This window comes from Polyodon spathula, chromosome 11 (assembly GCF_017654505.1).
Source record: "Polyodon spathula isolate WHYD16114869_AA chromosome 11, ASM1765450v1, whole genome shotgun sequence".
Classification (NCBI taxonomy): Eukaryota; Metazoa; Chordata; class Actinopteri; order Acipenseriformes; family Polyodontidae; genus Polyodon; species Polyodon spathula.
Genome location: NC_054544.1, coordinates 6723676 through 6968220, shown reverse-complemented (window position 1 = coordinate 6968220; position 244545 = coordinate 6723676). Strand labels below are relative to the sequence as shown.

Here is a 244545-nt window from a genome sequence, read left to right as displayed (position 1 = left end):
TGCTTCAGTGAGAGGCTAGTTATCTTCTGTCTGGCTTATTTTAATGTTTCTGTTACGTGACGGGATGAAGTGTTGAGCTGTTGTAAATGTTATATTACACGATAAAATTAAGATGATATTCAGTAGTAGTGCTGCTTCAAGTTTTTTTTTTTTAAATCTATATTAATGATATCAAATCTTATATGTGTTTGTTAATAAGCTTTACATAACTCATTTGTAAACTTTGTTTTATTAGCTGTAGTACATTACATACCATCGCCAGACTGGAAAATGCACCCTTCTGACAAGGAGGATGTCTCCTGTACAAACCAACAAGATAACCAGCTGTTGTTGGTTCCAGAAAAGCTACGTCAAAGACTGATGTCTTTCCAAAAAGAGGGTGTCAAGTTTGCCATCTCCAGAAACGGCAGGTAGGAAATTGTCAAGCATCTCAAAAATGTGTTTTTGTAGTTGTGGCACATCTTTCTTTTTTTTTTTTCATACACAAATCCATCAGTTTTGTTTTTTGTCAAATGGCAATTCATCATATTTATGCCTTTTCTAAAGTAACCCTTTTTACAAAAGAAACATATTTCATCGTAGAAAAGCAAATGGAACAATATAAAAATAGAACAATTCTGAATGCAAAATGCCAGCTAAATAGAAATTATTTTGTGCAACTTCTTATCAGGTTTAAAAGAGTGCCTTTCAACAATATGTCGAGTAAATAACACATTGACTGTTTTAGACCACAGTTTATGGTTATTGCTGTTCAATATTTTTTTTAAAGATTGTATTGTGGTCTATAAACTAAGGATTGAAGGAATGAGTGATTCAGCAGTGTTATATTATCCAGTAGCATGTGATGTTGGGTTTTACTTATTTGATTCAGTGTAAAGTAAACTGCCAGTTCGGACCATGTGGTTTTATAATGAGCTGAGGCAGATGCTCAGGACTGAGTTTTGTGTCAGACTGTGTTCTGAACTCTTGAGGCTGTCAAGAATCATGCAGTTTCTAATTTACTGTGTACAATCAGTATATGTAAGTGTGAAAAACTAATTAGTGCGCCAATACCGACAACCACAGTCGCTTGTTAACACAGTGGCTTAAAAAAATAATACAAATTATATATATATATATATATATATATATATATATATATATATATATATATATATATATATATATATCTTACGAAATACAGAAATACTGTTTTGTGTTATGCATACTAAATATGATTAACTATAGTATTAATTATGGAGACATGCGATACATGTGTCACACTTCAGAGTTTTCCATATAATGCATCTTGATCACTGCTTGTCCAACAGGGATGAAACTTGCTAAGAGCCTTCTTTAGCTGTTAAGTATTAATTGTATCATAATCAGGGCTTGGCTGTCTGACTGACCATCTGCCTGTGTGTCGCATTTACATTTTTATGTGTAGTTAATGTATACAGTACAATTTCATTTTATCTTTTGGGGCTTAAAATTACAACAACCTTTTTGTAAAATTGCCTTCCGTTTTCCTGACATGATAGTGCTACTATGATTCGTTTACCTGATGTGATCTTGAGTCAGGAACATCAGATTTCTGTGTGGGTTGCCAGCATCATGGTTTATCTTAAGCGTCTAATATTGGTTAGGAGGATGCACAAATTTAAAATTCCATATTCATCCTCTAAAAATAGCTTCTCTTAAAACTACAATAATATTACACAAAGTTTTTGCCTAACAGGATTAATATTTATGTAAATACCTTTAAAATATATAGTGACGTAAAACTGCTTGAAGAGTTACTTATTGTTACAATATTGAGAACCTTTGAACAGATGTAGCACAGCATTCTTTTGGGAGTGTTACATCACCAGTTAAATGTGCTCTTGTGGCAGACAGATTGCTCTATGAAAAGAGTCATGTTTGTGACTTGATTCTAATTCAAAGCTAATTCCAAAGCTTCTGTTTCTGTATTGTGGTACCATATTATGTTTGGACCATAGAAGTAAAAAGTAAATGGTAACACAAAATGCTTTAATTGATGGCAAACAAATCCACTGTTCACGTTAAGGGAAGATTATCGTTCTTTATTTACTGAAATATTACTTTTAAGAAAATGTTAGAAGGTGTGGCTCACAGTTATACAATTTCCTCGGTGGATAGTAATTCTTTGGTCAAAAATAAATCACAGAGGCTGAATATCTTGCCAGTTTAAATCGCATTACTGTTCTATATCTAGCAGCTGGGAACATTTTATATTTTATCTTTGTTTATTTTTTTTTAACAAACTTAGTTTCTGTGTTTATTTATTTTTTCTAAAAGTCACTTACTCCTGACACTTAGAACAGTTCCTTTAGAAAAACAAATTTACTATTCAAGTCATGCCAACTAGTTTATTGGACCAGTAAAGTTGTCTGTTAAAAAAAAAAAAAAAAAAAAAAAACAGAATCCCTGTACAGCACCAAGCCCTTGTTTCAGATAACAATAATTCATGGCTCGATTTGAATGTGAATAATTACATTTTACTTCCCACTCATCTGATGCAGTCTGTGCTGATTCTGTAATCTTTAGAACATTTTCTTTTGTACGTAGGTGGGGAAAAAAAATGCTGTCCCACTGACAAGTGGATGAGAATCTAGAGACTATCTAGACACACTCACATTTGTACCTGGATCATCATGGGAACTGCTCAACAGACTGGAGGAGAGGTTATTTTCAGATTTATTAGCTATTGTCACCCTGTGAGTTATATATATTTGTTTATGTTTAAGTGATTTAAGTAGATAGCAATATGATGTCTATATAATAGATGGCAGGGAATGTATTACAAGATTCCATTGAGGCAATCTGATCGAGATTACAGCATCAAACACTTCCTGTGATTCTCATAATAGCCTATATATAGTTTTCTTTTTGAGTTTTTGATTCTATGTACAGTATTTCAAAAGCACATTGTTACATGGTAGATAGAGCATCATCTGCACCATACATAATCGAGTACTGTCAATGTGTAATATGTAGTAGAGAAAAATAAAAGAAAATGCTGCTTTAATAAAGTGATAAAGCTTTGATGTATATTGTAATGTATTATCATTACATTACAATAGGACATCAGTACTTGTATTCATCTTATAAGACTAAACACAAACTGCACCTATCACTTACCAATGGCACCCAACTACAGTGTTATAAAAGGCGAGCACTGTACAAATTTGTATTTTGGGTTTCAAGCCTGATATCCACCTGCACTCCTTCCTGAAGGCAGTAGCATAACGTACAGCTCCGGTGACACATTTCAAATGGTATCAACTTTACAGCGGATAATAGCATAGTGCATAATTTTAGTATAATATGCATATATTATACCTGGTACCCCTTGGTTTGTAAAGATAACAGTTACAATCTGTGCGTGCTGTTGTTAAGCAACAAATGACAGAGCATCTGCCTAGAAACAAGCTGACTTGTGTGCTCTCTTATATAAAAAGGGATGATTAATGTGCAGAAGAAACAGCGTTCTAAAACGAGGCTATAGTTGCTGATGTCTGGAGTCAAGTCGGATGAATGAGTATACAAGCAATTAAAAAAAACGAAAGTAGCAAGGGGGACATTAATCATTGCCTTCAGTTGGCGTGAAAAGTGGAGCTGTTAATGAGGATGGCTTCTTTATGGGCCAGCTAAATAGCACAGTATTTTTGGTTTTTGGTTGTACTCAAAGAATATAAGAAGATGGGCAGAGAGAGAACAGTACCCTACTTTCTAATCCAGTTGAAGAGAATGAACAGCAAAATAAGTAGGGAATCAAATACCTAGACATAGACATCTCGAAACAACACATAAAAGGAATGTTTTGCATTAATTAAGCATGCAGCTTCTCAATGGAGAATTTATAATCTTGTGTTTTGAAAAATGTAGCATCCTGTGGGCCATATGTTACCTTCAGCTGTATCGGAAAATTGCATAATAAATAAGTAAACAAATACAGCAGTAAGTAACAGTTGTGGCTTAAAATTTATTCTGCTTACAACTATTTAAGTTTTTAAATAGTTCACTATCGGCTTTTTTCCTAATTGTATTAAGTAACAAATAACACAGAATCTACCAAGCAGAGACATGATTGTTATACAGTAAACATACAGTTAGTTTAATTTGAAGTATTTTAAAATAGGGTTTAAATCCATTATGGCTGTTCCAGTCTTTTCCAGTTCAGGACTTGCTCCAAGAGAGGCCTGGAATAAGGTCTGCTGCACCAAAGTATGGCTATGATGGCGACATGAACTTTAATTTAATGCAGGCCCAAGTATTTCATAGTTTAATTAACCAATTCAGTAATGAAGGACTGAAAGAGCCACTATCTAGCTGACTTGCAATATTATTTTCACATAACATTGATTATTGTCTTTGTTCAATTTTCAGGTGTGTGATAGCAGATGAGGTATGCATTACCCAGCATGCATCTCATATCTCTGTCTGTACCTGTGAGTGTGTCAGGATATGTTAGCTTCCTAAAGAAGGAATCATCAACGTTCCTTCTTTTAAAAGCTTAACCCTGATATTATATGACTTGGTTTGAAAAATGTAAACTATCAATTTATGAAATCATCCTAGGTATAATATTAATAATGTAAACTGAAAGAATTTAATGACACATGGAAATACCTAATAATTACATACATGCTTTTTGTTTTATTCAGTGCGGGTTGTATATCCTTGTGATATTTCTTGTTAAATGATAGACTAAAATGTTTAGAATTATTAGTTTTGCTCACATTACAAATCAAAGTTTGTCTACCTTGGAAAACTACCTTATAAAACATATTTAAACACATTTTAATTCACCTCAGCCTAATAAGGAGGGGAAATTTTCACCCTGAAAAGTGTGAATCTCAATTAAAAGATATATTCCAGGTAATGGTAATTAAGGAATTATTACCTGCTCTACATAAAATCCAAGATATTGATGTTTAGCATGTTTTATTTTAATTACCTAATTACCTTTAGTGCCTAATCAAGAAAACATATACTTTTTATAGTATACAGCAGCTGTTAAAAGATTGCCTTTCATTTTTAACCTCTTGTAGGATGTAGTACACTGTAAGGAGCAATAAAATAAATCATGTGACTTTTTGTTTTTCGGATGATGAAGGCTTAATGGTTCGAGATATTAGATTAATACTCGGTACACATGTGTTTTCATTGATTCCTTAGTCCAATTTATCATGGGGCGTCATGCAAGGAAAACCCATCACAGTGTCAAAGCCAGTGAACGTGACCTCTTTCAGTGCCACTTTGTTTTTAACCTCGGAATATATCAATTACCTTTTTTCACATTTACATTTTAGTTAAAGTTACAAATAATTTGATCCGATACGGTTTACCACAGACTATGCTACCAGGGATCAGGGTTTTTATTCCAATTCCTTTTTAAAATCAATTCCCAGGTCCTTTGAAGGAATTGGAATTCATATTTTAGAGACGTAGTCATTGTTATGAACAAATTTAAAGCCAATTTAATTGACTAACAGTGACTTCAATACAAGCTCATTTTAACATAATACTGCTAATTGCAATTTTGATCAATGAGGTGTTGGACTTGATTAAAAGAAAATTGGAAATTGATTTGGATTTGGAAATCAAATGGGATTTTAGCCCAACGTTGCCAGGAGTGCTCTGTTTGTGTTCACAAAAATTCCCGTTTCTAGTTTTTATTTTAAATAAATGTCATTTTGAATATAATCATAGACTTTGATAAATGGCCTCCTTTAGACCGTTTAGATTGCGTTTGCTTATAAGCCAATAAACTGTTGATTTTGTATAAATGTATGTTTCCATTTGTAATAGTGAGATTCTAAGGACCCCCTGTAAGTGTGTGACCTGATCTGAAATATGTTTATAAGGATACGTGTTAGATGGTGTAAACCTTTTCATTATCAGCATTTTCCCTTTTCACTGCTCTTTGTTTTCCCCGTTAAAAAAAAAAAAAAAAAAAAATGCGCTTGAGAGACCATTGTGGTGTAATGGGTTAATAAAATGTTACAGCTAGTTATGATCTTGCTAAGGAAGAAAATACTGTTTAAAATATTGTAGCAAATGCCACTTCTAAGTTTATTCTTGATAGACAAAATACAAATTATTGATAGTCCATTTATTCTTGGGTGTAGTTACCACTTCATTGGTAATTCCACACTTCCTGTTGTTTTTGAAGTACTTAATTTTAGCCCCTAGCAGCAGTCTTGTTCATGCCAAAATATGCAGCTGTAGTCTCTACGTGTAAGATGAGGGAAGATTAATTCCCACAGAAGGTAAATGCTTTGTAGTTTATGCTTTAACCCATTAAGTGCCAGGATAGGCTACTTTGCATTTTAGCATTTAACTGGCATCTACCTGTAATTTACGTTTTGTCTTTAACTATATTATTATGATAACTCACAAAGTATGGTCATGCAATTGCCCACTTAGTGCAAATGATTTAATTATCTGGAGCATTTGTTATGTACCGTATGATTGTTGCTGCACATTTCTTCTGAAGAATTGGATTAAATCAAATACAGTCTTGAAAACTTGAGATTTTGAAACTGTCATTACATTACATATTAAGCAGTTTCCAGATTTAAAATTCCCTATGGGCAAATATTTAATCCAGAAATCTTTGAAACCTGAAGCTGTTGTCAAAAGGTAACATTTATTAAGGTATGAAACTTCGTTTTTAACCATTTGAATTGGACCCACCCTTAGACAGAGCATGCTGTTGTTTGTTTGTTTGATACCATGTACAGCAGTGTGCAAATGTATTAGAACCATTGCTTCTGGTGTTTTAATTTGTTGTGCATATGAAATCAAACCACTAACTGAAAATAGTAAAAATAGGCAAATTAGTACTTATCTAGTTTAATAGATGCCTTTAATAAGCTACACATGCATTTAATTTAAAATAGTAAGAGAAAAGGAACACATAGCCGCAAATGGTAAAATGTACGAGACATTTTTAGAAGTTGTTTAAGATGCCCAATTAAAGCATAACGTTTTTCACATATCAGCATATATACTTTCTATTTCACTGATTACTGTCCATAAATTAAAATTCTCATACCCAGAAGTTTGCATGCATATAAAGGGTATACATGAGACATGTTAGGGTGTTCTAATACATGTGACACCTTCCAGATGGGCCTTGGCAAAACCACCCAAGCCATTCCTGTGGCATACTTCCACAAACAAAAATGGCCTCTGCTGCTAGTGGTTCCATCATCACTGAAATACTCCTGGATTGAATAAATGGAGGTCCTCTTCATCTCCTTTCTCATGTAAAGTATCACTGATGTGTTGCTCAAGTTGTTTGGCACTGTCTTTTGCTTAATACAATGTGTAAAAATACACGGCAGCATTTGTATCACTTCTTCGCATCATTCTTTCATGGTGTCAGTCATTATGCTGTCTTCTCCAGGTGCCCTTCCTGTCTTCCTATGTTTGATAGCATGTTTCACTTCTTCCGGTGCTCTTATCATCTTTTTATAATTTTCTGTAAAAGTCTTCGACTCTCTTCAAAATCAATTTTCGGTTCTTGATGACAGTCCCGTCCTCTTGTTATATAAGTTACATTGATTGTCTTTTCCTCTCTCTCTAAAGGTGTTAACACCACTGAAGGCATAAGCAAAACATTTATTGTTATCATTTGTAATTGTATCTAAATGTTTTTACATATATATACTGTATATCAAGAACCGCAAACTGATTTTGAAGAGAGTAGAAGACTTCTACAGAAAAATATATCAAGATAAAATGAGCAACATAGCATTATATATATATATATATATATATATATATATATATATATATATATATATATATATATATATATATATATATATATATCAAGGTTGGCTCTTGCTTGCTCTGATTTCAAGGTTGGCTCTTGCTTGCTCTGATTTCAAGGTCGGCTCTTGCTTGCTCTGATTTTAAGGTCGACTCTTGCTTGCTCTGATTTCAAGGTCTCTTGCTCTTGCTTCTTGCTCTGATTTTAAGGTCGACTCTTGCTTGCTCTGATTTCAAGGTCGGCTCTTGCTTGCTCTGATTTCAAGGTTGGCTCTTGCTTGCTCTGATTTCAAGGTCGGCTCTTGCTTGCTCTGATTTCAAGGTCGGCTCTTGCTTGCTCTGATTTCAAGGTCGGCTCTTGCTTGCTCTGATTTCAAGGTCGGCTGTTGCTTGCTCTGATTTCAAGGTCGGCTGTTGCTTGCTCTGATTTCAAGGTCGGCTGTTGCTTGCTCTGATTTCAAGGTCGACTTTTGCTTGCTATGATTTCAAGGTCGACTCTTGCTTGCTCTGATTTCAAGGTCTAGTCTTGCTTCCTCTGATTTCAAGGTCGACTCTTGCTTCCTCTGGTTTGGGAATGTAAGCATTGGGTTAACAGTCTAAAGTTGGAATACAACAATTTGTTTCATTATGTCAACACAGAGCTGTCTAATGAAAATAACATTCCCTTAGGGTTCGGTTTTACTGTATATTGACTTTTCTATAGGCTACTGTGGTTATATTGATTGTCTTTTTCTCTGTCTCTCTCAAGGTGTTAACACCACTGAAGGCATTAGCTGAAACATTTTTCTACTTGAGTTATTGATATCATTTTACCATATGACTACCTTATAATTTGTATGATTTAAGTTTTTGGGTCATAAAGTACTTAATTACTTGACAACAGAATATGCATTGTAGGCATGGTTTGCAAAATTGAGAATTGAGTAGATTTTTGATACAGACTTTCAGATTTGCTTTACATCTGTAGGTTACTAGATGGGGCATTGGGTTACAAAAAAAACCCCACAATGCCTAGCTTATGATTATGTATACCATATAAATGTTGAAGGAGTCTATGCAAAGACTTTGGTGTATTCCCTTCACAAACAGAAGTTCCAAGTTATTGTAGTAGATGAGTCCCACTACCTGAAATCAAGGACCGCTGCACGTTGCAAGACCCTAGTCCTGATTGTGCAGAAGGCAGCCCGGGCCATCTTCTAACAGGAACACCTGCTCTTGGACACTTGGAGGAGGTAAAAAAGGAAGGGTGGAAGATATCTTGCAGTGTAATTTTATGGCAAGGGCTAAACACAAAGCTTGGTAACTTGAGTAAAATATCTGTTAATAAAGTTGGAGAATGTAAAAAAGCATCTCTTGTTTGTGCATATTTATTTAAAAAAAAAAAAATCCTGAGCACCCATGATATCCATACTTTTTGTTAAAAATCCAGTGCTCACAAATACAGTGCTGGTTAATTTTCTATTAACAATCTGTAAAAAATTGATTTAGTTATGATACCAGCTTTTTATGTTTTGAGTTATATTTTGTTCGTTTATTTGTATCTGAATTTGGATATTACAGTTTTGACCTTTTTGATTATAATCTGATTATCTTTGAAAATGAAGTCTTGATGTTTGTGCTCCTAATTTTGAGACACTAATGAAAGTGTAATTGTAATTTTGTGTTAAATGGGTTTTTAAAAGACAAAGATAACAGACAGATAAACAGACAGACAGTTTTTTAGGCTATTTGTAATAATAATAATAAACATAATTAAAACATAATTACTTTACATTGGTATATCCAAGATAGGCAATACTTTTGAGTCGGCTTACAGTACTCTTTTGTAGTCAGCCAAGCATGTCATTATTAGATATTTATAGAGCAGAATTCATCAAAGCATGTGAATTTGCAAAGCTCAGTGACAAATACCTTTCCACTCACTGTCTAAAAGAAATGTGCATGTTTGTGATATTCTCAGATAATATGATGGTTTCTGGCAACCCCAAATGTGATTATCTTTTAAAAAAAATCTTCTTTCTATTATTTTAATGCTAGCATTTTACTATGCTATAGTTAAATTACCATCTTTATAAGATTACATAGAGTCTGATTAATGTTAATACCAGATATGTAATATTGTGTAAATGTCTTTGCAGCTTTTTATGCAGATTGATGCCCTGTATCCTAAGAGATCTGGAACTTGGGTTGATTATGCTAAAAAAAACATTGCAATGCCCATGTCAGTTACAATCATCCCTTCCTGTTTTCTTCAGATTTTTTCAGCTGGTTCCTTTGCTTGTCAATCAATCAATCAATCATGTTTTATTTTATGTAGCACCTTTCATAGTGGACCACCATCACAAAGTGCTTTACAAGATGTGGTAACAACAACAAAATCCATAATACTTTAAATACAGAGAAATGCATAATACATGATATACAGTAAAAAAAAAAGAAAAATAGTAGCATAATACATGAACTAGTAGCAACAACACAGCAGCTAATAGCAGATATGAGGCTTAAAGAGCATGGTGGGTCTTGAGAGTTGATTTAAAGCGAGCGACAGTGGGAGCATCACACACCAAAGCTGGGAGAAAGTTCCAAAGAGTCAGAGCCATGAACCAATGAGCATTCTCCATGTGTGGTGCACTTTTCCTTGGGGATAACAAGCAGGCTAGAGTCGGAGGACCTAAGCTTGTGGGCAGTGACATAGCGGGTCAGCAAGTTTAGGTACTCGCGACCTGTGTGATGAACGGCATTGTAGGTGAGCAGAAGAGTTTTGAAAGTAATCCTGAACTTTACAGGTAGCCAGTGCAGCTGGGCAAGATCTGGTAAGGATCCTGGCAATGTCATTCTGAACTAGCTGCAGTCGGTTTATGGTGTGTGCCGTAAGACCACCATATAGAGAGTTGCAGTAGTCGAGTCAAAAGGAGACAAAGTATCTCCACATCCAGAAGGGAAAGGTAGGGACGGACTTTGGAGATGTTTCAAAGATGGTAGAAGAAAGATTTGACCACAGAGGAGATGTGGGCATCAATGGAGAGGTTATTGTCAAGAAGTACACTAAGGCTTCACACTGCGGAAGAAGGCAGCAGCAGACAGTTTCCGAGGTTCAGGGCAGCTATATTGAGATTCTTAAGTTGAGTTTTAGATCCTACTAGAAGGAGCTCAGATTTGCTAGTGTTCAGCTAAAGAAAATTGGCAGACATCCAGGCCTCGATGTATTGAATGCAAGCCGAGAGCCGGACCATGGCAGAGGGGCTTCCAAGTAGCTGGGTGTCGTCAGCATAGGAGTGAAACATGAGGCTGTGTTGGCGGATGAGGTGACCCAAGGGAAGCATGTACATATTTAAGAGAAGGGGCCCAAGAACAGATCCTTGGGGGACACCACAAGTGACTGGGTTTGTGACACTACTGCATCCAGCATAGAAAACAGACTGCATGTGTCCGGATAGGTAAGAGGACATCCAGGTGAGACAGTTTCCAGAGATCCCAGCATTCTTCTGAAGTCGGTCAAGAAGAATGCCATGATCTATGGTGTTAAAAGTGGCTGTTAGGGCAAGGAGGACAAGCACAGAGGGAGCACCAGCATCAGCATTAAGCAGGAGATCATGAACAATGTGTGTGTGTGTGTGTGTGTGTGTGTGTGTGTGTGTGTGTGGATAGATAGATAGATAGATAGATAGATAGATAGATAGATAGATAGATAGATAGATACTTTTTTACTTTTATACTTTATTTGATCAAATTTAAAACACAAACAGAACAGAAAGAAAAAATCTTAATACATTAAACATTCATTAATTTAATTAAAACATTTCAATATTTTGTTAAAATCATAGAAACAAATTTAGTTTTTCCTCATCATCTATTCTACACACCACCTCTCCTACACACCAAATGTATCTAAAACTCTTTATGTCATCCATCATGGAATAACAGTTATACTTGAGTTGAACTCGGGCTCAAACCAGCGCTCTAAAGACACCACAATGGTCAGAGGACCTGTTCCCTTCCAACCTGTGCTTTTGTCTTTTTGCAATCGATATTTTAGCTTGTCCAAGTAAAAAATGTATTATCTGGCACAGGTATTTCTTATTCTTAGTGTATTGTACACTAAAAATCTAAACAACTTCTGAAAAGTCCATTCCAAAATCTTTAAACATTGACTGTAACAGAGCAAACAATGGAAACAGCCTCTGACAGGACATATATGTGTGGAACACTGTTTCCCTCTCTCTGCAAAAGGGGCATCTATCCTTAATTAAGGGTCAATTATGCAGAGATAGGAATTTACTGCTAAAATAGTGTGTAACTATTTGTAACTCTGACAGATCTGCCCCCCACACACACACACTTTGTAGGGGCAGATCTGTCCGAGTTTTTGTACAAAGCAATCCCCCCTCTGTCTCACTATTTAAGAGGCCAGCTGTAGAAACAAGTAGAGCTGGAAACGGGGTCTCGCAGGGAGGTGGAGCTCGCTCAATGAAACTTTGATTTAAAATGTCCTGAATTGGTTTAGAAGTGCATTTTTGTGCTGTGACAGTAACAGGCCAGCCACCCTCACAGACCTTAGAGTCAGTGCATCCGTTAAACTTTCCAGGCTTCTCCAGGTATAATTTATTATATCTACAATATGTCCCAGTTTTATTAGTCCTCCTTTAATCAGTGTGTTTTTAAAAGTAGGAGATTGACACAGTTGTATTTTGAAAACAGAATTAAAACAAAAGACTCTTCAAGCACCCAATACAAATGCATTGCTCTTTTTTCTTTCTCCACACACAGGTTCAACCATGCTCTCAGTACCCCCCTGTAGTACTCAGGCAATCCAGAACAGTTCATTGTGCTGGTATCTTTTAGAACCAAGTGTCTGTCTAAACCTGATTCTCCTATATGTGAAAAAACACCAGAGCCAACTCTCTCCAGGGGGTTTCTCAGTAGAGTACAATAGATTTTGCAGGGCCTGCAAGCGAAAAGCAGCAAAGTGACCGGCAATGTGGATGAGACCCTGCCTGTCCTCCTCCAGGGGAAGGTAAAGCATGCTCTGTCTTTTTTCTGTCAGAAAAATACCAAGATTTTGAATTTGTTGTAACAAGTTACTGCTATGGCTCCACACAAATTAACGTATGCTATAGCATTGAAGCGACCAGACTGTTTACAATTAAAACCCGCCCCTTATAAGACAGCTAAGGTAAAATCTATCGCCACCTCAGACACTTTCTCCAGCACCACTCCCAATTCTTTTGTACAAGTTTTTCATCTCCTAAAAACACTCCCAAATACTTACCCCCCCCCCCCCTTACTCCACTGTAACCCCTTTGGCAGGTGTAGAGGACTAAAACCATCTCCATCCCCTATTATTAATTCACTACTCTTTTCCCAATTAATCCTTGCTGATGATAATTTCTCAAAGCAAGCCTGGCTATGACAAAGTTCTTTAAGATCTTTCTCATTTTTAATTAAAACAACAATGTCATCGGCATAAACAGACACTTTAATTGGGGGTCCATTACAGTATGGTATTGTGATTCCTGTTAGAACCTGTCTCAGTTTACACATTAATAGTTCTAATGACAGGGATAACAATACACCTGAGAGGGGTCATCCTTCTCTGAAAACAATACACCTGAGAGGGGGCATCCTTCTCTGAAAACAATACACCTTAGAGGGGGCATCCTTCTCTGAAAACAATACACCTGAGAGGGGGCATCCTTCTCTGATGCCTCCATACACGTGGAAAGGTTTGAATATTGACATAGAGGACCTGAAGCTGAGCCAAATCCAAACCTGGGCCAAATCCAAATGACCTCAGCACCTGCCACAAGTACCAGCGATCAACTCAGTCAAAGGCCTTCTCCTGATCCAAAGAAATCAGACCAGCAAAACCCAAACAGCTTGGAAGCAGACAGAATATCTCTAATTACAAAGAAGTTATCAAAAATTGATTCTTTAGGGATGCAATAGCTTTGGTCGGGGTGGACAATGCTCCCCATCACAGGATTAAGTGAGTTGGCCAAGGCTTTAAACAGTATTTTATAATCTGTGCAGAGTAAAGACACAGGGTGCCAGTTCGTTATCTCACATGGATCCCCTTTCTTTGGTAAAAGCTGATAATTGCACGCCTGCAGCTTAGAAGCAATTCTCCTCTCTCCAGGCTCTCACTGTAAACAGCCAACAGATCTTCCTTTAATCATTTACTGTCCATTTATTCAGTGCTCATTAGGTGCATCAGGTCCAATTTATTTTCACACAAGCTGTTTATTTTACACGCGCTGTTTAAAATATTTTTCAGAGTAAAACAGGTTCAAAAGGCATTGAGCGCATAGAAACATTCAGTAATGTATCTACAGACCCCTTGTTTGCTGTATTTTTCAAATACCTCTTTATAGACGTGCATACTGATAAATCCTCTCATGATCACTCGTTTTATCACCAAACTCCTAAATAATGCAATCCAAGTCATTATTTTATTACTATAACATCTCAAAAAACTCTGCAAATGTCTATGATATTCTTTGAGCACTGAATGCAGAAGCAGCTACCTCCTTTGTTATGTCCGTGTTATCTCTGTAATCCATGGGGCTATGAGATACACTGTTCTTTTGGTTTCATTCTGTTCCTGTCGGTCACACTCGGCCATTGAAAGGTTTTCTCGGCTTTTTCCAGAGAAAAAACAACTAGAGACCTGTGCTTTACGTCTTTTTGATGATGTCAGACAGGGTCCAACATTAGACTGGAAAGGGAGAATTGTAATGTCGGACCTGGTCCGACATAGGATTGCAAAGGGTTAATAGTGACCAGAATCCTTGAAAGAATTCCACTGGTAAACCATCAATCCCTGGAGCCTTGCCCCCTGTCAACCATTGAAGTGCATCAGATAACTCCTGCACAGAAAGTTTCATTTCCAGCCCTGCACTTCTTTCAATTGGGAGTTTCGGCAGATCTTCCAGAAAGTATTGGATTTCCTCCGGGTCCCCCACAGCCTCCGTTGTGAAAAGGTCTGTATAGAAGCACACAGCAAAGTTCAAAATATCCTCAGGCCCCCTCAGCTCCATTCCTGCTGGGGTCTTCAAACAACAGATTTTTTTTCTCCGCACATTTCTGCTCCAGGCCAAAACAAAACTGCGTAGATGCATCAATTTTCATAAGATGCTGAACCCTAGATCTAACCAGCGCCCCCTGTACTTTTCTTCTCATCCCCCCCGAATTTTCCTCTCATCCTGGGCGCTGACATTTCTGACTGCTGTACCGAGGACATAAACTAACTTTCAATGAAAATATGTTGCAATACTAGCAAATGCAACTCATTTGGAATACAATCCCACAATCCACTACAGAGGTGATGCATTTCTGAGGAAACTAGGGGTGGGGGGGGAATTATTTCATCTCAAAATGCTAAAAGAAAGGTAAGACAAATAATTGCTTATATATAAATGATTTTTAGTTGATCACAACAGGTTTTTATTGCATTTAATTAAACTTACATCTTCCGATTTATCAAAGGTAATTACTACAGATTTTGTTAAAGGCAATTTCAGCCCACCCTTGTGTATCACTATAAATTAGATATACAAATGTAATGTTTCCTTTATTCTATATTGGCCTTTTATTATTTGCCTTTGCGGGTATACAGCCAGGTCTGACTGAAACTGTCTTTATAAATCCAGTTTAAAGTATATGGAGGTGAAAGTTACTTGATATTGTTCTACTATTGCCAAAATATATTTGTGTGTATTTCGAAAAAGATTTTTCGACAAACACTTTTTGTCACCACTAATTTTAACGGACTGTCAAAAATTAAACAAAATATATACAAATTCTTCACTTTTGGGGATTGTTGTTAAATTAATTTATTGTTCCCAATTAAGGAATTATTTCTTTGAGCATAGAAGAGTGCCTTCTATGGGTTTAGAAAACACTGTGTATCAGAATACAGAAAAATTCATGCATTGAAATTAATACAAAGGTATAGCAAAAGGTTGACACTTGGATTTTTTTTTTCTCTCTTGGCTATTGTTTAGTGTACAGAGAAGAGTTAGAACCTACAGAGAGGTCAAATTATTTGACAGGATGAAAAATGCGGGGACTGCAAGCCTGTGAATTGCACACTTCAGAAAGGCAGTCCATATCCTGTTCACACTTGCTCACAGAGCACAGAAAATAAATAATTAAACAAAAATAATCACAAACACAAATAATAACTGTTAAGGTCCGGCTGGGCAGTAGCCTTCACGGATCCTTTAAGCGTTTTCAGTTTCATTTTTCTCTTCTCTCGCCACTCTTGTTCCGCCTCTCGAACACCCCACCCGGAGTGCAGGCAGCTGCAGGTATTTATACAGGTGATCATTTCCCGATTAGCAACAAATTAATCACTTAATTAATTCGGGAGATGGCCACCTTCTGCACGGGTTTTTAATGTGGATGGGACCCATCCACGCTGCAAAACAATAACAAAACACATGGCGCTTCGCCGTCATACAATAAATATATACACAAATACAATACAATAAAGATTTTTAGATTTTGTTTAAAAAGTGCTACATTTAAACTTCTCTTCAGCATTCCTTCCCAGCAGCCGGTCTGCTCAAGACAGCTACTTGAGTATCCGGGTCAATATGAAACTGACAGACAAGGTGGATCCTTTCAGATGATCACTTCTGTCTATATGAATGTACTGAACTAGATAAGGCAGTTAAAAAAAAAAATGTAGTTCTGTATCTTTAATTTTAAATACAGCAATATTGTAAAGCCATTTCATATTTCAAAGAAATATTGTCTGTTCTCCCTTTATGCGTATCACAAAAGCTGTAAAATGTAAAAAAAAGAAAAAAAAACAGTAAAACAAAAACAAGGAAAATGGATAGCTAATTTCCTCTCCTTCTGTTTTAAAAGCTGTACCTTACGAATGCCTTCTTACGCAAGAGCTGAGAGTCATTTTGTTTGTTGGGAATCAGTTTGTCAAATGAAATGGGCGTTACATTAAAACTAGTGAATAATACTTATACCACAATATACAATACCACAGCAAAATAATTAAACTTGGATGCGTGGATAGCAGTATGATGAACATTTCCAAAAAGTGCAAAGGAATAGATTTAATTTATAGCCTGATCTTCTGCGATGGGAATATTCAGTTGTTGAGATCGTGACTTTAATGAGATTGAGACATCTGTGCCTGACTACTTAAATGTGCAGGGTGTTCTATTTCTAGCGTTTTAGTGTTAATAGGAAATTCGAAATCTGATAGTCTGGTAATTCTCACACCAGAATGTGTGTTAATGTAAATTTCATCATTTGCCATTTTGTTCACACACTCCTGCTGTACTGTTAAAATGGGCTGTGAGGCATACTTCGCCATGGCAGTACATCTGAACATTAAAAAATAAAATGAATAATTTCCTGAAATTCACCATATTTACTTTCAGAAGTACTTTTTTTTAAAGTCCAGATCTAGAACATTAAGAGAGATATAGCTATTGCAGTGACAATGGTGGTGTCTCAAACTCGGCTTCATCCACCTTCTCTGGACTAAATAAGAATAATGAGTATTGAAATTTCAATGATTCTGAATAATGCTAAATTTGGAAGCTTTGCCTGTTTAATTTGTATAAGGAACCTTCAATTATGTTAACAGTGGATAGGTTAGGTATAGATTTTACCTTAGCTTCTATGACAGCTTCTCTGCAAGCCTGAAGCATTGTCAGATGATGAGCAAATACCCAGAACTTGAGCGTTTTATTTTTCAGCATCACTGTGATGTAGTCCTTTAGAGCACCTGTCCAAAAAAAACCCAGATTTTAATAACTTCCGACGTTCACTCATTTGAAGCCTCATATGGTAAGCCACCTTGCTTGTGGCTATCCATTTATTCTATGGGTCTGTAATTCAATATAATAAACCTCTCTTGAAGGTGTTCTCAACAATGGTTAGGTATAATTTAGTGTTAGTCATGAGTCGCACCAAATCACAATACAAAGAAATTCCAAATGCGTAAGTTAGGCAGCATTTGTTAAACTATATGACACCTAGAAGGAAACACTTAAGGGGCATAAGATTTTTTTAAGATTTGTTTATAAATCTATTTTTACATTTAGCCCTCAAGAAATTTTGCTTTGTAATTCAAGTTGTAGACATGTGAATGTAGACAATATGTGTCGTTGTGGAAAACAAAACTGAACTAAATCACTCAAAGAAAAAGAAAAACCTTTACATACAGTATTGCTCCTTCACTCACCACTCCATGGCTATTAGGTGGCATGGCTATGAATCTTATTTCCTCAACCATGTAATCTATATTTATACAGTTTAGAATTTTTTTTAGGTGAGTAACTCCTTGAATCATCTGCTCCATCATTTTCAGTGATGCCTGCTGAGAGCTTCATCCTAGCCAGTGTCTATCAATATCAACTCCTAGGACAGCTGCAAACAGCCTGCTTAACAATGTGTATATGGCAGTTTTCACAGCTGGTATTTCTAAAGGTTTTGCACCTTTAATTAAAGCACAACATTTAAATGACTTTTAAAAGGCAGCATCTGATCAAGTTCTTTTCTAGCTGGGCGTTCAGTGTTCTTATTACTGCAGTCGGGTTACACTTTTTAATTGGTTCCTAAAGCCTACAATCTGTTCTCCCTCCAAAATAACTTTGTCTAAAAAAAAGTGCATGAAAGTCTTCAACCCTGGACATCATCTGCCAGATGTCTGTGGATAAAAATAAAACCAGGCTTGTTTCCCAATCCTGTAACATGGCATTTTTGCATTAGAAAACAATGCAGGTAAGAAATGCAGAGCACATGCACCTTCAGTTTCTCCAGCAGAGCTTTCCAAGTGAAGAAACCTGAATATCCATGTCTTTCTGATCAGTTGTCATTGCATACGCACTGGGAAACAACAGAACAGGCACATCCAAACAGATCCTCTCCCCGTCTCTATTAGTCGGATAATTATTAATATATTATATATATAGATATATATATATATATATATATATATATATATATATATATATATATATAATATAATATAGTTAACAAATAAATTTACTTTTAAGATAAGGAAAGGTTCTTAGTGTATATACTGGATTTACTCAGTTTTAGAGCTGGGTTGAGCAAAATGTGCAGAAACAAAGTTGCCCAAAGATCCACAGTATTCATTTTGCATAAAAATACAATAGGAATACAAAATACTAAATAAATGCTAAAATAAAAAACTCACTCTAAAAAAAAAAAAAAGCTTCAAAATTCTCATTTATAGGTTTTACAGAATAGAGCTACAATCCAATTACATTTTTACTGTCACTAAATTGATCAAAAATGTGTGTGTGGCTGGGGGGATCTGGCTTCCATAAATGGGTCCTTACATCACTGTGAATGCAGCAATGACCAGTCCCTATGTCAACTCTAATTTGCATGTTTCATTTCTTCAGATATATGACTAAGATTTTCCAAGGGGCAGCTAAATCACATCTTGCCTCAGATGAACCTCCCTTAAATGTGAGAAATTGGCCAGTAAATATTCATCTGCTTCAGTCACAGCACAGTGTGCTTAATTTGTCAATTTAACTAGCCATCATGAAACTGTTAAGGTCAATTACACTCTCCTTTATAATTGGTAAAAGATCTACTGTAAGCAGAGCTTGTCTTTATGTTTTATAAGTGTACTTAATGTTAACTGTCCAAACTTTCGTTCACATAGATTTTTTAAACTACTTATGGATTAACTGCTCATTTGTAGAAGTCCCTCTTTAGGTTTCTCTGATTTCTAATTAACAATGCTGCAGACATGCGAGGGATAATACATTATGTGTGGATTTATGCCAAGTTTTAATCAAACAGTGAGAAGAAGCAGAAGACTTGAAGTGAAGCTCTTAAGTATCCCGTGTCCTTTAGACAATGGCAAAGTGATTGGACAAAAAAAAAAAAAACACTGCATCCTTCAATTTTTAAGACTATGAAGAAAGGACAAACTAAAGTTAATAATCTTATAATAAACACAAACATAGGGCAAGTTTGATGATTTTTATACAGGTTATTTGACTGCAAAATTTTAATTAACCAAACACATTATACATGTTTAGGCTGCCTGAAGATTTGATACAACATAAAACCCATTAAATGGTGTGCATACAGAACAGACAATCCCAGTACTTCATGTCTGGAACTATTTTGCTTACAATAGAAACGCAACCATTATGTCTTTCCTCCAGTTTGTTAAAACACCTCGCCTAGTCCTTCACAAACAAGAGTAACATTTCCATTGCGGTCAACAGACCACACAAAGATGTTCGTTTGAAACTGACGCTTACATGTCTTTGATATTTACACCAGAAATACCTAGGACTTACAATTAGCAAGTTCATAAAATTGCCAAGAAGTGCAATGTGGTGCCAAACAAGGAGTGCAAGTGAAAGTGACACGTTTTACCTATAAATAGGTTATATCTGCACCTTGGCAATTGCCCTCTGTTTACATACGCATAACAAGCCCCATGGCTTCCACAAAGGGGTTATCAGTCCCTGCAAAACCCGAATCCAGTGCCCTCATTAATTTCTCCCATTCCTCGAAGCTGGCACTCGCTTCCTACGTGGGAGGAAATAACAGGGTTTTTTTTTTTTTTTCTTTTAGCTATAAAGGGCAAGACAATTAATAGAACTGAATAATGCCCTACTTTTCTTCATATAGAAAAAATAGGTAGCAAAAAAAGGAGAAAATTCCCAGAGATACCAGTCTGTTCCTACTATAAAAAGTCAAAGCAGGGTAGGTCAGTCACATGGTACTACCAATTATAAAAGCTTGTGACAACCAGGGGGCGAAGATGGAAACTCTCTTAGCCAACATAATAAATCAAAGACAGATAGTTTGCTCTCAAGGTGAAACACAAGTAGTATTTAGGAAGTTAGAAAGTCAGGAATCACGTGAAAGGATTGCCAATTGAGGACAAACCCCATTCTAAATTAAAAAGTGAGTACAAATATCTTCTTATACATAATATTCCATTAGGTGCCTTTTCAATTCTGAAGCCCTGTTTTGCAAAATATTTAGGTGGCAATGCAATTGGTGCTCATAGATACTGTGTACATTTGGGTATGCATACATTATTACACAATACAACAATGGAATCCATTTTAACCAATGACATAATAATAATAATATAGCTTTAAACATAACAAGAACCTATTATTGTCAGGCTGTAACACTGTTGTTATCAGTAAGATGTTATTTAACTAACAATTTACTATGCATTGCTACAACATCCGCTTAAAACTTTTACATGAGGGGCTCCACATGGAGTGCAGGATGCGCCCTATAGCCTGGAGATCGACCATGACCGGGGGTTCCTAGGGGGCGGCGCACAATTGGCCGAGCACCACCTGGGTACGGAGAGCTTAGGTTGGCAGTGGAATGCACAGTTCACAGCGCACCAGTGGTTCTGCAGTGGAGCCGAAAGATCTGTGTTGTCCTCTGGCACTGTAGGTCTAGTGGCCTCGCTGTGAATCTGCAGTGTGAAAAATGACGGATGCAAAATCTAAAAGTGTCTATTTATCTGAAGATAAATGGGGCAAAATGTGTTCTCCAGATAAATTGATTATTCACATAGATGATATATTATATTTTTAGTTTGCATCTTTTGTAAATTGGGGAATAAGTATACGGTGTACAAAATAATGATTTCGAGAGTTCGGTTAATTTGACTTATCTGAATAGTATTGAGCACTTGACAGCAATGTCTTCCACCTCAACAATATTTGCTGTAGGTTAGTGTGGCAGAGCAAAGCTCTGCCCTTTAAATTGGCAGGGATGGGGTTAACTTCCCCTACCTGCCTGGGTTTATTATGTTCAGGTGGCTGGGATTGATTAGTTGATTAGGTTGATTAACGATCAATCAGCGCCCAGCCACCTGATATAAAAGGAGGCCTCTGCTTCTCATTTGGAGAGAGGGAGCTGAGGAAGCAGGTTGGTGTTTGTTTTGTGGTTTTTGAATTTTCTAAATCCAGTGAAGGCATTGCCCAGCCTGGAAACTTTATTTTTGTGAGTTTTGTTTTTGCTTTATTTGTGTTTGAGTATCTGTTATTTTGCCCTTGTGCACTTTATTTTTGTTTATTTATAATAAAATAGTTATTTTTTTGAACTGCAGTCTGTCTCTGGGCCTCTATCCACTCGCCAGCCTGCCACATTTGGTGTCAGAAGTGGGATATCGCCACCTAGAGGCTCAGAGCAGTATTTTTTTTTTGTTTTGTGGAATTTTTGGGATAATTTTTTTTTTTTTTTTTTTCAAAAAAAAAAAAAAAAAAAATGGGAAAGAAGAGCAGACAGCGGCAAAGGCAGGAAAAGCAGCAGCTGAAGAAATGTAAGCTGCTGCAGCCACCGCTGGAGGACCCGGCCAGCCTCTTCCCCTGGTGTTCCTGGTGTGGGAAGGAGGACCATCGTTGGCGGTCCTGCCCAGACGTGCCACCGGCAAACTGGTGTGGCCGGTGTGAGGAGGACGGCCACAACTGGGCAGGATGCCCCTACAACCAGGCCCAGGAAGAGGTGCCGTGTTCACCCCGGGCATCAGGGGCCACCCCACTACCTCCAGCACCACCACCTTCACCACCGTCCCAGGAGATCTGGGACTGGTTGATGCACCCTGAGGCAGACCTCGTCCACGATCTCCCCATAGTTATCAACACGCTGTGGCGTCGAGATGGGGAGAGGTGGGAACAGTGGGAGGAACAGCACCACCCGGCCTCCTTCCCAGAGGTTGCCCTCATGGTGGTTAATTACCTGGCGGTAGACATGGGAGATGCCCCGGTCACTCCAATAAAGAGGGGTGAGCCGTCGTCCCCAGAGCCAGAGAGGGGTGAGGAGCTGCCGTCGCTCCCAGAGCCAGAGAGGGGTGAGGAGCTGCCGTCGCTCCCAGAGCCAGAGAGGGGTGAGGAGCTGCCGTCGCTCCCAGAGCCAGAGAGGGGTGAGGAGCTGCCGTCGCTCCCAGAGCCAGAGAGGGGTGAGGAGCTGCCGTCGTCCCCAGAGCCAGAGAGGGAGGAGGATCTGCCGTCGCTCCCAGAGCCAGAGAGGGAGGAGGATCTGCCGTCGCTCCCAGAGCCAGAGAGGGAGGAGGATCTGCCGTCGCTCCCAGAGCCAGAGAGGGAGGAGGAGCCTCCGTCGCTCCCAGAGCCAGAGAGGGGTGAGGAGCCGCCGTCGCTCCCAGAGCCAGAGAGGAGTGAGGAGCCGCCGTCGCTCCCAGAGCCAGAGAGGGGTGAGGAGCCTCCGTCGCTCCCAGAGCCAGAGAGGGAGGAGGATCTGCCGTCGCTCCCAGAGCCAGAGAGGGAGGAGGATCTGCCGTCGCTCCCAGAGCCAGAGAGGGAGGAGGATCTGCCGTCGCTCCCAGAGCCAGAGAGGGAGGAGGATCTGCCGTCGTCCCCAGAGCCAGAGAGGGAGGAGGATCTGCCGTCGCTCCCAGAGCCAGAGAGGGAGGAGGATCTGCCGTCGCTCCCAGAGCCAGAGAGGGAGGAGGATCTGCCGTCGCTCCCAGAGCCAGAGAGGGGTGAGGATCTGCCGTCGCTCCCAGAGCCAGAGAGGGGTGAGGATCTGCCGTCGCTCCCAGAGCCAGAGAGGGAGGAGGATCTGCCGTCGCTCCCAGAGCCAGAGAGGGAGGAGGATCTGCCGTCGCTCCCAGAGCCAGAGAGGGGTGAGGAGCCTCCGTCGCTCCCAGAGCCAGAGAGGGGTGAGGAGCCTCCGTCGCTCCCAGAGCCAGAGAGGGAGGAGGATCTGCCGTCGCTCCCAGAGCCAGAGAGGGAGGAGGATCTGCCGTCGCTCCCAGAGCCAGAGAGGGAGGAGGATCTGCCGTCGCTCCCAGAGCCAGAGAGGGAGGAGGATCTGCCGTCGCTCTCAGAGCCCGAGAGGGAGGAGCCGCCGCCTCCGCCACCAGAGGGAGCCGGGCCGCCGCCGCCGCCTCCGCCGCCACCAGAGGGAGCCGGGCCGCCGCCGCCGCCTCCGCCACCAGAGGGAGCCGGGCCGCCGCCTCCGCCACCAGAGGGAGCCGGGCCGCCGTCGCCGCCTCCGCCACCAGAGGGAGCCGGGCCGCCGTCGCCGCCTCCGCCACCAGAGGGAGCCGGGCCGCCGTCGCCGCCTCCGCCACCAGAGGGAGCCGGGCCGCCGTCGCCGCCTCCGCCACCAGAGGGAGCCGGGCCGCCGTCGCCGTGCTACCTTGGAGATTCGGGGCCCCCTCAACCAAAGAAGGCTTGGGGGCTCCGACATCAACCCCGCCCACCACCACCCACCATAACAGCCCACCCAAGGGACATAATTGGACTCTTGGGGGGAGGGGGGTGGGGGGGTGGGGGGGAAGGGGGGAGTTGGCCGATTGCGGCCGGTGTACGTTGTACATGGGGGGAGGTGTGTGGCAGAGCAAAGCTCTGCCCTTTAAATTGGCAGGGATGGGGTTAACTTCCCCTACCTGCCTGGGTTTATTATGTTCAGGTGGCTGGGGTTGATTAGTTGATTAGGTTGATTAACGATCAATCAGCGCCCAGCCACCTGATATAAAAGGAGGCCTCTGCTTCTCATTTGGAGAGGAGGGAGCTGAGGAAGCAGGTTGGTGTTTGTTTTGTGGTTTTTGAATTTTCTAAATCCAGTGAAGGCATTGCCCAGCCTGGAAACTTTATTTTTGTGAGTTTTGTTTTTGCTTTATTTGTGTTTGAGTATCTGTTATTTTGCCCTTGTGCACTTTATTTTTGTTTATTTATAATAAAATAGTTATTTTTTTGAACTGCAGTCTGTCTCTGGGCCTCTATCCACTCGCCAGCCTGCCACAGTTAGACTACCTCAGGTAATCCTATGGTAATGCAATGGATAGTCATAGAGGTCTGCATACAATTTAGAATTTAAACAATTACAATTTAGAACATGTTAATTATTATTTTTGTTTTTTTATACAACAACACTCAAGGAAAAAAAAAAAAAAAAACATACAGTACACCAAAGTGAAGATAAGTATTGAAGCACCTTTCTACAAAGTAGCAGTCTACCTAATCTGGTAGGCTATTATTTCCTCTAGTTGACTTTAATACTTCACAGTGCTTGGTTTCAACCCTCTCTCAGCAAATGGATTCATTTAGTTCTCAGCAAGATATAAGAATGCTGATCAACATTAGTTTTGCCTGCTTCAGTGGGATTGAATGACAAACACATCTGTTTAATTTACTAAAAGAAGAGTGGGAATTATGCATACATTTTCATACAATCGTTTATGATTGATAAAAACTAAAGTTTGAATTTTTTTTAGAATTGTTTGCTATATATATGATATATATAGTATATATATATATATAGTATATATATATATATTATATATATATATATATATATCTATCAATCAAATCAATATTTGGTGTGACCACCCTTTGCCTTCAAAACAGCATCAATACTTCTAGGTACACTTGCACACAGTTTTTGAAGGAACTAGGTAGGTAGGTTGGCCCAAACATCTTGGAGAACTAACCACAGCTCTTCTGTGGATTTAGGCAGCCTCAGTTGCTTCTCTCTCTTCATGTAATCCCAGACAGACTCGATGATGTTGAGATCAGGGCTCTGTGGGGGCCATACCATCACTTCCAGGACTCCTTGTTCTTCTTTACGCTGAAGATAGTTCTTAATGACTTTCGCTGTATGTTTGGGGTCGTTGTCATGCTGCAGAATAAATTTGGGGCCAATCAGATGCCTCTCTGATGGTATTGCATGATGGATAAGTATCTGCCTGTACTTCTCAGCATTGAGGAGACCATTAATTCTGACCAAATTCCCAACTCCATTTGCAGAAATGCAGCCCCAAACTTGCACAGAACCTCCACCATGCTTCACTGTTGCCTGCAGACACTCATTTGTGTACTGCTCTTCAGCCCTTCAGCAAACAAACTGCCTTCTGCTACAGCCATATCTTTCAAATTTTGACTCATCAGTCCAGAGCACCTGCTGCCATTTTTCTGCAACCCAGTTCCTGTGTTTTCATGCATAGTTTAGTCGCTTGGCCTTGTTTCCACTTTGGAGGTATGGCTTTTTGGCCTCAAGTCTTCCATGAAGGCCACTTCTGACCAGACTTCTCCAGACAGTAGATGGGTGTACCAGGGTCCCACTGTTTTCTGCCAATTCTGAGCTGATGGCACTGCTGGACATCTTCCGATTGCGAAGGGAAGTAAGCTGCATTAAGTTTCCTTGGCTGACCACTGCGTCTACGGTCCTCAACGTTGCCCGTTTCTTTGTGCTTCTTCAAAAGAGCTTGGACAGCACATCTGGAAACCCCGGTCTGTCTGCCTGGGAGAGACCTTGCTGATGCAGTATAACTACCTTGTGTTTTGTTGCTGTGCTCAGTCTTGTCATGGTGTATGACTTTTGACAGTAAAATGTCTTCAGCAACCTCACCTTGTTAGCTGAGTTTGGCTGTTCCTCACCCAGTGTTATTCCCCCTACACAGCTGTTTCTGTTTCAGTTAATGATTGTGTTTCAACTTACATATTGAATTCATGATCATTAGCACCTGTTTGCTATAATTGTTTATTCATACACCTGACTGTATGCCTACAAAATCCCTGACTTTGTGCAAGTGTACCTAGAAGAATTGATGCTGTTTTGAAGGCAAAGGGTGGTCACACCAAATATGGATTTGATTTAGATTTTTCTTCTGTTCACTCACTTTGCATTTAGTTAATTGCTAAATATAATCTATTAACATGTCTATTTTTGAAAGCATTCTTACTTTACAGCATTTTTTCACACCTGCCTAAAACTTTTGCACAGTACTGTGTGTGTGTGTGTGTGTGTGTGTGTGTGTGTGTGTGTGTGTGTGTGTGTGTGTGTGTGTGTGTATGTGTATATATATATATATATATATATATATATATATATATATATATATATATATATATATATATATATATATATATATAAACAGAGTAAACAGAGAGTTTTAGTGTTTAATGTGAAAATGAGAACATCCTTAAGGATCATTCGACATAGTCATGTGGGGGATATTAAATCGCAAGGTAGGAATCCTGTGCGAGTGAGTATGAATAGGCTTTAAAAGATTTCAAAAAACAAAAAGGCCTGTAAACATGATTACTATCCCTGAAGATGTGAGGATTAAGTCAGGATTAAGACCAGCATTATTATTCCCCTCCTATGTTAGAGGAACCACTTGTCCGTGTTTAATGAAACTATGCACGCCAATGTATTGTATTATTGGTTTATATGCTGTGATCATGATTCTCTTTTACTGTTTTTAATTTAAATGGTTTTGGGGTAAGGGACACCATATAGAGACCCATATATTTTGCTTCTAATATATCTTGTCATTAAGTTTTGTAAGCAGTCAATGCCATGTACCAGTAGCCTTTATTTTATTGTGACATTTTTTTTAAAAGTTCTATTTCAGAATAAATGTTGTGATGTTTTCCCATTCCCAAGGTCTAAGACTAAAATCTTGACAATTACATTTCTGACATTCTCCTTCAAGGTTTTTTTTACATTTATGTGCACATAAACATCATAGTCAGTACACCACTGATGGAATACCAAAATCCACAATCAGAGCAATAATCAAGAAGTACCACAGAACAAATTTAACTGAAACGTTTCAAAGAAGTGGGTGTCCAAAGAAAATTTTCGGGTACAGCATGTAGTGGAATTGTCCAAGCAGCTAAAAAAATAAATAAATAAAATCCAAGATTAACAGCCAAGGGCTTAAAAAAAGATTTAGAAGCCCTGGCCCTGAAAGAACTGTATAGATGGACCTGAACACAGAAGAGTTGTATGCACATAGACCTCGTTGCAAACCACTTGCAAAGAAAATGCATAGAACAAATTGACAAAAATTTGCCAAGAAATATCAGCAGGAATCTGAAGCATTCTTTAACACATTTCTGTTGTCCAATGAGACTAAAATATAACTTTTCCCCAAAAATGGACCACAGTATGTTTTGAGAAAAAAGTGAAAGCCTTCAATGAAAAAAACCTTATACCTACAGTTAAACATGGAAATGATTCGACCATAATATGGGAGGTTTTAGAAGTCCAGGAACTGGAGACATTTTGTGTGTTTTGAAGTTCTAATAATGCAGCCATGTATCAAAACACTCTACAAAGTACAAGGGTACCATCTGCTCGACCACAACAACGACCCAAGGCATATCTCTGGAATTCTTGAAGAAAACAGAGATAAATGTTCTGGGATGGCCTCAGCAATCACTAGATCTCAACCCAATAGAAATACTTTGAACTGATATGAAAAAAGCTGTAGCCAAGCATTGTGCATCCAATCTGGCTGATCTAAAGAAAATATGCAAGACAGAATGGGTCCAGTTTTCACCAACAAGATGTGACATACTGGTTAAGAATTATCGTAAATGTCTGAAAGCTGTAATAAAAGTAACACGTGAGATACTAAAGCAAAGGTGCCAATACTTTTGTAATGAACGAATGCTTTAAATTAAATGAGTTTCTTTTTTGATAAAGATTATTTGTTAAATTATTAGAAATGTTGTGTGTTGCTTTTTGTTTTACAGCAATAGAAAGTGATTAAAGTTTATTAAATGCTTGTCCTTAATCTGTTACCTTGAATTATGGTATGATAAGCTCAGGGTGCCAATACTTTAGACTGCAACTGTATTTCACATTATGTAATCCATTTTTAATAGGCTTCTGACAGATGCTGAATTTAAAGTTATTAAATAAATCATCTGAAACACAATTATCAAAGAATAAATGTCTGGTAAACCATTGCTACAAAAAGTAATTTCTAGGATCAGTTTTTTATTTCCCATTTGTAATGGTGCAGTGACAATAATGTTATAAAAATGCAGATGCTGACATTTTATAATCTCTACAACACCGGAATTAAATAAGCAGACATTAATATGCTGCTGCCTTACTTAATGAAGAGAGCTCGGCTGGAACCTACATTACCTTATTCTAGAAGCTTCATAGCAAGATTCCAGCATCTTCACAAAATTATACCTTTTAAAAAGATAATTTCATAAAAATACCCTTTAAACGACTGAACCTACATTAATGTTAAGATAATATAGTGCTTGTGTGGCTCATTTGTTTTCATTTTATGAGTGGGTCTGTGCTTCTTTTTTATTAACTTGCCTATGGAAAAATACAACCTGACATTTGGTTGCCTAGCTTGTAATGAAATAATTATCTGCCATAATCTATCATAACTTCCTCTGCTTTAAGTCTCTACAAACATGGAAAGCCTAAGAAAGTAATTACAATAGATAGATGATCAAGTTGAATTCCTAATTATTTCATATTTACTGATGATTAAATCATTGAGCATTGTTGATATTTTTCTAAGATGTTGCATGCTGTTTATGAAGTGGGATTTTGATTAAGATAAATGTGTAGGTGGGAACTAACGTTTTCTATTTTAGAATGCAAGTCAAACAGAAATGGCTTTTTTTTCACCTTTTTTATGCCTATATGATACAATAGTTAATATCACTCACTGGCATTTTTATCTTATTTTCTAACTTCACAAAATTCTACATTTGACTTCCCCTGCCAACGTGACTAATAGTATTTGGTGGTAATGTGATCTATTACCACCTATACACAGCTAATGCCTGATACATGTAAAACCAGAACATGCTAATTTCTCCTAATATTAGACATTTTCACGCTTTATCAATTGGAGTGCAACGACTGGAGGAAGTACGTCAGTGCCAGACAGTACTGTGCATTAAAAATTTTCAAATTCCAAGCACAAATTCGAGAATCATCACCTTACTGAGACAAAAATACACTCCTAATCTTCTGTAATAGTGTTGCAAGTTGAAAGAAATGCATGTTGCAAAACGTCAAAACTAATAATGCAAGATCTAATGAAATTCAACATAAAAATTATAAAACAAAATTACCCCAACCAGGCAAAGCGCAAGAACATTCTCAGGCATTTCACAAAATCTCAAAACATTTGAATCTGTTTTACCTGTACATTTATTTATCAATAAAAATTCCAAGTATGTTTTTTTTTTTTTTTTTTTATAGAAATCTTAGCAGCAAGATGGACTCTGTGAAGCTCAATCATTAAAACGTTTTCTTACTCTTTCTAAGATCACAGAATCAAACCCCACTGTTGTAAAGTATTTTAATACAGAAGTACTTGGGTTGGAGTTAAAACAGTTCACCTTTTACCAGACACATTTTGTTTTAAATTGAAGGTCAGATTACAGTGAAGCTATTGATAATAGTAGTTGCATTGCTTAGTGAGGCAGAAAACAAAATACATAATAATAATAATAATAATAATAATAATAATAATAATAATAATAATACATAGTTACAAAAATAAACTTTGATTGAATTGTAGTACAATGAGGAAATAAGGGAAAGTTTTACAAATAATTACATTTAACCATCCTCTGAGATTATTACTTTTAAATTCATAGTATAGTTCTTATGATAGATGACATTTGAAATATTAGCATTAGTCCTCTATAATTATCATAAAATGACACCCACTGGCACATTACTTGGAACAGGGTAAAGTGGATGATAGCGTTACTATTATAGCATGCTACCTCGATTTTTGTTGTAAATGGTTTTGTCAAATAATTATACATCTGATTTAGAATCCCTACACACTCTAACCTTTTGAGTGTTTTTACATTTATAGATGAACTATATAAGGGTACATTTTCTTAGTGAATATAAAACTGTGCTTTAAAATACACCCTATCCAGACTCTACACCACCAGGCTTGCAATAACTGAAAACATTTGCATTTTTATACTTGATCTATAGATATATTTAAATGAGGAATATGTAACCCTATTTATCACATTGTTTCAAGTATAAAATTATAGAGTAACCCGTAGCATGTCTAATTGTATGCTTGAAAGTGGGTTGCTTTACATTTTTAAAATAGCAAAAACACATTTTAAGAAATTGTATTTAAAAAAAAAAAACCTTAGTTATTTTAAAATAAAAATAGATTCCATGTTTTATGTGAGAACAGCAAGTTCTTGTACTTTTATTATATTAAGATTTTTTTTTCTCATGTTACTAAGCCCAGACATACATGTGAATATCTTATCTTTCAGTATCAAAGTTTTTTTCTTTTTTTTTTAATTAAATGTTTGGAAGTTACTTAGCACAGCATGCACTTATAAGAACACATACATATAAATATATATACACACACACACACACACACACATATATATATATATATATATATATATATATATATATATATATATATATATATATATATATATATATATATATAGTACTGTGCAAAAGTTTTAGGCAGGTGTGAAAAAATGCTGTAAAGTAAGAATGCTTTCAAAAATAGACATGTTAATAGTTTATATTTATCAATTAACAAAATGCAAAGTGAGTGAACAGAAGAAAAATCTAAATCAAATCCATATTTGGTGTGACCACCCTTTGCCTTCAAAACAGCATCAATTCTTCTAGGTACACTTGCACAAAGTCAGGGATTTTGTAGGCATATAGTCAGGTGTATGATTAAACAATTATACCAAACAGGTGCTAATGATCATCAATTCAATATGTAGGTTGAAACACAATCATTAACTGAAACAGAAACAGCTGTGTAGGAGGAATAAAACTGGGTGAGGAACAGCCAAACTCAGCTAACAAGGTGAGGTTGCTGAAGACAGTTTACTGTCAAAAGTCATACACCATGGCAAGACTGAGCACAGCAACAAGACACAAGGTAGTTATACTGCATCAGCAAGGTCTCTCCCAGGCAGACAGGGGTTTCCAGATGTGCTGTCCAAGCTCTTTTGAAGAAGCACAAAGAAACGGGCAACGTTGAGGACCGTAGACGCAGTGGTCGGCCAAGGAAACTTACTGCAGCAGATGAAAGACACATCATGCTTACTTCCTTTCACAATCGGAAGATGTCCAGCAATGACATCAGCTCAGAATTGGCAGAAACCAGTGGGAGCCTGGTACACCCATCTACGTTCCGGAGAAGTCTGGTCAGAAGTGGCCTTCATGGAAGACTTGCGGCCAAAAAGCCATACCTCCGACGTGGAAACAAGGCCAAGCGACTCAACTATGCACAAAAACACAGGAACTAGGGTGCAGAAAAATGGCAGCAGGTGCTCTGGACTGATGAGTCAAAATTTGAAATATATGGCTGTACCAGAAGGCAGTTTGTTTGCCGAAGGGCTGGTGAGTGGTACACAAATGAGTGTCTGCAGGCAACAGTGAAGCATGGTTGTGGTTCCTTGCAAGTTTGGGGCTGCATTTCTGCACATGGAGTTGGGGATTTGGTCAGAATTAATGGTCTCAGTGCTGAGACATACAGGCAGATACTTATCCATCATGCAATACCATCAAGGAGGCATCTGATTGGCCCCAAATTTATTCTGCATCATGACAACAACCCCAAACATACAGCGAAAGTCATTAAGAACTATCTTCAGCGTAAAGAAGAACAAGGAGTCCTGGAAGTGATGGTATGGCCCCCCAGAGCCCTGATCTTAACATCATCAAGTCTGTCTGGGATTACATGAAGAGAGAAAAGCAACTGAGGTTGCCTAAATCCACAGAAGAGCTGTGGTTAGTTCTCCAAGATGTTTGGGCCAACCTATCTGCCGAGTTCCTTCAAAAACTGTGTGCAAGTGTATCTAGAAGAATTGATGCTGTTTTGAAGGCAAAGGGTGGTCACACCAAATATTGATTGATATAGATTTTTCTTCTGTTCACTCACTTTGCATTTTGTTAATTGATAAATATAAACTATTAACATGTCTTTTTTTGAAAGCATTCTTACTTTACAGCATTTTTTCACACCTGCCTAAAACTTTTGCACAGTACTATATATATATATATATATATATATATATATATATATATATATATATATATAATATATATATATATATATATATATATAGCTACTTTAACACTGTACATCAGCTGGTGCCTTTGTGACTTTGACTTTTGACTTTGAGATGTTCCACTCAAACGTGTACTATATGTATGTTACATTTATTTTGTTAAAAATCCTGTTTAATTACAGCATAGTTAATTGTGTGACAATTTTCTCTTTCCTAGTTTGAGAAAAAAAAAAAACAGCACGACATTAGCACCTTTTTTGTCACCAAGGGCAGGCAAAGAAAATAAGAGGAAAAGACCCACAGAGTCCTCTGTTGGCACACCAAATGATGAAGTCAAGGCAGAGATGACGGTCCTTCACCAGTCAGTCGAGGAAGGGACTATGACTACGGGAGGATCCCAGGAAATGGCTGACGAGGAGATACTCGAGGTTGCTACTGAGCCCCAGAGCAAAAGGATGGGCAGGCCCATGATCAGAAGAGAAAGTCTTGGGCTGGGAAAGCTAATTCTCCCTTCGCACTTCAGAGATCCCAAAGGGTTTCAGAAGGTGCATCACTGCTTTGCAAAAAGCTACAGGCTGTGAAAAGGGAGTGGAACTGTACCCGGTGCACTTGCACTAACATCTCTTTATTGCCTTACTGCGAGGTGTGTGAGACCAGCAGCCACAGCAGCAGCAGCAGTAGTAGTAAGTTAAGTTGCACATCCCTTTACAATAGCAGTACTTATATTAGAACGAGCACAGAGGGAATATTACTTTTTCACCTTTTTTACAAAATCAAGCTCCTGCTTCGCAGTAGGTTCTACCACCTTTTCAAAATACTGTAAAGTTTATTTTGGTTTCAGAAGGGCACAGGAACGAGCTATGTATACTATGTAACACAATTTTTGTTCCTGGGTAGTAAGTGTTATTTCCTAATTGCTTATGCCTCAAAAGTATAGAAAATGGCTAATATTCCCCACAAACTTTGCTTTTGTGACTAGGACAGTGATATTTCAAAATATCACTATTTCCAATGGGAAAACGGGCAAATGTGTGTCTTTTCGTTCACATAAAGTCAGAAAAAAACAACATATGAATCCAAATTAACATGTATTTATACTAAAGTAATACAAAAATGACTACAAAAGATTTAGAAGTGAGTAGTTTTTCGAGATTTACGATTATGCTGTAAATCACTTTCACGAATCAGCCCCCAAATGTAGTCTCCCATCATGTTCTCATTATATTGTCCTTGGTAGCGGCATTCAAAATCCAGTATATCCTGGTGGAAGCGCTCGCCTTGCTCCTCTGAGTACGCTCCCATGTTCTCCTTGAATTTATCAAGATGAACATCAAGGATATGGACTTTGAGGGACTTCCTACAGCCCATTGTGTCGTAGTTCTTCACCAGAGTCTCAACCAGCTCCACATAGTTTTCGGCCTTGTGATTGCCCAGGAAGCCCCGAACCACTGCGACAAAGCTGTTCCAAGCCGTCTTCTCCTTACTAGTGAGCTTCTTGGGGAATTCATTGCACTCCAGGATCTTCTTTATCTGTGGTCCGACGAAGACACCGGCTTTGACCTTTGCCTCAGACAGCTTAGGGAAGAAGTCTTGAAGGTACTTGAAGGCTGCCGACTCCTTATCTAGAGCTCTGACAAATTGTTTCATAAGGCCCAGTTTGATGTGCAGTGGTGGCATCAGCACCTTCCGGGGGTCCACCAGTGGCTCCCACTTGACGTTGTTCCTCCCCACAGAGAACTCGGTCCGCTGTGGCCAGTCCCGCCTGTGGTAGTGCGCCTTGGTGTCCCTGCTGTCCAAAAGGCAAAGATAGCAGGGAAACTTGGTAAAACCGCCTCTTGATGCCATCTCAGAAAAATGCAGATATGTATCCACTTAGGCAGCTGGAACTAAACTGAACTGGTGGGCTTAAGACCCCTGTATTTATACTTCTATTTATATTACTGGAAAGTTCTAGAAAGTTACTCCAAGTTTACTCAGCACTGAATCTATCTGGAATGTTCTGGAAAATAGGCAAATTTCAAAATATCACTGTCCTAGTCACAAAAGCAAAGTTTGTGGGGAATAATAGCCATTTTCTATACTTTTGAGGCATAAGCAATTAGGAAATAACACTTACTACCCAGGAACCAAAAAAAATTTAAAAATAGTTACACAGTGTTATACAAGAGGTCAATTCAGCAGGCTAGCATTGAGCCTTCGTGTGTGTGTGTGTGGTGTTTCTCATTGACTTCAGTCGTACACAAGTGCTACACTAACACCACAATAAAGGAACCCCCATGAGGGGAGGTTATACCTTCACAGTGCTTTTTCATGTGCTTACATCCATTTTCAATGTTATGGAAACTCCTCTGGGAACTATTCTTCACTTTGACCTATGACCTCAGACTGCTGGCGTATTGTATTTTGGGTTAACTTTAGTTAAAATGTGTTTGATACCATTTATTTGAGCATACACATTTTTTTATTTCAAATTTAATTTTATGTGAATCAGGAAGAACTTAGCCATCAAAGAGGTATTTGGGGAGGAAAAAAGCAATTTGCAAAGTTTCTGATGTTTGCCAAAAAAAAAAAAAATAGTTTACCAATGTTTAAGTAAGATGCTAAAGCCTGCAAGTGATTATTCGGGTCACTGATACTAATGAAAGTACTTTGGTAAACAATGGTTTCATCAGCATAAAGATTTATTGAACTCTTCTTTGTTGCCTAGGGTCATGACATATGTTGGTTTTAGATTTTGTACCCAATTTGCTTGAAGTCCACATCTAGGTAAACAAACTTTTTAGTTATTCAACAAAACACCAAACTTGCGAATGATCTTTTAGAAGAAGGTTATTACAAACACCAGAAACTCACCATATCTCTCTTGTGTATTGTCAGGCCCCAGCAATGAAGGAAGACAGCAAAGTAACAAAGCTACCTCAGAGAAGGAGCAGCTGCTAGAAGGCCTGTCCCACACTGACTGCCTTGTTATTTCTGACACCGACAGCGAGAGTGACAGCAACATGCTTACAGATCCTGAGCAGACTAATGAGATGGAAATGGAAAAACAGAAACCTGAAAAATCTCAATGCAATAAATCTCCATCTGAAAATATTGAAGACGGTAATTACAAAACAAGATAATATTGTCTGATATATTTTCATTCCATTGCATGTTTTGTAATCTATATTATCTAGAATTTTACACCTTCTGATTTTGTGCTGTCACGGTTTCTTGAAACCCAGAGGACGTACTGTCATCCTGTGGATCATTTTAAAAAAGGAAATCATATTTGAAGACAATTGATATGCCAGCTATTGTGGGGGAGATGCTCAGCTGCTGTTGAAGATATTGTCAGCCCTTACCCATCTGTGCAGAAATACATATTTGTAGTAAAAATAAATTAATAATTACAACCGTTATTTCTTGTCTGACCCTTTCTCCCACAGAAAAGGTTGTGTAAAAATGAGACCTCGTTCCAAAACACCAATGCATTTAAAGGCATAGTAGATGGTAGTGGTTTCTATTTTCATGCAGCTTTACTCTTCGAAGCGATGCATGAAAGGGCTTCGAATGTCTAGTCAACAAGTTGCAGATTCATTAAATACAGCACTTCATTAAAAACATGTGTTTTAGCAGTTTTCAGATAGAAGAGGAGCAGCAGCAGATGTGGAAAACCTAGGAAATATATTAAACAGCTGAATGCCTTTACCTTCTAATTCCTTAACTTAATTTGACAACTGCATGTATCCCTATTATTATATGACATGGTTTTATAATATATTACATTGTGGTATGTGGGTGTGTGAAAAGGACAAGATGGGTGCAGTAACTGCTACAAAATCACTGGAACTATTCAAGATTACAAACATATACGACAAAAAATACAAAAGGGCAGAGTTGTCTTAGTTTTTTTAATTGCTGTACATTTACCAGTAAACACTTTACTGTTACATAAGGTTTATTTAATAAGTATATTCATATAAATAAAATATGTAGTGTAATAATTAAGTAGTGTGTGTAATTTTGTGTTATATTAATTCCATACTTACTATTGTAGGGTACTTCATCTCTATTGAGCTTGCTATTAAATGCTCAAAAGTAGCATAAGTATTGTATTCACAAAGATAAATAAAGTGGTCATATTTAGTTTTTCACATTTTAGTTCTTGAGGTATTAAGACTAAATATATTTGTATCTGATTTTGAGTAGGGGTGGAGGATTTTGTGTCTCTTATTGTCAATAATAAAGTGTGAGGAAATCAACATTTTAGGTGATATTTAAGCAGTGCTTTATTGTGATTTTATTGCACATTTTCTTTAGTAGAGACAGTGTGCAGGTCTGACAATATCAGTGTTCCAGTCTACAAAAGCCAATTTTGATTATTTAAATTAAAATTTGCAGTTCACAAAGCCTTTTCCCAACTATTTTAAAAAAGGTTGAAAGTTTATTCTCCCAGTTTAAATTTAGAGGACATTCCTTAAAATCAGGGGTTGAAATAAGACTCATATTGCATAGCAGTTTCACCCACTCCATGTTGTAATATGTGCTTGATTAGCCCCAGTGTATATATATAACAAGCTCAGGTGTGACTTTTTAAACTCATAGTAAAATGAGGGATGAATCAAAATGCTGTGCAATGGAAGTCATGTTTCTATCCCTGCTTAAAACAGTTCTTAAATAGTTGTGAGCTGGGTCTGTATTTCTAGGTTACACTTGTTTTCTTCTCAGTAGTCTATTACTTAAAAAAACATGTATGGGCCAAAATGGTAACCCTTTCATGCCGCCCAGACTTGTTCAAAAGGATTGTATATTACATATTTGTGAATTGCTCGTATTTTACTGTACTGCACTCCAGTATAATAACAGATTGGCTGTTGAGAGTGTATTTGATCAGTGACACTACTGATGAAAACCTCCTGGGTGGGGGGTGGAGGGGTGGATGGGTGTACAGAATGTCCGAAAGCCATTACAAAACAGAATTGGATTCTTTGCTACTTAAAATTTGAAAGAGACAGAAATGAATTATTGACTTGTTTTAAAAGCTAATTCGATGTAATTATATTGATTTCTGCCAATCTAGACGATCAAGGTGATCATACTCTGCAAAGTGTATACTCTGCACAGTTTATCTTATTCTTTACAAATGGGACCTACTGCAGTCAGTAGCAGTAAGGAACACTGTTTAAATGGGTCTATTGGCATCTACTAATCCATGGGAATGGTGTTCAAGCTTCTCTGCAGGTTTATGCTTTGTTGAAAGAGTTCACTTTACATCTTTAACAAGATTAGCGCAGATGAACCAGTAATAAGCCTACAAAGAACGAATATGAGCACAGAGGGGTTTGAATGCTTGGGATTGATGCAGCAGTCTATAAGATTGCGTAGCTTGCAATAGAAACTGGTACCGAAGGTGCGAAAGGAATTTACTTGATATAAGTGACTTTTTTTTTTTTTTTTCCAGTGTTCAGTGTTACTATGTACAGATGTATAGTTGTAATGTGGTTAAACATGCAAAGAAGTGTTTGTATATAATGTTTTATTCACTTTGCATTCCAGTTTTGGTGCAAAGAGACATAGCTGCACAAGAAGGCCAGTGGATTTTTCTTATTTTACAGAACTCCCCCAGGCTCGGAAGAGTTATATTTAGCTCAGGTAGCTCTGTGCTTGTTAAGCAGATGAAACAGCACACTGCTGAACAGACTTTGCTTGAGAGACTTTTTCTTTTTTTCTTTTCTTTTTTTTTACCCTAGTTTGAAATTAAAAAGTGCAACCACTAGGTCTCGTTTATGCAGATTCCTTACATCCTGGGAGTAGCCCCGCAGATCATAAACAGCAGATTTCCAGAATTCAACTGTGCTAGCTCCAAACTCTCAACAGGAGCTAGAGACGAAACTGCAAAAAAAAAAAATCTAAATTAAACGGTGAAAGTCTAATATTTGAAAATCATTCCTATAGTCCCTCGAGAGGGTCGCACAAAGTTGCATGCAGAAAGGTTTTGGATATTTTTCAGAATCAATTTGTACATTAGCCATGAGCTCAGCCTTTATCGCTCTGCATGAGGCATATTATCAGTTTGCTTTTCTGTACCCTGTTTGAAGGAAAGCTTGCTTTTTTCTGTTAATGTGTAACCATGGTGTAGGTCTTCAAGGCATCACCTCTTTGATTCTGGTACATTGGTTTTTCAGATACCCTACCAAAAAGGATGTGGCACAAGCTTCACTCTGTAAAGCACAGAAAGACGGCAGAACCATGCAAGTTGTTTGCAAAGAAAAGCAGAATGAAGGTGATTCAACAAACCAATGAAATCCCTGATCAGTATGTTTTAATTGTACAATACAATACGATTGCAGTCAAACCCAGAATTTCTGACACCTGGTAAATTGTATATTAGTTAATGATTGGATTGGAGGGTTATGAGTTCCTTGTTGCATTGAGGTCTAATTCTCAATGTAATTTTAATTTTAAGCTCCCACAACCCAGAAAAACTGGTGCCTGGCAACTTGGGGTGTCTTAAGGAGTAGGTGTGTCTGACATTTCAGTCATTCTTATGTTCTGTAAACTGAGAGATCTTTAGACATATTTAGATAGGAAGACTAGTTTAACCCACAGTCTGATAAAGTACAATCTCATTGGTTGGTAAAAGTTACCATGGGAACAAGAGTTTGCTTGCTGGGTTCCTCACGCAGAACATATGGAAAGGAGCTGCAAGCTGTGTAAAAGCCCATTGAAACTCAGCATGTTAATCGCTGCTAAGTAGTATTGAAATTCCATCAATTCAATAAACTTTGTTTAACCATTGTAGAATAAAAGAGAAGCAGACTCATAGAAGTGTTCTTTCGTGAGCAGCAGCTGCAAATGCTTGATGGGGGGTGTTGACAATGTGTTGAAAATGAAAAACAGGTGGTGATTTTTTTTTTAATACAGATTGCTTCCTCATCATTCCCTGTTGAAGAGTAAGTAGCGGAGTTCCAAAAAATTACACGTCCCCACGTGTTGCTACAACCGTTAAATAATGTACTGTACCTGTAATTTCTCTTTTCATTGTTAACATCTTGACAAGTTTTTACACGTAGAACTTTAAAGTCTGTTTCAAAGCTCTTTTCAAAATGGCCGCTCTAGTGCACTGGGGTTTAAGATCTGTTCTCTAAATCACTGCAGGAAGAGCGATTTATAAAAGCAAAACATAAGTGTTCTGGCTTTTCTGTTCCATACCACATCATGGATTGTTATTGCTGTGTTACCTATTTGACAATGTGGGCAATAATCCTTACACTCTCAGTGCACTAGAGCGGACATTTTTAAAAGGGCTTTGAAACAGACTTAAACTAGAAGTGTAAAAAGTTGTCACGATGTTAACACTGAAAAGAAAAATTACAGGTAGGCTATTTAAACAGTTGTAGCAACACATGGGGACGTGTAAGGTTATATTTTTCAGAACCCTGCTACTTACTCTTTAATGGGATGCCAATAGCAATGAGTTTGCCAATGTTTCCTGAGAGAATTTATTAGTTTCAACTAAATTCCAATTAATTAACCTTCTATATTCAAAGCTTGTATGACTTTATAAAATGCCTTTTATCAATCCACAAATGAAAACATATTTGGAGTTTCACTTGGTTACCTGCCTTAGGTAGTAGTACAGCACTGTACTAAGTTTGTCATCCTCTTACTGAAACACAATTTAGAAGCATTCTAAAAAGCTTTGGGTCCATTATTTCTTTAATACCTCTTTATGTGAAATCCCTTGTCTTCAGGATCAAGGATTTAAGAGTGTGCAATTACATAACGTCCATGATCTACATGTAAACTATTTTTACCTTTTTGTTCACCTGTACTTGTTAAACACTGTGTTGTTGTTGTTTCAGGTATTTTGTTTGAGGTTGCTATATTTATGTTTTAGTAAAATTGTGATTTCACAATGCAGGGCTGAAGGATAATCTGTAAATGGAACCACTGAAAGTGTAGCCTGCAGCTCAGCCATGCCCTCACAGGCAGCGGCTGACTCTCAGGAGAAGGGCTACCTGCAGGCGCTGGATGCAGAAGGGAACCCGCTGTGCCTCTGTTGCCAGCTGACCAGCCACCAGGTGAACACTGCCCTGGACACCCGCTTCTGTTCCCAGAGGTGCCAGGAGGAGTTCTTGGTGGCCTCCAACCAGTCCTACATGAGAGCCAAGGTCTTCCAGACGGAGCACGGAGTCTGTCAGCAGAGCAGTCTTCACACCCAGGAACTCTACCAGTGCATCAGAGACGCTCCCAGAGCCAGCAGGAAGGAGATTCTGGAGAACACCTTGATGTCACAGCTGTCTCTCAATCAGGTAACATTCCGCTGCATCGTCCTTTTTATTTCAAATCGGACACAAATCTCTCACTTTTTCTCAATTGCCAAAACAAAAAACACTACAACAGGGCAAATGCTTATGTAACAAAACAGAGTCTCACTGTTGGGAAGTGATGGATGGTTAAAACGTTTAAAAACATACTTGAAGGCTGCTTTGCAGTGCTCTCAGAAGCCTTAGTCGTAGTTTGATTAGTTGGTTGTCAAGAGTTGTAATGCTGCTTTGCTTTATCAAAATGATTTGAATAAGCAGGGGACGGACCATTGAACACACTCAAAATATAAAGATGATGTTTGTCATATATACTGTAGTCCTTATTTTGATATTGTATTTCTACTATTAAATTGAATGATTCTTAAAATAATCCCTGAACTCTCCCTTTCAAAAAGAAAAAAAAGTATACTGCAAGTTTCAATTTAATATTGACCAGCGGACAAATGCTTTATTTTCTATTATCAATGTCTTGAGCATACTAGCCTTACAATACTGCAATTAAGTCTTGGGGGGGTGGGGGGATCTATTTCTTCTAAAAAGACAGGAGAGACTTCTCAAAAGAGATTTAAAAAAAAAAAACATAATGACGATTTCTTCACAAGGCCTCCTGGATTTGTGCTTGTAAATGATAAATGCTGTTCATGTGGATGCCTCTGAGCTGCTTAACAGTGTGTCAACAAAGGGAAAAGAATACAGGCCCACAGGTGGCTAAATTGATTTTTATATACCACAGCTGAAGCAGCGGGTTATATGATAGTTTGCCATTTCTGAAAAGCAGAAGCAACATCGCACAAATCAATGAACTGTGCCAGTTAGATTTGGGATAATAACTTTCCCAATAGGGGAAATGGCCAATGCAATGGATCGTAAACACTAGTGGCATGAGGAATTAGAGCTATCCAGTTAGTTTAGTGTATCAGAAGGTTACAGTCCCCTTGGGCTTACTGTAGAGACTTAGCGATTATTGATCAGGTCACCATTCAATTTAGCAGTTGTACAGGGTATTCACTGAGGGTGCTTTACAATAGCACCACAAGTTTTTACAACTGTGCCTCAGAACTTTACTAATTATGGTAAAGGGCTTTACTCATGAATAGGGATTGATTTTCGTTGCTGGTACATCTCTTGGGTGTAATGGTTTAAAATGGCAAGAATCCCCAAACTGTTTTCTTCAAATTGAAAATGCCAGCGTTATGTCTAAAATGGCTTTAGTTGTTTTTCCGTCCTTTTGTGATGTAGTGTGTCTGTCTAATTGTATTCTCTCCATATCTTTATTGCACAAATACATGATTGCTTAACATTTCTGATGCAAGTAAGATACTCTGTACCATAGAATATTACTAAATGTATTTCATTATTAAAATGAAATCACATTTAAATTATTAAATACTAAGCATTGGTTTTAATTGTGAACATATCTCATTATTAAGCAATTATTAACAGGGTAGTGCAGGGTTATAATGCAAATCCAATATTTAAATACACTACAGCTTACTGTAAGAGCAATTTATACGACTAAAATACAATATGAAATAACATTGAACAAGTTAGGATGTCATTCATTGCAAATAAATACACTGTATAACAAACAATGACATGTTCTATTTAACCAATTGTCTCATAAAGAAGGGAAAGCCAAGAAATGATCAGGAACCCAACCGAAGGTCTGTTCTGGCAGCTAGACCATATCAGACCAGTGAGTGGTGGTCAGTAGCTAAGATTGCTGTATAGCCTACTTTTACGTTACTTTTCAGTTGTCATTGGAGAAACTACTTCTGCACAATTAAAGTAAAAGCCTGTAATAGATGTTTTGTAATTATTATTGTTATTATTATTTATTTTTAATAGAGAACTGCAAAAGAAAGAAGCCAAATGAAGAAAACTACAGCTGCATCTAAATTAGCCTCAGATATAAGCAGGTTGTTAATAAATGAAAGTTAATGGAATTATAGAAAAACTACTAAATGACCTGATTATGTTTACCATTTGTAATGCATGTTTCTTACAAAGGGTGTTATTTTTTAATAATTATACATAATGTAATATTCTCAATGTTAATTATGTGATAATTATTAAGCAAGTCATTGGTTTGGTTCCTTTTTAATTTGTAGGTGGCATTATGTTTGATTTACCACCTCTAAAATTACTATTCATAGGCTGAGCATGTGAAGGTTCAAAATAAACCCTCATGATAAGCTTTGCAATATAAAAAGATAAGACAGACAGCCTTGTTAAACCTCTGTAGGCAATACCTTTGCTGAGAGGGATTTGAAACCAATTCAACTGAAGCCTAATAATAAAATGCTTTAGTCTTTCATGGTAAAAGACCACATCTTTTTTCATGACTTAAAGCTAATATTGTCAAAACAATAATTTAGAATGTTAATTTGAATATGCTAATGTTAAATAAATTGATGTGTGTTTTACATCAGGAGCAATGAGTGCTTTTGCACATCATTCGTCCGACTGGGGCCAATCTGTTTCCCTGGTTTACGAATGGAGCTAATTGCAAGGTAAGGTGATTGTTTTACTGACTGAGCTCCTATCCACATATACCCTTGTCATTACAATTCTGTTGTCAACATTTCCAGTAATTAGCGTTGTGAAAGTGTTTTATAATATCATTGTATGATCTGGTAGCCAAGTAATGTATAAAAAATGTCCTTATTGTTCTAAATATCCGATGAATCTCTGAATCTGAGCGACTGTGGTTTAATGTTCAAGATGAACAGTCAACACAAAATAAAAAGACTGCATTGGTCTAAAAGGGCTCATTGTTTTGCGATCAAAGAAGTGCATGGATGAGAGTTGCTATGGAGACAGATTCACTGTGTACCTTAAAATAACTTGTCAAATTTTCTGTTTATACTACCACTGCAGTGAATTTAAAATAAGAAGTGATGCTTTTGCAATTGAAATACATTAGACTCCAATGCTAACCTAGATCAAATTACTGTACAATATAAATGTTTATTTAGTGCCCTTCATGTAAGTAATTCTTCACCTTTCAAAATATATTTTAATTACCTCAGTAACTATGCGCACAGTGCCACCTGGTGGGAAAATATTACATTTAATGTAATGATGGTTGGTTCACTATAAAAAATAATAGTCATACCATTAAAATATACAAACACAATGCATAAAGCTCAAACAATTTAAAAGACAAAGCCACAGTAATTGGCTGACAATAACAGGAAGAGTCCAGATATGGAGCACAGGAATGCTGGGACATCTTGGTGCAGTAGTCTAGCCAGAGCTGACTTCAAGTATTAGCAGAAGTATTGTATGGGTAAGACAGCATGGGTGTTAGCCTTGATAAATTTCAACTCTCCTCATGGTGTATTTGAAGAATTCTAAACAGATTTATGTGGAGACCTAATTTACACTATTGAATTAGAGCAGAGAAACATCCTGTTATTGACAAGATTAATGTTAACTTAGGAGTATCCTGCATGACCAACATGTGTGTCAGTAACAGGCATCCCCTGCCATGAAGGTAAATTCAAATTCGAGATCAATATGATGAAATGCCTGTACCAACAGAATAGCATAGAATAAGATTTAACAATGAAATGTTTAACCACAATTTTAGTAATTCTCCATTTATTTGCAAAAATGTAAGTGTTACACCTTCATATATCCCGAGGATCTGAAACTTGAATAACATATGCTAAATATGTTAATACGAGTTTCATAATAAGCAGTTTTCCAGATGTATGCAAAAATATAATATTTCATTCACAGCAGGGAGAATTAAGATGTTGCTGAAGGTCCCCTCCCTCTTTTACCAATCTGCCTTATTCAGACAATTGCAGAAACATTCCATCACAATTTCATTACAGAAAAATGTACTTGTACTCAGTAGGGAGAAGGAATGCTTTTATTTTCTGGCTAAAAGTATCATTAAAATACCCAAATATCAATACTAAACACATTTGTCAAACATTTAACTAGCAAAACAGTTTTTGTTGATAGTTACAAATTTGGCAAAAAAAAAAAACTAAAAACCCTGTAGTGACATGTCCACACTGTTATTAAACAGAATACTGTACTGATATCATGCCACTTGCTCTACAGTACATCTTAATATAGAGGGATATACGTATATAATATATAATCTGTTTGAGTTCATTGAACTTTCACCCATTTGTAGTTATAATGAAAATAACTGCCTTAATTTCAATATGCATGCATTTGTGATGAAAAAATAATAGTACTACTGGCACTTGTATACACCAAAAAACTGAAATATCTGGCCTCCAAACATTATGCATTGAAACCAAACTTCAATTTTATAAACTCTGACTCAAACTTCTGCTACTGTACGTTATGAAATATGCCTTACTAATTTAGTACTCGCATAACGCATGGGTTCTACGTAAACACAACCCTTTTCACAGCTGACAGTGAAAGGTTTTTGTTAACCCTTAAGCTGAGAGTTGCACCACAAAGAATTGGAAGTGAAGGGGGGGGAGTGGTAACGTTTTAGATGGTTTGGGAGAATCACCATCAATACTCAATGCCAAGAGGGGGGGGAGAAAAAAAAAAAATCAGAAAAATGAAGTATCGGATGAAAATGCCCCAGCCAGTCTGAAATCTTCTTTTATTAGCACACAGTACATGCGCTGAGGGAGTGGTTTAGAGTACGGAGCAGGTCGAGGCACTACAGTCCGCAGAATTATTTCACGGCCAGCTGGAGGAGGAAAATCCGAAACGGCTCCTAGATTCTGCTTCCGTTCCTCCTGAGAGCCAGACTTCACAGACTCCTCATCCATGAAGGTCATCAAGGCAGCCTTTAAAAACAATTCAACACTAGTGACTAAACAGGAGAGCTGCCCCTGTGAAAATGCTTACACAAGAATGCCACACAAGTTATTGCTTGAAATTAGTTTAGTTCTCTCTCAACCAGCAAAACAACACATTTAGTAAAAGAAGTGATTCCAGAGTAAATGACGATGAGAGTTAACAGCCAGAACATGTGGATGCTTAAAGGTTCAGTGTGTCAAACAAACACAAGAGATATATCAATACAGTAATTAAACAATAATTCCACCCAAAAATAATTGGCAAATTACAACTTTTAGATATTTTTTGTTACATTTTTGGCAAAATATACCATAAACAAGGTTGTTAGTTTTGCAAATTTCTTATGACTGAATATTTATTTTCTCTATTCACGATTTCACTTTTATCTTTACAAATATATTTGCATACTCTATATGTGCTCTTACAAGTTTTAGTGTCCTTTTAATCCGTCTACTGTTTTTTTTTTCTTTTACTGTGGACCAAAGTGTCAGCTAAATTTACATTCCTTCTAAGATCCACTACCAGCACAGTATTTAAAAAAACAAACAAACAAAAAAGTATACATCTTTATAATTATTAGGACGGAAAACTGGAACAGAAAACCTAGCTCGTGATTCAATAATTTTTCAAATCCTTTTAAAAAAAGGTCCTAATAAAAATAATTAAATGAATCTTTAAAAAAAAAAAAAAAAAGTGTATACATTATAGAAGAGCAAAATGCCAATTCTACCACAGTGAACCTTTGGACACCAGTGGTCGATCACCTGAAGCTGAAGTCGAAAAATATGTTTAGAGAATTCAATACCCTTAACTCCCAAATGCCAACTAGACCCTAGCGTGCCCCACATTGCAATTCACCTTCACTCAACAGTTTCTAATTGTCCTTGTCCTTGTTTCAAACTCCCTGCCCTACACTGTACCCAGCAGCATGTACATGCGACACACTAGGATGTGAACGTGAGCAGTGAGGAGGGACAAAGGCTGGCTGTTACCTCATCAGCAGATTCAGCCAGCTTGAAAAGGGTGAGAGATAAGCAGCGTCAGGACAGAAAGAAGACGATGAAAGAAAGAACCAAAAAATAAATAAAAAGTCGGAGATGACTATAAAAGGTAGGACAGAGGTTTAAAAATATATATATATAACATTTGTTTCCAAATACATGACCTTGTGTATTTTTCCAAACAGAGAAAAAATGTCAATCAAATACCACCTTAAAATGTATATGTATTTAACTTTATATACTTTATTATTGTATCATTACACATCTCCAGACATGTTGGCCAGTTAGATGTAGTCTGTAAATCTTGCAGACATTTCAGGTGTTTTTTTCTTCATTATAAAATCAAGTATGTGCTCCCACAACTGTGGCCGCTATCGTTAAAACCCCTTTCTTAATCTAATAATGTTCACATGGCAATTAAATGAATTAGGAGATTACCCTAACAAAAAGTGAAACAACAAAAATAGGGCAAAGCAATCCAACTGCATGTTTTCATATGTACTTTTCCAAGACATCCATTAAATTCAAAAAAACTTTTATATGATTAAAAAAAAAATATATATATATATATATATATATATATATATATATTATATATATATATATATAGACACACACACACACATACATACACACTAAAAGAACGAAGGTACTGTTTTTACATCACATCATACTGATAAGTCACTATTACTGGACAGGCTGCTTCACTGTGGGAGCAGGAGAAAGGAATGTTTTAAAGGCACGCTGCAGAGAGAACACGTAGCAAGGAGATAACTTTGCAGCCAGTAGGGAAAAGCGCACACACACAAATAAAAAAAAAGTTAAGTTAAAAATGTTTTTACCCTCTGAGCAGTGACAAATAAATTGTGAATAATTCTTCCAGCTGGGCCTCTTCCTGCTCCAACCACTGATACCTCTGTTTCCTCCAGCAAAGAATTCACAAACCTAGCAATAAAGAGACAGAGAGTCAGATCTCAATGGCATCTGACAGGAACTTCAGCACCAGGTCTTTTTATTGCAATCCATCCAGACTCACTGCTTGGCCCTTGGTCTCAGTAAAACAAGAACATAATGAATTAGGACTGACAGCATTATTAACTGAAGTGACATTGAGAATGAATTCGGACTCCCAGCTCTATCACCTTTAAAGCATATGATGGGAAGACATTATTATTACTATTATTATTGCTATTATTATTATTATTACAGACGTGCCACATTATCACAGGAAGAGTATTTATGTACTGTTGATATGGCTGTGTGGTTTTTAAACAAAATTCATTTACGTTTTTCTATATTGGTTTCATTGAAAAAAATGATTTTTTTTCTTCTGTATGAATATGATATTCACAGTGAATTATCTTTTAATACGCTCAATCAGCTATAAACAAACCATGAATTATCTATTACATGAATTATCTGTTACATAGTCTTGAACTGTTAATTTAATCAACATGCATTAATAGAAATAACAAATGGGATCTAAACCACTTTGGATTAACAATTTAACAACAAATGGAAAAAATATCTTTGTAATGGATTATTAATAAGTGATTATTATTGTGTACACAAAATAATGAACATATTAAAATGCAGCTTCTTATATTCCTTGTTTGTCCCTGTCTGGATTCTACCAGTTCACAGTCTGCCTCCACTGTTTGATTTCGAGCTGTTGTAACTCCAGTCTGAATCTACTTACATTCATTTAAAACAAAAGACAGAAACCAAAACACTTTTTAAAAATGTTGGCAAATTAGTGAGATTGAGGGAGCAGTTGCAGAAGAACAGTACATAAGAGTCCCTGCTGAGATCAAGGACGGACATATATAATTAATAAATTAATCTGCTTTTTTTTTTTTTTTTTCAGATTCATCACTTTGACCCCAGAAAAGTATCTTAAACGAATAGATATCACTCAGACAAGTATCCTTACCTTTCCAGATCCTCCCTTTCGACAATGTTTTCGCATTTACTGATCCCAAACTTTGCTTTTAGGGACCGAGCCCTGGCAATAATGGTTTCCACAGCCATTATCTGGTTAATAATTTCCTATATGATAAACAAACACAATAAAGTGAAAAAACTTTTTAGTAAGGTTCTGAGAAAATTATTTCTTATATATGTATGTGTATATATAAATTCATAAACTCTCACCTCCAGCTTCTTATAATCTGGGTTGGGATGATGTAAAAACTTGCTGGCATTAGAGATTATCTGCGAAATGACTTTTCTTACAGAAGTAATATCTTCTGTTGATTCTGTCGAAATAATGATGGTATATAGTTTTGTAAAAAAATAATGAATAAAAATGCAGTTTTACACAAATGTTTATATTCAGTGCAGTACTTGCCTTCCTCTTTCTCTTTGAGAATGGCAGCATGGATAATGCAGGGCAATAAATGTCTTGTGAGGTCAGCAGGTTTCTGAACAGCTAAATAATGCAGAACCTTGATGAAAAAGTAAGGGTGATTAACACTTATGTTAACAGATTATCTGCAGACTGGACATTAAGTACATCCCTTATGCTATCATCTACCAGGAAAAAAATAGATAACAATTCAATCAAAAGGTGTTACAAAAAACAAGAAAAAAAAACATCAAGCTTAACAGTCAAGTAAATGTATCCCTCCACTTTGATTCCCCAAACAAATGACATCTTTCAGCTACCTTTAAATGCATCATCAAATTAATCTGCTGCCTTCCCATCCTATTTTACAGGTTATATGATACCATACTGTCACTCACTGCTAAACATATCGAAACAATTCTACAGCACCCCATTAATGAACTCAAAATAACAATACAAAAATAATGAAAGTGTAATAATTCACTTAAAAGAACATTGGTATCTCAAAGATACAAATACATTATTAGGACCTATTAACTGATTTTCACACACAATTCAGTTAAGTCATGATCCTAAAACAAAATATATAAAAGGAATACAAGGCTTTTGCTTAACATTTTAAGACAGCTTTCCAGCACTGTGTTAACATTTATTTCTCAAGGAAGCCTGTGTGCAATAAAGAGTGGATCTATTTATAGGTTGTTGATGCCATGGCAACTATTTTAATAATCTCAAATGATCTACAGTGTGTAGTGTACATATGTACTTTGAATACATTTACATTTCTTCAGGCATATTGTATTTTGTTTCATTCTTCTTAATTGTATTTTTTTTGTTGTTGTTTTTTTTTAGCGCAACATATAACTTTGTAAAATGATACAGGTCAAATAATTTGTCACCATATCATTGCCTTAATCTGCATGTGCCTAAATGACTTTTCAATTATATAAAGGATCGCTCAGGGTGTGTTGTTATAACTAAATAGAAGAGAGAGAGACCATAACTGGCTCAATCCAGCAAAGACACATCCTACTAAAAATGGGAAAACATCTTAAATCCCACAGCTGTAACAGTCCTACCTCTCTAAGCAAGGGTCACTACTTGAAAATAGCATCAGAGGGCTCCTAAGGTGCGGAATAGAAGGAAGTCTATTTGGAAATGCAATGGAGTTTTACAGTTTTCTTTATCCAACATTACTACTAGTGCAGTGCAGCGGCGTACCTTTTCCGCCTCCCTGGTGTCATCGAAAAGCCTCCTTTGCCTGCGTGCTGGGGCTGGCTTGGCTGTCTCCCAGGCCTCTGCCCACATGTTCCCAGGTATCTTCATCCTGGCGCTCAGCTCCCCTTTGATGATTGTATTGCCTTTCTCATCAAGCACCTCCTCCTCAACATAATCCCGGGGAGAGTACCACCTCACAAAGTCTTCCAAACAGCAACCAGGGTTAGCTGCCTAATGTGACAAAAGCATAAGAGAATTAAACATTGAATGTGATAAAAGAGCTATATATATATAGAATATAAATATGATATCATATTATATATATATATATATATATTTATATATATTTATATATATATATATTATATATATTATATTTTTTTTTTTTTTTTTACCATGCTATCTGAAGGTGACGGAAGCTGAAACATTGTAGTTGATTATTACAATAGTGAGTTTTTAATTTATTTACTTCATTTTCTATTAAGTGCAGTCGTCGTTTGAATTGAAAGTTAGTCACAGAACTCTATTATAGAACAAAACACTTAAAGTGAAGGACTTATGAATGTGAAGTTAATTTTTTTAAAAACTTTGACAGTTCATTGGATAGAATGACAGTTACTTGTATCTGTTAGTTTCAGTAAGTATCACAGAATGCATCTAATCTGCTGCAAACACGTTTTCACTTCTCAAAATACACTTTCTAACAGTTACAGGCAGCAACAACAGAACAACAAATGAAACCTGTCCGTTTTTTTTTTTTGTTTTGTTTTGTTTTTTTTCAGGATCTCTGCAAGCCTGTGCATCAAGCTACATCATGTCAGTACGATACAGGGTGTCCCGCTTGAAAATAGCCCGTAAGTATTTCAGTTAGATGTTAGCATTCAGTCCATGTTCACATTGGGAATGACATATAAACTGAGTTTAATAACTATGATTCCTGTACATGTCTGTGTTGCTCCATCATGCGATTATTCATTTATTATTTATTTGTACATTGTAATACTTGTACTTCTTATAGGAGGCTACTTTCAGTGGGAAACTGATAAGAAAATATACAGTTTAATTTGAAATGCAGTGAGGCAAGTAATAAACTGACTCAAATTTAACAGCAAATGCCATAAAGAGGAGCCACCTAAACGAATCCAGAAATAAGAAAACAGGGTTTTTATGATGCACTGTTTTTTGGATGATGTTAATAATAATAATAATAATAATAATAATAATAATAATAATAATAATAATAATAAAACAAATTAATGTGATGAATGCAGTAACTGTATCAATTAAATATGTAACTGAAACCAAGATTAACAGATTAAAATTTTAATCGTGAAATTAATCTCTTGACAGCCCTAATATATTACATTTGCACTCTATGTATTTTTTTTATTTTGGAGGGGAAAAAATTTAAAGCCTGGCTAACAAATCCTGGCATTCAACTTTACTTTAGTTGGTTCAGGGTGATTCTCTTTGTTAAAGAGCAGTTAGACTTTGTATACAAATATAATAATACTTTACAGTGTTGTGTAGCTGCTGTTTGCACAAGTATTTATAGAGACGCTGCTGTGAGAAAGTGGATCTGTCATGTTTTTAAGTCACACAATTTATCACATTAAAGGCTCTGCAAGCATCCCCTAGGAAGCTGATAATTAAAAACCAAATGCCAGATTATGCTTCAGTAAGCACAACTATGTGGAGCTGGATACATTTAGTAATTACATTAGGGCTGGGGGGGGGGGGGGGGGGGGGGGGGGGGTATTAATACCTGCCTACATAACTTTCACTTCTAGATTGGCACACATTGAAAATGTCACCAAAAATGTGCTTCCATATTTCAGTACCTAGTGCAGACAGAACCAATATATTCTTACATATTAATTATATGGTTGAACAAATCAATGATTTAGATAATAAAAGACTATCACCTCTCATTCAATGGTATCAAGGGGTCATAAAAGGTCAGAAAAGAGTAGGATACAAATGAGAAAACATGTTTTTACACTAAAATGAGCCAGGTGGTGCCTTGATGTCATAGAATTTTCCACATCATGGTTACTGATCTACATGCAGTGCTATACCTTGAAGGACTCCATGTCTGAAAGTAGACAGGCGCTCTGCATTCGAGCCCGCAGATGCGCTCCTTCAGCTGATGTCCCTAATTTAGCCAACACCTCTGACTGTTCTTCTAGCAAATCCTCTGTCATTGGAGCCGGCTCCTGCGTAGACAAAAAGGTCACTCACTGCCTGTAATTAAGCTGCCTGCACCGGATTGGATGGGCTCTCTCTTTCAGGAACATGTCAAAACAGAATGAAAAGGGATGACATCTTAAGCTGGCCTCTTCGATCTCCCAACTTCATAATTTTTAATGAAATCCCAAGGAAACGTCGCCTGTCCAGCATCCCTTTTATTTGCTTTAGTACCTGTACTGACAGCTGTTGTGCTTTATTACACTGCTCAAGAGCCAACACAAAATCTCAATAACCTTCAGTCCCTTACTGACCCAAGAACACTCTCCCTGGACAGTGAGAAAAAGACTCCAAGTGTATAAACATTAGCTTAGCTTCGAAATATTTAACTAAAACAAACAAAAAAAAAACAGTGTTTTACTAAAATGAACAATTTAAATTGCAGACGTTATAAAATAATAATAATTTAGGGCTTGAAAGCTGTTTTACAGAACAGTAAATTATATAAATTGAATAATCTCATCAATTAATCACAAAATGTTACTTTACACAGCAAAACAAATCTTATTTTTAATTATTTGGTATCTCTGTCACTACCTCAATTGGCCATCTTATTGATTTAGTGCAACAGTGTTTTAAAAAAGTGTCTTAAATCAATCTCACATTGATGTGTTTGTGTAATGCTGTCAATCTAACAGCAGTCTGAGGCATTGACTTTTGCTTTTTGGCAGACAGGATTTCAGTATTGCTGACATTGATTGGATCAACAGTGCTTAAATGTATTGTATTTAAAAGAGAAAAAAATAACTAACAGTTTGAAAATAATATCCTGAACAAGAAGCTACATCATCATCATCTGAGCTCTTGAAAGATTATAAATAGTCCTGCGAGGTACTCGGTGCAGCATGTTAGCATTATACTAATTAACATTGTCAGCAGTGAGAATCGGAGTGACTCATTATTATTATTATTCAGTGGATTTGAACTGCTTACTTTTCAATAAAAACTAGAAAAATGGGGGTGTTTTAAAACTTTTGACCGGTAGTGTGTGTGTGTGTGTGTGTGTGTGTGTGTGTGTATATATATATATGTGAGAGAGATTTACCTTAAACAGGATTCATACACAAATATCCTAGTTTTAAAGTGTTACTGTTTCTCCTGGTGAATTGTAAATTGACATCAAACCTACTTGTGTTACTGGGATATACAGGGGCTCTTGAATGTAGTGCAGCAGGGTCAGTTTCCCATGCGGATGCAGACGGCCTTCAGCTCTCAGCCTTGGTGCGTCTTTGTTTTCTTTTGGAGGTCCCTCCTCCTTTTCATTATCCTTTGTGTTTTCTTTCAGCTCCTCCGTGTCACTGAGGCACTCGAAGAACTCTTCCTCACTGTCACTCCAGGATTCCCAGGACTTCCACTGGTTGGCCTCTCCTCTCTCTCTCCGGTCCTCAGTCCCCGAGGAATTCTGTGTGGCCTTCCCATTGTCACTGCCGGACACCTTCCTCTCCCCCTCACTGCCAGCAGAACTGTCCGAGGGGCTCTGCCTCTTCCCATTGTCATTGCCAGACACCTTCCTCTCCCCCGCACTGCCAGCAGAACTGTCCGAGGGGCACGGCCTCTTCCCATTGTCACAGCCAGACACCTTCCTCTCCCCCGCACTGCCAGCAGAACTGTCCGAGGGGCACGGCCTCTTCCCATTGTCACAGCCAGACATCTTCCTCTCCCCCGCACTGCCACCAGAACTGTCCGAGGGGCACGGCCTCTTCTCATTGTCTCTGGCTTTCTTCCTCTCAATGCAACAGTTTAACATCTGGAAACAAAGAGATTGGAGATATTTTGCATGGGTAAACTGGCATATGGTCTCGAAAGAGAATCCCAATTGCTTGAAAAGCCACTGGTGTCTATGCATTACTAGTGTTTGTGCCCTGCATTACATAAAAGCACATTTTAAGCAAGATTATACATTTATACACTGCTATACAGTGGCCTTCAGATATAAATTTTGCCACTTGCCTAATCAGAGCTGTCTGCTAGAACTGAGATTGATATTAATATAACATTCCCTAATGATATTTAGTATCTTTGATGTTAAAGGATGCAGAAACAATTTTTTTCTCTCTCAAATTTACCTTATGGACTACAGAAAATAAGTACTCATCTATCAGCCAGAATTAAACTACACAACTTCCTACTGGCAAACAATACTTCAGCAAATGCATAAAGTTATTATGTGTTTAATAATAACTTAGGATTTCTTAGGATTTCTGTCTCATCTGTTACAGCAAACATACAATACAATTATTGGTTAATCTTGTTTTTTTTTTACTGAATAGATTTTCATTGTATTCAGTAAATCACAAGAGAAACATATTGGCCATAACCTAATTTAACAAGTCATATCATAGTTCAGTACTTTCATAGACCACGAACACATGACAAAATCACCTGCAGCTTCTGGTGCAATAAGCAACATCTTAGATCAGGGGGTCCACTGGCTAACCTGCAAAGGGAGAAATTAGTTGATAATTAGGGCGAGTGAGACTCAAACAAAAACAAAAGAAGATAGAGATTGCCTGATTTAGTTTGTTCATATAGACTAGCCCCTGTGTCCTGTTTAAAACAACTGGGTTGCAGGAACACAAGAAAACGACTGCACAATAAATCAGAAACTGTGAAACAGGTGCCCGAGTTTCAGAAAGGTAATTTGTCACTCCTTTAAAGGTAATAATATATCTTCTTACTTTCATGTAAAAGGGGATTCCAGAATGCTGAGAAGGCTAAGGACATTCTTCAGTAAGAAGATCTAAATTCTCATATGCCTAGGGACCACTGACATACATCCTGTAGAGTATATGAACAGCTGCTTAACAACCATCCATCAATGGTCAATTCCTACTGGTTGATATCCAACTATCACGACATATGTAAAACATCCAACTATTTTTTTTTTATGAAGGGATTTTATAAATACTGACAAGTTACACTTAAAAGGATTGAAAAATATCAGGCCAAATTTGAATTGCCTATGGATAACAATGCCCAGTCGCCCTGACCCAGGCCTTACAAAAGATGAACTGTAAACTACCACCTTTCAAAAGCACTGCGAATCCTTACCCCGGCACGAGATAATTGTTTTCCCATCTGTAACGCATTTCCAACACAAACTCCTGCCAGAGCTGTACCACCCCCTTAACTCCTCCGTGATAGAAGTTGACCATGCAGAGACAGAGGGACAGTTTGTAGGTAAGACTGTCAGCAGGAGAGGACTTGAACTGATTGTACAGATTCTAAAGGAAAACAAAATAAAATGAATACACATGTCAGGACTGGATCAAGTGGACTGCAGTTACCCTTTACCACGCCAAGCATTGGCTAAGCCCACTGAATACCAGTAATTATATAGTAACTTTATTACAAGAAAAAAAAGGTGTTCCAGGGAAAAAAAAAAATGTAAATCAGTAAATCAGAACTTGATGATCAAATACAAGACATAATTTCATTTCTGGTCATTGTTTTCAAGACATTACTAATTCTGCCATACTCAACGTACATAGCTCTCAGGCTCTTTTTCAGGTGGGCTGTTAGCATTAGATGCGCCAGGTTTTGCTTCAGATCCATTGGATGGTTTCTCTGCTGCATCTGGGAAAAGGTACTAAATAAAAGACAAACATAAAACCATTTACAAACTATGTCCTTTTTGTCTTTAATATTGTATTAAATCAGAAATACTTTTCCAGTCTACCTCTGAAAGGGTTTGATAAAACAATAATATGTGAAAAGGAAATAAATGACTTAACGAAAGGGGCAGCACTGGAACCAGTAAAAACACTTAAAAGTGTTTACTACCAATAACAAATAAATCAAACAAATCGAGCTTTTGGGTACTAAGATGAAGAATATACATACCAATAAAACTGAATTAAGGACCTCGTTACTGAGTGGTGACTCCTCCACACGTCGATGTCTGTGCATCCTTTTCCGTGCACTGTGAACCATGTTGGACACAGACAGTTTATGAATGGGAACAGTAGTTGGCTCAGTCAGTTTGGATAAGGCTTGACTAATATCTGCATTCTCTGTAAAAAAAAATAAATAAAAATAAACAATAATCTTTTATTCACTCAACAAAAAAAAAAACTAAAATATCAATCGTTTCATGTTTCGTTTTAATAACTGACTGTAGGTCTTTCCACTTTCAAAATGCACTATGTTAAACAGTAATTTTAGCTTACCTTTTCCCTCTTCCTCCAAAGGTGACCTTCCTAGAATTTCCTCAGTAGACTCCTTCCGACAACAGAGTTTAAAGAATTCGCTAAGGAGATCACCTAAAAGACAAAAAAACACAGAAATATATAAAAAGCCTCCCAATTAATCATTATTTTATGACACTGAAAATGAATAACAGATCATTTTTTATTTTATTTTTATTATTAATTAAAATGTACTACGCATCCACAACAGGGGATAATCAATTGGAGAAAGAGGCATTTTAAATGAATGAAGGTGAAGATGAACACACTTCTTTTCATACCATCAACTTTAAATGTAGTATCTTTGTGGCAGGGCACGAGCCCTGCACATGAAGAGGGTTTTTTGTGTAAAATGTAAAAGGTCCCATTCTTTCACCTCAGGGCTGCTGCAAACCCAAAGCCAACGGGCTGAACATCGTCCATGCTACCCGGACAAAGAGACTTAAAACCCTTGCTGTAATCCTCTGCTCGCCGTAACAGTGACCTGGATCAGAACGTAAAGAAGCTGAAATTCACCGACGGCTGTGTGTGTGAACCAGGGTTGGATCCCGAACAGTAAGCAAGTCGAAACCGCCGATCACTGTGTGTTTAACCAGGGTTATTTACTAATTTATTTAGTAATCAGGGATTACTTCAGGGATTGCATATCCCACCGAAGTATAGAGAGCAAGGTGAAAAAGCAGGACCTTGGCACCTTTTACTTTATAGTTTTTTGTTTTCGTACACTCTGTTGTATGTACTCTGTGCATTACCATTGCTGGTAGTGTCACATGAGCAGTGTGCTGTTTATATGTAAATAAAACCTGTTTGCCTGCAGGGCATATCAAACTCCAAACTCCGTCTCGATCTCCTGCCTGTCAGCAAGCAGCGAGTACGCACCCACGTGGCTACCCTGTCACAATCTTATTAACAAAAAACAAAACAAAACACATTTCTTACCCAACAGGCATTGAGGGTTATCTGCTTTTCTTACTCTCACCGACCAATGAGGAGCCTGAATAGGATCTAAATCGCTAAAGAATAACACAAAAATCAAGCCTGTTGATACATCAGTATTTTATATAGAGTTATATACAGTTTATAGATTTCAAAAACTAAAGAATACTGATACCACACATGTACACATACAGTACCGAATATACTTAAACAATACAACACCAAATTGAAATGCTATTTCATTAAGACAAGACAGACTGCATCCAACACAGAACAATGTTCTGTGTACATTGGGACATTTGCACTGTTACTTACGAATAAACATCATTATCAACAACAATGCCTTCTGTCAGGTGGGGCCAAGTTGTGGCTAAGTGAAGTTCACTAAAAGAAAAAAGGAGCAAAAATAATGTACAGTGCTTTATACCGTATGATTCAATTGTCAGATAAACATATTAACATATTTCAAATTGCTACTACAGAAGTTAGTGGATAAGTTACATCATGTTTATTTTTCCTAGTATTTATTTTACACCACTGCTGTAAAAGTACTCTGGGGTACATGCACCAATAAGAGTTTACTGCATTGAATTGGTTGGTAGGATTAAAAAAAAAAAAAAAATGTTTTTAACATCTTCCTCCCACAACCACTATGTCCTACCTAATAGGATCCTCACAGGTTCCAAATGGCAACTTCCCAAATTCCACTCCTCCAACTTCCCCTCCCAGAAGTGCATCAAAGTCTACAAAATAATCATCATTGATATTTATTCACTTATCTGTATATAATGGACATATATCACATTTCAAACTTGCATTCTATGAGAATATTTCACACATTATATATATATATATATATATATATATATATATATATATATATATATATAGACACACACACACACACACACACAACTGACTTACTAATCAATTAAATAGAAAGCAGGGAACAATAAAGTTCCTTGATAGAAAGCCATACCTGGAGGTTGCTGGGGCCAGGAATATTGCTGCCAGTCCTGAAGGATGTATGTGAACCTGATTGCTATATTGACGGGGGGTATGGGAGTCAAAGGGCAACCCTGAAAAAACAATTGAAACTCAAACCTTCATCAGGGCACAAGAGTCCCGCTAGCCTAATTTGGGGGAGGTCACTTTTGGGTCCAATGTAAAGGGTACAGCAGGTTCCTATTTTTAAAACCATCAAGTTTAGCGGCACTATATATTATCATAGGTTCACTAAACTGGTGCTCAAATCCTCTTTCACGGTACAGAAATCCTGGATATTTTTAGGTAATTAGGTAATTTTACATTGAACTGTAATTTCTCTCAGTCAAGTTTCACTAAAGTAATAAACCTGTGCTGTCTTCACTAAATTATTTCTTTATTCTGTAGTTTAATCAAAAAGTTTCTCCCCAAACTGTATCTGTAATACAATGCGTACATCTAAAGGTTACATCTGTCTTAAATATGTAAAAAAAAAAAAAAAAAACTAAAAGACACTTGACCCTGCCCACCTGAATTACATATAATTAGATGTGCTTGCCGAGTGAATACTTACTATCTTTGACTTGAAGATATCCAGCAGGCCCGACAGGTGACTGTACTGGTTTGGCACTTTGCGAAGGTGGACCATTTCAAAGTCAGTGCGGACCCCAGGACCCTGACATTCACCAGCATACATCCGTCGCCACTTCTGCTGGATTTGTACAAACAGTGGTACCTGGCTGATGAAGACATTTATCAATTTTATTGTATCTATAAATATAAATCGTGCTTTTCTTTTTTTTTTTTTTAAACAGTTTACAATAAAACTGCTTCTCCTAAAATTAGTGTATAATTATGTTTTGTGAGCCTGAAAAACAACTGAACATCTCCATCTAGTGGGCACAATGTTTCAAGACTCCTCAACACTTTCACTGATTGAATTATTTGTCTGGTTTTAAATAACTAACCATTACTGCATATAAAGCCGGTTAAAAATGTATGTAGAGATTATTATTAATGCTTTTTCCAAATTAATTAAAAAATATTGTTAAGTTGCTGAAAAGTTTTTAAAGCAAAGAATAAAAAGCTTTTTTTTTTTTTTTTTTTTTTTTTTTTTTTTTTTTAACTCTAGTGCTACATTACAACAAATATTATCCACAGAGGTACAGCACTAATTAACAAGCTATTTGGTAATGTGTACTCTTTATTCTACAAAATGTATTATATTGAGAGGAAGAAACTTCGGTATGCTCCCCTAGCTGCTGAAGCAGAACAGCGAGGATGGAGAGTCCGGGTTTACCCAGTGGAGGTGGGTTGTCCAGGATTTGTGGCACACTGCAACCCGGTTTCTCAGAGACGTCGGAGTCAGTGGACAAAAGCTGCGCCTGGTTGCGCTGCACAGTGAAGAACTTAAGAAGAAAGCAGAAGCAGAAGAAAGGAGCAGCAACTGGCTGTGGCTGAGACAGAAAGATAGAGGATTTCAAGCACAATGGAAAGAAAGCAATGTTGATGCACAGGTAAGTCAGCTGGGCTGAACTGAGTGGGGGACAGAGGGGGGTAATTCTGGGACGCCAGAGTCACCATCGAGCCCTCTTGAGGTGACGTGGGCTACTCGATGAAACATGAAGGATGGAAGGTGCCTACTTCAAGACCCCAGAGATGTACACTACTCAGCTCAATCCAGAAGGGTGTCATGCTGAGTAGCTGGAGACACTGCACTGTGGTTGATCCCTGGAGCCAGCATCGCAGCCGTTGTATGTGCTGATGTGCCAGGGAGGCAAAATAAGCTGATTCTTGAAGCCAGCATTACACTTTAGCCATCAACACCAGACAGAAGGAATCTACATCACCAGATGGAAGGAAACACAAATGGATGGAAACGCAGGTGGATCACATTAGTTTACTGTAAAGCTACGTCTTAGCTGGTGCTTATCTTGGCAAGAGCAGAGTCTAAAATCAGCATGAAGTTTTAACAAGAAAAAGATTCTACAAGCATCAGTCAGTTTCGCCCTATTTCCCTGTTAAATGTGGAAGAGAAGATTTTCTTCAGCATTATTGCTCAGAAATTGTCAACTTACCTATTAAAGAACTGCTTCACTGACACTTCAGTACAAAAAGGACTGCATTCCAAGTTTCCCGGGATGCTTAGAACACGTCAGTGTGATCTGGCAACAAATTCAATCGGCTAAAAATAAGAGGAAGGAGCTCCATGTCACATTCCTGGATTTGGCTAATGCATACGGTTCAGTGCCACGTGAACTACTTTTATTTTTTCAGTGCACCGATGACAATAACAACTTACTCCTACTTTGGAGATTTGCAATTCTGTTTTTCAAATTCAGAATTCAGCACTACATGGCAATGCCTAGATGTTGGAATAATGGCAGGATGTACCATTTCTCCACTGGCTTTTACCATGGCAATGGAAGTAATTATTAGGGCATCAAAATTGGTAGTGGGAGGACAGCGCTTGGCTTCTGGAATACAACTACCACCAATTCGAGCATACATGGATGACATGACAACCATGACTACGACAGTAGCCTGCACTAATCGGTTATTGGGCAAATTAACCAATAACATTGAATAGGCACAAATGCAATTCAAGCCTGCTAAATCAAGGAGCATCTCTACAGTTAAAGGTAAAGTAGTGGATAAAAGGTTCTACATTAATGGTGAGGCAATACCAACAGTAGAAGCCAGTGAAAAGTCTTGGAAGATGGTATGATGGGGACCTAAAGGACACAGTTCATGACGGAGAAGTGAGACAACAAGCAGTACAAGGGTTGAAGAGCATAGACAGCAGCGCTTTACCGGGCAAACTGAAACTCTGGTGCTTTCATTTTGGTCTACCGCCAAGGTTGCTGTGGCCACTGACTGTGTATGAGTTTTCCTTGACAACAGTAGAGAAGCTGGAAGCTTTAATCAGTTCATACGTCAGGAAATGGTTGGGAGTTCCATGCTGCCTCAGCAGAGTGGGACTTTATGGTAAAAGAATACTGCAGCTACCAGTCTCCACTCTAACAGAGGAGTTTAAGTGTGCCAAGGTCCGACTGGAAATGTTATTAGTAGAGTCACAAGACAAATGCATAAGGGAGGCAGCACTTGTGTTGAAAACTGGAAGGAAGTGGGAAGCAAAGGCTGCCCTTCGAATCGGTGATATCATGGGGTAAGTTCAGCATGGAAGAGGAGGTCTTGGTCTCATGGCACAAGACAGCCCCAGCTCAACAGATGAAGCTGGTAGTCAACGAGGTAGAAAAGCAGGAGAGAGGATGAGGTGCGTAAAGGCAGTTTCCCAGGACAAGCAGGGAGAATGGATGAGATGTACGAGTGTGGAACAACGCAAGATTGGCTGGTGAGACCTTTGGATAATGGAACACAGCAGGATCAGTTTACTCATCAGGTCAATATATGATGTTCTCCCATCACCACCTCTAGGTACGAGAGAATCCATCATGTCCTTTTTGTTCATCATCAGCAACATTAAGGCACATTTTGACAGGATGTAAGGTGGGTTTTAGCCAATGACAGTTTACTTGGCGTCATGACCAGGTGCTGCGCTGTTTGGCCTTAGGATTGGAAGACAAACATAACAAGGCCAATAAGTTGCCACCAGTTCCATCAAAACATTAAACAAAGGACAACATTCCTCCCTCCAGGGGAGCAACCACCAAGAAAAGGTATTAAAACCAAGCCTCGCCTAGGACAACTGGAAGCTGCTAGAGACTGGAAAATGCTGGCAGATGTTGGTCAACGGCTTATTTTTCCACCTGAGATTGCCACCACTAACTTTCGACCAGATATTGTCTTGTGGTATGGATAAGCACGCCTCGTTCACCTGGTAGCGTTAATAGTGCCATGGGAGGATGCTGTCGATGAGGCGTATGACAGGAAGAAACTTCAGTATGCTCAGCTAGCTGATGTACCCTACTCAGCTCAACCCAGACAGCTGTCATGCTGAGGCGCTGGAGAGACTGCACTGTGGCTGATTCTATTTAATGTGCCAGGGATGCAAAATAAGCTGATCCCTGGAGCCAGCATTACACTTCAGCCATCAACACCATACAGAAGGATATCTACATCATCAGATGGCAGGAAACACAAATGGATGGAAACGCAGGTGGATCACATTAGTTTACTGTAAAGCTACGTCTTAGTTGATGCTTATCTTGGCGAGAACAGAGTCTAAAATCAGCATGAAGTTTTAATATCTATCTCATGTAATGGAAATAATTTTGCTTTTCACAAAGCACATACAGTGATGCATACTGCCACCTACCTGCCTGTGTTCCCCAAGGCAATTGATACAGAACTTAACAGCAGATTACACTTTGATTCACTGATGATTGCATCATTGTTGGCTCCTGGAGAAATTACAACAAACTCACGCACCCCATACCTGTAAAACACACACAAATAAATATATTTTCAAGGTGGGGTATTTTTGTTTTGAAGTAGAAATGGTGGAAGCAATGTAACCACAACCTCAAGGGGAACAGAAAAAACAGTGTATTGATACCTTAAAATTGTGCAAACCCCATTTATCAATGGCATTAGGGCACAGTGTAACATTGTAACAGCCCAATCTCCACACTACTTGTAATGCAACAGCAACAATAAACATCTAGACAAAGAACTGAAAGCACTATGTTTCCTGAATGTCATGTAAATACACACACAACTCCTTAGTAAGGGTCACATTCCACCTTTCAATAAAACAAGAAAGCTTTACAGTATGTTATCATTCCTCAAATGTAACAAAGGTCAATATGAAATACACACCATCTGACTAAACAGTGAGCTCTGGGTGGAAAATCATTGTTCATGCACAGCAAATCTTGCATAGCTGTAGGGAATGCATCTGTAAGTGAAAAAGGGCAGACAACTAAGCAGTTTTACAGAACATAAGGGAATGAATTACTGGTATGTACTTAAAAAACATCTACCCAAAAAAGAATGCAAGAACTAAGTGTTTAAACTAATCATAACATCAAGCAAACAATTTACAGCACACTGTGTGTTTAAATTCTGTAGTTCATCCTCATCATAATATTTGTATAGCAATACACAGAGCGCTGTTCAAAAAGCTGCATACCTTCCTCTGGTTCCTCTTTTTCTTCCCCATTGGGTGACTCTTTTTTTAAATAGTGATGCGTTACTGTGAATTTGTAGTCTGCAAAGGAAATTTCTTCTGTCTTTTCTTTCCAGGTGCCACTGTTATATTCGCCCTAAACATAAAAACACACACACACAAAAGAAACTCTGTAAATAAAACAAGCTCTAAAAATCTTCCTAAATTGCAACATAATTAAGATGGTTGTGTGCAATAAACTTATGCCCTGTTATAATTTAAAAAAAAAAAAAAAAAAAAAAAAAACTAACCAGCCATCTATCTCTGGTATTTACTGTGGTGTACGTTATGGGTGGTCCTACGCATTTATTGGACCATTACTGCTTTATGAATATGGCCATACCAATCAAAAGATACTGCGTTGCTCTATTGTACAAAACATTTCTTGATTAGGAATGTCATATTAAGGCACAATACATGCAAAAAATAAATAAAAATAATAATCTATACAATTTTCATAAGATTTCCAAGGCACTATGCTGTTAAATTGAACAGCACGTTTCCCACACTTAATTACCATACCTTCTCCAGAGGTTTGTGCACACTACTTCCAATCAGTTTCCAGTCATTCAGCACTTCCTCTACCTTTGAAGCAAACCTAAAACCACAAAGGAATAAAAATAACATACCAACTGCATTGTCAAGTTACATTGCTGTAGACAGATTTCAATGGAAAAATGGCTAAAGGGAATCGGTCACATGACTAATGCAATTTTTTTTAGAGGCTTTAAACATAAGATAGATCTGCCCCATTCAAGCAACTATTTTACTGGAACTGAAAGGATTGATTTGTGGATTGATAGACGATTGCATACATTACAATGATATTTATGACAATTAAAGCGACATTATTTGGACCAATACAAAAACATATACTGTAGTATGTATGTGCTAAAATGAAACAAAAAGTATAATCGTAAATCTCGAAAAACTACTCACTTCTAAATCTTTTGTAGTCATTTTTGTATTACTTTAGTATAAATACATGTTAATTTGGATTCATATGTTGTTTTTTCTGACTTTATGTGAATGAAAAGACACACATTTGCCCGTTTTCCCATTGGAAATAGTGATATTTTGAAATATCACTGTCCTGGTCACAAAAGCAAAGTTTGTGGGGAATAATAGCCATTTTCTATACTTTTGAGGCATTAGCAATTAGGAAATAACACTTACTACCCAGGAACAAAAAATAATTAATAATTGTTACACAGTGTAATGTATCTAAAATAATCACGTTTTGCAATAAGTTGGTATTTTGTAAGGGGTGTTAAGCAAACTGTCACATCAAGGTCACCAAGTATCATATTATAAATGTATTAAAGTCCTGAATTTATAGAAAATACATGGGGAGGGGTATAATTATATTTTTTTTAAATTATTTTAATGCAATATGGGTACTGACACACAGTACGCATTGCTTTTTGTGACTACTTTGTGTTTAGTTTAAGGTCTAAATAAGACACTAACATTGTGCAGGGAAATGTACTTTTCATTTGAAGTTGCTGCTTTGAATGGTTTGTGCATAGAGACTCCATTGCTCGGGTTTCGAGTTCTTTGGATTATGACTACAAACGAAAGCGCAATGCTCGACAGGCAGGTGTTACAATAATAATGAGTTGTTTTTCAAACGCACTATATTTCTATCTGGTTTAGTAAAAGTTAATAATAAATGACAGCCGCTGACTTTCTACGAACTGCACCCTGGCTGATGTAGAATCGTCTAAAAGTAACAGCCGGAAGAACATATCGCTACCTTTCCCATTCCGAGGCGGTGGTGAAGTCTGTGATTTCAAACACTTCCGACTCGGGCTGTAAACAATGCAAAGCGTCATTATGTAACAGTATTGCACGTTATATACTGTATAGCAGAATGTCAACATAATAACAACAATAATAATGTTGCTATAACTGTAGTTACTGTAAACGGATACTCACGTCACTATCAGCCGCCATCTTTAACCTCTATTTGTTTGCCTGCATTGAATTATGGGAAAAATTTCCTGCTACATATGTGGGACATCTCGAAATGTATTATTATTAATTATTATTATTTTTTACAGAAGTAGCGACTCTACTGTAAAAAAAAAAAGAAAAAAACACTGTTCAAAGCAGTGGAAACGAAAAGCTAAATTTGCTCAGAAAACAGTTATCTTCTGTATGTTGCCTTGCCTTAAGCAGGTAAAGTACAGCTTATGTAAAAGGTAAATGTTGAAAGTGCCCAACATGCAAGCAGAAAAAATAACTGAAATAAAATGTGCCAATCCTAATAAAATTAACCACCGGTACTGCTGTACATAAGTGCTCCGTTTATTCGTTGTATTAACTCCCAGCTGCGCTTTCTCAGTTCAAATTATGTTGCAGTCTGTAGGTGTAAGAAAAGAGATCCACATTAAAGGCGTTACACAAAGTATTCTCAAACGATTTTTATAGCAAACCAGCTGCACAATACAAGATATTTGTAGAAACTTGGTAAGTGCATTTGTGTATTTTTTAAATATCTTAGAATTTCAATGATAAGTACTTTGTATGCCAGTGGTTCTGTAGATCGGAGTTTTTACTTTGAGTGCAGATACGTTGATATAATATTTAAACTAAAATGAAATACGGAGATGAAAAACGTCATTTTCTAGTCAGTGCTGTACCGTAACAAGTAACACAGTGTCAGTGCAGTAATGTTAAGACGTTTCGCGTTACACAAATATCTGCAAGGTAAAAATGAGTATAGTGTACATAATCTAACAGTACAAATACGAATTATATATGTAATTGAGATAATGTATCAGATTTTCTTCTTTTGGATGTCTCACCCCACACCCCACTCTGCCCTTGCTGTACTCTTCTGCTTATCCTGTAACCACAGATCAGTCTTGCCTTGTCATCACAAACAGACCCATCATGAGCAGGATCAAAGGCAGCAACGTAACAGAATAATCTTAAAGTGGGTCTAAGGCTTATAATGGGAATTGTACTGTGCTGCTGCAGGTACTACATTGTACTCTTGAAAGGTAAGTACAACTGCATTTAATATAACAAAGATTTCATGATTTTCATTTTTAATAGTATTCCAGTTCAGTTGGAGGATGATGTTTTTTACATTACTGTGCCATTATATTACTGTTATGGCAAATTACATGTAATATATCTGTTTACAGTTAATTGCTTATATTCAATGGTGCCTGACCTGTGATTAGATAAAACACACGAAGGGCTTTTAATCTAATTGTGCATAGTATGTGCCAAATTTTAAACTAAATTAAAATGGATTAAATCTAGGAAACAGGCACTTGTGCTCTAACAAAATAATTTACAATAGTTACTTGCATTCTCTCATTTTCAGTTCCCTGGCTACTTTTCCATGTTCCTGTAGTATTATGTCAGTACTTTGTTGTACCCCTCTTTCAAATCGGGGCTTTTCTCCTGATTTCCAGACTGCAGTAAAGACCCTGCAAGACATGAGCCAAGCTTATGAAGAGCTAGCAGAAATGAGCAGGTTAGTGGTATTGTTCCACTCCCCTACACTCTCTATTGACTGCATTTAGCAAGCCGACAAGACTCTTGAGCAGCTGCAGTTTCAGCGCCGCCCAGAGTAGCAGTCAACAAGTCTCCCTTTCTATGACATTGCATTGTCATCTGTTGAAAAGGGGCTGGTACTTACATTGAAAGCATTGTTTTTAAATAAATGATCCTTATTTATAATAATGTAAATTTAAAACTACAATTAAGCAATTCTAAAATACCATAGTTATACAATGCTGTGAAGAGTGTAAAATAAATATTTAAAAATGAGTGTTCTATCATTCTTACAGCCAGGGAATTCCTTTACCAAGCCTGTGGCAAGCCTCTTCCCCGTATCTACAGAAGTGCTCACTAGGTCAAGAAACAAGGAGCTTCTTCAACTCCAAGAGCAAAGTCTGCCGCAGACATCTTACAACTCAACTATGACGACATGTTCAAAGAAATCAACTCAAACGAGGAAGGACCTGGAATCTATGATATGTTTGGTACACCAGTTTATTCCAACATAAGGGTATCCACAGAATCTGGAAGCAGATCTTCCAGGGAGGTGCATTCTGCTCCACCAGGAAAGAGTTCTGCACGCAAACCTTCAAAATCTAGCAATTCTAGGACTTCTGTGAGTAACAGAGTGGTTACCAGAGGTTTCTGGAATCTGCGAGCAATGATTTGACAGACAAGTTATTACGTCGCTTAGCGGAGGAGCTGTTATCACTGGATGAAAAGGATGCTGGGAAGTCTCTTGAGAGAAACTACCCAAGTCCAGAAGAGAGTAATAATGTACCCGAAGAAGCCATCTCTCGATCACAGGAAAGAAGCAAATGCAGACATAAAAGTTAAAAACTATCAACCATCACTGGTAAGAGGAAATCCCATTAATACAACTTATATATCATACTAATGCATCAGACCACCCACAATTTACCAGTTAACCTATGGCAGTAGTCATAAAGGATTACAGTATAATTTCAGTCCTATGCATTTAAAAGGCGTGCTAAATGAATTAAAATGTACTAAATGTCTATCTCTAAAAGATAAATGCATTATATTATGTTGGTTTGGAAATATGCTACATAAAGCAATTTTTGACTGGCTTATACCAAAGGGTCCTTGTGCAAGGGCTATAATTCGAACAAATACACATTTTTGTTCTAATGCTAACCATGACATGTGCTTTGCCCCCGGACAGGATCAAACGTCTGATAAGTTGTCAAAAACTCCTAGCAGACCTCTGATAGTCATAACACTAAGGATGCCATTACTTGAACTGAAGGTGACTGTGGTAGAGCAAAGCTCTGCCCTTTTTAAATTGGTAGGGATGGGGTTAATTTCCCCTACCTGCCTGGGTTTATTATGTTCAGGTGGCTGGGGTTGATTAGTTGATTAAATGATTAACTTAATTAACGATCAATCAGCGCCCAGCCACCTGACATAAAAGGAGGCCTCTGCGTCCTCATTTAGGAGGAGGGAGCTGAGGAAGCAGGTTTGTGGTTTTGAAATTTTGAATCCAGTGAAGGCATTGCCCAGCCTGGAAACCTTATTTTTGTAAGTTTTGTTTTCTTTGTTTAGGTATTTGTGTTTAAACATCTTTGTTTTGCCCTTGTGCCTTTTTATTTTTGTGTATTTATAATAAAATAATTATTTTTTTGAACTATAGACTTTCTTTGGGCCTCTATCCACTCGCCAGCCTGCCACAGTGAAATTCTTGGCAGAGGTGCATATGGAATGTTTAGTAACATTATAGCATATATTTCAGCTTCTAGGTTCTTAAGTAAGTGTTGGTTTTAATGCACTACACGTTATTACCAGCCATATCTATTCCACTGTTGTCTTTCAGGTGTATTGCGGTCTCACAAGTCAAGGCCAGCTGATAGCAGTGAAGCAGGTTGCCTTGGATTCTTCAAATCAAGACACTGCAGAGGAGTACCAGAGGCTCCAGGAAGTGGACTTGCTAAAAACTCTCAATCACAGCAACATTGTAGGTTTTTTGGGAACCTGTCTTGAAGTAAACATTGTGAACATCTTTATGGAGTTTGTTCCAGGTGGATCTGTTTCCAGCATCATCAACCGCTTTGGACCTCTTCTCGAAAAGGTGTCTGCCATTTATACAAAACAGATCCTGGAAGGGGTTGATTATCTGCACAATAGCTGGGTGAGCCACAGATACCTCAAAGGGAACGTTGTGCTTATGCCCACTGGTATTATAAAACTCATAGATTTTGGCTGTGCCAAACGTTGGCTTGTTTGAACATGACAGGCAGCAACAGTGAAATGCTCAAGTCTATGCATGGCACTGCATGTTGGATGGTGCTGGAAGTTATCAATGAGATTAGGCACAGCAGGAAATCAGATATCTGGAGTATTGGATGCACTGTATTTGAAATGGCAATGGGTAAACCTCCACTTGCTCATATGGACAGGATGGCAGCCTTGTTTTACATTGGTGCACGGAAGGGACTTATGCTGTCCTTACCAGACCACTTCTCAGAAAGTGCCAGGAACTTTGTCCATGCATGTTTTACAAGGTGAGAAGAATTTTATTTGAATTCATGAAAAATAAAACTGTTTAAAGGAAAGGCTTTAAAACCTTAGAAACATCCATTTTAAAATACAAGATATTTCTCCAAAACAAAAAAAAAATCATTAGCCATATATTCATGGTCTTAATTGATAATATAGAAATTAGGATTACTTGACAAACATTTTGTTTTATACTATCCCAATTTTAACTGTTAAGGATAAGATTCAGTATTAAATAAAACCCTAACATTTTCAGATCTTAACTTCAGGTATGAAATTATAATATCTTTTGGTATCTGCTTTAAACATTAAGGGTTTTAAATCTCTGAAGGAGTGAAAAGGACTCTAAAGCCAGTATGTTGTCTCTATTGAACATAACCTACTGCACCAGGCAGATGCTAAATTATGCAACATAAAATCAAGGACACACAGTACCACAAAAGAGGCACACTGAATGTTATAACAATGTCGCAACACATTTTAGTGCTCCCAGTCCAATGCGTTTTCCTGAAATGACTTTAGAACTTCGCTGTAGAATGAGAACTGAGAACTGTTAAGTTAAAAAAAAAAAAAAAATTAAAAAAAGCCAACTATCACTTTAAATAGGATGAAACAGAACAGAAATGCATCTATTAGCAGTGAAACTGTACAGGAAGGATCTGGGCCAGATCATTGTTGTTTATAGAAAAGGACACGTTATACGTCCCTTCATACATTTGTAAATCAAACGACACCAAATTTATTAAAGAAATTCTGCTTTTAGATATATTTCAGCACCACCTAGTGGCACTTTGAAGGTGAAACTAGACATTACTCAAATATAAAGTCTCTATTGTTTATAACAAATTGCTAACCTTTCAATCTCTACAAAAACAATAGTAATTAATTGCCCTATCAAGAAGTCATTACAGCACTATAAAAAGTGGATGATCATGACAAACACAGCGTCACCACCAAGTCACTGTGCAATAACCTCATGGAAGAATCATCCATGGAAAATGTAATCAAAATTCAAGTGGTTTAAAAGATACAGCCTTAACCTAGATTTAGATGGCTCCAAGAACTTGTGAAAAGGAATACCCCGATTAGACATTCTGCATTGTATTTAACTTGTTTCAGTATATTTCATTTAGTTTGCATATACTTTATGCTAATCACAATCAACTAAAAACAAATTAAACTAGATTGAAATAGCCTTTTCTCTTCTTCCATAAAATACAGCGATCAACAAGAAAGACCCTCTGCTAAACAATTACTGGAGCATCCTTTCATCAATTAGAAAAATAATGAAATCATCAGCCATTAAGCCCAAGATGTGAAATGCAGCAAGGCAGAACACATTTCAAAACCTCTAGAAGTAACAAGACATGAGAATTTCAGAAATGTTAATGCTCACATAATCAACTTGGAGAAGAAACAAGATACTTTATTTGTTACACTATGCACTGTTTACAAGCAAAAGTGGTCAGACAGGTAATCAAGGGTTAAAGATGTTGACAGAACAAGTCAGATCCTCATTGGACCTATTCTGATTTCTCATTCTCATTTGTTTTGTGCATAAGTTAGTTTACCAAAATGAACTTTATATTGTATTTATAAAAAGAATTGTAATAAATACTTATACAAAATAAACTCTGGATTGCATATTGTACAATCCACACCAGGTGCAATATTAAAAAACACACTTGGGTAGAAAAATAGTCCCCTTTCAGTCCCAGTTATTGTACATAACAAAAGTTCCTCCAATACAGCAAAATCAAACAATTGAACAGATCACAAGTTTAATTTATTTATTTATTTTGAAGATTAGGACATGAAAAAGCTTTTTCTATAAACTGTCTAGCATTACTGTAAATGGTTTTCTATTTTACCAAATCACCTGTTCTACCTCCCTCTCTCCATGGCAATTACAGTGCTGTGAAAAAGTATTTGCCCTGTTTGATTTTCTGCATTTTTGCATATTTAACACATTGAATTTGTTCAGATCTTTTTGTGAGTTGTAGTAGTATTTAGAGGGAGCCTGAGAGAAAAGGTTGTCAGCACACAGGTTCTAGAGGCACATCATGCCACTATCAAAAGAAATTCCTGAAGACCTCCTGAAAAAAGTTGTTGATGCCTATAAGTCTAGGAAAGGGTTCCAAAGCCATTTCTAAGGCTCTGGGGCTCCACCAAACCAGCCAGAGCCATATTGTCCAAATGAAGAAAGTTTGGGACAGTAGTGAATCTTCCTAAGAGTGGCCGTCCTCCCAAAATCTCTCCAAGAGCAAGGCATAAAATCTTCCAGGAAGTCATAAAGAACTCTAGAACAACATCCAGGGATCTGCCAGCCTCTCTCGCCTTGGCTAAGGTCAGTGTTCATGACTCCACCATCAGAAAAACACTGGGCAAAAATGGGATTCATAGTAGAGTAGCAAGGCAGAAACCACTGCTCACTGAGAACATGAATGCTCGTCTCAAGTATGCCAAATAGCACCTGGATGATCCTCAAGAGTTCTGGAACAATGTTCTATGAACAGAGGAGTCAAAAGTGGAACTTTTTGGCTAACATGGGCCCTGTTATGTCTGATGAAAACCAAACACCATTCCACAGTAAGAACCTCATACCAACAGTCAGACATGGTGGTGGTAGTGTCATGACTTGGGGATGCTTTGCTGCATCAACCTGGACGACTTGCCATCATTGAAGGAACCATGAATTCTGCTCTGTATCAGAGAATTCTACAGGAGAATGTCAGGCTATCCGTCCGTGAGCTGAAGCTGAAGCACAACACGCACCAAGATTGCAACAAAGGGCAATTTATACCCAAACTACAGGTTAAAATGGACAGTACTAGTGGTAGATTAAACTTCAATTTTTTTTTCAGCAGTTCAGAATTGAAACTGGTTGTGGAATCTAGCCAACGCAATGAATGCATGCATAGCCCACCAAATAAAGCCAATTGCCTTTAGTCCACATTGACTAGAAAGCTACTCTAAAACTCAATACTTAGCTTGGGTCTGCATAATGGTAAAAACTTTCTGCCAAAGTAGGTCCATTATCAAAGGAAATAAAACCACCCTTATTTATCTGTATAATGAAAGCGATAGAACATCTACCACACATTTATGAGATCCAAATATTTAAATCAGTTCCGCACTGAAACCTTGGTTTATTTCCAGCAAAATCAAAATCAAAACTCTGGTATACATGGCTAAGAATACATAATTATTTTTCAACTTTTAAATTCATATTGATTTTTTTCTTGCCATACCTTTAAAAGCACGTGAAGAACATTTCTTCCTCCCACCACATGAAAATTTGAATGAAGATGGAAAATATACGACAAAAGACTGCAAGTTAAGGTAGTGGTAACCTTAAGATTTATTTATAGAATTTAAATGAAAAACTGGATGTCAAGACTTGCGCTGGTTTCTTAACCACTGTAAGCCTGCGTTTAAGAGTAAAATCACGGTGTTGATACTGGAAACGTACATTCATGGCTTAATTCTGAAATCAGGACTACTCAATTGAAAACAATTATTGCCGTTGGAAATGAACAACAACGTATTATGGAACTAACCTGAAAAATACAACACAAAACTCAACTTTACTGTTGACTTTAAATTTTGCCCAAATTAATTGTTTTTAACAAAACACATTAATAATTCTAAATTACCATAATCAAGTAACAGCTCTGCATCTAGGCTACTGCATCAAGCCAAGAAACATTTTAAATGCACTTCACAGCAAGGATTATGTAAACGTTTTATTTATATTCTATAATTGTCCTTTTTTTTTTTTTTTTTTTTTTTTTTAATTAGAGGCACAACCTTTGGCATCCAGCTTCAATCAAACAGGTCAAGAGAGTAAAAAGACAACTTTTTTTTTTTTCATGTGACCTCTGAATAATCTTGAAAATTTACCAATAACTGGTGCTGGATTCCCAGTATGACAGGAAATGCCCCTCTTGGCAGCCATGCAGCTTACAGGGTCTAAGTAGCTGGAATGCTGCCATCTGAACCACTGTTGGACTCTTACACAAGATACAAGTGTTTTACATATATTTGTTATACTTACAAGCAGCTCCAAACCTGAGTATTTATGGTATAGCTAAACATACAAAAATGTATGTACATTTATCTCCACTTTCTGTAAACAGTTGTCAGTATAATCTGTTTTATCCCTTTATCATTGAAACATGCAAATCATACATACAGTATAAAGATTTAAAAAAGAAAACAATGACACTCATTCAAAAGCTAAGCAACTAAAACCCCACTTTCTTGGCTGCAGTGTTAAATCATGCCTTCACTGTTCAGGGAATCTGTGTCTTTTGGAAGCAGCCACTTATTTGCCTTTGTGAAGTTTACAGTTGTGGAAATATTGTTAAATAAAATATAAAATAAAAAATGCACCTTTCATGCTAGTACAGTATTTATAATACTATTCTTATGTGGAGAACTGGAGATACTTATGTTTACGCTATTTTTCTTTTTCCACAGTGGAGGACAAAGCAGCAGTACATTGAACAAGTGGCAGCATCATGTTATGCAGCCTAAAGATTAGGAAGCATTTCTTTGTTTTTATATTAAAAGATTTTTTTTTTTTTTTTTTTCAAAACACAAGACCTAAGGTTTTTTTTTTCCTCCTATTACATGTTCATTCCTTGGGCACTTAACAGCGAATCAAGCATGTCAAATGTGTCTTTGTAGTCCATATGCTGGCTGTTTGCACTGAATTCGTGGTTAGCATCAGGGCCGTTGATCTCCACTGGTTTCTTGTCCAGTTTCACTAGGGTGCTGAGATGTCCGTAGCCCACCTGGTATGTGACAGGGGGAGGAGGGGGGAAGGGTAGGTTAAGAACAGAGTTGTGAGAGGATACATACTGCTTTACAGAGGAAGAATTAGAGGAACTACCTGAACTTTTGGAACTTTTGCTCATTTTGGAGTGGTGGTTGTGACTGATGTCAGGGTGCGTCCTCTTCCGTGAAGAGCTGGAACTGGAGGGACCACCCTCACTGCTAAGAACTACTGGGCTCCTCAAAGCCGCTGTTACAGTCCCGTCGGCATGCAGTTTGCTGCCGCTACTGTTCCCACTGTGCATATGGGAGTGCAAATGGGAATGTTTATGGCTACCACCCTGGTGGCGATGAGAGGAATGGTCCCGGTGTTTTTCCTTATGCTCTTTGATGTGCGGGCTGGAATGTTTGCTCTTTCCGCTACCCTCGTCGGAGGAGCTGTGCCTCTCTGAAGATGAGACTTTGATTTTCATTTTTAGCTCCTCCTTGTTCAAAGGCTTTTCTGTGGGAGGGATAGGAATCCGCAATTTCAGGGAGCCACTTTTGTCTCTCTTTTCAGAATTTGAAAAGGGAATTTTCATTTTGATAGGTGACGCCACAGCACTACCACCAGGTACTTGTAACTGTTGAGCATGCTTTCTATGGTGTGGCTGATTCTCTACCATCAGCTGGGTAGCAGGAGCATATTGACTTTGGATATCTGTATCTCCAAGACCCTCCAACTTACGCTTTTCTGCAGCATGTTTCTCTCTGTATTTGTCCAATGTCATTTTCTGTGGGGGAGGAACCGGTGGAGGAGCAAGCAGTGCATGTTTGCTGCTGCTGCTGCTTGACTTATGTTCGTGTTTACTGGAAGAATATTCAGTATTCTTTTCTGGTCTGTGATGGAGGGTAGCAGTATGAAGCTGCCCAGAGGCTCCTTGCTGAGGGTTCAATGTCTCCTGCTTGAGAGAATACACATCCGATCTGCTCTGATCCTGGTGCTGGGGCCAGTCGTTTGGCGCTGTGAAGTTATACGAGGTATTCTGCAAGCTTGTTGTCACTGCAGCAATGGAGTCAAGGGAGTGGCCGCCTTGCATTGTAGCTCCTGCCGAGTTTGAAGGCAAGGTTACAGGGAACGATGCAGAGCTGCATGCTTTTGGGAAATTTGCATTTGCTGACACAACAGTGATGCTGTCGACCAAAGATGGATTTTGGATCATGGAAGGACCAGGAAATGAGTTATCAGCAAGTTGGCCGTCACCCTTGGGCTTCTTAGCAGCTTGATTGGCCTAAAATGAAAATAACACAAAATAAATAGCATAGCTGATTTAATAATTTGTTGAGAATTTTTTTTTTATTTATTCTTTTTAAATACATGTTTATAGTAAACAACTAAATGACGTGCTTTCAGCTCACACATTTCTCATTAATAGGGTTAACATTTACAGTATAAAAAATGGTTTTAAAACCATCACTTCCACTGTCAGTAAATAGTTAAGATTTGTTAACCAGCATTTCCTAACGCAAAAGAAACATGACACTTACTTTCTGGTTAAGAATATTTTCACATTACTTCAACAATTGCCATCTTGCTAACCAACAGTAGGGCAGTAAATGTTCTGCCAGTCTTACCCTCCAGTTTCGAATTCTTTTCAATCTGCTGGGTGTTTTCTCCAGTATCTGTAGAAACTCATGTGTTAACTCTATATAAAAGAAGAAAAAAAAAAAACTTTAGCACAGGATCTGGTTCCTTAATGTAAAGATAACCACAAATTTCAAGCCATCACTGACAGAAATCTGAACTACTGCATAAACAACCTTTTACCAGATTCTCAGATATTAAAATTAGTACAGGCTGATGAAAATAGCCAGCGTTTTAAAACATGTGCTTTGTAGCACAAGCTTGCCTTTTTTATAGATCCATGGCTTTTACATGGTCTCCCTGCCTATATATCATAGTTCAGAGAATAAAAGTGAATAAAATCCACACGAGCGTACCATCAAGTAGTTCCAGAGTAACAGATGGATCTACATATTCCCACCAATGCTTTGCATCTGTAGATACAGGAATCTCCCAATTGGACCATTTGCAAGCCAAATGAATGCACACACATGCTATCACTGTGGGCTTGTACTGAAGACAGAATGTAGTGAGGTGCAGACTGTAGTAGAAAAGCAGAGAAGGACAAGAGAACAAATGACAGAAACCATTAACAAATGAAGAAAACATACCAGTAATTAGCATACAACAGCAAGGTTAACTATTATAAAACCAGTGCAACTATAATAATGACTGCACTGAAAAGATGACATTCACTTTCAAATTATATAATATATATCAGAGTTCTCCCCTGGCCTTTTTAGCCTGGCTGAAAAAACCTGATCCGCCCGCCTTGCAGATGCTACTGTGCCTTTAACAATAAGGAGTGATTCTGTGCCTAGCATACTGTTGCTGCATGAAAAATAAAAACCGTGGAACCACATGACAGCTGTGTTACATCTTGACACAACATTGAAACAATCAGAGAGTTGAAGGGGCAGGTTTTCTGTGTTAAGGCTAAAATGTTAAATATGACTGCTAGGGCTCCCGAGTGGCGCATCCAGTAAAGGCGCTCCACATGGAGTGCAGGATGTGCCAGGATGTCCAGGCTATGTCACAGCCGACCGTGACCGGGAGTTCCTAGGGGGTGGTGCACAACTGGCCGAGCACTGCCCGGGTAGGGAGGGCTTAGGTCGGCAGGGGAATCCACAGCTCACCACACATCAGCCGACCCTGTGGCCGATAGGGTGCCTGTGGTTCTGCAGTGGAGCCACCAGATCTGTGTTGTCCTCCGGCACTATAGGTCTGGTGGCCTCGCTGTGGATCCGCAGTGTGTAAAATGAGGGATTGGCAGGAGCACGTTTCGGAGGACGCGTGCTCCAGCCTCCATTTCCCGAGTCGGGGAGTCGGGGGGGGGGGGGGGGGGGTTGCGAGCGGTGAGCCGAGGATTCAGATAATAATTGGGCACACTAAATTGGGGAGAAAACTGGGTAAACATTTGCAGACGACTAAATTAAAAAAAAACAAAAAAAAAAAAAAAAAAACAATTATTTTCAAAGCAAAAATAGTGCCAATGAATACAGGGGGTCAAAATAAGCAGACGATTGGTGCAAACCACTGCCTAATACTATATTGGTGAAGGCTACTTTATTAAAAAAAAAAAAAATAAGATTATTTTCAGGTATTATCATTCAGTCCACTTTGTGTTGTATGATTGTACTTTAAAGGTAATATATAGTACATAATAGCTATAAATGTGAACCAAAAAAAAAAAAAATTCAATTTGATGTAGTATTCGTTTGATGTGGTATCGTATTCTGCCGCCTGGCTGGTACAAAATTCTTGGGGAGAACCCTGAAATATCTTGGGAAGAACCCTGGGATATATATATATATATTATTATATATATATATATAAGATATTATATATCAATATATATATATATATATATATATATATATATACACACACACACAGCTCTGGAAAAAATTAAGAGACCACTGCAAAATTATCAGTTTCTCTGGTTTTACTATTTATAGGTATGTGTTTGGGTAAAATGAACATTTTTGTTTTATTCTATAAACTACTGACAACATTTCTCCCAAATTCCAAATAAAAATATTGTCATTTAAATCATTTATTTGCAGAAAATGACAACTGGTCAAAATAACAAAAAAGATGCAGTGTTGTCAGACCTCGAATAATGCAAAGAAAATAAGTTCAGATCCATTTTTAAACAACACAATACTAATGTTTTCACTTAGGAAGAGTTCAGAAATCAATATTTGGTGGAATAACCCTGATTTTCAAACACAGCTTTCATGCGTCTTGGCATGCTCTCCACCAGTCTTTCACATTGATGTTGGGTGACTTTATGCCACTCCTGGCGCAAAAATTCAAGCAGCTCGGCTTTGTTTGATGGCTTGTGACCATCCATCTTCCTCTTGATCACATTCCAGAGGTTTTCAATGGGGTTCAGGTCTGGAGATTGGGCTGGCCATGACAGGGTCTTGGGTCTTTTTTGTTATTTTGACCAGTTGTCATGTTCTGCAAATAAATGCTCTAAATGACAATATTTTTATTTGGAATTTGGGAGAAATGTTGTCAGTAGTTTATAGAATAAAACAAAAATGTTCATTTTACCCAAACACGTACCTATAAACAGTAAAACCAGAGAAACTGATAATTTTGCAGTGGTCTCTTAATTTTTTCCAGAGCTGTATATAGACACACACACACACACAAGCAACTGATCCAGGACCTCTGATAACCATCCATGTTTATTGAGGCTGCAGTAGAATCCAAAATTCTGGAGGATGCATTTTTCCAGGGCATCTAATAAAGCATTTGGATGGTAACCATGTGTCCTAAATTAGAACTCCAGGTGGGTATACACTGGACATTGAGTAACACTGCATTTTAATTTCTGCATTTAGTCAAAGGTTATCAGTGGATGACACCCTAACAGGCCTCTCATTTAGTAAGTCCAGTACCGTGGTTTCTGGTTAAACATGCCATTTCAAATAACTTGTTCAAAACATCAACCATCATTTTTTCTAGACATTTTGTTCACCAACAAGGTCAGACCCTGTGAGTTCTGTCACTGTACCATTAGAACCTCCTAACCAAGCTACTTAACAGTGATGCTAATATAAGCCTTTCCAAAAATAAACTGGTGTGTAATTCAATGTCCACTGTTTTGTTTTTTTTGTTTGTTTGTTTTTTTTTTTTTTTTTTTTTACAACAAAGTTACATTTTTTTTTAAAAAGATCCACGTTTAAGAGAATACATAAAAAACCCTGATAAGGCCAGACCTAACAAATAGATAAATAGTTCATCAGAATTCCTTCTCCCAAAACATAACTTGTCACTTTTTTTTTTTAAATTATGAAAGCGGAAAATGACCGCAGTCCAAAAGCTTTTCATCTGTGTTGACTCCAGTTTACACAGCATTGTCACAAACCTCACTGACACTACATTGCGTTCCCCTTTCTTTGTGAAGCGGCACAGCATGTTGATAGTGACGGTTGCTACAGGGTTTTAAACAAGAACCTATACTTCTCCCTTGCGGTACAGTAATCGGTAGCAAAGTTTTGGACCATGTAGTATATTCATTTCACATTTCTTAATCAAGGACAGCAACTTATACATTACAAGTATATGGGATTGTGGCTATCTATTGGCTGAATTGCTCCAGAACTCTATAGTACAATATCAGCACACAGAGGCATTTGGCTTTACGATCTGTTTCATTTCAAAAGATGTTTCATTTCAAAAAACTGTTTAAGAAACGTCTCTATCGTTTCTGTTCTATACAAACCATTGCAGTGAACCTAATTTGTAGCATATGCAACAACAGGTGCACTAATGAAGGCCAAATTTTCTACATTTTCTTAAGTGAAAAAGTTGTGCCAAGTATTTTGTTATGATTCTGTAATACAAGTACTCTGGCAGTACCTTCAAGTTTGAAATTTACTTTTTTTTTTATATATTACAAAAGGCAGTTTGTATTTCACCATCTTGATAAATTACTACTTTCTAGAAAACAATTTAGCAACAATAAATATAAAAATAGATTTAAGGGGCCCAAGACTTTCACATTGGTTCTTTTGTACACTTGTGGACTCCTATTATTCCAGTTTTGGTTAGCTTTTAATATATGAACCCTACATATGTGATTAATATGGTGTACTGCTGGGATCTACATGTTGTGTTCTGGGTGAAAAGGCATGCACAAAAACAGGTTTGGCAGGAGAAGTTTACCAAAAAATAATTTTAAAAAATTGCTTGAAAACTTGGCTCCAAAAGTCCAAGGAACAATATATTTTTTAGGTCTGGCCTAAACTAGTTGCTGTTTCTGAAATTAGGTCAATTTAACCCTTTAAGGACCATGATACTGTTTAGAGTATTTGCAGAGGTCAATAAATGTAAAAATTACATAATCTTCATTTTTTAATGTTTGAAAAGCACAATTAACAGGTAGGCTCTTTACAAACAGACAATAACATTCCTTAATTTTGCTATTGGCTCCTCATATTTTACCACTATATTATAATATCAACTGTGTATCTGACATGATTGATACTTTCTAATACATCAGCACTTCATGTAAATACTGCAAAAAGCAGGGGCAGGAAATTTGCAGTATTTACATGAAGATTTGGGTAATATTTCCCAAGGATAGTGAAATGTGCAAACACTTCTATACTCCTGTCATCACCCATACATCACACATTAAACTGATCTTGTATCACTATAGATTAAAAAAAAAAAAAAAAAAAAAAAACATGCAACTGAAAAAGGGTAATAATTTAAGCTATATTCAATAGAAGATAAGAATGTACTACTCAAAGATAAACATACAGGGCTGGCATAAAGCAGCTTTAAGTATGTATATATCCATGCATTCTGTGGCTTATCGTTTTAGTGCTTTTTAATTTTTTTTTTTTTTTTTTTTTTTTGCTACTGACAAAGAACAAGCCATGGAGAATACAAAGATGCAATAAAAACAATTGTTTAAGCCCATATCATATGATTAACTATGAACGTGAACATCTCAGGGATGCTGAATGAAATGAAAACACAAATCTTTATGTATTCATCAGGTGCCTTTTCTATTGCATCAATGTGTCCCATGTTGATTGTTCTGTATCAGTACCAAAATGTAACACTCTAGGTCAGCTAGATAAGCCACTTCATGCAAACTGACTTGATGCCATCCATGTATATAAAACTAACACTTCTGTCATGAAACACTATACAGTGCTCCCACATTACTTCACGGTCTGACTTGCATATCAAGACATTGATATTAAAAACACCGAAATAGTGGAGTAATGTATTGTACATAATATAGTACAATGTACTGTCAACATGGCCTAACTGAATTAACCATTTGTAAATGATCAAATCCTGTAATGACAAGGGGGCACTGCATTTAATCTAGATGTCCCCCAAAGCTTTAACATGACAGAATCTGACTCCTAAAGTAATAATCTTACACATACACTCTTATCATCCATTGACTGAGGAATAATAAAGAAGTCATAAACAACTGGTCCTTAAGGGATTAACACATGGACTCACTTGAACATCATATACCATGCTGCTGTGAAATCCATTATATTCAATTTACTTTTGAAAGTATATATTAAAACTGTTACTTTAGTTTATGAAAATAAAAAAAAAACAGTTAAGTTCAATAAAAAACAAACAAAAAAATCAGTAAAAGGTGTATAAACTAAAAAAAGGTCTTTGTACTTACCAGGATGACTGAGATTTCTAGGTTAAGTTTACATCTTTGTAATCTTTAGCTGCTATTCAGGCTACCAATGTTTAGACATATGCACTCTGAACATAGTAAACCTGAGTTGAAAGCATCACTACACTTCTCATTGTGCATTTAACCCCTCAGTGCCCAGAATGACCCTTGTACAATACACCGCACTGCAAACAGGGAGGTATCACCACAGACGGTGACCCAGTCCCCTGTCGCAAGAAGGGCAGTAGGCACAGGTAGGGGACCCTGCAGTATAGGAAGCTATAGTGTGCTATTACAGTGCAACAAAGAGGTTCAGGATAACAACCTGTTGGTAGCCATGAAATAGGAAGTCTGTGCCAAATCCTTGCTCGCTGCAATAAAAAAAAAAAAAAAACAGAAAAACAGTTAGATAGGCACGCACTGGAATATTCTTTAAAAAAGCAAAAAAATTATGTTCAAATCACTGAGACTTGCACATGTTTTTAATTAAATGTTTATGAAGCAGTGTACGTTATTTTCATTAAGTTACATGCTGCATTGACATTAAAATTACACTAAATACATTTTTGAAAGTTTCAGAAGGCATGAACCTCCTTAATGTAAATGCTATTTAATTACAATAATATCAAAGCCATCTAATGTGTTAGAATGTCATGTTTTGCAGAATTGTTCAAGCCAAAAAAGCCATTTAAACATGATTTCACTACATATCATAGCACAAGGACTCACCTTGATGAACAACATAAAATATTTCAAAAAGGTACTAGGTCTGAAATCTGGTTTACACAGCAAAAACTTGAGTTTTACACCACTGCTCCAGTTCCAGTAAAATTCAGCATTCTGCCATATCTATCGTACGAGGCTTGCAAACAAAGACTACCAACAATACAGTATATGTGGAAAAAAAACAAAAAAGTTCATTATGATATAGGTTTTACAAAACAGACTGAGGGAGAGGAGGGACGTTTCTCGGTTGTTAAAACTAGAAAGTAAGCAGAGCTACAGTAAACATGGACTTTATGTACAGAGATTTGTTAAAAATAATGAGATGTGTTTCAAAATAGTTTGGGTCCAACAAACATTAGAAAAAAAGCTCCCTTTGACAAGTTATTTAACAGACACAATGAGCTGTGTAGTTTGAATAGTCTAATGGAAAACTGGAAAGCTAAAATATTTCAATTCCCGTATAGCACAAGACCAGGCCCTAATGTCCTGCATACAAATACATTTACATTAATTTTATAGATTAAAAAGAATAATCCCCTTACTAGACAGTCACCTATCCCCCTGGAGAAAATGAATTACTATAAATCATTTAATTTGAAGTATAACAAAATAAACTATAAAAATAAAGTACTGGTACATAACGATTTAATTCTTAGTTTATAAAAATGATATAAAGATTATAAACTAGGTTCAAGTCATTCTAAAATATATTTTATATATATATATATATATATATATATATATATATATATATATATATATATATATATTATATATATATATATATATATATTATATATATATATATATATATATATATATATATATATATATATATATATATATTCTTTACAATAAACACAATTTGTTAATCAAGCAGTTACCTCTCACTAGCTGGGAACATTTCACAACATCTGTATGTGGATGCTCAATTGTTATTTCAAAACCTGCAAAACAAATAAATGCAACAGTTAAACCAAATGGGGAAACCTAACATTTTCTTGACTTCAAAGTGTAGCATACTCAGTCTTAAAGCGGTACAGTTTATTACAGCACTTAAATACTGTCGAATCGAAGATAATGAAAATATGACTAATGTGGACACATTTTTTTGTACAAACCAATGAGTAAATACTGTGTTAAAAAGGAACAAAATCTCAAAGCAGCTTGAGGCACTGGCATTTAGTCCAGAAATATACAGTAGGTCTAAGAACATGTTATAATGTGTGATTTCACTTAACTGAAGTAGCTTAAAGAAAGGTAAAATACAACTTATTATGGTTTTGTGGTGTCAGTCAACTAATTATTCCAATTCCCAGACACTTGTCTACATTTTCTATTGAAATAAAAAATAAATACAATGACCAAATACAAAACAAGTTTTCCTTAATGGATTGTAAGAACATTCTGAACAAAACACACATGGATCTGGTATCAGATGAGTTTAACCACACAAAAACATAACACTAAAATAAAATCAATGTCCATGTACACACATCATTACTTTAAAATCCGAACATGTGCTTTAACTGTAAATGAACAAATACAGCTTTCAAACTGCTGCTGTGAGGAAAACGTTATCGTATCTGCCAGTTTCAATGGATAGCCTTTACTTACCTAATGTCTGAAGCACTATGGTTTCAAGTATCACCAGCTCTTGAGCCTGCTGGAGGTATGCCTAGACAATTAAGTTTAACAGACAAATCATTACTAACCTAGTTATAACGGGTCTCCACATTCCTCTATCACCCTGAAAAAGTACATTTTGTTGACATTTGTATAGTCTCTTTTTTGGTGTGACCGACTCCATTTACAGCTACCAGCATATGACATGGTTTATTTAGATTTCCAGAAAGCTTTTGACAAAGTCCTGCACCAAAGATTAATTCTCAAACTGAACGCAGTAGGGATTCAAGGAAACACATGTACATGGATTAGGGAGTGGTTAACATGTAGAAAACAGAAAGTACTGATTAGAGGAAAAACCTCAGAATGGAGTGTGGTAACCAGTGGTGTACCACAGGGATCAGTATTAGGTCCTCTGCTATTCCTAATCTACATTAATGATTTAGACTCTGGTATAGTAAGCAAACTTGTTAAATTTACAGACGACAAAAATAGGAGTGGCAAACACTGTTGCAGCAGCAAAGGTCATTCAAAATGATCTAGACAAGATTCAGAACTGGGCAGACACATGGTAAATGACATTTAATAGAGAAAAGTGTAAGGTACTGCACGCAGGAAATAAAAATGTACATTATAAATATCATATGGGAGATACTGAAATTGGAGAAGGAATCTATGAAGACGACCTAGGAGTTTTTGTTGACTCAGAAATGTCTTCATCTAGACAATGTGGGGAAGCTATAAAAAAGGCTAACAAGATGCTCGGATACATTGTGAAAAGTGTTGAATTTAAATCAAGGGAAGTAATATTAAAACTGTACAATGCACTAGTAAGACCTCATCTTGAATATTGTGCGCAGTTCTGGTCACCTCGCTATAAAAAAGATACTGCTGCTCTAGAAAGTGTGCAAAGAAGAGCGACCAGAATTATTCTGGGCGTAAAAGGCATGTCATATGCATACAGGCTAAAAGAATTGAATCTGTTCAGTCTTGAACAAAGAAGACTATGCGGCGACCTAATTCAAGCATTCAAAATTCAAAAAGGTATTGACAATGTCGACCCAAGGGACTTTTTCGACCTGAAAAAAGAAACAAGGACCAGGGGTCACAAATGGAGATTAGACAAAGGGGCATTCAGAACAGAAAATAGGAGGCACTTTTTAGCACAGAGAATCGTGAGGGTCTGGAATCAACTCCCCAGTAATGCTGTTGAAGCTGACACCCTGGGATCCTTCAAGAAGCTGCTTGATGAGATTCTGGGATCAATAAGCCACTAATAACCAAACGAGCAAGGTGGGCCGAATGGCCTCCTCTCGTTTGTAATCTTCCTTATGTTCTTATGTCCAAGTCTTTTCCACCAGAGCAAATGAGACTGCACAAAAATCAAAACCTTAATTTCATTCCATTAATATTCCTTTGATCCTTCTTGTTTTAGAAGCGAGCACATGACAAGCACAAAGGTAACAACCAACAAAATGGTTGAAAAAAAATCCCTGAAACTTACATTACTCTTTGTATCTAGCTGTGGCTCTTGAGGATTTAGGCAGGCATGCGCTACTTTGATGACATGTTCAAGTTTCCGCGGCTGCTCCTCTACCTTTGCAGCCAAGAATAATGTAGTTGGAGAAATAATCTGCAATAAAAAAAAAATGCAAAGCACCTTAACAGATTTGATTTTCTTCTAGTTACCCATTAAAATTGACAATGTGCGATTACAATTGTACTTCAAACTAAAGCAGAAAGGTAAACAAAAATATGAAACCATTCTTTCATGTCTAGCAATTTAACATTTACAACTATTTTTCAAGTTCTGAGATATTACAGTTCTTACACAAACACCCACCTTGAACCAAGGGGAAGCTTTTGCAAATCACAAGAGCAGCTTAAGCCTTTTTTTTAGGTGAACTCAAGAGAAATTTGAATAATCTGCCTTTCTACTATAAAATGAATAATGTTACTAATGAATAGACTGACTTTAGTAATATGCTCATATTATAAGCAGTAAGCAGGTACTTTCTGGGGGTATACTATCAGAAAATGACATCTAGTAGAGGATAAACAATAATTATCTTCTACTGCATAAATAAAGACCAAAGCAACAACAGTATTCATAAATATTCACATATTCTTAAATTGATCACAAATGTACATTACAATATTTAGTAACTTCCATACAAATTGAACTACCCCTGGCTTATTTATTAAATATATTATGTAAATTCTAACAATTAACGTTAATCTGGAAAATGTGTATGGTAAAGTATTGTTGTTTTTTGTTCATTTGTTTTTTTGTGGAATGGAATACTCTTCCTTATTCAACCACCCAACTACATACACAAACCCAGTCCAGTAGGGCACAAAATTACAATAACTTATATACTTACATTTCTGTGAAACTTGGTGAACGAATGGTACATATAAAACCTGTGCATGTAAACAATCGCAGTGTTTATTGTTAATTGAGATCTGAAAATAATGGTTAAGGGAAATATCATTAATGTCAACTTACAGACTAAAACAGGCCCTGTTGATTTTGTTGTTGATAATTTATGTTGTCAAACATTTGGCCAGCAAAAAGGTCACAGCAACGACTATTGACATATTTTGGTTTTGATTGACCTGGGTCGTAGCAAATCCACTAAAAACGTCACGAAGACAAACACACCCCCGCGAGGGTGGTTATTATGATTTTTATTTTGAGCACGACTTATGTCTTTTTGCAACCAAACACGCAACCCCGCTGTTAGGATAACGGTACAACCGTATTACAGTCAGTACTATAAAATGAAACCTGCTGAAAACATACAGCACAGCACCCCCACCCACAGGAGAGATCAGCCCGAGCGGTGGTATTTTTCACAAAGCCGCCTGCGACAACGTAAGCCTGGTATTTCCGACCCCCAAAAAATCAACCTATTTTATGATTTCGAAAACATAGACAGCTGTTTTGACCAAAACGTATCACGAAAAAAGGCCACCAGCGTTTATACTGCAAAGCTTAGGCCTGTTCAGATTTCCAGGCAATATCACCCCGCCGCCCCAATACACTGCGTTTCAAATTGGTATTATGCAACACGTTTACGTCAATGATGGATCAAGTAAAAAAAAAAAACAGCTTAACTTTAACAGGCCAAAAAATAAGCATATGTGTCCGTTTTGGAATAAATAAATTAAACACCTTTAAAATTCCCCACCCTGCCCCCACCCAATAAACAAACAAAAAAAAAGAATGAGGGGCCTACTGAGGCGTCAAGCCAGCCATAGCAATAGCAGGCCATTCTTTCTTCTACGGCTCCGACACATTCTCAGCTTGTAAGCAAGGATACACGTTGAGTCTCTGGCCCATATCTTGGATTAGGTTAGCGGCTTGTTGCCGGTACGAAAGCTCTTTGTCCGGCTCGACTCCACTGCGACGGGACGGCGTGGTTTCGAGCTGCTCCCGGGTAAAGAACCATCTCGATGAGGATCCCCGGCACGCCGCCATCGCTCTCCAGCACTCAACAGGGATCGAGGAACGGGCACGCAAGTACGCAGACCCCTACGCTAGAGAACACGGAGCTCTTGCGTCACAGCCTCCAAAGTCTGCCAACTGAGTGAGCATTAGCACCCTGGGATGTGTAGTCTTCTTACTCCAAACACAGTCTTACCTGGTCGCTTGCGCACAGTATAACGTCGTTCTGATGAACTAGTGCACTTAGTTTTTCTTCCTATTTGAAAATGTTACAGATTCTAATATATTACATTCTCAGTGTACAGAGGACCTATGAACACTGTTGTAAAACAAAGAAGTAGGCTTGTAACTAACGAATTTGCATTAACTTGTACAGGAATTGGAAACAAACACACGACCGACCGTGGTATAGCCTATAATATATTTTAACCTACCGGTGATATAATTACCATTGTATTAAATACTTGCTTTAAGTGTTATAAAAAATAAATTAAAAAAATACTTACCAACTTTGAATTGAAGTATCGACACAAGTCCATTTAGGAAGTTGGGTTTTAATTAAATAATGAATACAGTAATGTAAAGTGGATGTTTTGTGATTATGTTTTGAATTTGTGGCTAAAACGCTGCATTACTCTGTATTTGTGTGTGTGTTGATGCGTCTGTCATAATATATGGAAGTTTAGCCTACCTATGAAGACTTTCCATGTAACAAAAGTTATTTTTTATTGAAGGCCCTTACTTACCTTTAACATCTGAGTGACACCAATGTGACACTCAACAATAACCAAGTCTTTTGGGAGATAATTCTACATGGCAGCTGACTCTTTTGTGGTATTGACTTTCCCAGTTTTCTTTTAATATGTCTGTAAGTACATTACATTAGAGTCCGTACAATCACAATATTGTTCTTACTTGAATGGGCTCTAATCATTCGTTTGGAGTTCAAGATTGGAGGACAGAATCTTTTATTTCATTTGGTAAAGGAGTCTATGTCATCCTAAGTAACCCACCCAGAATCACCTGTTAATGAGTGCTAGTGAAAAAGCGTTACGCTGAAGTCTGGCGAGCCACTAGCTGTAATCAAAGGTGTGAACAGCTAGATGAGATGTTCTTATACTGTCTGTTTAGCATTTACTGCAGTCATTCCTTTGTCACATATTCATGTATGAGGTCAACTGGATGTTGCAAAGCTTTGTTTTTATCAAATCATTTTCTTAATCCCAGGTAGCAGCATCACTGCTGCAGGGCTCATATGACAACAGGGCATTCACACTCTGTAGTTTCTTTTCAGGGTTGTGAATTCACACATTTGGTGCCAGTATAAAATTCAGTAACACTTACAAATGTATCAGTCTGTCTTTGGGAGTGTGATATGTTTAGATAGGATTTGTCTCTAGACATGCACAGCAGGCAATCAGTACTTCTGCATGGACCAACTTTGTCTCAAGAATTGGATTTTTGTTTTATATTCAAGTCTTGTGCTGAATTTGTTATCACTGAAATTCTCATGACTATAATCCTACAAATAAATTCTGGGGTTATAGTCAGTCAAACACTGAGTTTATCATCATGTAGTTCTATTTAAACCAACAGATCAGGTTTCTTCAGTCATTCAAACTGATTTCTGTTCAGTCCCAAAAAATCCAGAGCATTGCTGGCTAAAATCTTATTCTGTAAAACAATAAAACGACCATCACCATGGAAACAAAAAAAACAGTTCGAGTGGGCTCAACAAACATGCATTTAATCCCAGAGCGCTGGATTCCCCCCCTTGATTTGTTATTAGAAATTGTGGAAATGATTATGATAATAGCAATCAAGTAAGTCATTACAACACAGAACAATTACTTATTTCAACCAGAATCCTGCACAAAAACTGCACTGTGGCGAAATATTTATCATAGAGCCTTCTTGAAATGGTGAGATGAAATAAACGTTTAAACTAGTTTTAAAATGTTGACTTTTGCAACGAGGATAGGCATCTTTTCAACATCCTGTCGTGTGTGGTAGAGAATCATTAGCATGATAGTAACATCTTATTTATTTTTGTACGATCTTGAATATGTTTTTGATATGGGGTACCTTAAGAGGACTGTCAAATTCTTTCATCGAGTCTATCAGTGAGCCTGGCTCCTGGTCACCGAGTGGAAATGGGTAGTCCGACCCCAACAGCACATTACCCTAAAGCCACAGAACAAAAGGATCATTATTTTAGACAGTGTCTTAACATATTAAAGCCATTATACCAGTATATTGTTTTTGATGTGTGCATGTGTTGTCTTAGTATTATTAGGATTAATGTATGGACATTTTATGTTCCCATAAATTGGGCATTTTAGTTATTCTTTGCAACAAATGTAACATCTTGCCTCCCCTATCGCATCCACAAGGAGCATCAAAGCGTGTGGATCATGTACAAGGGAGTCAGTGTAAAAAGAGCCAAGTTATTTCTGGGGGCTAGTCTTATTATCCACAGCACACAAATCTGGACGGACTTGAAATCTGAAAAAGAAAAAAACTCTTATCTCTTCTAGGGATCGCAGGGTATCCCGATCACACTCCCTACTGCAACAATGCTGGTTTTCTGTACCCACAATACCCACGTGTATACTGTGTTATGGACAATGCAGGCTACGGTAAAGGTAAAGTCTTTTTCACATGTTGTCCTCTAACTGCTGACGAATGCACACGGCAGCATCATGTTCAAAGAAGATGATACCAGTGGACTTCCGTATGTGAAAATGTTTTCAGAGGGGTGTTGTTTGTATTTGAGATGTACATGTATATATTATATATTTGTATACAACCTCGTTCTAGAAGTATCCTACCTCCATGTGCAAAACACACTTTAAGCTTGGGAAATTTTTCCAACACTGCCCCGGAGATCATTGAGCACATGGCTGTTGTGGTTTCTGCAGACATTCCTAAATGAGAGAAAATAAGACAAAGACTGTTGTCATAGATACTTTAACTGAACAGCATCATAAAATATAACAGTGGGTACTTGTTTTTCTTTTATCAACCTGCTGCTTGACATTGATAATGATGTAACCATTTATTCAGCATATCCAATATTTTGCTAAAAGTAGGAACTAAGCAAATCTCTTAGAGAGCATCACAAGGGAACAACATTGCATTGTTTTTGTTTTTACTTAATAACAAAAGAAAAGCCTGTATGTGTACAGGTTCATTCAGACTGCCTTTTAAATCTGACTATATAAATGTCCCATTGGAATATTGTGTGGTCCTTAGACAGTTGGTGCCGTGAAGCAATCGGATACTAAATTTCATATTCATTACAAGTACAGTTTTACTACCCTACCAGCCAGGGCAGCCAGTATTTGGACATTCTTTCATCAGTCAGCTTTTAAACAGCTGGAGATTTCAAGTTAATTATACAATTTTATAAGAAACTTGAAATCTGCAACTTTCTAGGCGCTAATTAAGCACATTTTTAGTGCAATTAAGTGATTGAGAACACAGTTGGAATTAAGTGTACTACACCCAGACCCAGACGGATCTAGAACTCTTCCAGTTGGGTTTGATGAAAGCCAGGTGCCCTTCATTGTTCGCAGGGACCTCATTTGAAATATTCTAGACACTCAGGCAGTTTCCCTGTACCTGATCTGTCCATGTCTCGAATGTGCACCTCTGGATCCCAGCAGGTATCTTACGGAAAACCTTGTCATCCTTCATCATGATGGCTTCACCCTCAACAAAAACAAACACAAGCTCTTAGTGAAGAATGACACAAATGATGTGCCTACGAGATGCAGCTGTGCAAACTGAACAGGATATCTACTGGGCACTATGCAGCTCTTGCTCTGGTAAGGTTGGGATATAGTTTGGATGTGTCAGTAGTGGTGAATGTAATACTTCCACAGTTACATAAGGTAGCTGCTCCAGAAGGATTGTGAGGCACACCACCCCTGACACCTTTGCTAAAGATAAAAGGCAATGAGGCTGGAAACAAATCACGAGTCTAACCCATTTCTCAGAAGAGATCTGAGCACTAAAGAACCTGACAGTAGTAGCTACCCAAACAGCATTACACCAGGAAAATATAATAATATAATACTAAACATATATTTCATATTATCTACTTACTTTGCAGTTGTGGTGTAGTTGGACCCTTCCTTAATAGCCATATCTCTGCGGAATAATAGTAATAATAATAATAATAATAATAATAATAATAATAATAATAATAATAATAATAATAATAACTAGAGTTGCTAGCAATTATAAAGGCTTCCAAGAAAACATGGTTCATTCATCGCAAATAATTGCTAATACAGCTCGCTACGTTTCCTATAATTAGTTAATGGGCTATTTAAGTTATATCGTGTACAGAGCGTAATCTTACACTGACGTTTAAGTGCACTGATCTGTGTTAGATACCGTTAAGGAGCTATAGGCCAATTTGTGGGTTTTGAACCTTAGCAGAGGTCAAAGGTCATGGGTAATTACTTTTTTTTTAATAGAGCACGTATGACTTCCTATATGTGTTCCATATGAACCATCACTGAAGTGCGAGGAACCAGTTTTTAGCTTGATCTTTTGGAGAAGTGAAATTGGTTTTGAGAAGAAACCGTTGTGGGCTTTGATTCTTTACAAGTCTGGACCATTACAGCAGTCATGGTCAATAGAAAGGTGGCTTTATGCACTGTATTTGTAACAGGTAAATCCTGAACGTTGTGAGGGGGGGGGGGGGCATTGTTTCTCATTATAACAGTTTTATATGAACCATGTAAAATATTTTAATATGTTATACAGTGAAAGAGCCCAAAAAATGGTTTTATTCTGTATTATCTTATTATTGTGCTCACCCTATCACTACCTAGGGCTGGGAATACCTTTCCATATTTGTATTGTTTATTTATTGGTGGAATGATTCATGTCTTTCTGTCTGTGTTTGTATACCATTGAACCATGTTATGTAATAGGTCATTATATGTTTTTTGACATTATAGTCCAATGAGTAAATTAGTAATCCCATCAGATGGTAGTCATTTGGTACTATGAGGATATTGCATCCCAGGGTACTGTTCGATTTGCCACTGACTGTACCATGGGATTTGTTATGGTAATTGGATGGTAATTTTTTGTTAGGAGTTGGTGTTCTCTGTTTCTAAATGCGTGTGTTTAAATTATATCTGAATGTACACATTTAAAAAAATATTCATTTATTTTCACAACATTTATAAATCTGGGGGAAAAATGCAAGATTTAAGTTAAATCTGGGAAATAATACAAGATTTAAGTTAAATCTGGGGAAAAAAAAAAAAAAAGCAGCTTTTTTTACACATGACACCCCATATGATAAGGACCAGGACATGACAACAATGTGGCCTCAGATCCTGGATATAAACACAGTTCACACTATTCACAAAAACAGGCACTGTACTTAAAACATTGCATTATTAAGATTATTTAAGTGCTAGGCAACAGCTAACTCATCTATGGCAAGCCCAGGGCAACAGTCCCCAGAGTAAACAGGGGAGACCGCAGAGGCTTCTCCTACAGACTCTATGTTGCTTGTAAATAACTGCTGTTTCACACAATCACAACCATCAGTTCTCTTTTACATTATTGTTTTTAAAGTTGACAATACATGCACTTTATGTTATTGACAATATGAACGATTCAATACTGAATGGCCCTAATGTTCAAGTGCAGTGTTACTGTGTAGTGGTATTACGTTTCCATTGTGCTAGAACTTCCTGCAAAGAGTAAGACTCATGCGCCCTCTAGTGGCTTAACTCAAGATACCTTGTTTATTGCTTCGTTGGACTCGAGATTGGGAGGCAGGATGCAGGTGTGAGTACCCAAACACAAGGTTTACGCCTCAACAGTATTCGAGAAATGGCATTAAATAGTAACAATTGAAAGCATGTAAGTTATAAATTAAAAGATTACTACAACTGGTGACAAAACTTGTAAATTTGTGTAGGTCTACAGTACCTTAGCAGAACTGTGAAAACTGGAATTTTGTGTTCAAGGTTTTTTTGTTTGTTTGTTTTGATGAATACCTAATTCAAACTGTCTCTCCGTGATGGAGCAGTACACATTGAAATGTTATTTATATTTTATATAAATATTAAAATAAACGAAAAAATAAATAATCGAGCAAATGCATTTCTTTCGAAGACACAGTCGGCTGTCTTTCTTTAAAAAGCCCGGCATGGCAGTGCTGCAGATGTAAAGACTAAATTACAGCAAAGGAACTGGAAATAGAAATAAGGTGCGAGCTCCAGTAACAGGAGTAGGTGAAGTGTGAAAATCACACTTCTTTGCTACAGCTCTTCTGGGGAGGGGTGTAACCGCCTTGGTTAATATTATGAACATAAGGCATGATATTTTTAGACAGCGTTTCTTTAGCCCATGGGTGAAACGTGTCAGTATTTGTCGTTTTTGCACTTTGACTTAAAACTGCTGGGTTTAACGCACTATAGACCATCGTCTATGGAGTCAAAAGTACTTCTTCTGACTGGTTAATTTGTGTATAAGAAATACGGTTTAAAGCAATAGCAAACTCCAAACCTGTTGACTGGTGAATATGCTGTTATTTATGTGATAGTAACGTTTAAAGTAGTTGCTCTGACTGATTATTTAGTTTTATGTGTTTACTTCCTGGACAGTGAAGGCACATCTAAATAGCTGACATTCATCTTTATTAAATTTTTTGCATTTGTAATGCTGGTAAAAGTTAGCATCATTGATCGTATTCTTTGTATTGCTCTGTTAATTGAAATAATAGACTGTATTCATAAAACAGCAGAGACCTGGCGTCATGTGTGTTGGTTTAGTTTTAATGCTTTATGAATACATTCTTCCCAGTAATAATAATAATAATAATAACGTGACACTACATGTTCAACGATGATGCACGATCCTGGAAAGGTGTGTTTTATGCTGTAAAATTGTGTTATAGGTTTACTTTAGACGTACGATTGGATTAATTGCATATAGGTTAGTGGGGAGGTTCAATCTTATATCATTACAAGCACTTTTACAATCACACTTTGATGTTATCATTTTCATAACGAGGACTGTAAAAAAAATCATAACAACAACAGTTCAAAGCAGCACCCTTTTTAATAGCAATTATAACGACAAATATATTGACCTTTTTTTTTTACAATGCAGGCAATGTATGCGATATAGGAATTATGTTTTCACCAATTCTTTATAAAAATTGTATGTTTTATGGTCCAACGTTAAAGCCTGCATTCTTACATTCTACATTACATTGTAGTAAATCTTCAAAAATAGAAAAAACATAGGATACATGACGCTGTTTCTACAATTCATCCAGTGGCCCATGTAGCTAACCAGACACTTAAATTAGAGGTCACGCCCTTCATGACCCCCAGCTGAACCGCCACCTTTATTCTTTACAGAGAAAACGTCCAGAATAAATGGCCTGTATATATATATATATATATATATATATAGGGTTCCTTAGACAATTATTTCATTAGAACAGTTATTCTCTTGAAGAATCATAATTGAAAAACAGAAGGTTGCATTTGGGGTTTCAGTAGCTAGGGATTCTAAAACCAACAGGCGCCCCATAATTAAAAGGACTCCAAATAATGTTGTTCATAGCCTGTACGAATTGTGCTTTTTAGAAACGAAATAAAATATGTGTTCCAGAAAGCCCCCCCAAAAAATCACATAATCATAGAACGCACAGGAACCATCGCGTAAAATGAGAATTTGAGCGGCAGTGACAACTAAAATAGGCTATATATGCAATAAACACGCTTGCAAAACGAACAGTATATCAATTATATATCGGTATCACAAGACCCACAGCAGCTAAATAAAGCAAAGGCTAGGTAGATCAAAGATGATTTAAACAGAATGCAAATAGATACGTATAACGAGTCTCTTAAAACAATGGAAACATAACAAGAAATCGCTTTATTTAAGTCATGCACATTGTATTAGTTAGTGCATGACGTGGACCGGTATGTCTTGTGAAATGGTGTATTAATATACATTATTTATGAACGTGACTATAAGTCGTCCACATGCTAGCTGCCTTGTAAACCTTGTCTTGCACTGGTGCGTCGCACTCACTTAGGATCGGAGCTGCCACAGTGATTCCAGCCGAAGTCTAAGTATCAATGACTTGCTAGCTGGATTTTGTCCACAAATTCGGGCAGCACCGATGCAGAGGTCTTCTTAGGAAACCTGTTTTTTTTTTTTTTTTTTTTTTTTAAATTAGAGCCTGCCTGCTGCAGTTGCAGTGCTTCGTTTCTAGTTAGCAAGTGTATGTTGGAGACGACGGTCTGATGCTGATGCAGTGAAGATTGCTTTGATCGCTCTCTTTGCTTGTTTACTCTGCGGTGTGTGTTCATTCTCTCTGTCTAGCTCCACCACGAGCTGGATGATTACTCTTCTCGCTTTGCTGCTACATTTTTTGGAGTTATTTTATTTGAACTTAAACTCATCATAATGGCTGATTCATCAGCTGCCGATCTCTCCACGGCTCCGAATTCTACTGTCGTGGACCCCGCAGCGCAAAACGGCCAGTGTGCACCCACAGACCAGCACCCACCCAAAAGAGAGAGCCGGGGGGACCCTTTCACCATGGACCGGGACCAAGCGATGAAAATCAGCGAAAGCGTCCAATTCAGCGATGAAGTTGAAAACAGAGGTATGTTACTTAAAACAGAGTAAATACACATTTTAAATAGAAAATATATCATTTAAATAACTATAAAGTTAGCGTAAATGGCAGTGATTGAGATTTAAATTGGTAGCAATGTTTGACATGCTATTTAGGCGCCCGAAAAGTGGCTTACATTATTTATTATTAGGACCAAGTGGAATATATTATTTAAGGCTTGTAGACATACTAGGCTGGTTTAATCGAACTGTTTTCCAATGATATCACTTATCAGCTTATGCATTTGAAATATCCCTTGTTGATAAGGAGCACTACAGTATGGTGAGATGCAGCTCTGTGAAAAGAAGACTAATTCACAATCTGTTTTCTTTATTTTCACTACAAATACAATAGAACATTATAATAAGTACCATTTGTTTGGTAGCCTATATAAATTAATTGTAATATGTAATGTAAATAGTAATCTTATTAACCATATTAAGGGTATGTTTTAGCAATAATAATAATAATAATAATAATAATAATAATAATAATAATAAGTAACGACATAAGTGCTGAATTCAAGTTCTTATAACACCTAACTATTGTGGATTGAAGGTACTGTATTCTGTACATACAGGGTAACAGGGTAGCTTTAAAAAAAAAAAAAAAAAAAAAAAAAAACCACCAAATTGGCTTTGCATGGAAACCATCATACACAGAGGTCTACAGTTTTGTTCAAAGCTTTCAGCACCAAAAATTGTTCCAGTGCAATTGATGAGCATGTGTGTGTGTGTCACATATATATATATATATATATATATTATATATATATTAGATATATATTATATCTATATATATATATATATATATATATATATATACTGTGTCTGTGTGTATGTGTATATATATATATATATATATATACACACACACACACACACACACACACACACACACACATACACACACACACACACACATACACTGCTGTGCAAAAGTCTTAGACATGTTGCATTTTTCTACTCTGATACATTATGAGCTGTCAGAAGGCACAGGTGTCATTGTCCATCCATCAACAGTCCAAAGCACCTCTGACATTGTTCCATAGTCCAATTTCAGTGTTCTTGTGCATATTTGAGCCTTTTTAGTGTTTTTCCCCTTTGTTAACAGAGGCGTTTTTACTGCAACACAATCTTTAAGTCCTGATTTCAAGAGTGACCTTCGTACTATTGAATTGATGGACAATGTCACCTGTGCCTTCTGACAGGTTTGTTGTCAATTCAACGCTTGTCTTCATTCTGTTCCTTAAGGATATTATCTTCAAGTATTGCTCGTCCTTGTTAGACAGGTTATTGGGTCTGCCAGTCCTGGGAATGTCAATTACAGATGATGTTTCTCTGTACGTGTTGATTGTACTTCGGATACCACACCTTGAATATCGAGTGATGCGAGCTATTTCACTCAATGTCGTTTCTTCTTTATGCAAGTCAGGGTTGTTATAATAGTAGAAAACACTAGTGGAGGCTTTGAGTACATTTTTGATGCTCATAATCCATCAGAGGAGACAAATGCAACATGTTTATAAGAGGCTTAAAGTACATGCAGTATATTGAATGAACCATGATAATTCATGTAATTATTTCTGGAATATGCCTTTAAAAAGTGTTAACAAAGTCGTTTGTGCTTTTATCTGTTGTCTTTTTTCTGCAGTTTTATATTTAATATATTTTTAAGTTTTAACCCTGTTTTTCATTTTAAATATATGTCCCTGAATCTGAACAGTCTCAGAAAACTTTGGCACCAGTACGGTGAAAACAATGCTAACATGTTAAAGGCTAAGAACAATTGAATTGAGAAGCACTTAACAAGGTACACGAGAGGAAGATATATCAAGGACAGATCCTTCCTGTAATGGGAGCTTTCTATAGCCAGTTCCACTTCCCATCAAAGGCAGGGCAAGGTGCTCAACCTGTCTGCAGAATAAATGGAATATTCAAGTGAATTTTGAACGTGAATGTGAGGGATATGAAGAGGCATCTCTTTGATGGCGTATATTGTTACATCAAAATTTCTGACATCCATCTGTTTGCAGATCTGGTTGCTAAAAATGTGTTTGCTGAATATTAGCAGTGTTTCATGAGAAACCTAAAATTCACAGGGACCCATTTTTGTTCTTTGAGGAGAAAAAACAATATTAAAATATATGAATGTGATGTAAACTGTTGCTACCCACACCGAGCTGTTTATATCTAGTTCTATAATACTGTTTTCCTCACATTTTTGTTTTAATCTAATGGGATTGTAAACTAAAGTAAACCATCTTAAATTTGTACAAAACTTTATGGATCAACCTGAGGATGGGCAAACCACATATGACTCGTACTTGGCTCCTACCATAACTATCATAGAGCTCCACCAGATGCCAGGATGCTCCGTAGAAAGGAAGGGAGCGGGAGGGATGTCAGGATCACTTCTTCACAATGGGATTACCTTCACTTTGTGTAGTCTCAGTACAGTTGGAAACATTGGGACCACTATAACTGTTTTTATGTTGGGTTCTCTAGTAATGCAGAAATGAAAGGCATACTGCACACCTGCATTATTACCTAGTTATTCATTGCTGAGAGATACACATAGACAAGTCTTCAGGGACTTGATGGGCTTGCATGTGCATATATATCTTTGTTAACAAGCCTTGTCAAGACAAACTAGTAAGTAAGGCTTCACTAATGTTGTATATCCAAATAAGGATGCATTTTCCTTCTACAGGAGATGAATCTACGCTGGCATCATCTGTACATTCATGCCTGCTATTTATTATTCGACAAAGTCAAAGGCAATCTGAGGATATTTCCTTACTTCCCTTGAATTAAAATCCTGCTGTTTTGCTGTATTAAGCCCCACATTTAGCACAGTTAGAGCCATTATAATTCACCTTTATGCCATTCTTATAAGAATTTATGAAAAGAATGATAATCAAGGCTTTACAATAAATTCAAATTATTTATAGTTTTATTTTTATAATTTCTAATAAGGCTATCATTTTATTACAGTATATTTCACCATGGGATATTGGAAGATTTGTTTAGTTCTTAAGAAAGTCCTGAAAGAGGTAAAATAATCAAACAGTTTGAAAGAAACAAAAATAATCAAAAGTGCTTGTTTTTGATTGAAATTAGCTTTCATTTATTTATGATAATTAATCGCGATAAGCTTGTGAAATGAATTCTATTGATCCATAATTTCTAAAACACTAAAGACCATTAAGTTATTCCTCGAAGGTTACTTGGAAAAGGAAATATACTCAACACAAGCAAATCCGTCCAATCGCACCAACGTATAGCAGCAAATGATAAACATTCTACAACTGTGTGTCATTCCCCTGCCATTATGAAGGTGTATACTAATTTTCATTCAAACAAACATTAAACATCCATATTATATGTGTGTGTTTGTGTGTGTGCGAGCGCTGCAAGCTTGTGCATATAATAAGCCATTTGATAGACATGTAGACATGTTTATGAATGTAAAGTATCTATTACCATATATTACTATGAGAAGCAATTATTAAATAGGAAACAAGAAAGGGCATTGTTGTCTTGATTTCAGTTTATTATTTGGAAGCAAATTTAAAACTTCATGAGATACTGCCGAATGGCTACAGCCAACCATTGTAGTTAATGTTAACGTTGCTTTACTGAGAGGGGGAAGCTAATCGGCTATGTTACATTCTAGTTATGCACACTGTGGAGTGATGGGCTGCAGTAATTACTTTCAGGTTTATTGCTCTGGGCAGGTTTGCTTGAAAGCAGCACGCGGCTGAAGCCACATGAAGCCCAGAGCTACCGGAAGAAGGCATTGTGGGTATCCTGGGCCTCCATCCTTGTCACAATAGCCCTGGCCGTGGCTGCCTTCAGTGAGTATATTGTTTTTAAAAGGGTACATCGTTTTCTAATACGACATTCAATCCAAAAAATGTATGGTAGTAGAACTATTGACCCAAGATCAAAAAGGCAACCCCTGACAGTTTTAAAAGCTTCTTGATATTATTACAGTTTTTAAAATTGTGTTAAATCTGAGAAACTTAAAAATGGTGTACTTTGGTTGGAGATGCTACAGGTGATGATTATGAAGATTGCTTTGTGCTGCACTGGAGACTGAAGCCAAGCAGTAGCAATGAGAGCTTCCTCTCCTTGATCCAAGGATCCAAGGATGACCCTTTTATGTCTGTTTCCATGTAAGCACGCAATACTGCTGTCATTTTACCTGCAGGCATGCCACTAAGCCCTCGGGCACAGGGGTGTATATATATATATATATATATATATATATATATATATATATATATATATATATATATATATATATATATTCGTAGAATCCATTCTACACTTATTCTCTTAAAGATTTGCAATGTTCTAGAGAATCGTTCTTATTTTCTAATCCTAGTTGCTTTTTAGTTTAACCGTTCATCTGAGATGCTCCCTCCTTAGAGAGGAGTGTTTTCTTTATCTTGTAATGATTTTTTTACGCTGCCTCAAGAGGCATGGGGCTCGACTGTTTCATGAATTAGTGAAACAGAACAATTACTGTCAGCGAAGACCTGAAGGTCAGGACAGGGAATATGAGACTGGTGCAGTATAGAAGCCTGCTGGAGCTGCTACTCTGGCAACAGAAGAGGGGTTTAAGAAACATTGCTCAAGAATACCACAGAACCCCCTCATGACAGGGATAAGGAAAGCACAAGAGATATCCTATGATCTCCATGTGTTCTCTTCAAATCCACAGACCTTTTTAATTGGGATCTGGAAAGACCCCTGTAACCATGGCTCACTGCACTAAAGCCTGGCTGTCAGAATGAGCACATAGACCTCACCATGTGTAGAACTATTAAAGCTGTATTCAAGGTTTTTATGTAAAGGGAGCAATTTAAAGATGGAGAGAAATCTTGAGCTGATATTAAAGAAAACCCTCGCTTAAATGTTTAGCCTAAATGAGGCATTGGTTAACTTGTTACAAATGCTTGCAACATGAAACTTAACCCTTTGAGGACTTTGAGCAAACTTTAACATGCAAATATCAAATAGGCTTTAGCATTCCCCTTACACGGGATGGCATTTATCAGCTGTGTGGTTTACCAGTAGTGGCTGGCAGTGCAGTAAAAAACGGGCTAGCCCTTTCACTGCAGTATTCTTCCCCTGCATACACAGGTCACACAAGGATACGCAGTGTATATTTGTATGGCTTGAATAACCTGTAACATATGCACCGTATATGATACATACAGTGCTTTTGATGCATATATTAGGAATGTGCCTTTGCAATGTTTTCTATTTTGCACATGTGTGTCAATTCCAGCATGGATGTGAGATGAGAGGTTCAGAGTAAGTAGCCTCAAATTACACATTTTAACAGTCTACATTTTATAGGGGGTTCTAAATGAAAATTAAAGTCTGGAAAACAAAAAAGCTGACTTATTAGACTAATGAGAATAATGAAAGCTCCACCTTACAGCAACTTCTGTTTAATGATATATGTCTTATAGTTTTGCAGACACATCATATATTTTGGGATAGTTCTGAGAATGCACATTAAGCCTTTTGTTAAAAGAGTGGAAGAACTGGCCCTCACAGTAAATCAATAACTAATAATAATAAGAGTGGCTTATTTCTACACTATAACAGTGTTTGCTGAGTGCTCTTTTTTAAAAGCCTTACCTGACAGTAATGGAAGTGGTTCTCCCCCAGGGGATCCACACAGATTGCCCAAGGGGTCGCCAGGAAATTCAAGAGACATAAATATTTATTAAACTAAGAAAAGTCCTGTCAGTATTGTAACAAGCCTTGTGATACTTCCAAAACTTTTATTGCAGTTCAGTTTTTCTTGTTTGTCAATGGCATTGTCCTCACTTTTCAGCTAGGGGACCGATTCAAAATTATTTTTAAGACAAGGTTCCCCATGATGGTTAAACAGTGAGGTACTGGTTGTACAATATATAAATCACAATTTGGTTATCCCTCATTCTCAACTGTTGACAGGCCAGTTTTAAGCAGTTCCTGAAGAACTATTTTTGGGAAACGTCAGTGAACTAGGCAACATGGTTTGGTCCTGGTGAATTACAGTAAAACCGATCTTTTGCTGGTGTTGCTGCCTTGCCATGTTGTCTTTGTAAATGGGAATGCTCTCAAATAATTTGCTGACATTGAATACCAGATTGTACTTTATAAGTGGGTACTGTAGTGTTCTACAGGTATGCATATTATAGTAGTAATCAGTTAAATATTTATAAGTGGTTGTAGCCTTATTGTACATACTACATTTTCTGAGGTTGTAAACCAATAACAATGAATCGTATTTGACTTTGAATTGATGAAATGATTGTATGATCCCTTAAAGTTTATAATAGAAAACTTGCACAGTTTTTCTTTTGGTTTTCACGGTGTACTATGTATTTACCTCACTTTACCATGCTATTTAATATGCTTTACCACACATGTCTGGGCTTTACTATGCTTTTTTACCCTTTGCACTGCTTTTACAATGGGACATTTTTATAAGAGACACTGCAGCTTTATGAAGTTTTGTTCAGACATCTGTCCAAATGACCTTTCATTGGAATCACAGGATCCGAATGCTGTAAGTGTTCTTTATAAGACCATATGGAACGCAGGTCCTGCCAGTACTATAGGATGTGCTGCAGTGAGGAGGGATTTTGGCTGCTTTCCTTTGCAGACTTCTTTCCCAGCCAGGCTGTAATTCAATAATGTCTTTGTTGGGATGATATCCTTCTTTAAGTATTACTGCATTATTTATTAATAATTGTGGTTTTGATAATAACCACTCCACCTACTTTATGATGAGTTCTAAACCTTGACTGAGTTGACAGAAATGTTGCATTTGGAATCTTCCCTTTCAAGAAATACCCTTTACTTTGATCCTTAGCCCTGCCAAAAGGACACTGTTTGTTTATTGATTTATATTTATTATTATTATAACAACTACATAGGATAAACATATGTTCACCTATTTGTTTTGTTAACCTGAAGTTTATTAACTAATCTGAAAGAGAATACACTATGTTTCTATTATTGTTTTTATTAGAAAAAACTGAATAAACTGTTTGAATTACCATTTTAAGTATTTGTTTTATTGGAGGGCAGGTGTTTATTAAACAGCAGGAGTCCTGACATAATAACACGGCTCATTTTTCGATGTTCAGAAACGGCTGTTGGGTTTAAATAACATGTGAAACAACCCACAACCATTATAAGACCCACCAGAGAAAAAATAATGAGATCTGCTGTTATTTGTGGTACCTTTTATGTGCCTCATACCCAAGGGGCCTACTGCTGTCATTTTCCAGGATACATTGTTCATTATAGGAGACTTCTGAAGACCAGTCGCTCTGATTCTACTGGAGATCTTATACCGTGCAACTCTGGCCAAAATGAGCACTTTTTCAACAAATCGTCGAGCTAGCTAATGACTTTAAAACTGGGTAACATGATTTAATTTGTAGCACCAATTAAGACAAGGCAACTGGCCTCACGTTGTTTTACTGCATGTTTCTTAGCAGTACAGGCTCTCTAGAGAGCTGGGGCTGCAGCAGGGCACAGCCATCTCGAGACTCAAACACAGTTTCCAGTTTTTAATTATTCTCCAGACTGGCTTTGCCTCAAGCACTTAGTATGATTATTACATTTTTATAAATAGAACTCTTGGAGTCTGGAATTTGCCCATATTGCCCATTTGAAATCCTCTCTGTGTAAAACAAAAACATTTTTATGGCTCGTGTTGAACATTAAGTGTACCGTTGCCACTGTGAATGCATGGAAGTGTGTATTATAATCTTCCTGGTAGATCCATAACATGAGTGGTTACAAAATGTGCACTCATTTTAAAAGGCACTTATTCTTTGACAAAAGAGACTTTCGGCTATTTGTGTGGTGGGGTGCCGCACCCACGTGCGTATTTGGTGTTTTATGTTGTATTTTGTATGTTTATATGTATGTGGTATTGCACAAAGTGTGGGTTATGTAGCACAGGTGATTTAAAATGTGTATTTGTTTTTAGGCACGGGGATTGCACAATCACTCCACGTGCAGACTAAAGTGGGTGTTAGGATGGGAGCACAAGGAACACAGTTAGTTCACATGCAGACTGTGAATTGAATGATTGATTAGCAATCTAGTCTCAGTACAGCTGCATAAAAGAGCGAGTACTTCACACACACGAGGTTGGGTGTTCAGTGTGAAGAACGGGAGTGTGAGGAGATAGAAATATAAAATAAACAATTGCTATATGTGCTGATTCTACACCAGCCCGTTACTTGTTATAGGTCAGTGTTTGTTTGTTTCTTTTGGCCATTGTGCCTTTTGTTTTGTTTGTTTAAATCTTTGATTTATAATAAACCTGCGAAGGAGTGCATTCCCTTCCATTTATTTATTTATTCACTCCCATTTATTGTTATCTGTCTCCTTCCTGGCCTGACGTTACTACCAGCCAGCCTGTTCACAGTTTGTCAAAGAAGTTTGTTTTTCAGTGTTACTACAAATTCTAACATTAGTGTTTTATAGCTACTGTGTCCATGGTTAGCACATTTTAAATACATTTCTTTTGTATCCAATTTAAATTGAATTCTAAGGTATAGCTTCAGATGCAGAGATGCCAAAGTCAGCGCATGGGAATGAGTGAGAGTTGAAATAAAGCAGAGTGAGATTTGTGAATATTCCAATAAGATGCACTGCAATTCCCATTGTTTTGAGAGTGAGGCTACTGAAATTGTTGCTGTAAAACAAGTGGTCTGCAGTGGTGAAATTTTTGTGATAAAGGCAAAAACTCTTGATTTAATTTCTTAGATGTTTTTCATGGGTTTGCTAACCTGAAGTATATTAGTTGTGTGTATTCATTTAAATAAAAGCCTCTGCCTTTGTTTAAAATGTATTAAATTGCAAACAGGTTGTTATTATTTGACATTCTATAAGCAAAAGATGACTACTCATTTACTGACATGCTAATGTTTTGTGAATACAGCTCTGTGAATTTTTTCCATTTTGTGGCACAGAACTGGAAAATATGGGTTCTTCCAAAGCAACTAGATTCATGTCTTGCCCCAAGGCTTCAGCATTAGCCAATATCATTAGAGGACTAGTAGACTTATGACTGAATCATTCAGGGCATGGGAGGAATACCAATGCACCACCAGGGACATTAATGGAAACTGTGACTTCGAATGGCAGGCATGCTGGAAGAAATCAATAGAGAGAATACATGTGTGACAATGCATTAAGTTCAGTACAGCGACTCCCATATTAATAATCTGTTTGCCTTTTTATGAAAGGACCTGGCAAAATCTTTAACAAGCAGTTTTGTTTAAGATGTCCTTACAACAGAACCTCAGTGGGAAAATAACAGTGCACATATATTCAGAGGGCCTTTGTAATGTCAGGCTACATTATTTTATAGGTTCAAACATCATCAGATTATAGGGTTATAAAAATAAAATGCAATCCAAAAGACATGCAGACAGACGTGATCAGTACGAGGACCCTGAACAGATAGTAAACAGCAAGTCGTTCCGTTCCTATCATTCCTGAATTAGGTACAGTGAGCATAACAGAAGATAATAATTCAATTTTTCATTCTCCCTGCATTTCTCGTGTCCCACTGAAAGCAGTAACGTGAAAGAAGAAGTCATCACAGCTCTGATGTAGCCGACAAATCCAGCTCTTGTACTGGATGGATTGTGATGGCATTTTAAATTGGAACGCCCCCACCATCATTATATGAAATATACCAATTAGGGTCTATTTGACGCTTGCTAAACAAAACAATGAGCCAAGCTTCCATTTTTTCTAACACCAGTGTGAAGTTTGTTTTTCATTTATTCTGCAAGTGGTTATAAATCTATCTAGTGGTTATAAAGAAACTGCAAATGTAACTGCTCCCAACAGCATCTAAGTTGCTTCTTGTGGGTAGTGCATGCAAGGAAGGCTGCAGTTTAAGCGCACTTTAAGTAAACTTAAGAACACAAAGTACAAACAAAATGGCACAAGGGTCAAAATAAAGGTAAACCAAAAAGGCTGTATGCACCGAAGCAAATTTCACTCTCCAACTAAACCCTTTCTGGCTGCTTTTAGGCAGTGGCCACTCCCCAATTAGCACCAAACTGCACTAACTTGCGATTGGCCACACCTGTGGTTGCTGGCAGAGACATTAACCCTGTTCCTGCCACACAGAATGGCAAAATTTCAAAGGCAGACTGTTGAAAATGTTCTTATAGTAAAAGCATAGCAGAGTTCAGTAACATACAGTAAAAGCATGGTAAAGCACAGGTAAACACTGCAAAGCCCAGAAGGGTAAATAACAGGTTGTAAATGCATAGGATAAGATTAGAAAAGGATGAGACAAGTAATGTTCTGTGAGGTGAGTGAAACATACAGACATAGCACTTTAGCTTAGCACCAGGAAAACATACATTCCTGAGGCAGTCTCAGCAGCAGGTCCCTCTCTGGGATACATTGCTTGCTCTGGCTCAGAAGGATTCAGTCTCTGGTTTGCTTGCCTCTCATCTAGCAGATGATTAATAGGACAATGCAGGTATCCCTAGTGTCCAGGGCAGTTTGTCTAACTAAACTGAACACATTGCATTTCAAGCAGATGCAGAGGCCTAACATCACCATTTGGTACAGTCACCTTAGTACTTGTTGTTTTATTTATTAGTTTCTGAGCAGTTTGGTAATTGACCATTTGTCTGGGAAGCAATACTTATTTAATGCATCCAACATATCCCCATGACCTGCGTTTTCTTTGTCATGTGATTTTCTCATCAGCTCGTTCATAATCGGAACAGAGTAAGGTGAATGTAGTTGTTTGTTCTCTTAATAACAGATCATTTTTCACACTTTTAAACTCATTTATGATTCGCTGATAACATTTATTTTCATTATGATGATATTATAAAACTGTGGTTTACATTTTAGTTCTGGTGTAAATAAATCACTCTGGATACAGTCCTGGTCATGTTTTTTGTGAGAACAGCAAAGCACAGGCTTGGATGAGCACTGGCCGTGCTCTACAAAATGGTGCCATCTTCTGTGGTGTGTTTACCATAGTGGTTGTATTAACCCCTAAGGTCCTAAAATAAGGTTGGTGTGCTTTACAAATATGTACCTCGGAAGATAGTACTACTTGGCTGCTTTAAACTTTCTATAAAAAGTTGTTTTAAGTGGCGGTTCAGTTTTCATTTTGTGTCACCTGTCTGCCCTGAAAGAAGATGTTTTATCTAAATGAAGGATTGTTTCTTCTAGTCCTGAAACAGTTTGAACAAATCTCCCGCTATTACAGTAAGCGAATAGGCCAGTTACTGACTTGCTTTCAGTAACATTCTTTCTTTTCACTCAGAAATGTGAGCTGGGGGTCTATCGTTAGTTTTAGCATGTACCGTACTGTTTTTGGCTTGAGGGAAAATTGTAACAGTGGCAATTTCGATTGAATTATGGCTATTTTTACATGTCATTTAGTCCCCTGTTATGAGTGGGCCATATAAGAAGCTTTACTCGTGGTGTGATAGACATTTATTGGGAATTTGGTCTGGGGGTAAAAACGTAATCCTAGTTTAAAATTTTAATGGCGATAAAACAATATTGCCACAATCCGTCTTTGTCTGTAGCCTGTCATAGACCCGTCATTCCATTGGCAGGTTGGTTTGGGTACTGTAAAGGGGGAAGAAGACATATATTTTTAATCTGTTCCTAAGATAGAAATCTTTGCCAGACATCAGTATCTGTCATTGGAAGACTTCTTAACTTAATTTTTACTGCAGTCAAGAGACCAATTCAAACATAATGAATAGTGCATTTTAAATTATACTCTGGGGTGCAGATCATTTTGCACATCGCGATTGTCACTTCTTAGACTTTGTCATTAGAAATATTAGCACTTCTGAGACACCTTTCTGGTAATATATGCATTCTCAAAGTTAAAGTTTTCCCTACAAGAGTCACATTGGCCAACCAATCACAAACTTGGAACAGTCTTACCACAGGATAGGGGCACCATAATAGATATGTATTCCCAGGAGAGTTGTCAAATTCAAAGAAATACACACCTGGTTTATTACAATTAGTGATTCACTAAAAATTGAAACAACACACAAAACTATACTGTAGCTGCCACTACATTTGTTGAGGATTTTATTTGTTTGCTCTGTTGACATTTGTTTTTGTACATTCTGCATTGCCTTCTAAATGGAGAGCCCAACTTTACAAATGCACAATTATTTAGTCTGTAGAATAAGATGAGAATTAGCAATACCTTCAGAAGTGGTGAGGATAGCGGCACATATCTTGGCATGATTCTACTAAATATAAATTCTTAAGATACCAACATCTACACAAGAACCAATTAACACCTGCACAGTGTCAGCTTGTCTGGTCCAAAACTGCAAATAAATCTGCATTCATTTGAAGTTCAATGCGTAGTATGTCAGCCCTAGATACTGCTTAATTCACTTTTTAGGAACAGCGTGGAATTGTGTCCAATTAAAATGACACCTACTTGTGTGCAAGTTGTTGCTGAGGAATAGGGTTTATGCATTTATTTCAGATTTATTGAAATTCACCTGTGCAGAATAAATAGGATTAAAGGCAATTTTGCATTGATGAGTTCAAACCAGGAATGAACTGATCAAAAAGAGAAATTAAACAATAAAATGAATAATTCAATCAAAATGCTCAAAGCTATATGACGAAGGGCATCAAGATTACAAAGATAATTTGTTGAAGTTCCTTTTTTGTACTGCTACGATTGTTTTTGATTGAGTGTTTAGCTCTTTTAGGAATTATAAATTAGGAGAAGATCAAGGGGTCCATTGCCGAGAAAAGCCAAACACTGTATTGTGCTCATAATAATGCACCTATGATTATGGTTTGAGATTAACATAGGCATGTTATTCCCCTATTCTGTCGTATAGGGGTGGAGGAGTATTTAGAGAAAGCTTCTTAAGGATCTGGAATCAAATCTCTGGATCCTCTGTGCTCATCTTCTATCTTTATTGTTCATTTGGGAACGTCAGCATTTTAATAATAACATTTGGACTGAGAAACGTTAGAATTTGCTGTTTCCCGTGTGAGACTGTATTTTTTTAAATATATTTTTCCATTACAGTTCCAGCATCAATTAATCTCGCCAGTATTTCTTTAAACAAAATAATAACTTCTTCTCAAAACATGAATCGCACAGCCGATTCTTTAATTTCTAGTGCAGATTATGATAGCAATGAAATTAGAAAGTGTATTCAGTTCTCTACAAAGCTTAAAAAATAAAGCATTCAAAAAAACAAACAAAAACAAAACCCCAATTTGATCATTTTAAAATGTTCTTTAAGGGGGAACTCATGACTAGCTTGCTGTGTGCTTTACTGCTTTTACCACTGCTTTACTTGTGCTTCAACAGTTCGATAAACAAAAAAAGAATTTGAACTCAAAACAATAACTTAACTACTGTGCTCTTACGAGCAATTTAGTTTTTTCTTGCTGGGTTTTTATCACCTAAGTGTAGCGGAATGGATTATTATTGTGAAGTGTCGATATTCAATTGCGTTGCTATTAATAAGAGACACACCATAGTAGCTTGCAGCGGTCTTTTTAACACCATGAAAGCCTCTTTTAAGCTTTAAGGCAAGATTTCATGAAGCTATTTGGAATGGCATCACAAACTATAACTGTACTAAATACTTCATGGCTTAGTGTGGACAGCTCTCGAGAAAGTGCACAGAAAGTGACGTACTTCTTGTGTAACTCTCTGGAACTAAGCTTACGCATGACCGTAACCCATTTATAACAAGCAGACTAATCCGTTAGTCCCTCTCACCCAAGTTACAGTTTATGTTATTTTGCACTCTGAATACTTGAAGTGAAAGTTATTTACAGACATTTGGAACTAAAAACACGGCATGGTAATAATAACTATAATATTGTGAAATAATCTCTTTTTCACAGCCCAGTTATTGTTTAGAATTGTATTTGCATTTTCTCATACTATCCGTTCAATATATTTAAAAACAATGTCAAGCCCAAAATGACTAATACGTTTTGGGGAAAATGGGACATTAGTGCTGAAAAGATGTGGTATTTAAAACTTTACAGATAAAAATGCTGGACCTGACTTGTATGTGAGTCATTGGCCATAAATTTGAGCCCTTGAGTGTGTTAAAATGAAATGGTCAAATATTTAAAGGTAGTGCCAGGAACAAACAGTCCAAGCCCATACTTTACAGCTATGTGTGCTTTACATATCTTAGTATCTTAACTGTTGATTATCAATGGTTTATGGAAGTACTTTGTCAGGGATCTGCACATTTTCTGAGACTGTTGCTTGGGTTTATATCTCCTCAATAAACAAGTCTCTTTTTATGTTGTTCATTGTTATATTTTTAAATACCAATGTGTATGAAAATGGACTTGTGTTACATTCTTATTAATACCTAAGTAGATGCAAATGCACTTTTTTAAAACCTTAGCTACAGGTCTGAGTACAGTAAACCCCAAACTTAATGCTAGTTCAATGTAATATAAAATCACTCTGTAAATTGTATTGTACCAATCCACCTGTCACTGTCACTTCAATTAATTTAAAGGTACTTTTGTGAGCCACTGTTACCATTGTGTGATACAGCTTGAAGACATGTACCGTATTACCCAGGAGAAAAATAACTGTAACCTTAGTCCACGATTAACAAAACAAACACTAGGGTGCCTTAGGAAAATGTAATTCTACTTTTAGTATATATAACTTCAGGGAACAAGACTATAGTTAGGGTTATTTAATGTCATAAAAATGGGGCTTTAGGATGACGGGTTCAGTGTGAGTCACATTCACAAACAGTTCCTAGTGCTGATATGTAGCTGCAACATTCCCTTCCTGTGCCTCTGCAATCTTTGTTGATAAGACTCTGTGGACGGATTTGTTTTCAGTGGTGTCTGTAGAACAGTGGTGAGATTCTAATTGAGGATAGGCCTTTGGATGCCTTGTGGCTGTCTGACCTGCATTGCCGCAATGGCGATAATGGAACCCAGTGGGCAGCCGTTGCTAGGAGATTACTAACACCTTGTAGCATGCCTGACAGCACAGCTGAAATAGCATTAGAAGATTTTTCCTCAGTTTGTAAGTTTAATTTAGAAAAGATTTGTGACAGACATACAGTACAGGAGCTCATAGCTATATACAATTCTCTGGATTAGACAGCTGGAAAAGTTAAACTATAACAATTTGAAGGAAGAAGCTTAAGATGAAAGGACTTATAAAGAAATCAGAGGGTGTCATGTTGCGAAGAACAGGGGTTGATTAGGCAGCCCTAACCCTAGCATTACATTTGAATTATGTGCTATATGTTTAATTACAGAAATACAAAAACTGTAATTAGTATTACATAATATTATTATTGCTAGCAGCAAATCAAAAAATGCCCCCCAAAAAACATTTGTTTTATTTATCACAGTTGGTTTGTTTTGTTATTCTGTCTTTTTTAAAAGCCACCATAAGGGTAGGGACTCCACAATTGAGAAAAACTAAAACAGTAAGCAGCACAGATCTGCCATGTTAGCTTATTGTTGCTTTGACATCATGTTCACAACTGTGCATACTCTGTAACTCAGGGATCAGAAATCAATGTGATGGATTCAATTTACTGGCAATTCATTCTGACCTTTACAAGCAGGATGATACTAATTGATTATGAAGCTCAACAAGAGACATGGCTACATTAACTGAGCTTGCAGTTGTCTGTCATTTATTAAAAAAAATATGGTATTTATGTCTGTTTCCCTTTTTCTATTTGCATTTTCTTCAAAGCATGTCACTGGTCAATTACAGTAACTGGGTTGTTTGCAAATAGAGAATTGAAGATGTGTTTGAAAACATGCTCACTGTTACAAGTGAAGAAGTCTCTAAACATGCTGGTTGTTCAATTACTTGTTTTGTTGCCTTTGCCATGCTGTGGAGTTTATCTGAGTTTTGGCAGATCCCAGGGGCCTGTACAGCCAGAGAAAGTGAGGTGTGATTGAGTGCCAGCAGACAGCAGTTGAGCTAGTGTTACTTGATTTGCCAGCCAGAGCACATAATAAACACCTTCTCTATGGACACGCCAACGGGAGAGAGAGAGGGAGCACTGAGATTCAATTGTCAAACACTTCTCCAGGACTGCTGGCCCTCGATAGAGGAGTCTGTCTGCTCAATGTTGGACAGATTCTGAAAACAGAGAAACAATGTACTGCTGGGTACTTAAAGGTAGAGTAAAAACACCTACAAAGTTACACAAAAACTATGTAATGCCTTGTCACAAAGACGGCCAGAGTGGGTGACGTCAGACCAGAAACAGGAAATAAACAACAAAGAGAGGTGGAGTTTGGTGGAGCTGAGCGAATGGTTTCACTCAGCATTTAATAAATAAACAGAACATAAAATAAAAAGGTTGTAACAAAAACAGCACACGGCACGTGAAGCCAAATTAAACAGACAAACAAAATGGACTAACACTTACACAAACAGTGGACTAACAGACAAACAAGGTGAGTGAAAACAATGGTCATATAAATTACTTTGTTTCATTTTCTCATTCTTAATTTTCTCCTCTCCAATCCCGTTCTCCACTCACCGAACACACAACCCCGAGTGGGTGAAAACATGCTGCTTTTAAGCAGCTGTACCGAGACTCGACTGCTAATCAATCATTCAATTGGAGTCGCGGCACAACTGCACGTGAATTAATAAAGTGCAATTCCCCGTGCTCACATATTACATTTTACTTGCACGTGAAGTGCTGTGCAATCCTTGTGCCTAAATACAAATATACATTTTAAATACCTGTGTTACACAGACCCGTTTATATCCTGTGTACCAATGACTATACACCAACATTAACACACAACACAAAATACACACAGGGGCGGGCACTATGCCACATGCCTACACCATAAAATGGCAATTATTACTAAACTCATGAGAAACAGCAGGGAATTAAAGAAATGTTGTGGAAACCATGTGTCATGATATTTAAAGAGTGACAATGGCAGGCCAGCATGGTGTCAGTGTCGTGAGAACACGGTATTAGTAGAAAAACATTTCAGATCGTACCTTCATCTGTCCACCTTATCATTTCTGAAGTTATGGATGAATGACTACAGTAGATATGCATTTCTTTGGTCTGGATGTTGACTGTTGAGCAGTGTACCAGTGAGGTCACGCTGTAGAATGTTAAATGCAGCATCACAGCGAAAAAGTGATACAGAAAGTCTAGTGCCGAGGGCGATCTTGCATGCTTGGATACAAAGAAATCACCAAAACTAGTTCATAACATTACATGCCTAGACCTTTTGGTGTTGAGTGGATCTCGCAATGCTGTAGGGCTGATTATATCATCCATTGAAGCACGCAAACCATAAAACATGACCAACACAGCTGAAAGTATTAGATGAATATGTTTCGACTTTTACCTCAGTTATGATCCCGTATTTAAAAATGTAACTTTAAAAGGAGAATGATGAAAACTGGAGAGAGAGTAATATTTTTTTTTAAATGGAATGCAAGGATAAAGGGTGACTGCAGCTGTGAGACTTCAACCCACAGCTCTAAATTTTATATTGTCTATATAATAAATTTAAAAAAGCGCCTGATGTTGCCAGATTGCTTTGCAAAGAAAATGTATCTCTGCCCCTCAGAATGGGAAAATGGAGTCTTGTGAGGCTTTAACAAAATCAAGGCGGTAAGAGTTGTACTTGCTGTTTTTATGATCTCAATAAATCATCTTGTATTAGTGGGTATTAGGTAACTGAAGCTCCAGACTCTGAAATAGCATTTCCATGGAGCCAGTTGAACAAGCTAAGTTCTTAATACTGTACATACTTGGACAGTGAAACGAAACATATATCGGTGTACAGAACATCCTTTTTACAGCATTTTCTTTCTTCAGTGCTTAAGGTTTAGAGGGCTATTAAAATTATCTCAAAGAAACTTTAAATAAACACTATTTTAATGTGCTTATTAATCTAGGGTAATGAATTTAAACATACAGCATTAGAACAAGTATACTTGCCGCAGGATTAGAGAAGTATTTTTTCAGGAAACTTTAAAGGCCTTAAAGTAATGCGTGATCATTGCCTAATATGAGGTATTTCTTCTGATTGAGGAACTTGATTTTTCTGCAGTAAATGGTTGTTTCACTATCATAGCCAATGAATTACTAGATATGCGTTTTACAGCATACTTTCTTAAGGGATTTGAGTTACAGATTGAAAAACAGAAATTCCTTGCCGAATGTACTGTACCATTCCAGGATCTTGCAGTGAAAGCCTGTCCTTAAAAAAAAAAAAAAGAAAAAAAAGGTTGATTTACAACAGATAATATAATGTATACCAGCATTTTGAAATCATTGTTTAGTCTGTTTATAGCTTGGAGTGCTGCAAAATATTAAAACATTTATTCTGCAAATAAGCACTTTTATTAAATGTGCTTCGATTATTAAACATAACAGATTGCTGCTTAACAGCTAGGGAGTGATGTCAGAATTGTGCAGGTCTCAGTTCAAATGCAAAAATGTAAAAAAAGGTTCTTGATGCCCCTGTTATTAAACACTGGAAGAATTAGTTGTAATTTGAGAAGCACAGACTCTGAATTCAGAAATCATCTGTGACAGATGTGATTCTTATAAACAGAGTGCACTGTAATATATATATATATATATATATATATATATATATATATATATATATATATATATATTTTTTTTTTTTTTTTTTTAATGACCTGAAAGTAAAAAATGTTAATTAAAAAAAAACCTATTGTGGCATTGAAAGTCTTTCTAGTGCTTATGCCATTAAGGAGGCTGTGTGGTCTTGTAACCAGGGGGTCCCCGGTTCAAATCCCAGCTCAGCCACTGACTCACTGTGTGACCCTGAGCAAGTCACTTAACCTCCTTGTGCTCTGTCTTTTGGGTGGGACGTTGTTGTAAGTGACTCTGCAGCTGATGCATAGTTCACACACCAGTCTTGTATCTTGTATAGCGCTTTGTGATGGTGGTCCACTATTAAAGATTATTATTATTGCTAACTCCAGTATTTTTCTCTTGTTTTCAGAAACACAAACACTTAGCTCTGACAAACTATTATGCCCTAATAACCACCACAGAAGCACCGCTACATTGTTATCTTTCCAGACAGAGTGGCTGTCAGCACAGTAATTTAGTGTAATTTTTTTTAGCAAACACATTATCATCAACTTTATAGAAGTTTAAAAGGAATATGTCATCAGCATTGCTGCAGTTATATTCCCTGTATTGTATTTTTAGGCATTTCATACATTAACTGATCTATGTTGCTCATTTACAGCAGTGTTTACATTTGTTTGTTTCATGGCCTTGTGCACCTCTGGGGTCAGTTTAATCTTGGTAACAAAATCATAAACTCTCTGCTCAGGAATGGAAATCTCACAGTAAGTCCTTCCTTAAGAAGACTCATTAAGTTGGAGAAAATCTTATTAAAATCATGCAGAAATGAAAAATAGAATACTCATGTTACGGCTGAGATGTAATCTGTTTATTAAAACATGCTTATTTCATTTTTCAATTGTGAAGATGGCATCTAATACGGTGGTGTGCACTGCAATAACCTAGATAGCCATGGCAAGTATTAACAGCTTGTTGAGTCGTTACCAGTTTTGTCTTCACTTTTTTGTTGCATGATTGATACCATATTATGCGTGTTTTATGTAATTTTATATTGTGGCTTTTTCTTAGATAGTTATTTATCAGGCTTACTGAAAATACTCCTAGGGCAATTTTTCAAATCACCTCATTTCCAAAATTTACAATAGCTTTCAGGCATTTTTTCAATAGCAGAAAAATAACCTTTTTTTCTGGAATAGTTAATAAGCGTAGTAAACAAGCAGGAACCACAATAACGAATGAGAACACATAGAGAATAATAGGGTAACAAACAGCAAAGGAACACAATATTATGAACATGTTGATGACAGGACGTCACTCTTTAAGTGGCTGAGCTGGGTTTAATCTCTGCTCTTAGTCGTTTGCTCTTAAACATTTAAGCTAATGCAACATCAGTGCCCTGAGTTACACTAACCCAAATTGACAGAAGCAGATCTTATTGCAGATAGCTAGCTAGATGCAGTATCAGCAGTTGGACTGAGCCTGGGGCTGCTGGTTTGGCCAGAGTATCAGATTGTATAATCACTGGTGAGATGTCAGACTGCAGGCTAGGATGACAGCTAATGACAAATAAGCTTTACCCGCAAAGCAGATTTTCACCTGGAATCCAATTCTCTTCAGATCTGTTAATGGCAACTTTTGAAAAAGTGTTTCCCGTAACATTTTTCCATTTATTTTCTTTGAAAGGTTGTCAAGCTTATTTGACATAAACAATGATGTGTAGTTTGGTACAACTGGGAGCTGGGAGCCAGGATGTGGGTAAAGCTTCCTAAAATCCCTGTAAACATCCCAGCCAAAGCTTCATAAACATTGCTTGTGAAATTAAAGGACATGTTCGGAACTTTAATGGTGTTGAAGGGAATCCACCGGATGTAAAATAACGTTATATATACTGTATTGGCAAGCACAAGAGTAGCTGGCACAGAGCACAACTCCAGTGGTCTGTGTTACGTAGAATGGGATGTTGCGAGTTGGGGGAAAAACATACATTAGGAATTAAAAAATGCTAGGTGAGTAGACCACTGCCTTACAATCTTGTGTTTACTAAGTATATATATATTTGTTAGGATATCTTAAGAATTGTCAAACAGAAAAGCAGAGTTACTGATGCTGAATTAATGTTGTTGAGAGACAATTTAAGCAAGTCTTGAAAATGATTACCCCTTGATTCAATTGAAAGGCTCAGTGGAAAACTTCTAGCAGGTAATAATTGTATGCTGGAGGCATAAGGCTGGCTGTGCTGCCTGTAATTGTAGAATTCTACAAGAACCCATTTGGAGTAACAAGATGCTTTTTATCAGGCTGCTGAGCAGAATCTTGGCACATTTCTGATCTGCCAGTTTTCCTGCCTTACAAAGGAAACAGAGCACAGTGTGTGATTGACCAGTGTAGACTTCCTTCCTGCTGTTTTTAACTTCTAAAGCATTCTGAAATCACTGTGGGAAAGAAACAAACAAGCAAACAATTAGAAAGGCAAGCTAGCTTGTTTCATTAAGTGACTGTACAGTTTCCTTTAATTAAATTATCAGGAATTATTCTTGTCAATCATTTACATTCCTTAAATTGGTCTTGTAATTTTTTTTTCCATTATGTATTTTTCCTTTACACTTTTGTTCTTCTTAAAAAGTAATCTTAAAATTCAATTACAATTTTAAATAGTAGTGTTAAAAGTCACTGTCACAAAAGTTTGCATTTTGCTATTTCATTACCGATACATGTAAAGCTGGAAATCTAGCAGATATCTTTTTCTTTGCATTAATATTTGATGATATATATATATATATATATATATATATATATATATATATATATATAATATATATATATATATATATATATATTAAAACAGTGTAAGAGGAGTTGGTACAAGACTAACCCCTGCAGCATAAATTAGGAAATGCACACAGGGAAATATACCAGTTTTATAACAGATCTTGCAAAAGAGCAGAAATCAGTTGATTGTGTTCACAGTCTAACAGTTTACAATGTGTTTCATTACCATGAGTAACCATGTTTATTATAATGATTGCTCATACTCCTCTGTGATGATAAACCATGCTCAGAGTTTCTCTATATTCTAAGACATATTAACTTTGCCTAATGTGAACCATAATTAATAACATAATTAGTGAGAAGATATAATTAGCCATTATGTGGGGAAAATATACATAAACTTTGTCTCTTTAATATCTCAGTTTCTGTATTTGTTCACATAAACTATGAGTTTTTTCCCAAAATGCACTAGGGATTATTTGCATTAGCAGTGAGTCTTAGCAGCCCCTTGGTTTAAACACACGTACTGTACATCACTAGCAGCGAGTCTTAGCAGCCCCTTGGTTTAAACACACATACTGTACATCACTAGCAGTGAGTCTTAGCAGCCCCTTGGTTTAAACACAGATACTGTATAAAACACAGTAGAAGAATTTGTATTTTATTATATTTAATTATTTATATTTGATGTTATACTTATTTTGTCTATCATTCATCTATCATTCAGTACCCAAGGATTCATCTTGGTTCTTCAGCCCAGATAACAGATGATAAGTTATAGCAATGTTACAGTACATCACATGCTGGGAAAAAGCTTTTAAAACAAAGCACCATTCTCCTAATTGGTCTCCTGTATGACTTTTTCTCATTTTAATGAGGCTACAAAGCAAAGCATGTGTTGCATTATCCAGGAGACTAATTAGACTGCACAGTTGCTCTACGATTTCCTGGAATCAAGTGTACATTTTACAGTAAACTCATTCGTTTGTAACATTACCAGTTGTTGGGTCTGTAATCCACTTAAACAAGGTCCCATCGCATTTCACCGACATGTGTTTTGTTTTTAAAACTTCACATTTTCCGGAACTTTCCAATACAAGCCCCTACCACTGTATGGTGGTTGTAAGGGACAGGTTGCATTTAGACAAAGGTACAGGAATTGTAACGTGCAAGAAATGTTGTGCTTATTGATCTGTCGTTTCTTCTACTAGTGTACTTGGAACAACAAATCATTGAGCATGTATATGCCTATGTCAGTAGCAGTAGCAGTAAAGGGTCCTAGGGATTCCACATGTTCTTATTCATAAGCATGTGTTTAGCCTAAACTATAATTATTACATGGATTCAATGTGATTAAGGCAGAAGAAATGTCTCCCTTGTCCAAGGTCTTGGTAATTATCTGCTCGTAAAGGTCCTCACACATTCAGCCAGTCCTAAAGTTATTGATCCATCATACCAACTGAAATATTGAAGCCAGGGTTTAAAGAAAAGAACAGTTCATTATGGCCTTGTGGATTGTGTTTCAGTGTTTCAGTAAAAGGGCTAACATTGTTTCAGATGCTTGGTTTGTCAGATTTATCAGATGTCATTCTGAGCTTGAATTTAGAGGTGTAAAGAAATGCACAAGTGGTGAGACTTCTAGTCTAGCTGGTGAGACTTTTTGATAATTAAGTGAGCTGATATCCTGAGCATGGAGTATTCTGCTGCTATATTAAGGATAAAGTTATACAAAAAAATATACAAATAAAATAAAATAAATGTGGAGCATTTGTTGAACTGGAGTAACAAATAGAAACAAAAATCTAATTGGTCTATAATGGTAAGCAAAGTAAAGCAAAAGCAAAGGAAAAAAGGTAAATCACTTGTAATCTAAAAATAATTTATTCTCAATGGTTATTCTGAAATTTCAAAAAATCTTTCTCATCTGCCCATCTTCCTTCTTTTAGCTATTTTCCACACATTATGAAGATCAGGATTAGATTTGTTTAGAGCAAATGAATATTCAACATAATAATGTTTAGAGAACTATGATTAATATTACACGCACATCCTTTTTACTCTTCAGCACTTGTCAAATGTGAGCATACATATTGACTCGAGATAAAAAACAAACAAACAAAAAAAGTTTAGAAATAACCTTGTCTGCTCAAAAAAATGTCCCTCACTCTGTATAAATCCCTATGGCCCTGTCCACACTATACATTTTAATACTGATTTAAAACCCTTTAAATTGTCTTACTACAGTTGCATCTACACTACAGTGTCTTTAGAATTGTACTTGAGAACGAAACTTGAAAACATCTCTGGAGGAAGTCTCTAACGTGGTTATCAATCATCAATGCTGTAATACCTACAAACAGTCCAGAATTCTATGACATTCACTTTTTATATATATATATATATATATATATATATATATATATTATATATATATATATATATATATATTCCATGCAGTTGTATGCAAATGAACGTATACAGTCGTGTTGTACTGAAGGTTGAATCACTGTCAGTTGTACCTGAACTATTCATGTAAAGGAATCTTTAAGCCAGGCTAAACTAAAACAGTACTATCTCTAATCTAGGGGCATAAAACTCCTTCATTATTTTTCCAGGGACACTGTGTGTAACTGCGTTGAAATATTATAGTGTGTATCTTCTCCTTTAGAAATAAATACATAATGTTTATCCAGAGCATCCTGTCTACCTCGCTACTACTGCAGTTAAAGCAGCTTTCACAAGCCACAACAGCCTCCCTGACATTGGATTGCTTTTTAATGGAATACATTATTGTAATCACTTGACTTTCAAAGTGCTTCTGTATCCTTTCATCAAAAATAAATTGTATTCTGTTTCCTAGATGTACAGGAGTATATTCCAATAAGACCATTTTATGATACGATGTTCTGAATATTCAGCATTCACAGTTCAATTAGGTTCAGGCTTGGTTTTGGTATCGTCCCTTCACTTCTTTTCAATTGCAGTTAATAAAACATAGGCATGGAGGAAACACTTTCAAAATGTGGCCTACTTGTGTAGTATTAACATTCTCTTGACCTTTCATTTTTGACAGCATAAAATTGTAATTAGCCTGGGAGGCACAGCTGGCTACTGGTACATTAGGTCTTATACTTGAATTGCTTAAGACAGCAAAGAAGGTGGTGGTCTTCTGACGCAGTTCTTGGTTGAATGTACTCTAACAGGTAGTGTTGTGTGATGCACTGTTGGGGCTGTGTGATTGACTTTGGAGAAGCGTAGATGCATTGCTGTATTAATGTAACAACTGTGGACAGTGCCAAGACAGTAATACATCTGGAGAAAAAAGAAATAGTCTGTCTTCACAGTTATATGCACTCACAATTCCACACTATTCCTTGGCAAAAAGTGGAATAAAACAATAATGTAGACATACTGTATTCTGCATCCTTTTTTTTCATGATTCTCTCTGAAAAAAATGCAATACTGAAAACAGCAATCTATACTGGCAATGAGTCAGAGCTTCAATAAAGTTGGTTTACCGGGTGTTGTGTGCTTGTATATGCTTGTATAGTGCATGTTGATGGGTGATAATAGTTAACTGAGTCAGCCATTCTGTAATTTAATTCATTCATTTTCTCTGTTCCTGCTGCAACTCTTGAGATATTATTAATTGACTGTTTGAGTGGCACTCTGAAGTATACTCTGTCTGAGAGCTGTTCAGATGGCTTTGTATAATACTGAATTCATGCTGTATAAGCATATCTTTCTCTCTGTTTTTTTCCCAGCTGTTTCCATTATGAGGCACAGTGCTTCTGCATTTGGGTTTGCTGTAAGTAGACCTCAATTAGCTTTCTAAGCTTTTGCCTTTAGTCTTTAATTACAAAAAATAGCACATGATGTATTTTCATGTTTTGTAGGCACATTTATTCTAAATATAAATGTTATATATTTATATAAATGTAAATAGATAAAGGTGTTTTGGGACTATTTCTAATTCAGTGATATAGTCAGGAGGTATCCTTGTATTTCTGGAAGTTTGATTCAATAACCCATAAAATCTGATTGAATGTGTCAATTTATAGCTAAATAGCACAGGTCATTTCTAATAGTTTTTGATTGAATTGGCTTCGGTTTTCCACGTTTCAAGCTGCTAACTACTCATTTTCTGTGTCCCGTTTCAGTTTGACGCCATGCTTGATGTTCTGTCCTCAATCATTGTGTTGTGGCGTTACAGCAATGCGGCCGCTGTGCACTCAGCACACCGGGAGTACATGTGAGTACACGTTCCTCTTTCCAACAGCAAGCGTTGTTTCTAGTAGCCTACCATTACCAAGATAGCAATTTCCAGAAACATCAGCAGGATTCCTCTGCAGACTAAATTCCTACTGGACTGCTAGTTAACTGTTAGCTATTTTGCTACACAATTTTAAAAGCTGAAGTCCAACATTGTAAATATACAGTATAGGCAGATCTGACATTCTACTGAGGTCAAACTTAGGTTTCAGGCTATAGATGGCAGTATTTATATGACTGCTTGGTATTTACTATTCAACCTCCAAATTTATGGCAAACCAACAGAGACAATGAAGGAGTCTTTTGTACTTTACCAGAATTTTTACATGAGCGTCAGCATTGATGAAGTAAAAAACAACCGAGGACATGACCCCGGTGTCCTCATAGCTAGTTACAGTACACCATTAACAGTTGGGAAACTGGTTTTATCTGAATTAAGTTGCTGTTTTCAAGGTCAATAATGTCATTATTTATCACTATCGGAGTGTTGGGACAGAATTGTGGTAAATCAGTCAGGCAGGAGTGATTTCCAGTCAAAGCTAGTTGTTATACGTCAGGTTGTGTGTATTTTAGGCTCATCATTCTAGTTTCCATTGGTTAAGGCTGGCTACCAAAGCCCCTTTACAAGGAGATGGGTAAAATAGCCTTTGATCCTGAAAAATCTGACGACTTTTATACTGTATTAAAATATTGCTGTATTGTTTCAGAGACGAAAGCAGTGCAGCTGGCAGCGAGCGCTCAAGTTTTCTTTAGTGAAAGAGTGACTCCTGGGATTGGGTGGCTTTTGTGTAATGACACAGTGGAGATCAGTGCAAGCCACACACAGGTAGAGAAAGAATACAAAAGACTGGATTAGAGATCTGATCTGCCTTGTCCCTCAGAGACTTGTGGCCGTCTCCTGCTTTCAGTGACCCTGTTGTCTGCTGTTCAAAAGCAAGACGCATCTGCCAAACCAGATACAGCCTCTGTCACAGCTTGTACTGTACTGTACTGTTAGACTTAATTGGAAAGAAACACACTTTTATAGTTCATTCCTGTCTTAGTATTACAATAACATTTCTTAAAAGGAAGAAACATTAAAACAGCTCTCTTTATATACCAACAATTTAAAGATATCAAAGGAGTAGAAGGGTTGTAGACCAGAAGCAGTGACAGTCTTTCCTGTCTCTTGAGTCACACACAGACTGACCTAAAAAAAACAATTTCCACAGTAATTTTGCAGTTGCAAATGGAGAATGGAAATTGGTCCCAGTCTATGATTCAAAAAGCCTCCCTAAACTCTTAGTGCGCAGATGTACAGCTTGACTAATACCGGCCATTGTGCAATTGGAACCCATCCCAAAGCCTTTATTAATTACTGTAATAGAGACATTTAAATAATGTTTAATTAATGACAGCACCTAACAAAGAAACAATGTGAATTCTAACCTTGTTACAGTGCAGCTTGTGAGTCCTGCAGTTCTCATGCACAAGCAACCCTTTTTGAGCTGATAGTGGTCTTATTCGGGCTGCTTCTGTAACAGCATTCTGAGAATAGGTGATAACTGAAACAATTAGCAAATCTAAGGACTCTGAATTGATGCAAAGAACCTCTTGTCACAATATGACAGCGCTAGTTTTAATGGTAGTTCTGTTTGTGTATTATTATATGTTATTAATCACATATTGCACTGCAAACATATACTGAATCATATTGTCTATATAGAGAGTCCATAACTTTTTTTAAAACATTCAATAGAGGCCATGAATATGAAGACTAGAACTGGAATAACTAGCAATTCTCACTCTTTTTGACTGCATATAAACTGGTGTGTTCTTGTGAATTTGGAACTGTTGGGAACCTATGTCATGTGTATAAATAGTTTTTTTTTTAATTCAGACAAAAATAAATTTAAAAAATCACTGACTCCATGCAGTAGTTAATGTTCCAGATATTTTGCCTTAATATTACAGAGAATGTTACAGGGAATTCAAATAGGATATTTAAGTGGTGCTAACGTTATTTGCTTGTATTGCATGTGGAAGTGGAGTCACACATATGGGCTATTCACGCTGGTGTTTAAGTGAAATCACAGTCTGGCAGCAGTGGAGTTTTGTTGTAGATATGAAGGACTTTTAAGGAACTCCTGTCTATAGCTGAACAGAATGGAGGAAGGGCAGAAAGGCATCCATTCTAGATCTAATGAAAGCAGTTTGAAAATGACAGTGTTTGACAAAGCAACAAAGCTAATTGCACAGGAAACAGTCAGTTCACGCTAATGTGCCTCGCAGTAAAAACAGGCTTTGTAGGATGCAAACCTATCAGCACCTTCTCCCAGCCTGTGCTTTTCTTCTTCATGCTGTGCTGTGTCAGCAAGCTGCACACAGGCTGTTAATTTAAGCGTATTAGTAAATAACTACGCTCCACTGAATATTGCAGCTGTACTACACTGTTACTTGTTTGGCATGAAAAAGAAACTATAAGCATTTTGTTGATAACACTAATGATTTTTCTTTGCCTAATCCAGCTTTCACTCGTTCTACCAGCTTACTGGACAAATTGAAATGTCACAATATCTACACATGCTTGCCAGGACTGTATATGTCCCTTTATCAGGTAGTGATAATGAGATAAGAAGTGTATATTTTATAAAATTCTGTATTTGCCTGCTGGACTGGGCAAGGTGTTATTAGTGGTAATCTGATTGGGTGCTCTCAATTTGTCAGTGGTTCAGCTCAGTTATCTGACTGCAGCTCCATGATAAATGATACCACAGCTTATTTTGAATAATCTTGAGTTTAGTGGGATTGCAGTGTCAAGTGTCTTTTCCCTGAGGGGATGTGTTGGAAATAGGACATAGCCAATTTAATTACTTTAAATACAGTGCCTGGTGAGATTTACTGCACGATAATTGGAAGAGAAGATATTAAGTCTCAATTATGTTACAAGTGATGGGTCATGAATACAAGGAGCACATATTGTTTACATCCTCATACCACGGATTACAAAAAGCAAGGCTTTGTTTTAATTTTGGCTTATCTTACATTGCCAGATAATAACATCTTTTGAAGGCTCATTTAATTCTGGGATCAGGTACTAGGATTAAAGTAGGATTCTGTTGGTCAGAATTGCATCTTCATGGCCTGAAGCTGAAATTGAGATCAAGCACAGGGATAACACATGAACATAACAAACTACAGCTTCACAATACAACACCTGCAATGCTACAAATAGCAATAAAACTACAATCTTTGTTGACTATATAGCAATAATGCCCTCTACATAGTACCAGAATTATGGACTGTTGCGTCATAATAGGCCACATTGCTAACCAGATGCTGGGTATTATTATAAAACAATTTGTTTTATCATGTGTCTCTTAAATTCCCCAGTTGGTTTATTCTGCTAAGAATAATATTTCCAGGCTCACCTATTCTGAACATTTCATCCTTAGTAGCAGGAGTATTTTTTTTCACATCAAAATAAAACCCAGCTCTAGTCAGCCCCTCTCCCTTGTTTAAGGTGATTGGTTGGCTACAATTTTAACATGTGTGCATGTGTATGTATGTGTGTGTGTGTGTGTGTGTGTGTGTATATATATATATATATATATATATATATATATATATATATATATATATATATATATATATATATATATATATTATATATATATATATATATACATATAACTTGTGCGTTTTACTGTCTCAGAATCTCTGTTTCTGTGATAGAAACTGTGGGCTCTGTTGTGGGGAAAATTCTAGAACAAAACCTTCTAAAGATAGTTTCATGAATATAAAAGTATTTTAATAATGCAAACAGACTTTGTCTCTCACGAGTTTGTGAATAGGGACTTATATATTATAGATATGACAGTGTATTCTGTATTACAGTAGCTCTGTACTGAGAGTCGAGTCCAGGAGTTACACTGGATGACCAGTGTGCACTGTGCCTGCCGTTTGTGTCTTCGTGTGTTCTTATTGAGATGTGAAGTGATGTCAAGTCCCTTGAGTCTGATAGCACTTGCTCCTTACTCCATAGTGGCAGTGTTATTATTTGGTCATATTTCTGTTCCTGTTCTGTGGGAATTGTGCAATTTGTATGTTGTGCAATTTAGCATATCCAGGTTTTGTTAAGTAATCTTTGTTATTTGTCAAAACCTCAGCCATTTCTCTTGATGGGACATGTAGTCGAATTTTGCATATACAATGTATGTATATGTTTTTAGTTCAGTAACAGATATGTTAAACTGCTTTCATTTTTTTCACAGAGCCTGTGTTGTACTGGGAGTGGTTTTTATCCTGTCGTCCATGTGCATTGTGGGTAAAGCCATCCATGACCTTGCCACCAAACTACTCCCTGAAGTGGTAAGATTCATCCTCTTGTAATGATTCACACTCTGTATTTTAATCTTCCAAGAGAAGTAGTAATTATGTGAGTACCGTTTAGATGTCTTTGCCATGTTGCAGCATTGCTTAAAGCTCAAGTATCGTTGTGATCGTTGTTATTGAAAAGCTCTTTCCTGACGTCTCTCAAGAGCAATACATTATTGGTTGTTCATAGGGTGTCAGGAAAACTACATTTAGCGTACAGTATGAGTGGTAGAAAAGAAGTGCTTCTTGCTAACATTACTGCTTCCAGTAATTGATTTAAAACAGAATTCATTTGAAACTGCATTCATTTTCTTGCCCTTTGAGATATGGGAAAAGTAAGGCGTTATGAAGTTTGTATTTACTACTACTACTACTCTACTACTACTACTACTGCTACTACTACTAGGTTCCCTTTCTTACCACAAACACTATTATAGCCTACAACCTACCAACCTCTATGAAGCTAAGGCGCGATTGCTTAGACTAACACTGAATATCACAGAGAAGATGCTATTTAAGGATTTGTAGTCTTTTATGTGGAGGCATTACTTTAAGCTTTAAGGCTACTGAAAAATTCACTACTGAAAAAGTGCTAAACACATGACCTTCAAGGAGAAAAGTGAGATTTGAGATGGGTAAGTTTGCTTCTTTCATCTATTAAACCTTGTTAGACTTCAACAAGGAAACAATAGTCCTGATTCTCTATGAATGTATTGTGAAGCAGGCTGTGACATGCTCTGGATAACTATGCCAGTCAGGGACTGACACACTGGTTGAGTGATATAAACCTTTGAGAATAAAAGCCCCTTGCAAGCTTTGAGACACAAGCCTGTGACTCTCTTAATCAAAGCAGCGATGCTCAGCTCTTGAGAATTACTTGTCGAGCGATATTTTATTAAAAAATCTGGCGCATACAAACTGCCAAAAATAAGCACATCTGAATTGTAGTGCACATTGGAGTGCTGTTCTACTTTTTTGTTGCTAAAATATTACTAAAGCTAGAACTCTTTCCTGGCAAGTTGTTTTTGTTTATCATGATTTTTATACAGCCCATTTCTTTAACTGCTGGACAACACAGCCTCCTATACAGTATTGGAGCTTCTGTAACGCTACCGTGCAACAGCACCTTTCAGTGTCTGCCCTTGAGGTTTGAGGGATTCAAACTAGACTGTACTATGCCTGAACAGGCTGTACAGTTTTAACAGAACTTTTTTTTTTCTACTCCAGCAATGAGCATTCCTACTGTAATGAAGGAAGGAAAGATTTTGGACAGCAGTTGTTTTAAAACATTTTGTTTAACTTGGCAAAGACTGTCTTAACCTGAATAAAAGACAAAATTGAAATGGTAGAAATGACAAATGACTGCTTCCTAACGCAATTTGTCAAGGCACTGACTAGAGGGGAGGCATGCCTTGATTTAGTCTTTTCAAATAACAAAGACAGAATAAATAAAACCGAGGTCAGAGAACCATTGGCAAACTCAGATCACAACATTTGAAGTGCTTTTTAAAACCCCAAAAGTAATGACTAAAGCTAAGGTTTACAAAAGGGAAACCATGAAGTAATGAAACAGAGACTAACAGAAATAGATTGGAGTAAAATAGAGAAAACATCCACAGAAAAAGGATGGCTATTTTTTCAAAAAACAGAAAGTACTGATTAGAGGTGAAACGTCAAAATAGAGCGAGGTAACCAGTGGAGTACCACAGGGATCAGTATTAGGTCTTCTGCTTCTTCCTAATCTACATTAATGACTTAGATTCATGTATAATAAGCAAACTTGTTAAATTTGGAGACAACACAAACATAAAGTGGCAAACACTGTTGCAGCAGCAAAGGGCCGAATGGCCTCCTCTCGTTTGTAACCTTTCTTATGTTCTTATATTCGGTCAGATAAAAAAATAATAATAATAATACCTTTGTCGTTATTGGTTGTTAGTTTTTTATTAGGAACAGCCTATACAAGTTTAATGCATACAACATTGTATTTAGTTGTGCAAAACATTTATTAAGTAACAATTGCACATACTCAGTAGTTCATCCTGTGAAACAAGCAAGTGCCCTCTCCATTATCACACAAAGAGATAACCAGCAGCAGTCCCATGTTGTGGGATTTTAAAACCCTACTGCAGTCTGACCATGAGCTTGCCCTCTCTTACTGGGATCTGACCTTGGAGCATGAGAACACAGAGAGCTGATCCACGGGGCCAGGCTCTGCATATTAATGCAGGAGAACATCTACCCTTTTCTCTGGATTTACTCGAATCACCACTGTTCAGGAATTAGTATGATGTTCGATTTACATCATTTTTTGTATAATTTCATTACTGCCATGTTGTGATGGGGAATGCAATGCTATATTTTAATTAGGCATCATATAGTATTTTGGCAGTGTGTTATGTTTTTTTATTGAAACTTAACAGGATTTGCATAGTTGCTTCAAAGAGCCAAAATAGAGCCCTCATTTGAATCTAGCCATTTTGAACAGTGCTGTCTCAGCTTGTTTAACCCCTGTTGCTATGCCATTTTCAGTGCTCTGCACCCCTGAACTCCAATTCGCTCAGAAACACTGCAGTAGCTTTTAACTGTTCTCCCCCAGATAGTTCCTGACAACACTAAAGCAGAACTCTCTCAGCTCTTATAATCTGATTAAAAGTTCAAAGACCCCCAGCGAAAAACAGCAGATTCTATTTGCATGCGATATTTTCACTTGACATTTTCACAGTGCTCCTATGCCATGTGTTTGTGTTGGGATCATGCAGGAGATTCCAGAGCAGCTTGCTGTGCTGTTCCAAACTGTCAGTGAGCTCACTATCCTCACGTGTGCTTTGTGGTGATAAAGTAGATCAGAGATACCAATAACCCCAAATAAATGTAAAACTTTGATTTGCTTGCATGTATTTTTAAACCAGGCATTCGCTTTCTAAACCCACCTGATTTTACATTTTTGTAAGCCTTGAACTTGGATGCACGTTTCGTTTGCTTCGAGTTAAATACGCCAGTTTCTGTATTATAGCAGACACTCTAGTAGTGTTTGAGAGTGTGATTAGTTATTCAAGAAAGTAATCATGAATAGCTTGGTGGATTGGACACAAGTTAGCCTCCATTGTTAATACTGATAGAGAACCCCCTGCAGTTCGTCCTTCCTCTCACAGGGATAGTTAGGCTGGCTTCATTATTAAGCCATGTTTTTAAAGGTCTGTTCATGGTGTTAAGAGCAAAGTGTTACCACCCTCTGTTTATTTGCAAAATATCACAGCAACTGTTCATTTGCAGATACCCTTTTCTTTCAAACAGTAGCGTGTGTAAGGTAGGTAATGTAAAAACTTGAATATAGCCAGGATTTAGTATATTTATAGAATAAAAAGTAAGGGAAATAAATTAGCTTGTTAAACTGAAGCAGCAGATAATATCCACAGTAAGTGGATGCTCTGTTGTTGTTCACCCAGACACTGCATACCCCGGGTTTCTATTGCAGTGTGTGCCATGGTAACGCAATGGCACATTTCTCCTCATTAGTATGACAAGCAAGCTGGATTGTTGTAGACGTGCAGCTCTGAACAGGCCAAGCGGCACTGTCTGCCGACTCCTATTACTATTCATAACAATGGAGCATAGCTATGTGGTTCTGGAGAACAACACAAATGGCTTTTCTGCAGATAGTTTATTTACGTCATTCCTGAGTGCCCTTCGAGTACCCCGAGCTTCCTTCTGAATAACAGTGTGGAAAAATGTAATTAAGTTTGCAGCTTGAAGAAGGTTAGATGCTTATTTTCAGAATACTGTTAAACCTACTGTATTATAATGTTCATAAACATCCATCTTCAAAAGAACAATCCTGATAATTGTTGGAGAGTCTAAGCAATCTTTACTCTGATTAGATCCTTTTTTGCTTTTCTCAAACATGAAGTAACTGAGGGAAAGTTACTCAGTCGCAAACCTTGGGCCTTTTTATTTTTACACACTGTACAAGTAAAACCACAGCTGTGTTTGTATCATTAAGACTAAATCTAATAATGTGCAGTAACACTAACAAACTTCTCCTGTCTCTTCTCTAGGGTGATTTTCTCTTTAGTGTTTCCATTTTAAGCGGGATCCTCTGCATCATTCTGGCTGTGGTGAAGTTTATGCTGGGGAGGGTCTTGACCAGTAGAGCTCTGATAACAGATGGTAGGTATCTCCAAAAGGAAGCATCTGTCTCTCGCTGCACCTAACGGAGACAATGTTCATTAATTTTAATAGTACTGCAAGTGTCCTGTAGTTTCAAGTATTTCAGGCATGAATGGAAATAAAAGGTTAACCAACTCAAAATAATACCAAGGAGTTGGCTCCCTCAAAGAGATTTTTTAATCCAAGCAGTGGTGTTTACTTTCTTAGCAAAATACTATAATGTGCAGAGATAGTAACTAAACTACACAACATTTAGCAACACATTTAAGCCGTGTTGTACAATACCGGACATGGCAAGTGTGAGAACTGGTCTGTTTCTAGTAACCACTTGTATGCAGTTGATTTTAATAGGAAAAGGTGAATGTGATAAACACTTAATTCACCCAATTGTGCTGTCCTCTTTACACAAAGAGTAAGAATCAAATAATCAATTGTTTCATTTTCAGCATTCGGCTGCAATCTTATTTCCCCATGGATTTATTACATGACTCCCTGGTAATGAATAATGGCTTCAGCAGGGCAGGTCTAATTTGGAGTGCATTACCCTGCCTATCGACCTCTGTGTGTTCACTAGAGTTAAAGTTACCCCTGGTGTAATCTGGCTGGTTTTCAGAATGTTCTGAAGCTGTGGGCAATGTTGTGTGTAGGTGTGAGTAGGCTGAGAGGTATTGAGACATAAAGGCATTAAATTGTGCAGTCAAACAGTTAGATTAAAACCACTTCTTGTTGTGTGTTGTGCATTTTAATACTTGTCCAAAACTCCAGGGACAACGACAAGAGTGGATTCAGTAATATTATTATTGATGCTTGGCACAAAGGAGTAATGCAGTTTTGATGACTGACCTTTGGATATCAGAGAACACAAGCTGATGAATGCCTTGGCTGATGCCTCAGGGTTTGTTGATCAGTCCTGTTGCCATGGAAACACATGTACCTTAGCTAACACAGGGCCCTGATGTCCCCAGGCCTGTTTTGCTGCTGTAGACTGATGCGGGGGTGGTACAGCAGTCAGGACCTGGCACAGATTGGCGAGGAAGGGGGGGTTACTTTGTCTTTTGTAAACACAATTAGGTAAAAACAAATAAGGAATCACTTCATCTCGAAATAACAACATGAATGATCTGAACGTATGAAGGGAATGACTGTGTGGGGACTAGAGAATAGAAATCAGCACAGATGCTGTCTGCAATAAAACTATATTACCACATTGATGATAACAATTATAGGGACATTAACAAAATTCCAAATTCATCATTATCAAACCCTAATTGTGGGAGTTTGTTTATAGAGGCCTTATAAACAGCTTGCATTGTATATTGATAATGACTTCAGAGAATGCCAGTCCACTTTTATTACTTTTATCTTCATCACGTTATGTTTTACAGAATCTTGAGTGCTACCAATCTGTTATCCCCCTAATGTTCTTGGGGAAAATAAATCTCAACAGGAAGAGGCAGGATAATCTACTGAGTCCCATTTAGAAGTAATTGATTTAGACAAATTACACAGTATGCAATGTATACTGGACATTTTTTGTATTATTATTTAATATTATGGTGGTACTTAACACTGGGCAGTTTTTGAAGATATAGATGGCAGCATCACGCAGATGGAGTCATAACAGTAAGGTAAAAATTGCTTTCAATGCAATATGATTATCCAGCTGCCAGTACTTTCTAACACTGGCTTCAAAGTGCACACAAGATTTGAATGCCAGTCACTCTAGTAAATGAGTTCTGACGGGGCAGCAAATCTGTTTTGCACAGGCTGTGCTGAAGAGACAAAGGTCTCAATTAATTTCACTTTATAGGTCAGAGGAGAAAGTAGTTATACCTTCCTTTTTTAAATTAGATTTTGATGAAAACATTTTTTTTTTCATGATGTTGAATATAGTTTTAAGAGAGTGTTTAAAGCTAAAATTTAGATTGCATTTGGCCCAGAATTCAACATTGTAAGCTTTGAAAATAATATACGTGAAACCTAATGTAAATGGAAATAATCCTATGCTGCATAATAACAGGCCCTGTTACACAGTAGTAAGCAAAATGAATCCTAGTTCTGATCAGTAACACCAAAACACAATGATAAGGAATGCTTGCTTGTTGGGTCAGCGCGCACGCACACACACACACACACACAAAAAAAAAAAAAAAAAAAAAACATTGTTTAGGGCCAGTAATTATCTTCCCAGGTCGTGAATTCTCGTGGAATCTTTAAATTACATGAAAAATCTTTAAATGAATGAAGGAAAAGACCATCTGGACATTGGTGTTGAACTAGTTAGGTTGTTGTTAACACAGTTCCTTGCTCTATGTGGTTGTTATTGTGACAATAAGATACTTCGGGTGAGAGTGTATCCACACACGGAGCCCCTCCTCATAACCCTTTTTACTTTTCTCCAGCTTTTAACTCTCTTGTTGGAGGGATCATGGGCTTCTCCATACTAATCAGCGCTGAGGTCTTCAAGCACAACCCTAACGTGTGGTACCTGGATGGCATGACAGGAGTTCTCATTGGACTCATTATTTTGGCTTATGGAGTAAAGTAAGTCTGAATCCATAACTTCAAACAAATGTTCAATCATAACTTCATTTAAATAAACAGGGGCAGAAGAATGACCTGAGAACCTTGGCTCTTGTGTTAAATAGAGGTCTTTTTAGTTTATAAGAAGCTGTGGGCAGGATGTGGATTCCAAAGTGGGCAGAAATGGGTGTGGTCACCTGGACGATGGGTGGGGCCTAAATGGTTCAATGTGCTGTTGGTTAAAAACACGTTACACAAACTCAAGGGACAATAAGTAGGGATTTGATTCAGGTTAACTGATAATGCATCCTGTGGTAATACATATTTCAATTGACTGACACTAGTTTTTCTATCATATACAGTTTAAATACCCCAATGGAAATGTATAATTTCTAGATTTCTAAATTTCTTGAAAACAAAGAATTTTATGAAAAGTCTTTTGTAGCAAAAGTTTTGATTTTGTGCAAGAAATAGATGTCTACAAGTATTTATTTCAGCAGTTATTTTATTTCAGAAAAAAAAAGGTAATTCAAAAGTATTCATACCCTTAAAAGGGTTAAGCATAAGATGATTGCTGTCATTACCAATAAGTTAATATGGGAAAATGCAAAGAGCTATCTGAAGACCTAAGGCAGAATATTATTTATTGTCATAAAGCTGGAGAAGGATACAAGAAGATTTCCAAGCTGGAAAAATCTACTTCCGAATGGTTAAAGAAGAATAATATCATGATTCTGGAATCTCCTGGTCAAAGTCCCAATCTAAATCCGATTGAGAATCTTTGGTATGAGTTGAAGAAGGCTGTGCACAAGAGACGTCCTCGGAATTTGAATGAATTGGAACAATTTTGTGTTGAAGAATGGTCAAAAATCACTAAAGAATCATGCCAAAAGCTCATTGACCAATATCCTAATCATTTAAAAGAGGTTATTATTGCTCAAGCTGCCTCAGCTAGCTATTAATTTCATTTTCCTTGTCAGGGTATGAACACTTTTGAAATAGTATTTTTGCAAAAGATTTTTCCAATAATTATTTGTTTGAAAAAGGTCTAGAAATTATAAATTTCCATTGGAGTATGTAAACCTTTGACTACTACATGATGAAATATAATTGTGTAACCTGAAACCTTCACCTTGTATTGCAGGTTGCTTATTGATATGGTCCCTCGGGTGAGACAAACACACAATTACGAAACCTTTGAATGATTCACCTTGGGAACAATGCCAGCAAGCGTGCCCTCCAGCCCTGTATATTACTAAAGACTTGGAAATCAGAAGAACATTGACCAGTGTTATTTATTTCATTTATCATGCAGCTTGTCATTGCTGCAGTATTTTTCATTCTTCGAACCCAGCATGTAAATAAGTCATCACAAAGAAAAGCAAGCAGGAAAGGAGAAGGCAAAATCACCACAGCTTCCCTTCGAGTGGTTTCAGGTGTGGAGTTAATGGGGATCTGGCAGATTGTATATTGGACACAGAACGTGCAATTCTTTATTTGTGAAAAGGCTGAATGTTGTCTTCAGTAGAATTATTTTAAATCTCTTTAGAAAAAAATTAACGGCGTTAAAAGGAATATATTTTATTGGATATGATTCTTCAAGAAGCACACCAAAAGGATATAGGAGACCACACTGGACACAGTTATCTATTTAAGTTAAAGACTAGCTCTCATGAGGTTAAATTAATTTTTTAAAAAATCTTAACTAAAGGATCCCTATCTCTTTTCATTATTTTCATCATGTACAACAGCACATAAAAACAAGCAAGGGGTTTTAACAACAGGGAGCATGATTAAAACAGCCTTTAGACAGAACTGCAGGAAAGGAAATCCATATCCACCAATTTGCTGCCCTCAGTGTCTAAAGGGTGAAGCAAACTTTCAATAAATCATTGATAAAAAGAAAAGCACATTGGATTGTCTTAAATTGTAGCTGACAGCAGCTACACTCTTTAATCATTATTTCATACAAGAGCGAGCTGAGCTGCTTATTTGATGATATTAGCTTTATCCCATTATCAGAAGTTTTGAAGAAAATTGCTTACAACTTTTGTAATGCTGTTTTACCCTGAATCTCTATAAAAGTTGATCCCGTCAGTCAACCAGTAAGTAGCTGCAGGATTGAGTAACAGGATGATATGGGTTTTGTGCCACAGTTAAAGTTTCAAAGTCATAGTGCTTGCATACTGTACACTTGAATCTGCAGAGGTTAACACTGCTAAGAGAAACAGATCAGTTTTGACAACCTGTCTGGACGTTCTTAAGATTTCTTTTGAAAGTCTATGCTCTGAATTCATATGTAATTTTTTTGGAGTTTCCTGAAATTTTACAAACAAACCAAAACAGGTCTCTTTATTTTGGCAGTCCTGCTGTTCTTTGTTGAAATCACACTCTAAGAGTTCAGTGCTATTGTAGAACTTTTTTTGACTGGTGTTAGAGTTTACAAAAAGGGGAATTTATAATTATTTGTGAATGACAAACGTATGTGCTGATGTTCTTGTGCGATTAATGTATGATAGGAATCAATAATCCCAGTGGTGTGTATGCATCTGTACTTACACAATTCCCAAGGTGTGCTGAAAACATAATGCTCTCACTCTTCCTGATTCATCATCATGCCATTGTGTCTGTTTTTAGCAGTACAGTTCTTGCCAGACCTGGGCTCAATTACAACTGTAATTGTGCAATGAATTGCAATTACAATGTAATTTCAATTGTAGTTGAACCTTGATCGATTGCAGTTCAATTAAGCATTTATTTGTCATTTAATCATGATTGTATTTTCAACCACTTTTGATGACCCCATTTGTTTGAAAAAAAGGCCAAGTAGTATGTTTCTGTATTTGTGCCTGTGATTATTGCTATGTTGTTTAGAATAAACACAGTAAACATGTTAATGTTTAGTTGTAATTATAGCAGCGTAATTGAACAAAATAGCATTGGAATTGCAATTGAAATTCCAGCAAACAATTCTGCTGCAATTGTAATTATAATTTATCCCAGGTCTAGTTCTTGCCTTTTTGAATTCTGCATTTTCTGAAAATGTTATCAAATATATTATACCGGTTTATGGGTTTCAAGTGCAATGCACACGGAATGATACTTTGAGGTGTACTTGGGCATATCATGGCCATTCTTTCCGTTTGGTTATATCCTGTAAAAAATGAGAACATGCATTTGGAACGTTTACTTCATCAGTGTCAAATTAGATATATAAAAGATTTCAGGGGTTGCTGTATTCAGGCAGTGAAATCTAGTAATCTGTTGGCGATTTGGGTACAAGGTCTACAAGAACTTCTAATAGCCAAGCGAACTTTATAAAAAGACACAGACACACCAGTATTTCAGTTTGCACCTGCCAAACTATATCTGTTTACATTTGTCTGTTATACATATATACAGAATATGTACGGAGCACAGCTTGACCTGCTTAAAACCTGTAGTACTGTAAGAGCACAGCATTAAGAGTATTGTATTAAATGTATAGTTGTAGATACTACATCAGCACTAATGACATTGTATATTTATAAAGAATACACAAAAAGAAAAAACAGCAGCAGTGCGGAAATTCTGTGTCACAGAAAAGGTTTATTGAAAAATAAAGTTTTATCCTGCATTATACATCAAAAACGTTTCTTTCTTTCTCTTTTAAACCACTTGAGTTTATACACAAGCAACCAGTCTGAACCCATCAGTTCATAAACAGTACTGTACAGAGTATACAATCTACGTCCGAGACAGACTGCCGGAGTGTAGAAACGGACAACACTTGCACATTCCGAGTGTGTCAAACTGCTGTGCCTCTCTGTCTGGAATAATAGGGGTGACATTAGGCCAATTCAATGCATTCAAATTTTAGGAGTGCATTTTCTTTAAAACAAGCTAAAAACATTAAAAAGGAATACTGTAAAGCCATAAATATTTGTGACCAAAATATCTGGCGAATCACACCCATAAAACCTATTTTTCTCCAGAAATGTTGTCGAGCTGTTGCAATATGCAAAGTATGTATTGTGAATGGAATTTGATATTCGCGCCAAAAATGCAAAACACATAATAAAAGGCTTGCAAATATTTATGGCTTTACAGCAATTGTGACAAAATGGATTCTAAATCTGAAACAGCTGGAGGACACAATCGGAAAGGAGTTGAGGGAGGCAGCTCACACAAGCAATACATTTACTGCAAGTTTTGTCAATTAGCAGAGACTCCATTCTGTATTTCCCTGCAGGTATGCTTTCTCTATATTTACAAGAATTGTCTTCAACAGGGAAACTTGCATGATAGAAAAATCCACCACTACAATAACGAGCAGATGCATCCACTGGTGCTTGAAAAAACATTACACCTCACAAAGCAATTGACACATCAGAAAAACAGCACTGACAACCTGCTTCGCTTAAGCCTTACCATTTTTTAATTATTTTTTCATTAAAGGTAATCCGACTATTTTGATGGTATCACACTATTCAATTTATTCTACTCAGTAGACAGTAGTAGTTTCTCTAGCTCTATCTGTGGACAAAACAATAGCAAATCTACTACCCATCAAAGGCACATTATGAACTTTAAAACAGTACATTGGTTGCAGGTAATTGTCTCTATTTACAAAGATTTAAGCAACAATAATAATGACAAAGAAAATAAGACTTAACTATGCAGAATCTATTTACAAATGTAATTGCGTACAATATAAAAGGAGGTTATTACTGGCATTTAGAACATATAGGGCAGATTTCTTATAGTGTCCTTCTCCCACTAAACTCCCACATTTGTTTCAATAGAACATGCAGCAATTACTGTGTAATTGAGTTCCCACTGGCCGTCATACAAGGATGATTTTGGAGAAATAACAAGCATATAAATACCTTCATTTAAAAATTAAAATAAATTAAGCATGCTTTTTTAAATCAAGTTGGGTGATATTAAATAAGATTAAAAACTGGTTTTAATTTTCATTGCAAGTCATTATAACCCAGTAAGTCCCCTGCCATCAAATAGTCCTGCCTATGCCTTTTCTTGTTCAGTCTTCCTGTGCTCTTAACCCTATCTAACAAAGACAGGCACATGTATTTTAGTTTTATTTTGTTTAAGTTAAGCTTGTTTAAGTTAAAAAGGTTTTTTTTTTTTTTAAATGACTTACGATAAGTCAATGTGGATACCAAAAATATGGATATACCATAAGAGATGAACTATACATATTCCCTTATGCACAACAGCACCTCAGAAAAGTGAATTAAAGAACTGCCACTTGTATATATTTTTTTTTTTTTTTTTACTCTTAAAGTTAATTAAATTATTTGTTAAATAAAGTATCTTAAAAAAATGGATTCTGTGTCTCAAATAAACTGCAAAATAAGTAAATTACAATTTTTAGCAGACACTTAAAGTAATTCGGTAATCAAAATAAATAATAAAAGATTTACAAAACTCCATTTCAACAATATACAGTGTAATTATACCTTCAGTATTGTTTTAGCAACTATATTCCTCAAGATAGTGCCTTTTTTTTTTTTTTTTTTTTTTAACAATGTTTGATTTTTCTGTTTATTTCTTTGCTATAACCCTGTTACCTATAGGAATCAAATGAAAAACAAGAAACATTTTGCATCAGGGAGAGCCTAAGCAACCTTGTTCACAGACTCCCCTCTACCTACCAGAGGATCACTGCCAGCTACTTTCTGTAATTAGTCTAGTTTTGGACTATTATTTGTTACCAAACACTGCCACCTAAAAACAGTACCTTGCACCTGCACCTTACTAAGAGTGAATATGATGCAGACAGTTCAGGCTGTCACAAAAAATGTCTTTATGATCTTTAACCATCTGATTCCCAACGTAGTTATCGCACAGAAGTAATTCGCTGTGCCCTTGGGTTAATTTAGGTAGGTAAAAGAGATGACTGGAATCATGCAGCCATCATAACTGGAGAAATGTGACTACCAAGTAAAACATAAAGGTGCACAGATATGACACTTTTGCACGACACATGTGGATGCAACCACACAATGATTTTATACATATTGCATATTGTCACTTAGTAAGCAGACAATGCCTTGCTTATTAACAGCTTACTGATAAATTCTACTGCTATATTCCCTACACACCCTCTTCTATGTAACTGGCTATAGAAGGCTGTACATTTACATAACATGAGACTGGCACACCTACAAATACAGTTAACATTCTTTTCTAGATTGTTAGTTTTTTCTATTGCCTTAGGACAAACTAGTGCAAACCTAGGCGCTAAACGATTGCTGTGGATGTCACCTGTTGAAAACCTAGACGAAAGGTTTTATTTATATAAATATATTTTTTTATTTTCTTTATCATCTCTTGGTAATATAGGCTGGACATTCAAATGATCCACTTTCTTATGCGGTGCCTTGTTTACTGATCCCCCATTGCAATTTGGAGATGGAAATTAATTCTCAAATAGGCAAATGTTCAAAAAGGCAGTAGACAGTTCTTTATGTGAACATTTCAGCCCCCCCACACTGTCATTTTATTTAAGTTTGATTAATTTGAGTTTGTGTAACTTCTAGTGCCTGGGCCATTGCAATGTGCACAGCAGTACAATCACCGGACCTCAATTGTGTATTGAGTGGCCACTTCTTTTGTCATCAGTCTCCATTTTCTCCAGATATTCTTCCATTTTGTGTACATATCAAAGTTGTGTACACGTTAATTATGATTTTACTCTCTTTTCTAACATCAAACATTTCTTTTTGAAAAATGATGCAAAGAGAAGATACAGATTGTTTTCCTTTTAACTAGGCAAGTGTGTTTCTTCTCTGCCCAGTAGAGTGGGTCCCTGTTACTGGGCTGTGGGCATGTGTGGATCTCTCATGTCATTGCTTCATGGCGCTTGGCAGCTGCTAGAGACACCCCTGGCAGAGTGCAACCTGTCCTTTCATGTAGTCCCGACAAGGACAGATGCGTTTAAGGTTTGGATGAGCTCCAGCACAGCTGAAGAGCAGCAGGTCACCCTGAAAAACACAGTGCTTCCTCCCTTCATCATAGGCCGGCACCACGTTGTCATTTGTAGACTCCACGGTCCGGCACTCTATTCCGTACCTGAAAAACAGTAACGGCATCATCACTCAGCCACGGCTTTTTATTTTTAAATGGATCTTTTTATATTGTCACTGAGGCCTCGCTTACTGTACAAAGCAGCAAGACATTGTGAGCCACAATCTGAAAATAAGATGAGGAAGGATAACTAGGACATCTGGTGGCTGGAATCTGGAATTACAGGCAGGGGTTAAAAAACTGAAGAGTTAACCTTTTGCATGTACATATCAGAAGATAATTCCTGTTCTGTAATTTAGGGCTATTTGTTGATTAGTCATTTAGCTGATGGTTTTAGCCAAAGCGACTTAGAGACTAGGGGATGAACTAAGCTTTATCGACAACTGCTGCTGCAGAGTCACTTAGAATAGAACTTTTTATATCTCGTCCGAAGGGCAATGATGTGAGCTGTGGGTGTGGGCAACAGTAAAGTAAAAAGCACAGCAAGTTTAAACAATACTCTCTCTGGTCTTTTAAATGCATATATAAATTAAATATATTTGTTTACTACATGAAGAATCTCCCATTTTCCTGAACAACTAAAACATGAAAGCTGCAGTGTGCTGGTATCACACACAATCTGCACTGTCTGTTTACTACATAAGTATTTAGTTAATATTTTTCAGTTTGCTCACATTCCCCAACAGTAAATTCAGCATTACTGACACCTTGAAACCTGCTTTCCCTATGTCAGGCTGGAATGATTATTCTACTAGAGTTATTTCAGGCTTTGCTGTAGCCCAGAAAACAAATATAAATAAAACAAGGGATCACCTTTCTTTCCCCAAATACTATTTTCTTTTATAATTAAATCTTCCATGAGCTTTTATCTGAGGCTTTAAAATAAGAATCTTTCTTTAAAAAAAATATTCAAAACTACTTTTAAAAATCCACTTGGAGCACTCATGCTGCATTATGGTTTCTGCAGTTCCCAGTATCCTTTTAATGTTCATGTCTATGCCTTGACAGGTTTATCTGTAGACCCCTCTGAACAGCTCCCTCTAAACAGCTGTCTAGTAGTTAGGTCCTGCCTGGCAGCTAAAGGCAAAACACCTGTAAAAATGCAGTCCTTTTTTTCTCCTAGAAACTTTGAGTGATGATGAGTAAGGAATAAAAAAAAAAAGCCTATCTACAGAAAGCAGATACATAGTCTGCGTTGCTTGCATTGTGCAGTAGTTAATTCAAACTAAAAGAGGTGAATTTCATCGTGACCCCTCAATTTCCCAATTTCCATGAAATTGCGATTTAGGTAGACCCCTACCCACCGACATTACTGGTTGTATCTGATGCGGCCATCTGTAGGGCATTTTTCACAGCATCATCCAACAGCTAATAAAAAGCTACTGAGAAGGGCTGTGAACAGGTGGTTTGCCAGAGGCTACAGGTATTTCGTTATCCTCTGTAGTAACTTTGTACTTGTTTTTCACTACTGTGGCCAGGGTTTGGGTCAAATCTGTTTTTTTCACTCCCAATTACTTTTTTAATTAAATTCCCAATTCCAATTCTCATTACTTCTTAAATCAATCCCAACACATCACTGATCCAAAAAACATTCTGTTAAAATGAGCTTCTCACAACGGCAAACAAATTACTTAAAATGAAGTCACTGTCTGTTAGTAAATTAAACTGACTTCAAATGAAAGCAGTTGAACAATTCTTGTTTCTAAAATATATATTCCAACTGGAGGTCTTTCAAAGGCATTGGCAATTGATTTTAAAAAAGAAATGGAATTAGAATTGATAACGGACTGTGGCTAGAAAATCAACAGGCACTTTTACTGTTTAAGTCACACATTGATGCTGGTAACAACTGGACAACCCTAGCTCTGATTCACTTCAGTAAGAAATGTTAAATAACCCTATAGTGCCTCATGTATTTGTATGAGGTGCTCACCTGAGCAGGTCTTTGTCCATGTTGAGGTGCTGGAAGAAGGAGGGCTCACAGATTAGCTGCTTCTCCTGACAGGCTTGTTTGCAGGACTTCCCCGGTTCAGTGACCTTCACCTGGAGTGCACTCAGGGGTGGCCAGATCACTTGACCGTGGCAGAAATCCTGCAAATGCAAGACAGGGATTTTTTAAAATGTATTTTATTTATTTATTTTATTTATTTATTTATTTTTAACACCTGGAGAATTCTGAATGCACTTTGTGTGCCAGACAAGAGTTCAAAACAAAACAAAATAAAATACATGAACATATTTATTCCTGCCAATGCATTTCATCCCCTGATGAAAACCTATTCCAGTTCAATCCAGAACATGGAGAGTTAAACATTGGGATTGAAGATTCTACTGACCAAGCAGACAGATTGTTTATTGGAATCCTTTATGGGAACTGAATATTTCATCATGGAAGAACAGAACAATAGGAAACTTAAAAGGGACAATTCTGAACAGCAGGCTGTTTGTCCAGGCATTCAGGATTGTTAAGTATAGCCTTTGATCTGCACTTTTACACATAAAACCTAATTACTTTCACTGTAGCTATGTTAAAACTAATTGAATAACTAGTAAAAGGGCACATAAGGACATTTTATTTTATTGTGTTACATGTTCTTCATGTGGTGCTACAACTGTTTATGTAAGGTGTGTGTGAAAGGCGTGTGTTTTGTTAAGTTTTTTACATTTTGACCACTTTTTTAAACTTAAATTCCCTGCCTCAAGATGGCTTCCCATATACCTACATGGATCTTTCAGAAATACATTTCCCATCACCCCCCCTGCTCACTGGTAAATCCATCTCAGTCACACATGAGTGCAGCAGTACCTTTAGACTGTGATGTTTAAGCCTGATAATCAACAAATTTGATCGATACTTCATATTTTATACTTATTTCTAACTTTATATGACTCTTCTTTTATTTCTGTATTCAATAAACTGCTGCTATTCATTAAACCCGCTTGTTGCTTGATTGTACTGTTCATTATAATTCCTTGATCTAAACGAACTTATTCAATTGGAGCTAATGACATGCAAATTTGCATACAACTATAAGTTATTGTTCCTACAAGAGGATTCAGGAAGGTGCCATGGCCTTTTTTAGTGTACTGTATTCTATTTCATGATGTGATCATATATAAATGTGGCTAATTCATGGATAGGATGTGTAGACAGTACATGCACCTTAGTAGCGCACTGTAAATGGGTTCTTTATAAATGTAGTATTTCACAATTTAACAACACTGTACCTATAAACACAATTAAAAGACGACTGTTCTGTGGGAATTCCTTTGCAATGCTTTCTGAGACAGCTGCTGAAGTCTACATGTTATGTACAGTTTCTATATAGATCACCCCAAGACAGTACATGACACCACGATCATTTACACTCTAGCCAGCCTCTCCATTGAGGCCACATGATGTCTTAAACTATTTATCGAGGGACCTTTTAACAGGAGCCCGAAACATTGGAAGACATTATCCCCTCAAAGTGAAACCCATCAACATGCTGCAGAGTTGTTGACAGGAGAAGCAATTTTAGTTTAATATGATAACCTTGAAGCCACACGTGCTGGTGATTATAAATAGCACTGTGAATGTAGCCTAGAGTGTTCTTGAAGGCAAGGTGGTGGTGTCAGAGAGGAGCTGCAGTGCCTTTGAAGCACTGAAACTTGGGTTCGAATACATCTTAGCAGTGACAAGGGAAATTCATTTGGCAGGCCAGCAAGAGGAGAAACGTGGCCAAACATGCCAGAGCAATGGATGCCGTAATTGAAAGAATGTCGTTTATTTTATCCCGGCGCTGTTGTGGTGTTCGACTGATTCCATGTTTGCCAAAGCCACTTTGGCTATTTTCTCAAACAAGCGTATATTCCACACAGCGCCTATTATTTCTGGATTTCCCAGTCGCATATTGTTGAAAGAATACTAGTTTCTTTGTTCCGCCACATCTTTTTTTGGCCAAACGCAGTGGAAACACCCATATTTAGGGCTGGAGCAAAAGCTATAAACATGGTAATAGCAGAGGTCTAAGCAGAAGATGGAGGTACTTTCTACATGTAAACATGTACCAATAAACACCATTACAAAACCAAAACAAGAGGCGATACAGATAAAGCAAACATGTATATTCAATAATGTACCTGCTACCTAAAGGAAAGTGATACAGTTTCTCTCCTGGAACAATTTTTTCCATTAAAATAACTACCTGTCAGCGCATCAAGGAGACTTGAAAACAACATCTTTTGAAGCATCGTGTAGCTGAAGATGAATGGCACCAGTGTTTGTGAAGCGTTTTCCCACATCACAGGAGCTGCCGTCTAAAATATATATACATTCCAACCTGCTTAATTATGCCATTCCTCAGCTCATCCAAATCAAGATAGATTACCCTTGAAGCCTTCAACTCTTAAGTACTCTTGTGAGTGGCAGGGTGTGCAAAGAAAAACGTTGTAAACAAACAGCGTTGAAATTGCTGCTTGTGCCTTGTGTGTGTGATGAATACTAGACAGCATCGCACTGCAGTATCCAGGAAGATTGATCCTTCTCGATTCATTGTGGAAGAGCAGCGTGGCTGGGACCCGGAATAGGAAAAACGTCTTGACATATATATATATATATATATATATATATATATATATATATATATATATATATATATATATATATATATATATATATATATATAGTTCAAAGAGCCAGCTGCCCAATGTTTCGATATGTTGTACATATCTTTCTCAAGGGAGGTATTTATAGGTGTTTGATGGCATGACAACTACTTGTTATTGTTTATATTCAAATCCATGATTTATTCCTGCATGATGTAATGGTGGTCTATATGTGACATCACTTTTACTTATATCTTTAAATCTATATTAATTCTAATTAACATTATTTTATATAAACTTATATTTATATTATCATGCAATGCTGGCTCTGAGGATCAGCCTTGATATGGTCTCCCCAGCGCATCAGCATGCACAACTTTTGAATTAATTTTGTTTATTTAATTATTTTTAACTTTTATATATTTATTGGAATTAATTAGTTCATTCTTTTCTGTTGAGTCCCGCTGGCATAATTGTGTTCAGTCTATTTATCCATTTACTTTCTTTTATTCTTCTATATGTCGCATTATCTAATTTTACTTGTTCTAATACTACAAACTTTACATCATTTATGTCATGTCCTTGACTGGTGAAGTGCTGTACTATTGGTTCATTCATTTTTTTATTTCTAATTAATGAAAGGTGGTTCTGAATTATTTTATATAAAGTTGTTCCAGTCTCTCCAACATATTTTATTTCATTTTTCACAGGCTATTCCATAAACAACATTGCTATTTTTACAGTAGGTATTAGTTTTTAGTGGATATGTGGTGTTCTTATGTTTAATTATATTTTTACTTTTGTCCATGTATTTACACACTTTACATGTACTAGTGCAAGTATTTGTAGAACCTATTCTGTCAATTATTCTTTTATGTTTACTGTGAACTAGAATATCACCTAAATTAGCTTCTCTTTTGAATGCTACAACTGGGGCCTTAAGAAACACTTTTTTCAATTTTTCTGAATTATGTAGAATACGCAAGTGTTTCCAAACTATCTTAGAATATTGGGCAAAAGTTTAGAGTACGTCATTACTAATGGGACTCTCTTGACCTTTTTATCTCTATTTTTATAATCTAGTAGATCATCTCTTTTTAGTTTATCCACTTTTCTTAACTCTGTCTCTATAATTCTTTGTATCCTCTTTTTTTAAGATTTGTTTTTAATACATGTCTTTGTTTTACATAGTCACTTTCTTTAGAGCATATTCTTCGTATTCTTATTCCTAGCCCCTTTGGGATTGCCCTTTTAGTGTGTATTGGATGTGCAGAGGACATGTGTAAATACTGGTGCATGTCAGTAGGTTTATAGAAGAGTCTCAGTTGAACCTTCTTCAAGTTTTACTACGGTATCTAAAAATTCTATTTCTTTTCTTGTCCATCGAAGGTCCACTTTAATATTATAGTGTATTTAATTTGCCATTTTATGAAACTGGAAAAGAGATTCTTCTCCATGTGTCCAAACCCCAAAAATATCATCTACAAACCGAATGTATTCTAAAGGTTCTTTTCTAAGTAATTGTTCTTCCCATTTCCCCATGTATGTACTGGCAAAATGCATTCCTAATTTAGATCCTATTGCAGTACCATCGTTTTGTTTGTAATTTTTATCAACAAATGTAAAATAACTGTTTTCTAAAACTACATTGATCATGTTCAGCACCTCTGCTGTGGGTATTGATTTATCTAGTCTATTATCTAGTGCTTTTTGACAAGCTTCGAAAGTTTCTTTACGAGGGACACTTGGGTACAAGGATTTTACATCCATGCAAAATAAAATTGTATTCTCTGGAAGGTTGTGCTTTAGTGATTCAAGTCTTTTTAAAAATTGTGTTGTATCCTTAACATAGCTTGGTAATTTCTCAACATGTGACCTAAGTTGTTTTTCTGCTATTTCAGCTATTATGTGTGTTGGATTATCAATTGTGCTGACTATCATTCGCATAGGGTGATTTTCTTTGTGCATTTTAGGATTTCCTCTTGCTAGGCCTATTCTTGCATTATGTGGCTGCATGTATTTTTTTAATTCTTTTGATATAATGCCTTTATTGTATAGTATATGGCTCTTTGCTATAAAAACGGAAGCCAATTAAGAAAGATTAAGAAAGATTGCCAAGATCCTGGTGTACCAATACGTAATTTGTGCTTGTGCTTCATTAAGTTTTATAAGCACTGACACAACTGTTGCCAAGTTTATTAAATTATACTGTTGTTGTATATGTAAGTTCCTTATGTCCTCTAGCTGTCTGTGAGCTTTTCTAGTTGATATGACAACATAGATACACCTCATTCAGTCACTACATACCCCATGGGTTGAACTTATTATCTCATTTAATTGTAATAAGCACTGAATTGTAAGAAGAGGTTTAAGAACCATAAATTGCTTCTATTCCTCCTCCAAAACTTTTTTTTTAAAACTTCCTCTATTTCTACATAGTCTTACATATAGATTTAATTTTAACAGTTTAATCTAATTTGGTGGGGTGGGGTGGAGATAGAGTGCAAGTGGAGACAAAATGTATCATATTAGTAAGGGTTTATTTATACAAGTAAGAAATATAAAAAGAATGACCTGGTTTTCGATGAAAGCGTTGACTCTTTGCAGCATACCTTCACAGGTGAACTCATATGGCAGATATGGCTCAATCTATTAGATAAAAGGAAGACAGATCGGTAATTTGGGGGGTTTTAAGGGTCCCACCATGTCACTGGATAGATATGAATGGGAAACACATACTTCAGTTCATGCAGCTTTAAGGGTAAAGGTTGCAACACAATTATGAAGAAAACAGAAACATACTAAAAGATAATAATTCTAACAAAAGGAGCCTCTCTCCGCATACTGTATATTTATCTATTTGCTCATCTAAACTACAGTGCTTCTTGCTTATCAGATCAGATTGGAATAAGCCAATTAAAAAGTGCCCTTACAACCAGCAGGATGGGAATTCCCATGGTTGTAAATAGATATCCTCTTAATGGCAGCACTGTCACACACATCAAGATCAAAGTCAAGCTCAGACAGTATATCTTTAACCTCCAGACTTGCAATTTATCTTGCCAAGGTCAGCCATCAGAGCAGACTACCATTTTCTGGCTTGGGAAGCATGTACTAATGCCAATCTGGTGAACGCGGTTGTTTCAGGGGTGCTTTTCTATTATTAACTACCTCAATTTCTGGACATCTGGCCTTGCGCAACAGAACTTAAGAAAATAAAACTGCACCTATCCAAAAAGAAGGTCTTCTGTACAGGAACTAAAAAAGGGCCTATTGTATTTTTTTAGATGCCAAATCTCATAGACAAGTGTACAGATCTGGATATCTGGCAGGCTAATCCAGCATCCCATTTCTGAAGCAGTAACTCAAGAGCAGGCCCCTGTCCATTAACATCCTGGCACTCAGCATCTTGAACTTGCAGATGCCCTTGCACATGAAACAACCCACTATTCATTTGGTAAGGTTCTGCCCATGAAACATGCCAATGTTCCTACTCTTGAAACCATGCTGTCCAAGGGGAGAGGCACCAGGCACACATTTGTCACCACTTTAGAAAAGTTTTGTTTTTGATATACAGGTAGTGGACAAACAAATGGAAACACCAATGTAAAGTGTTTTTACATTAAGTGTTTTAATAGGGCGTTAGGCCACCATGTGCAGCCAGTACGGCCTGTATGCACTGTGGCATTGAGTCCACCAGCCTCTGGAATTCTGCAGGAGGGATGTGGCACCATTCTTCCACGAGAAAGTCAATCAACTCACGCCGGCAGGAAAGAAATGCTGCAACATGGGGTGAAGATGATCACTCAGTACCATTAAGCAGCGATTAGCATTGTCCTTGCCTTCTAAGGGAATGAGTGCTCCCAAACCATGCCAGGAAAATGCGCCCCACAACATTACGGAACCACCAGAACCCTTCACTGTTGGAACCAAGCACTCAGGGCTGTCAAGCTCTTTAGGTTGGCGCCACATGTACACTTATCCATTTGTCGAGAACATGGTGAAGGATGATTCATCTGACCATATCACATTTCTCCACTGCTTGGTAGTCCATTGCCTGTGCTCTTTGCACCACTGGACTTGGAAACGTGCATTGCCAGGTGTGATGAGTGGTTTGTAGTTTGTAGTCTGCAGTTGCTCATCTGTTTTGCCTTGCACTTCGAATTAATGCACGGATATCACGATCCTGGAGTATGAGCTTCCGCCCACTGTTGCTCTTTGCTGATGACGGCTTTCCCTCAGAGTTCCAGGCCGACATCACCTTAGACACCGTTGCTCGTGAAACATCAGCAAGTTGAGCTGTCTTGGTCACTGAAGCTCCTGTCAAATGCGCCCCAACAATCACTCCTCTTTCAAAGTCACTGAGGTCTCCTCCTGCAGCCATACTAGCCATAATTACAGGCAACGAGGCCTGTCCAGCATTTTTATACATGACCCGAAGCATGCTGGGATGTTATTTGCTTAATTAACGCATGAGCCACACCTATCTGGAATCCCTTGCTTTCAATATGCTTGGTGTCCCACATTTACCCAGGTCTTTCCATTTTTTGTCCACTATCTGTAGCTATACAATGTCACCAGACACTGAAAATGTTAAAGCAAATTAAATTGTGTAGCTTTTTTCGTTTTTATTTAATTGTCAAATAGAAATACCTATAGTTTAGCAGTTACTTCTATCACCATAAAGCTCAGCAGGCAACACAAACTAGTGCAGCCACAAAGTGATGGGCATGAAGTCAGCCTATTCCTTTACTGTACCTTCTGGCTTAGAATAGCTTTGACTGCTTTCTCCACTTCAACAGGGTCCTCGATGTTCACTGTCCAGACATGAGGTTTCCCGATATACACTTCTGCGTAGGGGTGCTGAGATGTTAACTAAAAACCGAATAAGCAAGCTTTAACACTCCTTGAATACTGTTTCAAATAGTTTCAAAGCCTGATCCTCCACTTTAAAACAACATGAATCACTTTCACATGTGGTTAAAAACAGTGTCTCAACTTTACACTCACCAGCTCAGCTTGGAATTGGCTGATCTAGTGATATAATTGGGTCTACCATTTGATGTGGGTGCATGCAATGTGCAACTAACTCCATTCAAACTGGCTGTGAAGAACTAATAAGCACAACATCTTGACAACAGACTTCCACAGAAACAGGGCTCCAAACTACCAAACACTTTGGATTCACACCCAGTTCCCACCATATGTTGAAAACAGTACAGGAGGAGTCACAGCTCCAAGTCCCTTTCCAACAGTGATTGTATTACTGTGATCCTGCTCCATTTTTCCAATGTGACAGCTACAACGGATTTACAGTTTGATCTTGATTGTCGCATTAACTTAATGCCGTTGCTTGTTTTAAAAGCCGGAATCTATTAAATCCACTCCTTTCCTGTTTTGCTTTGTAGCTGGCTGCCTCTAATCTCCTAATTTCAGGACAGCTTTATCCAGACTATAGCCCAACATACTGTATAGTCCTGCAGGCTGAATTATTTTCTTATTTACAAAGCAGCGTTAAGATAATCCACATTGGCTCTACTACAAACAGAAAGAATATACTGCACTGGTGAATTAATTCCCTGGACAAGGCATTTATCTACTTCCTGTATCCTGTTCTGTACTTTAAATAAATATCTGCAGGTCTAAAAGATTACACTTAGGTATCTGCAGGTCTAAAAGATTACACTTAACCCACTGGTGCCCACCTTGAAGTGTTTTTTATTCTATAAATGGGTATAATCAGACATGGTATATCTTCTTGTTCATTACCTCTCTCAGAGTTGGCTTGCCTTTGAAGAAGTCAGTGTTCTTGCTGCTTTTCGGGGGGTTAAACTTTGGATTCAGGAAAGCGCAGCCATTAGCAATAGCTTCCAATGGAGCTGGCCCTTCATAGGGGAAGGAAAGGCCAACAAACAGCTGCAAGACAAAGGGACAAGAAGAGCAATCACATGGAAAGCTGTTTCTAATGGTCTGGTATCATTTGAAGGTGTTGCTTCCTAGGTTCATTACAAGCAAGTAGATTGCTGCACTGGTTACATTCTGTTTTACTATTAATTGTCCTAATTCAACCCTAACCCTGTGAAATAACTCTACATTCAGTTCACCATATAAAGAAGAGGTTTTCAGCCAAACGAATACACTATTTTACAGAATCAGCAAAACAACATGATGTAGGCTAATCCAATCTGACCAAAGTAACTCTCCTAAAAGCATTTCAGGAACATCACAATTATCAGTTTGTTTTAGCTGACAGAAAGGGCACATTAGCCCAATGCAAGAATCAAAAGGGGCTAGACTGTGAAAAATTGGCCACAACAGCTCTTCTATGGAACGCTGGAGACATGGCTGTGGAGTAACCATCCAGAACAAACAGAAGGTCACTTCACAAAGACACCGCCAACAACAACCCCTTTCACTCTGGTTCTAGAAAGTCAGAAGTGTGATTACAGTTCAGCTGAAATGCCACAGGTCTTCTGGTGAAGCAGAATATATAGTGAATTCTCAGCTGGTTGCATAAGGGTTTAAATATGCTGCTCAAACTCTTTGTAGCCGTTATTTGGCTGAAGCTGCTGTTTTGGACATCTGTATTTTGTATCTGTAGTCCCAGCTTAACAACAACAGGTGGCAGCAAAGATTAATAATAAAGATAACTGCCACTGTTCTCAATTTTACATTGCTTCTGCCACCTGGAACAATAACCTTTATTAATCATATTGTATTAGCATTGCTTAAATCGAGAGGAAACAAACAAACAAACAAACTAACAGAGAGACAAATGCACTGCAAAACTTCAATATTATTGATGACATATTAAGGACAAAGTTACACAAACAAAAAAAGACATGCTTATCAGAAAAGCAAAAAATTGTATTTGGCTAAGCTTTTCTTTTTTTTTCTCACATCAACCAGTACTCACTGACTTTATCCAAGATGCCTGCAGCAACAGGCAGGTATTCAATCTCATAAGTTTAAGCTTTCTAATACCAGACTGCCATAAACACCAAATGAAAGGAACGATTCAAACCCCAGGCTTTCCAGTGCCTTGCTTATTCCAAAGAGCTGCACTTACTTTACACTTAATAGAAGGGCAGCAACTCTCTGCTGTGATGGAAACAATAATTCTATTTGATACAGGGCAAGGAGCCTTAAGCATTTACTATCAACATATACACTGCAGCAGTGAACAAGTGAAACAAGACACCCCCTCTGCCCGTGGAAGACTTTGCGTTAAAACATTCTTGTGTTTTTAATTTGCATGTTTATTCCAATGTTAATTCTACACCCTACGGTCGTAGATTTTCAGGCAGAAAGCAGATGTGCTCAGTGACTCTTTCAATGTACCTTAATTGTTGAGGGGAAATTTTTATATATATGTATATATATATAATATATATATATATATGTGTGTGCAATGGATATCTAAGCAATCACATTAAAGTACTGGCTGCTCACTAATTGGAGTGTTTCACAACATTCCAACCTATTTATTATACAGTCACAGCTTAATATTAGCCAGTGGGGTTTGAATATCTGCTCTCTATAATTAGCTTTTTACTCCCCTGCTCTGCCGGCAATGTGTACAGCCACAGAACATATTTTAAGGAGGGGGATCAAGGGCTTTTTCAACTCAATTTACAAACCTAGGGTTACATCTCATACTGTGGATGTGGCTTTAATGACAGAAAAGAGAGGGCAGCCACATCTTGGCTGTTATCAAACTAAGGCCTAAACAAAACCAAACCTGATAAAGGAAAAGCAATCATTCAGGAAAGTACAGTATGCAAACCTGAATAACGCTCAGCAAAGTGTCCTTATCAAGCATTAGAATGGCTGCAATTCCTGTACCAACTCTACAGGTATTTCAGAGTATATATTATGTCCTGTAATGGCTGGTCTGAGTGAAAGACATAGCTCAGGTCACACAGGAGCAATAAGCAATGTGGTCTGATGAGAGGGAAACGTCACTGTGGCAAACAATCCTTTAACGAAGGACTGCTTTATTTGTTACACTGCTGCCCTGACTAATAGGTGGGAGGTGCAGCCCAGTGTTCTGATGTGTTGTCACCACACTGCAGAAACATCATGGAACATTGCAGGCAGATGATGAGATACGTTTTGAACATTATGGAGTCACTCCGTACCACAGAGCACTGCTCAAATATCCTGGCGCAATCTCTACTAGATTATAAAAATAGAGATAAAAAGGTCAAGAGAGTCCCACTAGTAATGACGTACTCTAAACTTTTGCCCAATATTCTAAGATAGTTTGGAAACACTTGCATATTCTACATAATTCAGAAAAATTTTAAAAAGTGTTTCTTAAGGCCCTAGTTGTAGCATTCAAAAGAGAAGCTAATTTAGGTGATATTCTAGTTCACAGTAAACATAAAAGAATTGACAGAATAGGTTCTACAGATACTTGCACTAGTACATGTAAAGTGTGTAAATACATAGACAAAAGTAGAAATATAATTAAACATAAGAATACCACATATCCACTAAAAACTAACACCTACTGTAAAAACAGCAATGTTGTTTATGAAATAGCCTGTGAAAAATGTGATGAAATAAAATATGTTGGAGAGACTGGAACAACTTTATATAAAATAATTCAGAACCACCTTTCATTAATTAGAAATAAGAAAATGAATGAACCAATAGTACAGCACTTCACCAGTCAAGGACATGACATAAATGATATAAAGTTTGTAGTATTAGAACAGCTAAAATTAGATAATGTGACATGTAGAAGAATAAAAGAAAGTAAATGGATAGACTGAACACAATTATGCCAGCGGGACTCAACAGAAAAGAATTAACCAATTAATTCCAATAAATATATATATAAAAGTTAAAAATAATTAAATATTAAATTAATTCATATATATATATATATATATATATATATATATATATATATATATATATATATATATATATGAATGCTAATTGTGGTGTACTATATACTACTAAATAGCAGTTTTTGTTCATGGTTTAAATATGTGGTTCACAGACACACACTCACACACATATTTTTGATTTATGATCGTTTCGTAATAACAAGTACCAAATTTTATACACCAAGTGTCTGACACACACACACACACACACACACACACACACACACACACACACACACACACACACACACACACACACACACACACACACACACACACACACACTACACACACACTCACACACACACACACACACACACACACTCACACACACACACTCACACACACTCACGCACACTCACACTCACATATATGTTTGTGAACCACATATTTAAACCATGAACAAAAACTGTATAACTGCTGTATTGAGTAGTATACAGTACACCACAATTAGCATTCATTTGAGATGGAGGGTAATGGATCATTCAAAGTAAGGGTTTGATGGGGGGGATTTACAGTAATTTACCAAGGAAACAGGATGAGATAACATTTTAAACACATACGGAAACATGCACAAGAGAAATCCTGTGGGGGAAAAGAGAGATACAAATAAACATTCAAAGGCTTACAAAAACTACAGTGCTTCATTATTTTTAACCATGTAAAGTTACAAAATATTTTGCACTTAAGGGGGTTACAGACACCTGCAGTAACTAAAAGCTATAAATGAGTTTTGAATTGTCACAGTTTTCACACGGTCAGCAACATTTTCATTCTGCATCAAACAGCTTCAGTACCATAAGGTGCTATACTGCATAACGCTGAGGTGGCACTTTTATAAAGCACCTTCAGCTAATGGATATTCAAAAAACCCTTTCAAATGCCTGTTGTTTTTTTTTTTGGAATTTTAGCCACTTTTCCTCTTATTCACCAGGGTGTTTTACGACAGCTTTGACGATACTGTACGTCTGCCTTCCAGTCCTGAGAGTGCAATTAGGAATTCAATCTGGAAGCAGATATGATGCTTTAAATTGATTCAATAAATGATGATGCTTTAAAATGATTCAATAAAACTGTATATGTAATTTGAACAGAGAAGGGCTTGATGTCCTGATAATTGGTCCAGTTGTATACGACTCCATTACTAGTCTCTGTGGCACATCTGAATCACACAACAAGGTATTAATCATCCTGTTGTGTCTCACTTCACCTATTCACATTTCAAATTATTTTCTGCTTTTAGGTTCTACTTTCACTATCCGCTTTATGATACTTCCCCAAAATACATACAATGTCACATTTGTTTAGATTTGTTTGTAAATGACTTGGTGTTTTATATGTTGCGTGGCTCAAACACAGCGCGATCCATTTAAGCTTCTTCTTAAGTGTTGTGTGACTGAAAGGTTAAGTGAATAACACACACTTCTTCAAACTTCCTACAGTCTAAGGGACTTGTGCACAAAGGAACAGCCTGACAATCTCTTGTCATTTACCTTGGTCTCTCTCAGTAGGAACTGCAGGTCCCGGCCACTGAGAATGCCATGGTTTATCACGTAGCTGGGCAGGTGTTCTGTGCTTGTTCCGTGAACCGTGCCGTGGACCTCTGTGTAGGTTTGAATAATGTCCAAATATTTCTTCTTGTCCTGCAAAATTCAAAACATCGCATGAGTAAAAATAATTCTCTGTATGGTGCTTGAGATGAAGCCCACCCCACTATGTATGTATGTGTGTACATACACCGGTATATATTTTAGGATGAACAGATTGGTATTGCAGGGAAATGTATTCCAGAGGGTAGGTATTTGAAAAGTTTTTTGGCTGCGTACATGATTAGGAACAAGGTTATATATAGCAGGTTACAGTCGCTACACTGACAGGCCTGCTACTGAAGCCAAAACATATGTACAGTAGTCACACCTACCCGCTGCACCCCCCCCCCCCCCCTGTCTTGTTTAAGTGGAAAAGGGATTGTCTTGTTCATTGCTAAAGGTTTCCGTGATTTGGGCCACCGTACACGCCTTTTACTCGTCATAACTTGCTGCACATGTCTGCAAGCTCGACCTGTCAAGACACGCATTACCATTCCAGAACTGGGAGGCTGAACTAATGGACATGTTGAGGAATGGGAATGTAGAAGTACCACTTTCCTCACTGAAATCCAGAAAGCAAAAGTGCAGCCCTCAATTTAGATAAGCTGGGGTGAGTTCAGTTCCTAGCAGTGCCAGTGGATACTCAAGAGCAGGGATGAAATTCTGCCAGTACTGGCTACCAGGATTTATTTAATCTGCTTTTACTCCAACGTGGGTGCATTCCATCCACTCACACAGTCCACTAGCGCAGTGTTGAGTAATTATCATTATTATGAAGTAATAATTATTTTCTTTAGTGTGGCGGAGAGACTATATGCAATATTTGAAAAGAACATTGCTGTACATGAATTTAAAGGCAAAAATCCACATCAGTGTTCACCATAAAATTACATATTTGATAAATATTAGAAATAATTATCATAACGCGTTTTGCCTTGCACCGATTTACCACGTCAGAATTTGAGCAAAATCTAAAATGGCAAGTGATATGTGGAACAGTAGGGATTAACAATAGCATAATAAAAACAGGATCAAAGTGCTGCTTCAGATTTGGTAAGCGAGTTAGAATCGGGATACAGATGGAGGTGTGCTTCACGCTTTCAAACACTTGCCCAATTTGCAAGGTACATGTTAAGCAGAGTGATCAAAGTTTTGTTTGTGATCCTAGCATTTTCTGTTAGAGGACTAAAATAGTGGTGTTTTTCCTTTGTACAATGCCCCCTTTTCTAAAACATTTTGAAGGCTTTATTTACGTTAAATGTGACTTTTCACTGTCGTGCAAATCTGTAAGAAAAGGCAGATGTAAACCATAGTTACAATATTACTTTATGAAAATGTGTTTTTTGACACTTTGTTTCTTGTGCAGAAACCACTATACCAGGGATTAAACCCCCCCCCCCCCCAAAAAAAAAACAAACAAACAAAAAAAAAACTACTTTTATACTGTTTCTGCCTGAAAAAATATTTTTCTGGAATAGATCATGGTAATTAATCCACACAAACACAACAGAGAAGCACACAGAACATATTACTGTAAGATAAATAATATGTACAAAATACATAAAAGAAACAGGCATGTATGTTCTAATCCAAGGCTATTATTGTGGCATGGTCAGGTCCTGTTGTAGGTGGGTACCCAGGGTCTGGAAAGTATGGGGATGATTTCAGAGAACACTATGGAGATTAAAATGGCCAAGTACATCATTAGTAGTAGAACCAGTTTTTTTTTTTTTTTTAATTTATAACATCACCCCTTTTTAAGGATATCTTGAAACAAAACTCCCTCTCTAAAGCAGTTACTGCATAGTGTAATATTTCTTAATGCTTGTCATTTAAGGGTTAACTTAAGTCTTATATTACAGTACATGACAGTGATACAAGCAGATGGTTTACGCTTTCAGTATTTTCAGATTATTTGTTATGGTGAGTTGGTTATAACTGAGCAGTTATTTTTGTAAGTATTATTTTGTATTTATAAATGTATTGTGTACCAATATGTATACATTTTTAAAGTATTTATTCACTGGCACTCAAAGTGTATCCATTTTTTTTAATGTTTACACCTGGCTATGCATGAGTCCATGTACTTTTTTGTTGAGAACTTCATCCCTGCTCAAGAGAATCCATACATCTTTGCATAACGTATTGCATGGCCAGTCTAATTTCCATGACGTATAATTGCATTTATTGTAAAACTAGACATGCCAACAATATGCTTCTCTGCCAACTATCCACTCTTTTGCATTCAGTATACAGTAGATTTCAGACATATTTAAGCCAGGAGAGAAACATCTGATGGAAAATATTGTAATTGTTTAATTTTAAATGAGTTTCACACACCTTAAACACACATAATTAATGATGGTTTATTCTGCTGATAAAACACAACAGGTTAAACCTGAAAAAATGTTTGTCTGTAATAACCAAATCGAATTTGAGAATTACAGTAGGCTTGCCAAATGAGCACTAAAGTAATCACTTTCTCTTTTCTCCTTTTCTTTGGGATAATGCGTTACAATATGTACCTAATGTGAACCGATAGCCCCATTATCTGCACAATTCCATGGGTACTTTTAAGTTTAATTAAGTGTACAGATCACTCGCAGTTTGAAGTTATCTTAGCTGTACTTAAAGTTACAGGCAGAAACTGGGTTGCAGAATGTGTTAGCACTGCATTCTTTTTTTCTAAACAATATAATAAAGTCTAAATGCATTGGTGGCAGATGCACACAATGGCTTTTGTCTCTGTGGTGAAGGAGTGGAGAATCTGTTCACTGAAATAATCTACTGTAGCCCCAATTTAGCCACAATAAAATGTGATAAAAGACACTTTGAGAAAGCTATTAGGACGGACTGCTGCATCTTCGATAAGATTGTTTTGAAAAACTGAAGTTTATTTATTTATTTTATTTCAGCATTTTCCAATGCTCCCTATTATTATTATTATTATTATTATTATTATTATTATTATTATTATATATTATTATTATTATTATTACTATTATTATTTTATTATATGTATTACCAGCTATTTGCAAAACACTTTTTCTTCGTAGACTTGTCTGTCAGTCGGTAACTTGCCTTTCTCATTCTGTATGAATCTGAAAATCTGACTTACATTAAGCACAGTGGACTTTAAAGGCTTTAAAAAGTAATTTCTTATTTTTAAAAAATCCATGAGTGCCGTTTGCTAAAGATGTTTTTAATGTACAATGTTAGCAGTTATTTTATTTTATTATTTCAAATACACTTTTCATGTGAAAAACTATTGAGTTTAACTTCAAGGCATTTTATTTAGTCTTTCTAAATAACCAAATCAGACAAAAATTTCATGATAATTTTTATGGCTCATTTTTCTAAACAGAAAATATTTTCTCAACCATTTAACAACCTACTTCAAAAATATTTTGACCCCTCAAAATAAAATTTAAAAAAAATATTCATCATGTTTTAAGATAATCTTCATTTTTACATCTAGATGCTTCCATAACGCTACATCATTCTAGCTGACATTTGGTTGAGGGGAGGGGGGAGAATAAAACACGTAATATGAGCTGTACTGCAAATGATTGTTTGGCTTCGCTTTAGTCACCATAAGCTTCTTCCACATCCCATCCAGCAGACATAATGAGTATAGAGAATTCAGATGTGATCAGATACTGAAAGCATTACAGCAGTATTAACAGCTTTTTAATGACTTTCCAGTGATGAAAATATGGAAAGCAGCAGATTATACACAAAATATTTACTTTACCAGTGCAGACTGGTTAAATACGTGTATTTGCATCTGTAAATGTGTGATAGACCCCAGGAATCAATCACTTGTTTTTAAGGCTATGAAAATGGCAGTCACATGTGTGAGAGAACAGTTTGTACAGTACCAGAATGAGCTGCTGGTCAAGACCTCTGAACAGGATCCATGTAAAATACAAGCAAATCAGACTTTTGTATTTCTGAGTTAATCAAATGTTTTAAACAATGCACAATAAGACCAGTTGCCCTCCCTCCACCAGCGTGAAGTTCATTTGGTAAAATAAATAAAAAATTAGCAAGCACGTTGAAAAGCGAAAATGATGACATGATTAATAATCAGATGCAGTAATTTCCTTACGATAAAGCTCATTATTGAAAAAAGTTGCTGCAGTCCTTCCCGTCCGCGGCAAGCACAATAGCATTCTATGCCGAGCCCGACCTTGTTTAAAAGCCCAGCGGATGTGTTAACTAGAGTAATATTGCATATTCTCTAGTAAGTTTTATAAGGCGATATTTAGTTTAATAAGTAAATCATGCCGCTGCTGCATATACACTATACTACATGATGAGTGAGACTTGCGTGGTGATTTCTCAGATGACTTTTGAATAGTGTTACTGCCACTGCCTGCCTCTGGGTTTTCTTTGTTCTGTTCTCTGACTAAATAAATACCAAAGCGTAATTGCCAATTTTTCTGTAATTTTTAGTGACATACATGGAAAAAACAGATTGTTGAGTGATTTAAATACTATTTCAGTTGTATGTTGACCTGCAGAAACACTGTTTAAGAACATAAGAACATAAGAACATAAGAAAGTTTACAAACGAGAGGAGGCCATTCGGCCCATCTTGCTCGTTTGGTTGTTAGTAGCTTATTGATCCCAAAATCTCATCAAGCAGCTTCTTGAAGGATCCCAGGGTGTCAGCTTCAACAACATTACTGGGGAGTTGATTCCAGACCCTCACAATTCTCTATGTAAAAAAGTGCCTCCTATTTTCTGTTCCGAATGCCCCTTTGTCTAATCTCCATTTGTGACCCCTGGTCCTTGTTTCTTTTTTCAGGCTGAAAGAGTCCCTTGGGTCGACACTGTTAATACCTTTTAGAATTTTGAATGCTTGAATTAGGTCGCCACATAGTCTTCTTTGTTCAAGACTGAACAGATTCAATTATTTTAGCCTGTCTGCATATGACATGCCTTTTAAGCCCGGAATAATTCTGGTCGCTCTTCTTTGCACTCTTTCTAGAGCAGCAATATCTTTTTTATAGCGAGGTGACCAGAACTGCACACAATATTCAAGATGAGGTCTTACTAGTGCATTGTACAGTTTTAACATTACTTCCCTTGATTTAAATTCAACACTTTTCACAATGTATCCGAGCATCTTGTTAGCCTTTTTTATAGCTTCCCCACATTGTCTAGATGAAGACATTTCTGAGTCAACAAAAACTCCTAGGTCTTTTTCATAGATTCCTTCTCCAATTTCAGTATCTCCCATATGATATTTATAATGTACATTTTTATTTCCTATGTGCCTTACACTTTTCGTTATTAAATGTCATTTGCCATGTGTCTGCCCAGTTCTGAATCTCATCTAGATCATTTTGAATGACCTTTGCTGCTGCAACAGTGTTTGCCACTCCTCCTACTTTTGTGTCGTCTGCAAATTTAACAAGTTTGCTTACTATACCAGAGTCTAAATCATTAATGTAGATTAGGAATAGCAGAGGACCTAATACTGATCCCTGTGGTACACCGCTGGTTACCACACTCCATTCTGAGGTTTTTCCTCTAATAAGTACTTCCTGTTTTCTACATGTTAACCACTCCCTAATCCATGTACATGTGTTTCCTTGAATCCCAACTGCGTTCAGTTTGAGAATTAATCTTTTGTGCGGGACTTTGTCAAAAGCTTTCTGGAAATCTAAATAAACCATGTCATATGCTTTGCAATTATCCATTATCGATGTTGCATCCTCAAAAAAATCAAGCAAGTTAGTTAGTCACGATCTCCTTTTCCTAAAACCATGTTGACTGTCTCCCAGGACCCTGTTACCATACAGGTAATTTTCCATAAGTGTTAGATAAGTGTTACTATTAAGGCGTAGTAATATTAATAGATCAGGTAAGTAAGTTGGTCTATGATGTCATAGCCATGCAGTAAGACAATTATTACTGCAGTCATGTGATCTTTTTCAGCCAATCACAGCACTTCATTTATCCATGCCATTTTATAAAGAGAAGCTGTTCTCATGTGAGAATTTAAACTAGGATAGATCTGCTAATAGATGCTTATTTTTTTAATAGTATTTTCAGTATAGTTATTACTGGTACTGTTAAACAGAACATTTCAAGTTTGTTATATATATATATATATATATATATATATATATATATATATATATATATATATATATATAGATAGAGAGAGAGAGAGAGAGAGAGAGAGAGAGAGAGAGAGAGAGAGAGAGAGAGAGAGAGAGAGAGAGAGAGAGAGAGAGAGAGAGAGATTTTGTTACAGTTTCACAGCATATTGGTTAGCATTGCTCAAGGGAGGAGACAAACATGAATGCAAGGCTTGTCAATAATGTATGTGATCAATATACTGTGCTGGGTAACTAAGATCACATCCCTTTGTAAAGTTCCACACCATATAAAAATAACCTGAGACTTACAAACACTTTGATTCTTTCGGTCAGCTCTATAAAAAGGCAGGCCAATTTTTCTGCCTGAAGAGAACATGAACAGCACTGTTAGAGGGATAAAATAACCAGGATGCTACTCAAGCCCTTCCAAGTACTGTTTCCATGGAGATAATGTTGCAACCAAACTGAGCTGACCCGACTCTCATGAAAACAGGCTGCTTATCCAAGAAATCTCCTGCTCTAAACAGAACAGGGCTGCGCTTTCAAACAGAGATGCAACTTGGAACCTTTAAACACCCACTCACCCCCAGTGACTTTTAAAATGTAGCCTCTAATCTTGGAAAGCTCTTGAACATTTTCACTAACACTGTTTTTCGATGTACAAGCCTCTGTAGCTACATTAAAAATAAAAAAAAAAATAAAAAAAAAAACATTAGGAGGGGCCTGCAGGTAAAAAATACATTTTAAGTTGTCTCGGTATCTCTGGATCTTCAAATAAAAAAGGTAAGTTAACCCTGCGGTCCAGAGACCTACTGTCATATCCACCTGACAAGGCTTACTTTAACTAAAGAGACTCCTTTGTCTGTTCTTCTAAATTGTAGAACAGCTAATCAAAAAATGCTTTTTAAAGCCCAAGGTGGTTATATTTTGTAAGGAACAGTCAGATATTCTTGACTTTTTAACTGCATATTCAAATCTAATGAATTTTTCCCTTTAGCTGTTTGCACATGACATCACAGCTCTGATCATCATTTTCAGTCCTAAACACTGCCTTACTCTGTTGCTCTACATTATTGATACTACTTGTGTCATGATATCATTGTGCCTTATCTACAGTTCCATAAGAACCCCAGGGAATATCCTAGATAAAACCACTGTTTTTAGAGGAACAATGAGAAAAAACGTATGCCTGTAGTTCTGGAAAAGAGATGAGTCACCAGTTTTTAAAAGCTAATATGTATAAATAATGTATGAAGTAACTTTATAATAAACATGACACATGAAAATTTAAACACAAAATTACATTTTTACAGCAGTCTTAATTACAGCCCAATATTTACAGTTGTGCCTGACGAGCTGTGTTATCAGACACAGAGCTGCCCTACTTATTTCACACTATTTGATTCAGCCTCTCTTTTTGCAAGGTCACCTGCTTGTTTGCCATTCCTACCTTCATTTATGTGAAAATGCTTTATTTTAGTAAATGTGTCCGAAGTAGATAATTATACACTGCTTTCATTTTCACTGAAGCAGAACAGAGTAGCAAGCGATAACATGTCATAGAAACCAATAGATACTAATTTTACAATTTGTTACAGTCAAACCTAACTTATCATTAAAAACCTCTAAGCTCAGTATTGTCTGATTTAGCCTACCCTAAGCGTGACAAAAAAAACAACAACAAAAAAAAAAACACATTGTCTCTAACATAACATCTAAATTCTGTGAGAGTGACCAGCATTGATATTTTGAACCAAAAAAAGAAAACTATTGAGGAAATAACAGGTGTTACTATGGCACATTACTCCTCAGTGGTGCACCTAGAACGCAAGTACTGTACTTCCACCAACTGCCACTTTCAAACTGTGCAATGAATTAAAATAATCTATAGAACATAAACACTTCTTAATATGTATTCCAGACAACCATGTATTAAAGATCAAATGTACAGAAATAACACTTGTTTACAGCGACCAAACCATGCTGTAGAACAAATGTATGTTTTCCATAGCACATTGCTTACACACAAGCAACCAAGAAATTATTTTGATTTAACTGTGTGTGGATTTGTTTAGAAAGACTATGAACTAGTGTAATTGAAGCTGAGATTATGTAAACAAAATTATCAAAATAAAGCAAAGCATTATTAGTAGTATTATTAAAACTGTAAATACAGCAAGATCTTCGATCACTTGATAACCTGGTTACAAATCCGTTAAATTATAACCAGATTAACTCAGCAACGGCTGGATTAGCAAACTGTAAATATGCAATGACCGGGTGTTACAACGATGAAGGAACAAGGAAGGAAGCAAACAGGATTCTATGGTCTGGTTTTAGAACAAACTAATTATTTAATCTAAATGAATACAAGGATCTAAAGTATATTGGAACAAAAAAAAAGTCTCCTTTGGTTTCAACTTCATATAAACAAGGAAACCAAAAGGAAAGGCGTGACTCTAGGGAATGCAGTGCCACTATTAAAAATATGATTAAGAAAAAATAAAAAATAAATACATTTTAAACAGCTATTGAAATAGCTTGTTCTGAAGCATTTTTGCACTCCGCTTAAAGGAATATAATTATTTGAATTCATTTTACATGCAGGCTTCCCGAGGCCTGAACATGATCTGCCAAAGGGCTTTAATCTTCACATGGATTGCAAAACAGAGCTAGCAGGGCTCAGAGAAAATTCTTCATGGAAATGTCAAACCTCTTTCCACCTGAACACCAGCCTGCTGCTTAATACACAGCTCGGAATCTTCCTGAACACTCGGCTAGCTGGATCTTACTCCCACAACAATCTGAGAAAGCATTTAACAAAAATCATCTTAACATTGATTAACTCTCGGGCGCTGCACAATATGTTTCTTCTGGCTAAACCAGTTACTGGCATGGAGCTCAGACAATGAATCAATAGAGGAACAGAGCCCTTTTTATCCATTTGATTATTTGTATTTGTGATTTGCATGCAGGCACCTTAAGGCAATGAAGAGCACTGTGCCATTATTCTGCTCATTTACCAAGAGGCACCTTGTGATGCGTTTCAATCCGTTTCATCCCAGAAGGGTTAACAACACTGCACAGCGGAAGGGAAAATGTGTTTTTAAACACGAAGCAGCAATAAAACCAGGAAACTACCAGCAGATTAACATGTTAAGATTTGAAATGCTATCTATTTCTCTCTCTCTCTCTCTCTCTCTCTCTCTCTCTCTCTCTCTCTCTCTCTCTCTCAAAGCATTACCAACTTCTAAGAGCCTTTTGCAAACTGTACCACAAGCACATATATTTAGTTCCAGGACATGTTGATCATTACAATTGAGGTCTGTTTTACTGCAGATGATCCCTAGCTTTAGATTAGTAGGATTTTGCTGCTTCATTGACAGCGTCTTTTCAACTGCGCTTCTCGGTAGATGCTTGTTTGTTTTGTCATCCAAGTGCAGAGGGATCGCTATACACTGCTTGGTAAACATGAGGTACTAGTTAAGCTTGTATTGTTGTCGCTACCAGAACCCTGCATCGATTTATTATGAGGTCAATAACAAGGCTGACCCGCTGACGTGGCATAGATGAGGATAGGAATAGACTGCTTAAGAGGATTACAGTTATAATAGCTTCAGCCAACAGCTGTGTGGAGGACTCATGGCACAGGTAAAGTGGGGGATATACGGGCACTTCTGGTGCACATAAAATTGATGCTACAAACCAGCAATGTTGTTTTCATCTTGGGCACTGCGCATGCAATGTAGCCTCAATGTTTTTCTTCTAAAAATATGACAATTGTATCACAACCACAATTTTGTAGTCCCCTTGTCATAACCAAAGCTTGTAATAGCCCTGAATGAATAACTTTAGACAGAGATGTGTCTCCGATGCTTAGTTTCCACTGCTTTTTGCCAGGTATAGCTGAGCTGGGCGGTCTGGGAGAGGTGTAGCTGGAGGGTGTTTCCTTAGATAGTACAGTTTCATACCTCATAACCAATGGGGCCAAACTGCTGCACAAAAATAGGTCATCGAAAGGTGTGTGCTAAAGAGAGAGTGGGGGCTGTTTTCCACTGCTTTTTAATAATAATAATAATAATAATAATAATAATAATAATAATTAAAAAAAAAAAAACAGCCACAAATCTTTGCTCAACCTTGTCCATCTTTGCTTATTTGCACATATTCACTCAATCCCACAATCCAACATGACCTTTTACTGCTTTCTCAGTCAGCTATACCTGAGAAAATTACACTGGAACGCAGACAGCCATCTACACCTCGCACAGACCATCCCGCTCTGCTACACCTGGGGAAAGGCAGTGGAAATGAGGCACTAATCTCTATTTTTCAAAAAATAAATAAATAAATAAACCGAGTTCCACTTACCTTCCAGAAGTTAGCCACTTTTCCATACACAAGGGATTGATTTTGCCTTTTGATGTCATCAATATGCTTTCTGTCACTGGCATTAAGGTGCTGCTCCACCACAAATCCAAGAAAGCTGTTATCTGGTGTGTGCGCTGCAGGCAGAAGATGAATGACACACCATATTCAAAACCATATCTTTTAATAGTTACTGAATATGCTGACTGCTTTCTGTACTGTAAATTACAATATAAATACACAGAAAATTCCTTCTTTTTGTGATCTAGTAACAACTTGCCTGAATTGCGATTCCATACATTAAAACCTTTGAAAGCACGGACAACGGTTCATCTGAATTTATAACCACCCATTTCTATATGGCACAACGCAGCCTGCCCACTGTGGTGGTGTTGTTATTAAATTCTTCATGATATCAAAATGAATATTAGTCACCTGGATTAAAATGGCTTTGAGGTCCAGAGTTTATTTTCTAAAACCTAACCGGTAGCTTAGTAATACTATAAAAGAAAATTTATCTTCAACACAAATCAAATCTAAAACCATCGCTCATTTAAATCAATGGAAGATGCTGGACACAAAAAACACTCTGTCGATGAACATATGTGCACAGGACGGTGAAATCTCCAAGTCTTCAGAAAAAATAGAGAAAAAAATTGCACTGCAAAACGTAATCTGTACTGCAGTGAAAGGGGGTATTTTTTATCCTTTATTTAACTAGGTAGTCACACTGAGATTAAAACCTCTTTTACAAGTGAGACCTAGCCAAGCAGGTAGCAGCAAGTCAATCGGATAACAAGAACAAATACACAATAAAATACAATTAAGACACAGGCAAATCACATTTAAAACAATATCAAAATACACAAATGTAGTCAACTACTTAAAACAATTACAACTCTCAGTCACGAAATCATCCAGTTTACTCTTAAATTTCAATAAAGATATCTGGGTCTGCAGCTTTAGTTTGGGCTGCAACTCATTCCAGGATCATGGAGTATAATAAGCAAAGGATCCTTTACCAGCCTCAGTACACACATTTGGAATTTTAAAATGCAAAAAAGAATGAGATCTGAGGCTACGGTTATTATGGGAAGCTATAAGGTATTCATTTAAATAAGAGGGTAATCTACATTGAATAGCCTTATATACCAGAATATACCAGTGCTTCAACCTGCGTAGAGCCAAAAAAGTCCAGCCTACCAAATCGTATTATATACAATGATGAGTATTAAATCTTGTATTTGTATTGTACCTCAGTGCTGCATGATATAACGAGTCCAGTTTACCTAAAGTTGATGGTGATGCAAACCTATATACTGCATCACCATAGTCGATTGAACATTGAATAATGACAGGGGCATTGATAGGCACATTGTTTACTTGCGCCTGTCACCCAGGTCAACCCTGCTTTATCAAAAGCAATGTGAAATCGCCTACCGGACTCGCATAACACCGGGTCTTGACCGGGTAGGTTCTGACCCAGGGAGATCATGCCAGTGTGAAAGTGGATTTTGATGTACTAACATCTACAAAACCACAGGTCATTTATTTCTGTAATTTATAATAAATATTAGTGCTCAACCCTAGGATCTCCTGGCTCTTGAACAAAACAAATGTCTATGAGGTTAACCTCTCTGTGGCTGTCGGGAGAGGGATTGATAAACAGCTCTGTTTCAAGACCATATCACATCTTCTATTTGGCATAGTGACACTCATTGTTAGCTGTCTGGAAAGTGCCAAGACACTTTTTCCACAGCGTCTCTGTTCTCGCCAAATGTCTCTGGGGTCTAGAAGCTTGTGGTAATTTCTTCTGAAGGGCTGTCCTTATTTTTACACTGTCCTGTTCTGCTCATGGTAGATCTGTTTCAAAAGGAGAACATCCACATATTATATTATCTGTCATACAGTGTATCCAAGCACCCTTTCTGTGAGCTTCGAATCAGAGTTCTGCCAGTAAAGAGGTTTCCGTTCACTCTTCTCGAAAGAAGCTGCTGCTCTGTACCGGCACGACTCCCTGTGAAGATGGGGGATGGGTCTCTCCTGGCTGCATTCAATAAACCTTTTTTTTTTTTTTTTTTTTTCTCCGTGAACTGAAACATTCATGAGAGTGATATCTTGGGCTATAAATCTGTCCAAGGAAGACTTAGTGAGAATGGAAGAAGGTTGTTGTGTTCTGTCTCTTTGTGGTTATTAACTGATCTTTTTAATCAAAGGAAATGGAGGTCAATTTCTGTGAGAAGTATAAGCTGTGCAGGTGCTTTCTCTGCCTATGTGCAGAGCTGATCAGCTCAGCCTTAGTTTCTAATTTTTGCACCATTTATCAAAGAAGAATTAATCTTAGTTACTCTACTTAGAAACATAGCATACTTATCCCCTTCAAGTGAGATGCCAGCATAATTGTCTATCATTTTGCATGTCTTTACATGCCTTCAAGCACAGGTAGCACACAGTGCACCAGCCTGTTCCTGAATAAAACCACCAATATGTGCTGAATATGCAGTTAACAATCTCCCTAACATTTTGCTAAACTATAGTATCTGATATAGAGGGTTACACCAGTTGAACAATACATGGCAGCAATACATGAGTTTTGCTTTAATTGGATAAGTAGTGAACAATCAAGTAACCAAAACAAAATCTTACTGTTAAGCAATGTGTTTGAATGGCAGGCAATATGTTTGGATTTGTAGTTTTATTTTAGGAGGGAAAACCATTTAGTCGCAAACTGGACTAAATGGCACAACAGCTTAACAGTTAATTTCCTCTTTGCATTAGAGGATTAGACTGAAGCCTCTATATCAGCATGGCTCCATACCAGATCCTGTATGGTCAAGCTGAGACCTGCAGAGGGCTTATTATTGCATGTATCCATGGCACACGTGGCCCGTAAGCTTTACTAATGAGATGATAGTCAGCCATTTTATAGATCGGTTGTTGCACACAAAATAATACACTGATAAATAAATGTTGGCAACACATTTAGTTTCGAACACACCTTTCACAGTACTTTCACCTAATAGAATGCATCAGACTGTGACATTTGTTTTCACCAGTGCTAATAATTTGTATAATGTAATTCCCCATCTGGCGGATATAGAAATAATATGCACATTGGATAGATGTTATTCTGTATGACTTCCTTGTTTTTATAACCAAATAGCTTAGGTATACTATAAAGGAAATAATTGAGCAAATTATGTAGTATTTACTTTGCTGGGATAACCTTTTTTTGCTGCACACATTGGTCACGTTTAAACTACAGCAATATTTAACTTGGGTGTTGGCAGCATGTCATTTACTTTCACTGGTTCAATGCACTGTCACACACTGATGCTCTTAACTCTATACTGCTTACCCTGCAGCAGTGAGATCTTTCTGCATTTGTCATGCAACTCTGTCAAGGTCTCAGGCACATTTATCCTGAGGAATTCACATAACTCCTGCAAATACTGTATCACTGTATGAAGTCAATCTCAAATGGTTTCTTAGAAGAGGGGACATGAAAAGTGGCTGCAGTATTACTTAAACCTTTTTAAATGGATACTTAATACTTAAAAGGATACTTAAGGATAGGTAATAGGCAACTGACGATATTCCAATTTTTTGACTAAAGTGAAATATTAGGCACGTGACTGCAGCACATTCCTAGGCGATATCATGCTAATTAACTACTTGCATTCATACCACAGTGGAGTTAATTACTGTAACAAAACACAATTAACCCATACAAATGTTATCAGCACTTTCCATCAATTAAACAGTCATTTTGGGGTTGGGGGACCTTGTTTGCAACAGAAGCAGATTGGAGCGCAGTCTGATTACTATTACTGTAATTAACACATCTGAAGAATGACAGACATTTCTAAATAATGGCTCACTGATGCATCCGTTTCTTAATTGCATAGTTTGTTAAATTAATATCCAAATAGAGACACAGATGGAAAGATCAGATTTATTTATTTCCTGGGACTACCCATGAGTGACAGTCCATAATTGGCATCTGTGGCACAAAGGGCTAACTAACCAAAGTATTCGAAACAAACTAGTGCAGGTAAATCGGTTACAAAGCTGTCAGTAGCTCATTGGTAAGAATCCCTCCAAGATGCAAAGTTGCAGTTCAAATGCTGCTTTGGATTATTCAGTCTATCTAATCCCATGGACTGAGCTGATGAGAGTTGCACACCTTTAGAATAAGATGACAGACACAGGTCCAGTCACTTTGCAGATGTTAATGAATACTTATTTTTCTAAGCATCAGATTAGGTGGCCTATGTCATACCCACCCACTAGTCCTCCATTGTTTCTGGTGAAACAGGAAAAGGGATGGTCTATTAAACTCGCACTTTAGCCATCACCAATGTATCTCATATCATCTCTGGTAATTAACTGCTCCCTGTGGCAGCAGTTAAAAACTGAAATTGTTATTTACCAGCAACAGCATGCCTGCCCTGAAAGAGACTTCTATAATCCACGTATTAATAACACATGTGCTAATGAATATTCTCTAAATACTGGCTCCACTGCTGGTTAAGCCCTAACCAAGATTATATTACAGGTCATTGTTTCATCATCTACTTAATGCAATTTATGTTGAAAGTATCACAGACATATGAAAGCTATATTAGTATGCCAAGTATGTATACATGTTTGTAGGGTTATGAAAAGAAAAAGGCTTTAGAAAAGGCAGATTCTTGAGATGAATTTAGCATCTCAGATTCAAAGGGTATATGAAATAGAAAATACATCAAGATACAGAAGTCACATGAGTTAGAGTATAGCCATCCCTCCCAGCAACATCAAACAGAAATGCTACAGTATTCTACTCCTCAATGTTGTGTTCCTCATACAAAATAAAAGTACACCACTGCCCTTTGATAAATCCATAAATAATGTTTCATTTCTATCAGATGTATTCTACTGGATCTAAACCTGGACATTACCTGCACCTCGAATATACAATCAGTTGAGTGATGGGGAAACAGAAATTCACAGCACGTCTGTAGGGGGCTACACTGTGTATAACACAACAATTAATCATATCAGAAGGTTTAAATATTAATATTTAGAAGGTTAGAAATCTACAATAGCAATATAGCAAGGATCAGAATAAATTCCAGGGTCAAACTGCCTGATTTTCATAGAAATATTCTTCATTCATATATTATAATGACAATAAGTACTGTTGAGTCCGGACTATTTTCTAATACACGCAGTCTGATGTATAAAGACTGAAATTCATTATCATGAGATTGCTGCCAAGCAGGGGAAAAGGCTGTGGAGGACCTGTTTCCTGATGTATTTTGGTTCAAGTATTTGCACTTTATTAGAGCACCCTTCTAGAAAATGGTTCCTACCCCAGAAATAGCAGATTCACACATACAGATAACACTGCGGTACAGGTGCCTCAACCTCTCAGAACTCTGACGCACAAAGGGAAAGTATATTACAAAGTTATTTTGCCATAATCATATTTTAATGAATCAGACAATACCTAATGTAAAATATCACCCTTAATATTGGAGTGGTTTCTGAATTATACTGCCATTTAATCCACATAAATACTGTAATTATTCAATATGCAAAGTCCATTAACAATGTTATAAAGACTTTTTATAAATTCCCAGACTGTCACACTGGTTATCAATACAAGTTACTATGCCTTTTCTCTTTTTCTTACAGTAACTGTGTAAAAGTAGAAGGCTTTTGTTTTTACAGATGGACTGGCTGGTGATGCAGTCTGCTCTACAAACTAAAGAAGTACAAACAGGATAGATTCACTCACGAAACATGGTGTTGAACTGCTGAGGATTCAGATTCCACTTCCCCCAAGGGGTCTTGTGTCCCTTCGACTGTGCATACTGGGCGTGGTTGAACTCTGGTTCAGTGCCAAATGAATCCAACACACGAAGCATACACCTAAAAAGAGGAAAACGTGATCAAACGTGAACTCCTACATGCAGTGATTCATTTCAAAGACACTTGTTTTGTAAATGACTTCCGTTGAGGTTGAAGATATAGTACACCGGTCATATTAGTTTTCATAGTAAAATACAGTAATCAATGTCATCGAGATACATTGAGGTGAGGGGCGAGAGTGCAGGAAGGGGGTGTCTACCCTCCCACTGGGAACATTTTGAAAAAAGGGATAGAAACGGTGCATTCTGGCACATTGTTAAATGGTTAAAAAATGTGCTAGACTAGTAGTGGTCTGCTTGTAGTGAATGATAAAATACTCCATTAGTGCAATGAGGGAGCTTTATTTGAGCACTGCTCACAGCAAGGCAAGAGCAACAAGAAGAAATATTGACTTTTGGATCATCAAGGTGCCTGTAATACAAGACTGGCTGGAAAAATTACTGGTATTTGCTAAGAAAATCGATGAGCTACTCTGATGCAAAATATTCTCTTTCACTCAACTTAAACATTCCCCTACTGCTTGAAATCCCACAAGTTACAGCAATGCAAAGTAGCATGCAAAACTATGGGACCACCTCACTAAAAATCACCTTTGGAAGCTATAAACTGTTCCAATGTGGTTCTCAGAGCATTCAGATGACTTGTATTTGAAGGTACTGATGTTAAATTAGGCCGACTTGAAATGTGAATGTCAGACAATATAGTGAAACATTACAAACAGGTACAAATCTCAATATTCATTGCTTTAGGAAAGAATTAATTTAAAGTGGATGATTTATGTATTTGGACACAGAAACCAAACAGATTTATGATGGCTCTCATTATTTTTAAAATAACTAATACAGTTGACAGCTCTAATTCTCTGAGCAATTTATTCATTGTCCCACATAACCCATTTAGATTTCTTGCACCTTTACCATAGTGATACCACTATAAGTATCTCAAATAGTTTGATCCCCAACATACCGGAATCTATACACATGAAAGTAATGGTTCAAGAGGTCATCTTAGAAAATGTATCAAATTATACAGTATTGTTAAACCCTGGCCTTCTGTACGCTTTACTGTGAAGCACGTTCTGGTAAGTCTACCAGCCTTGTATTTTGGGTAAAAATTATTTAATGGTTGAAAAACGAAGTGACCTTTGTTCAACAATCAGACATTCAAAAATAAGTTGAAATGCTGTAAATATAAAATCGTTTGTGGGGGTAAACGGAACTGTCAGCTAATGCTTTTAATGGTCTATTTCGGAAATGGTGTGGTGTGTGTGTGGGGGGGAGGGGGTCATAATAGTAGATTAACAAATTCAAGAGTTAAAATACTACATCCTTTTTAAATAAAAAGCATAAATAGGGAGAGAAGGTTTGAAGTAGATTTGAGCTTTCTCTCTGTAATCTAAGTTTAACATAGCCAGAAATGTAAATAGTTTTCTTTCATTTTAGTACAGGATATTACATTTTAATACGCTAAACTAACACATTTATAAAAGGCTACAGACATCTCAGCAGTAGCGAAAAACAAATGTACCATAACGGTAAATTTATTACAACCCAAGAAATTTCAGGAACATGAAATATTCTACTGAAACGCAGCAGTTATAATGAGCTATGACAGCCAGAGATGTTCAATGCAAGGACTGCAATTACAGTTATCGCTGCATCTACAATATCCGCTACCAGACAGAGGGCATGTTGTACAGATTTATTAAGAATAATCTTGCATTCAGCCGATCAATGTCCAGATTGTCAGATCAACAGAAACAGCCCCCTCTTTAGTGGTTTATGAACTTGTCTGTTTAATTTGACCTACACACTAGAACATTACATGATTTATCAAACAAAGGATATTCTGCCTTGTAATGTAATTGTTCTAAATTGCCCAGATTTTGCAATTGTTTATACAATATGTACAGGAGTTTATTGGGAGTTACCCCCAAGATTTGCTGGTGCATTCCAATATGGAATAAAACACTTGCTACAGCCTGCGCGGTCCCCAGATCTCAACCTGATTGAGTATTGCTGTAGGAGGAGCTGGCCAGTGGAATCCATCAGAGCTCGTAAGTGCCAGCATCCCTGACACAATTGTACATTGTGTGTATTCTAACAGATATCCACAGGAACGCTGCAGAATCTATACCACCGCTGCACGATAGCAGTAATTCAGACCACCCAAGTACCAGAAGTGTCACACACACACACACACACACACACACACACACACACACACATATATATATATATATATATATATATATATATATATATATATATATATATATATATACACACACATATATATATATATATATATATATATATATTATATACATATATATATATCTATATATATATATAAATATAATATATATATTCTCGCCCTAATTTCCAAGTACATGAACTATAATTTAAATGGCTAGATGGCTGGTAAGGTGGGGTTGAACATAATTGGAACTTACCCAAAACGAAAGCAGAATTTAAAATGCAAATATATGTTAATCCTCTTCAAGCTGATTACCACTTTACTGCACTCACTACCAAATACAGTGCTGTGTATGTCTGTCTAAAACAGGGGGGCAGAGAAGGATCTGGAGTCAACCCATTTGAAAACCAAGCTAAGCTTAGATGGCAAGAACAAGCGGATTATTATACAAGCTACACCATTAACTGTGATGCTTGCAGTCTCAACTTGTCATAATATCTACACCAGTTTGTTTTAACTAATTCTTTAAAATATAATTCATTGACACCAGCTAAATACAGGAAATTCTATGCCGACTGGCTGATGGCCATCAAACTTTACAGAATGCTATGTAGAGATTTCATTGGATAGGAAGCATCGCTCATTTAAGGTTTAAGTCGCATGGAAAAGAACAAAACAACTTGGCTGCATTCTAGCAGAAACAAAACAGAAAACAATTACAAAGTAATAGGCTACTGTGATAGAGGGAGAAGCTGAGCAACACTTACTGGTAATGTACCCAGGAAGGACCAAGCGTCTTCTTGAACTGAGTGAGCCCAACAATATCGATGTAAATCAGCTCCACCACTTTATCACCCTTGGTTGGGCAGCCAGACTTGTTGCCAACTACCTTTTTCATTATCCTGCAGAGAGGGAAACATGAAGTGAAGCTGAAAAACACAGCCAGGCACGCTGAATAATTTATGAACCAAAAGGACATTTATATAAACTACAGAATGAGTGTATTAGTGGTGGGGGTGGGGGCGGGACAATGCATTTAAAAAAACGGGAAAAGAACATTAGTGCTTAAGCATTCCTTAATGGGAGAGCAAGAGACGCGTGTAAGCAATGCTGTATGGTAAACAGTGCTGCATGTTCCTTGCTTTTTCACTTTGCCTTTGCTTCTATTCTGTTCATCTGCAGCAGAACCTGTTGATCCATGCCTACGATGCCTATAGATCCATTTCTAAACACTAGAACCAGATTAACTAGAACCAGATTACCCGATATTGGTTTTAGTACTTTTTCTTCTTTGTAGTAGTACCAGAAGCACACTATAAAAGGGCATCATCTATTCCTTTAACTTGCAGCTGAAGACTTTACAGATAGAGTGCCGTCTATTAATTATTAAACCAAAAGGTAATAAGTGTCCTTGAAACTTGTATGCATGACGATCAGTTGAATCGGACTCTTGTAAGGAATTTCCCAGAGGAAGTCAAGCCTTCCAGTTTAACTGGGGCACTGTACAAATGTTATACTGTACATACTGCCTTGATTGTGACAAATGTTGCAATGTCCAAATTTGAACCAAACCTGATGGATACTGCTTTTCAGATGCAATATTCTCTAGGGTTTATTTTCTTCACTCGTACCATCAGGTAACCACCACTTGTGCTACTGACATGGTAGTGAAGATTAATTTGGGGTCAGGCTTCGAACCATGTGAAGATTTGGGATCTCTCAGTTAAGGTGTCATGACTGGCCTTCCTTGGTGACCACATGGATAATCTTCCACCATGTAAATACACAGGCCTCCATGTGTGGAGAAGTTTGATAAATATCACTGTTCCCCTTGCACTTTTACTTTGGTTTAATCTTAACAGCTAGAGCAGTTTTAACAGATCTCACTTAATTAAGGATGGATCTGTGCACACACTACAGCTCTGTCATCATTTTGCATACTTCATATGCCAAATAAAAAGTTTATTCTCTGCTAATTTTCAAATAAAAAAATAAATCCACACATATAAACAGAACACACATTTAAATACCACAGGCCAAACTGGCCTTGGGAAGCCTGCCCTGAGAGGCAAGGATAATAAATGTATTACCTTGCACCATGCAAAACGGTATAACTATAGAAATGTATTTCTGTCATACTGCAAATCATTTCTACACACACAGTGTAACATATATCAAAAGATCTGACAATGTGATTTTAAATAATTTCTATACACCCAGTGTCAGTATATGTTTCATTAACTGTGGCTTAACCCCTTGATTTTTACTGACAGCGATAAAAACAGGAATTCTAGGCTCACTGAAAAATAATGGGCTAGATGCTGCTTTGCCAAATGTGGAATTTATTTAGGACACCAATCTTTCACATAAGTGCCAAGCTGCCACTTTTTGATTGAAGTCTTTTTGATTGAAGTCTTTCCTGGGTACTTCAGGATTGAAGAGGTTTCAACATCAAGGTTTGCCACCTGAAAGGCTCTCAGCACCTGCCCTGATACATCTGTCTCATCATCATCTTGTTATTTAATGGCTGCTCTGTTCTTTCTCGAAAAGGGCTGTAAGTAATCTGGGCACTCAAAAAGGCAAGCTAAAACGAACAGTGTTCATTTACAATGAATAAACCCTATTCGAAAATAAAATGCCAGAGCTTTTATAATTTAGTCTTTCATTAAATTCCACACTCTATTTAAGGCATGTAAAATTCGAACATGTTTCTTTTAATTACTGTACTAGACAACTAGGTAAACTGTAATGGATATGCTTACTCCTTCAGCTCAGCCAGTGATGCTGAGATCCGGACGTCATGGCCCAGTAGGTACAGGGCTGTAATCAAGTCACTCCACTGGACCAGCTCACCCAGGGGGCCACCACTGAATGCATTCTCCGCAATCTTGAAACCTGATTCCTTTGTCAAGAGACCCAGGTGAACGAGTATCTAGAAGAAAGAAAAACAAACTCATGTTAACAGTTTCTTTGTGAATTCAGGATATTACACTGCCCATCACTTTAATCCACAGTATGGGGAAACATTAAGTACATTTGCTCATTACTCCTACAGTCAGCAAATCTTTACACACAGCTCTCAATACAAAACCTGAAGGTGTGAACTTGACTTTAACAGTCTTACCCCAGTATTTAATAGTGTACCAAAACTGTTTCATAACTACAAAAACAGTCAATGGTACAATATGTATAAATACAATTATTTGATAAACTTTTAAAACTAGAAAGCTTACTCAATGTCTTCACATCTAGTCAAAACGTTTGTCAAAGATATTTGTAATATATTTTATGAACATGCAGTAAAAACTATTCCTCAAGAGACTGTACCTTTTATGGAATACATTAGTGTGGATATTGAAATGAAATACAATATTTGGTTACAGTGGTTATGCTGCAAAATTGCATAATTTTTTTTTTTAAGATGACTAGTAAAACCAATTTTTTGTGGTAACATGCACTGCACACACAGAGAAAGTGTTGCAAGCAGTGATCACTGGGTAGTTTTGCAAAACAGTCTGGGGTTTACAAGTGGTGCTTTGAATATTTTTGATTCAGACAGTCATAATTTCTACTTTATGCAATTTACATGCCTCTTGAAAATATAGAGCGATCTGACAGATACAGCAGCGTCTGAATCGGATACTGTGGCTTAGAACACCAGGTATCTGTCATCATCATCCTCATCAGTCTCCTAGAGACAAAGACCTACAATACCGGATGTAGCCAAAGCAAGCACACAGCCAGTGGGTCTGGGGTTATCTCGCACATGAGCAGACTAACGATTCAATGAATGAAGTAATTGAGCAGCGCCACCTTTTTCCGCTTGTGCTTCACAAGGTTCTGCTTCTCAGCCAGGGATCGGATGGCTCCCATCCAAGCATCTGCCATTCTCTTTATCCGCAGCATCATCCAGCGAAATTCCTCACGCCTGGACATCACTCTGTACAGCTCCTCAAAACCCATCCGGATTTCAGACTGCAGGGAGGACGAGGTAAGAGAGAATCCAAGTGGCCTTCCATCGAAGAACGTGTTCGTCTTTTAAACTTAGATGAGAAACCCGCTCACCGCTGGCTGAACTAACTTAGGGCTCTGCAGTGAATACCAGGTACCTACTACAAGGTACTAGGCCTGAAATGATTTTCAGATGGTAATCATCATGAGTGATACTCATTAGCACCTGAATAATTGAAAATATCACTGTGACAGAAAATCAGTTTTCATTTTCAAAACAGTTGCAGACATTTGTACTGTGAAAGTTTATAGCTAAAAAGGTCCACACACAATTACTGTATGAAAAGGCAACAGAAAAATATATAACGTATGTATTTGTGTGTAAAGGTGTAACATTGTATATTACAATGCATTTTACTGTATAACAAAGTCAAGGAGATACCTTCGAGACAACACATTAAATAAAAAATAAAAAAAACATTTAAAACAATGTGTAGATCCCTTTAACTGCTCCACGGTATAAATGTCTGCAATTGTTTAACTAACAATATTAACAATAATTATCTGGTGGTATATTTATAGACAGTATCTGTTTATAAAAGGTTACTGAAAGCTTTTGACAATCATTAACCAAGAACAGTTTATTGCAATTTCTAATGAAACATTCAGAGTGTAAATCACTGTCAGTTTGTAAAGTTCTTTTTTTTGTTTTTTTTTATTAAACGGTCTTTAATGCTGTATTGCTGTAGTGTATTACTGTTAACTATATAATATTGTTTTTAACAGGTTATAACATTTATAGATGGATAATTTACAGTTTATAGCAAACCCTTAAACAAGAAACTGCCAAGAGCTATCATTTAATACACTCGCAAACTGCCAATAGATATTGTCCTTCTGAGCTGCAGTACACATGATTCCCTCAGTATGGAATCAAATCAGCTATAGATAAAGCTACTCTACGGCTGGCGGTGGAGGAGTCTTTGTGCAGTGCAGACTGGAGGTCTGGGGGTGTTCTGCAGCTTACCTTTGTCATTTTATCAGAGTCTTCATTGGGATTTTTTGCCCTCCATGAAAGACGAGGACACCAGTTTTCAACCTGGTTGTAAATTAAGCAAAAAAATAAATAAATAAATTCAGAACGCATACAAGAGCTGGTAAATATCTTACTCGAGGACAGAGGAAATATAACTAAAATGGAACGCTGGATAAACTGGAGTGTGTCCCAGTTTAGCACCAAACCAGGATTATTTTAATGCTAGTTAGTGTAAATATTAAAAATGCATTGTAAGAATCTGTATGTAAGGTAGGAGACAAGCAAAAACAGCACATTTAGAAATGCAAACAAGAAACACACATGAATACAAATAAACTGAAACTAAATGATTTGTTATGCCTGCATCAGGTCATGGAGGGATACTTCATAATAATGGAGAAATGTCAAGCTGGAAAGTGACCTTGCTTTCATCTGACTGAAGGGCTTGCACAGTGCAGAGCTGTGGAGCAGACAGGTTTTATTTGAAATTCAGAAGATAGTATCAGCAGAATTGATTTTTTTGGGCATCAAACCTTCATTCAAAAGTATTCCAAAACAAAATTTTTTAAAAAGATAAAAGAAAAAACTAAAAAGATTTAAGTTTTCAAATGGTACACGTGATATTTTTCCAATAGAATATGTATTTGTGCTTCACAAGGTCAGGTAGCTGCAGTTTACAACATACGTTGCGTGTGCCGTTTTTATTTAATAACAAAAATAAATAAAAATTGTTAAAACAAAAATAAACACTTGCTCACAGAGCAAAATAAAAGGTTTGAAATAAAACAAATCACGAACACAAAATACAAACAGACCTAACGTCAGGCTGGGCAACTGCCTTCACTGATCCTTATTTATTTTAAATCTCTCTCTCTCCTCTCCAGTTCCTCCTCCGAACACCCACCCCGAGCAGGGAGAGCTGCAGGCTTAAATACCGTGGCCGAGGGGTTTAACTAGTTTGTAATTATTATACTACCCCTCGGCCACAATCTGCACGAGTTCGTTAATTTGTGTGACTGCCGGATAGTTTAACAATGCACTAGCCGACAGCCACAGATTAATACAAGGTTTTTAATGTGGATGGAGCATCCCATCCACGCTGCAAAACAATAACAAAACTAAACACAGCTACGCCGTCATACAATAAATAATAAACAAATATAACACACAGCGGTTCGCCGTCATCTATAAACAAAATAAAATACAATCAATAATTTATAATACACAAATAACAGGGTCTGAGGGGGTGACCCCGTTCTAAAAATAAACAAACAAAATATATTTAAGCAGGTCTTTCCTATCGCCCTGCTACAGTACTGTAGAAAAATTGTGCTACCAAAAGTAATCTGAGATCCTAAAATGTGTCAGTGAGACAGTAAGATTTAATAAACAGCTGTGCTAGCTGTAAAGATATCGAAGGAAATGCTTTCTTAATTCAATACAGTGCAACCCGGTTACTGTCCCCTCGGTTAATATCCCAACCCGCTTATTATCTTTTTTTTTTTTTTTAAAACCACTCCCCACTCATCATAGGTTTCTATGTTAAATTAACTCTTTTAATATCACTAGGAACCCCGCTTATTATCCCCTGTTGAGTCGTCTACCAAAGGTGTGCAGATGATGTGTACCATTTTAAATAAACTGCTTAACCAATTATACTATCCCTAGATTAATAAACATTGTGTAAACCCTATCAAAAGCGGTACTGGAAGGGCGTTACTTCAGAAGTCACTCCTTCAAAATGTTGGTTAAACTGACTTTGTCTACATAACTAGCCTGATGTACTGTACATAGCTAGCTACAAGCAAAAATGTCTACTCGACAAAGAAAAATCTGACAGACACACAGAAACAGGAAATTATAGGTCTCTGTGAAGGAAGACCAAAAAGATTTCACATCAAAACACTGCAAAAAAATTCGGAATGTGTTTAACATTAGTATAGGCTAATCATTTTCACTAGCAACAGCTAGCTATGAAATTCAAAGAAACAGTAACTAATGTTAACGTTTTATATAGTAACTGCAGCTGGCTTTGTTGTTTCTGATTTTATTAGATTGTACAAATAGCGTTGTTTGAGTTGTTAGGTACAGCAATAAACTTAAGCTTACGGTGCAGTAAGTGTTTTAGTGGACTGGTTTCCCCCTGCACTGATATAATGTCAGCTAGCTAAATAAAGTATGCAGCAATTGTTTGCGTTTGTTTGAGCTATCTACTCAAATAATTAATTTCTGCTATTGTTTAATTAAAGTAAACATTCTTTAGAAAAACCTATTTGATGTTACAGTACTGTAATATTAGTACAATAATGCAATAAAAGACGTGCAGATATGGATTATATTCAGTTTTCTTTGTTTATATGCAAAACGGTTGAATATGGAGTGCTTAAATGCCCCTTACTTTCTACTGCGTGGAGACGCCATAGGATAACATGAGACCCTGTTTATATCCCAATCCACATTATATCCCCAAATAACTCTGCACCGTAATGGGGATATTAAGTGGGTTACACTATATACTTATTTTTTTTTATATATATTAATATGACATATCTCTGTTTCTGTTTTTTTAATAAATTCACAAGTTAGATGTTGGCAATGGTCTGGCGAAATTGGGCTGTGCAGCACTTTTATATTGCTTCTCAGGTTCAGATTCCACAATACATACAAGTTTCATACAGTTCCCTTTCCTGTGGAAAAGTCTACATTATCAGTTAGGATCCATCACTCAGTTTCACACCAACATGCTGAATAGCCAAATTACCTTTTTTGAATTTCACAATACCATAGTACAGTTATCTTTGGCAGCCAACACAGCCCATAAATCTCCATCTGCGACTGAATTAGAATTTCTTTTCACGCTTACATCCATAAACATTTAACCCTTTAACCTCTGGTGCTGAAAGTTAAACCCCAGATGAAATACGTTGGATTTTAACCTGGTCCTGCCTCAAGGTTAATGGCAGCTTACTGTCTCCATAAACGATTGGCTGCTACTGTATATTTCACTGCAACTGAAGGCTTTTGTTAATTTTCTGCAGATTTTCTAAACAGTGCATACAGCATGGTGTGTCCTTGGCTAATTCACTGGAGATAGGAGGGCCACTGTGTTGCATTTATCTTTGCAAACACGATAGTTTTTTTTTTTTTTTTCTGTAACTCTGCAAGTATAATTAAGAGATGCAACAGTCATTTCTCAAAAGAACACTCTGTTCCCCAGGCATCAATTAGAACATTGCAGTTTCATGTTTTTCTAAATAAAAACATTATTTAAAAATGCATTGTACACTACAGCTTATTTTGCCACAACAAAACAAGCAATGTAACTTACCTCACTGAGATAAATAAAGAAAGAACAGGTGGACCCGTCCACACCATAGCTGCCATAACACGAGTCTGACTGCCACATGTCCTTCATCCACTGCCGGGTGCAAGAGACAGGCATGCAGTTAGACTTCATTAAAAACAACCACGAGAGTATTACTATGAATGACTAGGGACAGGAAATAAACACACCAATCATTTATCAGGTTCATCATGGAGACACTGCCCACATTTTACATCTGCACTCCAGCTTGTTTTCTAACTTAGTTTACAGGCACTAAACATGCTGGAGGTAGAAAGAGGGCCAATGTAAAAGACCACACAAGAGCCAATTCATGGGCGAATGTTAACACAATACACAGAGTGCATGTAATCTAAAGAAATGTGCTTTTATATTGAATTCATTTTTATTGCATTTATGGAACTGATAAATACCTCCTTCAACCAAGATAAAAGGCCAATTTATGTGGGTCAATCCATTCAAGTGTCCTAATGTAAGATGAATTCATTAAAGGGAATAGGTTTTACCGTACAGTTGACAGCATCAGAGCGCTAGCTGTCTCGACCCTAACTGCTTATCAATGACTTTGACATCTGCTGTAAGCAGCCCATAGTGATTCCTGACAGCCAGTGAATCGATACATGTTTATTTTGTATGATGAAGATGCATTTAATTTTAATAGTTTTTTCCAGTTAGGTCAAACTCCAAAGACAGTACAGCGGCCCATATGGAGAACAGCATGAAGGAGAAAAGTTGACATTGGTGTAATTAACACTGACACTTCAGTGAGGCAATTTGTTTGTCATTAGATTGACATCTGGAAACAGTTTTGTTACATTGTGTGTGTGTGTGTGTAAATAATTGTAAAAAAAAAAAATAAAATAATAAAATAATAATAATAATAATAATAATAATAATAATAATAATAATAATAATAACTCTTTGTTTTTTTTTTTCCCCCACCACATTATCTAGCTGGATGGTTAAGCATCTGCTAATTTAAAAATAGAATAATAGCCTGGAGAAGACACGATCAATAGAAACAGAATCTGCTCTCAACAGAGATAAGACATGGGGTTTTCTGGCTTACCTTCACTTTGCCCTCGCAGTGAGGAAAGCCATCCATGGAAGGCAGTTCACACTGTTCTTGGGCCCCATTAATGAGATCTGGAGAGAAAATAAAAACACATTGAGGTTAGCTTACACAATAAGTATATAACATGGAATTAGCATTAGTGCTACACTACTAATGAACTCCAATCAGGCTACTTCCAAATGCCAACATGCTGACGTATTCATCTGTGGTTCATACAGTAAAAAAGGACTGTTTAACTGCTCTTAGGTTGCCGGAGTTAAACTAAGTATTGTTTTGTTTTACTTAAATCTCATTTGATTCCAGCTCTATTACTGCACACTCTCACAAACCTGTCGTGAAATGCAAACCTTTTCCATTGTATTAAACAATACTGTAAAAAGTTAAGACCTGACTAGGCAGTGGGGGGCATTAGCCTTTCACAATTGGAGACAAGTAGAAGTTGGTGGACAGAAGTGCAAACAACATCCACAAAACAATTCAGCACAATAGGCACTGGGGTCCTTTGAAGCTTATGAAATAGCCCGTTTGTTTTACTGGTTTAATTAAAAATAGCCTCATGAAGCTATCCCATTTGTCCAGTCCAAAATATTATAATACATCATACATGTACCTTTCAATCAGCTTGCTACTAGGCTTGTAACGATAATTATATAATTATTTATCGATTGGGACCCCACGATAAATTGATAATATTTGAATCGAATATTCCATTAAATTAAACATGTGTCTTGTATATATTAAGGTACTGTGAAGAACGTAATCTGTGTCGTTGCTTCTAAAAGTTACTGAGAATACGCGTCTGTGAACAAATACAGGATGACGAATGCAGAAATCAAATGTAACCTGCTTTGTTAATGTATTTTATATTTAGTTTTAAATCAGTCCCAACTGATTGAGGGAAACTAATAATATTTAACATTACTACGTTGTCACATGCTGCTGTTTCAGAAAAGGTTTTTTTTTTGTTGTTGTTGTTTTTTAACCTTTTCGTTTTGAAGCAGCGCACTATCCACAACCTTTCTCGTTTTTGATTGCTGTCTGTCTAAATCCGCCGGATCGTAGCTCGACGTATGTGATCCAGTGAAACATTGCAGGTTGTACAAAACGGTTTGCCACCAGTAGAATGCAAAAATATTGTACAGTAAGTATTGTATTTTTTAAAAAACAATTTTGGACACTCGCAAAAGGTTTACTCGCTTATCAATATCAGTTGAGATCTCCTCGGACACTAAACTGTAAATACAGTATAATTGTAAATCTCGAAAAACTACTCAGAAGCTGGGCCATGTAGTTCATACACTGTCTTGTCTTGTCTTCAACCTTCCTCGATCCGAGGGTTGGTCACATTACGTACAAATCTTCACCAATGAACTCTGTCTTGACCTTTCCTCGTCGCTTCTTCAGTTGTAAGGCCCATCCATGTTCTAATATTGTCCATCCATGTTGTCCTTGGTTTCCCTCGTGTTTGTGAACCAGGTGTTGTACCTTGTAATATCTGTTTCTCCAAGCAGTCTCCTTCCTTCCGTGTAATGTGACCACAGTTGACCAGTTTCCTTCTTTTGATGTTGTCCAGTATATCCCTCCATACACCCGCTCTGGACAAAACCCATTCATTTGTTTTTCAGGCAACCCAAGAGACTCTTAAAATCTTCCTGTGTCCTTTCTTTTCAAAAGCCTGTAATCTTTTCTCATCTTTCTTCTTGATGGTCCAACTTTCACAACCACATGTTGCCACCGGCCATACTAAAGTCTTCAGTAGTCTGAACTTTGTTCCAAGAGAAATGTTGTGACGCTTCCATATCTTATTTCGAGTTGTTTCAACACCTTGGCCTTTAGCTAGTCTAGCTCTAATTTCTTTGGTACATTCAGCATCCTCTGTAATGAGCGACCCAAGATAGGGAAAGGTGTCCACCTGTTCTAGTTTGGAACCTTGAATCAATATTCTGCATGTTGTTCCCCTTAGACTCATTACTTTGGTCTTTTCAACATTTATCATGAGACTGTATTCAGTGCTGGCTTTGTCTAAACGATCAACCAATTCTTGTAATTCCATTTCTGAACTGGCCAGTAGAATGATGTCATCGGCGTACCTGAGGTTTGAGACTCGACGGCCCCCAATCTGAATCCCTCCTGCGAAACCATCAAGTGCTTTACGCATAACCATTTCAGCTAGAATGTTGAATAAATATGGTGACATGACACAGCCTTGCCTGACACCCTTTTTTACATGAAACCACTCTGATAGTGTTCCTAATACCCGGATTCTAGCTCTCTGCTTTCTATACAACTTCACCATTAAATTGATCAAGTGTGGAGGGTATCCCATATTCATCATGGTTATCCACAACTTGTCATGCGAGACCCAATCAAACGCCTTCTTGAAATCAATGAAGCACATGAACAATGGTTGTTGATGATCATCAAGCTTTTGCATCAAGACTCTGAGATTAATGATTTGATCTCTTGTGCCTCTTCCTCGCCGGAATCCAGCTTGTTCATCCGCAATTTCACTCTGTTTTAGTTCAGATCCGTTCCAATATGACTCTGAGGAGGATTTTGCTTGCGTGTGATACCAAAGCTATTGTTCTGTAATTTGTGCATTCTTTTGAATCGCCCTTCTTGGGAAGCGGGATAAAAGTGGAATATGTCCATTCTTCTGGCCATTCTCCCGTTTCCCATATAGCCACACAAATTCTATGTAACCGATCAAGCACAGTCTCTCCTCCTTCTTTAAATAACTCCATTGGGACGTCATCTGGTCCTGCTGACTTGCGGCTTGCCGTCTGACGGATGGCTCGTGCAATCTCCGACCTAAGAGGCGGTGGCTCATACTCAAACTTGTCAAACTCATGTTGAACCCCATCTACTTTGGTGTTGTTGTAGAGGTCTTCACAATATTCTTTCCATTGCTCTGCAATCGGTCTAGCTTCTACAAGATTTTCTCTGGTTGCAGATTTTATACAGTGCAGTCTTGGCTTAAACTTTTTTGTAATTGACCTGCTTACTTGGAAAAGTTTCCTCATGTTTCCCATTTTGTTGGCCTCCTCTAACTCATCACAGATATTGTCTAGTTGCCTCTGCCTGTCTGCACGAATTTTCCGTTGTACTTCTGACTTCAGCACTCGATATCGTTTTGGATCTTGTTGCTTTGATTCCCTCTTCTTTTCGATCAAAGAGAAAGTTTCTTCAGATATCCATGTCTGTTGTTTCGGAGTTTTGATGTTGCCGACTGTCTCTTTTGCCACTTCCAGAAGTACTTTTTTGATGCTTTTCCATAGTTCTTCTGGTAATGTTTGCTCTTGGAGCATCTCTAACGCTTCAAATCTATTAGTTACGTCAATTGCGTATTGTGTTGCCTTGTCTCCTCTGAGCTCCTCAAGGTTCAGTGGTGATGCATTTTCCTGCTTTTTATTTTTTCTTAATCGTATACTGAAGTTTGCTAGCAGTAACTAATGATCAGTCACAGTCTGCACTTGGATATGCATTGCAATTGGTCACACTTGTTTTCCATTGCTGAGCAACTGCAATGTAATCAATCTGATTTTTTGTTTGCCCGTCTGGCGACATCCATGTGTAAAGCCGTCTTTTGTGATGTTTAAACCAAGTGTTGCTTAAAACCAATTCATGTTCAGTACAAAATTCCTGTAGGCGTTCACCTGCTTCATTGGCTTCTCCCAATCCATATGGTCCAACCACTGTTTTATTTGTACCAGGTTCTCGTGCACCAACTTTAGCGTTAAAGTCACCAGTCACGAGCATGACATCTTGTTTTGGTGTTCGCTTTATGACATCTGAGAAATCCTGGTAAAACTCAGCACCTTCATCTTGTTCGGCAGATGAAGCTGGTCCATAAACTTGAATTTGCATTTACCCGTATAACAAGAATTCTCTCACTGACTGGTTCAGAGCCAGCAATTTTCTTGTGTATCCACACTGCCACACCATGCATACCTTGTATATCACGGCCCGAGTATACTATAGTATGTACTGCTTGAGTTTTGAAATGACCTTGACCTTGCCAGCGCACTTCACCTAACCCACGTATGTCTACTTTCAGTCTCTCCAGCTCTCTTTCTAGTACTTGCACCTTCCCCAGCTGTAGCATCGTCCGTACATTCCACGTTCCTATTCGTATTTGCTTAAGCAGCTATATTTGGTTGTTTTGTTTGTTCAACTTCGTCAATCTTGTCGTCGATGTTCCTGTTGTCCTTCCAGTCACCAACTTTTCAACCCTGTCCTGGTCGCTCAACAGGGGACACGGACCTTGTTTAGCCAGGCGACGTCCGAGCCGGAATTATTTCTTTGTGATGTCTTTGTCCATAATGCTGTTTGGGAAAATAAGATGGTAGGTTCCCTAGTCTTTCCATCTCGCAGTGAAGAAGCCATTCATCAGTTGAACCAATTACTAGCCTTCTTTTGTTTATAACCAGCCGTTGCCGCTGAAAGCAGTCATCCGCCCAAGTTACAATAGAAAGTCTGCTGCTGCCCAGACCCTCACTATTTGACCCATAGTTGGAGGCGACCTGTACCTGCCATGTCACAAGGTCGTCAATGAGTACATGCAGTTTTTTTTTGTTTTTTTTTAACGAGTACTAGTGCCACCTACTACTCGCACTGCACCCTGGTAACCTTGCTTATTCGACGGGCAAGCCCGCTTATATCACTGCTAACCTCTATATCTAGAAGTCATTCCACTATTCGCCAGCCTGTGGATGCGAGAGGTAGCAGTACAGCTCTGCCCCCCCCCATACACTGTAACCAACAGCAAATAAACAAAACAAAACAAACAAAAAAAAGAGATTGAATTATTAACATGTGAATAGGCCATAATAATGTAGTTTTCAAATTTTTTTTTTCTCCTTTGATCACTGTGGTTGTTTTTTTTTTTTTCTTTTTCATAATTTACCGTTATGTTTACACCGGAAATTTGTCAGATTTTAAACACAAGACAAAAGCTAGTGACGGCAGGAATATGAAATCTGGAGAGTGCTATATTTAAATTCCAATGTATTTATCAAACATGTCTTAAAACATGGGGTTTTGTTTGAATACGTTTTATATCGTGCTCTATAAAAAGAGGACTTAATACTATTTAACTGTTACTGTGAGGGATTTTTAAAATATTTTTTAAGCATTTTAACTCAATGATCGATAATCGTCGTTTGCACAATAATCGATGTTAACGTCAGGGTTCGATTTACAACACTAGTTGCTTCTGTATTCAGCTGTAAAATGAAACTAGTGTCAACTCTAGTTTAATTGGTCAGGGTGGCAATGTCAACAGCAAGTCTCACTTCATGTTTGTTCTCCCAGCAGTTTTCCTGCTGATTAAATCATGAATACTGTGATGGAGAAATGTAACTTCTCTCTCTGACTGTAGTAAGGAGACGCAGTTTTTCCATCACTGCTAGAATGCGGTTCTCCGCCCATAGTAGTTTTAAAAACTAACTTTCTTTTTGTAAATGGACAGTTAAAACTACCCCATAAATGAATGTGTATTCAAGCTGTGTGTATCTGCTGGTCAGGAGTCGGGGAATGGCAAAAGAATGAAATCTGTATTTTAATAGATACATTTGTTGTTTTATTATTTATTTTTTTCCAATGTATCATTTTGGGTAGAGGGTTCCACACTGCTGGTAAAGTGAACTTGTATATTTGAAGTGTTCTTTGCTAATGAAAATGCTTATACATAAATGGGTTGTGAGTTTTAAGATAGTTAAGAATTGGTTCTAGACATGGTGCTTACCATTGGATTTAAGGAGCGCAGGTGATGCACGTCTGCTTGTTCTCTGTGGCAGGCCGTGGGAAGGGGACCATGCGCCTGAGGATCATGCTTGATATGGGCAGTTCTTTCGGGGTCAAGCTTACCTTTTCAATAGAGGGAACGTTTCATTTTGCTTAACCCTATTATTTGAATATTGGCAATTTTAATAAGGGTAAATTGAGTTTGTATTAAAATGAATGTGATTATTTATTATTATTATTATTATTATTATTATTATTATTATTATTATTATTACTGAGGTCAGTATGAGGAGTTCTGGGTTTGCTGGAGGTTAGTACCTGACCTCTGTAGTAGCCTAGGCATAAAAGCATTGTGTTTTCTGGCCAGAATTCCTTTTTTTTTTATTATCCAGGATCAGTGTAAATAGTTTTGTTGAAAGAACAGGTTTATTTTTGTTAACAAATGAAGTATTTGTTTCTTTTAGATTAATTTTTGGTTGAGCGTCCCCAAGTTTAACATCAGCCACTCGACACACCCTCACAAGTACTTTGTGGCTTGCAGGGTTATGTTTATCAAGGCAGTGTTAACACCCGTATCCCCTGGCCATATCCAGTGAGATGTCAGTGCTATTAAAGATGCATTATTTCAACCAGGCATTCAATTATATTAGGAGTAAAAGGTTACACTGGAACAGTATTTTAAAGACAGACTAAGGAAGAGACACATGCTTTCCCCAGCTTTTATCAGATAGGGTTGTATAACAGTTTGCAGCCCACCTCAGCCAAGTATGCCGGAGAAAGATCAATGTAAAATGGCTCAGACTAAATCCCTTAGTCTCTAATAGAGAAAAAAAGCTACACAGAATAATGCAGGTAATGACCCACTATGAAATAATAAAAACTAACTGACATTTACACAGCAGTATGAAATACTTTATAAAACAGACATTTAGCTACACATGCCATTTCAACAGTTGATGCGTACTGTGTTTTGCCACATATGTTTGATTACTGGTTCATCTATTCTACACCAAGAAGCAGGAGGAGCCAACATAATTTAAAGGTTCCAGCATCCAATGAAAAACCTACATACTGCAAGTCCAAGATGTATAGTAGGTATGTTAAAAAAGCAAGCATACATTTTCCTAACACCCCTCTGTGAAGACTACAGTGCGGCCCTGCACCTAGCCATGTGTCTTTGAAATGAGACCTCACTACTGAGCAGGCTACTCTGGATTACTGTGTAACTGGTTTCATAACCGCATATCATTTCAAATGATCAGACAAACTAAGGCTTGGTGTCTTGTGGTGTTTGCATGTTTGCAGTTGTTTGACAGTTGTGGCCAAGCAAACAAGACCTGCATACAATACACAACAGGCAGACTCGAGCAAAGCATTTAAACAAAAATGAAATTGAAAATGTTTAGAGACTGTTTCAATGAACAATAAATATGCTATGAAGCGAAAAAAGTGTAACAAAGCAACACATTTACTAAGCTTCAGTGCAACTTATTTCTAAAAGGAACATGGTTAGTTTTGCTTTTTTAAACCACAAATACTGAACTGGCATGTTCTTAAAATAGATGCACAGAGTTGTTACTAACCAGTTCTTTCAGATCAGCTATTTTGTTTTCTTCTAGGAATAAGCAAGGAGAATCATTTACAAATATAATTAGACATGAAAATTCTGGGGAAACAAGATGCAATATTCAAAAATATAAATATTGGGCTTCTGATTTTCAGTTTTAACCAATAAACCCCCCACCCCCACACAAAAAATCTCACATTGATTTGTTGAGAATACTATAAACCCACCCAAACTACTGAGTGGCAGCGCATTCCTACAGTTCTGTTGAAGGATTGTAACATGTTCGCAAGATTTAAAATGAGATGGTCTTGCTTGCGAGATTTAAAAGAAGATGGTCTTGCTTGCGAGATTTAAATGAAGATGGTCTTGCTTGCGAGATTTAAAAGAAGATGGTCTTGCTTGCGAGATTTAAAAGGAGATGGTCTTGCTTGCGAGATTTAAAGCTCCGTTACAGTACCACGATAGGGAGTATTTACACCCTCGTGGAATTTAAAACAGAATTGCAAATTGTGACGAAATGGAAAAAAATTGCCTAAACACAGTAACTCCAGAAGAATATGCCTGTGATCATAAGGATTTCATTTTTGGGAGACAGCAAAGGAAAGAAGGTACATTGAAGTGTGTTCATGTTGTCGATTTAATAAATAACTAAACAATAATTTCACACTGTACATAAATAGTGAATGCCCCCCCCCCATAACGATAATACATAAAGCTAAAAATAGGCACCGAAAAATGAAATGAATAAAAACCAAAAAAAAGAAGCCCTACTTAACAGTACACCGAAGCTTGAGACTGCAACGTGCATTCTGCAGTGGCAATTTTCAATTCTGTTTCCAGTCTGTTTTTGGCCATGTAAAGAACCCAAAAGTACTAAATTGACATGACTTCAATGAGACATCCAAATAGATCTACCAGCATGTACTTCTTTTACTGTATCGTTCACTCTCTGAACACTTCTCCGCCTTCAAAATCGATGTTGGGACACTAAACCCATACCAGATATTTTAATTAGTTTAGGAGAAAGGTCGAGTAGCTTTTGCATATGTAATCAATCCACTGCAACGTTAAACCTTTTTTCTTTCTGATCAGCAATTTTTTCAGCTCGTTTTGATTCCAGGAGGGACGTGAGATGGTGCTTGATTATATTGCAGGCAAACCGGAAAAGGTCAGAGAAGAATGCGTTTGTCAAAGTCAACAAATAAAATGACAAATAACACTCATCACTCTCCCTACATTGTTGTAGTGTCAGAAAAAAGAAAAGATCAGATCAGTTACATTTAGATGCATAGCTTGACTTGACATTGCTGGAGTACTTGCATCTCAACCTACAGCAGGCTGCAGTGTATCACAGCTTGCACACTGTAACAAAATATTTCATACTTCAGTCTCCAGTGAAATCTATCCTGACACAGCTTGTACTTCAAGGTGCAGTAAGGTGGTCCTTCACCAACAGGTATTTTTACAGTCAATTCCCATTCCCTTTGAATAAATTCCAAATCCAAGTCTGTTAGTTTAATCCAGAGTGAATTTAAAAAAAAAAATAATTAAAACAAATTTGCAAATATGAATCAATGACCTTTTAATTAAAGACTGGGAAATTTGTATTAAGGTTTCAATACTTTTCAGTAATTACATAGTTGGTGATTTAGCCTGAATTGAAGCCCAGTCACACAATACATGATCTAATTTGAGTTTGCTATAGGCATTATACAGTAGCAAGTTACAAATCACATGGGCTTTCGATTTATCCAAGCTCAAGGCAAATCAATCTACATATACAATGCATATAGAAAGTCTACACCCCCTTGAACTTTTTTACATTTTGTTGTGTCAGTGCCTCAGAGTTTCATACATTTAAAAGGATTTTTTTCCCCGCTTATCTACATACCATACTCCACACTGTTAAGGGGAAAAAAGTTTTTATTGAGAAAAAAAGTTATATATTAACAATACAAAACTGAAAGATCATAATTGGATAAGTCTCCACCCCACTGAGTTAATACTTGGTGGAAGCACCTTTGGCAGCAATTACAGCTGTGAGTCTGTTGGGATAGGTCTCTGCCAACTTTGCACACCTAGATTTGGCAATATTTGACCATTCTTCTTTACAAAACTGTTCAAGCTCTGTCACGTTCCTTGGGGAGCATTGATGGACAGCGATCTTCAAGTCATGCCACAATCTCATTGGATTTAGGTCAGGACTCTGACTGGGCCACTCAAGGACATTTACCTTTTTGTTCCTTAGCCACTCCAGTGTAGCTTTGGGTCGTTGTCATGCTGACCTCCGTCCCAGTTTCAGCTTTCTTGCAGAGGGCAGGTTTTCTTCAAAGACTTCTCTGTACTTTGCTCCATTCATTTTCCCTTCTATCCTGACATGTGCCCCAGTCCCTGCCGATGAGAAACATCCCCATAGTATGATGCTGTCACCACCATGCTTCACAGTAGAGATGGTGTTCTTTGGGTGATGCGCTGTGTTGGATTTGCGCCAAACATAACACTTTGCATTTAGGCCAAAAAATTCAATTTTTATTTTAGTCAGACCACAAATTTTTTGCCACATGGCTACAGACTCCTGATGTTTTTTTTTTTTTTTTTTTTTTTTTTGCATACTTCAAAACAGGATTCAAGGTGGGCTTTCTTGAGTAATGGCTTCCTTCTTGCCACCCTACCATACAGGCCAGATTTGTGGAATGCTTGGGAAAATGTTGTCACATGCACACTTTGACCAATCTTGGCCATAAAAGCCTGTAGCTCTTGCAAAGTTGCCATTGGCCTCTTGGTAGCCTCTCTGATCAGTCTTCTTCTTGCTCAGTCATTCACTTTGGAGGGACAGCCTGATCTAGGCAGGGTCTTGGTGGTGCCACACTTCCACTTCTTAATAATCGTCTTGACTGTTCTCCAAGGGATATTCAAGGCCTTTGATTTTTTTTTATACCCATCACCTGATCTGTGCCTTTCACAACTTTGTCCCGGAGTTCTTTTGAAAGTGCCTTGGTGCTCATGATTGAGTCTTTGCTTTGAAATGCATTACCCAGCAGAAGGAACCTACATGAACTGCTGAATTTATCCTGCAATCATGTGCATCACTACAGTTTAAACACAGGCTGAGGCCACATTACTTGGTGTGTGATTTTGAAGGCGTTTGGTTACACCTGAGCTAATTTAGGATTGCTATTACAAGGGGGGTGGACACACCAAGCTATTTGAGTTTTTATTTTTAATTCATTTTCTCCAAATTTCTAGAATATTTTTTTCACTTGGAAGTTGTGGGGGAGGATGTGTAGATAGATTAGATTTTTATATCTATATCTATATATATCTATATATAATTATTGCATTGTATTAATGCATTTTAATTCCAGGCTATAAGGCTAGATATATACTAGATATAGCTAGATATATACTGCTGTCTTTTTTAAATTCTGATGTATTATGATCATCAACAATTTACTCAAAGCCTCCACTAGCGTTTTCTGCTATTATAACAACCTTGACTTGGATAAAGAAGAAACAACACTGAGTGAAATAGCTTGTGTTACTTGATTTTCAAGGTGTGGTATCCGAAGCATAAATCAACAAGTACAGACAAACATCATCTGTAATTGACAAACCCAGGACTGGAAGACCCAAAAAGCTGCCTGACAAGGATAAGCAATACTTCCATAGTCCAATTTCTGTGCTCCTTTGCATATTTTAGCCTTTTAGTCTTGTTCCCTTATTCTTACTGCAACACATCCTTTAAGTCCTGATTTCAAGAGTGATCTTCGTACTGTTGATAGATCTGACAGCTCCGAGCAGCTGGATAAGCTCTGGGAGGCGGTCTCCCAACAGGGAAACATGTTAGCTGAGCTGTTGCACGAACTCATTGTTACACCTGTTCCCTCTGTGCCATTACAATCACAAGCAGTAGTACACACAGAATAGAAGCAAGAGGATCTGCTGTCTATCACTGCGTCTGATGAGGCAGTTGATCGGGAGTTCCCCTCCAAGGAGGGTGACTCTGATAGCGCAACACCAGTAGAGCAGGTGTCATTATCAGCAGAGCTTTTGCTGCATGTGTGTACGTGCATGTGCCTGTGCACAGAACAAAACCACATTTTTTAAGAGAGATGTGTGTTTCAAAGAGGGAAATTTTAAAAAGGGACAGTAACCTAATTTATGGTAGCAACTAACAGCATACAGTACTTTCCATGTTAAGTGGTAACACCCTGAAACCCTGAAAGCTGTGCAGGCAGTGAGGTTGAATACAGTGCACCCAGAACGACTTAGAGACAGAATCTGTGCTGGTAGCGAGGTAGAATACAATGTAGTGGTCTTGACAGGTCTACCCGGACCCGAGGACCCGAGACCCTAATACTTTTAAAAAGGCTCCCTTTGGTACTAAAAAGAATGTTATCATTCCTGTTGCGTGTATTGGCTTCCCCCAGTAGCACATGACACGGCCCGCAGAGCGTAGCAGCGGCCACGTGACCCACATCGAAAGTGTTTCTTTTAGATTAAAGTCGGGAGTAATGGATTTGTTTATGTGTAAGAAAAACTAATTCCATGAACAAAAGCTCACAGAAAAATGCAAGTCTGCAGTGTGGGAATCATTTGCTGTTATTGTGGACAAAGAAGGAAAACCAGTTTTGTAAAACACAACTTTTACATCTCAATTCCATTTGCTCTTGTGTTAAAGTTTGTAATAAAATTTACGAGATCGTACTTCAGTTCATTTGACTTTCAGATAATGTGTTTGCCTTTGTATCTTTTACACAAACACATATATTTAATTTTACAGTCCTCTGTGCAGGTTCATGATGGAATAAACACTGTAGTTCAGCCAGATAACACAAATTTATCATCAGGTTGGGTCGGGAAAATAATTGTCGGTTCGTGGCCGGGTTGGGTTGGTTAATTGACCCATGAGGACCTTTAATCCAATGTTTCCAGAACGAAAGTTGTGCAGGTAGTAAGGTAGAATACAATGCATCCAGAACTACTATCAGAATGTAATATGTGTGTGTGTGTGTGTGTGTGTGTAGATATGGTTTAAACGCTGACACCTGCATAGCATTTAAACGTTCATAAGAATGTACTAAAAGCACATCCCTAAAGGAAACATATTGAAGGTATAACACAGAAAACAATGGCAAATGTATTTTCTGTGAGATCTGGGCAATATTTCAAACATACTTTTAGAAAATATCTGGTTACTGAGTCATTTTCATTTAGTTTCAGAATGAATGGGTATTATTTTTGGTAAATTACTCATTAGACGGTCAACAGAAACGGTCACGGAAGGGAAAACAGAATAGTGGCTTTGAATGTAGCAGAAGTATTAAGAGCTTTGCTGGTCACATAAGATGGAAAGGAACGCTGTAGGTCTGATATGTAGCTGTGTCGAAAGCCTGGGGGCCTGCTTTATTCTAGAAGATCAGCGGCTTTCAATTGATATTTTTTCAGCAGTGCCAAAGACTGCAGATGTGCTTCCAATTAACAAGATCATCTTTTAGAAACAAGACATGTTTTATTTTTCTGACATAATATCCTCGATCAATTCATTGAGTTTAGGGTCAGAACTGCAATGTCACCCTCGAACTATATTTCCCATCATCCTCCTGCTCACATATGTAACTGAGATGGACTTACCAATGAGTTGGAGGATGATGGGAAATGTACTTCTGAGAGGTCCATGCGGGTACATGGGAAGCCATCTTGAGGCAGGGATTGCAATTTAAAGGTATAAAAAAATGTAAAAAAAAAAAAATGTAATTAAAACAATACCCACACCTTACGTAAACAGCTGTAGCAACACATGGCAGCATATAACACAATAAAATTAAAAAGGTCATTATCTGCCCTTTAAGTATAGCCAAACATTTCATAGCTGGTAAGCAAGCTGTAAATAAATAAATAAATAAATAGATAAATAAAGCAAATTGTTACCATAATATATCCATTCTTCTGCAAAAAAAAAAAAAAGTCAAAACATTCTTTGCTAATATGTGAAGTATTAACAAAAACAAAACAAAACAAAACCAGTGCATCAGCAAGGTCAGGCATGTTTCGTCTTGGAGTCAGTATTAGTTGCTTCTAGTCCAGAGGCTCACCCACTCTAATAGTGAGGGGCACTAATAAAAACTAAAAACAAAAGCAATTTTTCCATGAAATCATTGTACTAAAAGCCATCAGGAAACAGGCTGTGTACTACTGCAAGTCGACGTCCTGCTGGCAAGGAATACGAAGCTGTAACACAATAAAAAGCAAGGTTTCTTTAACCCATAGTTTATGGTTTGACATAATGACCTGTCCATAACACCAGACAACCTATTTTGTGCTCTGAAATGTTTCAACCATCTTCTCAGTGCTGGCTGAGAAAGTCATTAGGAACCTGGTCATCAAACTGCAGTGAAAGACCCTGTTTAAACAGCAGTGATCCACTGGGATCAGTTTGGATAGCTACTGTATGCAACCCAGGGTGCAAGACACCTTTTAAGCTTATTGAGGTTATAATAACTTCCTACTAAAGAGGACAGAACAGGGATCAAGGCAGTGGAGGCCAGCAAGACAGTTGCAGGGCCATACTGCCATTATTTACTGTACCCCAAAAATAATTTAAAATATAAAGACCAGTTCGGAAAAACAGAACATTCAGCCCTTTCTGCTGCATCTCCACTGCAAAATACAATGTGGTTCATTAATGTTATCAAATTAGTGGTATAATGAGTTGGTTCAAAGCAGTCCATCAAAGCATTGATGACAATGACTCCTTTGATTTCTTCATCTTCAGTTTGTTTCTGTTCAAGCTCTATCGCCACAAGGTTATCAGAAAAGGCAACAATCATGTTACTGGAAGGCATTGTAACAAGGGCTGCAGCTTAAACAAGGAAGTCGCGCAGAGTTACAGTGCAGTAAACCTAAGGTAGTACTGTGTGTGTGTGTATGTGTATATATATATATATACACACATACACACACACACACACACACATGTTTCTACAGCAGTGAGCAAAGCTCTTCAATCTTTAGAGTAGCTTAAAAGAATACTACACAGTCCCATTCAATTTGAACACAATGTCTCATTGTTTTTCCTGAATTTATTCAGGTCCCAAGCCTCTCCTCTGCTACACAATTTATCTGCCATGTCGAGGGCTTCATTATTTCTTCATAGATTTTATGTCACTCAAAGTCACGCAAGCTTGCGGCTCCACAAGCTCTACAATCGCAAATGGACGGCCACTTTCAGCTTTAGTTTCCCTTTTAAGATAATTGTGCCTGGGGAATGAAAAAGGCTGCATTAAGATGTGCAAGTGAAAGCTAAAATTACCAGTTCATTTGACTTTAACATTATATTTTATAAGTAAGCCATTTTAGGGAACTAATTTGTCACTGGAAAACGCTTCTGTTCGCTTGTCTGTCAGGAAACAATGCACTACATTTTTAACAAAGATGGTCAAGTGTAAAGGGTCCTGGATTGTTACATTTGATTTCAGATTACAAATGTAAAAACAGTTTGCAGCGCTATTTAAATTACAATCAGGTAATACAAAGCAGTGAACCTGTCAACAAGCCTTCATCAGTGTTTCAGATTTTTTCCTGGTTATTATAATACCAGTAAAATGCTAAACGTAATGTGTGGAGTACGGTACATAGAGTTACTCTCACATGACATTGCTGGACTGTTATTAAACTGTTTCATTTTTTTTTTTTTTTATTGTTATTGTAAATACCAGCAATAGGCTAAACGGCCTATTGAAAACACCTTCAAGTGTAGACTGAACATCTGTGTTAGTGGAAGACTGTAAATATGATTCTCACAACTGTGCCGGACATTTGGTTTTTTGAACTGTTGTAATATAATTCTTAGGTTTTCCTGCTTATCTTGCCAGCAATGAGCCAAGTGATGTCTACAAACATTATGACAGGTCTGAAGAAGTGTCTTCAGGTGCTTTACTTACTATTACAAGATCAAGAGTCTGACTGGAAAAAAAAATAAAATAAATTGTGGTGATATTTATTAAGTTTACTTATTTTAACTACCAACATTATATGTATGTTCAAATGCCATATTTAATTATTACTACATTGATAAAAAGTGGGAACAAATGGAATTGGCCATTTTTGAAAAACAGAATTTGGTGTTCCCAACAATGGAACAATTAGTAGCCCTAAAGATGGTTACAACTCAAGGCAGTGCAGATGCCAGTGTTTTCTGCAGTAGTATAAAGCAATTTTATGCAGGCCACCAGTTAAGCATGCAGTCTATATCTATGATAACAACCAACAGGGCTGCACAGGATCAGAGGATGATTCAAAATCAGAGGCAGAGCCACAATAAATGTCTTGTTTAAATTTAAAGTAAATTGTAAAATTGTTGAGATACTTGTGTTGGAATATTGTTTCAAAATTCTATAATGCAACAGAAATATATTAAAAGGGTTAATGCACGGCCGAAGGATTCTCACTGATAATTTACCCTCTCTCAGTCAAAACAACAAGTTTCTCAGTATCTAAAAAGCTTAGAGGGAACACTAGTCCCTAGATTCAAAATGGAAACAAGCCCCATACACAGGCCTAAATGAAAATGCCAGCCCAGAGCCACACTTCAGTTTCAGGCACTCAGATTAGGGATACAGTATGATTTGATAAAACAAAAATCTGTATATACTCTGTACCCTCTGGGGTCCACAACAGCCTCCAGCAACAACTCAGAGAATAATGAATACAACAGCCAGGGAGAATACTAGCTTACAAAATGTATTAATAAAAAAAAAAACAGTAATGTGTACAAATCAAGCATACTGTCGGAGAAACACATTAAACTGTCATGTAGAGAAAGAGAAAATGATTCTTGCAAATACAATACCAGTCAAAAGTTTTAGAACACCCCATTTTTCTGGTTTTTATTGAAATTTAAGCAGTTCAAGTCCAGTGAATAACCTGAAATAGTACAAAGGTAAGCGGTAAACTGCCAGAGGTTAAGAGTTCAGATCACCAAAAACTGAAAAATAATGTACATTTCAGAGTTGTACAAAAAGGCCTTTTTCAGAGAACAAGTAATGGGTTAACAACTTACAGCTGTTCTGCAGCAATGGAAGTAAGTTGATGCTAACAATTCCTACAGGTGCCCCAACTTTTGTTGATTACTTACAAACCCTCTGTCTGTATAAAAGCAGTGTTGGAACATAAGAACATAAGAAAGTTTACAAACGAGAGGAGGCCATTTGGCCCATCTTGCTCGTTTGGATGTTAGTAGCTTATTGATACCAGAGTCTCATCAAGCAGCTTCTTGAAGGATCCCAGGGTGTCAGCTTCAACAACATTACTGGGGAGTTGATTCCAGACCCTCACAATTCTCTATGTAAAAAAGTGCCTCCTATTTTCTGTTCTGAATGCCCCTTTGTCTAATCTCCATTTGTGACCCCTGGTCCTTGTTTCTTTTTTCAGGCTGAAAAAGTCCCTTGGGTCGACACTGTCAATACCTTTTAGAATTTTGAATGCTTGAATTAGGTCTTCTTTGTTCAAGACTGAACAGATTCAATTCTTTTAGCCTGTCTGCATATGACACGCCTTTTAAGCCCGGAATAATTCTGGTCGCTCTTCTTTGCACACTTTCTAGAGCAGCAATATCTTTTTTATAGCGAGGTGACCAGAACTGCACACAATATTCAAGATGAGGTCTTACTAGTGCATTGTACAGTTTTAACATTACTTCCCTTGATTTAAATTCAACACTTTTCACAATGTATCCGAGCATCTTATTAGCCTTTTTTATAGCTTCCCCACATTGTCTAGATGAAGACATTTCTGAGTCAACAAAAACTCCTAGGTCTTTTTCATAGATTCCTTCTCCAATTTCAGTATCTCCCATATGATATTTATAATGTACATTTTTATTTCCTATGTGCCTTACACTTTTCTCTATTAAATGTCATTTGCCATGTGTCTGCCCAGTTCTGAATCTTGTCTAGATCATTTTGAATGACCTTTGCTGCTACAACAGTGTTTGCCACTCCTCCTACTTTTGTGTCGTCTGCAAATTTAACATGTTTGCTTACTATACCAGAATCTAAATCATTAATGTAGATTAGGAATAGCAGAGGACCTAATACTGATCCCTGTGGTACACCACTGGTTACCACACTCCATTCTGAGGTTTTTCCTCTAATCAGTACTTTCTGTTTTCTACATGTTAACCACTCCCTAATCCATGTACATGTGTTTCCTTGAATCCCAACTGCATTCAGTTTGAGAATTAATCTTTTATGCGGGACTTTGTCAAAAGCTTTCTGGAAATCTAAATAAACCATGTCATATGCTTTGCAATTATCCATTATCGATGTTGCATCCTCAAAAAAATCAAGCAAGTTAGTTAGACACGATCTCCCTTTCCTAAAACCATGTTGACTGTCTCCCAGGACCCTGTTACCATATAGGTAATTTTCCATTTTGGATCTTATTATAGTTTCCATAAGTTTGCATATAATAGAAGTCAGGCTTACTGGTCTGTAGTTACCTGGTTCAGTTTTGTTTCCCTTTTTGTGGATCGGTATTACGTTTGCAATTTTCCAGTCTGTCGGTACCACCCCTGTGTCAAGAGACTGCTGCATGATCTTGGTTAGCAGTTTGTAAATTACTTCTTTCATTTCTTTGAGTACTACTGGGAGGATCTCATCCGGCCCAGGGGATTTGTTTATTTTAAGAGCTCCTAGTCCCTTTAACACTTCTGCCTCAGTTATGCTAAAGTTATTTAAAACTGGATAGGAACTGGATGACATGTGGGGCATGTTGTCAGTATCTTCCTTTGTAAAAACTTGTGAAAAGTAATCATTTAATATATTTGCTATTTTTTTTTCTTCATCTACGATTTTGCCATTTGTATCTCTTAAACATTTAATCTCCTCTTTGAATGTTCTCTTGCTGTTGTAATATTGGAAAAACATTTTGGAATTGGTTTTAGCTCCCTTAGCAATGTTCATTTCTATTTCTCTCTTGGCCTTTCTAACTTCCTTTTTGACTTGCGTTTGCAGTTCCGTGTACTCTTTCTGCGTACTTTCTTTTTGGTCCTTTTTTAATGCTCTGTAAAGTGCCTTTTTTCGCTGAATATTTTTTTTTATTGATCTATTAAACCATTTTGGCAATTTAGTTTTACATTTAGATTTGTCTACTTTAGGGATGTAATTGTTTTGCGCCTCTAGTACTACATTTTTGAAGAACAACCATCCTCCTTCTGTGGGTGTTTTCTCTATTTTACTCCAATCTACTTCTGTTAGTCTCTGTTTCATACCTTCATAGTTTGCTTTTCTAAAATTGTAAACCTTAGCTTTAGACATTACTTTTGGGGTTTTAAAAAACACTTCAAATGAGACCATGTTGTGGTCTGAGTTTGCCAGTGGTTCTCTGACCTCTATTTTAGTTATTCTGTCTTCGTTATTTGAAAAGACTAAATCAAGGCATGCCTCCCCTCTAGTCGGTGCCTTGACAAATTGTGTTAGGAAGCAGTCATTTGTCATTTCCACCATTTCAATTTCATCCTTCGTGCTACTCACCGGGTTTTCCCATTTTATATGGGGGAAGTTGAAATCCCCCATTAGTATGGCTTCTCCTTTGCTACATGCATTTCTAATGTCATTGTATAACAGATTATTGTGCTCACAGTCTGAATCTGGCGGTCTATAGCATGCTCCTATTATTATGCCCTTTGAATTTTTGTCCGTTATTCTGACCCATATTGATTCGGTTTTATTTTCTTTGTCCAGGTTTAACACCTGGGCTTCAAGACTGTTTCTTATGTATAGTGCTACCCCTCCTCCTCTTCTGTCCTGCCTGTCTTTCCTATACAGTGTATACCCACAAATATTATATTCGTCCCCATCACTCTCAGACAACCACGTTTCTGTAACACCTATCACATCATAGTTACCTGTTAGTGCAGTAGCTTCAAGTTCTAGAATTTCTCAGTGATGTGCTTGACCGAGGCTCCCGGAAGGCAGCACACTGTTGTAGTAAGGGGGTCCAAACTGCGAATTGAACTTGCTGTGTTTCTCAGTATGGAGTCCCCAACAATCATGACCTCCCTTCTTTTTGCTGTCTGGTCACCACTGTCAATAGGATCCTGGATGTTGTTCCTTTCATTCTCTTGTTGTTGGTTCTGCTCATCAAAATTCTGAAGTGACTCAAATTTGTTGGTTGTTTTGATTTCTGGTGGCTTTCAGTCTGTTAGGGGTGATGCAGACTTCCATGAATTGTGGGTGTGCCAGTTCCTCAAGATCCTGTTGCTGTCTCACTTCTTCCAGCTCCATTTCTAGCATACTTACTAGTTTACGCGCTGCATTTTACGCACACTTGGTTTAGCTCCGCTGGGTTTTCTCGGATTTCCCACATCAAGCAGGTGTCATAGATTACTGGCTTGAAGACCATGTTGAGGGTTTTTTTTTTTTTTTTTTTTTTTTAAGTTTAGTTTCTTCTGCAGCCGTCAGCCTGCTTTCAAACTGCTTCTAAATTGCTCTGTACTTTTCCACGCCTGTACTTCTCCCACTCACTGTCGCTTCCACTCGCTGTCGCTGGGAAGACTGCCTCGTTTAACTGCGTTGTTCTGCTGTGCTGTTGGCTCCTCCCCTCGCCCGTGTCTCAGAATGGCGCTGAATTTGAATCAGTTGCTCCGAGTTTCAGCTTGTTTGTTATCAGAAAAACACACGCGGCTGTTCGACTTTGAGCTGCTGCTGTGTTTCCCCAATGTCCTGTGTTTTCTGATTAAAGCAATTAAAGATGCAATTTCTCCTTACTGCTACTTAATGTTAACAGCTGTGATGTGTTCAATAATTGAACAGCAGAACAAAGACAAGCCAGAAAATGCATTATGATTGCTTTAAAACAGATTTCAGATTAGATTGCAGCTGCCCAAGCTTTATTTACACTAATTTCTGACAGTTCACTGAAGAGGACCCTGAACTTATTACTATTGATCTGAAGCACGTGTATCCGTGCTTGCCAGCAGTACAAAAATAAAACCTGAATCCAGTAATAAACAGGGCACTTAGAATATTGTCTCTTCCTGTGCAAATATTACATTTTATATATGTTTCCACAAGTGACGAAAACATTGAACAAGCAATTTTTTGTCGATTACACTGAACATTATTCTACATTGTAGCCTTACTCTCGGGATACAGTATGTCAGAATAAGTCAAATAACAGAAAATAAAACAGGAAGGAAATACAGAAACAACACTGAGATGTTTGCATACAAGTTGAAGTGAAATAACAGCAGTACAAAACCAGCAGTAGCTGTGAAATGTGAGCAAAACTTGTAATTGGAAACTGTGTCATTGGAATCAGACCACAACCCCACCCCCCCCCCCACCCCCCACCGCATCTAAAAATAAAATCTCTCAATCACACCTAGTTAAATTAAACATCATGACCTTCCTTGAGGAGAAAGTAAACCCTTTCGAGGAAATTGTGCTGCTGCTGCTGCTATATATATACAAAAAAACCCACAGGGTTTTACTCAGGATGCATTAAAATTCAGCTCCAGTTTTTAAATCAGCAGGCCACCTGCCATCTCCCACCCATGCTGCCCTTTATGCTGTCTATTGCAATTACAAATAATGTGAAGAACAAACTGTACAGTGCATCGTTGTGAGCAGTGTCTAGCAGAATCCTAGGCCTACAGGCCTCTCCATTTGTAAAAGTGCAAATGCACTACTGTACCTTGCTTCATTATAGCACACACACACACACACACATATATATATATATATATATATATATATATATATATATATATATATATATATATATATATATATATATAACAAAGCAAAATCCAAACTCGTTTTCCTTTACACTATGCAGAAAATGAGCCACCATTCCTGCTTAACAGTTCTGCATCACCGCTGTCATCCAGCCCAACACCATGTCAACATTGTGTCTAGCCTGACACAGACTGGGTTTTTGGCAGATTAATAAGCCTCAATCCGCATCAAGTGGCTCCAAATAAAAGGTAAGATAGATCTTAAAGACATAGAACTATTTCAAGGGGATTAATTCCACTGGAATGACCCTTGGTTCCAATCCAGCACTCTCACATTACTGGCTTATCTGTCCATCTGAGAGCCATGAAGCCATGTCTGCTACCCAGAGTGCAATGTAGTAGTGTGTCTGTGTGTGACTGCACTCTACACCTCCAGGAAGCCAAAGAGGAGACTATTTCTAATATAGTAGCTGACAATACCAACTGTACGGATCTACTGCTCAGTACCAGCCAGTAAAATGAAAGGGCGAGATTTAAGCATCAAAAAAGGCAAAAGCTCAAACTTAAAACGTGCATGGAGTAGACATCTACTGTCGTAGAGATTAAGTAAAAGGGTACAAATATTGCTGCTTCAAATTATGCAGTTATGGCGACATCCATTCCCTGGTACACCCTAAATGCGCTGTTTTGAATGTCCATGTACCGGTAATAAATACTGTACAGTGTGTAGTGAAAACGCTTTATAAATGACAAGCATGAAACATCCGACAGTTTTCAAAGTAAACTGCAAATTTAAAATCCTGGCTTGTTACACTGAAAGGGAGATGCTTTCAGAATATACTGTTACATCACACACTCTCATACCCATTAACCTACAGGATTAATTGGGAAAGATTTTCAATATCAAAAATCCATAGCAAACCTCTTTTTGTTGACACAGGTAGTTACGGTAGTGACCTATTTGGTTTCGCAGCTGTGGTTTTGTCCTTGTACTGAATAAAAAGATCCTTTTGCTGAGCATTTGGTAAATATTGAATGCACCAGGTCATATCTTGCCTAAAGCAAGACAATGAACACAGAAGATTATGGTTTATTTCAATTTTTGTGAATTAATGCCGATAGGGAAAAACAAAAACTAGAACAGGTGTCTGAGTTTATTTTAATAAAATTTACCTCCCATAAGATATCAGAATATTTAGACAAGCAAAATGTGGTACATTAAATAGGGTCTCCTGAAACCAATCACAGCCATGTAACACACCAATGATTTAATGAGCAAGCATATGATACACTGACATCTACAGAAATCAGTAATGAGGAACAGTAAACCCACAAGTGTCAAGGGGACTGGGCTAAAAATAGAGCAATAAACAAAGTGAGAGTCAGTCTCAAATCTATTAATCTCAGCCCAGAGGTACACCATGATCTACAGTTGAGAAGTAAATGAGTAAAGTAAAACCTGACACACTAACTCGATGACAGAGCTGGTTAGATCACTTGTCGTTTACAGCACTGTGCCTCTGGAAGCATGTGTTTTAATATGTTCAGTCCACAACAAACAGCAGTCCAAAATAAATCATCACATTATGGGCAGAAAAGAAAGACAAAGGATTGAATAGGCACAGAGACTGAACTGCTTCTTCACCCCATTGAAGGTTGATCAATCTAGGGCAGGACTAGGACTTCTTAAGGGTAGATTGCACAGTTTCCAGTGCAGCATATTACTTTTCTGAGCACACAATTAAAATGGCTGGCTATTCGAGAGGCTTGATGTTAAAACCTGGCCAATCCTGGCTTGTTAGGTGCAGTGTGGCAGGGTCCACCTGCCCCTGTGCATATTTTGTTACATGTATGCATGCACTGGTGCACGGGGCGTGTTATTATTATTTAAATTTATGTATTTGGGGCACTGTTGTTTTAAGTCGGCAGGGAAGGGCTGATTGTATTTCCTGCCAAAGCATTTCACATGCAGACTGTGCCTGGCTATGATTGAATGATTTAACAAGCAATCAAGCCAGGCGCAGCTGCATAAACGAGGCACGGATTGCTCACTCTGGGGGTGGGTATTCAGAGGTGGAACGAGAGGCGAAAGTTAGAGATTTAAAACATTAATTGCAAATTGCTACCCATGATGGGTTTACACCAGCACACTGCTTGCTGATTTATTTTACCTGTTTGTTTCGGCCATGGTGCTGTTTTTTTTTTTGTATCCATGTTCTATTTTATTCAAACCTTTTCTTTATTAATAAATTTGCACATCAGCGCTTCCACACATACCCCAGTACTGTTGCCATTCACTGGTCAGAAGTCACCAACAAGCCTATCAGTGACTAGCAGATATAAAACATAGCTGACTAATTCCTAATGTTCAACTAGCCCTTAGAGGAGTGGGAAGGTTTCAAAGGACTTGCCTCACCCTGGTATTTCACTGAAGAGGTGGGGTCTAATCTGTTGTATCATTGCTCAACAGTGCAAGGGCCACCCTGTTATTTCCGTTCTATTTCAACAATGTCGGGCGTGTATCTGTTGTTGAAATCAAGTAATATGCAAGTTGGCACAAAAGTGTTGCCAAATCAAACACAAAATCGGGTTATCAGCTATATCGCACATTAAAACAACTGAGTTTTAAAGTAAGTAAACACACTGTCCAAAAACAGTAATTAGCTACTTCTCTAAAAGTAAATTGAAGTAAAACAACAGGACAAGACCCACAATTAAAAATAAATACAAATCTATTGCAAGCTATATACCTTGTAGTTTTGCTCCACAGCCTAAGAAATTACAGGTTGTATCCATCTAATATCAGTGGCCACTAAACATTACAATATATACAAGAAAAGTGGAATCTCCCTGGCACTTTAATTGTGAATAATATACTGTTAACAGGACACAGTATAAAACTCAGATGCCACAAAGGCTCCCTGAACACAGACTACAAACAAGCAGTGGGAACTTTCCATCTATAGTAATGTAGTATTGTATTGAAATTGCTACATAACCCACATTGAAATATACATTTCAAGCAGAGAACAAAACATTCTCCAACAGTAAAAAAAGGGACAATGGGTAACACTCATTTAAGGAAAGTCCAGAGCATGTGTCACAGAATATCTAACAAGTGGACTCTTAGATCCTACTCCAGTCATGGCTTTTATACTGGCGATGGATAACTGTGTACTACACATAACATGTAGACTTCATAGCAAGCAATCGCCTTTCACATACATTAGAAGAACTGAATGCTTAACTTAAATATACTGGAATACAGTATTAAAGTGACCAATATGGTGACTTTCTAACTAAAAAAAAAAAAAGATTAGACTGTGGGAAGCAAAGCAAAACACACCCAGCAATTACATTTTTTTTTTTTTTTTTAGTTTGGAAACAATATTTATTATCAAACAGCTTGAGACCCCAGTATAAATAAATAAATGCCCTGCTAAGCAATTATCTTAGAGCATCAACAGACATGCAGAGGTAATGGCTGTAGAGCCTGCTGTCCTTCAATCTGCTTCAGTAATTGTAACAGAACGAATTCTGACAAGTCTGACAAGAAACTAACTGCTTCCGATTTCAAATCCAATTATCATAACAGAATTTCATCTGCGTCATTTTATTTATTTTTTTATTTTTAAAAGGACACTTCTCCATACAGTAATACTTGTTTATAGCCCCATGGAATTCAGTGAACATGCCCAAAAATAACGAATGCTTCAAACCAATGCTTTATCAACTGTGCATTTATCTGCAAAACATCTATAAAAACTAATAAAATAACACGTTGCACAAATATATGTGTCATTTGTGTAATGTACTGCTGCAATATTCCACGTGTGTGTTTTTATAGCACTGACCCAACAGGAGGGCACTAGTGAACTGTTTTCCAGACCTTGGCACTGTATTGCTGTATTCGCTTTACTCTACTCCAGATGATGAAAGGTGCCCCTGTATAGCATAGAAGGAGGAATGAAAATAATGTTTTCTTTAAAAACAGAACACAACAACTTTTCATCCAATAGCAGGATGCCTTGACTCACAAAGCCAGTACAACTGAAGGTGGTTTTCATAGCACTCTAAAGGTTGCATTTACCTTCTAGCATAAAGGCTTGCATTGATTAATGATCTACCTGCTCTTTGTTGTTTTCTTCCCTAAAGAGTTTTGCTCAGCATGTACAGTTTACCATTTTAGTGCTTTTTTATTTATTTTTACTCAGTGGGTTATAATTAAACAATATTCCAGAGTAAAATGTTTAAGGTTTTTTTTTTTTTTTTTTTTTGGTAATGTATAACAAAAACTGGAACACAAAACCATACTCTTATTTAACAACAAATGTGATACTGGAAGAATTTTACTTTTACTGTTATGTTACAGTAAGATGTTTTTCTTCTTTGCTTTTAAATATATAAAGTAGATACATATTTACAAAGTAATATTCTTTCACTATCCCCATTCTCTGTGCCACATTGCCAGTAAAAACTTTAAATAAAGGGACAGATATTTAAATCACAAGAAATGTCATATTTTGACACGTACCTGCCACGTTGACTTTCTCTGTGTTCCCTGGGATGGGACCAACAGTGATGGTGGTGTTTGTCGAGTTTCCCCCAGTGCCATTGAAAAGCAGGGTGTCCACCTTGGATTCCAGCCTCCCCAGTCGCTGCACAATGTTATCTAGGAGTACAGCCAGAGTCTTCTTTAAATCTGTACAAAAAAAAAAACACACACACAATGATTGCTGGTTTACAGTTATTTATGCCATTAATGTATTACCGTAATTGGTATTACCAATGGCATTTGAAAACGTTTTTAAATGAATAATAACTACAAATCTGAAATAATTCCAAAATGTTTTCTATTCTCAATGGGGTTCTTTGTGCAAAGTTCTAACTTGCTCTGCACTTTGAAGTTCTCAACTTGTAGTTGACTTTCCCTTTCATGAGCACATGCACAATCTCATCTGTAGTTCACATGCACTTGGTTCCTAAATTAAACATATCTGTGTAGTAAATGCAGTTGGGTAATCAAAACAGACACAGACTGACACGCCTCTCAAATTATTACTTGCAACTTTATGTAGAAACAGTAGTGTTGCATATGCGTATTAATTCGCTGAAGTTTTTTGACAGCCAGGGTAAAGAGGGGACCAAGAGTAGATCTACTGATCTTTTAGAATATTTTTTATAAAGAAATCCCCCCACAGACTGAGCTGTTTTCCCACTTGCCAATTCAGTTGTCGTGCAAATTCTTGCAAGGTGGTAAATTGGTGCAAGGCAAAACAGATTGAGACATATTTCTCGTTTCTATCAATTGTATAATTTGTGGCAGAGATAGACAAGTTTTTTTTTGCTTTTCAATACATGTAAAAAATATTCACGTTTGGCTCAGCACTACTCTTCATATTTTTATTTTTATTCATTTTTTGTCAAGAAAATGCAGCGCTTGGTTATAAACGGCACCTGTACAGGAGAGTGGCCACTTGCTTCTTTCGAGGCTTTGGCTTCCTCGTTGGTTGAATAAATACACCACGAACGTTCATGGACTACGTGCTGTACATACGCTACACAACACAAAACAGGTGCCGATACCACACAAAATACGGTCACAAGCAGAAAAAAAAACACGCTACTATCTGTAGTGCACACACATTATTGGGATGCCTGGAATGGAAAGCCGGAACTCTTGCAAAGCACAGTGCGTTATGATGACCTTGAAAAACAGTAATAAGAATGCCCAGTTCTACTCTTTTTAAATGGTATGTTGTATGGGCACATCCATTTCAGACATTTATCCTGTAGAGGATGCAAAATAGGGATATTGTAGTTAAAGCGCTTTTCAGAATAGTCAGATTAGTGCATAGTACATCGTAACACTGGAGCTTTGCTCATCATTACTTTTAGAACAGATTAAACTAAATAATTTGCAGCTGTAGAAAAATACTGTAAATATCAGAGAGGTTCCAGCCAACGCAGTAGGACTACAGTACAGCAGCTGAACAAGATGCACATCTCATTGTATACCTGGATTTCAATTAGACCTATCCATGGCAACTTGGTCTGTAATGGACAACCATGAGAGCCCTACTCAGATTAAGCGGCACGTTGTAAAACTAAACCATGACATGATTCTTCTGCTGTGAAATGGGATAATAAATAATTTACTAGAAAAACTCAGAACAAGTCAGAACTTTGATTCTTACTGGATTTTACAGCCAGATGTACTGTTGGGAGAGCTTGGGAGAGCTCTACTGTAATCCATATATGGTGAAACTAAAGCAAACATATTACAAACAAAGGACAAGCAACAGAATTGCTCAGATTAAACCAGCCTACCGGCTCATAATAGGTTTAACAGTAAAATCTGTTCACTCACTTTCTTTTTCTGAGGTGCAGTGCAACAGACCTTGCTGGTGTTATTTATCACCCTCCACCTCTGCACATATTAGCAGAGATATGTACTGTAAACAGCTGACTAGTAGGACATTGCTCCCTGACTACAAAGCTACAGTACCATGACAAGCAACTGCATCGTTAAGCTTTCCAGACAATTAAATAGAAAAGCCTTTCAAAAATGCACCACGCAGTAAACGGCACAACCGCAGCAGTGGTTTATTAAAGTCATGTTTCAAGCAGAGTAATGCAAGAATGGAAATAGATTTAATATATTGGTCTGTTGAATGCCCTCTGATGCCCAATGGGAACAGCATTCAGCATTCTTGCTTTTCGTTTCCTTTTCCTAGGTAAACCTTTTATGGAAAGCAATTCCTCATCAATTACTCTCAGTGATTAACTTGCAACTCTGGGGCAGGCTAGCACTCTCAGCTGTCAGTAATGTGATGAGCCAGAGACTGTGCAGTGCCATCATATTATATATGTATATATATACATACATACATACATAATTATTATTGTTGTTATTTATTTTATTTTATTATTTTTTTTAATGCCAATGATTTTTACCAGTTTCTCCCCAATTTGGAATCTCCAATTATTATTAATCCCAGTTCACCGCTGCAACCTCCCTGCGACTCTGGAAACGGTGACTGAACACGCGTCCTCCGAAATGTGTTCCTGCCAAGCTGTCATTTTTTATACTGCGGACTCACACCGAAGCCACCAGACCTATAGTGCCGGAGGACAACACAGATCTGAATGGCTCCACTGCAGACCCGTGGGCACCCTATCAGCCACAGGGGTCGCTGGTGTGCAGTGAACCGTGGATTCCCCTGCCGATCTAAGCCCTCCCTACCCGGGCGGCGCCTTGCCAATTATGCTCCGCCCCCTAGGAAACCCCAGTCACGGTCAGCAATGCTGCGATCTCCTGGCTATAGGTCGCTTCCTGCACTCCACGAGGAGCGCTTTATTGACTACGCCTCTCAGGAACCCCATAGTGGCATCATGTTTTTAAATCCACTGTATCGAGACAGGGTTGCACCTTTCAAACACTGGAGGAGAATTACTGCCCTCTATACTGAAAGAAATATAACCCCAGGCTGCATCCTCATCAGAATTACTTTGATTTAAAAAGTGAGTCCTTCTTTATGTAGCAGTCAGGACCTATGAGCCTCCCTGGTGTTTTACTTATTTTTAAGTAACTGCTTGATATAGCTTTAGTACATACGCTTTAATGTGTAATCATTGGTGTTATTTAGAGGGTTTAATTGTAATCCAAATTCTGATGACAACAGTAAATAATAATGGAGGACTGGCAATACACAGCGATGTGTAAAGCACAGTTAAATAACATCAGGTTCAGTCCTGAAATAATAAAACACTGTATTTAAACACAGACAGAACACAAAACAAGGTCAGAAGTCCAGAGTGAGTGCTGCAGTGCTTGTGGTGAAATACAATTTACTGTCGAAGAGTTGTACAGTAACTGTGCCGGCCTGTAGCGACAGCTCCGGTTCGTGTTAACCGTCTAATAAATAATAAACATGACAACTAGACTTGAAAAAACAAAAACACTAAACGCTCATGGTTATTTTACTCTTGTCCTTCAGCATTTCTCTTAACCATAAACAAAATTAACAGATCACCAAGCTATGCCCCCTATTTGTACCTTCAGTCACGCCCCCTTGGTTAGCGAGTGCAGCCGTTTCTCCTCCAATCCGCGGTTGCCACATCGCTTTCCCGCTGGACCGATGACTTAATGTACCGCAGCTGAGTCCCCTTTCTAGATGGCTGATATCCACCAAACCCTGGGAATGGATTGTCAGGCCATCCTGTTCCCATTACACTGCCAGGTCAGGAGGGAGACACAGCACCAGGAATCATTTCTGTCTGTCACAAAGGACCATAATGTATTGAATTTCTTGCACCTCTGTGGATGACAACTTGTTAACTGAGCACTCAGACTACTAGCAGTATATACAAGTGGACTGTGCAGCTGTTTAAAGATAACCTTTAGAGGAGATTATGCATTAGCAGCACTAGTTTAACTTGTTCCCCGGCTCGCAGCTTTGAAATCCAGATGAGATCATGTGTTCCAGTCTCCATGGACAGATCGGATTGTTCTCGCAGACCTCTCAAATCCTGCACAACCACAGAGTCCACTTAGTGATACCTTCTACACTGTCAAAGTGAGACTAGAATGCACAAGGCTGTGGTGACCGGTATAAAAAGGACATAAAATGGACTTAATATATATGGGCACTAAATAAATAAAATACACAGGCACTAAACCATTTGAGCAAAAGACTGTGGTAAATTGCATGCCTGGTTAAAAATAATGCAGCGCTAAATTATTTTGCTTTCCGGGCAAAAAATGCAGTGTGTAAACTCAGTGGGTTCCAGGCAACTTCTGTATCTGTGATTTACTTTCTCTCTTTTCCACTTCATCTCTGCGCTGCTTTTGATATTGTTTATGATCCTTACTCAGTTTTTTTTAAACTCAATCAATGTGTTATAGATTATTTTATTTATAAGTCAAGCATCCTCAATCTATCTAGCCAACACAATCACACTCAAACACGTACACTGTGTTCTCTTCAATTTAAATAAAGGCAAATCGTGTTTGAAACAAACGGCCATGCACTTTACAAATAATTAGCAAGGTATGCGCAAACAAAACCTTCAAAAACACACTGCAGTTTTTTTTTTCAGGCAACTTCAAGGAGGGGTGCACTGTTTCTATGTGAAATGAGCAATGCTTCTGCATCCAAGGCAATATTTCTATGTGTAATCACGATTTGTAAACCACAATGTCACAAGACTGAAATATGGAAGTTATACGATGTCAGCGGTTCATGCCACAGGAATAAAAATCATATCAACTCCTCAAAAATATTACAGTAAGTCTTCTCAAATAGTTTGATACTGTATACTGCATATCAGCAGATAAAACCAATCAACAACACCCACGGCATGGAAATAAACACCCAGTGCTTCCATTAGCAATTAAAGAGTGTGAATTGGTTTGTCAATATTACATTACTGAACTGGAAAGCTTGGCCCCTTCATCTCTCCAGACTGGTCACTGTAACAACTGAGTCACATGTCTAAAACAAGCTTCCTTCACCTAAGTGTAATGTACAGCTGTAAAGACAACATGTTCCTTTATTACCCTGGGAATGCAAATAATTGAAATTGAATTGGTTCTATGTTCAAAGTTAATGGCGCCACAGACTCTAAAAGATGGACTGGAGACCCCAGTTAAGTCATGAAGAATCTTCTAGTAAGTTAAAATCTGGGGGTTGATCCTCCAATTGCTGTGGGGTGAACAAAAACTACATTACGCTGTGAATTCAGATTTTTTGAATCAATGCATCTGAATTGTAATTGCTTGGGAATATATATGTCCTAAGCATACAGCATAGAGAGAAGTCACTACAGTACAATTGAGTGGAAATCATTTTTGGTCATAAATGTAAAATTGTGCTGTTCGGCATCTAAGAAAAACAAACATCTTCTGTATTTTTAAACCACATTGCAATGTATTGTGAGCTTTAATAGTTTGGCAGTATATTGTAGCAGATGCAGGAGCATTTTCCAGCTGTACACAATAAACCAATTTAAAACAGTTATTGCACGTTTCCTTCTTAATAACCAATTCAGCCTGCATAATTGACTGATACATGGATATAAAAAAAGAATGGCTTCATCATAGAAGAAGCAGCAGTTTCTATAAACATATTTTCTGGGTGTTTCAAACAGCATTTGTTGTCCACATGTACACTATGCTATTCCAAAGGTTCCATTCAGAAAATGAATGTTATTAAATGTCCAAGCCCTATGAAGAAACCGGAATAGCCAGCATGGGATTACTCATCACAGTCACTAGTTTTGAGAAGTCAATGTCATCTTTTTTTTTTTTCTAGTATTTCCCCATATGTTTTAGGACATGTACAGTACACAAGAACAATTACTGTATGGACCCATTTTATTAACTAATAAGCCATCTACTGGTGAGGACATTCACAGGCTTTACATTAGTGCTTCATTAGGTGTTATTGTTCCAAGTACAACAGCCCCCCATGTTAAATGTTATTTTAATTAAAAAGCCATCTGCTGAAAGTCCCATTGTTAAAATAAAGTTCTTATTAGTTGACTTGACTGTTAAAATTATGTTTCTTCCCTTGCCTTGCCTTTCAGTGCTCTGCAAATAAGTGAACAAATGATCACTTTACCATCAGAGGTCTGTGCAAGCAGTTAGGCTACTACAATACTGGATTATTACATGAATAAGCATCTGCAAACCTCAAGCATGCCTTACACATCATTGGAGTATGACTTAGTGTAAAAGATAAGAAAGATTAAAAAGTTAAAGAGGATATGTTTTACCTCAAACAATAACACATTCCTGGTACTACCTGGGGGGGTAGCATCAGAAATATGGTGCGGTCGCTTCTGTTACCCAGCTATAAAAACTGTTCCTTTAAACCCTTCTTCTAGTGAAGAACCTGTAAAACACATTAAAAGAGTAGCCAAAAGGAAAAAAAATCAGCCCTACCTTTTATGTTATAGGGATACAGGGATGTTCTGTAACATACAGTAGGTTTGTTAACTTGTATTTGAAACCTAAGGGTTTATGGGTTAATTCATGACAAATATATAATGAATGTACACAACTATGTAAAACATAAAGGTCCATCCTTATTAGCTATAGTCCTGCACAGAACTGCAATACAGTACACTAGTAAATGTACAAACACACTTTCTTATCTCTAGCTTATTTCATCCCTCCCACAGGATTGTGTCTTTGATTGCAATACAAACTAAACACAAGCATACATTTGAAATATTTGGGGGTGGTTAAAATGACAGGTAAGGCAGGTATAGCAAACCAACCCTTTTTCTTCGGTTTGTTTTACAGAGTAGCAATTAAGGACACTGCAGGTAGCATCCCTTCTTCTAACAATACCGAAACATAGGCAGGGATCGAATGCTTTTCAAAATTATTCTGAAAAGAGTTATGGATCAATAGTAACCTGATTTTTCTAATGAGCCTCCTGTTTTAACAGAACAGGTCTATTAGATGGATGAATCCTTTATTGACGGTTTGAGGCTGATCTTTACAACGTGTTATCTCGTAGCTGTGCCAGATGGAAGCCACCTTCCATTGTACTTTATCTGCTGCTGATTAACACCTGCTCACACTGTTGTCTAAATCAATTCTTTCCCCTCTAACTCTTACCAGCTCTGTCTTTTATAGTAACTATAAAATCATAAGAGACCTAGACGTGTTCTGTGTTGCACTGTACATGCAACAGCCTAATATTAGAGAAGGTGGTTGAAAATGACAGAAACAAGGAGCAGGTGCTGAACTACAGCTTCCCATCGCAATCTGCAAAATACGAATATGGCTGCCTCTCTACATGGCACATTTACCTAGCTTATTAATCAATGTATATCATTCACCTAATCAATACATTTACTGAGCTGCAACACATTTCAAAAGATGGATACTACTGAACACACACATGTGTGTGTTCAGCAGAATGCATCCACAGGCCACAGGCCACACAGACATTTTACCAGCCAACATCGTTCCAGGGGGCGACGACAACAAAAGAAAATGCAAAAACAAAAAACATTTATGAGCATCTCAACAGGGTCTGAAACAATCTGCTTCATAAGTGAAGATATAGCTTCCGAAACGTGTTGGGCATCTGCCCTCTCCACAGACTGCATGCACACAAACTGCACAGTCACCAGCCCTTTCTGGCAGAATCACACATATACTAGCTCTGCTTCTATGACAGTGCTATCGGTTGAACCGTCTGACATCACTAACAGCTGCCTTCTTTCCACCTCAGTAAAGTGCCCAAAATTGCCCAAAATTTTGCATCCCATCCATCAAATATACATTTTTAGGTACATTTTTATGAACCTAAAAATGTATATTTGATACCTGTTTTGTATTGTCCTGATAATTGTAATTAAGTAAATTGGCTGCTTGTTAGGAGGGGAATAAAGGTACAGGAAAAATGGGAGTAGGGAGATATGTGACTGAAACAGGAGCGCTGGGTTGAGCGCGCTCGAGAAGCAAAGAAAGGGGCTTGAGAGATATTCCTTGGCATACTACATCACGGCTTTTGGAACGCAATACCCAAAGTGAACTTGACCTAAAGTGGTTGTTTTAACTTACTGCAGCTAACGTGCAGGTCCACTGACCAAACTAAGTAAGACAAAACCTTTCTTCCTTTAGCAGTTGCGACCTTTTCCTCTCGAATAGTACTGCATGTGAAGTATATTTTAAACTACTAATTATATATTACCTTAGCTTCATTGGGCGGGACACTAGAATTAAAGGATTACCCCTTACAAAAATATACAGCAGTAATGAAGTCAAAAAATACTGCAGTAGTACTGTTATACTGCAGTATTTTAATAGTACTGCAATATAACCGTGTTTAGCATCTATACTGCAGTACCACTGCAGTATTTTTTTTACTTCATTACTGGAGCAGTTTTGCCATATTGCAAATAAACTTCAACAGTATAGTACCATACCATTGTGTTTATGCCCTGCAGTATTAATGCAATACCATTGCAGTTTCTCTACTACAGTAAGAATGCAGTACCATTGCAGTTTCTCTACTGCAGTACAATTGCAGTTTCTCTACTGCAGCATGAATTTACCATTGCAGTTCTCTACTGCAGCATGCATTGTTACTTAAGGATGATTGCAGTACCTTTCTCTATTACATTTGTTACTCTACTACAGTATGAATACATTACCACTGAAGAATGTGAACTTCAATATTTTTGTAATACCTATGTGTGTCAACAGTAATAACACACTTGCCCCCCAATTACTGTATTTATTTGTAATTGTAGAACATGTTCACATATAATAAAATGGGGTTTATAAAACAGCAGAAAGAAGAAACTTGAATGATTAAAAACATGGTATAATTACAAACAATATGTAACATTAACAATTACTTTATTAAACATTACTTTAAGGGTAACACATTTTTTGCGTGTGTGTTACATGTTGCCATATGTTGCTACAACGGTGTGTGTGTATTGTTTTTATTTACATTTGTTTGATATCCTGGCCACTTTTGTGCACTATTAAATTGCAGTCCACTGTGCTTTCCAAGATGGCTTCACATAACTCTTCAGAAGAACTTCAGAACTACATTTCCCACCACCCTCATCATACACACGTGAGCAGGACGGTGATGGGAAATGTATGGTAGTTCTGAAGCTCTTCTCAGCGGTACATGTGAAGCCATCTTGGAAATTGAGCACAGTGGACTGCAATGTAATAGTGTAAAAAAGTGGTCAGGATGTCAAAAGAAAAATAATAAAAACAATACACACACACCTTACTTAAACAGCTGTAGTAACATATGGCAAGATGTAACTCACACACCCACGTGCACAAAATAACTGGAGTTACCCCCTTAATACTTATACACGTATGCATGAGTGTCCATCATCCATCAAAATCCATCATTTTACCACAACATTTTAAAACAAATCTAAAATCAGGTTTAGGCTGTTTTTATTTCCGCTGCACATGAAAAAAGATAATCTCTAAAAATGAACCATTTATATTTCTGCAATACATTTCATTATACAAATTTGAAAGAACATATTGCAACTTCATAACATTAGTAAGTTTCTGCAAAGCATCTACTGTAACATACTTGAAGTATATTCATAAGCATGTGTGTGAATTTGAATGTGAAGGTGTGAACGTATTTGCTTTTTTTAAACTGGATTAATACTGCGTTCACCTGCCTAGTTTTTACTTCATCGCATATAAAATTAAACAAAAATAATTTATCAATTCACTTAGCAATTATTTTAGAAATATGTACATGGTATGTGTGTGCTCTGATTCTTATTTATTTTTTTGTATATCATACCTTATTCAATAAATTCCTTCCTCTTTTTCCAAAGTTTGTCTTCGTTGTTTGGACTACTGAAGACTGGAAGAAGGTCTTATAGACCGATGAATCAAAATTTGAAATCCTTGGTTCATTACGCAGGGTTTTTGTACACCGTCGAGTAGGCAAAACGATGGTTCCTCAGTGTGTGACGCCAACTGTCAAACATGGAGGAGGAAGCGTGATGGTCTGGGGCTCTTTTGCTGGATCCAGAGTCGGCGACTTGCACAGAGTGAGTGGCACCTTGAACCAAAACGGCTACCACAGCATTTTGCAGCACCATGCAATACAATCTGGTCTACGCCTAGTTGGTCAGGGGTTCATCCTACAGCAAGATAATGACCCAAAACATACCTCCAGGCTATGTCAGAACTACCTTAGAAGAAAAGAACAAGACAGTAGGCTTCAAATCATGGAATGGTCAGCACAGTCTCCAGACTTAAACCCCATCGAGCTGGTTTGGGATGAACTGGAAAGAAGGGTGAAAGCAAAGCAATCTACAAGTGCAACACATTTGTGGGAACTTCTGCAACAGCGTTGGGAAGAACTTTCCGAACAATATTTGATTTCCATTGCAGAAAGAATGCCACGAGTGTGTTCGGCTATTATATCTGCAAAAGTTGTCACTTTGATGAGTCAAAAATTTAGATTAAATTTTGTTAAACAAAACGATTCCATGATTTCTTTTTTATCTCCAATTGTTTATTTGTTCTATGCTTCAATTTCAGAGTACATTGAGACATTAAACTGTGTAAATTTCAATAAAAACTGGAAAAATGGAGGTGTTCTGAAACTTTTGACCAGTAGTGTATAATCTCAGAAATGTCATTTTATATATGAAAACTTGATAGCCGTTAGGTATTTATTAGGTATTGCATAACTATTTTACATTTTCATGTTTTAAATATCTATCAAACTTTTTTATGTCATCAAGAATTAATTCTTACCACCTCTGTGGGCTTACCAAATATGTAGCCCTAGAGGGGTGTCAGTACTATAACAGGGAATGTTAGTATGGGTTAGGCTGAGACCAAATAAAAAATGTGACCCACCCGTTGATCACAAACTACCAACCTGGTACTGACGGTGACTTTATTGCTTGTCAGAGGGATATTGCTTCTACCCCAGAAGGAACCTGCCGTTTGTACTGGGCTTGTAATTTGAGATTATGGTCAGTTTTGTTTTGGTCCCAGCCCTATGCCCAGACCAAATCAAAACTTTGACCCACCCGCTAATAGCAAATTACAAGCCCAGTATAAATGGCAGCTTCCTTTTTATGGAAATTCATGGCTTCAGCGGCAGAAAGATAATAATTATGAAAGGTATACCTGCATGCATTGCAATTTACATATAAAGACTGATTTACTAATTGTGTATTTATTATAATGATAGATAATAATGCTGTATTAGATCATTTCGTACAAAAGCGACAAGTAAAAGTGTATATTTATCAATTACTTTTTCCACTGTATTGATTGGAAGCTGTGGTTTTATCTGGTCTTCCTTTGTATTGACTGCCTTCCTTCCATTCAAAGAATGTGTAGCCAACATTTCACGTCCAAATACAATTACCATAAGTTCTGCTGTGAATTTTTTGTAGTCTGTAGCTACAACGATCTTCCTCCTAAAATACCGAATACATACTAAATTTACATTTTACTTATCAGTAACAGATTTTATAAATCTCTTTAAATCGTCAACAATTTAAGAACTAGCAGAAAATTATGAAATGGGTCAGTTAGGCAGTTCAATAAAGTCTTTAACAGCACAGCTGTAACATTTTCAGGCCTCTAGGACCAAAGTTGTCCCCTTTTGTCTTAGATTCTTATTATTAAACATAAGCAGGATAACACTGAATAAATAATTTAAGTGAAGTGTAAAATAATAAAATTCATAATATATAATACCAGTATAACTGATATTTCCCTTTAAAACCTTATTCTTAAAACACTGTAACAGCAATGATTACATCCCTATAAGAATGTGATTATAAAAAACAAATCTCAGTACATAACATACAATCAATGACGAGTTACAATAAGAAAGCCGTTGACAAATATGCTGATAAGTTAAACTCCTTCAAATAATTTTTAGGTTAATTCTTCTTTATCATAAATGTCATGACATTTAATCTCTAAAATTAGATCTAAAATGAAAATGCACAGATTTCTGATGGAAACACTGTTTTTACTATTATTCCAAATTCTACAAGCTGAAAATCCCAATACCCACAACAACACACAACTGTATGCACTTACAGAAATCTTTCTGGTCCACTAGGGTTGACTTTGCATTTCCATTCTAAAAATACAACAAATGCCTGATCTCACTGTACTTTCTTTTGTGACACCTTTTAACAGAATCCATAATCTGACGGTGTATTGCTGCTGAATTAGATTTTTTGGAGCATGTCTTCCTACATCAAGAAATCAAAACATCACCATATTTCGTAATATAGGTAATATGGGGTTACAGACCTGTGTAAAACAACAAAAAGCAGGCTATACAAAAAACCGTCTACTTGGAATATGTGTTTTTAAATTAAAATGTATTTTTAAAACTATATAATATAACCTACAGACAGAACGATTTTTATAAAACCCAAATACTTGCAACTAAATTGTATCACAGGGCATGGGTATTTATTTTCTTCACCAGATTTCGCTCGTCAGTTGACCGCAACTTCCTAATCTCTCTTCCAGTAGTTCAAGTTCGGATTAGTCAGCTTTATCGGTTCAACACCTTTTAAGTCAGATATGTTATTATTATTATTATTATTATTATTATTATTATTATTATATTATTATTATTATATTATTATTATTATTATATTCTGCCATTGTACTACACTGCACTCTGGTGTATTGTAACAATACAGAACAGATAATGTAAACATTTCATATTTCCATTACAGTATATATTTCACATTGACAGTACACAAAATAACATTACTGCAATAATACTGCAATAATAAATTGTTAAGCTGCGTATGTACTCCATGTATACTGCAGTAGAAAATACATAACTGCCGTACTACTGCATTGTACTACAGTTAACTGCAGTATAACTGCATTAGTACTGCAGTTTATTTGCAGTTATACTACAGTTAACTGCAGTATAACTGCATTAGTACTGCAGTTTATTTTTGTAAGGGATGTTAATAGGTATTATTGCAGTCTGTTTGTAGCATGCTATCGGAATCTGGAGGGGGGGGTGTTGATTGCTGACTGGGTAGTTAGCGCAGCCTACAAGGGTTTGCAGGTGTGTGGATTTATTATTTTATTGAGAGTGTTTTTTTTTTGTTATTGCACAGAGTTCTATTATGTTTTGAGTGTGTGTGATTTTATGTATTTCAGTTTGATTATTAGTAAGCACTTTGGTTTGGAGTTCCTCATTATTTAATTTCTGTTAAACCCCCCTAGGTGTGTTCACATTTACTGTGTGCATTTAACTCCCCTGTTTTCTAAATGATACCACTATTTTCTACTAAATTAAAAATGCCAAATGTGAATGTCACTTCACTGCTGCAAGTCCCTTATACTGTGGTCTCTTCTCACCCACAGAACTTAATCAGTGGATGTTATCAAGGCTAGGGTCTAGTCTGGGCAGTTTTGTCTGCAATTGTCCCTGAAGGACGAAATGGCAAAGTAGCCTCAGATGACTTGCTTTCATACCTCTTAGGAATTGCACCGGTCAATGCAGCACTCCCTACAGAACCCCAACAGAGACAGGCAACTTGAGACATACAGGTGCATGCCCCTAAAAGCGTATCTAAATCAATAAAACCGTTACCGTAGTTCTGTCCTTTGCAATAAATGAATACTATAAAAGCAGCACATATAAAATCAACTATAAAAGGTAAAAAAAAGCACAAATGATAGTTACAGTACTAAAAACAAATGTAATTGTAAAAAAAAAGTTAAACGGTCCAGTCACTGTGTCGGCACTGTAGGAAAATAAAACCTTCTGGATCACTCCATCTCTCTGATTACTACCATGCGTTTTTTCCCCCCCAAAGTTCCTTCCCAGTTCTTCTTTCAACAACGAGCAGTGAAATCTGTATTGAAAAACCAGCTGCTTTCTGCGGCAATATGAAAACACAACAATAATACTGCAGGCTGTTAATTGACCAGTTATTACATGGCTACAAAGAAGGTCCATGGCAGGTCCAGGCAGAAAACCAGCAGGCAGAGCCCCGAGTTGCATGCTGGAAGGCAGTTGGTTTCAGCCAGGTCTGGTGCTCAAGCTTATCCCCATTTAAACCAGGTTATATAGGCATCAGAGAGCTATTAAAAACTCCCATTCTAAACGCAGCCCACCAAATCAATGGTCTTTTATTATCTTTGCATTTACAGTCAGCCAACAGAAGTATGTATTCTTTTAATATGTTACAGTAAAACTAACATGATCTTAAGTTGTATTTATTTCCCTCGCTAGTAAAAACATATAATAATCTACAGTACTTACACTAGATTAGTGGTGAAAGCATCTGCAGTACTGCCGTTTAGCAGTCACCCAGAACAAAGCACATGCACAATATACAACATCATGCAATTGATTCCTTATAATATACAACATCATGCAATTGATTCCTTACAATATACAACATCATGCAATTGATTCCTTACAATATACACCAACATTAAACTAGACTAATCATTATCAGAGCACATTTAAGATGCACCATTACTTTGGCAGCTAAACAGAAAAGTGTACTACTCACCATATGCTGTCATTGTCCCAACATAGGGCCCATCCACCACGTTCTGGTTTTCCTCTGCCAGTGCTTTGATGTAGCGCTTGCTGAGGTCCAGGATCTGCTCCCGAAGCATGCTGCTACTTTCATGCTGAGTCCGCTGCTGGATGGTGAAGTGTAGGAGCATCATGCCCCATATGAAGCCAAATGTCACAAGGAAAAAGCCAAGCTTCTGGGAGGAGAGCTTCCAGCCCATGATCACAAAGTTTGACGGCCAGCAGAAACAATTTAAACCGCGTTACAAAACGCCGCACAGGCCTCAAGAGAGGAGCCCGTTCATGGTTACCAGGGTTTGGTTCTGCCGTTGCTGTTGTGGCCTTCCAGTGAAGCACATTTCCCTCAGTCAGTTAAATTTCCAGTCAAATCAGTGGCACACAGCTTCATCCTGCAGGGGGACAAAAACAGGATATGATAGGGCAGCCTTCTAAAAACTATGAAGCTGTAGTCAAGTCACTGCCAAAAACTGGAAGAATACAAAGTACTTTAAGTAAAAGAAAATAAAAAATAAAGGCCCGTTAACATCCGGTTCAAAACATTTGTCTTATTTAACTGATGTGTGGTTTCACCAACTGCTGTAGCCAGGAATGTTAAAAACAAAACCACACAATTACAGGAAGATGTGGCGTTCTTTTTGTTTTTCTTTCTCTCGCTCTCTCAAAATGACCAAACTTTTTCTTTTTCTACAACCTTTAGAGAAGTTAAAATCTGCTAATGAATTAGAAACATTTTATACAGCACCGTACTGTATAAGCTCATACTGTTGTCTTACATCACAGAAAGAAAAGATAGAACTATGATAACTAGTACAGCCCTATATCCTTCAATTGACAGATTTCCAAAATCTGTTATAAATGTGCGTTGGTCGAAGGCCTAAAAAAAAAAAAAATACTTTTGCAGCAAAATGACTACACATACCTGCATTGAAGCTGTTCTCCAATTTATTTCTATTTATTTTGCGTCAGTGTATTTGTATTAATTGTTTATGATTTTGAATCTGCTGAAGTAGAGTATCTTATTTTACAATTTCCTTTACAGTGCAATATATTGCGAATGTAAAACACAACACCATTGATTCTATGGAGTGATCAAAGTATAACTTATTTCGCAGTACTAGTTAAATTGTCTGTAAGAAATATTGTTTTTAAATAAATGACGGTATTGATACCGAAAGTCTGATTCGATCTTAATCTCAAGAACGTGTGTTGTTTACTATTGATTTCCTTAATCTATACACTACTGGGACATTCACTAGCCAATGCCCAACATATTGGCTTCCTTTATTGCTCCACACTGCTTTCCTGTTTCATGCTGTACTACTGAGATGCAATCCATGCACAACAATACACACAGTGGGTTTTTTTTTTGTTGTCAGAAGAGAACATTTCAGAATATCAAGAGCAATTTCAAGAGCAAGGGTTGCATTATGAATGAGTAAATACTATAAGTCACAACAAGACCGATGCAACAGTACTGTAATACAATCTTGTTTCAGCCACAGCACTCATGTCCTGTATTAAGCAACATGTTAAGTGAAAAAGAGCAAAACAAATGTGTGTAGCTGCAGTATAAGGAAGGTCAAGAGCAAATATAACAACAAATTAATAGTACTGTGAGAGCATAAAATAACGTACATATTTTTCCATTTGACAGCTACTGTGCTGAAGTCATGAATTAACCCTTTGCAGACCAGGTTCGACATTAGTTTTCCCTTTCCGGTCTGATATCATCAAAAGGCCACCTTTTGCTTTCCATTGAGGGCAAACCCAGTAAACATTTTAACATTACACTATATTGCACTTAAGGTTGAATTGTTACAATGCCCTACTCGTTTTAAAACAGTTACTGTTATATACATTTTTTTTATGTTTCAGAATGGTCTTATGTAGTTCTTGCAATGTCTATAGGCCTATGTGCAATTACAGATGTGCAAGGCAACACCCTTCCCTTTAAGTTTGTTTTAACAGTAGCAGGTTTGAAAAACTAAACATTTACATTCACTACAAAAAGCTTGTGTTTAAATATACAGTATAAGTGTTTCCTGTTTCCATTCAAAAGAAAGATACAGATCTTACAGATTAGGCCAATACTGCGAATCCTGCTGCATACTTACAGGATCCCGGTTACAGCAGCAAACCAGTGTTACAGCCAGCATGCAACTCTATTGGATTTCATATGAGTACAACAACTCATTTTCTAGTTTTTGCAGATAACTATAGAAAAAGCCATTGCTGCATAATGATTTTAAGTGATCAGATGGGTAAGTGGACATCACAGGAATAAAAGCCAAAATGAATTCACAGACATTACTCTGAAGTATTTGATTTCGATTGAAATACAAAAGCAAAGCAGATGTACAGTTATTGTTCTTTTTATTGTGAAAATGAGGAACCTTGAGTTTCTTTTCAGGCCCAAGCACAAGCAATTTCCTCAAACTCTGCTGTGTTTGTGTCTGAACATCATGCCCCACAAACAAATGAGAAGGCCTAAAACTACATGACACTGCCAGACTATTATGCAGTACAAACTGTAAGACCATGTTCCTATCGCTACAGCTGATTTGCAGCCCCTTTTAAATAATCTTAGCTCACATAATGACCGAGCTGCTGCTGCAGTATGTACCTCTTTCTCTCAGGCAGTGCTTCACCTGCACTCTTTGTTGCCAGGGTGGTACTTGAAGTCTGTCCAGCTTGCTGTCGAGATGACAACTTATCTGACACCAATAGGACTTGAACGAGCAGCACATGCCCCTTTCTCTGAGCTAATGACTTATCTCAGTGTTCTCAAGTTCGGTGTCTTTATCTCCCTACAAAGGCATTCCGTGGGGAATTCACCCTCAAAAGAGCTCTCTTTGTTGCGTTCCAAGTTCCCATGACAATTGCACTACTGTATTACACACTTTGCAGCAGACTGTAACCTCTAACAGAGCAAGTCAATATTTTATTCAACGGAAAAGGCGACAGGAAACATTCTGCAAGGTAAAAAGTGAACTTTGCTAAAACACAGAATATTGTATGCAGACAGAAATGTGCAAACAGAGATTCAGCCTGGAAAAAGTCAGGAGGTTTAGAAGTTATGAATTCTGCAGCAGTACAAATCACTTCAAACTTGCTCTTTTAGTACATATCTTGATAACAGCAATACCAGGGATGAAAATAAGGCTCCTATTGCATAGTAGTTTCATCTGTTCCAGGTTTTACTATGAACTTAAGTCACACCTGAGCTTGTTGTTACCTCTGGGGCTAATCAAGCACGTTACAATGGGTGAAACTGCTAGGCATTAGGAGTCTTATTTCCATCCCAGAAACTCCCAAATGTTCATTTGATCTACTTGGGTACTGGGTCAAAGAGGATACGCACAGCGTTTTAAAGAGTGCAGTACACAACTGCGCTTTGAAAATGCAGGAAGATAGGCCTATTTGGTGTCCTAGTGAATATAAACTTACCAGACCTGTGAAAGTTAAACATGCCACTGCTAAAAGGTGAACTTTTTGAACAGCTGTTTTACCTTCCGATGCGATTCTCAAAATACAAATTATTTCTGAATTCTTAACCCCTTTTTCATACTGAATACTCTTACCCACGGATTAGGCCATTGTGATTTTTGAGGAATTATTATTATTATTATTAATTAGTAATTTAGCAAACACTTTTATCCAAAGCGACTTAGAGACTTGGGGGTGAACTATGCATCACAATCGCTGCTGCAGAGTCATTTACAATAGGACCTAGGTTTAACAGTACGTCTCCTCCGAAGAGACTTTTATAATTTGCAAAGCACTGTAAATCAGTAAAATCTAATGTTCCAGCGAATGTGATGAAATCACCTGCTTTTTTGTTTAAGAAACTACAACACGTTGGTTTAGAAATGTAGCTTTTTACAGGTATGTAATTCAGTAAACCTGAGCTTTCAGGATCACCATCTTTATACCATACTGTACAGTACAGTGGCTGTATCTGCAGCAGAAACTGTTCTTTCAATTAAACTGTTCATTCAGTTTGAAAAGAAGTCTGAAACCATTATATTCGTCTCATCTCGATTTCTAACCTCCTGGGACAAAAGTATGGAAATAAAGAAAATGATTTAACTGAGACATTACGTATACTGGTGTTGTCTTTTATCAGCTGTCTAACTCCATAATTGGAACAAAAAGAAGAAAAAAAGGAATAGCCCAGCTCTAGCAAACAAAACAGGTTACAGTAGCAGCAGTAGAGTGCAACTCAAGCCAAAGCAGGTTAAATTAACTTCTGCTGCCTGGGAAAGTTCTGAACTCTGTCATGACCCAGCAGTGCTTGAAGGAGCGACCATTTTGGTTGCCATGGCAAACTTTTTTCCTCTGTGGGCGACTGGAAATATTGATGTCGGATTTCAGACAACCACCTTTCTGCTGGAAATGTATTTATTTTTGTTTTTGCAAACATAAAAATTTAATATTTCACAAAAATATAGTAGTACAGTGCATTTCTCTTTGCAACCAATAACAAATAACATTAGGGTATGTAAACCAAGATTTGTTTTTTTACCAATCCTGCAGCAAGTTAGAACTATGCTTTACTGAAGGCATCAGCGGGGTGTACTGATAGTGTGTACAGGGCCTTGTAATGGAATAATAAAGGGAAAACTCAATCAATAATAACTTCTCTATATGGATGTTCATAAAAGAAAAAAAAAAAAAAAAAGTAATTTCCCCTACCTGGGAGTCATTTCTCTCTCTCTTGGTGTACTTAGGCGTAATTAACGTTCAAAAGAAAACAGACTATTTGAGTGTTTTCTCTTCTGTACGAAAGTGTCACTGCTCTGTTCCTGACAGAATAGTAAGTTGTCTATAATGTCAGGAGAACATATAAAGATTGCTGACAAAACATATAAAATAATATGTTTGTTACAGTGTTAACTGAGAAAGCATCTATACCCCTCCCCCTATATTCATGCAGTCAAAAAAGGCACAAAAAGGTTGTCAGGCCTGAAGTCACCTTGCCTTGGAGCATGCTACATACACAAAGATGCTTCACAGATATATATTTTGTGTATTTTGTGTATTCAGTACCATACTGTCTGCCCATTGCACTGTAGGATTCTCAAGGTCTATTTGTGGAACAGACCCAAGCAAGTGACTGTGTCTGTACAGTGTGGTTGGAAAATTATATCTTACGCAATTTATATATTAACCTCTGAGCTGTCTGTACATGGGTTTGCTTAGCCTGTGTGACTTAAAAGGGGATCACAGCAATGTAATAAGTAGTTTGAAGTTTATTTTCAATAATGTTTAAAATCAAGAAATACACTTATGTAGTCTGGACACTTCTCTTCCTCTTTCAGCCTTCATCACACATCTTGTTAAGGGGGTCTAAGGTGGACCGGAAATGTCCCTATTTAGTCATGCTTTGAAGTAGACTGCAAAAGAGCCTATGTGACAAGACAGAGATTGTCATGGTGCCAGGAGGAACAATAAATGTTCGCTAAAGTCATAATAAGTTTATTATGAGTAGTTATGATATTAGTTACATGATAATTTGATGGGGCACTTTAATGCTGCTACTGCCATGATTGTCTAGGGTTTCCATGCTCGGGTTTAAATGCTATTACGGGTTATAAGATTTAGGTATAATATAATAATAATGTGTTATTATCAGTAGTTGTCTGTTTCTACTTGAAGGACAGGTGGCCCTTATAAGGAATGGAAAAGTACTGACATTTAGCTAGACAGAGAAAGTTCTATTTTATTGCAACCACAAGCTGCTTCCATGGCACTTCAAGAAATGTCACTGACTTCCTTTTGTTTCGGGGGGGGGGGTTGTAATTAGAATAAGCTGTTATGATTGGTCTCATCTTAATCTTCCAAGTTGTTGCTTCTGTGATTGGCTCGCAATAACTATAGGTTACAAGGTATATATTATGCATACAAGCTCTGCGGAGCTCAGAACTTTGCTCGGTTTCCTAACACCTGCATGTGTTGAGATTGTTCTCAGGTTTGCAAACTTTAACTATTAAACTTAATTGCTCAAACTTATTGTCTTGCTGAATCTCTGCCCTGCAGGAAGTTGAGAGATAAAACTTCCATCACAACAACTTAAGCCAGGGCTGAACATCTGAATTATTCTGGACTCCGAGACTAAAATTGTTTAAGACAAAAAAAAGAGTTTTTATGTTTGTGTTTCAAAAATGAAAAAATAATACTTTCAGGATCACTTACAGTTAAGTTTCTTTTAAATCACAAAATCAGGGGGATCACACATGGCAAAAATCAGTATGTTTTGAGATGTTTCTGCAACTCAGTAAAAAAAAAAGTCGGTCACTAATAGGCTGGAACACAACATCAATATGGAAAGAAGAGTAGGGTTGCAGTCAATTCCTGTTTTTCAATTACAATTCAATTTCCAATTCCTTTTTAAAATCAATTCCCATTCCCCTTTAACCAATTCAAACACCTCATTAATCAATTGCAATTAGCAGCATTCTGTTAAAATGAGCTTTTCACGATGGCAACAAATTACTTAAATTGAAGTCACTGCTAGTCAATTAAAATGGCTTCAAATCACAATTATTATGTCTTCAAAATATCGATTCCAATTCCTCCGAATATGTCTGCACAGTATGCACAATATATGCACAATATATACAATATGATTCACCCCCCTCTAGCAAAATCTCCACTTATTCACTCCATCAGTTGAGACTAGTTTGGCTATAGTAGCTATATAGTAATTCCTACTGTTACAATCTTGGAGTGCTGCTGATGGAAATAATCAAAATAGCTTTCTGTCCAGGTGGCATGGAAAACAAATCATATTGTAGTACATACTGTATTTGATTCCTTTAAGACAGCATGGGTTGTGTTAGTGAAGTCGCTAAAATGAAACTTCTTACTTCATCTCCAGCACCCTCCTCACTTGAGTATTCTGAACTTCAAAGTGCAAAAACATTTGGGAGACCAGATGACATTTGACATTTACTGGTGAAAAGACAAACAGCTTTAACTTCACTTGTCAGCTCAGACTTTTTAACAACCTCTTGGCAAGGCCATAGCCCTACATACTGTATGCATTACAATCCTGGACCATCACCCGAATGAGTAGAAGCACACACACCATGCAGCTGGGAAAACAGCTTGATGGTCCAGTAGTGATTCTAAACTTTATTTACAAGATCACAATTTACAGTGTAAGACAAAACAGGATTTAAAGTTTCCTTTTTTTAACAATTATTTCTGTGAACAGCAACACAGTCAAGGAGGCTTACATTGAGCGGCGTCCTTTATTTTCTTAACTGCAGCAAAAATGGATTGGAATGCAGTAAAATGACTTGTGAATTAAATTAACCTAGTAAAGGTGTTCCAGACAGAAATACTGTTTTGCTTTTCAGCTAGAACTGATATCACTGATTCGCCACCTTTACTGTAGCAGTGACCTTATCTAAGCAATTATCTGCATTGAACCATACAGCAACTATTTGCATAACTCTAGTTCTTTTATATTAAAAAAAAAAAAAAAAAAAAAAAAAACATCTCATACGGCTCTTTTGAGCAGCAGACCAACTTTTATTCAGAAAACTATCCCACAGAGATGTCAAATCTCTGAATTACATTTTTTTATTTACCCCAAACAATGACTTTGGTGTAAATCGGGTGGTTAATTTCAAGATTTTGTGGGGGATTTGTCATAGAATGATCCTATTTGCTCAACCCAAATAAATTTAAAAAAAGAAAATAGAATTACACAACTCCCACAGGACGACTCAAAGCATTCAGTAACATTACATGTAGGACAAAACAACATCAACTTGCTTCAGACAGTATGAAACCAACAACATATCAATTTGCGAAGATTTGTTTAAAATAAAAAGAAAGAAAAACACCTGTCATGTCATTGGCAAATGCAACAAGCTAATAAAAACAATGACAGGCAGTTTTGGTCACTGTGTAATGAGCAAGTTGCAAGTTACACCTAGAAGAATGAAAGTGGAATTCAGTGGCACGTTTCCCCATGATATTCCATTTCAGAGGACGGATTGGAACGTTTGATCTTCAGCGTGAAAGCTCCAAACTTTGCCAGGCACAATTAAAATAAACCATACCGAGACCACCTGAGGGACGTGTTCTGGGTAAGGTTGCATACGGTTCGCTTATTTTTGCTTCAGTGTGAAAGAAAAATGTACAAACGTCAAGTGTACTAAAGTGCCAAACTGGTGGAACCAGACGTGAAACGGATGTTACGCGGTAAATAATAGCAAACAGGGCAAACAGAGGGGAGTTTCCCCTGAGAAGTGCCAGATACACTTAGTAAGTGTACCCAGTGTGAAAAGGTGGGGGTTACTGTACATTAATGAAGAGTAGGTTTTGTACCAGGAAGGCACTAGGGGAATTATAGGCCATTACCCATCAAAACAATGTGGTGTGCAGCTCATTTACATTCACTCATTTAACTAAACAACTCTGACCACCACACCTGAATTCCTAATTTCTGCTACTTTTTCATTATTTGGTACCTGCAGTAAAGCGCTGCAAACTGCATACAACACAGTACCTAGTTTTGTGCCAGGATGAGTTTGTAACTGGGCTAGAGATGCACAATCTCCTACAGTGTGTTATGACTAGACAGATTGTATATGTATGAGGTTGCTGACTGACAGTGCTGAAGAATTCTATTGTGCTACAGTAAGCACCTGTGGTTTGGTCACTGCTTCTTTTCTATCAGCTACATGCACTTCCTCCAAGGAGATGCCATTTACAGAGGGCCACACACCACTATGCCTGCCTGCAGTACTTGCTAATATCTGCTGCAAGACAAGTACTGACATTACATTTCATTCCAGTAACAAAGAATTAATCATTTGGTATTTTACTATAATATGACAGCACTTTTGTAGAAGTATTACATACTATAGATGTATTTTTAATTTGTACTATGCTTCCTTTTGACAAACAGATAACTGTCATACTGTAGTGTGTCCCAATAATTCACATAATAATGTATCTATAGTAGTTGGTTTGTTTTTTCTTTTGCCTATCTTTCATTATACACCCGCACACCTTTGTTTTCCTGTTGAGACACATTGTAAGCGCAGAACATCAAGAAAATAAAATGTACTTTTCATGTTTCTGGGTATGCAGCCATGTTTCTTTTTTATTGTTTTTAATTAAGGTCAAGTTTTATTAGGAGCGCTCTGTTTTCATAATTGTGCTCGGGTGGACCTTTCGCTCAATAAACTAGGCTCTAGAGAACAACACGGCATGGTTACAAATCTACCTTAGCTACTGTACCATGAACTCTATTAACCCCACAACTGCACTCAGCAAAAGCATTTTGAGGTGCACTGCAATAAAGCCACCTTCACGGTGACCGCTCTACTTACTCAGACCAACAATTTCCTTCTGGTAAATGGCCATTTTAAGTTTAGTTTATTGCTCAGTTCTCTAAGCAAAAGGAAATGCGTAAAAGTACTCAACAAATCTGGTCAAAACATGAAGGAATGTGTTTAGGGACAAAGCACCAGTGCCGTTTCCATTGATCAGCACTGCAGTGCAGCTAGCAGCTCAGATTTAAACTAAAGTATAGATCTTGCATATGTCACTGTTTCGGTATGCTCTATTCCTACTTCTGTAAGTAAACTACAAGAGGGCTTTTATACCAAAGAAATGCAAACCGTAGCCCATCAGTTGCTACAGTACATGATGTGAATTGAACATAGATTTTTAAATACCGGTAATTTCAAATATCCCTTCCTGGCTAAACTGGGATAAGGTTGGACTCTGGTTATTACTGTGTAACAAACATTGTTTTATTGTGAACTCATGAACTGTCCTATCAAGTTATCATCTTGACCCTCGGAATGCTAGTTACTCCTCTGTGACACAGCATTTTACAAGCATTTTGTCAGAGCACATGTGGCTCAACTGTTGGAGCCTTGATTGGCCCACTACAGTACATGTCTGTTATTTCTACTTGGAAACATGTAAAAAGTCCAAATAGCATTGGCTAGATTACCAGAAACACAGACTTTCAATTTTTCTTGGCCCTAAATTACTTAAAAATAACTTACAGATTTTACAAATCACTTTTTGACTGTTAAAACACAACAGAACAGCCAACTGCACAGTATTTCTCTTTTCGTTTTTGCAGTTTCAAGCACTAGAGTATTTAACACAGGCATGTCAATAAACAGAAATGTTGAGTCTCTTTTAATCACTGAAAGACTTTGTGTTTTGCTGCTTTGGAGAGCACCTCCCTATACCAGTGTATTGCTTGGCATGTCGAAAAACATGAGGGTCTGATCAGCATTTCCGATCTGTCCAAGCTGGTAGTTTGTTAAAAATGCTGAAATTGTGGGGCTCCTGAGTTGCACATCCAGTAAAAGAGCTCTGCGTGGAGTGCAGAATGCGTCCTATAGCCTGGACGCCGCTAGTTCAAGTCCAGGCTGTTACACCATGGACAAGAGTTCCCAAGAGGCGGCGCACAATTGGCCAAGCATCGCCCAGGAGAGGAGGGCATAGGTCGGCCTGGGTGTCCTCGGCTCAGCGCACACCAGCGACCCCTGCAGGTGACTGCATGGCAGGCCTGCAGAGTGAAAGGAAGCGGTCGGCTGAAGGCACACATTTCGGAAGACAGCATGTGTTCGTCTTCACCGCTAAATTGTTTATTTCAAATGGGGAGAAAAAAATGGTGTAAAAATCAATTGGCGACTACTAAATTAAAAAATAAATTCTAAAAAATAAATTTAAAAAAATGCTGAAATTGTACAAGCTTCTCTTGGAATTCCTCAGGAAGCTAAATGGCTTTTCTTTGAAAATGGCTGCCTCTATGTCATGGATGATTCGAGATCGGGCAGTAACTTTTTGTTTCAGCAGTAAGTCGTGTTGCTGCTGGTGTATTCGGGCAGTGATGTCTTTGTTGTCTTTTCTCAGCAGTCAGTCACGTTCCTTTTTGTGTACTCAGGTAGTCACGTCTTTTGTTGTTGATTTTAATACACCCACCACTACACTGCACTCGAATTTATGATGCAGGTTATTAGCAAAAAAATAAATAAATTTGAAGGAATATGGTTGTAAACACGGATATTGATGTGATCCAGCCATTTGAAATGACTCTGTACCCAAATGGCTTGTATTTGATGGAACTGATGACACATTCAAATTAGTTATACTGTTTCCTTAGTCTTACTTAGGTTATTAAAATACAGTAGGACTAGCAGGCGCAATGCAAGACACAAGACTATTTGCATCTCACTCGGGGGCAGAAAGACCAGTTGATTTGAAATCTTGGTGAGGGGTGTGTGTGTGTGTGTGTGTGTATATATATATATATATATATATATATATATATATATGTATGTATATGTGTGTGTGTGTGTGTGTGTGTGTGTGTGTGTGTGTGTGTGTGTGTGTTTTTTATGTTTTAGAGTATGGTGGCTGTGCAGGTAATTTACTTCATATTTGTATGTGAAAGGACTTCTGGGGTCTCATCGCGTTTATGACAAATCTTTAAAAAATATATACCGCATTACACTATAGATTTTAAACTTGGGATTTGGGTATAGTGTTAAATACCATAACCTGATATAGCATGCTGGTCAAGAAATCCATAAAATCAGTTTTCGCTAGCAATGCAATATTAGACATATACTGTATGCCCTTCCTTCTCTTACAGAATATAATTTACAATGTACTGTCACATACTGTTATTAAACTGATTAGGACTATTTGGCAATTCCCATGTAATTTTGCTGTTCCCCAAACATAATTCCAATTAGCGGGTAAATGTAATGAAATACTTTTTGCTTACACACAGTAAGCATCTTATTGGGGGAAAAAAAGTCAGCTAGTGCTTAGATACATAAAAACTAACTTAAGTCTGTTACTCGTTTCAACAGATCGTGGGAAAGTTCAAATAAGTAACGACAGAGGGTAGCTAATCTTGGAAAGCAAATTCAGAGAACTGGGACAATGCTTACCAATCTCTGAACCAAATACCTGGTAACTGAACATGCAAACCAAGTGGAAATAAAATGTGAAGCTCACTTGTTGCTGTAACACAAACACAAAAACCCAGAACGAAAAACTTAAAAAATGGCGTTGTTTGCAGCTTCAGCGTAAGGACTACCCACAGTAACTACTGCCCAAAACAACACATCCCCAGCAACCCCACGACTTGAATATAGAAATTGTAACATCACGGTATTTTTATATTAAAGTATTTTCACAAAATGAATTGGTTCAAGCGCAAAATTCGTGCGGCGTCCCCTCCCCCAGTTCCGAGTTAGCGTTGATTAATTGTATTTGTCATTTACAGTTCACTTGACATTGATGCTAATATTAAACATCAGCACAATACGCAGGTGAAGTATCAGACACTATGTCCGGTACTGAAACTGTAGTGATGAGAACAACCCCAGCTTCTGATCATTCAACACAAACCAGTGTTTATTTTAGTTAGACAAATTGTCCAAATACAGGTTCAAGTAAAAGAGGAACATCAACACCACTCAACCCCTGTCCATATATTTCCTCCTAATTAACATGAAGCCACACAAGCAGGCACTACAGTGTTACGGGTGCGCGCAGGGAACGCTGAATCTCAATTTAAATGACACCTATAAAGAAACCTAACCCCCCCCAAAACGAGCTTACCTTTTTGACGTTAAGTTTAAATCCAAACTGTTAAACCACAGAACTAAAAGGTGTTGGTTATTGAGAGAAATATCGTGAATGAACTTGCATGGCTTCCGCTACTGACACAGCACGACTGCTCACTGCATGAACCAAACGAAACTGCCACTGAAAGGGAATGAAGGCGTCCAGGGACTGTCTCTGTTTTCGCACTTGTCATAAAAACGAAAGGATAACAAAGCAGCATCTCGTACGCTTCTTCCAGCTTTAAGCTACGGCAAAACCACAACAAAGTGTGCTAGTAAAGCATTGTAAAACACAGGTGAAAATAAAACGTGCATGCTACAAGTATGGCACGATATTGCTTACTGTGTCTTACAAGTGTCTTTATGAGAGATGCATTTTAAGTCTTCTTTTGGATACAATTGATCCTGAATGACCACGGGGGGTTGGTCATGATTATAAAGATTAATATAAACATTAATAATTTTCTTTAAAAAAAAAACAAACACCGTACTGTAAATTAGACAGAAGATAATCGTGCCATTAATGCAATCACAATATACATATTGAGCAATCATATAAATTAAAATATATGTGAACATTAAACTTGAACAAACGATACAGATAACAAAATAATAAAGTTTTTTTTAAAAAAAATCAAACCTTTAATAATCATTTAAGAAATGGGAATCAGCGTGCACTCTTGTGGACAAAGTAAAATGTGTCCCTTAAATTTTCCGTTGGAGAAGTCCAACTGAGTAGTTCGTGTGGCTTGAGCACCATCTAGTGGCAGTAGGGAGTTTTCTTTTTTCTATTCTGTTTCAAAACAAAATACTGACAAACTTTGGTTCCTGCAGGTATTGACTTTTCACAGGTGGATGTCGGACGCTAACACGGGACCTCCTGCTTGGAATCATAGCGCCAATACAACTATACAAAAGAGCCGGACAGATGCAGATATTGCGATTAAAGAAAAACATTGGCCACCCACTGTCACTAAACATAACTGCAACAGTTTTATCTTTGTGTTGTGCATTTATTCCCTTTAGTCCCATATCAGTACGGCAATTTTATATTTTTAGTCATAAACATTAGCTGTATTTAGATCCATCGCCAACGCTATGCTGACTAGAATATATATATATATATATATATATATATATATATATATAATATATATATATATATATATATATATATATAGATATATAATATATATATATATATATATATATATATATATATATATATAACGCATATATAGGAGCGCTTGGGATGGGAGGGGCTGTGGTTCGCGTTGGTCCAGCAGCCTATTGGCGACGGGCACGGGCGGCGGAGCTGTTGATGATTGGGTCGTGGAGTTGGATGAGGCGGGACTGGCTGCTACACCAGCAGGGGGAGTGTTTGGTTGTTATCTCGGGATCATCCGCAGCTGCGAACTGACTTATTACCAATTGCAACGAGAAAAGAAGCGGAACGAAGTTGTTGACTATCTGATCCCCGGCTTTAGTACGGTACTGAGGATTGTGGTTTGTTTAGGTGTGCTTCCAAACAGGAACTGAAGAGGGCCGGCGCTCAAAATCTGAGCGATTGGTACAAATTGTATTTTAAAAGTGTGGTTTTTCGTGTAAAACTTTTTTTGGTTGCTTTTTTTTTTTTTTTACGAGACCTAAACATCTTAATTATTTAGTTTGTTTTGGTTTATTTATGCGTAAGTTTTAAACTTGAAAGGGTATATTTACGCACAAGTACTGAATTGCCCTTGCTTTTTTTTTCTTCTTTTTTTTTTTATCAAAATGAGACCTCCCCGCAAGCACCGACAAACTTGTTTGGTGTTGTATGTAGTCTAAACATTGAATACATTATTTACTTTTAATATTTAAAAGAAAATGAAAAAAAGAAAATGCATTGCATAGGCAACCCCAGCGCCGATCCGCGACCACTTACGAATGTATCACTATTGTTGCGTTGTTTCACCTGCCAGTCCTGACCTCTACCCCATGCATGCTACAGCCTACTAATATGTAACATTGGTTACTAAAAGCATACTTTGACAAGTATACATATAGCCTGATATATAATTTAAAAATATATTACTCATATATTAAATATTGCAATTATGTTCCATGTGCGTAATACATAATTATTGTACGGCTTTAAATATATTCTCAATTATTTCACGATATTTGTAATAAATAATTTCAACCGTAATTGTAATACTTTGCCGTTAGATAATTTTTTCGGTGTGCAATTTGATCGGTGTGGGGGTATCGTTTTCCGTATTGTTATGAGACGAAACTCATTCCAACGCTCCACAAATATATTGCAATGACATCCTAGATATATGCACACACAAAAAGTAAATGTGCCTTTTAGATGTAAAATATACATGGATTGGTGATTATGAATTGTTCAGTTACAAAAGTTGTCAATACGTTTTGGGATTTTTCACATTTGTTTCACTTATACAGTTCAGGGTTTTTATTTATTTATTTATTTATTTATTTTATCATGTGCATTAAAACATCAACCATTAAGGGGGGCTTCTGATCAGACAACAAAGCAAACCAGAAAAATTTCAGATTAGCACCTACAATCCTGAGAATTCAAGACGTCTGGGCCAACACAGTGTGAAAAAAGCCTTCTTTAAATTACAGCTTTCCATTACTCAGTGCAGTTTACTTGTATTTAAAAACTTCAAATAAAAAAAAAAACGGTTACACTTGTGATAGACACCAAACTTAAAAAAAAAAAAAAAAAAAAAACACTTTTAATAATGGTATTATATTAAAACACAGTACATATATCCAATTATTACAGAACAGTCAAGAAGACATTTTGTGACACCCTAATGCCTATGCATTCTATAATCCCTAAGATTGTAAGAACATTAGAAATGTTGATCACAAGATAAGGTTATTCGGCACAGAGAGGCTGACATGGCTAGCACAGCCTTTGTTTGCCCTACAGACCATAATATTCCACAGGTCAGAACTTTTTTTTTGTATGTTCGTTGTGCTTCGAGCACTGCAACCTGGTAACCTATTCCATGCATTTACCTCTGTACAGATAGACATTGGCAGTATTAATCCACATTACAATACTGCAGCATGTCAATAGGGGGTACTCCCAGGGTGTTTAGGCACGTGTACAGGCAGCACTGCTCTGGCTCCAGTAGTTCTCAATAGGGTCTAGGTGTACAGGAACACATCAGTCAAGCATGGATGCAAATAGTGGTGGGTCCCTTTCTAAATAAGTCCCTGCTTTTTTATTCAGTTTTTGTTGTTTGTACATTAGGTTCAGTACTTTGATAAGCACCAGGACTGGTGTTCTGACGTTAACAGGGTAACAGTGAGGACTGCTGCACAACTATATTCAATCTTCGTGCTTCAATCATTACATTTTTGTTCAAAGCTTTACTACACAGTATACAATATACTAATTATTATGACTGATAAAGGCACAACCAGTAAATTTGCTTTAATAATGACCACATGATTATCTTGTGCAGAACATTTCAACAATCAACTGAATCACCTGAAAGTGATTAGGTACTCAGGATAAGCCTGTACATCATTAAATATTACAAAGATTTTAGGATTTGCCACATTGTCTGTTAAGCTGTCATACAAATCAGCAGGGTCTGCACTTTTGGAAGGAGGAACGATCATATGAGCCTGTCCGCGGGTGGACACACCGGTGAGTACTCTGGCGAGATACATGTACTTGTTTCCAAGCACGTCAGGTACAGAGTAAGTGTTGTTTGCAGAGTAACTTGCATCAACTGCAAAATATGTTCCTTTTCCAAGAACTGCAGCTATACAGGAGGAAGATAAAATAGAAGGGTAAAAAAGCAATTAAAAAATAAATTCCTTCAAAAATTACTTGTTTTCAAATAAGTTAAAAATACATATTTGGAAACAATATCTAAATCTTATGTTTTAACTGGTAAATAATAACTGACAGTATATATATATATATATATATATATAGATAATATATATATATTATATTACTATATATATATATATTTATATAGATATATCTATTATATATCTTTGTAAGCTCGTAGACATTTCAAAAGGAATAAGAAATTATGCAAGGGGAGGAAAATTAAAATTATTGAATGTTGAAAGTAACAGCTATACACTGCATTTTATACAGTACAGTACATCTTTACATCTTCCATCCATCTTTAGTAAATTAAAATGAATAAAATGAGTAAATATATCTAACGTCTAAACAAAACCTCAAAGACTACAGATCCTGTTCTCAGTTTAATGCTGTGCAATAATACTCAATATCCATCCCTAGTTATGTTCTTTACTGAAAAGCCTAGCTGATCTTTCTGCACTTATGAAATATTTTGAGGCATCAGTTCTTTCATTCAGCACTGTAAGATTCAGAGGTAATTAAAAACATCCCTATATATTTACAGTATTGCATCACTGTGTTCGACATGGGTTGCTCTGTGACAGTATGTCAGCCCTTTATGTAGACTGTTTTTAAATCCACATGTATAAGACTGTTATATTATTAAAGGTGACACACCCAGTGATATGGATATTCAGATTATACATAAACAATAAGAAACAGAATTACCATTCTTTCCAGCAAAGCTACGGTTAAACCCATTTGCATTGATTGCCCCTATTGTAGAGTCAGCTGTTCCATGGAATAACTGAATTTCATTATTGGCAATGTTGTTCTTCATATCAAAAGACTGCTTTTTCATTTGGTAGCTCTTCCAAAAACATGGATTCTGGATTCTTTCAATCTAAAAGAAGAATATTGGTGAAGATGTCATTTGTAAACTGCTATTCCTGCATACCAGTCACTTCTTTTAGATTATTGCAACACATGTTTGGCTTACTGGAACACATTTTTGGTGTAATAAGGAAAATGAAATAAAACTGATGCCCCTGGTTTGAAAAATAAACAGTTGCCGTAAATTAGTTTTTTGATCATTAGTCAGTGGAAAACTTTCCATCAGTATCAAAAGGATCATTTGTAAACACTCCTCACGCACCACTCCTCCACCAATCCCGCTGGTTGATCCACGTGTGCACCCCCTGCTCACAGATGCACACAAACATCTTAGCGCTCTACAAGTTTCTGCTGCCATTGCAACTGTCAACTAGGACCCTGAAAGCCTGGAAACACGTTTTCAAACGACTGAGAGTACAAAAGTTTTCTATGCAGCTCCTAGATTTTCCTTCCACATGAGAGTAGTTTGATATTACATAAAGAAAAGCAGGAATGACTCAGAACCTGATACTCTTGGGATATATCAGAATCTGAAATGCTTTCCCTTTACCTTGTCTTAATAAATACCTTCAAAATTCTGAAGTTCTGACAAGTCTTTGTAAATAAAAGTGCCACATCCTTGTATTCCTTTGACGTTGCCAGTAGCTGTATCCTCAGAAGTGATGACCCCTTCATATCATCCCAGTGACTTGGCAGGTTGTCTAAAGCACTGTCTGAAAGTGAGCATTGTACTGTAAAGTTAGACAACTATGCTTAAAATCCTCTTAGACACCTTTTTTTTTATATAATGATAATTAGAATTCAATGCGAATTATATTCAGTTTTAAATGATAAACGCAGATAATAAAAGCTTACCTTCTGTCTTTGAAACTCGTCTTATCGGTATGCATTTCCTATTTGCATCTACAGCAATATTTTTGTCCAGGTTAAACGTCATATTATTGACCTTAATGTGCATTTCCTTGTTACCAAAAGCCCGTTCCAGTTTAAGGTTTGTGTGCTTGTCGAATGGCACATGTGTGTAACCCTTTGCATACTGCCATTCTACAATGCTGCTGATCATTTCAGCATCGCGATTCTGGGATTCCTCATCTCTGACTTTTTTTATCATATTCTGGATTTCCGAGACTGCAGTCAGCACATCTCTTGACAGTCCTCCCACTTGGATGTATGCCTCGTAGTTAGTACACTCAAGCTTTACGCTGATCTGAAGTTTTCTTTGAAGTGTTTTGATGGCATCATGTTCCTTATCAGTGAATCGCTTGATACACACATCCTCAATCTTCTCCTCAACATGTTCTTTAACAATTAAATCTGTTAGCCAGGACTTGGCTCTTTCCACACTGTTTCTTGTTTCTGCGCAGATGTGCAAAACTGCTGGATCAATTTCTTCTCCTTCCACAACAAACTCTTCATTAGGTTTTTCTTCTTTACCAGGCTTTCCAAAAATGAATGCTGTTTTGTATAAAAAAAAGGGTAAAGAGGTGACTAAAGTGACAAATGTAATGAGAAATATATTACTTAAGATTATATGTAGCTGCGCCTCTCACAATATTTTTTGATAACTGAATGCAAAATTTGATACACTAGCCAGAGAATAGTGAAAAAAAAAACATTATTCAATAAACAGGAAAGCAATACCAATAACATAATAAACTCATGTTCTGATGGGCATTGAGATATGTTTGGATATCCCTGATATCCATCTGCAATCTATTTGCAGCTTTTATTAGTCATCTCATTTGAATGTATATGATAAAGAAGAGGCACTTGTGGGGAAATCATAAATGAATGTGAGGCAGATTAGTATTGCCCCTGGATCTAGTGGTTAGTACCTGTTCTAAAATGGGGTAGCATTTACTGGAAGTTCAAATCAGTGCAAGAGATGTTTAGTACCTAAATCATTGTATGAGTAAAACTGCAACTGGAAAACAATATCCAGCAAAAAGTTGATCAGTTCTATTGATCTTAAAAGCAGGGGGTCTAAATACTGACCATGTTTGGAAAATTAAAAAAGGGCTTTTTATGTACCAACATAGTGGTCCTGTTTTAATGATCAGCTGCTGTTTTGATTAATTCAAGACTTTTTTATGCATTTCGTTAAAACAAAAAGTGGGAAGTTAGCATTTCGTTTTTTTAAGTTCTGTTAAACTAGCATGACACAAAAAACAAGCTGATTCTAAGAAAAGAATGAAATCAGTACTTGCATTTGAATTTAGACATTAAAGTCTGAGGCTCTGGCAGTGCCGTGCCTTCTCTCTTCTGCATGCTTTTGTGAAATGCCGTTAGCATAACGGTCTGGAAGATGATGATTCGAACACGCGTCACACACTCATTTTGTTTCTTACTCACAAAGTCAACTACTGCATCAATCATTGCATCAGCTACTAAAGAAGGAGCTGCACCCCCCTGCCCTGTAAAACATAAAGCAGACACAACGACACTAAGATGTTTGCAATCACTCTGAATGGCTTGTTTGCTATAATTTGTTACAGTTTTTTTTTTTTTTTGTTTCCGTTGCCTAATCTTTTTTCTGAATTATATTTGATTGTAATTTATATCAAAGACACACAACCTGTTACCTAATCTAACTGTCTGTCATTGTGTTATTTGTCATGTTTTTGCTCAGGAAATTATGTGATATTCTAACCTTTCAACTTCACCGGTTTCTGTACTGTACCATGAAGCAGGTCGAGTCAAACAAGTCACACAAATTTTACCTTTTGAGTCCATTCAACTTAATTCCTGAAAATATGCATAATTAGTCTGTAGAACACTACATTAATGTACTTTTTTTTCTCTTGAAATGCTTCCTCGCTATATGATGCAAAATGAATAACACGTGTTAAGAATGATCTGCAACTGAAAGATTTCAAGATTTTGCTCATTTAAAATTGTACTTTTTTTTTTTTTTTATTGTTTTGAGACAGACCTGTTCCGAGAGCAGGCAGGGCTACGGAGGTGAATGTGTTCTCATCACACAGCTGCAGAACGTCCTTCACAATAGTCCGGATGTTGTCGGGATCATTTTGACCAACAATGTGAACGATTTTGCAACACTGCAAATTTCCTGGTTGGGTAACTATTATCCCTTTATGTGGCTGTGCCGCTAAAAAATGAAGGCAAAAGTCATGCAGATTTAAATAATTCATACAAATAAATAAAGTTGTTGGCAATGTTAAAATAGTTTCAAGCAATGCCTACCTAATTGCATACAGTCAAACTCAACAAGCTGGCCAGCTGCGTCTAGAATTGCCTTGGATACCCCTAAAAAGAATTTGAAAAAGGTTAAATACTATATACTGTAGAGTTCCCTTTCAGTTATTGAAAAGTCAGTCGTATATTCCTCACACTGCTAATTCTGTCAGAGTTTTGGACAACAAACTAAATGTTTTCTGCTCAACTGCATTTGTAACGCTGCTACAAAATAATAGGTTAGCATATGTGAAATAACGTGTCAGGCTTACCTGCTTTGAGAGTAAACGTGTCATTAGAGGAGTTTACAATAACATCAGTGGTCTCCTTTGTGATATCGCCTGTTAGCACTTCGAGTTTTAGAGCTCCGATTGACATTGCATATACACCTAAATTAGGTGACACAACTCTGCCAAAGAAACCTGAAGGGAATAGAAAATGCAATGCCATTTTTAAACATATTATTCAGTATTCCGCTTCTAGAATTTTAGGATAAGAACTCATACAGATTTGTAATAAAAAAAAAAAACACATTGGGTTATATTTTAATTATCAAAATGGCAAACATAATATGTTAGGGCAGAATC

General features: G+C 37.2%; 6 protein-coding genes and 1 long non-coding RNA gene across 10 annotated transcripts in view; 3 read left to right on the top strand and 4 right to left on the bottom strand.

Annotated features, from left to right (window-relative positions):
* Nucleotides 1-44082: 44082 nt before the first annotated feature.
* Nucleotides 44083-65884, bottom strand: LOC121323348 (rab3 GTPase-activating protein catalytic subunit-like). The gene is made up of 24 exons (XM_041264355.1): nucleotides 65729-65884; nucleotides 65547-65602; nucleotides 64313-64388; nucleotides 63755-63887; nucleotides 63442-63520; nucleotides 62939-63058; nucleotides 59234-59399; nucleotides 58655-58754; nucleotides 58337-58418; nucleotides 57991-58059; nucleotides 57679-57752; nucleotides 56722-56814; nucleotides 56396-56565; nucleotides 56040-56141; nucleotides 55604-55776; nucleotides 54935-54989; nucleotides 53682-54299; nucleotides 52384-52521; nucleotides 50309-50536; nucleotides 49091-49187; nucleotides 48895-48998; nucleotides 48674-48789; nucleotides 47583-47685; nucleotides 44083-45726 (listed from the first exon to the last, which is right to left on the bottom strand). Exons 1-24 carry the CDS (start codon nucleotides 65744-65746, stop codon nucleotides 45484-45486), a joined length of 3213 nt encoding a protein of 1070 aa, XP_041120289.1. The 5' UTR covers nucleotides 65747-65884; the 3' UTR covers nucleotides 44083-45483.
* LOC121323349 lies at nucleotides 46447-53926 on the top strand. Its single transcript, XR_005951136.1, has 3 exons — nucleotides 46447-46849; nucleotides 51088-51159; nucleotides 53838-53926. It is a non-coding gene; the product is annotated as an uncharacterized LOC121323349 (long non-coding RNA).
* A 2590-nt stretch (nucleotides 65885-68474) lies between the features above and the next one.
* LOC121323007 (mitogen-activated protein kinase kinase kinase 19-like) lies at nucleotides 68475-71934 on the top strand. The gene is given in 4 exon segments (XM_041263715.1): nucleotides 68475-68503; nucleotides 69116-69540; nucleotides 69543-69831; nucleotides 71048-71934. Coding segments are annotated over 4 exon segments (801 nt in total). The 3' UTR covers nucleotides 71106-71934.
* Nucleotides 71935-72943: 1009 nt separating this feature from the next.
* LOC121322840 (cyclin-T2-like) lies at nucleotides 72944-87782 on the bottom strand. 3 transcript variants are annotated; one of them, XM_041263229.1, is made up of 10 exons: nucleotides 87567-87767; nucleotides 86625-86706; nucleotides 85745-85873; nucleotides 84232-84292; nucleotides 83499-83561; nucleotides 82214-82259; nucleotides 76586-76749; nucleotides 76220-76290; nucleotides 74724-75876; nucleotides 74467-74625 (listed from the first exon to the last, which is right to left on the bottom strand). In XM_041263229.1, the coding sequence occupies exons 1-10, from the start codon at nucleotides 87722-87724 to the stop codon at nucleotides 74558-74560; spliced, it is 1995 nt and encodes a 664-aa protein (XP_041119163.1). In that variant the 5' UTR covers nucleotides 87725-87767; the 3' UTR covers nucleotides 74467-74557. The 3 variants fall into 3 exon arrangements, 2 of the variants coding, with proteins under 2 accessions (XP_041119162.1, XP_041119163.1); XM_041263228.1 differs by having other exon boundaries at nucleotides 72944-75876; nucleotides 87567-87766; XR_005951098.1 differs by lacking the exons at nucleotides 74467-74625; nucleotides 74724-75876; nucleotides 76220-76290 and having other exon boundaries at nucleotides 76660-76749; nucleotides 81892-82259; nucleotides 87567-87782.
* Nucleotides 87783-93495: 5713 nt separating this feature from the next.
* On the top strand, nucleotides 93496-138129 carry LOC121322622 (transmembrane protein 163-like). 2 transcript variants are annotated; one of them, XM_041262792.1, is made up of 9 exons: nucleotides 93496-93589; nucleotides 96177-96362; nucleotides 100114-100233; nucleotides 121572-121615; nucleotides 121968-122059; nucleotides 126333-126429; nucleotides 130494-130605; nucleotides 133008-133149; nucleotides 134273-138129. In XM_041262792.1, the coding sequence occupies exons 2-9, from the start codon at nucleotides 96296-96298 to the stop codon at nucleotides 134331-134333; spliced, it is 735 nt and encodes a 244-aa protein (XP_041118726.1). In that variant the 5' UTR covers nucleotides 93496-93589; nucleotides 96177-96295; the 3' UTR covers nucleotides 134334-138129. The 2 variants fall into 2 exon arrangements, with proteins under 2 accessions (XP_041118726.1, XP_041118724.1); XM_041262790.1 differs by lacking the exon at nucleotides 93496-93589 and having other exon boundaries at nucleotides 95741-96362.
* A 93-nt stretch (nucleotides 138130-138222) lies between these two features.
* On the bottom strand, nucleotides 138223-236145 carry LOC121322621 (alpha-1,6-mannosylglycoprotein 6-beta-N-acetylglucosaminyltransferase A-like). Its single transcript, XM_041262789.1, has 17 exons — nucleotides 236015-236145; nucleotides 223362-223779; nucleotides 208831-208998; nucleotides 183238-183314; nucleotides 182154-182243; nucleotides 178817-178888; nucleotides 177652-177813; nucleotides 176601-176770; nucleotides 174606-174740; nucleotides 171506-171639; nucleotides 165724-165857; nucleotides 155141-155290; nucleotides 150517-150663; nucleotides 149506-149622; nucleotides 147322-147396; nucleotides 142094-142251; nucleotides 138223-140205 (listed from the first exon to the last, which is right to left on the bottom strand). Exons 2-17 carry the CDS (start codon nucleotides 223588-223590, stop codon nucleotides 140007-140009), a joined length of 2217 nt encoding a protein of 738 aa, XP_041118723.1. The 5' UTR covers nucleotides 223591-223779; nucleotides 236015-236145; the 3' UTR covers nucleotides 138223-140006.
* A 2322-nt stretch (nucleotides 236146-238467) lies between these two features.
* The window catches only part of LOC121322748 (protein mono-ADP-ribosyltransferase PARP14-like), a 14359-nt gene continuing 8281 nt past the window's right edge, over nucleotides 238468-244545 (bottom strand). Inside the window, exons 10-17 of the mRNA XM_041263010.1 lie at nucleotides 244231-244380; nucleotides 243968-244030; nucleotides 243696-243872; nucleotides 242971-243177; nucleotides 241619-242218; nucleotides 241331-241476; nucleotides 240599-240773; nucleotides 238468-239813 (exon numbers count right to left, since the gene is read on the bottom strand). Of these exons, the coding sequence (XP_041118944.1) occupies nucleotides 239530-239813; nucleotides 240599-240773; nucleotides 241331-241476; nucleotides 241619-242218; nucleotides 242971-243177; nucleotides 243696-243872; nucleotides 243968-244030; nucleotides 244231-244380 (1802 nt within the window). The 3' untranslated portion in view covers nucleotides 238468-239529. The remainder of the gene's footprint in view (nucleotides 239814-240598; nucleotides 240774-241330; nucleotides 241477-241618; nucleotides 242219-242970; nucleotides 243178-243695; nucleotides 243873-243967; nucleotides 244031-244230; nucleotides 244381-244545) is intronic.

Bases quoted from the DNA above. Each gene is read 5' to 3' on its own strand.
- LOC121322621 (XM_041262789.1), bottom strand. From the start codon at position 223,590: ATGGGCTGGAAGCTCTCCTCCCAGAAGCTTGGCTTTTTCCTTGTGACA. The intron at 171,640-174,605 runs GTAAGTGTTGCT...TCCTCTTTTTAG, and splicing joins CCTTCCTGGGTACATTACCA to GTGTATGCTTCGTGTGTTGG. The intron at 140,206-142,093 runs GTGAGCACCTCA...ACTGTTTTTCAG, and splicing joins ATGGACAAAGACCTGCTCAG to GTACGGAATAGAGTGCCGGA.
- LOC121322840 (XM_041263228.1), bottom strand. From the start codon at position 87,724: ATGGCGGCGTGCCGGGGATCCTCATCGAGATGGTTCTTTACCCGGGAG. The intron at 86,707-87,566 runs GTATCCTTGCTT...CATTATTTTCAG, and splicing joins ATGGGCCAGAGACTCAACGT to ATCTCAATTAACAATAAACA. The intron at 85,874-86,624 runs GTAAGTATATAA...TTTTTATTGCAG, and splicing joins TCACCAAGTTTCACAGAAAT to ATTATTTCTCCAACTACATT.
- LOC121322622 (XM_041262790.1), top strand. From the start codon at position 96,161: ATGGCTGATTCATCAGCTGCCGATCTCTCCACGGCTCCGAATTCTACT. The intron at 121,616-121,967 runs GTAAGTAGACCT...GTCCCGTTTCAG, and splicing joins CTTCTGCATTTGGGTTTGCT to TTTGACGCCATGCTTGATGT. The intron at 122,060-126,332 runs GTGAGTACACGT...TTTTTTTCACAG, and splicing joins TCAGCACACCGGGAGTACAT to AGCCTGTGTTGTACTGGGAG.
- LOC121323348 (XM_041264355.1), bottom strand. The intron at 58,755-59,233 runs GTAAGTATTCAC...TTGTTTTTTCAG, and splicing joins ATATCTTCAAGTCAAAGATA to GGTTGCCCTTTGACTCCCAT. The intron at 47,686-48,673 runs GTAAGGATACTT...CTTTATTGCTAG, and splicing joins GAAAGGGAGGATCTGGAAAG to GTTTGTGAATTCTTTGCTGG.